Here is a 268,122-nt window from a genome sequence, read left to right as displayed (position 1 = left end):
CGCAAGCGGAATGCGCTTAGCTATTACTGCGACGCTTCCCTACTCGTGATGACAATTACTTCTCAGTCCACAGTAAACAGTAAGGCACGCCTGAAATAGAGTTGTAAAACAGGCCACGCACCTAAAACTAGGAAAGAAGGGAATTCGCGTGCGTTACTACTTCCATCAGCTTAACCTCGTGATGACCCGCATGGAAACTTGGGGACTCACTGAGAGCAGGGGCACCGTGCCCAGCCACACACTCATGAACCAACGTAGTATCCTTGTGTAGCCTAATAGTACATCACTCGTCCTATTCGATCGATTCTTCCCATCCACCATCTAGCATTTCCTTGCTTTCCCAGTGAACTTGGAGCTGACGGCCACTGAGCTCAGTGATCGGCAGAACCATGTGCGGTGCATATCCGCCTAGGGGCACTCTAGAACAATAACCACGGGGGCTGCTAACAGTCGAGCCAGGCAGCCCACCGAGAGCGGGGAAAGCACGGCTCATACTGCTCCCTAGCCACTCGCCACCCTCCACCAACCCGCCTGCTGCGCTCTGCCCAGCCCAACTCCCCTGCCCATCCAACAGCCACAGATCTAGCACCACCCCCAGCCATCAGACTGCTATCTCATCTCCCTCCTGCAACAACCCCCCAGCTCTCCCCACTCCCAGTTCCTGCCCACCAGCTCCACCCTAAAGCCCTAAACACTCCTCCGCTGAGACCACTGAGAGTGCAGACTGTGCATCGGCAGGGGGCACCCTCGGTCTTAGATACTCCTCTTCGAGTAGGCTAACACTTGTCTCATCCATGCCATAGGTGCACCACGCGGCCGCGTGCACTTTCTCCGGAGACTTTTACCCTAGGCGAACCTCCATCGGTACCGAGGTGACCAGGTCGCCGCGCTAGAGTGGGCGCCGCCTCGCATCGAGCCGCAATATACCTCCCGCCCGGCCACCCGCCCCTCAGTCCTCTCTTCACCGCGCGTGCTGGCTCGCTCTGAACTGCGCGGAGACGGCGCATACTGATCCCTCCCAACGCGAGCCCCTAGCTTCTCTGTCTATCCCGCATGTTACATCTAATCTCGTAGTCTACTTAGTATTATATAATTAATTAGTCACCCCCGCTTCCGGGGCTCGAGCTCCTCTCCCCACGGCCCGGCCACCCAGGGCGGAGAGATGCCTGGTTCGCCGGGATTGCCAAACGCGTGCATCGGCCTTCAAAAACCCCGATGCAACACCCCAGAGCATCCAACCACCGACGCCTGCTCAAAGAGTGCCTGAGCGGGAATCACACATCCAGAAACTGCCGCACACTGCCAAACGCACTCCCCGCCCGCACGACACCACTAAAGCACACGGACAGGGAGACTAAGCTCGACCGCATCCTTATCGGAAGCAGCATGTCACCCCGCCCCGTCGCAGCACCCACCCGAGCCGCCGCCCTAGTTACCCCCTCAGACCCACCTACCTACCCCGCCCCCGCGCAGCCCATCTCTCTGTAATCTGTCTGTCTATATCTGGCACCCGCCGGCACCGCTCTCAGCGGAAGAGGACCTCCTCGTCTCTACCGCGCTAAGCACGCCACACAAGGACACCCCCGACTGCCGACCCCCGCCGGTTGCCGGCCAGACCGCCAGAGGGCTTCCGATCGACTCCCGCCCGCACAGGTCCGTTACACGTCCAGAACTCCCCCTACCCAGCTCCGCCCGTCAGATCGGGGTTGCACGCTCTCTAGCCAGTCCCGCCACCGCCAACCAGCAGACATTCCACGGGCCCAACGCACACGGTCCGGACCTTAATCAGCCTTGACGGAGCGCTGGGCTGCCCAAACCCCGCACCTGCAGGTGCAGCGTCGTCACTTTTGCGCAAACGGCAAGCCGGAACGACCGAGCACGAGAGCACCGCGCTCCCAGAATTCTCCCGGCTCCGGCCACCGATCACCTGCTCTTTCGGGCTAACCGAGAGCGATCCAGGTCGCACCAGGCACCGATCCCAAGGTCCAGAGCGGGTCCTCGGTCGACGCGCCCGGCCTCGCCCAGTCCCCACCACCTGAGCGTCCTACTCGCAGGCCCGCAGATGCCATACTCTTCACAGTCCGTCCCCCCCGGAACTCCTCCAGCCCCACTCGGCACCTCGCCTATCGTGCTCACACGCCACACGCTACCCGGCGGCACCCCCATAACCGTCACTCGGGAGCCCGCGTCACGGCATCACCGACAAGCGCGAAGGCACACGATCACCCGGCGAGCCCTCTCCACCGGCCACCCCGGCGCGCAGCTGCTGCGGCAAGGATCCTGGGCCAATCGCAGCACCGGTACGCTCATGGCACCCCCCATCTCCCCGGCACCCCCAGGCGAGGCCGTCGCCCACTCCCGGGACGCCGTCTGCGCGGATTACGCACTACTCCCCGCTTTACCCCGCCCCCCCACGCGTGGCCCTCTACGCGGCAGGCCAGTCTCTTCCGCGAGGACGGATCACTGTCGTACCTGCGACTGTATTGTGATCAGAAGGAGTCTACCGGCCCCCGCCCTTCCGCCTCCCTATCCCGTGAATACGGCGTATCCGAGGAACAGGCGCAGGGCATGGGCAGTTGGAGGCGAGGAGGCGCACAGACTGCGAGGATTGACCACTTCTAACGCTTCTAGGGTCTCGAGCGACGTCTCCACCGAGCGGGCCGGGGGGATATGCTGCTGCCTGGTCTCCAGCAGGACGAAGCCGGCGCCCAAGGAGAGACCGGACTACCCGAAGTTATCCCGCCTATCTCTCCGGCATCTAGGGAAACCAGCACAGAAGAGGAAACAGTACTGCCTTACAGAGCCCCTCAATGACCCAGCCGGACCGCGCATGGCGCGAGCACGCTGAGCAACGTCTATCCAAGTTTGTCTGACCCGCCTCAACTCGATCCCACACCTCTGACACAGAGTGCTACTTTACTCACAGGGTCAATACTTTCTACGGCGCGTGCGATATGATCACAGTTGCGGGATAGTATAGAAAAGTACCGACGAGCAGCACACAGTGTTCCTGCCTTCCGCATAGACCTCAGCTGCATCCTCACGTAACCTCCTTCTCAGACTACAGTAGCCACTGTCAAAAACATGACATCCCAAGCTGAGGAGGTCTCCGAGGTTGCAGACCCGGTCGTCATGATACCTCGGTCAGATCGCCGCACTCCGTCGCACAACACCCTTCATAAAACCATAAAGCGAACACCACCAACATCTGGCAGTCTCGGACCTCCATGCCCCCCGCTGCTCGGGTGTGGAAGCCAATATAGATGGTCCCTGAAGGGATATGAGTATCATACGTGCATGGCCAGCCACCATGTTCCCTCGTCGTTCAATGCTGTGAACGAGGGAACGGCATGGACCAGTAAGCTCCGCCCCGAATCTTGGGAGGCGTTGGCGTAATGGACCCTGCTCAGGACGAAGGTCTATATATTCGCCGGAGACGTTGCAGCTGCGGGTTTTTCGAACGACAAGCCCGACTCAGGCCGCTCGCATATAATACCTGGGAGGCGGCTGTTAATTAGGGAGCCTTCTCCCCACAGACAAGCTCGACAAAAGTTCACCGCCTCCCTGGACGAAGGCGAAGGGTCGCGCGCACTTCGGTGCCAGGCGCTTTGGACGCAGCTGGACTCGGCCGCGTAGACCACGCCTCGGCGCACTATGAAGAAGCGTGCCTCGGGATGGAACACGCCAGTAACGCAGGTCATCCGTTCAGGCCGCAACAACAGCGCAGGCCCTTCCCGCAGCACCAAGGCTGCGATGGCAGACTTTGGCCAGGAGACTACAGGAAGTGGCAGGGTAGCGCACTCGGCAACCACGGGGGCCAAGATCAACGGTCCCTCCCAGCCATCCTCCGGTCACCGTCCCTTTTAGAAGTGCGCCCGGGGCGCTGTACCAGATTTTTTCATGGATCCATCTCCTCCCTTTTCCAACCGTCTCTCGTTCTTCCTCCCGGTGTGGCACAGCTACTACGGACGTTGGTCTCCGCACGCTGCGCTTGGGTACCAACCTGCAAGTGCTCGTGCCCAGCCCTCCGCCCCCGCTTCCTCATCCCTCTTCAGGGACCCTTCTCAGAGCAAATCCTCCTACAAAGGTCTCAACGCTCCCGACAAGGGGCCGGGAGGAGTGCCGGAGGAATCGCAGACAGGAAGGGGGGTACTCCGTACTTTCTGGATCCCCAAGCCAAGGGAGTCTCTGACCCATCCTCGATCTCCGCGGACTCAACGATACCTACTCAAGTTGAAGTTCAGCGCGCAGGTTTCCTTGGGGAACACATGACCCTTCCCTGGATCCCGGAAGAACTGGTCCCGCCCTCGACATGCAGGAGCCTATTTCCATAATCCTGCCATCTTTACCACCCCATCGAAGATTCTCCGCTTCATCGGTCGGCGGCAGGCACTATCCATTCCACGGTCCTTCGTTTCGGACTGCTCCACGGCCCGAGAGGGTTCACCAATGCGATGGCGTAGTCGTCGCACTTTCTCCGTCGCAGTCGGTGTACAACATGTTCCCCTACACTCGACGACTGGGGCTAATCCGGGGTCCTTCAGCTGGAGAATTCGAGTCCAGCATCCAAGTGGTCCAGCCACCTTTTCGTGACCCGCCTGCGGTACTACTCAATGCGGAAGATAGTCCCCCTACTCTATCCCCTACTCAGAGGATAGAGTTTTATCGGATGCCGTTCTGGACTCTACTATAGCCCTGGGGCGGGTGTCCTTCCTTCCAGCACAGTTCCAGACGCTTTCACCATCATCCGCGGGCTAAGTCGGCACCTCTGACCTCTCCTGCGGCACTTGCCTGAGTTGTTGGGCACATGGCAGACCTGCACTTTCGTCAACAGCGCAACGCCCATTCCGCCTCCGCCCCTACAATCCTCGGCTCATCCCTCAGCTCCATTCGGCGCAGGCACACGTTGACACCGGTGGTCACGATCCCACAGTCGTCCTCCCTCTCTCCAGGTGGCTAGACAAGCTCCGCGTAGTCGGCGGGCTTCATTTATCAGGCCCAGCCTCGCTGCCTGATGACGGACGCGTCAGATTTGGGAGGTGGGGCTCACCTAGGCCCTCCGGACCCCCAGGGGGCGCTGGTCTCCTCCCGGAGCTCGCCATGCATATCAACGTCCGGAGTTGAGAGTGGTCCGCCTGGCTTGCTCGCGTTTCGTGTCAGATCCGAAGGGCCGCTTGTGTCTCAGTCTTTATCGACAACACGACGGCAGGTTTACACTAGGTGAACAAGCAAGGCGGAACGAAATCTCCTCTTCTATTCTTGGAAGCAACGATACCTGTGGGGATGTTTGCATAGCCCACTCGTTCACCTGATGTTCCTACTTGCCCAGGGGCCGCGAATACCCTGGCGGACCGTCTCAGCAGTCCTTCAGCTCCACGAATTGGTCCTTCGCCACATGGAGTCGCCCTTTGCTTCTCTCCGCAGTGGGGGCATCCCCACGTGGACGCTCTTTGCAACGCGCAGGAACAGGAGTGCCCGATGTTCGTGCCTCTTCTCCAGGGCTGCGAGCCAGGATCGATAAGCGTACGCCTTTCTAAATCCCTTGGTCGACGCACGCTCTCTATTGCATTCCCCCCATTCCCAGTTATCCACAAGATCCTTGCTGAAGGGCGGCAGGGACAGGGCCCCTGTGATTTTGATCGCTCCGGCAATGGCCCGCCACATGGTTACTCTCTGTTGCTGGAACCCGTCGTAGTCGACCCAGTTCCCTGCATCTCACCTGGACCTGATCAACACAGGACCCATGGCCGGCCTTTGTCACCCGGACCTCCAGTCGCTGGCAGCCTCTCAGCGTGGTCCCTGAGTGGCACTCGGTCCGAATTACATTGGCTCTTCCCCAGGAGGCAGGTCCTTCTGGGAAGTTTAGACAACCATCTAACCAAGGGCGACATCGTAGCCAATGGAAGCGTTTCTACGTCTGAGTGCGGCGAAAAGGCTTCCATCCCCCGATGTTTCCACAATACAGTATTCTTCAGATTACCTTTTGATCGCTCATGAGCAAGGCCTGGCATGTCCTCTCTCCGCGTCATTTAGGGCCATCTCACTTTTCACCCAGGTGGAGTGAAGACAGCTTCGGTCTTCTCGCCACCCAATGGATGTCTAGATTCCTCAAAGGCTGGCAGCGCCTTTACCGGCAAGTCCCCCCCCGCCCCCTCCTGGGATTCTCAACCTGGTGCTATCCCGCTCATGTCTCCCCGTTTGAGCCCTGGCCTACGTGTTCCTTTCTTTTACTTGTCTCTGGAAGACGCATTACCTGTGCGATTCACTTCCGCTCGGCGCAGTGTGGAAGCTGCGCGCCCTTGGTCGTGGATCCCCCGTATACGGTGTTCCATCGGACAGAGGCTCAACTGAGGCCGCACCCCGATTTCTCCCAAGGTTGTCTACGGCCTTTCATGTCCCAAGACATATTCCTGCCTGTCTTCTTCCAAAACCACACTTCATGTCTCACAAGGAGCATGCATTACACCTCCTTGACGTGCGCAGATGCGCGTCGCCTTATTACATCAGACGCGAAACCAACCATCCGTAAGTCCTCCCCCAACTCTTTGTTGCCAGTCGCGAAACGTAGAGGTTACCAGTCTCCTCAGAGGGATTCTCATGGGTGACTCCTTGTATACGGACCTGTTACGAACCTGGCCATCTTCCTCCGGCAGCAGTATACCGGCGGCACCTCTACCAGCCAAGGCTCATCGACGCTTTCTCGCACGACTGTTGGTTTTGGTTTCTGCCGGTTGCAATCCAGAGATCTTGCAGGGCAGCCGACCTGGTCCTCCGTGCATACTTTGCTACTATTGCCCTGGATCAAACGGTTGCCAGGGATGATGCGGCGTTTGGGCTCGCTGTATTGCGCACAGTGACCTCTCACTCCGACCCCAACCGTCTAGGTAAGGCTGGGAATCACCTACTGGAATGGATAGAGCAAGCACGCTCGAATAGAAAACCACGGTTACTCACCTTTTAACTGTTGTGTTCTTCGAGATGTGTTTGCTCATATCCATTCCCACCCGCCTCCTTCCCATGTCGGAGTAGCCGGCAAGAGGAACTGAGGAGCGGAGGGCCGTTGCAGGGGTATTAATATATCACCCGCCATGGCGGCGCCACTCTAGGGGGCGACCTGCCGGCCCACTGGAGTTGCTAGGGTAAAAGTTCTCCGACGAACGTGCACGCGTGGCGCGTACACCTACTGAAATGGATATGAGCAACACATCTCGAAGAACAACAGTTACAAGGGTGAGTAACCGTGTTTTCTCTGGCTCCCATCACTATAAAATTTAAAAGTGGATTTAAAATTTAACAGTATTTAAAAGTGGATATAACAATCTCTCTGTCTTCCTAGGAGAAATAACTTGATTAGTTTGTAAATTGCCTGCCTGCTTTGCTTGTCTGTGTGAGAGTGAGTTGTGTGGGTTGGGTGTCTGTGCGAAGGAATTATTGAGGGAAAGCTAAATCAAACTGATGGATTTTTAACTTTCGTTTTGATGGTAGTGAAGTCCCTATTCCCTTTTTGTCTTTCAGGTATGAGTTCCAGAATCGAGGCCCACCTGTGGTCAAAGTTCTGTCTCCTTCATTCCTGAGCCTGCCCCTGAGGACCGACTGTTCTATTACTCCAGTGGAACACAGCAATTGTGGTAGGTCAAGTATACAGAGCGAGAGGTGTTCTCAGGTAGGTAGGTCAATGCATGAAGGAAACTAGCACTGTATGACCAGTCACCCATCAGTAGACCATCAACACATTGCCCTATGCACCACCAGAAATTCCTGGAGAGCACTGTGGGATACTGACATAAGGCATCTGTGGAGATTAATACCTTTTCACGGGAGATTGAAATCCAGCTGTTAACCAGCCTCTGACATTGCTGTCATTCACTTTAACCTTTCAAATAGCATGAAAATAAACAGTTATTGAGCATGTAGAAATATGTTTCTAACTAGAAGATGAGAATTCTGTAAAGGAAAACTAGTCTTGCAGTGGGATAACTGTTGTGTGTATTTCTGAAAATTCCCATATGCCATCAGGACAATCTGCACAGTCATAATCTTGTGGCTAGAAAAACCTGTTGTAGATGTTGATATTTTCCAGGGGTAAAGGTCATGTCTCCGAAGCCCTCTCGATCCTAAGTAGCATGCTACAAGACTAGACCCTAGTCTATCTGTCTCCTGCACGCACTGGGTTTCTTTATGTAATCTCCTCAAGGTAGAGGAAATCTGATACAAAATTATTCACATAATCTAACAAAAATAATGGGTTAAATACACACACAGAAAAGGAAAGGTGAGCCAGGCTTGAAAGAATATCATCATCATCATGAAAAAGACCTGTAAGAACACACCCTGAATCATTTGCTTCAGTATACAAGAATACTGAACTAAATTTATACAGAGTTGTAATGATACGTTCTGAGCTAAAATTAACTAGGGTTCTCTTCCATTATCTGCACTGAGAATTGGAGATGCTATCCCTTTGTAGCCTGAACATTCAAACCAGCAGCCTCCCATGCTATTCACTTCCTAGCCTGAACAGTTCTAAATACCCAGACCTTTAGACCACTCAGCAGAAAGCCTGGGTCTTGGCTTTACTTGGAGTGGAAGCAATCACCTGGATACCCCGCCCCACCCTGAGCAGAAAAATGTGGACGGTGCATTTCAGTTTCCTTTTGAGATTTAGAATATGTGTGACTTGCCTTGGCAAATGGCATGCAGCCAGCATGATATTCTCCACAAAACAATAGTCTGGAACTATTTCTACTGCTGAAATAAATGTCATTGCACCTAGCACAATGCAACCATGATTCTTCTTCGAGTGATTGCTCGTGTCCATTCCGCCTACGTGTGCGTGCTCGCCAGATGCACCAGTGCCGGAAGTTTTTCCCTCAGAAGTATCCATAGGGGACTGGCTCTGGTGCCCCCTGGAGTGGCGTGCATATGCCACAGCATATAGGGTGCCACTGGCCCCCTCCACCCTCAGTTCCTTCTTGCCACCAGTGACGGTGCATGAAACTGGTGCTGCTTCAGCTAGAGCTGTTGCTTTTTGTTTGTTCGAACTCATTTTCCTCCTGCAAATATTACTGTATGTAGTTTCCCTCTAGTTTAGTTCAACCTATTTACATTAGAGACTTAGTAGGTCCCTAAAGGGACTTCGCCTCTGGATGGGGCATGCCCCAGTCCCCAGGCTTTAAACCCTGTAATCACTGTAAAAGGCCCATGCTCATTAGTGATCCACATAATAGTTGTTTACTGTGCTTGGGCAAAGGTCACATTAGTGATAAGTGCAAAATCTGTAAGTCCTTCAAGCCCAGGACGAAGAAGGAGTGTGACATTAATTTGAAGATGGTCCTGATGGAGTCTACCCTTACCCTGATGCTGGAGCAGCACTCAGATTCTTGATGCGCAGCGCCCCGACGGTACTGTCTACTATTTGGCACCAGTCTCTTTCCGTGGCTCCAGCTAAGAAGCCCAGGAAGACAGGGTGAGGAAGCTTCCTGCAAAGGAAAGGACAAGTCTGGGATGGACCAAGGCCCTGTCTCGGGCGCCTCTTCACTCCCTTCAGGATCCCGGGCCCCAGTTCCGGTCAAGCAGTGTAGCCCAACCTGCTCCCCGCCGGCTACCCACGCCGAAGGCCCTCCAAGCGGTGCAAGACATTATGTCCCTCCTGGTGCCACTCACTCCATCCCCTGCGTGGTCCCAATCCCGAGGTAAACCCACCTTGGGACCACCACAGTCTCCACCTTTCTGCAGCGACGTCCCGCCAAAGGTCACCCTCTCGCAGCCACTACACTACTGACCATAATAGGCCAAATCCTCATAGCCCCATACGGTCTCTGAACCTAGGACAAGGGCAGAGAGGCTTGAGGCATAGCTCACTGGTAACCGGGTGCAGACCTCTGGATGCAGGTACTCAGCGGCAGGAGTTTGAGTCAGCACCTGAAATTTCCATGGCGCTGGTATTGCTCCAGGGACAGGTCAAGGGACCCATGGTACTGTTCCCCAGACTGTCACCGATCCCCCCGAGGGCGGTGTCACCGCATGTGGCTACATCTTCACAACGCCAAGCTGCTCCAATTCCCAGTACTGCTCATAAAACGTGAGGCATAGATCGCTGGCCTGGGGCTGTTGGGATGCACCAAGTGCCGCCAGTCGCCGAGGCCCTGTTTCAGATGCTAGTTGAGGTCAGCCAGATCCAACTCCGGGAAGGGCGACCATTACTGATTGGGACAGAGCCACCAATCAGCCCAATCTTGGTCACAGGAGAGCAACTGCTTGGGCTCTGGCTCAGGTTTGGAGCGAGGTTCCCTAGTGGCAGGACAGGTTCTGGCACTTACAGTGCAGACTATGTTGGCAGCGCTGCAGCTGGGCCCGTGGCCTCAGACTCCGTGGCTGGCGCAGAGGTACCCGGGGGTTCACTCAGCCCTTTCAGTCTGCCCGCTTGCTATCCAGAACTTCAGAGAGACTGGCAACCACCCTCTCCCACCCCACTCCAGCCCAAGAGACCTTGGCTGCAGGCACCCCACAGGCACAGGAGGAAGTGGGTGAGCAAGCTGCCAGACCACCTGTGGTGGCGGAGGACCCCTTGCTACCAGCTTCCTCCTCATCGTCACCAGATGAGGCCATAGTGGGGCTGTGACATTGCATTCCATATATTTATGGAAATATGCTTATGAGTGTAAATATTATGTAACTGGAATATGCTTTATGCAAAAGGTCTCGTGTAAGGTATGAGTACAAAGCTTATAATCTACTGAGTGTGTTCATCCTATTTGTATGAATGTATCATTCATTTATCTTAAGCTATACATATGAAGTATAACTCTGAAGTCCTATTGTAACTATGCAAAGAGTGGGCCATTAATGGTGGCTTGGAATCTTGATGGCTCCCATTAACTAGGACAATTGGTTGTAAATGGCTCTGTTTTACTTGTAAGCTTTCCTGTGTACATGGGTGCCAGCCAGTGGGCAATGAAATCTCACAGGACAGTACTGGAATCCATCTTAAACCTGGTGCTTTTCCATTTAGAAGGAAGGATGAGGACCTGGAGAGACAAAAGATTCATGCCTTGTGCCAAAGCTATAAAAGGGAGTGGAACAGAACAAAGGGGGCTGCAGTCATGAGAAATCCTCTAGTTACCACCTGAGTTGGAACTAACAAGAACTGTACTAGGGGAAAGGATTGGACCCAGACTAAGAAGGAGTCTAGTCTGTGAAAGAAGCTTATTGGAACGTCTCGGAGGGTGAGATTTACCTGTATTCAGTTTCTTAAATGTATTAGGCTTAGACTTGCGTGTTTTTATTTTGCTTGGTAACTTACTTTGCTCTGTCTGTTATTACTTGAAACCACTTAAATCCTACCTTTTATACTTAATAAAATCACTTTTATTTATTAATAAACCCAGAGTAAGTGAATAATACCTGGGGGAGCAAACAGCTGTGCATATCTCTCTATTCGTGTTATAGAAGGTGGACAATTTATGAGTTTACCCTGCATAAGCTTTATACAGAATAAAATGGATTTATTTGGGGTTTGGATCCCGTTGGGAGCTGGGTGTCTGGGTGCTGGAGATAAGTAACCTGCTGAGTGGTTTTCAGTTAAAGTCTGCAGCTTTGGGGGCATGGTTCAGACCTAGGTCTGTGTGGCAGCAGACTAGCAGACTCAACAAGGCAGGGTTCTGGAGTCCCAAGCCATCAGGGAAAACGGGCTCAAAGGTAGTTTCAGCACATCAGGTGACAGTCCCAAGGGGGCCTCTGTGACTGAATCTGTCACAGGGGCCCCCTCCACCAGGGCCCCAGGATGATACTAAGGTGCATCAGGAGCTGTTAAAGAGGGTTGCCGCCAACTGGGCCTCCAGGCTTAGAGGAACCCACAGACTCCCTCTTTAATGTTCTCTGACCTTTGGCCCCGGCCAGGGTAGCTTTGCCCGTACATGAGGGGGTTGCTAAAATTACAAATGCCCTCTGGCAACTCCCCCACCTTGCCTCCGATCTCTAAGAGGGCAGAGCCACAAGTACTTTGTGCCATCCAAGGGCCACGAGTAACTTTATACCCACCCTGCTCCCAATTCCCTAGTGGTGGAGGTGGTCAACCACAAAGAGAGACATGGTTAAGGGGGGGCTACCCCTAAGAATAAAGATTCAAGAAGACTAGACTTGTTTGAGCATACAGTTTATTCATCCTCCAATCTACAGTTGCGGGTGGCCAACCATCAGGCCTTTCTAGGCTGCTATGATTTTAATATGTGGCAGGCCATGACTAAGTTTGAGAGCACCCTTCCTGAGGCTTCTAGGAAGGATATCTGGGCGATCCTGGATGAGGACTCAACTGCAGCCAGGGCAGCTCTCCAGGCGGCATCAGATACTGTGGATGCTGCCACCTGTACCCTGGCATCGGCCATCTTGTTATACAGGGCTTCATGTCTGCTCCTCTTTGGTCTTTCCTTGGAGGCTCAGCAGTTAATGCAAGACCTCCCTTTTGGCAGGCATGCCCTGCTCACAGAACAGATGGACGTTAAGCTCCATGGCCTGAAAGATTCCCGCATGACCATAAAAACACTGGGCCTGTACGCCCCCGGTCCTGCCCGCAAGCGGTTTAAGCCACAGCACCCTCAGAACCAGGGGAGCCACCCTCGCCAGGAGCCTCTCCACAAAAGATCTGGGGCTACAAGAGGTGCCCTGGCCACCAACCCCTGTCTACCTCCCAGGTGGGCTCGACCCACGGTAAGCAGACAGGCATGCACCTGTTTTGAGCATACACCTGAGGGCGACCTACCAGACTGTTCCCCGGACCATGGCCAGCGTTTGCCTACTCAGACTAGGTCACATGGCAACATGTACATATGTGGTGCGCCATGCCAGGCTCTGGTTGAGACCTCTGCAGCAATGGCTAGTGACGATCCACTCCCAGTCCAGGGACCACCCGGAGAAGGTCATCAGCATCCCCGCGACGGTACTTACCTTGCTGCGATGGTGGACCAACCCCAGGAAAGTCATGGAAGGATTTCCCTTTGTCAGCACTCCTCACTCAGTTGAGTTGGTTTTAGATGCCTCCAACCTCGGATGCAGGGCGTACCTCGGCACCCTCCAGACTCGAGGTATGTGGTCCCCAAAGAAATTGACGCTACACGTAAACGTCAAAGAGCTCAGGGTGGTGTGCAGAACATGCGTGGTCTTCCAACCTCACCTGTTGGGCAAAGTCCTCACAGACAACATAGCCTCAATGTTCTACATCAACAGGCAAGGTGGAGCGTGATTCTCGGCTTTTTGCCAAGAGGTGCTCCGTCTCTGGGACTTCTGCGTTGACCACAGAATCCATCTAGAAGCGTGACACCTTCCGGGTGCCAAGAACATGATAGCAGATCACCTAAGCAAGGACTTCTCCTCTCACCATGAGTGGGTGCTCCACCCTGAGGTAGCTAGAATGATCTTCCAGAGGTGAGGAACTCCTCAAGTGGATTTGTTTGCCACCAGGCAGAAGAGGAAGTGCCACAGGTTTTGCTACAGACAGGGTCTGGGCAAGGACTCCCTCTCCGACACCTTCCTTCTGCCGTAGACAGGAAGCCTGGTGTATGAATTCTGTCCGATTCCACTCATCAGCAAGGTCCTAGCGAAAATCAAGAGGGACAAAGCGCAGGTTCTTCGAGTGATTGCTCATGTGTATTCCACAATAAGTGTGCGTGCTTGCCACGTGCACTGGTGCCAGAAGTTTTTCCCCTAGCAGTACCCATAGGGGAGTGCCCCTAGTGACCCCTGGAGTGGCGCCTCCATGTCACAGTATAAGGGGTGCTGTGCGCTCCCCCCACCCTCAGTTGCTTCTTGCCGCCAGTGAAGGTGCTTCAGAACTGCTCTGCTCCAGCTTGTCTGCAGCTTTCCTCCAGAACTCTTGTTCGTTCAGAGTAGTAGTACCTGTAGTTAAAGTAGTTAGTGTAACTTAGTTTAGTTTAGTGCACCTGGGCCAGGGCATGCCCTGTGCCCCAGGTTTTAAGTCATGCGACCCTTGCAGGCGACTGATGCCAGTGAGTGATCCACACAAGGACTGTTTACACTGTCTGGGCGAAACCCATCTCGGCAATTGCTGCAAGATTTGCAGGTCTTTCAAGCCTCGGACCAAGAGAGAAAGAGACATTTGGCTCCGGGCTATCCTGTTGGAGTTGGCGTTGACCCCAACTCCGGCGCACCACTTTGAGTCAGCACTGGGTACCGTGGTGTTGGTGCACAGCAATCCCTCGGTGCCATCTGCCAGTCGGCACCACTCCCCGTCCATGGGGCATGCCAAGAAGGCAAAGAAGAGGACTTCGCCACCGTGACACGGGAGCAACACTGAGGGAGAGGCTAGACCCATGTTGGGCAGTCCTCGGTCTCCATCAGCTTCCAGGCCTCCAACTCAAGTTGAGCAGAGTAGCCTGGCTCATTTGGAGCAGGCTTCCCCGGATGCCCTCCAGGCCAGAGGCCCTGCAAGCTGCCTGGGACGTTATGTCCATGCCAGTCCCAGGGGCACCGCCAACACTGGATCCATGGTCCAGAGGCAAGCCACCGCTGGGATCTCCGCAGTTGTCCCCGGCTCGGTACCATTTGCAGTCGAGGGAATATTCCTTATGCTGTTCGCTGCTCAGTGACCATCCCGTGCGTAGTCCATGCTGGTCACCGTTGACCCTCAGCCAGGTTGTCTGGCTGGGTTCCAACTGACAGGAGCTCCAGGCACTGCTCAGCCTCAAGGAGCAGGCCCCATTGAGACTGAGATAGACGTCACTGAAGGTCTTTGTCTCCGAGGGGCTACCGTAGCCGGTCGTGACTTGAACGTCGACACCATTCCCATTCATTGTCTCACTCGAGGACCCCACCATGGCACTGCTCCCACACTTCCGGGCATTGATCGCCATTGCCTTGCCGTCGTAGATCCACCCGCCGGAGCTGATAGCAGAGCAGCTGCTACTGGCGGTACCGTTCCTCCACTTTGGGATCGTGGTCTTATGGTTGACACCGTTCCCAATGCCGCCGCTTCTCCCAGTCCAGGGACAGCAGCGGGTCATACGCCAGTCCGGCCTCCCTTCATAGTTGTCCATTGATGGAACAGGCCAGTCAGGCTGAACAGCCTGTTCCGCTGGTGCTGCAGCAGGTCCAGCGGCACCAGGTTCCATGGCCGGCACAGTGGTACCAATGGCCCTGTGGCCACCGACGGAGCCCCCAGTGGGGGCTCGCTTGGTGGCCAAAGCCTCAGACCAGCCATCGGCTTCCCTGTCCTAGCCTCTGAGAAAGGAGTCGGTGGGACGTGCATCTTCAGTGCCGTGCCTGGAGGGCAACCAAGTGGTGGGTCCTCCAGTATCGGCAGACATGCAAAGTACTGCGCCTGCCTCCTTGCCCACCCCAATGAGGCGATTGTGGTCCCTCCTTCCTCCATCTTGCAAGAGGACCTTACAACTCACCAGGAACTATTGAAAAGGGTGGCATCAAGCCTCAGCCTTCAGGCCAAGGAGGTGGAGGAACCCTCAAACTCCCTCTTCAATGTCTTATCCACCTCAGTGCCGGGCAGGGTGGCTTTCCCACTCCACGAAGGGGTGGCAAAAATTTCAAATGCCTTGTGGCTTCTTTGCCCCCCATCTCTAAGAGGGCTGAACAGAAGTACTTCGTGCCCTCCAAGGGGCATGAATACTTGTACACCCACACTGCCCCCAACTCCCTGGTGGTCGAGTTGGTCAACCACAGGGAGCGGCAGGGCCAACCAACCCCTACTCCAAAAAATAAAGACTCAAGGAGGCTGGACTCATTTGCAAGAGAGGTTTATTCATCATCGAGTTTCCAGTTAAGGGTGGCGAACCATCAGGCTCTCCTGTGTCGGTATGAATTCAATTTGTGGAGCTCTCTGCCCAAATCTGAGGACTCCCTCCTGGAGCATGACAGGAAGGAGTTCAAAGCTTGGTGGAGGAGGGTACAGCGGCTGCCAGGACGACCTTGTAGGCAGCATCGGATGCAGCAGATAAGGCTGCATTGTCTGTGGCCACCGCGGTGTCCATGAGGAGGGCGTCATGGCTCCTGCTGTCTGAACTGTCCAGTGAGGTGCAGAACTCCTTGCAGGACCACCTGTTTGATGACAAGGCTCTGCTTGTGGAACAGATGGATGTGAAGATGCATGGCCTGAAAGATTCCCGCACTATGCTTAAGACACTTGGCCTCTATGTCCCAGCTCTGGCTAGACATAAGTTTAAGCTGCAGCAGGCTACCACCCAGGCCACCCACTCTAAATATGAGCCCCCTTATAAAAAGTTGCAGGACTATAAGAAATGCCTGCAGAGGCAGTCCCGGTCTGCCCCCCAGCCGGGGTCCTCCATGGGCAAACAGGCAGGGAAATGGAAGTTTTGATGGGATGCCCAGGGGTGACCTACCAGTTCACATCAGGGATCCACCCACAATAAAGCTTCCCTTCACCAACTGGTTGTGTGCTTTTCTCCTGGAGTGGTCGCGGCTGTTTACCTCAACCCTGCCCAATCACCCTGCACCCCCATCCCTCCTGGGGGCCCCCTCTCAGGAGGCCCTGCTCAAGCAGGAGGTGGGGTAGCTCCTTGGTTTAGGAGTGGTGGAAGTGGTGCCAGTGGAGTTCAAACACAAGGGGTACTACTCCTGCTATTTCCTTATCCCAAAGGCCAAAGGGGGGCTCAGGCCCATCCTGGATCTGCGAGGCCTGAACCAGTACATGGTAAAGCTCAAGTTCTGCATGATCTCTCTGGCCTCCGTCATTTCCTCCCTAGATCCTGGGGACTGGTACACTGCCCTCAAACTTCAGGATGCGTACTTCCACATTCATATATTTGAGGGGCACCGGCATTTCCTCTGTTTCACGGTTGGGCAGGAGCATTACCAATTTACAGTCCCCCCGTTTGGCCTGTCCACTGCTCCCAGGGTATTCACAAAGTGCATGTCTGTGGTGGTGGCCTACCTCAGACGTCGTGGGGTCCAGATTTTCCCCTATCTGGATGACTGGCTGGTCAAGGGAAGCTCCCGATCGCAGGTGCGGAATCACGTGGTGCTCCTCCTTCCATATGTGCAACCCTGGCCCTATTGGCAAAAGAGGGACAAGGCCCGGGTCCTCCTGATTGCCCCGGCGTGCCCCAGGCAACATTGGTACAGGACCTTCATGAGCCTGGCGATCGATCTGCCATGGCTGTTACCGTCTCGCCCAGGTCTGCTCTTTCAGGGCCAGGGCTGCCTCCTCCACCCCAACCTAGTGACACTCCAGCTCATGATGAGGCTGCTCAATGGTTAGGCTGGGAGGAAGGGATGTGCTCGGAGGAGGTTCAGCGTGTCCTCTTGGAAAGCAGGTGACATTCCACACGTTGAGCCTACTTGGCAAAGTGGTCTCAGTTTTCCCTATGGGCAGCTGAAAGGGGCGTTTCCCTTGTGGATGCCCTGATCCATCTCATTTTAGACTATCTCCTGCACCTTAGAGCCCAAGGCCTGGTGCTCTCGTCCATCAAGGTGCACCTGGCAGCCATATCGGCCTTCCACCCACCAGTGCAGGGGCACACAATCTTCTCCCATGCTATGACTGGACGATTCCTTAAGGGATTGTATCGTCTCTCTGGGAAGGGCCTGGAGAAGACAGGCTGGAAAGGACTTACAGGGAGCAGTGTAGGCTCCTGAGGGAAGCCCTGAAGTAGGGCCTGAAGAAGCAAGGAAGTCCTTGGGAAAAGCTGCCAGCGTCCTTGGGGAGGGGAGGCAGTGGGGAAACCTGCTGGAAAGAAGAAGCTCTAGGAAGAAAGCCCTGGGAAGCAGTGCTCAGCTTACAGCACCTAGGAGAGCTCTGCGGGGCCCGAGATTAGGAGCAAAACTCTCAGAACTTCAGCATAGCCCAAGAGGGGCGGAAAAGCTGTTTGTTTTGATGCTTAGTTGGATTTTCAGCTGGACTTCTGTTACCCCAGAAGGGGGTTGAACTTAAAAAGTGACCTGGCTGGAGGACTGGGCTATGGAAGATGTAGATGGAGACAGGCCATTGCAGCACCAAAGAAGTGGTCAACATGGGGTACTAGAGGTGAAGTCCCCTGCAATGCCAGGTCCTGGCACCTGGGGGTGCTTATAGAGGTGAGTGGAACCCCTTAAAACCTGCCTAAACCTAAGTGCTTTCCTGAATCAAGTGCTTTAATGATGTGGGGGTGCTCTAAACTCGAATGTCTCCCTGCTTCCCTGTTATCTCATTCATCCATCTACTTCCCTAGCGTGCTTCTCCCTGTCTTTGGGGCCTAATGATCCAAGGAGATGAACACAGGCAATTCCATCCCCAGCATCTCTGCTGCTCTGTTGTGAATTGCTCAAATACATATTTAAAAAACAAACATAACATGATGTTTTGTGCCAGGGCTGGTGCGTTATACTCAAAAGCCAACTGTAACAAGGGAATCTGATGTCTGCTATTCAGAGGGGGAAACTGGAAGAGAAGTACCCTGCCACCAGCTAACTCTTTTGTTTAAGGTCTTGAGGCTAAGGGTTGCCTCTCTGTTCCCTACAGTTTTTTAAAGAGCAGCCACAGATGAAGAAAAGTGATAAATCAAGTTTCTTCTTAATATTAAAAAATCCAAACAGAGTAAGTGTGTACAAAGAGATAAGAGGTTCATAAGAGTCTATCTATACACACACCCAGACAGAAAACACTATGCATCTAGAGGGAAAATGTTCCAAAAATGGCATTTAAAACCCTCCCAGAAAACTCCGCAAATGATTACTAGTTCTTATCTGCGTAACAACAACTGTGGCTGATGCTCATCTGTGGGGACTGAACCTGGATCTAAGAGCATGAGACTCTCCTGCTTGAGGTAACAGTCTAGGTATAGGGTTTTCAGAAGTGCCCAAATAACAAGTCCTAGGCAATGTGATTTATGCTCCTAGATCACTTTGGCATGTTTGAAAATCACATCCGTGTCCATGAGCTCAAAGACAGTAGCGGACTTGAAGACCTTGACATGTGGTATAGGTAGTAGTGTGGGACAAAGAGCCATACTGTGTTAGCCTGGGTTACTATTATCCACCCACAGAGACTCAAATCAAGATGTTAGCTGAATATATGTTCTGATTTTTTTCGGCTATGTTTTCAGTACTTACCCTTTGCTCCAGAAGAAACAGGAAGAAGTTGAACTCAGTGCTCCAATCTGCATTATACCAATTAGAACATCACAACTGAATCCTGCCACTCCTTCCCCATTAATGAGAGCAGTCTCTTGATGTGGCTGGTAAGTCTAAATGCCAATGAGAGCATTAGAACAACCAGATGAACTGGCAAACTGTAGGATATTGGGTACACACGGCTAAGGGTGGCTCAGAAGTACAATAGCTGAGATTCCTAGCAAAGAGCTCTAAGGATTTTGCGTCAGCTGGCTGGTACACTAATACATCACAGTTTATCTTCGTTGTTGCTGTCAGAGTCCCCTCAATATTAAAAGGGCCTAGTTCCCAGTGGCAGCAGTGAAGATGTGTTGGCAGTGGAGCTCAGACAATGCTTTGGAAATAGTGCTGCTTGCCTGGAGCTGTTGGTGGAAATTATAGAAAGGACAATAGTAAGGATGCAAGGATAAAGTTTTTCCCAAATCACATAGGTTTGTCTCAAGCTGTTTCTGAAGCAGCTGGGAGCTGGTGCAAAGCACAAAACATAAAGTGATGAGCTCCTACGGTTGCGAGTGCATCCACACAAACTGGGAAATGTTTGATATTTTTAAATTAAAATACTGATTGTACAAATGCAAAAATGAACTCCAGAATTCACACGTATCAGTCAATATACACATGCTTTCCGTGTGCAGATGCAAAACCCATTTCTCCAGTCCTTTCTCATGCCAAACTGTAGTGGAGTCGGTGAATGTTTTGCCTGAATATGTCCTTACAGGATTTGGGCCTGGTCATGAGTGGTTGCGTTTAAGGCCCATCCCCTATGATTTTACAGTGTAGCTGCAGTCTAGTGTATACATTTACAAAACCCCTCTCTTCATTTCATCCAACCCAGAGGGTGCATCATTCCATGTCTTGTTTTATGGTGGGACCTTTAGGGTGTGGCTGAGACTGCTTTGGATGTGACCCCATCCAGAGAAAACTGGTAGATTGAAGAAGCATCTGGGGAATCTGGAAACAAGGGTGTATCTCTGCTCAGTGTCAGTCACTTTGTGGCTTGTAGATATTGTTAGACTCCCAGCTGCTGTTAGGTAATCATAGCCACAGAGACTCGGATGGTTTTATTCAATCTCCAATGCTCATAAATTTGTGATCCTTCCTCTTGGTTGCAGACCACACTCCCATCACCCAGGCCTTTGTCACTTCAAGACTGGACTGTTGCAATGATCTCTGCTTGTGTCTATGCTTTAAATCAGTTTGGAAACTGAAGCTGGTGCAAAATATGGTGATTTGCTTGTTAAACAAGAACCTGTTACCATGAGCATGTGTCATAAACAGATAGTTAAGGGTTAATGTCTCTTTTACCTGTAAAGGGTTAAGAAGCTCAGTAAACCTGGCTGACACCTGACCAGAGGACCAATAGGGGGACAAGATACTTTCAAATCTTGGTGGAGGGAAGTTTTGTTTGTGCTTTTGTTTGTTTTGTTCGGCTCTCGGGACTGAGAGGGACGGGACATCAATCCAGGCTCTCCAAATCTTTCTGAATCAGTCTCTCATGTTTCAAACTTGTAAGTAATTAGTCAGGCAAGGCATGTTAGTCTTATGTTTATTTTCTCAACTTGTAAATGTTTCTTTTTGCTGGAAGGATTTTACCTCTATTTGCTGTAGCTTTGAACCTAAGGCTAGGGGGTGGGCTCCTCTGGTCTATAGGAATCTGATTACTCTGTAAAGCATTTTCCATCCTGATTTTACAGAGATAAATTTTACCTTTTCTTTCTTTAATTAAAAGCTTTCTTTTTAAGAACCTGATTGATTTTTCCTCGTTTTAAGATCCAAGGGGATTGGATCTGGACTCACCAGAGATTGGTGGGGGGGAAAGTAGGGGGATGGTTAATTTCTCCTTGTTATAAGATCCAAGGGGTTTGGATCTGTGTTCACCAGAAAATTGGTGAAGTCCCTCAAGGCAACCCGGGGGGTGGGGAAGTTTGGGGGGGCAGAGAGTGCCCCAGACACTGAAATTCTGGCTAGTGGCAGTATATATCAGATCTAAGCTAGTAATTAGGCTTAGAAGTGTCCATGCAGGTCCCCACATTTGTACCCTAAAGTTCAGAGTAGGGAAAGAAACCTTGACAGCGTGTGATTCCAGTGCGCTGTGATCTACACGGGCGCTTGTTGATTTTGGGGGGAGTTTAAGAATTTATTTTTTTCCTATAAAACTCTAAATAGTCTGATATCCACCTGCCTGAGATCTCTTCTTTCTCTTTCTCCTACTGCTAGAGCTGAGGGCAGTGGAGGTGTTTGAGCTGGTACTCCTTTGGAGTAAGCAGGACGGAGCCGTGTGGAGTGGCCTCTTTTAGTGCAGAGGAAGGCAGCTGGTTTGTTACAGCTCTTTGTGTCTTTGTTGGACGGTGTGTGTCATTATCTGTCAGGAGTGCCCAGAGCCTGCATAGGAATTGTTGTGCAGAACTCAAACCTAAGGAATACAATAAAGAAACACATGAACTGTGAATTTAGGCTACATCTATTGCGACCCATGAGCAAGTCATAAATGTCTCTCTATGATAGGAGGTATACAGTGGGGTATATTGATAATACCTAGCTTTTATGTAGCACTTGTCATCAGAAGATCTCAAAGTGCTTTATGGAGGAGGGCAGCATCTTTAGCCTCATTTTATAGATAAGGAAACTGAGGCATGGGACACAAACTGCCCAAGGTTACCCTTCAGCTCAGGGCCTGAGCAGGGAATAGTACCCCGATCTCCTGAGTTCCAGTCCAGTGCTCTACCCACTGGACACCACTGCCTCCATACTACTATTTTTTCACTTAAAAAAAAACTTTACTAACCATCTTTCCTCAGACCCACATTGCTAAAATCTAAAGCCTAGACATTGAGCACTAGTGAAATAATTAACTGAAGTAATCCCCATGGTTATATCAAACAGCTGAGCTTTTCTTTTTATCTATGTTCTGAAATGAGTACACAGAGAGAGAGTAATAGACTCCACATTGCTGGAGGAAATTCAAATGCAACCATACATATGGTGACATTATTCATTGGGTCCTCTGTGATGATATTAAACTGGAACAGAGTTGTCTTTTAATCAGATACTGGTTAAACTCCTGATATAGACCAGATTAGATGAGGGCTAAATATGATCTCATTTAAAAAGGAAATATATTGTTTTATTTTAATAACAATTAACTTTCTTGCCCTAGATTGTCCAGATAAACGTCTGTAGTGCTGTCATCTTGACTCGGCAAGGAGGCTGAAGTGATAGCTCTCGCAGATGTGAACTGCTCCATTCATGTCAAACTCTAAAGCCTCCTGACTCCAGTTTAAATGTTGACTTCATTTACATGAAACCAGGTTAATGGAAACATCCAGCTTCTCTGGGATTGTGAGAGTGCTGCTCCATTTCAGCCCTACAGGGCCCCTAGCAAAAGTGCTAGAGCTACCCACTTGACTCCCAGTATGGGTGGACTCTTCGGCCTCCTTAAACTTTTTTGGGCTAAGTCTTACTCCCATGAAAATCAATAGGAAATTGCCATCAATGGCAGTAGGCTCTGGCCCATAGAATAAGAGAACTGTTGCTTGGCATGTGATCAGATACCTGTATTTCACACTAGTCTCTACCTATCCTGTAATGATCACAGTCACATTTTGTTACTTTGCTTTTCAGCACATTGAAAACTTTGTTTTGGAAGGGCATGAAAAAATTCAGTTTCCATGTTCAAAGGAAAACAAAATGGCACTTGCAGTGCTGTCTCTGCATACACATTTCATCTCCAGACCAAAGACAGGTGAGATCACTTGTTTCAATTTTTTCCCCCCTTTCCTTACTAAGGTTCGCTGTCTCCCCACTAGGTTGTGGTGGAGGGAATTTCCCTGTATTACATTTTGGCAAGATTGCTGAATGCTTTGCTACACCTTTTCCTCTGCTGCTTTACTCCCTTAGCCCTGGTCTCCTGTTTGTCTAGCTGGGGCACTATAGGTTTTGTCTCCTTTTAATTTTCAAAAGTACTAGTGATTTTGGGTGCCCATCTTGAGACATCCTAAAAGGGACCTGTGCCTTGGAGAGGAGGTGCTCAGCACTGTCTTCAAGGTGACTTCAGTTGGCACCCAAAAAATCGGAGGGTCCCAAAGTCACTATCCACTTTTGAAAATGCAGGCCTATATTACTAACCCTGGGTAGACTGCATCATTAGTAATCTGAGTTTGTGATGTGCATACAATACTGTGCAATACTTTGACCTCAGTCTTATGGGGAAAATTTGAAACTCTACACTGTTTACAAAGGAAAGCCATCATAAAATATTTAACAATCATTTGCAAGGTCATCTACTACCAAACAATCCCAGGGGAAGTGGATGGCTCAAGATATTGATTATGGGATAGAGACTTTCACTTCTAACACTGCTGTCTCAGTCAGAGGCCTCTATAAAATGACTTGTCAGTCTCCCGCCAGTCTTGGTGGACAGGTTCCACTGCTACAACTGTTAACCTTGTTGGTAATCTCAGTGGAGAAACCTAGAACTAAACCTATGTAGAAATGAGAATCTCCCTCACATACCTAAAGGTGACTCCACCCAATCAGGATGGAGGCACATTGATGGAGCAGAGCAAGAAAATGTACATAGCTCCTCCTTGGTCTGAGATAAATAGAAGATTGTCAGCTGAGCACCGTTCAAAGCACTAAATCCACAACAATTAATCCCATATCAATTTATTCAGCCTGCGCAGTAAATAACTAATACAAGCCTCTTTCTTAGTGAATGCTTTAAAGTTAGTTACTGCACTCCAAAGTGAAGTCCGAGGAAGTCTACAAACCACTCCCCCAAGCCCCTCTCTTGTCCATTACACAAGCTACCATGAGCCTTGCCTCTTTACCAGCTTGGCAGACTCCCACTGCTGGAAAAGAGGTTTTCACCTTTTAGAGAGAAGTATCTGTTCAAGCTGAGGATCCTCTTACACTTCTGCTGTTACTTACTCTTCTCTTTGTGGAAGATGATTGCAGTTTTGGGCTGTATAGTATTGTACTTGTGGGCTGCCTTTAGCAACTTGTACCCAATATCCTACAGCTCTGTTTGGCACTTCATAGAGCCAGTCCATTTGTTTTAATCCTTTAAGGGTTACAGACTTAGTTACTCCATTTCTAATTTAAGGGTGGATGGACTGGCTTAGGTAGACTTTTTATGTGGCTTTTAAGGAAATTTAATATTGCAGACTATCTCCATCAAATACACGTTTTCCCTTCAAAATACATAGGTCTTTCATGCATCCCTCCCACACCTTGCTTAGACCTCTGCTGATAATTCTATAAAGCTTTTGTTTCTTTAGGCCTTACAGTGCAATTACAACATTGAGTTAAAATCATGTTACTTTAAAATTTAACCCTCTCTCCTTTGGATATAGAGTTGGTTGTCATCAAAATAAAGTTTTGGGGTTTAGTGCTACATGCTGTACTTAATTATGTTTATGGGCGTATGCATATACACCTGTATTATACATGTTCTACTTAAAATGGTGTATATATGTGGGTGTGTATACACAGACACACATCATGCATAGTAAGTTTGGCAACAGCCGTAAGTGTACTTTACAAACTCCTGCTTTTGAGCGTGCTGGAGAATATGTTAATAGCTCTGGGGGAAGGTTTATGACCTTGTGAATCAATCGACTAAAGTTGGGAATCAGCCTGAGAAAAACGGGACAAGTGCCATGTTACAAAAGTTGGAACCGGCGGCTGGAATTCAATGGACAAGGCGTATTGGGAACAACGCGGTGCAAGTGTCACATCCGGTGCAAACAGAAACAGATCATATGGGACGTGTTTTATGTTTCTCGTTTGCAAACAGGATCGCCGAAAAGAAGCGCCACAGAACGCAAGGGACCAGCTGATCCGCGGGGAAAGCTTTATTCTGTCCCTTCAACGCGCTGTCGGCGATGAGCACCGCAAACAAGCAGAACAGAACAAGCCTGTTCCAAAAAGTGTTGGCTGGAAGCTGTGTGTGTCTTAGAGGCGTTTTCTTGTCACCCCCTCATTCCCCCCCGCCCCCCGCTTCTCAGCGTTGGGAAGGCTGCTCTCCCTGACGCCTCCCTGGTGCAGAATCCTTTCCCAATGGGATCTAGAGCTGGTGGTGAGAGTTCCTTGTTTGAATTCACTCCCGAGTCCCATCTCTGCAGGGTGCACAGCCCCTTGGCCGCCCCTGCGCTGTGTGCAGCATAGAACGAAATAACTTTTTTTAAAGCCCCTATTTATGTCCCTTTAAAAGCGGAGTCGCTGCCCTACTTTCAGGTCCCTTTTTGGACATTCCCGCGCTCTGACTTGTTATAGTAACAGTTAGGTTCATTTAATCCCCCTTCTCCTTTATTCGGTCCTCCTGCCAGGTGTCACTCGATTTGCGGGTGTGTGTGTATGTGTGGGGGGCACTCTGTCCCCCTCGAATCTGGAGCCTGATTTTTGTTTTTAAGGCCGGTTTTTAAAAGTCTCTCCTTGCAGTGCGGAACGATTACGAGATCTTGGCATTCAACGCAGCCCATCTCCACTCGTCGTTTATTTCTTTTAAATCTCCCTCCTTTCACTCGTCCCCCTTTTTTTACACCCAGCCCTGCTTGTTTTTCTCAGCAAGGTGGGTTACCTCCCCTCTCAGCCCTCCCCCCCCCGGCTAACATTTTGCCCGGTGCCAAGCTCTGAGTTTTCAGATTCGCCTCCCCTTCTGCAGCCTCCCTCCCCAGCCCCATCGGAGGAAATATTACAATGTTGCAAGCTGACGTAAGGACATTACAAGGAAAGGGCTACATTTCGGAGTGTTTATGAAAAGCCGCGGTACTGTACTGTCACCAGGGGGCACGCAGTATAATGCATTTCGCCAAACATTTTGGATAATAATCATTTACCAACAACACACAAAAAAAGCCCCAGTTCGCCTGGAGCTCGCAGAGCCAGAGAGGAGCCATGCAGCCAAAGTTTGGGAAGCTCTTTATTATTTTTCTGACATAACGAGCTCGCCCTTGAGGAGCTGTAATTGCATTATCTGATTTTTTTTTTCACCCTTCCCCCCCTCCCCGCTCCGTCTCTCGACATTGCAATTTTTTTGCTTGCGTTTTGGAAGGAGAAGCCGCCAGCTACCTAGCGGCAGGAGCCGCCGCCAGCCCTGCTCGCTTGCCTGAGAGTCCAGTGTTGTTTTGAAGGGAGCTCAGCTAACATGGCGTCGGTGCCCGTCTATTGCATCTGCAGGCTGCCCTACGACGTAACCCGCTTCATGATCGAGTGCGATGCCTGCAAGGACTGGTTCCACGGCAGGTAACACAAAGGGCTCGGGCCTGGTGTCGTCCCCCCCGCACCCCGCTCGGGCTGCGATCGCCCCTTTTCGCCCTTGGCCGCCTCGTCTCTCCGGGGCAGAGGGAAGCAGGCAGCAGAGCTGCCGCTGCTGTGTGCAGTTTTCCAACAGGCCTTTTTGGAGAGGAGGAGGAGGAGCCTCGCTGCCCCCGGCCCTGGCTGCTGGGGCTTTTTTTTTTTTTTTAGGGTTTTGTTTTGTAAATGTTCGGTTCTCTGCACAATGCCTCTCCCCCGGGTCATGGGGGGCTATTGTCCGGGGTGGGGGTGGCGGCTCTGGCTCGCGCCTGCTTTCCGGACCATTGCACCGCTGCCGGGTGGGCTCGTAGCGCCGGGGGGAAGCGGCTGCGCGGCGGGGCTGGGTGGTTGCCAGCCGGGGCCGGGGGGCTGCAGAAGCGGACGCAGAGTGTGCGGTGGCCGGGCTCGCGGGAGCGTGTCCCGGGCGTGGCGCGCCAAAGGCCGCCGGCGCCGGCCGGCCGGCTAGCTGTAGCGCAGCGGCGGGTCGGCTCCGGCAGTGTGACAGGGGCACAATGGCCGGACAGCCTGCGCGGAGCGCGGGCAAGGGCCCGCGGCTGCACATGGCGGGGGAAGCGGCTCGGAGACAAGGCAGCGCGGCCCTGCCGCGGCAGGGCGGGCTGCGAGCAAGAGCCCGGAGGGCGGGTAGGGGCCGGGCTGGGAACCCCCGGCCGCTGCGGTGGGAGCCCCGGGCGCGCTTGATGCCCGGCACGGGAGGGGGAAGACCCCGCTAGCCGAGAGCCCGCCCCTGCCAGGGCAGGGCAGGGCCCTTCCGCGCGGAGAGCGGGGGCTGCACCGAGCCACGCCAGTGTGCCTAGGGCCATGCGGGGTGAGACCCCCCCCCCACTTCAGAGCAGCGCCCTGCGACTGACCCCCACACCCCAGAGCAGCCCCCTGTCACTGTCAGCCGTGGTTTTCAAGCGGTGCCCGGAGCAAAAGGAGGGGACTTCGGAGCCCACTGACAATTAGCAGCGTGCTAACAATTTAACACCACCACTAACCTACTGCAATCGTTTAACCCTGGGGTCAATTGACACTCCGCAGAACGGGCGCTGCCGCCCCTGCCCTCGCTCATTGTATCGCTACTGGGGGAGCGTGGGTCTGGAATACGCCGCTTTGCCCCTTTGTCATGTAACCACCACATTGCATTATCGCTGAGTCAACAGCATTGCTATGATCTTGGTGTCACAATAGTAAGTTTCTGGGATCACAGGGATTGCCAGAACAAAACAGAGCCCCCAGGTGATTTACAGCTAGCTAGTCAGATATAATTGACTGAACTTTATATTTCCACAACTTTTGTGAGGAGGGGGGATGGAATGATGTTTGGGAGAGTTTGTTCAGGAGCAGACAAAGGGAGAGGCTTATCTTTTTATTTATTTCCTACTAAACCATGGTATAGAAAGTATGGTTGAGGTTTCTTGTAAGTGACAATATTGGAGTAATTGCTGGTGGTGAGAGAGACAAGCTTTGGAGCTTAAACGGAGCTCTTCTGGGGAAGGAGTGTTAATTAGGGGAACACGTACTCTGACACTGAACTTCAAGAACATGTTTCTTTTTCTTGTAGGAATGGAGAAGTTAGTTAAAAATAGCTTGAAAAGAAAGTTAAGGGGATTAAAATTCAGAGAGTCCTCTTGAAGGTTGTTTAAAAACAAACTTATTAGAGTCATACAAGATTGGGGTACTCCAGATCAACAGAAATTAAAATCAAGGGAAACAAAGAGGGGGGATGAACAGCAAGGTACCAGAGGTTTAGGATTAAAAGGGTATGCTTTTAAAAATGGACTCAAATGATACTAATAGAATGGAAAACATCTTCAGTGGTTATTTGAAAACCCCAGAGGAAACTGGAGGAGTAAGTAGCTAGAAGTATATAAAATAGTAAGATAGTCTTCTAAGTTTATCTAGAGGACTGTTGGAAGTGCTCGGGAGAGTCAGTGTGACTGCTAGTCCCTCAGGATGGAAAGGTGGACATAAAAAGCAATTCTTAACACGTAGTAAAGGTCAGATACTGTGAGAGATCAAAGTATCAAAAAAGAAGTGAAATTAAAATAGAGTAAATCACCAGGGCCAAAGATGTAATATATCTCTTAGTTCTAAAAGAAATCAAGAACAAAGTAGCTTAGTTAAAAACTATTGGCCAGATAGGCCAGGAAAAATAATAGGAAAATCATTTAAAGATTGTGTTAAGCTCCTAAACTGAGTGCATGAAGTGTGATAGGTATTCTGTAAGGGTAACTTGTGACTCTCTCCTGTTCACTCTTTTGAAAAGTTATCACAGAATACTAGATAAAGCAGATTGGTTGGAGCAGGCTAAGGGCCTGTTTTCACTGTCACTGGGTACTTGAACAGGCCCTAAACAAGATAATGGAGACTGAGCTGGAGATAGTTTATAGAGGTATTTCAAAAGGAATTTGATAAACTTCCTTGTGAGAAGCTGTTATAGAAACTTGTTAACTGTGGGGGGAGAGGTAACATATCATGGATTTCAAAAGTGATTCAGAAATGTGAAGCAAAGTGTGTGAATTAATGGCCAGTTCTTATAGGTGAAAATGTTAATAGTGGGGTGCTCTAGGGTTATGTACTAGACAAATTTCCATAGTGGTGTGCAGTATCTCATGTTTGTTAAGGATTTGGAAGAGAGGTGATAAAAATTAAATAGCCAAGACTAAAGAGGATTGTGAGAACTCAGGTAGGACCTAAAACCTCAAGGTTTTAAGACCGAATGGTGGCAGAGTAAAGTCAACATAGACAAGGAAGTAAGAAGGGACTAGTTAAGATACTTGTATACACTGATGGGCTTTGAAGGAGAATGCTCAGGAAAATGATCTCTGCATGACTCTGGACAGCTCAATGAAGACAAAGCTCAGTGATAGTGAAATAGGATGTTCTGTGCAGTATTAGAAGGGAAGGAACGTAATAGCAAAAGGGTGGTTGTATCTTCACCTTGTGAACTGTGTTCAGTTTTAATGATCTTAAATAGAAATAGCGGCAAACATAAAGGTTCAGAGATGGATTCTAAAAATAACTAGGGGTTGTGATGAGGGTTCCACACAAGGAGAGAGTAAAAAGACTTAGTATTTACTTTGAAGAAGAGATGCATAAGAAGAGAAAGGCCATTCGGAGCTCCTATTTGTTTTTTTCGTAATACAAGCATAAAGAGATAGTCAACAAATAAAATATACCCAGTGGTTTGGTTTAAAAAAAAATCATGGGTGTCTCCTAGAGACCTCAATCTTTCAAGAGTGTGTGTGTGTGTGTATTTTACACTACCACTGAAAACTATTATTTTTAAAATAATGTAATTTGTTTCAATAAAATATACATAAAAATCTTAAACTCATGTCACACATTCTGTGCACTTATGATAGTCACAAAAAAGTTCATTTTATTTCTGAATTATTTCCAAACTTAATACATTGTCTTAATATTCAAACTAATCAATGTACAAAGAAACTCATCAAAATTAGTAATCTTTGAAGGGTAAGAACTTCATTGATTTCTTCAAGCATCGTGATAGGCTGTGGGATTTCTTAAAAATTCCGTAATCCCTATTTTGTTTTTGTGGAAATGGCTCAGGTGTTTTCCTGATTCCTTTGTGATGGGGCTTTCCAGACTTTTTCATAGCGTGCACCACATCTTAACAGAGATATTTCATGGGTTATTTCACATCACACTCCTAATCTCCCCTCTCATTTGACATTGAATAACGTCCCAGTGGCAACTGCAATAATTCCTTATATAGGAAATTAATATTAGGAAAGTCTTGAATTTATTTGAGACTTTCATTTAATGTACTTCAGCATCTGGAAATAAGAACGAGGAGCAAGTGCTAACTGACTAGCCAGCTCTCTGCAGACCACCAGGAAGAGCTCTGCAGATCTCTAGTGGTCCATGGACACCAGTTTGGAAATCATTGCTCTGTGACATTACCTGACAAGGTAGAGAGAGCCTGGTTTCTCATGCCTGGTGAAAGCCAGTCAGAAGCTTTTTGGGTTTACCTTCTCTTGGGAGGACACGATACCAAGCATCCTTAAAGAAGCAATGGTTAGCCTTTTCTCAAGAAGCCATCACTTAATGTTAAATCTTTCTCCAGTTGCCAGTTATTACCATGTTTCAAACTTTTCATGTTTGGGGAAGATTTACACTTCAATAGGCATCTTTTTATTTCCTGGATTCCTATCATGTTGGTTTCAGGATTGGGTATGTTATAGTGATTGCATTCATGTCCATGGCTGATGAACTCCTGGCCCTGGACAAAGATCAAGAGTTTGATGGTTTTGTTAGAACTAGAGCTTTTGATAATGTTGCCCAGGTGGTGTTCCTGATATATTGACAGGGTGTAAAAGGGGTGAGTGGAACTGTTCTTCACTGGTTCTGCTCTTTCCTTTCGGAATGGTTTCAGAGAGTCTGTGAGGCCCTTCTCATCCGTGGTTCCATACTGTTGTCCCTTCTGTGCAACATGCACAAGGCCCTTTGAGAGTGTTTGTGTTCATGTTTGGGGCTACGGTGTCACCGATATGAAGATGACCTCCTTGTCTGCGCGTCTCATTAGATTGAGACTGAATAATTTCCTTGTTCTGTCCAGGTCCTATGAAAACAAGTTGGCTGAAGCTCAACCCACAAGTGATGGAGGTGATACATGTTGGCTAGGAAAAACAGCCTGAGGAGTTGCTGATAGGGGTTTGGCTGCTTTATTTGTTAGTGGAGAATGTCCATCCTTTGCCAAAGAGATTCACTCTCTTGGGGTACTTTTAGATTCCCAGCTGCTCTTAGCTTCCCAGGTAGCAGTAGTAGCTCATGGTGCCGTTTTTCATCTGTGGTGAGTTACAAGGTTACCGTCTTTCTTTAAAGTGGCACTGTCACCTCCAGGTTTGACTACTGCAGCATGCTCTACCTGGGCTACCCTTAGGCACCACTTGGAATGTTTAGCTAATGTAGAATGCAGTGGGCCTCCTACTTGGTGCAGTGGTTTGGTGGCTCTGTGAACCGCACAGGCTGCTCATCTGCTTCCAGGAGCAATGGAGGGTGTGGGTTCTAATCTATAAAGCCATATGTGGTATGGTACCTGCCTGCCTTGGGGAGAGCCTCCCTTCCTTTGAACCTATGCTGCAGCTGAGATCAACTAAGGTGCTTTGACTCTTCTTCTTAGCTTATGTGCAACTGTGCCTCAGGTAGTGCATGACCAGGATTCATCACCAAATTTGGTTTGCTGGTTGGATCATTAGCTGGCCTGGGCTGGGTACTGACAGGGAGTGTGACGTGAATGCTGATCCATGCCTCCCAGGTTCTTTAACTGACAGCCTATGTATGCAAACCCCTTAAGGGCTGGAGGGAGACCTGTTCAATGGCAAGACCCAGCTATCCTATTTGCTCATTCTGGAAATGTGCCAGAATCTCAAGTTTTCTGAACTTTAGAGCAGGGCAAGACAAGGCTTTTTGTTCAAGTATTTCCTTAACTATGGAACAATACTGGCTTATTTATTAAGGTTGTTAGGTACAGGAAGGTGAGTTGTTTATCCTCTTAGCTATGGGAGTTTAACATGGTGTTTCATTAATTTATATCAGGCACTCAGATGCCATAGGAGAGGTACATACAATCATTCACTAAATAGAAAGAAGAAAGGGAAATCCTTTTTTTTTGCACCGCATATATTTAAGCCGTAGAATCCTCTGCCATAAGAAATCATCATGGTAAATAACTTTGTAATATTAAAAAATGATTAGCCATTTAGAATGTCAAGGATAACACCCAAAGGTCCCATGGGTAGTATAAAACTGAATACTGCTAAACCTGATGCACTGATATTTAAGATGAATACCAGCTGGAGTGTTGACCATTATTGGGAAATAGCTCTCTTTTGTGTGGAAATTCTCGGTTCCTATCAATGTTCTATCTAGTCTAGTATCTTATGTCTGACAGTGGCCAATTCTGGTTGCTTGGATTAAGGTATAAACCCCTCATAATGCACTTTGGTTTGCAGTGCCATACAATGGAAGATTATAACTATAGATTCAACACCTGTTTGTATAAATATAAATCCTGTTTTGAATCTTACTGACTAGTTTCCCTCAATATTTTCAAGTGTCAGTGTGTTTTGCAGATTTACACCACACAAACAGTGTTTCATTTAGTATGAGGAATTAAAAATGTGAAAAAAATGTTGCATATGTTTAGTTTAATTTTACATCTTAAAGATTTTAGGTGTTTCAGAGTACCCTAAAGGAATAATCCACACTAAGGGCTGAGCTATACAGGGAAACTTACTTGAATAGCTGTTGTGGAATAAACTGTTCCACAAAGCACACTAATTATTTTGGAACAGAGTATTCACATGCAGAGCTATTCCAGAGTAGTTATTCCAGTCATTTCCCCCATGTAGACAAGCCCTTAGTGGGAATTGTCTGCTTCTAAAAAAAACTAACTTGTTTGTTTGAAATCTGGTGCAGCAGTGTTTGAAACTAATATAAAAACCACATTTTTTTAAGCCTCCTTCCATTGAAGTCAATGTTTGTTTCACCATTTATTTCAATGGGAGTAGGATCAGGAACAACATCAGAACGGCCATACTGGGTCAGACTCAAGGTCTATCTAGCCCAGTATCCTATCTTTCGACAGTGCCCAATGCTGGGTGCCCCAGAGGGAAGGAACAGAACAGGTAATCATCAAGTGATCCATCCCCTGGTGTCCATTCCCAGCTTCTGGCAAACAGAGGCTAGGGATGCTATCCTAGCTAATAGCCATTGATGGACCTATTGTCTATGAATTTATCTAGTTCTTTTCTTGAACCCTGTTATAGTCTTGGCCTTCACAATATCCTCTGGCAAAAAGAGTTCCACAGGTTGACTGCGCATTGTGTGAAGAAATGCTTCCTTTTGTTTGTTTTAAACCTGTTGCCTATTAATTTCATTTGGTGACCCCTAGCTCTTGTGTTATGTGAAGTAAATAACACTCTCCACACCAGTCATGATTTTAGAGACCTCAATCATATCCCCCCTTAGCTGTCTCTTTTCCAAGCTGAAAAGTCCCAGTCTTATTAAGCTCTGCTCATACAGAAGCCATTCCATACCCCTAATAATTTTTGTTGCCCTTTTCTGAACCTTTTCCAATTCCAATATATCTTTTTTGAGATGGGGCAACCACATCTGCACACAGTATTCAAGATGTTCCTGGGCGTACCATGGATTTATATAGACTTGAGCAATATGCTATTTTCTGTCTTATTATCTATCCCTTTCTTATTGATTCCCAACATTCCGTTTGCTTTTTTGGCTGCTGTTGCACATTGAGTGGATGTTTTCAGAGAACTATCCACAACGACTCCAAGATCTCTTTCTGAGTGGCAACAGCTAATTTAGACCCCATCATTTTATATGTATAGTTGGGATTATGTTTTCCAAAGCGCATCATTTTGCATTTATCTACAGTGAATTTCATCTGCCATTTTGTTGCCCAGTCATCCAGTTTTGAGAGATCCCTTTGTAGCTCTTCACAGTCTGCCTGGGACTTAACTATTTTGAGTAGTTTTGTGCCATCTTCAAATTTTGCCACCTCACTGTTTATTCATAGATTCATAGACTTAAGGTCAGAAGGGACCATTATGGTCATCTAGTCTGACCTCCAGGACAAAGCAGGCCACAGAATCTCACCCACTCGCTCCTGTAACAAACCCCTTACCTATGTCTGAGTTATTGAAGTCCTCAAATCGTGGTTTAAAGACCTCAAGGTGCAGAGAATCCTCCAGCAAGTGACCCGTGCCCCATGCTGCAGAGGAAGGCGAAAAACCTCCAGGGCCTCTGCCAATCTTCCTTGGAGGAAAACTCCTTCCTGACCCCAGATATGGCGATCAGTTAAACCCTGAGCATGTGGGCAAGACTCACCAGCCAGCACCCCTTTTTCCAGATCATTTATGAATATGTTGAATAGGATTGGTCCCAGTACATACCCCTGGGGGACACCACTGTTTACCTCTCTCCATTCTGAAAACTGACCATTCATTCCTACCCTTTGTTTCCTATCTTTTAACCAGTTGCCAATCCATGTGAGGACCTTCCCCCTTATCCCATGACAGCTTACTTTGCTTAAGAGCCTTTGGTGAGGGACCTTGTCAAAGGCTTTCTGAAAATCTAAGTACAGTAACTCCTCACTTAAAGTTGTCCCAGTTAACTTGTTTCATTGTTATGTTGCTGATCAATTAGAGAACATGCTTGTTTAAAGTTGCAATGTTCCCTTATAACATTGTTTAGTAGCTGCTTGCTTTGTCCACTGCTTGCAGGAAGAGCTGCCCATTGGAGCTAGCTGGTTGGGGCTTGGAACCAGGGTGGCCCGACAGGCCCCCATCAGTGCCCCGCTCTCCTAAGTTCCCTGTGCAGCAGCCCTTTCTGTGCAGGTCAGCTGTGCAGTTCAGCTGTTTCTCCTCCAACTGCCATGTGCTGCTCCTCCCTTCTGCCTTGGAGCTGCTCCCAGGAGCCTCTTGCTTGCTGTGCGGGGGGTAAAGAGGGGTGCTAATGTCAGGGTGTCCCCTTCCCCCTGCTCTTGTTCCCTGCTCCTTTACCCCATCTCCTCAGAGCCGGGGTGGGGGGTTGCAACAGGGCTCAGGATAGAGGGAACTTGCTGGCAGCAGCTGCTGTTTCAATTTGCTGATCTACTGAAAAAGGCAGCGTACTTAAAGGGGCAATGCACGCCTCTCTCTCACACACAGGGTATGTCTCTGTCTCTTTCTGCCATGCTGTCTCCCCTCCCTCCATTTGTGCTGCCTTGTAGAGTGTGAGGCTACATTAACAACAATGTGTTAACCCTTGAGGGTTCAGCTGAGTGCTCATTCATCATTTAGGAGTAAGACATTCCCTGGGAAATATCCCACCCTCTTCCATCCTCTGACTTCAGCACCTCAACCAAGCTTCACAATCATCATTGCTGTGTACAGTATTAAAGTGTTTGTTTAAAACTTATACTGTGTATACGTGTGTGTGCATACACACACACACACACACACACACACACACACACACACACACACATACATACATACATACATACATACATACATACATATATGTATTCTTTTGTCTGGCGGAAAAAAATTCCCTGGAACCTAACCTCCCCATTTACTTTGATTCTTATGTGGAGCTTGGATTCACTTAACATCATTTCGCTTAAAATAGCATTTTTCAGGAACATAACTACAATGTTAAGCAAGGAGTTACTGTACACTATATCCATTGGATCCCCCTAGTCCACATGCCTGTTGACCCCGTCGTAGAATTCTAGTTGATTGGTGAGGCATGATTTCCCTTCACAAAAACCATATTGACTCTTCCCAAACAAATTATGTTTATCTATGTGTCTGACAATTTTGTTCTTTACTGTAATTTCAACCAGTTTGCCTGGTACTGAAGTCACGCAGCCTGTAATTGCCGGGATCACCTCTGGAACCCTTTTTAAAAATTGGTGTCACATGAGGTATCCAAGGCCTTTACAATATTCTGTAAGTTGAAAAGAGTTTAAAGATTTTAAATTACCACCTAAAATTCAAATCCATCTGGTGTCTCCGTACTTCCCTTTGTCGCAGTCTTTTAAGAGGAGATCACATTTTCTAATCGGATCAGGAACTCCACGCTTAGCCTTCCTTCATAAATATGGGATTTAGAATTAAGCTCTCATGCTAATTATCAAAACGTAGTTTTCAGCTGCAAATGAACTCTGACCAGCAGGTAAAGGAAAACAGTATTGTGAAGCCCATCAGTGTTGAGTTCTTGATCTCGTAGAATGACCCAGAGGTAATTGTTTCACCATTTTGCTTGTTTTGAGATATGTAACTATGGAAAGAGATGTACAGTGGGAACTATAACAATCTTAACATGCTGTAGGATACTTCTGATTGATGCTCTAGTATCTCCAGAGACCTTGTGATGTCAGTCATAATATCAAGACTACTTTGAGTCCGTTTATTAATAAAAACAGTGTATATTCTCCATATACACTGTGGATTGTCAAATTATTAATGCATCCTGGTTTATTTTCTACAAGAAAAGTTGCCAAAGGGCCAAAAACTTGGTGTGAATGGAAAAAGGTTGAATTACTCAGCCCTAAAAATAAAAAGTTTACAATGGGAACTGCAAGTCGACCTTAACTCTGAGGTGCCAGCATTCTAGTACTGACAACCCCAGGCAAAGCACTTCAGTAGTTACACAGTACTTTATTTCTAAAGTGTGGGCTCCATGTTCAGATATGCATGCAAGGAGAAAGTGGATTAGCTGACAGAATAGTCAGTTCTTTTATCTTTAGGTTTTCTGTTCCCTTTTGGAACACTGCCCAGGTATCAAACTAGTATTTGGTGGTTGTTAGCATGATATCCCCCGCTATAATGCTGACTTTTGAGCTGAGTGGACTTTTCACTCCTGAGCAGTGCTTTGTTGTGAGGGTACGTCTACACTGCACGATTATTTCGAATTAGCTTAAACCGATATTACAAAACAGATCTAATAAAATCGGTTTAGTGCGTCCACAGTGGGATCACGAAATCGATTGTTTGCGTCCATGGTCCAAAGCTACCATCGATTTCAGGAGCGGTGCACTGTGAGTAGCGTTCCTCAGCCTATTCCCATATTTCCCGACTCCGGTTGAGACTATAGTGCCTGATGGGCACGAGAAACATTTCCGGGTGGTGCTGGTTACAGCTCACCCCTCCCTTTTGGAAGGCAGCAGACAACCTTTGGCGCCTTTTCCACGGAGTGCATTGAGCAAACACGCATAGCACAGCAGATCATAGCCTGAATCACAAACGGTATGCCTGACCATTGTCAACAACTCGCGTACTCTCGCCAGCAGCGATTCAGTACACAGAGGGTGCAATTTACAGTACATAGGATTATTTATTTTATTCTCTTCATGTGCTGCGGGGGGGAAGATGACTGACAGCTGTTCCGTGAACGACCAGACACCGTGTATTAAGCTACAGACATTGGGCGCCTCAGCCAAGGAATGCAAAAGTTTTCAGAGACTGCATGTGGAGACTGTAACTGTATCTCATTCACCCCCTCCCTCCTCTCCATGAGCATCCGTTTGAGTCTTGGCTTCCACGTATTGGTCATGCACGCTGTGTATCCTGGAGTTTATTTTTTCAACGCTTTGGCTTCCTGTTCTTTAACGGAGTCTGATAAAACAGATTTTCTCACCATACAGCGATCAATCTAATATCTCCCGTAAGGTTCAATGCAGGAGCTACTTTGCATTTTGAAACTGATCGCCCCGTGCTGATCAGATGCGACACGTGAAAGCAGGAATGTCATTCTAAAGTCTCGGGGCTCTTCCTGTTTACCGCATCCGCATCGAGTCGTATTGCGGACCAAGCGGTCATGGTGCACTGGGATACCTCTAGGAGGCCAATAATGTCGATTTCCGTCACACGAACCTAATCCGAGTTCATTCACTCCTCGAATTTAGCATATCCTCCTGCTCTGGAGGAGTTCCGAAATCGATTTAAGGAGCCGTTTAACTCAATATTAATGACGATGTCGTGTGAACGGGTACAGCGTTAAATCGGTATATCGGCCATTAAACCGATTTAAAGTCGCAGTGTAGACCTGGCCTCAGTATGACTATTGATTAGAAGGCTCACAGCTTTTCAGTGCCTGAGTGATTGAGGCTCAGGCACTATAGCATGGTGAAAAAGAGTGGTCCTTATTGATAGGTGTGGGATTGGAAGTGTAAAGTCTTGTATTTAAACCTGTTTGTTAGACTAATTTGGCCCAAATTTGCAAAAGGGTCCAACATGAGACAGTTTGAGCTTTATTTTCAGAGTGTTGAGTACCCAATTTTTATTCATAGCAAATAGTATAATGAATGCCTAACAGCTCTCTCAAAGGCAGCCTGTAATCTCTCAGATTGGGAGCCCAAAAGTCAAGAACCCCCAAATTAGTGGACATTTTAGAAAATATGAATCTAAATGATAGTAACTATAGAAATGTATATGATAGGAACAGACCTGCAAGTGTGTTACTGAGATACAAGCATCTGACAGCAAGTAATAGACTTGTCCAGTTGAACTTCTAGTATGTGTGAAAGTCCTTTAAAGATAAAAGGATTTTACAACAGAAAGTGTAATAATGTTATAAATATTGGACACAGTTCAGGTTTAACTAAAAAAAAAAATCTAGCAAAAGGCTCCAGTGCTCACCATGAACCAAAAAAGTGTTGCTGAACCACATTTGGGCCCAATTCAAGGACAAAATGTCTATTAACTTCAGTGAGTGCAAGACTGGACCCTTAAGCAGCTGGCAGTTTTTAGCCAGAAGGGTTCAAACAGCATCATTTTCCAGGTATGGTTAGTAAAGGGAAATAAATTCTGTCAGTGAGCAAGGAGGAGATAGGTTAGCTGACCACTGTTCCTTGTAACCTGAATATGTCTGTGGTGGGGGAGAATAGATATTTTTTAAAATATTTCTGCAAAACCAATTAAAACAATTTAATAGTATATGAGGAAAAGACTGGACAGAGAAACTTTGTCAAGATTATTGTAACACTTCAAAAATGATTTCCCTTTATTTTTAACAGCCACCTCAACCCATTCCTTCTCTCACTAATAGGCAGACTCTTCCATTAACATTGTCACCATTTGTTGATCTGTTTGAATCTGTGTAATTTGAATGGAACTATTATGGTTCTTCCACGGGTCTCATGATTATTGCAGTTTTTACATAGGGGGCTAGATGGCTTGGGAGATTGGTGATGAGTGTGTAGCGCCTTTTACCACCAGGTTGTTGGTTTGGGTCTAGTTAAAGTTGGCAGAGGGCCGATGTTATTACCATGTCATGACTGTTCAGTGATCTTTGTGAAATGAGTTGGTGGGCCCCATTTTTTGACCTAGGTGATAGATAGATAGATAGATAGGAAACACATCATAAAAACCACCCTGGGAAAAATTCTGACCCCAATGAAGTCAATGAGTATTTTGCTATTTACGTCATTAGAGTCAGGATTCCACTCCATACCTGTTGGCAATAGTTTGAAAGCCCCAGTGGAGAGGTCAAGATTTGGATGAGCAAAGGAGAATGATCTATTATTTTACCCCTAATGGCACTCCGTCTGTCAGGATACCAGATGTAGAAGTGGGTCGGTGGGGAAACTGGAGAAGGTTCACTGTCAGTCTTTGCTGCCTGCCAAGTTCTGGGCATGGGCACCTTCATTCTCCAGTGCTGTTAATCTTTGTGCCTTGCATGAGCACTGCATGCGTTTTGTTTTAAAAGTGAATGATCTTTTTGCTGGAACTTTTATTAGCAAAATTATGTTACACTTTAAAATGACATTCTAATTCTGTGTGAAATCTCAGCAAATATAAAATTGTACTAGTCGTGTAATACTCTGATAATACCAGTTAATAGAACTACCAGTCAGCCAAAGGACAATCACGTTCCCTGATATAATAACTTCCTTTCCTGCTAATCAGAAACTGAGTTTATTCAAAATGTTTTGCATCTACTCTCTACATTTAGATAAACGTGGTTGAATGGTATTAAAAATTTTGGTATAATTATGCATTGTAATGACTCCAGAGACTTCGCTACAATGTAAGTATCCTAATTTTTGTTTAAATTGACCAGATTTTTCACAGTAGCCATTTTATGCATCTAATCTGTGGCATGGAACACAATGTACATGTTTTAAAAATTCTTAGACCTCACTGTTTTACATATAAAGTATCTCTTCTCTCAAGTTAAACAACTCAGTTATTTCTAAGTTAGTATTTGAAAACGGTAGAAGTGTATCATCTGTGTTAGGTATATTATTTTCATATTGCTGTTCATCTCCATAGTATCTGAGTACCTTCCACATGGGGTATGTCTACACTTAGAGCTGGAGATGTGATTCTCATCTCGAATCATACTCGGGCTAGCTCTCATTGAGCTAGTGTGCTAAAAATAGAATGTGGCTATGGCAATGTTATCTGAGACCTTCAGCATGTAATCTGGGTGCTATTTGTCACTGCTGCAGCTGCATTCTGTTTTTAGCACACTAGCTTAGTGAGAGCTGGCATGAGTATGTCTCTTTGAACTGGGAATCACAGCCCTAGTTCAAAGTGTAGGCACACTCTTAGAACAGATTGGCAGTAGCGAGGTCCCTAATAGACTTCATGCAATCTCTGACTCTTTTCCATTTTCAGGGCACAAAAAAAGAGATTTATTAATTTATTTAAATGACTTCAAAATTTTTATTTGTAAAGATGTAACTGTTAAAGGTGCAGAAAGTGTGGTAGATATTTTACAGTCTAATCCATTACAGATCAATCATGTTAACACTTTTTTAACAATGGATCCCTAGGCTGAGAATATATGCACTAAGTGTGATTTGGAAAGGCCAAGTAATAAGTCCCTGCAGAAACAGAGTTAAATTCATGCTAGAAAACAGTGACATTATCCCAGCGATGTATTTAACTTGTGGGGTTTATAACACAATTGCTGCTATATCTGTATCTATAATGATACTGTTAAAATAGCAGGCTATGTAAAAGGTTTACCTGGCTACTGTAATTGAAATCATTATTGCGGGGAGGGATAGCTCAGTGGTTTGAGCATTGGCCTGCTAAACCCAAGGTTGTGAGTTCAGTCCTTGAGAGGTCAATTTAGGGATCTGGGGCAAAATCTGTCAGGGAAGGTACTTGGTCCTGCTGTGAAGGCAGGGGACTGGACTCAATGATCTTTTAAGGTCCGTTCCAATTCTATGAGATAGGTATATCGCCATGTTTAAAAAAAAAAAAAAAATCAGTCGTTCTTGAAGAAGGCAATTTGCCTACCACTATAAAAAATGCAGTAGTCCAGCCACGTCCGAAGTAACCCACACTGAACATCCATCATTACCTTGTCTCCAACCTCCCTTAACTAGACAAACTCATTAAAAAAGTGGTGATGACCAAACTCCAATGGTTTCTCACCTTTGCTGGTATCCTCTACCTTTTGGAGTCAGGCCCCTGATAGGGATATGGCACAGTTAGCTGATGGGTGATTTTCTCTTGGCCTTGGATAGCAAACAAGCCTTCATGATTACGCTATTTGATCTCTCAGCAGTCTTCAGTACTGTTGACTGTGCAGGGCCGGATTTAGGGGTGGGCGACCCAGGTGACCGCATGGGGTTCCAGGCTTGGGGGGTGCTGGGCTTGGGGGGCTGTAAGGTATTAAAAGTTTAACAAATGGGGGAGAGGTGCTGAAGGGACTCCTCACCTGGAGTGCCATTTGATCTAGGACTGGCCCAGACTGCAAGGGGCTGAAGAAATGCCTAAGAGACCTAGCCAAAGTAAATGTGGTAGCTCTTCACTGTCTCAGACAGGCCCCCCAAAACCTAGACTGGGGTAGGCAACCTATGGCACGTGTACTAAAGGCAGCACATGAGCTGATTTTCAGTGGCACTCACGCTGCCCGGGTCCTGGCCACTGGTCCAGGGAGCTCTGCATTTTAATTTAATTTTAAATGAAGCTTCTTAAATGTTTTAAAAACCTTATTGACTTTACATACAACAATAGTTTAGTTATATATTATAGACTCATAGAAAGAGACCTTCTAAAAACATTGGCACGCGAAACCTTAAATTAGAGTGAATAAATTAAGACTTGGCATACCACTTCTGAAAGGTTGCCGACCCGTGACTTAGACACTCAGGGTACGTCTACAGTAGCATCGAATGTCAGAGCAGTGCACTGTGGGAAGCTATCCCGCAGTCTCTGCTGCCCATTGGAATTGTGTGTTAAGCTCCTAGTGCATGATTGGGCAAAAACATTCTCGCGGGTGTTTCTGGGTGTGTACCGTCACTCGCTCCTCCTACCATGAAAGCTACGGCAGACGCCATACTACCAGCAGATGGTGCAGTACGGTGCACCGTCTGTCCCCTGGTACTATGAATCCACCTCGCATGTCCTCTTGTCTTTCTATCTACTCTTTTATCTAACCATTTCCTGCCTTTTTTCGGTTACCGTGAACCGAGCAGCACAGCTTCCGCTGCAAACTGTGCTCTCCCGCTCTTGCATCACTAGCTAATTTTTCCATGTTGTCTGTCCTGGGCTCGAATGTAAGCTACAGAAGGCAACAATTCCTTGCCATTTTTCTGCCATCATGAACTGAGCCACACAGCTTCTGCCGCTTTTTCCATGTTTTCGGTCTTGGGCTTTCGTGGAAGCTACAGACAGCAACAATTCCCCGCCATTTTTCAGCCATAGTGACCTGAGCCGCACAGCTTCTGCCGTAAACTCTGCTCTCCTGCTCTTGCAACTCTAGAGAGCTTCCCGACTTCGTGAAAGCTACAGAAGATAACCATTTACTGCCTTTTATCGGCCATCTTGAACCGAACAGACCTCCTACGTTTTGCGCCCTTTTTCCAGGATTACCCATGCAGGCACCATAGCGGCAATCATGGAGCCTGCTCAGATCTCTGCTTCAGTTTTGACCATTGTAAGTACTTCGCGCATTATCCAGCAGTATGCGCAGTACTTGCAAAACCGGGTGAGGAAGCGACGACAGTGTGATTACTATACTGATGAGGACATGGAACGCATATCCCTATCTTGGCCCCGGCATACTGGGGCGGCCAGTACATAAACCGCAAGGGATACTTTTCCATGGCGCTGCAAGCACTGGTGGATCACAAGTGACGTTTCACCGACATCAGCGTGGGATGGCCGGGAAAGGTGCATGACACTTGCATCTTCAGGAACTCTGGTCTGTTTGAACAGCTGCAGGAAGGGACTTACTTCCCAGACCAGAAAATTACTGTTGGGAATGTTGAAATGCCTATAGTTATCCTCGGGGACCTAATCTACCCCTTAATGCCATGGCTTATGAAGCTGTACACAGGCACCCTGGACACTAGTAAGGAGCAGTTCAACTATAGGTTGAGCAAGTGCAGAATGGTGGTAGAATGTGCTTTTGGATGTTTGAAAGTGTGCTGGTGCAGTTTACTGACTTGGTTAGATCTCAGCACAATCAATATTCCAATTGTAATTGCTGCTTGTTGTGTGCTTGACGATATCTATGAGAGTAAGGGGGAGACATTTATGGCAGGGTGGGAGGTTGAGGCAACTTGCCTGGTGCCTAATTTCGCACAGCCAAGCAACAGGGAGATTAGAAGAGTGCAGCAGGGTGCGTTGCACATCAAAGAAGCTTTGAAACCCAGTTTCATGACTGGCCAGGGTATGGTGTGACAGTTGTGTTTGTTTCTCTTGAAGTTGCCTGCCCCCTTTATATATAAAAGGAAATAAAGTCAAAATTGTTTAAAAACTGTTCTTTTTTATTTGTTGCATAACACATTGAGATAAATCTGAAGGTAGACTGGGGGTTGGGGGCTATTGGGTTAGGGGGGTGGAGAAGGAGGGAAGGACAAGTCCAGAAACCAAATCAAAAGTTTGCATATGCCAGCTTTCTGCTGCTTGGGCGATCCTCTGGGGTTGAGTGTGTGGGTCCCCGTAGCCTCCCCCCCCCACGGTGTTCTTGGGCGTCTGGGTGAGGAGGGAGGGCAGTTATACAGGGGCTGCAGCGGCAGTCTGTGGTCTTGCTGCCTCTCCCGCATTAGATCCACCATACAGTGGAGCATGTCAGTTTGCTACTCCATGAGCTTGACCGTAGCATCCTGCCTGCTCTCATCGTGCGTGTCCCTCCTCTCTTCGTGTTCCTGTAATGCTTTATGGGACTCTGCAATTGTTTGCCTCCGTGCATTCAGCTGGGCCCTATCAGTGTGGGAGGATTGCATGAGCTCGGCGAATATGTCGTCACCGAGTTTGTTTTTTCCGCCTTCTAATCTGGACCAGCCTCTGGGACAGAGTAGATAGGGGCCACGTTGAAACATTTGCACCTGCAGGAGGAGAAAAAGGGAGGGTAGTATTTTAAAAGATACATTTCAGAGAACAAAGGGGACACTTTGGTGTGAGTAGCCACCACACACCACCGGGCAACAGAATTCAGCTTGCAGGCAGCCTAGGGGCATGCGGGGTTCTGCTGCTTCTGCATTCATTTCAATGCTTTCAAACTGCTGGGCCCCCTTTCCCATAGCAAGCAATGCCTGGTGGTTTTACCATATAAAAGGAGGGCCTGCAGGCTCTCTAGGATGATCGCTTCACACAACACCTCCCCACCCCTCATCCCCCCGCACCCACCGTGTGTCTCCGATGAGGCTCTGAGCAGGGATGAGCCCTTTAAACTAAACACGAACAGCCCAGCGCGGCTGGGTTTCCCCCTCGCCCTTCCCCACGTGGCTCCGATCAGGCTCTCACTCAACAGAAGTATCTTCTCCAGGGTCATGGTTCGGGAGCCTTCCTTGGCAGTGGGGGGAGGGTATTGGCTCCAGCGTTAAGAATAGTTCCTGGCAAGGGGGAAAACAGATTCCCCACTTGCCGCCTGTGCGCTGTCCTCCTCCTCCTCTTCATCCTTCAATGACTCTTCCTCCTCGCTCCATGCAACTTTCCCCTTGCAGGTGTCCACGGACAGTGGTGGGGTGGTGGTGGCATCATCCCCCATAATTGCATGCAGCTCACGGTAGAAGCAGAATGTATGAGGCTGTGACCCAGAGTGCCCATTCGTCTCCCTGTTTTTGGTACAATTTCCTGAGCTGCTTGATTTTTGTACGACACTGCTCTGTATCCCTGGAGTAGCCTCTTTCCATTATGGCTCTGGAGACTTTAGCATACGTATTTGCGTTCTTTTTTTTGGAATGTAGTTCTGCCATAACAGACTTGTCTTCCCAACGTGCGATGAGATCCAGTACGTCCCATTCAAACCATGCTGGGAGCTTGTCTGCGAATCCAGGACTGCGTGATCTCCTGTGATGGTGGACTGTGCTGATGGTCACCTGTGCTGATGGTGACCAAACAGGAAATGAAATTCAAAAGTTCCCGGGGATTTTCCTGCCCACCTGGCTAGTGCATTGAAGTTGAGAGTGTTATCCAGAGTGGTCACAAGGGAACATTCTGGGATAGCTCCCGGAGGCCAATAATGTCGAATTGCGTCCACAATAACCTTTAACCTGGGATTGAGATCTTGATTTAAGTGCTACTTCACTTACCAAGGTGGAGTACAGAAATCGGATTAAAGAGCTCTTTAAATTGAAAAAATGGTTAGGTTGTGTGGACGGAATAATTTTTTTTCCGAATTAACTTGGCTAATTCCGAAATAACAGACTAGTGTAGACCAGGCTTCGCTCTCTATACTTGGTCTCCAGTCCAGCAGAGCACCTGTATAGCTTTAAGAATGTGAGTAGCCTATTGAAATTAATGGAGCTATTCACATAATGGAAGCTAGGCACATGTTTAAATGTATTACTGGATCCGATCTAACGGCTGTCACATGGAATCCAGCAGGATTCTGTGCTTTCATCCATCATTTTCAATATCAGTGGCTAGAGCTGGGCAAAAAACTAACAGGAAATATGCTCCAATGAAAAGCAGATCTTTTTTTCAATGTTTGTAGAAGATTTCCACCCTCCCATTTTTCAACCTGTTCTCATATGTATTAGAGCTAGCACATGTGGCAACACTTATAGTTAAGGTTACCTAAATGTTTCCATTAAAAATATCATTTTTAGTTGCTTATAACTTTCCCAACAATTTAGCATTTCACCAAAAAATAGGTATTCTTGCTCCCAGATAAGGAGAATATTTTTCATGAAACACATTTCAAAGATATAAGGATTGAAAAAAATCAGATTTTCTGCTAAGAAACAGTCGTTGTGACTTTTTTTAGCACCTCAGTGGAAGGTGTTGAAAACTTGACATTTGACAGAGATGTAGTCCATATGTCATACCTGCATTATATTGGTCTGGAAAAGAAGCCCATATTTAATGCATGTTCACTGTTAAAACATTTAATACTAATAATTTCTCAGTGTTCCACTGGCACAGTAGATGTGTTATGTGTATACTGAATGGGAATTTCCATGAATAGATATCATCTCTGGATTTCATTGGATTTGCACGTGTGCTTATCAAAGCATGCAAACACCGAATGAGCACTTTACTTTGCACCATATATGTTCTTTGCCTGGAGCTTTTTGTTTGAAATATTTATATATACATATAAAATTACTGGGAGAAACTGAGTTACCATGGACATGCACTAATACTTCTCAAATGATGCAGCTTCCTTCATTTCAGTGCCGGAAAGAAATAAACAGATGAAAATTATTTGGTTCAATCATAATTTAGAGAATGCAGAAGTGATAAAGGTAGGAAGTAGGACTGTCAAACGATTAAAAAAAAATCACAATTGTGAGTTTTTAAACGTCATGATTAATTGCAGTTTTAATTGGACTGTTAATAATATTACCAATTTAAATTTATTATAAATATTTTGCACTTTTTTCTACATTTTCAAATATATTGATTTCAGTTATAACACAGAATACAAAGTGTAGAGGGCTCAGTTTATATTTTTGATTACAAATATTTGCATTGTAAAAAGATAAACAAAATAAATAGTATTTTTCAGTTCACCTTGTGTAAGTACTGTAGTGCAATCTCTTTATCATGAAAGTGCAACTTACAAATGTAGATTTTTTTATATATATAACTGCAGTTAAAAAGAAAACAATGTGTAAAAGTTTAGAGCCTACACGTCCACTCAGTCCTACTACTAGTTCAGCCAATCACTCAGGCAAACAAGCTTGTTTACATTTATAGGAGATAATGCTGCCTGCTTTTTATTTACAATGTCACATGAAAGTGAGAACAGACATTCACATGGCACTTTTGTAATATAAAGTGAGCACTGTACGCTTTGTATTCGGTTGTAATTGAAATCAATATAGAAAAACATCCAAAAGTATTTATAATTTTAAATTGGTATTCTATTATTGTTTACCAGTGCTATTAAAACTGTTGTTAATTGCCACTATTTTTAAAAATCTATTTAATTTGTTTTCCATTAATTGCATGAGTTAGCTGCAATTGCCAGCCCTAGTAGGAAGAATAAAGCACTTGCAGGAGTTGACTAAGGTACCAATCCCATCAATGCATCAGACCACCTAAGTTCCCTCTAAGCTGCGCAGCTGAGCAGCTGCCTATTAAGCCCCACACAGGGGCTCAGGGCTGTGGCAGAGAGAGATGCATCTCCCCCAGCGTGGACCTGCTGTGGCGGGGAGAAGCACCCTCCCTCAGCCTGGCCTGGCCCAGCCCAGCGCAGCTGCTGCAGCTAGGGAGAGGCACCTCTCCCCCAGCCCTGAGCAGCTATGGCGAGAGAGGACTGGGGGGAGTCTTCTTTCCTACCGCAGCCCTGTGGCAGCCTGCACCCCAAACCCCTCATCCCTGGCCCCACCTCAGAGCCTGCACCCCCCACACCCTCTGCCCCAGCACTGAGCCCCCTCCTGCACCTTGAACCCCTCATCCCCAACCAGAGCCCTCACCCCGCCTCGCACCTCACCCTTCTGCCCCAGCCCTGAGCGCCCTCCCACACTCCTAACCCCTCAGCCCCACCCCCGCCACATGAATTTTGTTATGTGCACCAGTATGGAAGTGATGTGTCACACATCACCTCCATATTGGTGCACATAACAAAATTCATTCCGCACATGGACGTAAAAAAATTAGAGGGCACACTACTGACCGCCATTCTTCAAAGTAGTGCATAGGTTTGGGGTTATGTTGAACTCCTCATAGCACCTAGCTACACAGATTGCAGCAGTGATGGGGAACACTTTCCACCTCTCTGATCAGTTGAGGACCCAAGCACTGTGATCCATGCGTTCATCACTTGCAGGTTAGGCTACTGGAGCTCTCAGTATCAGGGGCTGAATGTAACTGCAATATGGTAACTACAACTCATATAGCATGCACCATTAAGGTAGCAAGACTGGTATGAACATATCACACTCGTGCTTTGCATACACTGCTCCTTTCCTGTCCGTTGTTGCACAAGATTCAAAATTCTAGTCTAACTCTACAAGATGTCCAATGAGTTAGGATCTCACTATCCAACACCCACCAACACAACTGCTCTCCATATGGATGCTATGTCTAGGGAAGCCTAGAATAAGAGTCTCATGCACTAGCCGAGAGATGTCTTGGTGCCAGACACAGTGTTTGAAGAATTATTTACCAGACGAGACCAGTTTATTTTACAGTGGCCTCTCTCAACACTGAGGAGGGACAACAAAGGCAGAATGATCGACTGATTTCTTGGGCAAAATACAAAGAAGGGAGGGGGGTCAAAGGCTCACAATGAGGGATCCAGAAGGGGATCTTGAGCAGAGATCCCTGGACAGAACCCAGTGCTACAGAAAGGAGCCAAGCGAGGATGTTCTCTAACAAGTGTTTGGAAGAAGATCCCACATCCACAGCTGGTCCAGCTGCTTCTTCCTGGGTTGACAAATGGATATTTTAGCCAATGCCAGGAATAGATTACCAGGAGTGATCAGACTAACCCCAAGGCCTAACCATCTATGGATTAAAATGCAGGAGCCACTGTTTGCTGGCTTACCTTTCCTCCATCAGGTGTGGCCACTTCTTTGGTTTCCCTCTTGTTGACTGGGTAGTTAGTCTGAGTCCTTCCAGGGAAATGAAAGTCCAGCCTTTCTGATGGGTGTAGAGTGGATGTTGAAGGAGTTCAGGGTAGTGTTTTTATGGCCAGTTTGGGAAGGACATCCCAGGTGTCCAAGGGGCACGATGGAGAAAAGTACAAAGGGGCTTATGGAAGAATTGGACAAACAAATGAAGGAGGCTGACACTGTTGGACAAGAGAAAGAGAACTTGATGTAATGGAAGAGCATGGACTCATAGGTAGAATTGGTGGGACATTGTTGGAATGGTGGGCCAGCCAGGTGATTTTAACAGCAACATTTTCAATGGGCCTGAATGGAGAAAGGTATCGGGAAGGTCAGAGAGGAGAAGGTTTCAATAGTTAAGATGGGAGATAATAAGGGCCTGGATGATAGTTTGAGCAGTGTGGACAGATAGAAAGGGCTTAATCTTGGCTAAGGTTCAGAGAAAGAAGTGGCCAGATATGGAATTAGAGTTATTTTAGCAGAGTGACTCTTTAAAACCAATTGTCTAGCTCATATTATACTTTACAAAAGACTTTGAAAATGTCCCTCCTAATAAAGTCAGTTCAGTAAAACTGCCGTTTGCTGTATCAGAGATTATAATTTAAATCACAGGCAAGGGAGAAGAGACCTCTTTGGGTAAATATTATGAGGGATGTATTATGCTAGAAGCTACTAAATGAGCATAGAATGTGTTCCTGTATGTACCTGTGTATTCAATAAATGTGAGTCATGTGATTAAATGCTACAGATTTATCCTTCCAGTTCAAGTCACCATCATCAATACTAACATAATGTAAAAGCGTATCTCATTTTAAAGTTCTAAGAGTGGGTACAGCAGTCTTCAGCGTTCTGATGCCAGATACAACAATGAATGCAAATGTTTTTCATTATGGTTTTGGATGAATAGAGGATAACGTGGGAGTATATCAAACAGTGAGTGAGCATTATGCCAGAATACAATCCAAACATCACAGAAGTCCCTTCAGAATCCAGACAATTTCCTTCTCGCTGAGCATGTCACCAGAGCCTCTATTCCAGGGATACTCAAACTTTTTCATTGTGTGGATTGTGTTTTAATGCTGAGAATGTCTCATGGATCACTGTCCCTCCATTGGTGATTCTATGGACCACCTTCTTTCCTGTTCATGATCACTAACTATCCCTGGGGCAACTACAACACTTGCTTAGAAAACTCCTCAATGTGTTTTTTAGGGCTTTTAATGTAGTTTGGCAGCTGAAAATAAGGAGGGAGTTAGTACTTCTGGAGCAGCCAACTCTTTGCAGACCATCAACATGCATTGCATGGGGCCCTTTTAGAATTGTTTCCTGTGGAATTATAAAATTCTGTTGTGGTGAGGGATCCTGCTGAGTATCAGACCAAATCCTTATCAAGACTAGAATGGAAGCATGTAGGCCCATAAATTCCCTTCTCCTTTATCACACCAAGCCAAGTCACAGAAATCCCATGAAAAAAACTATAAAACAACCCAATAAGCCAAGGTTATGTTTCCACAGCGGGTGGACTAGAGCGCCACAGTGGAGTTTGGTGCCCTCCAGTCCTAAACAATCCTGGCTGACTCATCTCTACTATGGAAAGTGTAGAGGATCTCGCTTATCACTCCAATATTTTCTCTGTCTGCTGTGGATGAATTTTTAAAACCTGTTTTCTTCTGTGACAGGCAGCTGGAGAGTGAATGGATTCAGTCATGGGAAAGGCTGCATTAGCTTCCAGCTTTGGAGTGAATGCCTATAAGTTCAGGCTTATTAATAGGCAGTCATAAAGGGGCGTGGGTTTCTTGAGAGGGGCCTCCTGGAGGAAAGAGTTTCGTTTCCTTCCAGCTGAGTAGAGAGGACACATGACTGTGCCCTGGAAGCAGTGTTCTCTTCCTTGCTTAGATATCTCAAGGGGGTGCTTGAATTGTTGAGTTCCATTCTGCTGAAAAGAGGACCTTACAGATTTTAAGGCCACAAGGGGACCAGGATGGTCCTCTACTCTGACCTCCTACATAGAATTTCACTCAAAAATTTCTGCATCAAGACCATAATTTCTGGCTGAACTAGTGCACATCGAGAAAGACATCCAGTCTTGAGGAGAATCTACCAAATTTCTCGAAAGTTGTCCCAATGGTTAATTACCTTCAGTGTTAAAACTCTGCGCCCTATTGCCTGTCTGAATTTTTCTAGATTCAATTTCCAGCCACTGGATCTTATTTTGATTCTGTCTGCTAGATTAAACAGTCCTCTGCTATTAGAAATCTCTTCCCTATATAGGTTCTTTCTTATACGTTTGTTTAAGAAGGGAGAGCCATGAAGGCTCTGTTTGTCTGTAGCAAACAGGGAATCCCTTTGTTTATCTCTCTAAATGCAAGAAGATAAAATTGTTTGTTTTGGGCCCTGGAGAGGAGGAAATTGACCAGCCAATGACTCCTAAGAAAATAATATATTTATTTTTTAGACTCTTGTATTTCCCTCCCCTTCACCGAGTTAGCAACCCCTTAGTTTCTAGGATGTGACAGTGACCATTTTCCTGTGTCTTCCACTCGGCAGTAACTTGTCTCCGCTTGAGTTCACACTATAACTTCAATTACTAACGTTAAATCAAACCATGGACCTTTTTTCATGCTTGTATATCACCACAACAGCCAGATGAATTTTTGCCCATTATTTTTGAAACACCTCAGGACTTTAAAATACCTTTTGGTATGGTGTCAGTATGGTAGGGGGAAGTATATTCCGCACTTGTATAGGAATAAAAACAACAAGGAGTACACGAGAACCTTAAAGAGTAACATTTATTTGGGCATAAGTTTTCGTGGGTAAAAAACCTCACTTCTTCAGATGCATGGGCCATGCATGAAAGCTTATGCTCAAATAAATTTGTTAGTCTTTAAGGTGCCACCGGACTCCTTGTTGTTTTTGTGGATACAGACTAGCATGGCTACCCCCGATACTTGTATAGGAGTAAACTCTGTGAACCAGTGGGTGTGTTTTCCATTACAAGACTATGAACTTGCATGTCAATCCAAAGAATATAATTACTGAAGAAAGTTGAAATCACTTGAACATATACGCTCATAATGGATTTAATCACAATTGTAGTGTCACTCTAACCAGCCCAAACTAATAACTTCCAACAAAAGACAGCTATGAGAGCAAATTATGTAATAAGCACCACAAAGTACTGGTAAATTTCTCTGTCAAATTTGAAAAGTTGTCATGATTTTCTGCAGCCATCCTCCACCTCTCAGGAACTTTCTGCCTCTTTTAAAATATAAAATATTGTGGTGGTTTGGGAATATATTTATTGGCATAATGGTTCATATAATCTAGCATATTTGTCAGAAATCAGAACTTGATGCTTAAGAGGAAGGTTAAAAAATGAGCATAAAAACTTTGTAATGCATAAGTCTATGTAACTGTGTGTGGGAGAAGAAGTCCTTCCTGACCATTCAAAGAAATCTGCAATGCTCCGAAGCATGAGCGAGGGTTGTTGTTGGGACATTTTCTTAGCTTGTAAGAGTTCCGTGTAGGAAATTCTCTTGATGGCTTTCCTGGGAAAAATATGTGTTGTAGAGGGAAATGAAATTAATTTTACCAGAGCACCTGCTATATTCGTTTAGAAAATATTACTTCAGTCTCCCGTGTCTGTATGCCTTTGTGAATCCCATCTAACATGAGACTACTCCCTGAGCTCATCCACAAGGTCATCAAATTGATTTTTCAATACTTTACACTTCTTACTGTTATCAGAAATAACAGCATTTTGCCCATCTGCTGTTGCCTTCAAGTCCTCAATTTTCTTCTCAGTCTCCTGCAGTTTTATTCCAACATCTTCAAGCTTCTTATCTATGGCAGCCATAGTGGTCTAAATTACATCCAAGTTTGCATTGTAACTCACACACTCTTTTCATACTGCCTCAATCTGTGTCCTTATAAGATCTCACAAGCTTAGTAGTCATGCCTAAGTAGTACTTGGATGAGGGACTACAAGGTCAATCCATTGTGCTCCTGGAAGTAGTACTGGGCATTCTGGAAGTGACATGCTGCCTTTTGAGTCAGTATTGAACCAAGCCCCCCATGTCATGCTAACAGTAACTGTACCATTGGAGGTGGTGTCTGCTGAGTTAAACCATAAGCAGTCAGAACATTGGCTTTGTATCATCAGAGTACTTTTACAAGGTTGGGGGTGGTAGGCCGGGTGATATGAGCATGAGATAGTAGCGGGTTATTACATTCTGCCTGTTTAAATTCCACAAACAGCTTCTATTGGACAAGATATTTTTCGCTTCCTGTTCGTGTTGTGTGGTATCTCCCTTACCGCTAAAATGCAGCAATATCTGTGTTGAAATGCACGCTTTCTTTAACAGTGCACTGCAGCTCTATACAAATTTTGGTTCACGTATGTGTACCTAGATTTTGTAATCCTTGTGGAGTGGTGGATGAATGGATTACAGGTTCTGCATAAATTACTGTATTCAAGTCTCTGTATTGAACACTTCAGCCGTATTAATATGGTTATCTTTATTAGGTGTGTTGGTTAAACACAGAGGTTAATGCAGAGGACAGGGAGATGGGACTCTTGGAGTCTGCTGTTGGCACAGTCTCTGCCTCATTGGGAGACCTGGGGGAATGCAGGTAAACTCTCCGTGCTTCAGTTTAATCATCTCTAAAATGGATACAATACTGACCTGTCGTAGAAGTGTGTTGTGAGACTCAATTAATGCTTAGGAAGTACTCTGAGATCTTGGGATTAAAAAGTGATTTTTCACTTTTCATTTGTAATTTCACTGTAAGTAAGATTAGACATAGTGGGGAAAGCTAATTGTTTACACCTGGGGAAAAAAGATGGAGTGAGGACTCCTCTATCAGAAGGATAGAAGTTGCAAGATGTTGTAAAGACCTATTTTACTAGTGTCTTCATAGACTTCTCCTGGATTCCATTTTAACTTGGCTGGCTGAACACTAGGATCACACTTGCTTCTGAATTATGCAATTGTCATTGTAGCCAACTTTAATAGAAAGTCTCCTCCTTTGCTCTGAGTTGCACTGTGAGTCTGGGACATGTTCTTGGTTTTTTCTCGTTTTAAATGAATTTGCTACTGGTGGCAGCCTTGCAAGTTTGTAATTCAACGGAATCTTTTACTAGTTGCTGCAAATGTAACATATATTAAATATCTTAAGAAAATGATTTCTTTAAGGGGAAGTATGTGCCTTTTGAATGCACTGTGCTTCAGTGCAGCTTGTCAGTGATATGGCATAGCAGATATGTGACAACCTACTGTGATTTTCTGAATGTGTGTCAGAATATTTAGTTCTAGTTATACATTCTAATTGAATCAACAAATCTGTGTACGTTTTTCAGCTTCTGGAATCTTGGGTAATGTCATTTGCTCACCCTTTGCTATTTTGGATTTCAAGAGTCTTCCAACCCAACATTTTTTATTTTTTTTTCATTTTTTTTAAATTCAGCTTGAGGATTTGGAACTGATCATCTTTTTCTTCTTACCATATTTTTAATATTCACCCCAAATCAAAAATAGGAGCCAGATCCTCAGCTGCTGTAAACTGGTTTAGCTCTGTTAACTGCAGTGGAACTATGCCAGCTTATACCAGCTGAGGATCAAGCCCAGTGTTCTCATTGTGCATTTTAGTGTACAATTCTGATGGAATTCTTTATGCCAAATTCATCTTTGATGCAAATGGTTTTGCAAGTTGCGCTCAGTGGTAAGTGGGTAAGGAAGCAGGTGTCAAAAGAACGGTTGTGTAACTTGCACCAGTTTGACATCTGTCAGAGGCCAGATTCTCAGTTGTGGTACACAGAGCAGGTTGGAGGAGGTGGTGTAAAACTCACCTTTGCACTTCCCTGATTTTGTGCCAGTTGTGCTCCAATCTGGTTCCCAGTGTAAGTTAGAGCTGCCCTAAATCATCCCAATCAATTTGTGGCAAATCCCAAAGGGATGTGGCCACCTTATAGATTAAGTGCCACCTGGATCAATCTCTGACTAGGTTCTTAAGGTGGTCTGGCTGGACATTGAGTTTATATCCATCATTGGCAATCTTATCTCTCCGCTGAAGTTTTGGTGCCCAATTATGCCAATCTGAGGAGCAGGAAGAGAAGGCGTAGCTGGACAAACAGCACAGAGAGGGCGTGAGATAAAGCAGTTACATTGACTGTATAATTACTTTGTTAGATAGCCTGCTCACCAATACATAGGCTTTACAACACACTTGTATCTTGCATGTAATTACATCACTGCTGAATTTATCCGAATTTGTTGTAACAAGATAATACATGTATTAGTATTGCTGAAGTAAAACTGCTTTGATAATATTTAAAATCATATAAAGAGTAAAAAATGTACAAAGTTATTAATAAGCAGCAATGTTCATTGTCTCTTTATACTTTAAAGTTAAAAATAATGAAGAAAGGGATGGATGGGAAGAGAGAAGTGGATAACCGATGTAGATGTATCATTTATATTAAGGGATCGTGACCAACTCTTTGTAAACACACAGAGGCCAGATCTTGCAGTTCTCACTCAGGTAAAAGCTGGCATTGCTTTAAAATGAGGCTTTCCTGAGTATGGACTGACAGCCAAATCCTTCTCCCTTAGTTCACCAATGGGAATACTCCTACTGAAGACAGTAAATTGGTAGGGTGAGCAGGATTTGGACCTTATTTTCTCCCTCAAACAAAAACCTTTATTTTAAAGAAGCCAGTTAGCAAAGGTTGCCATTGCAGGCATTGATGTCAGGAACTGTTGGTGATTTCCAGTTTGTTAATATTAGCTTTGTTGCCATAAATGGTACTTGAAATAGTCAGCTGTTTCCCGGGAGTCTGACATTTGAGGGAGAGAGAGCTGTCAAGTCACATCTGACAAAGAAGTGCGGGTCTCAAGGAGACAGTGATGTTCAGGGTACGCTCTGAATAGCTATTAATTTGAATTCAGAAGCAAACAAAGATGTATTTTGTTTTCGTCTTCCCCTCTGACTGTTTACAAGCACAGTCTAAAATCATGCTGAAAGTAGTCCATGTCTTGTGCTGTTTTCTTAATGGTACTTTCCCCTTGCATTCTCAAATTCTGTGCAAAGCAGAACTGTTTATTCTAAGTGTGAAACGCAGCTGAAGGCACTTGCTTCATGCAAGGTTCAGCTCCATTGGCCCATTCCTATTCCCACGGAAGTCAGTGGCAAAATGCCCACTGACTGGAATTGGGTCAAATTCAGTCTCCCTAATGCTGCAGTTCTTCAAGGGGTTAGGAACAGCCAGAATTAGAGACAAGTGAACAAAGGTCAGTGTCTGCCTGTTGATGCTGACATGTGATTCCCTTGGAAGCTTCTGAGAGCTGTATATGCACTCAAGAGCAGAATTTGGCCCTAAATGAAACTTGCCTACTATTTGTGCAGTGCTGTGGTGCTGTCTGCCAGGGCTCAGAAAAGGGCAAGAGTGCGAAAGGCTAGGCTGTTCAACAAGATTTTTCATTTAAAAATGAGATGTGTGATTTCAAATAAATGCTGCGAGTAAAACTCCAGAATTAAAGTAGCTCTTAACAGTCAGTACGCACCACTGCTGAACATAGGTGCTGGAACTAAGGGTGCTGCTGCACCCCTTCGCTTGATGTGTTTTCTATTATATACAGGGCTTATAGTTTCGGTCAATGGTTCTCAGTACCCCCACTATAAAAATTGTTCCAGCAACCCTGCTGCTGAAGGAGTTTGTCACTCCACAGACTGATTGTGTATTACAAGTCCACAAGTGCCCTCATGTTAAAAAGCGGAACTTTTATTTGGCAAGGGAAGCATATACCTTAATCCCCAGTATGGAAGCACATGCTTGAGCATGTTCTCTTGATGAACTGTAGATAGTTCAGAGGGTGGACCTGAATCTATATTCTTGACAGCTGTGTGTACATCATCCCTTCCCCTAACTAAAGGCTTGAGTCTACACTTAAGCTTCACTGAGCATTTTCCCTGCGAAAAGAGAGCAAGATTGGCTCTTAATGTTATATTGATTAGTATATTTTTTCTACATTAGGCTAAATAAACTTTGTCTTGTTCTGTGTTTAAGACTGCATTCAGGGGCGGCTCTAGACATTTCACTGCCCCAAGCAGGGTGGCATGCTGTGGGGGGCACTCTGCCGGTCGCCGAGAGGGCGGCAGGCCGCTCCGGTGGACCTCCCGCAGGTGTGCCTGCGGAGGGTCTGCTGGTCCTGCGGCTTTCGTATGCCTGTGGGAGGTCCACTGGAGCCGCCTGCCACCCTCCTGGCACCCGGCAGAGCGCCCCCCGTGGCATGCCGCCCTAAGCACTCTTGGCGTGCTGGGGCCTGGAGCCGCCCCTGACTGCATTACAAGGGACTTAAGAAATAAGAGGGAATTTATTACTTCCCATGTTGTGATTTAACAGCTTTGTGAATTTGGTGCCTTTGGTAATATAGTTTTCTTCCTCCTACAGTTTTCAGATATACTGTATCAACAAGTAAGCATGCCCTCTTAAAACTTGGGCACTCATAACTTTGAAACATAAATAGAACACAAGCACTGCTCATGCATGAAAACAAGAGCAAAATGTTTCATCTAAAGGCTGTAGGACCCCCCCACCCAGTTTCAGTCAGAAGTGGTAAGGAGGATTGTAGTTTAAAACCCCCCCAGAGATTCCAGGTGTGTGAACAATCAAAGCCATTCAATGTGTTTACTGAGACATTTAATCCATGTCTCAAAATGTAATGATTACATTTTTTACAATTCTTTGGTAAATGGAAATCTGCTTCATAAATTGAGCGCAGTAAGTGTTTGTCAATTTGCAGACATGCGAATTGAGAGAAGCAAATAGCAATTTACTACTGCAAGGACCAACATACATAACAATGTGCAATTTCAAGGGCATCCATCAGTTATTAATGACAATATATATGACTAGGTATTTTAAGTCCTATTTACTTGAATATGCTGCTCTGCAATTCAAAGTAATGTTTCATTAAAAAATATTTAGGGGGTTTCATGCCCGCTTGAAGGAAATAAGCTTCATAGATGTTAGAGTAGCAATTTCTAAAGCATAGAATAATTTGTAAACAGGTTAAGAATTACAGCAGGTAACCAAATGCATACTTCATGGCAAAATCAAATTGATATTCTTTTTCTTTGGTAAAACCAAGGAGAGCTTAATGGTTTTTTTTTCAAAAATTAATCCAAATTTACTACTGGCTACCGGATGAAATCCTGGCCCTACTGATTTCAGAGGGGCTAGGAATTGTCTTTTACTAATGACCTAGCTTTTCCTGGAGAAACGAGAGAAGTATTGATCCTTTTGCTAAAGAGATTGTATCTTGTCTCGAGCATTAGTGCCACTGAGGGCACGTCTACATTGCCATTGGAAGTGTGGTTTGCAGCTCATGTAGACATACTTGCGATAGCTTTAATTGTGCTAAGAATAGCACTGAAGATGCAGTGACATAGGCTCCAGCATCAGCTAGCAGTGTGAGTTCGTACCCAGGGTTCTGGGTGGCCTTGTGCAACCTCTGTGGCCAGGCCTGTGCTGCTATTTTTAGCTGTGCTAGCTCTATTAAAACTAGCACCGGTATGTCTACATGAGCTGCAAACTCCTCTTCTAATTGTACCGTCAACAAATCCTAGGACTTGTCTTCACTGCAGTGCTTGTTTGAGGAATGAGGAATATAACTCTCGTGTTGCCCCTAACCTGACTCCCAAGCACCCACAACAGTCACTAGCCTGAGTTAAATAGTGCTTAAAACTTGAGCTAGCTGGTCTGTCCATAGCTAAGGGTTGAAGTGTAGGTGCTGTTGACGCTGGAGCTTGCAATGCAGGAGGGACTCAGCTACTCTGTCCTGTTGATCCAATCTCTCTTTGCAGTTCGGTGTAGTGTTGTGTTGTGACCACTCTCACTCGAGCTAGGCTAACTGGAATGTAGGTAACATGAGCCAACGCTGTGGTGAAGGTGAGCCCTTAGGTTGGAATTCAAAGTGCTTTTGGGTATTAATTGGGTATCAATCATTGAAGGCAGCATTCTAAACATTGGCTATTATAGTAACTGGGTATTAGGGGATTTCAGTCCTTCTGACACTGGAAAGCCGGTTTCATTTCTTAACCTAGAATTCTGGTATTTGAAGTGAGGGGGGTGATTCATTTTCCATAGAGTCATTAGGGGCTTGATACTGCTGCCGCTGAAATCTGTGTTCCTGTTGACTTCAGTGAGAGTAGTGCAGTAAAGTGGTCATGATAGCATTAGCTGGGTTGGTCAGTGAGTATTATGGGATGGAGCCATGAGCAATAGTGCTGCATTGTCCCACTAGTTTTATCAGGTAGATTGCATGGTCTAGTGGCTAGAATCCTGGACTGGGATTCAGGAGACCTGGGTTCTGTTCCCAGCTTTGTCATTGGCCTACTGAATGAGAAGTTACTTCCTGTTCTGTGCCTCAGTTTCCCCATCTGTAAAATGGGGATAATGGTGCTGAGCTCCTCTGTAAAGCACATTGAGATAGACTGATGGTAAGTGTTATCTAAGGATTAGGAGGTGGTATTATTAAGAACTGCTTCAGTGGAGATTTGTGCTTAACTTCATGCACATTGAGGAGTCCTGAGTCCATCAGAACCAGGGCCCAAGTCAGGAAAGGAGAGAATTCAAAATAACAGTATGTGTAAAGTTTTCTGGAAACATGAGGTTTTGTCCAGCAGTAAATTTAACTAAGGAAACGAAGTGATCCCTTTAAGAGGAGGAGTTGTGAGAATTGAATAGTTTTTTCCAGGACATCTTAATTTTTCAGTCATGTACATTATTTGTTAATGGTTTATTGCTGCAGTATTCACAGTAATATGGATGTGAGGTTATGTTGCCAGGGACTTGGTTTAGTGTGATGCACACCATCAGACAAGACTTTTGCTAACTCTTATCAAACCCACACACACACACACAATCAAAGAGAGAGGGAAAATAGTAAAATAATTACAGCTGAAAAATAGAGTAGCCTTGTATTTCTACAAAGTTTTAATTTTTTTTAAAAGGTGTAAGAGTTTTCAAGGGGGAAATTCCTTGAGTGAAAGTTTTTAAAATGGCGTTCAGTGCGTTTGTTGGAAAAAAGAGAGAACAAATCAGTTTTAAGCAGAGGCTAAAGTTCAGTTCCAGGTTTGTGTTTTTTGTAAAGAAACCAAGACAGACTCACCCAAAAGGAATGACAAGGGAAGAGAGGAAAGAACAGCAAAAGAGAGGTGTCACGGTTACAGAGTGATCTGCCCTTTAGGGCGCCTTCCAGTCCCCCTCATTCAGTCCTCAAGTGAAGGACTTGGCTTCTCCTACCTCACTGTGGATGGAACCATGGGGTCCAACCACTCAGCCTGGATCTCTGAGCTATCAGCCCCTGTTTACTAACTGTGCCAACCTGACAGGCACAATTGTGTTTGGCACCTGTAAGCCCTTTTTTTCTGGGTGTCTGAGACAAGCGAGCTGATTCTAGTGAATCCAAAGCAGTTTCTTCAAAACAAAGTATTATTTATTCTTTCATCCAAAGGTACAGTACAAAGGGATAAAGCTAAAAGCCCTATGTGCATGTTTTCCCCTCGCTACTCCTTAATCTTTCCTTGCAAGCTTTAGTGAGCTCCATTCAGCTCAGTTACCTCCACCTGTGAGTTGGACAAAGCAGACTGCATTGTTGCAACCTGTGAGTCTGTTAGAGATTCCCCCTTAGCTACTGCTAACAGCTCATTCAACTCTCCCCTCCCCGGCCCCCCAGGTCACCATCTTTAAGGTTTTAGCATCCCCTTGGATCCTAGGTTCAGCCTAGGAAAAGTAAACTTTGCCAGCCTGGCAAAGGGGCAGCTATCTTGTTCCATCAAAATCCCCAAATTCAAGTGCATTTTTGACAGCAAATATATGGCTACGCTCTTTCATATATTTTCAGAAGATTTCGTTTAATTTTTGTAACTGTACTAAAAGTTTAGCGAACCTGTAACTAGCTCTTGTAGCTATTTACTTTATTTTAGTTGTTGAAGCAAATTTACCTTACATAATGTTTTTACTTTAGTTTGGAGGGGTTTGTATAAATAACAAGTTTCCACAACGTGTGGAATTTTCAAAAAGCGCTCAGTTTTGCCCCCGCTCTGCTCCCTTAGCAGTCAGTGAGGAAACTCCCCTTGGCGTTTGTGAGAGCAGGACTAGCTGCATTTCATGCTGAGCAGTTTTGAGAACACCACCAAATATGTCTATAGGTGAAAATGATAGCTAACCACTTTTTACTCACTCTGTACAATTTGAGATCCTAGCACTGCAATGAGTTCTACATTCATGTCATGTTTCTCATGTGAGCAATACCTGTTGACTTCAGAGGACTACTCACATGAGTATTAATATGTGTGTAAGGATTTGTAGGACAGGACCATAAGACTATGCAAGGGTAGGGTTTGCAGAACAAAGTTATGTAAAGTATAATGCATGATTGGTTTGAAAACAAACATATCCTAGCAGTTATTTATATAGCATCTGTGAGCTCACACTTCTGCTGTATCTAATATTCTGCTTCTCTCTTTGCAAAGCATCATGTCATTGTCTGTGTTGAAATTCTGGGAGCTGTAATGAATAACTGTCAGAATGTACAAGAAAAGAGTGTGAGAATATTTGTCTGCTCTGGAAGATTTGGTAGATAACGGCCATGCAAGGCAAGAGAGAGATAGCATGGTTAGAAATGTCAGGTGTTTGGCCATGATGTTTCAACTCTTTTGGACCTGATCCTGCAAGCAGAACTTCTGTTGAAGTCCATGGGAGCTCTGTACACCGAGAGATTGCAGGATCGAACCTTTTAGTTTTAAGTGGCCATATATGTTTTACTAGTAATGCTACATGAAACCAGCTGTGTTGTCAACGGGTCAGTTGGATATCACCAGTGGGCCCAGAGGCAAAGATCTTTAGCTGCAGATTTGTATTTGTCATGTATTCGATTACATCATTTTCACCATCTACTTAGAGAGGAGAAAATAACTTTTCACAGTGTTTTAATGCACATTGCCATCATGAAAATGCTTTGTGTATTTACACCCATGGTGACATTGACCTTAGCTTCACTGTCTTTTTTTAAATCCGTTATCGTCAACTTGCTAGCCTTTGCCATATGTAAAAGTTTAATATTTTCATTGCAGCATAGGGCAGTGACCAGTTGTACCAGTTAATCAAGGAAGAGACTATATTCAGGGCTAGATTATCAGTTGGAGTAAATCAGCGCAGCTTCATTTAAGTCAACAGAGCTACATCAGTTTATGCCTGCTGACAATCAAGCCATCAGTCATGTTATAAGTGTCTGATAAAGTGAAAACCACAGGCTTTGTGCCATTGGGAAGTGCAAATATCACCAGCATATTTTTTCCTTTTAATGGTGCATTTCCGTCTTAATTTTTTCTCCCTGCCATCTGATCTCTGTCAGACATGAAAGGACTCATTGTGACACATCCCATCCTATGTAGTGGAGGAGAAAATTAGCTGCCTCCTGCAGCAGATGCCTGCACTGATCCATTTAGTAAGGAGGATGTTGTGTGAGCAGAGCAGCCATACGCTGCCTCACAAATAAGTAGCTTCTGAGTTCAGTCTGCCAAGGATGCAGAAAATGATGAATGAAAGACATCCACATACAGAGATGGATAAAGCCAGTCCTCTAGCTTAAAATACTGTAGTAAACAGAGTTTACATCTGTAATCACTTCTTTTTGACTGAATATTAATTTGCCATTTCTAAAACATCAGTATTTTTCTGGGCTATTGTGTCTGATCAGTATGATGATAAAGCCCCATATGTGCAGAAAAATTAAATTACCTTCTGATTTAAATTTTTGCTTAACATTGTCTCCTTGAACCTAATCATAAATAATTAACCTGCCAGTCAATAAAGAAAAAATAGCTTTGCATTAGGATATGCACTTAACATACCACACATTTATTTTGCTACATTGAGATTGGAGTAAGTAAACATACCTGAATGAAAAGGGAATATGAGAATTTCCACTTTTTCTCTTAATTGGACCTGGAAAGGTATTAGTACATTTATTGGGTGATATTTATTACATCCAACAGATCGAGGTGTCAGTTTAGGATTTAAAAGTGTCTCGTCATAATAGTAATTGCATAAGAATAGCAACTTTACAAATAATTTCTTTCTGATATTTCTGTGCCAAATTAATTCTAGAGTAACCAGTGGCATTCGTGGATACATGGAGCTCTGTGGTTGAAAGGGATAAAAGCTGGTATTTCAATTAAGCATGACGTGAAAGAGTGGTAAAAAGACCATGTGTGTGGAAAGATTTGAAAATGTGTCAGCTCTGTGGATTAAAGATTAAATGTAAGAGCAAATAAGGAGCTGGTTGCAATATCAAATGCAGGGAAAACAAGAGAAGTGGTGTCAAATTTGCCGATCCTTATGACTGTTCTGCATGGTGAATGGAGAGAGGCCACTAGAAGAAAACCAGAGTAGTCTGTGAAGAATATACGTGCTTTAGGGCACATCTACACTTAAACTGCCGCATTGGTGCAGCTGCATCGTTCTAATACTTTAACGAAGATACTCTAAGCTGGTGGGAGAGAGCGCTCCTGTTGACTTAGTTAATCCACCTCCCCGAGAGGTGGTAGCTATGTCGGTGGGAGAAGCCCTCCCACTAACATAGCGCTATCTACATGGCGGGGGAGAGGGGGTGGAAAATCAGTGGAAAATACAATTATTTTTTCTGGGTAAATATTGGGGTTTATTTTGGTGGATGGAAGGATGGGGAAAAAATATTCAGTAGATTAATGCTTTGATAAGTGAATTCACTGTGGTTTGCTGCAGAACTAAAACAGAACTCAAAACACACTGCCATCTCTGATTCTGAAATAAAACTTTTTCAATTGAATAAACAGTTTACTGTTGAAGACTTAGAACTATTAGACTATAAATATTTACATTTAATAAGTAGGCCACACATTTGCAGTGTATACACTCAACTTCATCTTTTTCTTGTTTTCAAATTTTGAATACTTCTTTGTGTTCTGAAATGTATTTGGCTACAGTTTTTCATTTTCTTCCCATTTTAGTGTGTCTTTAAACTGTTATCTGCTAACAGCTTGATATGCGTACATGCAGGGTGTGAGATTCATCTGTACATTCAGATATGCATGTGTGTTTGTTTATTATGTGTATCTTCTAGACTAATACATAGCCTTACTTCAACAGGCAGGTTTGCATATACACACAGACCGCCTGCTCAAAGGGGGGGCCAATCCACAGACTGATTTTTACCCCAGTTCCCTAAATGGCCCTTCAAGGATTGAACTCACAACTCTGAGTTTCACAGGCCAAGCCTCAAACCACCGAGCTGTCCCTGCCCCGATATGTATACCGTAATACATATATCTCATGCAATATATTGTATTTCCTAATAAAACAAGTTATTTTTTATATATTTGAATGATTCAAAAGTAGGGTGAAAATTGGGGAAAAAACATAATACTTTTTGTAAACCCAGGATTTTTACGGTAGAAATCAGTTTCAGCTGAAAACGAAGGGGCTTAACTATATTGCAACAGTATGAAAAAGGATCTTGAAGTAATGATGGATACCCATATAAGCACATCTCTACAGCCTGTAGAAGCAGTTTAATAAGGCCAGTTCAGGGCTCAGCTGGAGCAGAAAAATAGATGCTGAAGAATGTTGTGATGAGATATTATTTCAATTCTCTGATTATTTCCAGGTTGGGGTCAAATATTCAGTTTTGGCCACTACATTTTAAAAAGATTTTGTAACCCTTTGAAAAATACCCAGAGAAGGGCACGAAAGGGATGCCGAGTACTGAGAGTGATAAGCTACAAGACAAGGCTACACCATGAAGAAGAGAAATATCCAAGAACGGCTATGGGAGTTATTTGTATAATTTATACAAAAGGACATTGCCAAGATTGTTCTTAATGTTCTAAAATAATTGTCATTATTATTTTAACCATCCTTCAGTGAAAAATGGAAGAGAAAATGATTTCCTTACTAAATACCTTCCTGGCTTCCCCTCTGTTTGCGTACAATTATTATTAGGGTTTCCAGTGTGTGCAGAGCTGTTGGCTTTAACCTATTTTAAAGCAAAAAGGAGCATGGGAAAAGCCTGCATGCTATCACTCTACAAATTATGTAACAAAAAAAAGTGCAAGGTACCGTGAGCAAAATCTGGAGCTAACCAAACATTGCAGTGTTTTTTCAAATACAATTTTAAGCGGATAATGCCTATTCATATTGTGGCTGTTAGTCAGTTGGGTGGTGTTAACAGGCATTGGAATGAAAGCAAACCACAGATACATAATACACCTCTACATCGATATAACGCTGTCCTGGGGAGCCAGAAAATCTTACCACGTTATAGGTGAAACCGCGTTATATCGAACTTGCTTTGATCCACTGGAGTGTGCAGCCTCGCCCCCCTGGAGCCCTGCTTTACCGTGTTATATCCGAATTCATGTTATATTGGTTTGTGTTATATCGAGGTAGAGGTGTATCAGAAAATCATCACTTGGACAGACAGATGGACACACACACACACACGTGTCCAGTCTGCTTTTCTTGTAAACTTACCTGTTTTGGAATGTTTATGATATGTAGAACGTCAGGAAGGTACGTTTTCCCCAGTGTGTTGCATTGAAAAATTAGGTGTATTATGCTTTTCTTTTCCACCTTCCAAAGTAGTGTCAAGTTTTACCCAGGGCTGGTGGCAGAATACTTGATTTGATGGATTGGTGGTCTGAGCTAGTGCAGCAGATCTTGTGTTCCTAAAAGAATGGCTCTCTGTGCAAATTACAGCATGCAGAAGCTGTTAAACAAATTGCGGCTAGCTTGAAAAAGGGTTGGCTGGGGGATATACTGGCAGCGCTATGCAATCCCACACTGGGGATCCATGTTTGTGGCCAAAGTGGTATAGAAGTAGCAAGCTGGTCTCGGTGGAGAGAGAACGCCTGATGAATTTGTTGAACAATTTCTTCTGCTCGATGCGCAGAGCTGCACTGACAGTCTGCAGTGGAGAGTCACTCTGATGCAGAGCATTTGAAGGGGACAGTTTATCCTACCTGAATATCTATTGATTTCCATTAATCTGTCTATGTATCTGTGTGGCAGTGATAACTGAGGTATCCAGACATTTATGCTTAGGTGGGAAATGTGGGAGATCCTCATGGACCCCTGTCTCCTAAAATATATCTTAAAAAGAAGGTATGGTCAGCTGTATTTGCTTTATCCATTTCCCTGCTCCAAGCACGCTAAAGCTTCCAGGCTTGAATGTTTTATATTTTTCCCTGTAACAAAATCAGGGTTTTTAAACCTCGATCTGAACACTTTTAAAAGCAGGATTTCCAGCAAGTGTGAAGAAGGAAGGAATTTTGGGGACACTAAGAGTATCTTTCACTTGTTTTTTCATCTTTACCCTGAGAACAGTTACTGTTATGCAAAATTTTAAAAGCACACTATTCCCAATTGTGTTATCTGTTTGCTTCTGCAATTCTCAGTGTGCTTTTCCCTATATATTTTTAAGTGCAATGAGTGTCAAAGAGTGAGGCTTTGTATATTCTTGGAGTATTAGGAAGATAAACTCCTAAAAAAGGGATAGGAAATGCAAAAAGTTAAGTTAGAGTAGGCCTAAGATTTTACATGCACAAACATCTGGAAATTTAAAATGCAATTTAGCAATCGCAGATTCAAACAAATTCGTGTTTGACTGTGTGATGAATAGATTACAAAGTTGCTTAAAAACCTGAGCACTCCCTAAGGCTCTGATTCAGCAGTTCATTCTTGTTCCACAAAGCCAGCGTAACCTTAAATAAATGCTGAAGTTGCTTTACTCAGTAGGGATGAACTTAAGTATGGACTTACATGCTGGGCTTAACTGAGGCCTATGCATTTGCTCTGCTCTGTAGAACATCTAACATGAAACTCGTGATGCCGAGATCCTGAAGAAAAGGCCTGCTAGGGGCTGCTACTGATTTTAAAATAGGAGGAGACTCTGCAGGGTTAGAATAGCTTGTTAGGAAGGGTGATGGGTTCAGATTCGGAGCTTCAAGAGCTGTGTGCACGTGGTTATGTATAGGTGCATATTAGCATGTGCGTGTATCTAGATATCTTCCCTCAATGGCAAATCCTGTACCTTCCTGTGTGGCTGTGCGGCACATCCTGGTAACAGAACTGGATGGTGTGTGCGTAGGAAGGTAGAGCAAGATCTGAGTAGCTGATGCAGGAGACACTCCGTGTGTGCCACAGAACTATGCAGGGTTATGCCATGAGTGCCTGGAACTGTTGGGTTCTGAAGGGGAGGCAGGTTGGCTCAGGTCAGGACTGGGGTAGGACAGGACAGGATTGCTGTCATGCAGATCCAACAAACATAGCTTCTCACAGAGTGGAGGTGCAGGAAGAACAGGTATTACTGTGGCCCTAGTGCTGCTGAATGGCTGGGTGGAAGCATTTCTTCTTCACTAAGGGCTTATCTACACTGGGAAACTAACCAGCATTATTGTAATAGTGTAATTATACCGGTATAACTCCCTACGCAGACACTCTTATTCTGGAAAAAGAGGAATTATGTTGGTATAACCACAGCAATATGTGTATATGGGTAAATTTTTCTGTGTAGACAAGCCCTCAGACTGGTACTCAGGATTGATATGAAAGGGATAGAGGGAGAGGCATTATTTAACCCTCTGCACCCACTTAAAGTAACATCTGGTACATGCATGGTGTGCTATTTCCACTCACCCACAGCTTGGTTAATTCTTAACTTTTTCAAACATACTCAATATCCTCCTCCGCTGCAGATCTCAGACAGGCCAAGCCTGGAGTTTAAAATCGAAACCAGTTTTGTTAAGTGTGCACCGAAAATGTATCTGAGCACTGTTTTAGCATTGGGAAAATACTAGTTGTTCTTATGCAGAAAACAAGAATCGCCTCCAAGCAGGAAACAAGAGTGAGAAATGTCAGCCCCTGGTAAAGTTGTAAGCCACGGAAAATGTGGGTGTTAGTCACAAATGCTTGGTAATTTGTCACAAAGCAAGATGTATTGGCAAATAACTTGTATTCTGGCAGTGCCCATATTGCACCCAGACACACGACACATACAGGAAGATCTGGTCCAAGCCACAAAGAGGTCACAATCCAGGAAGAGCAAGATGTTTTAAAATAGTGGTAAATACTTTTTTCCTATACAGCTAGAGGTTAAATCACGACGCTCCATGTGGTCTGTGTAGGGGAGACAGCTGTTTGTTTTACACAAGAGCACATCTTATTGCCAGTCAAGGAGCAGCATTTCTGTTAGCTTCGGAAGCAGCTGTTTGCCCATTTCTGAGCCAAGGAAATGAAGCTGGAGGTGTATAAGTGCATGGCATGGAGACTGTGGTGGGGACTGTGGCTAGGAAGTGAAATGGGAGAATGGTTAAAGCCATGGGGCAAATCCTCCATGAGTGTAAATTGCCATAGCTGACTTTAGTGGAACTATGCCAATTTACACCAGCTTGAGATGCGACCCGTGCATCTTTAAAATGAAACAGGTATTTGGAGAAGAGCAGGAACATAAAGTTGTCAGTGAAAGCATCTGCCTTCGTTTAGCAGGGAGACCTGCCCTTCAATGGCTGTTGGTTTAGCTGGCTTTTGTTGAGCCCATTCTCTCTTTTTGCAGCTCTGTCTGAAGAGCTAATAAAGTAAGGCTACGTCTTCACTACCCGCCTTATCGGCGGGTAGCAATCAATTGTTCGGGGATTGATATATCGCGTCTCATCTAGATGTGATATATCGATCCCCGAATGCGCTTATATCGATTCCGGAACTCCACCAAGCCCAATGGAGTTGCGGAATCGACAGAGGGAGCCGCGGACATTGATCCCGCGCTGTGAGGATGGTGAGTAATTCGATCTTAGATACTTCGACTTCAGCTACGTTATTCACATAGCTGAAGTTGCGTATCTAAGATCGATTTTCCCCCATAGTGTAGATCAGCCCTATGAGAGTGAAAGCATAGGGTTACGGGAGTGAGAGCACTGAATGGTGATGGTGCTTTGCAGTTATAGGTGTTCACTGCCACAAAGGTAAAGGTAGAGAATAGCTTTTGGGTGTAGCAATGATCCTAGCGTTAATGATTCCAGCATTCTTGACTTGGCAAGGTATGTTATTTTATACAAATAGTACCGCAGAATGGTGCAGCAGCTTAGACTGGAATGTATCTTAACGTATGCTTTCCTACTTCTGTTTTGAGCTATCTGGAATTTCCCTTAAAATCCTTTCTGGCCTCCTAATGGCTAGGCAGAGCTGAAAAACTGCACATTTCCTGCCATTTACCAAAGGTAGCAAGTTACTTGTAGGCTCAGCAGAGGGGACTTCTTTCATGACCATGGAAGCAATACAGACGCTGTGATTTGCTCATCCCCCACTGGGGGCTAATGCCTGTTTATAGCTGAGAACAGAAACAAATGTTAACTTGCTCACTAGTGAAACCGATATCTCCAGGAGTAGACAGGCCAGTGTGTACCTACTGTCATTACTCTATTGAACCACATCATAGTAGTTCTGCGTGATTTAGAGCATATATTGCAACAATTAAAGGGAACAGTGTTACGCTGTGCTGTGTTACTGTTAAAGGGTATATTATAAAATGAAAACCACTGGGGAATCTATCAAAATTGCAGTTGCAGCTGTATAATATTCCTACATCAGGGGCAGTTTTATAAGAAGTCTTGGGCTTTGTGTGGCTGTGTTTACTCAATGGTTTTCCCTTGGTAAAGTGAGCCTGTTACAGTGATGCTGACTGTAAGTTTTTCTGACATGCTGGTTTTGAATGAAGAAGCTAGGTGTAAAGGGACTACTGAAGTTGTACCTCATCTTTTCCCTACCTATTTGCAGAGTTTATGTAATGCACTTACCTGCTGCTTTTAATTTATTTCATTTAAAGTTAGTCTCAGCAGTTTCACAGACATAGTGATGTAAATGCACAACTGCACTGTAAATGTTACACGTTGGGCGTTGGCTCTGTTTAAGGTGCATGGCATTGTAGCGCTGTATTAGAGGGACAATTCATGAGCTCAGTCACCTGTACCCAGTAAGCACCGGTGCAGTTCCTACTTGTCACACCCTGACCATAGGACCAGTTCTGTGCCATCCTTGTGCCTAGTGTAATTTAGATCAGCCTCAGGACTGTTCTAGCCCAGTGATTCTCAACCACAAGGGTATATGTACCTCGGGGGTGTGCAGAGATCTTCCGGGGGTACATCAACTCATCTAGATATTTGCCTAGTTTTACAACAGACTATATAAAAAGCAGTAGCAAAGTCAGTACAAACTAAAATTGTATACAGACAATGATGTGTTTATACTATATATACCGGGGTGGGCAAACTTTTTGGCCCGAGAGCCACACTGAGGTTCCAAAACTGGGGAGACAGTGGGAGAGGGGCCGGGGGCTAGCCTCCTCAGCTGGGAGTTCAGGGGCCAGGCAGGACGGTCCCACGGGCTGGACGTGGCCTGCGGGCCATAGTTTGCCCACCTCTGCTATATATTGAATGTAAGTACAATATTTATATTCCAATTGATTTATTTTATAATTATATTGTAAAAATGAGAAAGTCAGCAATTTCTCAGTAATAGTGTGCTGTGACACTTCTGTATTTTTATGTCTGATTTTGTAAGTAGTTTTAAGTGAGGTGAAACTTGGGGGTACACAAGACAAATCAGACTCTTGAAAGGGGTACAGTCTTCTGGAAAGGTTGAGAGCCACTGCTAGAGGCTAGAATGGAGTGAAATCCTGGCCCTGGTGAAGCCAATGACAAAACTCTCATTGACTCTATTGCAGCTAAGATTTCACCCGATATAACTATGGTCCAAGGGGCCAGGTCTTTGATTGGGGATTACAGGAGCACAGTAGCGTGCTAGTCACACTCTGTTTCTCCCAACCCCATCCCTAGCACATGGGTCTTGGAGGGAGGAGGTACAGGAGGCAATGCCTCAGAAAGCTCCTATTCCAGCCAGGCATTACCCTGCCCTGGGGAAATCCCCAGCTGGCCAGCTATGCTGGCTTTCCAGCCCCTTTGCATCCCTGGACTGGTGTACAAAGACTGGTTTGGAGCCAAGGATTTGGGCCCATATGTATCAGTCACTCATACTGTGCCGCTTACTTAGCCAGAACTCCCACTTAAATTGATTGCTTTAGTCAATGGGAGTATTGCCTGTGTAAGGACAAAGTACTGGGATCATCCCCCCCCTAGAACCAGTTTTACATCAAGAGGGCATGATCTAGCCCAAAGTAAAGGTCTGCAGGATATGGTCCATCCTCAATAAAGTCTTTGCCAATGATTATCTTGGGTGGCAGGTCAATTCTTGTGGTTATCCATAATGAAGACTAAAATATTACATGACCTAATAAACCAGCCCTTCAGAGCTGTGACCTTCTGCTGCGGGGAATCAAGAAACAGAACATTGCTGTTATTGCTGATTTTGAGTGTCTGACTTTTGGCTCTGGGAAGTAAACTTGTCTCTGGAGTAAACCAGGTCTAAGCAGGGTACTTAGCAGTATGATGCTAGCGGAAATTTTTGATGGTGTAATAACTTCAAACTGCTGTGATTTTGCAGCCTTACATATTTCTTTCTGACTGATTTACATTTTTTCATACTGTATAATATTTCATTTATGAAGCAATACAATTTTTGGTTCTACTGAGAAACTAAAGGCCACTTGCTGCATATATACAACGCTTCTCTCCAGTAGTTCTGAGCTGTGCTCAGTCAAAAAGTGCTATTTTGAGGCAAACAAATGGAAGTTGAATCACAATCTTTCTTCCTGTCCTTCACTGTAAGAACCGTGTGTGTTATTTTTGTAACAAATTTGTAATGCAGGAATATCTTGCATAGCATCCTTCATACAAACTGCTTTCCAAAGCATTTTATCGAGTAATTGAAAAATAACAGAGTTGAAAAGTTAAATAAAAAATAATAGCAAATTGGAAGACGTATTGATAGCTGAAGGGAAAGGAAATATAACACATCTTCCTCTGAGTTTCAAAATGAGTTGCAAAGCTGATCAGGCAGAGAGAGACAGAGAATTTGGTCCAGATGACAGCAGCTGTGGAGGAGAAGATTCAAGCACCAGCAGTGCTTTTTATATAAGTATTCATGTTACTTTTCTATTGATTTTTGGGGTGTGGTGTTACCTATTTCTTTTAAAACATCCACTAGAAATCCAACGTAAAATACTCTAGTGCGCCAGGACTCAGAAGGCAGTTTCTGGCCTCGTTTACTGACATGACGCTTTTGTCAGGCAGCCTGCAGCATTGTAGTGGAGGGATGTGGGCTGGCTGCAGGGAGCGTGACAGAGCAAGTCTGTCCAGGTGAGGTGGGATGAATTGGGGTGCATTGGGGGCATAATTAGGCAGGCTTTCCTTCCTGCTGCTCCCAAAAGGAGCAGTTTGGCTCCTGGAGCCCATCTTCACAGCACTCCTGTAGAACCAGCGTGCATTGGGTAGGTACATAACCCAAGCTTCACTCCTATTGCCCTTTTGAGTGTCAGGCAGGAATCACTTAAAAGTCTTACTGTGTGTGTGTGTGTGTGTGTGTGTAGACACATGCCCAGGGTTCTGGGGTCACCTGACAGCTGCCCAAGCACTCAGGTGGGAAGTAGGAAGCCATGGGCAAGAAGGTGCAGATGATTTTGTCCATAATGCCACTTTTGTAAATTCAGGCCAAATCTGAAGGTCATTACTCAGCTTTCAGTCATCCCTTACTGAAGCAAAACTCTCAATGGACCTCAGCGGGAATTTTACATGGAGAATGATGACTCCAGGATTTGCCCCGTTTGTGGTTCAGATCTCAGGGATGGGGGAGTATACTCCTCTGAAGGACAGTTACACGGATTATGTTTCTATGCCACCTAAATTCCTTTTCTACAGTGTTCTGAGGTGATGCCTTTGGCAGCCAAAAAAGTGTGTATATTTCAATTACTTCACTGCCGTTTTGTTTATGGATCAAGACACCATAGGTCTTTGGCTCTTTCCTCCTCTTGGTGAGTCCAAGTCTGTGTTAGGTAGGGAAGTGAGCACTGCCATAATGATATCTGATATTGGTGTTCGGAAAGGTACTTTACGTACGAAGGGAAAAACCGCTGACAAAAACCTTTATTAAGAGCATCTGGAATCTGCAGGTACCCAGAGTTTACTCTTTCATCAGTATCGAGAGGGGCTCATAGTTCAACCTCTAAGTTATCTGCTTTTTGTGCATTTGGGCTTGAAAGATGGATTAGTGGAGGCTGATGGTGTCTGACAGTGAGTAGGCAAAGCTGACTCGTGAAGGCATCGACACAGAGCCAGCAGGGAAAGAGCTCTGATTCTAAACACAGCAGGCAAAGCCTCTTCTGCTTATACTGAGGAGCCTTTACTAGCTGTCATGGACAAAGCTTGAGTGTAGTGCATACTGCACACACAAGCTGATTGCAAGAGTAGAAGTGGGTAGTAAACTACTAACTAGATTCCAAAGTGCATACTGGCTTAAACACTGCAAGGTGCTGAACTGGTCAGGATTAAATCATGCGGGTAAACATACATTCCACATCACTGTTACTAGATGAACTGTGTCTTCCTTGAAGTAGAATCAGCCTCTTTCCCATTCGACAGCGTAGAAAACAGCTTCCTCAGTAGCACATTTCTAGATTCCAGGAAAGAGACTCTACATCAGGCATATTTACCAGTTCAAGAGTATCTTCTGATGTGATTTCCCTTTCTGCTTGGTGCTGTGTCATCTTTAGATGATGAATTACATTTGTTCAGTCAAACTCAACACCAGTAGCAATGTCCAGTTGAAAGTCATGCGTTGGAAAGACCTCTACAGTTGCAGAGGTCTGCCTATGTGCGCTCAGGAACAAATAAATGAAGGAGAGAAAAGTGAATCTGTTGTAAAATGCAAGTTGTTAAATAGCTTTATAAGAGTTTCCAAATATGTAATCACTTGTTTACATTCAATCTCGTTATTCTTTATACATTATTGTAACAGGGCGCTCTGCCCCTTTAAAAGATAGAGGACCTGGGGAGCAGCCAGCCCTGTTCTGGAGAGAAGCCTGGCAGGCAGGTGCTGGGAAGCATCCGGCCCACCTGGACAACATCTGATGATTGGGTCTGATGATTACCAGGCAGGATTTATAGAAGAAGGCCCCAGCTCCCTGAGGGAACCTAGCAGCTAAAGAGAGATGAGAGTATACTCTCCTGTGACTGTAGCAGGGGATTGCGAGGGAGTGAGTGGGCTACCCGGGGAGGGGGGGGGCAAGAGGGGCAATTTGCCCCGGGCCCTGCAGGGGCTCCGCGAGCCCTGGCCTGGTGGCAGTCCGGGTCTTTGGTGGCATTTTGGCAGCGGGGGGCCCTTCAGTGCTGCTGAAGACGCGGAGCCACTGAAGGGCTCCCCGCTACTGAAATGCCGCCGAAGACCCAGACTGCCGCCAGGTTAGTACAAGCGCCGCAGCTCCCCCACCTTGCCCCAGGCCCCCTGAATCCTCTGGGCGGCCCTGCAGCGAGAGGCCCTCTGGATCCCACCAGTCTGGGAAAGGTCTTGACCATTATGCTGCCAGGGGCCCCCACAATCTAGGATGAGAACAGGACTGTAGCATAATGTTGTCACTCCACGTTTCCTTTTTTTAAAATTTTGGAGAATAAACAGGCCAGGGCTGTGAACTGAACTGGGCGTGGCTGATTATTTTTCCCAGGCTGGTGGTCGAGTCCACCAGCCTACAGGTATATTACAGTTGTACCTAGAGGCCCCAACTGAGATTGGTGCCCCATTTGTTAAATGCTGTACATGCATATAATAAAAGACAGTCCCTGTCCCAAAGTGCTTATAGCCTACATATATGGGACAGACCTAAGGTAGAAGAAAGAAAGTCGTATCCCCATTTTATGAATGGGGGTTTGAGGAACAAGAGATGAAGTGATTTACCCCAGTAACATAGGAACCCAGGAGTTGAACCCACATGTCCTTAGTCCCAATCCAGTGTCTTAACTACAAGACCATTCTTCCTCTCTATAGTGTGCTTATCACAAGTGTTCCTCTTTCTGTGCTTCTCCAAATAGCAGATGAACCACAGATGCAAAAAAGAAAACACACACAGTGAACGTTTAAAGAGGAAAAGAAAGCTAAAAATATTTTGCTTCTCTAGCTATTCAGACGTCCTCTACAACTGGATTCAAATGGTGGATGTAGTGTTGTGTGTAAACAAACAAGCGGGGCTCATTTGGAAGAATTCTCTGGGAGCTAGCGCAGTTGTCACTCAGAACAGATGCGCTGTTGTAACCCACACAGAAACACTGTTATACTTACAGACATTCCAGGCTTGCCGAGGGTCTTGGTTATGTAGAATACTAATGACCAGGCACTAAGCTCTCTTACTTGAACAAAACAGGAACATATTTCACAGGTATGGTGGGGTTTTATATCCCAGAGTCCAGCTCATTCTTAGTTCAGTCCTTGGCTTTGCAATGTTCTGGGGGCTATCTTCCAGAACCTTGACCAGTACTTTAGAGGAACACCCTAAGGAGTGAGGATCCACCCTAGAATAACTCTCAGCCTTGTGCATGCTGGGAAAAGAGTTTGGAACTTCAGTCAGTGCTGTGTAAATGCAGATGTGATTAATGAAGCTCACAGTATATGGACTTCACTATCCAGAGTCAGTTCCTTGATTTGAGGAGCTCCCAGGAACCTAGAACGTAACAGGTATCACCATTAGCCTTTTCAGGATACTCCAGGCTCCTTCACGTTACTATATATATTTTTACATAGTTTGTTTCATTACATCATTTGACTGTGTAGTAAAAGATGCTGATTTTGTTTCCTAGGTGATATGAAAAGAGGTCTTCATTTTAACAAGTGGTCTAAGATGAATATGTTAGCTGTTTCGTTTTGATGCTCAAGGAGCTGATCTAGCACCCACTGAAGCCAGTAGAAAGATTTGCATTGATTTCAATGGCATTGGATCAGGCCCCATTTACAGTCTTTGAATTAGTACAGATTTTTTTCTAGGTTTTAGGATAATTTTAATGCCACAGTGACTACCTTGTTGTTGCAGGTGCCTCATGGCTACTTTGCATTAGCATGTGGCACTGATCCATCACGGAGGGGGAATTCCATATTTCTTTCTTCCTTATTCCATCTTACAGTTTGTAAAATGGTAACACTGGGCAAAAGCAGCTGAAAGATCTAAAAGTTCTGCACCAAGACCCTTAAAATGCTCCTTTTCTGTCGAGTAGTGTTGCAAATTGAAGGCTTTATCCTGTATCTCATTGACACAAGAACTACTTCAGGTCGTATGAAAAGGCCACTTCTCCAAACCCTTCTGAGGAGGTTGTAAGGAAAGATGAGACTAGGATACTCCACATGTGGGAATTTCAACCAGATCTGTGTGCCTTGGTCAACACAGACTTGTATCATTATGTAGCTTTCAGGGCAGTGACCCACAGCTCTATGTAGGTGTCTGCTCCCTTGTGATGCCTTGGCACTATTAACCTGGAAAGTACAGAAGCAAATGTGATTGTGTCTCATCTCTTCAACCCCCAGCCCAGCTCTACCTCTATAATTATGTAGTGCCACTGAAGTACAAAGGGTATTTTGAATATTGCTGACATTATTTAATGTTAGCTACATTTCACAGCATAAGAACATAACATCATACCAGGCCGGACCATTAGTCTGTTTTGTCTGATGTCTTTCCTCAATGATATTGGCCAGTCCCCAGTGCTTCAGTAGAAGATGAAACAGAAAATTGAGAGCAGTGCACTTAAGGCCACTACAGAGCACGCAGACCTGTGTGTGTGTGTAAATTCTTTCTTGACACTTGTGGGCTATCAGCTCACACCTTAACGCATTACTCTCATCAAAGTTTCATCTTACATAGCTTAGATATGATGCAATGTTGTTAATGTTTATGTAATAGCATAGTCCTCTAGCCAACACATTTCTCTCTCTGGCCTTCTGCGGCAATGAATTCCACAGGGTGATGATGGGTATTTCTGCACTATCCAACATTTACGTTACACCAAGACAGCTCACCTAAGTGGAAGCAATTTTATTACTATATGAGGCCAGATTCTTTCCTGGAGCAACTCCACTTTCATTAATGGAGTTGCGGCAGCAATGACTTTTGCAGAGAGAGGGTTTTTTTTTTGAATTTTGCTTTATTTTACATTCTTAGTTAAATATACTTTTTTGACCTTTGAGGGATTTGTTTTTAATTTGTCATCACTTCAATAATTTGTTGCCTAAGTTTTGAATGTTCCTGCTTTTCCCTTCTCTGTTTCTTGATTTTTCTCCTGCCTGGCTTATTTTCCTGCGTGTTTCTGGACAACCCAGAAAGGAGTAGGGCAGAACAAGAACCAGCAAAACTGTAACTATATAGGCAAAGGGTAGTTGATAAACTTGTCTGACACAGTATCCAGACCACAGTTTACAGCCGTGAGTTTTGGGAACGCTTTCATGTTTGGCCATACCTCCCTCTAAACAGGTGTCTACACAAGTGCTCTGTACTGACAGCAAATACCATTCACGGCTCAGTAGTGTCTGGCTGAGTGGTTGCTTCAGACTGAAGCTGGCAGAAAGCTAAATGATAGTGCAGTAACCAAGCAAAGAAAGCCGAGGCCAAATCTCTTAATTATTGAGTGGTCTTGCATACTGAAACTTTAGAGGCCCTGATTCTTATCCCTGCTAGACTGGTGTGACTCCACTTCAAAACTGGCAGTCTTGACTTACCCGTGTGAGTGTGAGAGCCAAAACGGGCCCTGAGTTGCCACAAGATGATGATGAACGGAGGGCACAGATAATAGTAGGTTATTGTCAACCAAATGCAGAAACATTTTGCCCCGGTGTTGTCTTTACGAAGGGTGACTTTTTAAAGCATTAGTCAATGTTTTAGCCAGATGACCAACATTACAATCAATGGAGATTGTGTGGCTAATGGCCAGTGCAAATCTATGAAAACATAAGCTTTCATTCCTTTAAACGAATCATAACTGTGTAAAATTAAGCAGGATTTTGAAGGGAATTAGAACGACGAGTGAAAAACTGCATCACATCTTGTGGCACTGTTGTGCTCAGACAGAGAACAGCTGATTGAAATGGGGCTCAGTCCCTGAGGCAAACAGCTTGCTGCTACGAGTGGAAGCACTGAGAAGCAGTGACATAGGAAGACCTTTCGGCCAGTGCACTAGAATGTCTGAGGGTTGCAAGGAAACAGACTTTATTTTTGACACTGGAAGTAGTGAAATACTCTGATTTTTTTTCTTTTATTTTTATCTGAATTTTTGCACTGTTTTTTTTATTTAAATCATGAGCAAATAAAAATACAGCACCAAATCCTGCCCCGTATTTATAGGCCAGTGTGGAACCCTTTGCAAGGGCCTGGTGTGCAGGGACAGCAAAGGGGATCTGGCACACGTGAGGCAGGAGCTGCAGCGCTACTCGGGTGGAACTGTCATGCATTTGAGCTCCTTGAGTCCCATGCAAAGTGGCAGTGGTTCAGATTGTGGCTCTTTCTCGCCTCTGCCCTCCTTGCATTGGCACCAGAAAAGCGATGGGAGAAGGAGAACAGGTCAGAGATGTGATTCTAGTCTGCCAGCTGATGTGATGGGCTTTAGGCGATGTCTTGAGTGGTGAGGGGCATGGAGCCTAATTAATGGATGTATATCTCTTGGCGGCCTTTAGGGGATTCATCCCATGCAAGTGACATATTTGATTAGTTGTTTTGATCCTTTCCCCAGCTAGTGATATCTGAATGCTATCCAGAACTAAGGAGAACTGGGCTCAGTTTCCAACTCAGCCAGAGACTCCGTGTGTGTGACTTCGGGCAAATCACTTCCTTGTGCCTCCATTCCCTATCTGTAAAATGGGTGTAACAGCACTAGCGTACCTTGCAGGGGTTTTGTGAGGGTAAATACATGAATGGTTGTGAGGTGCATGGATACGAGAGTGTTGGGGACCATATACATAGGAGGAAGTCAGAATGTAATGTAATGCAATGCCCTAGATGCTGCCTGATTCTCTGTAAGTCTTTTTGAATATCAAGTTTCTGGAACATCTGCTGGCAACATCTCTACTGGACAATACAGGTGCTTCAAATGTTGGCCTGTAATATGCATTAAAATGACGCTGCCAATATTCCCCTCATGCATACATGTAACTTTAAATGCAGAGAGTCAGGCCTCAAATACAGACAAACTCAGCTGGCCAGATTCATCCCTGGGGTAACTCAATAGAATTGACCCCACGGATGAATTCAACCCGTTTCGTGTTGCTGTAATGTCCATGGTATACTTATGTTTTCTCACCATCATTAAGACCTTTTTGAGGGCACTTTAGTCCAAAAAGTGTTTCCTCAATTAGTTTGTGCCCTTCGCGATATAGAGTAAACTACAACAGCTCTAAACTGGGGAACGTCTCATCAAATTGACAGCTTGTTCTCTTTTCCTAAATAATCAGCCTTTAGTTATACCCAACCCACTATTGTTTGTTTTCTTTGTTTTCCTTCATTTACTGCCACCCACCCCAGAAAATTACACACACACTGTGCTCTGCATTGCCTCCTAAGTTTTAATATGGTAGCTAAGGAGAAGCTTTGCACTACAATGAATCTGTAAAATAGCAGGAACTAGTCAGCGTGCGATACAGGCTGAAGCAATATACATTGCATAAATAATTTTTTTTTTTTTTTTTTTGCAGAGAAGAGGGAAAATCCAGCTTAAACTGAGCACTAAGTCTTCATTCAAATTACTTCTTAATAAGAAAGGGAACATCTTGGATAGTCTTTGATTCAGATGTACTGTATTTTAAATGTGTCCTAATTATAGCGCTCATCGCTTAACATTAATTTAATGAACATCCTCATTTATAAGGACGAAGTTGGCAAATAGAAATTAGTGCTGTTAAAACCACAAATCTCCTAAAGGCGAAAAAGAAATCCAAAGCTCTGTGAAGAGACTTTAACCTTATTATTTATAACAAGGAGAAATACAAATTCGCCAGCTGTACGTTTTTATAAGTGGCACAGGGGCACTGAGCATATGCAGTTTCCAAAGCACTAACATCAAGCTGTCTACAGACTGTGATGTGAGGTGCAGGTCTCAGTCCAGTTCCTAGCTGACAGGTGTCTGCGTCACAGAAAACACTATCACATTTGACACTAATTGGCAGCCTTGTTAGTAGCTCAGCATAGGGGCCAGAGACCAAATGGAGAATGAACCTAGAGGGAGTTTCTCTAGTCAAGGTGGAAGTAAATTAGCTTCTGCTGTTTGTACTGTACCTGTTCTGCGGACTGAGGACGTTTGTCTTAAGGGCTGTCAATCCAGCATCGTTTATGAGCACTAAAATATTCACGTAGATATAACCAAATATAGCTAAATGACACACAATTTGAAAATTCGAACTGGCAAATTCCACTAACACTTTTAAATCTATAATGTAATGTTACTGTGCTGCATCTCTGAATTATGGTTCTTGCATGTTGGGGTACCCCAATATCTAAGTGGGTTTCTCTGTTTTTCATGAACTGTCATAGGCGTGCATGGGACTTTACAAGGAAATAAAACACAAGAGGGCAAATTCTGTTTCTAACAATTCTGGTATAAGTGTAATGGACTCAAAGTCCTTATTATGAGGAATTTGAAATTTAAGGTCCTGATCTAGCAGTTGGATCCCTGTGGGTGGATTCTTGGACCCATAGGTTTCAGTGCAGGCTCAGGGTTCACCTCTCTGGATCCAATACCAAGATAAAGGGCTTAGACCAAATAAATGACACAAGAAATGACAACAAATGATGGTACAAAAGGGCACAACAGGAAAGAACTGAAAGAACCCGCCATTATTTGGTGACGTTGGGAAAAACTTTTATGGTGCATTTCTTTGCGTTTATCATTTGATTGCTTACTGCTGACAGAACAGCTGAAATTTAAGAAACAAAATCTATCTTGGTCCTCTCATCATTCTTTTCCTTCTTTTTTTCCCTCCCACAAGTGTTTGATTTTATGACATGAAAATCGGCAACATACTCATTACAAACCTTTTGCATCCAGGCTTCATTAATCCAGGTCTCAGATATAGTGTCGATGAATCTGGGGCTCAGTTCCACTGAAGACGGAGGAAGACAAATGAAGTTAATGAGTGTTTGCCTAAGTAAGGTGGAGTAAATTCTAAGGGCTAGATTGTGCTAACAGCACAGTGCCCATAATAAAGGGGCAGTGCAGAGCCATGTACCCCAAGCAACCAGCAGAAGGTATTCTGCTTCAGGGACTTGTTAGAGGGGTGTGCATTCAGTGAATCTCCATTATGGGTTGCAGTATATTACTCACTTGGAGTTGCTTAGTGCACAGCGAGGTGGAACAGTTGTTGCATCTACTCCCACTCCCCTCCTTCGGGGAGCTACTCTGTACCATCCAAGGCAGTTCTGGGGCCCCTCTTGTGGGGGCCATGCAAAGTGAAGGGGAGCTGCTTCCTTCCTTCCCCAGCCTGCACTACACAGCCATGTAAAGATGTGGGGGCACAGTTGGGCCCTAAATAAAGATTTCAGGGTTTGGCCCCTGGAGAATACTGCTTCCTATGTGAAGGGGATTCAATAGGAGAATGCTGTAATTTAGGGCCCAAAGTCTGTAAACTGTCAAACAGAGCTGAAGTCCAGTGTGAAGTCAATGGCAGAGCAATATATTGTGGGCTGGCAGGACTTGGGACTCTGCTTAACGATAGCTGACTTAGATGATGCTTTATTCTTGGATCTCTGATGCCTTCCATTTTAAACCGATCAGTTGATTCTTTCTGCCATTTTGCACAAACTCTGTCAATTTGAAAATTCGAACTGGCAAATTCCACTAACACTTTTAAATCTGTAATGGATTAGGCAGTGGCACTAGTGGCTCCAAACTTAAAGTTGCAGCTGAACTGCAATTAAAAGCTGGATTTTTCACTGCTTTTCTAAAATACACAAATATAGGTCTCAATTTTGGGCCTAAAGTAGAATTTTTTTTTACCAAATGTTAAATGAATTGGACAAAAGGGATCATGAATTTGTAATATCCTAAAAGTAGAGCTCATGAGAATCTAAAAAACAATCTGTTACTTTATAGCAAAAAAATTAAAAGAAAGTGGGCAAGAGAAAAGATATGGGCTTACTGGAGTCGTCTGGATATGTTTGTCCAATGAGATGTTTGCATCGATTTTTATAGTTTTTGCTATTTTTATTTTATAATTCACTCTTTTAACTTAATTTTCATACTTTCCAATGTTTTAATTTCTTGTTACCTCTGAATTATCTGCTTGTTTAGAAGTAGTTTCTTTAGCTCCAAAATTCTTGTAAGAATATAGCCTTGAATTTACAGCCATGCACTCTGACCCTTCCACTTTAGCAAAGAATTTTCCATTTGTTTAGGCACTTACAAAACTAAAGCAAAAATGTATGTAATCAGGATCATCTGTTTGGTCTGTGTTTGTACCGCACCTAGCACACTGGGACCTTGGTCCATGACTAGGGCAGCCAGGGGATATGGTAACTCTAATAATAATAATAATTTACTTTTCGGTGTTACATGGCTTCTGTGTAATTTTGCAGCAATCCTCCCTTCTCACCAGTTGCTCTGAAGTTGGCATGAATCACTCATGTTTCAGAGCTTTCTAGAGAACTTAAACTATCATGCCAGGTAGATAAGCTTTGGCTTTTCCCACAGATAGCTCTGACCATGGTTATTGAGTGATATTTTTCATATTTCTTCTATATACAGTGTTGTTTGCTTTCAGATAGACAAACTCAATACAAGATTTGTTTTTGAATGTATATGGCTAAATGTTTATTTTAAACTAAGGCCCAACTGACAGAACTGGGGTATTGCAGCACAGTTGTTTCTTTGTTCTTAATCTGATGCCAGTGACTAAGTTTGATTCTGCTGCGATACTGCACTGTGGTGTTAGAAATGTGTGGTTTCGTTTGCCAGAGACAATAATCAAAAACAGTTAGGGTACCTATTGCTTTCTTGTAAAGTCTGCTGAAGCCACCTGTTTTGCTTCCCTTTTCTAGCCCACTCTGCTCAGCTGCCCCTTCCACACTTTTCTTCTCCACTCACCCCTTCTCAGCTGCCTTTCCCCCATCCCCTTGTTCTGCTGGCATCCCCTTTCTCCGCTGCAGCACCATGCTGAATCTCCCCCCCCGCACCTTCCCAGACTCTCTGCACTTCTGTGCCCCCAGGAAGGGAACACTCAGGCCTGAAGGAGGAGTATTGGAGCACTTGAGGAGCAGCTGAGAAGGGAGAAATCCCTGCATTGTGTACGTGAATCCACTTAGCTTCCTTGTCTCCCACTCTGTTATTTTACCTAGGATCTTGCCAAAAACTGTAAGAAGATTTTTTCTTTGATTGTGTCTTAATTTACAAACAGCTTGTCCCGTTAACTACAATTTCAACTGAAGAACTTTCCTAGGAATTGGGTTATATTTTGAGATTTTTGAGGAAAAGAGCAAAAGACTCAGGATTTGGGTTATTTTTATTTTTTGTAATGAAAACTTATTTCTCCAGCAGTCATTTGATGCCCTTGTTTAAGCTCATCAGGAAAAATGGGCCATTTTGTCACTACTGCTTAATATCTTAACTTAAAAAAATTAGAATTTAATCAGCTAATCATGGGTGTTGGGCTCTAGATCTAGAGGTCAATCCACCGCAGAGTGAAGTCAATGAGGGTCTTTCCGTTGACTTCAATTGGAATTGGACCAGGCCCTAGATAAATTTCAGTAAACAGTTTAATCCGTCTATCTAAATCTTAGGGTTTTACACTGCCACCTATCATCATGCTAGCTGAGCACCTTCCATATAAAATCAGTAACAATAGTGAGGTCCCGAGCGGACTGCAAGGAGTCTCTGGCATTTCTTCCTACTCACGGTCAAAATTCTGCTTGGGACTAAGGGTGGTTTTGTTTGTTTTGTGGAGGTTTAGGGCAATAAGGGGTTAATCTTTTTTTAATCTTCTTTGCTATAATGTGAGGCCAGATCAGACATTTGACACAGTCTGCCATTGACTTCACCATGCACAGAATATGGCCCATGATGCTGTGTCCTGTGAACTGAGGGTGCCTTACAGTGAAATTGAAAAGAAAAAAAAATGGTTCAATTGAATCAGGGGCTAAATTAAAGAGAGAATGTTTAGGCTTATAGTCCTTTTAATTAAGGGTGGAGGCAGAACTGTCTCTGACACCTGAAGGGGAAAAAAGATTTCAGAAGGAATACTGTGTCTGATGATGAGAAGTGGGATAGGTCTGTTGATATTTATGAGGCACTCCAATGACCTAAGAAGTTCTTTTAACAAGTCTCAGTATAGGATTTTTCCTTTTTATTTCATTATTCATATTTAAGTCCCTTTAACTAATAAGATACAAACAGTTCCAAATTCTACTCTCAGATCCATGGAGGGGGTTTCCTTTGAAGTCAGTACATCTGAGAGCAGAAATTGGTCCAGAGTATTGGATTTTCTTTGTGAATTTACATTCTGCGTGGCATTATAACCACTTCAGTAGTTGAAAATTGTATTGTTTCTATTGTACCATGGCAACTCCTGCATCAGGATAGGTATTCAGCCTCTGAAAAACAGGGCCCTTTAAGAAACACATACCTCAGTGTTTAATGTGAATTGCTATGGTTTTTACGTTGCTGTGAGAGGACCCACTATTGTAGAATAAACATGTTTTCCCCAGTTTGTTTATAATAATTTTTTAAAATATTTTTTTTCTGCCTGTGGTTTCTGTTTCCTTGGTGTAATTTTTTCCTTTTCAAAAAGTGACACATTTAATTTAAAGGAAAGGGTAAGAAAGAGATTACATCTGTTGTTCTCCTGACCTATTTACTGCTGTCTTGAAAAAAAAAGCAGAATTGTATATCTTTGTTTGCATGGAGATTGCTCTACTATCCAGTCACTAAACATACAGGTACAACTGCTGAAGCCCATATACGTAATTTTTATTCACTTCCTTACTCAGGAAAAATAACTTTGAAGCTGGTTTCAAGAGAAATTTTGCCTGAATTTAAATCTGAATCCGGACTTTAGCAATTGTATGAGCTATTGAGTGAAATGGTTTATTAGGATGCATTGCTAGATAAGCCCATCTGTCCCTCTGCCAGACTAGGTTTTCAAGAATTTTTTTGTCCTTCTGATCGGAATGGCTGTTTGGAGGAACATAGGAGGCTACAGCAATGAAGAATCAGTGGCCACTAACATGTTGAAATGAAGAGGAAGACACCTGTATCCCAGGCAGTTCTGTGGATGTGTACTATCAGCATTTCCGCTTTTGAATTAGACACTGAACTCTCTCCGTTGAACGGAGAATGGCTTCTGCAGTGCTTGTGAAAGAAGCTGTTTTTCTCATAGAGTTTCAGAATGCCTGTGTTTGTGTCCAGTAAAAATACCAGACATTGATCTTTACGATACTCTTTTTCTGGTTAAAGACTAGAATTTTGGGTGCACAGTGGGAGAGAAGTCAATTCAATCTTTAATGTAGGAAGGGTGAAAGAGATTTATGTCACAGAAGAGTACTAGTTTCTGTGTTCTGCATAGACTGTTGTGAGTAGTTAATAAGTGGGCAGCACTGGTGTTATTCTTAGAGGTAGAGCTGAACAAAGAATTCATAGCAAATAACTTAGATGAATTTAGCCTCTGTCACTGTTTGCTGTTTTTTTGTGAACAGTTTATCATTTTCTCAGATTTATGCATTATTAAAAAATATTTGCAGAATAATTTCTGAGACTAAATCCTGATCTGTCATTTGTTTGCAAATACTAGTTCCGGAATAGTCATAGTTCAAGGTACACTGGTTAGTTTGATCAGATGCATTGTGCCAGTCACATAGTATGTTTGTGAACTGTGATTGCATGGATGTGCTTTGAATCAGATTTCTTGTGCAAAAACTCAAAGCTAAATATTTGTTTTCAAGGGATATTGTCTAATATTCATCTAAAGTGAACCGTTTCACTGAATTTTCCTGCCACTAAACTCATTTGCTAGAATGTTCACAGGAATTAAACATAAAGGGAGGGTGTAAACACAGTATCAGCAAAATCATATTTTTATGCAAGCCATGGTTCAGTTAATATTTACTCCTCTCTTCTTAGGAGAGACTTTGTGCTAACTGGGCAAGAACAGCGATATCAACTGACTCCTGAAGTGAGAAGAGAGTAGGGTTAGAAAGGAGAAATAACAGGCTCAACGGGAACGTGTGGATCATGTGTTGATTAGCAAGAATTTAAGGACCATGTGTTGATTGGTATTCAAGTCTGAGGCAGCTGCAGCAACGGAGAAGTAATCTTGAGATATCTGAGGAGGAAAAAAACTACAGAACAAAATCAATAAATACAATTATGAACCTGCAGCCTGGATGCTTTGTTATAATGGGGGAAACCATTTAAATTTAAATGTAAACACTGACTCTTAAAGTTTAACTTGTTAATGGGAAGTCCAGTTTTCAATCTTGAGGCCAAATCTTTCATGTTGGCAGTGAAATTGGCACCGAAAGCTGGCATTTGGGCACCGTAGTGCCAACGTGACCATTCAGATCCAGGATTTGAGGCCCTATTTAGGCACACAGGTCTGAAAACTGGGCCCAGGCTTAAAAATGTAGACAACCATTAGTATGAACTGTGTCATCCAGACTGAAAATGAAAGCCCCATCCTTGTCTGCACTGAAGCCAGTTTATATTGCATTGTGCGTGCAAATCAGCTTAAAAGCCAGGTTAGTCCATTACAGAAGGATCACAAAGCATACATCTAGTGGTGTAACAGCTGTGCAGCCAGCAGAGAGGGCATGACTAGGGAAAATGGAGAGTAGCTGGAGATTCTTTGAGCCTCAGTTATTCCCAGTTGCTGTCATTCCCTGTTGGGGCTACTGGCAATCAGTGTAATTTAGATCAACTTTCAGGTTGCTCTAACTTAGAATACTGGCCAAGTGAACAGCTAGGCCATGTTCAGAGGAGTGTAGAGGTCGGTTTGAGCCACTTTTGCATCCCCTCCTGAGTTGCACTGTGCACTTCTCATCTGTATCCAAGTGCTGGGGCCAGTGAATTTACTAATTACATTAATTAACAATTGTACTGATTAAAATGGATAATTTCTTTTTTTATAACAGCCCACAAGGGCTCTGGTTTTCTTATCTGTACATTAAATATATAAAGGGAATGATTCGCAGCAGTTCACCAGCTGCAAGAATTATGCATTTGTTCAAGATGGGTAAATTAAATGAATCTTGCTTTTGAGATCTTTCTGAGATATGTTATTCTTATTACTTGTTATGAAGTCAGGTTATGGAGCCTGGTTCTGTGCCAGCCTGGAATTCCCCTGTACTGGATGAATCCTCAGCTGCCCAGTTAGGGCAATTTTCCCATCCTTTTGTGCCATTTTAGCAGCCCAAAGGGGCCAGCACAGGAGCACTGGCTCATAGGTTAAATTACTAATTGTTCATTCAAAAATGAAAAATTAAACCCAACCAATGCTATGTTTTATTAAGTATCATGGCCTCTAGTCTGTAAACTATGAATTACATGAGTAATCTTTTCTTATGGGAGTAGTGCCTAATCCATGGAACAGCATCCATTAGGAGAGATTTGTAGAATCAGGTCCTGAGAAACTTCTGCTGATATGACATTAGCAAATTTACCAGCTAAGCTCTTCATTAGGATCAGAGTAAATCCTTTTCATTTCACTTCATTCCGAAAGTCATAATAGGAGGGATGGAAGCTACTAGGTAAAATGGGCCTGATCTCTACAGCACCTTGGCTTTACAAAACAGCTAGAAGGGTTAGGATTGTCTCTTTGCACAGCCTCAAGGAAAGAACTCGATCACTGAGTCTCTTGCAAGAACAGTTATGCCACAAACAGCCTTTTGCAGGAGAGCTTATATTAGATGGAAACAATACAGTCCATTTTAAAAAGAAAAACCCAATAAAGATGTCTTTGTAAACTGGAATTTTCTCCCTGTCACAACACAAGAACAAGGGAGTGTTCTTTCAAATTGAATGGTGGCAAATTCAAAACGGATCAAAGGAAACACTTTTGGCACAGTGTTGCAATTCGCCTCTGTGACTCATTGCCACAGGATGGCATTGAGGTCAAGAATTTGGCAAGAATCAAAGAGGTTTTGGATATTTATGTAGATAACAAGAATATTGAGCGGATAAGATTGAGTTTATGTCAATGGGATTTAGGCTGCTAAGTTCCCATGAACTGCTGAAGATGGGAAACAGGTTTCTAAGCCACTTACATGCTTTTGAACGTTTTACTCTTTTTCATTTAACTTGGAGAGAAAACTGTCCCTGAACCATCTTCTATGTATGTTTGTCCCCCATTTTCAGCTTTCGGGGGGGAGGAGGGGGACATTTTTATTCTAATATTTTCTTTTCAGAGGTAAAAAAATATAGGTAGTGGACAACATAAAGCATTGTAAATTCCCATCCCAGCAAACAGACGTTTCAGAAGAATCTAAGTCACTTAGGGCATATTGAGCCTAAGTCACTTCTGAAGCCCTCTTTCAAAAAGGACTAGATCAAAGCACAGACACGTCACCAGGGTCTGCCCAGCAGGCTCATGTGGGTAGAGTCACACCCCTACTGGCTGAGAACTAAATGTGTAGACAAGACATTAGGCTCCTAAGTCACTTAGGGCTTGTCACAGGGTAGACTGGGCTGTTTGAGAGGGAACAGGTCCAGCCCAACTGTGCGTCATTAACAACCTCTCCATGAGGCCTAATGCAGGGCAGCTGGTCTCTATGAAGAGCCAGAAGGGAGCAGGGAAAGGAAGCTGCTTCAGAGATCAGGTGGGTCCTGTGGAGACCTTTGACCGGAGGGTTTGGGCTTGGAGGGCCACTTGGACACCGTGAGCCAGTGGAGAAATCCAGGTAGGAAGGTCTGGGAGTTACTGCCGACACCAAGACCAGGGAAAGACTCCTGGTCAGGGAGGTGTGGGAAGGAGCAGGGAGTAACCCAAAGGAGTCCAGGAGGGGCTGAGGAGAGAGATGGGAAAGGGCTGCAAGCTGCGTTCATAGGGTGGGTAGAAGAGTTCTCAAATGAGAATAGGGGACACAGACCCCACGGGAAGAAGGGGCTGGGCCCGTTTGAAACTAGCACAAGGACTTTATTTGCTGTGGACCTTTATAAGCTGGAAGCTATGGACTTTTTGTTAATGGCTGAACCAGAGGACCACGTCACTGAGGGGAAACTGAGATAGGGATGCCATAAGGTTACTCTGTTCCCTGAGGAAGTGCTTGGAAGGCAGTGACCCGTTTGCAGGGCTAGATCTTTGAACTCCAATGGGTGTTAGGCACTGAAATATCTTTACAAATCTGGCCTTTAAGCATTGTAACATTATTTACCCAAGAACAATAGCAATGTAAATAATAAAGCTAGCAACTTTCTGCAGAAGCAGCAAAGAATCCTGTGGCACCTTATAGACTAACAGACATTTTGGAGCATGAGCTTTCGTGGGTGAATACCCACTTCGTCAGATGCATGTAGTGGAAATTCCCAGGGGCAGGTATATATATGCTAGCAAGCAAGCTAGAGATAACGAGGTTAGTTCAATCAGGGAGGAGAGGCCCTGTATCTAGAGTGAGGTGTGAAAACCAAGGGAGGAGAATAGTTTGTCTTGAGCCATTCACAGTCTTTGTTTAACTGAGCTGATGAGTGAAAATTTGCAGATGAACTGAGCTCTAGCAGTTTGGTCGTTTGAAGTCTGTCCTGAAGTTTGGTTTCGCTTGAACCAGAAAGAGATGGCCACCTTAAGGTCTGCTATAGTGTGGCCAGGGAGTTGAAGTGTTTGTTCTACAGTTTTTGTATATTGCCATTCCTAATACCTGATGTGTGGTCCATTTATCTTTTCCGTAGAGACTGTCCAGTTTGGCCAATGTACTGACAGAGGGGCATTGCGGGCATATGATGTATAATATTTACATGAGTTGACGTGCAGTGATGAACGTGATGGTGCGAGCTGGGTTAGGTCCTGTGATAGTGTCGCTGGTGTATGATATGTGGGCAGAGTTGGCATCGAAGTTTGTTGCATGGATTGGTTCCTGAGCTAGAGTTACTTATGGTGCGTGTGCAAGTTACTGGTGAGAATATGTTTCAGGTTGGCAGTGTGTCTTGGCGAGGACTGACCTGCCACCCAAGGCTGTGAAACTGTGGGATCATTGTTCAGATGGGTGTAGATCCTGATGATAGCGTTGAGGGTTTTAGCTGGGGACTGTATGTGATGGATGAGAGTCCTGTTGATTTCTTTCTTGGTTTATCTTGCAGTAGGAGGTTTCTGGGTACACGTCTGGCTCTTTGATCTGTTTCATTTTTCCCTTGTGTGGGTATTGTAGTTTTGAGAATGCTTGGGGAGATTTTATGTGTTGTGTTCTCTGTCGAGGGTTTAGAGCAGATGCGTGTGTATCCTCAGGTGCTTGGTGTACGACTAAGGATCGTGGATGTGCCGGGATGAAGCGTGAGCAATGAAGGAGGGGGGGGGGCGGGGGGGGGGTATAGCGTCGGTAGTGTTTGCGGTGATATGGGGGGTGGTAGAGTGACTCGCTTATTTGCACTGTGTGTCTAGGAAGTGGACCGCCCTGTATGATTGGTCCAGGCTGAGTGACAGTGGGGTTGGAAGCTGTTGAAAATTGTGTGGAATTTTTCCAGTCTCCTTCCATGGGTCCAGATGATGAAGATGTCATCAATGTAGCGTAGTAGAGAAGGGCGTGAGTGGACGAGAGTTGAGGAAGCGTTGTTCCAGGTCGGCCATAAAAATATGCATATTGTGGGCCATGCGGGTGCCCATAGTGGTGCCACTGATTGGATATAATATTGTCATCAAATTTGAATAGTCTGTGTGTGAGGATAAAGGCACAGAGCTCAACAGCCAGTTGCTGGCTCATCAGGGATACTGTTTCCTGACAGCTTGTATCCATCTGTGTGTGGGATGTTTGTGTAGAAGCTGTACATCCATGGGGCTAGGATGGTGTTTTCTGGAAGGTCACCAATGCATTGTATTTCCTCAGGAAATCAGTGGTGTCACGGAGATAGCTGGAGTGCTGGTGCATAGGGTCTAAGTAGAGAGTCCACATATCCAGACAGTCCTTCAGTGAGGATGCCATGTCCAAATGATGGGCATCCAGGATTTCCGGGTTTGTGGGATCTCGGGTAGTAGAATAGATAACCCTGATTGGGCTCTAAGTGGTAGGTTGATTGTTGTTCCTATGTAGTGTAGGAGTGTCCTGAGTAAAGTGGTGCAGTTTGCTTAGTAAAGCAGCAAACGATCCTGTGGCACCTTAAGACTAAGAACGGTTTTGGAGCAATGAGGCTTCGTGGTGAGTACCCACTTCATCAATGCAGTTGTTTAGTATATGCCTCAGTGGGATCTGAGGGAAGTGCCTGGTAGAATTTTGGTTATGGAGAGTGTCTGGCGGCCTCCTTTTGGTGAGTCAGACTCGTTATGATTGACAACGCACCTCCTTACAGCGTCTTTGATGATAATGTCAAGGTGGTTTCTGAGGCGTGGATGCGCAATTGCGTTCTGCAAGACTAGGTTATGAAGGCAAGGATGTTGTTTTTCCACAATTCTGCCTGGCACTGGCGGAAGCAGTTCAATTGTATAGTGTCCAAACTTCATCTTGACCCTCAGGAGGTCCATGGAGTTTTTCTTGTGCTTTTGGTTGGGGAGGGTACTGTGTGATCGTGTGCGTTCAGTGTTGTCCCTGAAGATTCTTTGAAAGTCGGAGCGGACAGAAAGTCTAAGACTTAGTGCGCAGGAACTGTTATCATGTTGGTGAAGGGTGCAGGGCCAAAGAGAGTCCCGAAGATAGGACAGTCTTTCTTCTGGGCTGAGTGTGTAGTTGGATATGTTTGGATGATTTGCTTGGGATGGTTGGTACCACGGTTGTCGGCCCCATGTGCAGGTTGGAGTTATAGACAGCTTACAATCCTTTTTCCTTTGTAGAGAGGTGAAGTGGTATATAGATCTCCTGTCTTATTTAGTGAAGTTCGTTTTTATGGAAGCTTAGGTTATTAAAGAGGTCTCCCAGTTGGAGAGCTCTTTTTGATGTTCCTGTTCTGATATTAGATGTTGATCAGGTGAATTTCTCAGTATTCTTTGATAGAAGTATGCAATAATCTTCACTATGGTCTGTGTAGTATGTAAGATGCAGTGGATTTTTTACCTTGGAGTCATTTGGTTATGACTGCACTCCGTTTGCATTTGGAAAGGAATGAGAATCTGTCTTTATTTGTGCAAGTTTCTGTCATGAGGTTGATAGGAATTTACCATCATATGGCTAAATGCAGGTCCTCTGCATGGTGCAAGTACAGAAGGGTACCGTGTTTAGTCTGGATCGTAAAAGTCAACAAAAGAATCCGGTGGCACCTTATCACTAACAGATGTTTTGGAGCATGAGCTTTTGTGGGTGAATACCCACTTCGTCAGATGCATGTAGTGGAAATTTTCAGGGGCAGGTATATATATGCAAGCAAGCTAGAGATAACTTTCTGCAGGATGAAGTAAACTCCGGTTTCCTTCCAAACCAAAATCTGTTGCGAATAGGCCTGATCCAACACCTGCAGAAATCAATGGAAAGACTCCTAATGTGTTTTGGATCAGGCTGTTGGTATCTGAAAAACCAGAAGGGCTTTTCCCACAATGAATAATATGCTAAAAAGTATAATGACTGGGGGAGGATTGTGATGAATGCTATTGGATATAATGGAGAGGCTGCTGTTACACCTTAGGGGGAAAAATATCCTGTAATAAAGGTTGGTAATATAATCTGACTGGTGTTTTTTTAGCTGGTTTTATGATTCAGGTTTGACCAATATGGATATTGTTGACTACATAAAACATGACATTCCATCAGTGAAATTCAAGGGCTTGTTGGCGTCAGTGTTTTGATCCTGTATCCGCTGTTATTTTAACTCTCCTCGTGGCTTGTATCAGTCCTGCTGAGAAACGCTCAACCCATGTTTTTCAAAATTGTTATTGTGATTTTTTTGGTAGACACTATTTCTCATGGGTTATCATTTTTAGAAAATCAGGAAGAGCAGCTGGGTGTTGTTTCAAGCTGTTTGGCATTTCAGATCACTGGGTCTCAGGAACTAAATATTTAGATCTTCGTAGGTATGTCTTTACTCCAGATACATGGATAGATATAGAGTGTATTTTAGTGCCTGCATACTGTAGTTATGGGGTCTGTACCAATGCCAGAGAGAGAACAGATTAGGTAATGTGATTTGATAGATCCTTTTTTGCAATTTTAAAATAATTCTTTGAATAGCTTAACTTGGCTGTAACATTTTTTTTCAGGAAGGTCCTGATTTCACCTAGTCTTACAAGTAGCTTTCTAGAGGTCAAGTGATTCATGCTGCCTCCCAAAGGGCTAATTTTCTGTTACACGCCACAATTGCAAGCAAAGGTTTTTTTGTTTTTTTTTTTTAAAAAAGGTGGTGTAGTCATCCAAAGAATAAAGTGTATCCGAGATTGTACAACTGGCTAAAAGGAATATGTCTAGGAAGAAGCCGCACAAGCAGCTCCTCACTGTCATTCACGCCAGCTTCCATTTCTGTACAGAACTATGATATGGCTTTTATTAAGTTAGTTTTCTAAAATGAAAAGGGGAAGTTATCTTATACTTTAGGCATCCCTGACAGTCCGCTTAATGCACAGCTGCAAGCATAAAAGAAAGACGGCAGCAACCCTGCAATGCATAACAAAGTCCCCAGTGAATCACAGAGTGCAGATAAAATAAAAATGAATCAATATCCCTATTCCCTCACCTCTGTTAAACATTCTGCCGTGGACAGCATTTCCTTCGCCAAAGGCTCCCTCCAAAATGAGTCTGACAGGGTGCTTGAAGAGTCAACAGAAGGGGGACCATATGCCAAAGGAAAAGTTCCCGCTGCCCAATCAGCTTTGGTTGTATGTCACAGGGAGAGAGGCGGTCTCTTATGAGAGTAAGTCCCAGACTGTTGAGGGCTTGGTAGGTCAATGCCAGCACCTTAAACTCCACTTGGAAACCTACAAGCAGCCAGTGCAGCTTACAAAGCACCACTTGAATGTTCTCACGCTGTGATGTTCCATTTATCAAGCAGGCTGCTGCATTCTGACTAGCTTTACTTTCTGAATATGTTTTGTAACACACACCTGTATTTACCGGGAGCAAACTGCAGTAGCAATAACATTGTGTCTCTTTACACAGACAATACCCGCTTACCTTTTAGAGCGTGTGCTAGAGACAAGCTGTACTTTTTAATGGTACACCTACAATTCCCACTGACTTCAGTGACTTTAATGGTGCTCGGCACATCCCAGGATTTGGATCATGGCTGTTTAGCTCAAAAGCATATTCCTTGTGTAGAAAATATGCCATCAAGGTAGATGGAACATGTTTTTAACCACCATTTTGCTTAGACTTGCTTTCAGCAGGTTTAACTAAAATGGAGGTAAAAGAAGGTCCGGCTGCCAGAGCTCTATCTCCGTTATGTTTCCTGCTTGTGCTAACACCGGCTCAGCTGGATGACTCTATACACAGGTGGGAATTCTTCTGGAAATGTCCACAGCGCAGACCGGGTCTGAGGTTGATATGCTAGTTTATACTCCCTTAGACACTGCATAGCAACAAATAATCCACATGAGTTATACTTTGTGCTTTTTTTCCCTCCAGCCCCTTTACTATATTATAAACTCCTCAACTCAAAGGGGCATGGTCAAAGTTTTTAAAACAGAAAATTAACTGCCTGGAAGATCTTATTATCTGATATGAGGGAAATCCTCCGAGTTCCAAATACCGAGTATGTTTGTTTTAAAGTTGCTATTATTGCTGAGACTACAGAAAGTTAACAGCCATTAAAAAAGCCACATTTGCTGCTCTCTGTGCTGGCTATACAGTAACATATACCTGGTTAACACAGAGTGATGCTGACATCATTTGATGGTTCCAATGAGCAAGGAAAGAGGCTCTGTCCCTACATGAACCAAGGGCAAGATCATGCAGCTGCTGGAAATCTTTTGAAAATCTGAGGATTTGTGGAATGGAAAAGGACAAAATGTTTTATTTACAAACTCCTACAAAAGTATTCCAAACAATGGAGCCCACATGCTAAAGGAAAGCAATTAAAAGAGCACTATTCAATTGCACTACTGAGCATTATGTAGAGCTTCTCCTCAAAGCCCTACACAAATATTAATGAATTAATCTGCACAGCACTCTTTGAGGTAGGCAGGCAAGTACCATTATTTTGTTGATGGGGAAGCTGAGTCAAAGAGGTTAAGTAATTTGCTTGGGACCACACGGGGGAGTTGGTGTAAAACAGGGTAGAAACTCCTGGCTCCTAGTCCTGTGCTCAGTACTATGAAATAGTTTCTTTTTATCTCCGCATCTCCTGGTCCAGGTCCTCTGGGTTCCCTGATGTGCTGCCATGAGCCCGTTGATGTTCCATTGAAAGTAACAGGATATCAGGGTGACCTTGGATGCATTCTGTTCTCCCCTGGAATGTTTGCTAAACAGTCAAAGGACTGCTGCCCTGTTAGGTGCAATGGACAGAGAGTGCATGGTCAGAGTTTAGCACTTGGTGCAAAAAGATGAAGCAGCAGATGGCAATGGCATTAGAATCTTGAAAACATCAGACTGTAGAGGGCATCTGGACATTGAACCTATTAAGCTGACTCTCTTGGAAATCCTGCCTGTCAAGTTTGTTTTTGATTCGCACATAGGAGACTTGGATATTACAGATTTTATGTGCTTTACATGGTTTTGTTCTAGCAGGTCGCTGAAGCAGCTGTCTAGCACAAACATTGACAGGTGGATTCAGGGGATAGAATTTGTTTTGAAATGAGGGAGTTGCTGAAATCTGTACCTCCAAATGTATTTTCTCCCTACACTGGCTCATCTGTAAGGTGTATATGCCTTCCAGTTAAATGGAATATTGATTACTTGGTATATTCAGAGTTCTCTCTCATTTAGGCCCCGATTCAGCAAAGCACTTAAGTCAGCGGTCTTGCTTATGCACTTAAAATTAACATGTGCTTAAATACTCTGCTGAATTGGGCCATAGTTTGGATTTGCTATTCTCCCATCCTCATTCTTCTTTCCTTTCTATAACATCACTTGCCTCCATTATGGTATTTGACAAATAGTTAAAGCACTTGCAGATGTCATCATTTGGTCACGGGAGAATCAGTGTGTCAACCTGTCTGGTAAACTGGATAAAAAAGCAAGCCCTTGCTGAAAAAGTTCTGCATCTGAGCAAGTTAGAGCTTTCCTTAGGCTGACTAGGCATTCAAGCAAATGCTTCAGTTTTGCTGAAATTGCATACAATGTCAGATCTGATCAAAAAGAGTAATAAACGTTTGATCAAGTAGATGTGGCAGTGCTGGATAACCATAAAATATGGGAGAATAAATCATGATTCTTTCTACTTCTGAGAAGTCCTGATTTCTCTCCACTCTTATTATAGCTCAGGTGGAGGCTTCTGAAATTGGGATAGGTGTGGTGTTCCAACAAAGCCCTGAGGGGCAAGAGTATCCTACCTTTCACATAAGCTACAAGTGAAAGGAAGAACATTGCTGCTGAGCGAATGATAAATGTCTTGCAGGGATGTTGTGCTTTTAGATCCTGTGTTGTTATTAGATGGGAGGGGAGTTCATGTGAATGATGGATCACCACCTTTACTAGGAATAAAAATACCACACATCTGTTTTGCTATCACTTTTCTAAACCATGTGGTTAGAAGCTGTGTCCTCAGCTCTTGGGCATGCATCACACAGGGCTCAGTCTCTGCTGCTCAGCATGGCCCCTGAGCTTTCCTGCTGCTAGGGAGCCAGCACCAGGCCCTGAGCAGCCTACCCATGTGTGCTGCTTTCACTACCACATAAACTGGCCAGGCCTGAGAGCTGTGCCTCCTGCTGCAGCAGACAGGAAAATGGGTCTCAATCTGTTGACTCTGGGCAAATACACCTCTAGGTGCCATCACTACCTTTCTCCCTCCCTATCCCCCCCCCCCCGAAGGTAAGAGAAGAGAAGGATTGGGTGGGTAGGTGACTGAGGGCAGAGAGAGGGAATGGGGCACTGAAAGAGGGAGTGGAAGTGAGTGGAGGATGAATGAAGAGTGTTAAGGAGAAATCCAGAATGATGCTGGAGAGGAAGTCAGTGAATGGGAGAGGAAAGGTAGAACGGAGCTAAGGGGATGAGTCGGAGAGAGGATTAGAGGGTGGGCAGGGAGTGAGAGAGGCTGCATTCCGAGGTTTTAAACTTGACTCTGGCAGTCTTTTGTTCCACACAAAGTGTAAATTTTTTTTATTTTATTTTATTTTTTTTTAAGCTGGAACGTTGTCTGACACCACAGCTTTCCATCTCTGGGAATCAAGACTCCATGAGCACACGCTTGTGGCTTTGTCACTGACTTTTAGTAAAGTTGGTGGCAAAACGCCCACTGACTTCAACAGGGGCAGAACTGGGGCGTTGCTTTGTACTGTTGCATCTCTGTGTCTCAGTTTCGCCATCCTTAAGCTGAGAGTAAGGTCTGGTCTACACTATGTGTTTATACCGATTTTAGCAGCGTTAAACCGATTTAACGCTGCACCCGTCCACACAACGAGGCCCTTTATATCGATATAAAGGGCTCTTTAAACCGGTTTCTGTACTCCTCCCCGACGGAGGTATAGTAGCGCTGAAATCGGTGATTACCATATCGGATTTTAGTGTTAGTGTGGCGCAAATCGACGGTAATTGGCCTCCGGCAGTATCCCACAGTGCATCACTGGGAACCGCTCTGGAAAGCAATCTGAACTCGGATGCACTGGCCAGGTAGACAGGAAAAGCCCGCGAACTTTTGAATTGCATTTCCGTTTGCCCAGCATGGAGCTCTGATCAGCAGAGTGGCGATGCAGTCCCAATCCAAAAAGAGCTCCAGCGTGGATCGTACGGGAGGACTGATCTGATCGCCAGTATAGGGAGACAAATCTGTTCATCAGAGCTCTGTTACAGAAGATGAAAAATGCAAAGCATTTGAAAAAATCTCCAGCTATGATACAGAGTCCACAGCACAGTGCTATGTGACAAGTGTAACGGAAAGCCAAAGAATCAAATGGACGCTCATGGAGGAAGAGAGGGACTGAGAACTCCAGCTATCCCACAGTCCCCGCATCTCGAAAAGTATTTGCATCTTGCTGAGTCCCACGTGCCTGTAGGTCAAACACATTGTCTGGGTGTTTAGGGTATATTCGTCAATTTACTCCTCTTCCCCCCCCCCATGAAAGAAAAGGGAAAAAATCGTTCTTGACTATTTTCAATGTCACCGTATGTCTACTGCATGCTGCTGGTAGACATGGTGCTGGGCAATGAACAGCAGCAATCTCTCCCCCCCTTCCCTGTGGCAGATGGTACAGTGCAGTAGGACTGGTAGCCATTTGCGTCATCAGCCCGTGAGTGCTCCTGCTGGCCTCAGGTGAGGTTGGCCGGGGGCGCCTGGGTAAAATAGGATGACTCCCGGTTATTCCCAGCAGATGTACAGAACGGCTGTAACCGTCCTCACCATAGCAACTGGGGCTGAACTCCATCAGCCCCATCCCCTTTCATGTCTAAAGAAAAGATTCTGTACTGCCTGACTATCATAGCAGGGATGCTCGCTCCTCTCCCTCCACCGTTTAATGTCCTGCCTGGACTATCATAGCAGCTGGAGGCTGCCTCCCCCTCATTTTATCTCACTAAAAATCAGTTACTTATTCTGCATTCTGTATTACTTCATCACACAAATGGGGGACCCTGCAACGGTAGCCCAGAAGGTTGGGGGAGGAGGACGATCAACGGTGGAGTTGTTGCAGGGACACCCCTAGAATGCATGCAGCTCATCATTTCTGTGGGATCTGACCGGAACGGCTGCTCTCTTGGTCTCTGATACACTGGTTCTCTAGTACACTTGCTCATATTCTAGCAAGACTGACTGTATTTTAGATACAACATAAAGGAGGGATGACCTGGGGGTCATTCCCATTTTTGTCTTTGCGCCCCCGCCACCTCAGCGAGGTCAGCCAGGAGCACCCATGACAGCAGCAGACAGTACAGTAATGGACTGATAGCTGTCATCTCATCGCCAATTTACAGTGGCACAGCAGACAGTACAAACGACTGTAACCGTCTCTGCTACCTTGCAAGGCAAATGAATGCTGCTGTGTAGTGCTGCAGTCCCGCCTCTGTCAGCGGCATCCCAGTACACATACGGTGACAGTGACAAAGGACAAACGGGCTCCATAGTTGCCATTCTATGCCGTCTGCAAGTGCAATCCAGGGAAGAGGGTGCAAAATGATTGTCTGCTGTTCCTTCACGGAGGAAGGAATGAGTGACGACATTTACCAGAATCACCCGCGACACTGTTTTTGCACATCATGCATTGGATCTCAACCAGAATTCCATTGGGGGGCGGACTCCGGAACTATGGGATAGTACCCACAGTGCAATGCTCCAGAAATCGACGCTAGCCTCAGTACATGGACGCACACCGTCAAATTATTGTGCTTTGTGTGGCCGCGTGCACTCGACTTTATACAATCTGTTTTACAAAACCAGTTTATGTAAAATCGGAATAATCCTGTAGTGTAGACGTACCCAAATACATACCTCACCAGGATGGGCTGTGAGGATTGATTGATTGATCGTAGAGCAACTTTGAAATCTTGGATGAAAGCTGCTATTGAAGTGCAAAGTATTATTGTATTGCTCCCCACCAGTGTGGTGCTGGGTTATTCCCAAGGTCTGAGGCTGGATCACCCTCAGTGTTACTACTTGGGGGTGGGAGGGGATTCAGCTTGAGAACAAGACACGTATATTTTCACGTTCTGTGAAATTAAGAGTGAAGTGCCTGTTCTAGGACGGCATTAAAAGTCTCTAGGCCTTTCGCCCTATTTTGGTGAGGCAGAAAAGAGTTAAAAAAAAGTTTTAATTAAATTAGCAGAATACAGACCCAGGAGGCTTGTATTGATTTATACGTCTTATGCTAGTCAGATTAAAAAATCATGAACAATTTATTCAGCAATTGATGCAGTGAATACTGCCTGATCAGCTTATAGAGCTAGTTGAATAATATAAGTTACAACTCCCCCCCATTGTCAGATAAACTATTTGACAAATATTAGGTGCCAGGGAATACTAGAGTGTAATACAATACGCACCAGAAGAGACTGATCACATCTGAAAATGAACAGGTGAAAATGACACACGTAAGTGTGTTCTGAGGCAACTGTAATATAATCGGTTCAAAAGTGAGCCATTAGCGTCCTAAGAAGTCACACTATTTCTTTACTATATTGCTTCATTAGAATGGGGGTGAGGTAATCAGACTACTTCAAAGGGCCTGCTTCTGTGGTAAGAGCTCTAAAATGTAACGTAGCTTTGCAGGTTTTGTTACCAAGAATTGTCCTCAAGGTGGATACAAATATGAATTTGTTTAAAAAAATCAGTTTTTTTATTTAAATATTTTTTAAGATCAGACTTTTTATTTATGTTGCTAAAATTGCTAACATTTTTTTACTTGTGTCTGTTTCTGAATTGTTAGTAGAATATAAGATTTTACACAGTTTCTTTTATTAAGAAGTTTCACATTTAAAATGCTTCTGTGCTGAAAAAGACCTGTTCCCAGGGCTTGTGCAAACACCACACACTCAAAAAATTGACAAGCAAATCCCTCATGCTATATTTGCAACCAGCATCACCTTCCACTACACTGAGCTTCCTCGAGTCAGGAAAACTGAAATGCTTTGGCTAGAACGGGGGTCGGCAACCTTTCAGAAGTGGTGCGCCGTGTCTTCATTTATTCACTCTGATTTAACGTTTTGCATGCCAGTAATACATTTTAATGTTTTTAGAAGGTCTCTTTCTATAAGTCTATAATATATAACTAAACTATTGTTGTACGTAAAGTAAATAAGGTTTTTTAAAATGTTTAAGAAGCTTCATTTAAAATTAAATTAAAATGCAGAGCCCCCTGGACTGGTGGCCAGGACTCAGGCAGTGTGAGTGCCACTGAAAATCAGCTTGTGTGCCGCCTTCGGCACCCGTGTCATAGGTTGCCTTCCCCTGGGCTACAATATACTCTTCTGATGGGGTTGCAGTTTGAAGTCAATGAGATTTGGGCTTCTAAATCACTTAAGTGCTTTTGAAAATCCCATACATAGGTGCCTAAATAGGGGTTTAGAAGCCTAACTTTAGGCTAATATTTTTGAAAAATTTGGGTCTGTATAAAAAAGGTCACAATAACTTTGTTAGTGCATCGAAAGTCTAAACAACTTTTTGTTGTTAACAGTGAAGGAATTTTGTTTTGAGGTGAATAAGATTTTGTACCATTAAGAGAGAAATTTTTAATTAAAATACAATCTCAGCCCATTATGCTGCAAACATTTCTGCATCTGGTTAACTTTAAGCATGTTATGTACCTGCTCAAATGATAGCAGGATCAGGGCCTTAATTTTTTTTCTATTTTATTTTTTGCTGACAGCAGTTTTGTAAAATTCAAATAAGATACCCTGCCTATAACGATTTAAATTTTAATTGAAAGATGCAGTAGCACAAATTTCAAACAGGTTTTACAAAGCCTCAATATGGTTACAACTTTAAACATATATTTTTTAAATCAAGTGATTTAAATCACCTGTTTAAATTGCCTTGATTAAAATCACCCCAGCCTGGTTGCCCTTCACACTAAAGGAGACTGATTTAACAAGAAAATGTTTTGGACACGTAGATGGTTAATGTCCTTTTCCATCTTTGCAGGCTTTTCTACAGGTTGGGCAAGAAAATGGAATAGCATTTTTTTTAGCTGAATTTATAAGATTCTCTCTCTCTCTTTGCTTGGGAAGAACTCTGTTGTCTTGTTGCCTGACCAGCATGCCTTGCATCAGCGTAACTTTCTGCACCAGATGTTTCCTTGGTCCCCAACTGACATGTTTACTGATATAGCATCTCATATGTTAATATCAATGTCACAATGAATGAGGTTCTTTTTCAGGACATCTCAGGAGCATTTTTTTCCCTCCTCTCGATCCTTCACCAATTAAAAGTTCACTGTCTCTGCATTTGCTTGGGGAACCTGGTGTCTTCTAAAAGGAGGACATGTCCAGCCCTGCAAATCTTCGTAATTGTCACCATGTCAAAAATGTAGCAAGGGACAGCTCATAAGCCAGAGAAATGGGGACTGCCTGGGGATCTACCAATACCTTATTAGGCCATGGAGTCATGGTGATTGTGTGCACAGTTGTAGTAGGTACCTAGTTGCACACATAAGTGGGTCTGTGTGTGATAATTAGGTAGACCCTAGGTGTCCTTGCATTGCAAACAGTACTACACTTGAAAAGGTCTCTTTCAGAAGGGTAATCTGCATGGTACTCTATGTGTGATTTGGGAACTGAGAGAATCCTGCTGAGACGTGAACATATTGTTCCACAGTGTTTATAGGCTTTTTAAAACTGATTCTCGGACCAATGAGGCAAATAAATCTGCTGTTGCCCAGAGTGCTGCTTCCCAGCTTCACCTCCTGCTGCTGCACCCTCTGTTGCTTCTTGTTCCCTTAAAGGAGCAGCACCTCAGAGACTGTTCTGTCCCTTGCTTCCCTCCCCAGTCCTGGGAAACGGCAGGGCTGTGCTCCCTTACTCTCATCTACCTTCTTGTGAAGCCACTCTGCTGTCTGCTCCCTCTCTGAAAACCAGCTCCTGGACTTCAGCTGCAAGCATCCCAACCAGTTAAAGTAGCAGTACTGCACAGAGTAAGGAGAAGCCAGCTTGTGGCCCCCTTGCAGTCATAGCCTTTGGAAGTGGGGAATAGACAGTGAGGAGGCTGGCAGCTACTGCGGTCCCAGGATATTGGCCAGGATTCAGTTCCTTGTGCTGTTTTCAGCTTTGGCTGCGCTTTTATAACTGTTGTTTCCGTGCCGGATTTGCAGTTGCTTTGCAGAACCTCTCATGTATGATCTGATTGCATCTCTTCATATGCATAATAGGTCAAGGGTGCCACTGTTCTTTGTGTTGGTGCTATCATGCCCAGGTTCCATAGCAATAGACTGATGTGGGAATCACTATAGCATGGCCTTTGGCTGTAGTCTGCTACCACACTTGTTACATCTGATCTCACTTTGTCTAACCTTGAACCCACTTGATCGCTGTATGTGTGAGGGTCAAATGCTTGACCCAAGCACTGGGAATTGTGCTTCTCTCTTAAGAGAGATGGGGGGTGGGGAGAGAAGCAGCAGGGAGAAGCATGACAAACAGATACAAAGAGACTGTGCAAAAAGGCACAGAGAGGGGAAAGAAAAGATGCTCATGAAAAAATAAATACAGTGCACAGCAGGCACTCATGCCATCCGCATTTTAGGGGGGCTCTTCTACAGAGCAGAGGGTTTCTTTTAGCTAGAAAAACACGTTTTTAAAGAATGACATCACTCTTGAGGAAAAATAAGGTGTTAAAAGGGAAAGCAGTTAATGAACCCATATTAATTTTGCAGAAAGTTTTGAAATCTACATTGGTTCCGCATCCCTACAGTCAAGTTCTTTAGCCAAAATGAGGTTACGGGGGTAAGTTAGTGCAGCTAAATTGCTGGCAGCACTGGAGGAAACCGTTTTTAACTAACCTTCTATAGTGTAGATGAGGTTTTAGGGAGTGGTGGTGTCTACATGTCGTGAATGGAAGGCTTTATTCATATGGAATAGTACCTTCCCCTGTGAATAATCCTGTTGACGTCAGTGGGATTATTTGTGGAGTAAGGCACTAGTCAGTGAGAGGAGCCACGAGCTGGGATAAAGGTCTGAATTAGTGCAGCAAGGCACTCTGGGACTTTAGGGCCAGATTCTGCCCCCTTACTCATTAGTGGAACTACTCTTGGAGTAAGGTACTGCTCCATGCAATGAATGTGGCAGAATCTGAGCCTTAGTAAATATAAATATGCAAACCCTTGTGCAGAAACCATACCCTAGGTAGGATGACCACATGGCCCGATATTCAGGGCATTGTCTTATATGGGTGTCTATTACCTCCGGTACCCTATTTATCTAGGGTCAGTGTGAGGGTGAAGCCTGATCCTGTTTGCTATACATTATTCTTATTTTCCTATCTGATTCTCCTTAAATAACTTTTCCTGCCCTAAGAGCAACAGGTCCCTCCATATACTCAAGCCTTAGCCCCATTATTAGTAGCTTTTCATACCTCTTCATAAAGCAAGGTAAGCCTGTTCTCGGCTGCTTAGTATAGCTAAATATAGACTATTCAAAGCACCACTTTAGAGCCTAATCCATACCTTTACTAAGCTTGACAAGTTGAAAGCAGTGACATAAGCATCTAATCCAGCTTTTTGGAGATATGAATGCTACAATTCTGTTTTACTTGTGCTAATTTATGAGCTTTGTTTAAATTCTCTGATGTCTAATCTGGCATTTTACTGCCTGTAAAATCCTTGACCCTAATGATCTGGATTGTTGTGATAATTTTCCTGTCCTTAATTTTTTTTCTGTACGTACAATTTAGACAGATCAATTTCTTTTGTATTTGTTGAAGTATTAGAGCAATGCCAACAGATACAGCCATATCTATATTTTTACAGAGGAGTCAAAAAAATTTTATTGCCATACCAAACAGATGATGCTAGCAATACAACTCGGGCTGGATCTTCAAACATATTGGTTGACATGGTAGAACTTGTTTTGCACTGATCCACTTCTCTTCTCCCTTGCCCTATTATAACTTTTTAGCATTCACATTATTTAGGGTTCTTTCAGTGGAAAAGCATGTTTTGTATTATTTTGGTTGCAGAGATTAGATGAACATATACAATTCAGCTCTGAATGAGCCTGGGATGCTGTCCACATAGCGAGTCACATTTTGTTAGTGCAACTGTTGAAAAACAGTCAAGAAGATTTCTGGCAGAAACTGGACAACAGTTTTTGAGATGCTAGTCAATAGCCATTCTAAAGGAAGCCATGCTAAAGACCACCTCCTTGTGCAGATGTTTTTAATATGGTAGTCACAGGGTTTGTCATCATGTTAGATATGGATGCGAGTTGTGTTAAACTGGGTTTCAAAAATGGTTTCAGGCACACTTTTGCAAACACTAGTGTGGTCAGGGCTTTAGTGCATTTCAGGAGTGAAATATTTCTCCATCCGGGTTTTAGTAAGATTCTCCTCTTTCCCCAGATATTACAAGGAGATGGCCCATGCTCGTACGGATGTAGTTGAGTGACTTGGGAGAGCATAATTTTATTGGCACTGTGACAAACCCCTATTACCTATCTCCGTGAAAGGGAAGTTCACTCATTTTTATAGTGGCAGAATGCACTCAGCTTTACCAATAGTCAGTTAACAATTATGGATCAGATTCTGACCCACACTATGTCCCCTTTGTGTCACCGGAGCTCTACAGCTGAAGAGTTTCCTGGATCTAGCCCATCCGCCTTCCTCTGGCATAGGGGGCGTAGTGTATGTTAGAGGAATCCTGAGACTAATTTAGGTTGGGGACTGAACTAGTCTCTTGCAGCCCAGGGGATCAAGGCAAAGATGGTATAGATCTACCTTTGTCTCTCCCCCTGCCTGGGTCCTGTGCTGAGCACAATTTCTGTGGAAGAAGGAATGGGGGGCTTTAGCCTTAGAGTCTCAGCCTGATTCATGGAGAACTGAAGTTCTCTTTTCTGTGCTTCAAATTTGCCTTACATAATCTGGGCTGTTTTAGGCAGAATAAGCATGAAAAAAATCCTGTTTGCCTTTGCTCCGTGTGGAGTTCAATTATTTGGCTGGCTGCTCCCTACTTTGACTGTACAACAACTTCTTATCTTGGGTACTTCATTCCTTTGTAATTTAGTTTTGTTTTCCTCCTAGCGCTCTGGTCTGCCGTTGGATTGCATTCACACAGCGTGCCCGCAGGCTGCACTGTATTGTTACATATGTTGTGACATCCAAAATAATCTCAGTGGGTGTTCCGAGCAGCTGCCACAGTACAACCTATTTTGGCAGCCAAAAGTGCAGTGAGCTTTGTGTGTCACCCTTTCCTTCTCTCCTTCATAACATCGTAACAGAGATGCAGTCTACTTATGTTGTGCGTGTTGTATATTATTGTGTCCCTACTACTTGCCAACATTGCTCTAGTGTCTAACAACTGTCCATAGGTATTCTGTAAAAGGGTTTGTGTTTTGCTTATTGTCTTTAGGGTGGATTGAATTTCCAGAACTGTGTGTAGATGGGAATAGTATTTTGTCCCAGCCAGCTAAAGTGGTCTTTGTGAATGGAGCAAAAAAATTTTAGTCAGAGTCTCTACCACTCTGTAAGGGAGGCCCATATTGAACTGGCAAACAAGTGTCTGGGAGACATCTCTTTCAGCACTAGACCAGCAGTGTAGGCTGCAATGACATTTGACCTGACCTTATGCACACAGAAGAGGTTTGTCACATTTTGCCTTGATATACTCTTAGTGATTAACAAGCCTGCATATTAATTGCAAAGTTAAAATTTTGATCACCTTGTGTATTTGCACTTTTAGAGCCAGACTGAGGTTGCTCTATTTTTTTTTATATTCCAGTTGTGTTGGCGTAGAAGAAGAGGAGGCGCCAGATATTGACATCTATCATTGTCCGAATTGTGAGAAAACCCATGGAAAGTCTACTTGTAAGTATATCTGCTTGATTCCTGCGCCATCTCAAGTAGATTCTCTATGTTTAAGCAATGGCTAGTTTCTCAATGTTTGGATATAACAATATATATTTTAATTTAAGTGTGTTTCTTATGTTATATATGGCAATCCTGCTACAATGGGATTCAAAACACAGTAAGGGTAACAAAGATGGGGCGCTTGGACTGGGACTAGGGACATGTAAATTCATTTCCCTGCTTAACCTAGCCCAGGCATCCTATGTAACCTAGGGCAAATCATTTCATCTACCCTATGCTCAGTCCCTCATCTGTAAAATGGAGATAACACTTTCCTACCTCACCAAGGTCTTGAGGATAAAATCCATTAATGAGGCACTTAGGTACAGGCTGTAATAGTTCCTGGTTAGGTAGATAGATCTGATACAGTCACTTATCATAATTACATTATGGCTTTTGTCTTCTGATAACAAGAATAAGAAACACTGTATTATGTCTGGCATGCACATATAGTTAAATGGCAATTTTGGTGGCCATTAAAATTTTAGGGTTCATTGCGGGAGCTGGTTCTTCCCCAGGCAAAACTCCTACCTGTATGAAAAGATTGCTGATGTGAGTGGGGGTTTTACCTGATAAAGAACTGTAGGATGTTTTTGCTTTGGCCAAATGAATAAAGAATTCTGTTTACTATACTAGAATATCCTTCCCCCAATCATTGTGAAAAATTAAATGCTTAATTTAAAAGCATTTTATTATAAATATGCTACCAATTGGCAGAGATTGTTGCTGTTATGCAACAAACTACAATTAAGAACACGTAGAGGAAAAATATTACCCTCATTTTCCTCTCAGTGGGTTTGAAAGCCTCACCCTGCCTATTTCTCAAATTTGTAGTGACATACATACATCAGGAGTAGGTCAAATAAATAACTACAAATCGTCTTTAAAGCGAATCATTTAGCAATAGAATGGCTTGTCTTGAAGAGGAGTGGTATGACTGAAGATATGCAGGGTCAGTCATTGCCTCATTGTGGGAGATAAAGCATGATTTTTCTAGACTGAGTGAAATTCTTGTGTTACGTTAAAATGTATTTGATGCTTTTCTTCCTTCCACTTGGCTGTAAATTATGAATGATGGAAGACATCTAGTCTTCAGTGTGGAAAAAAAAAACAGACAAAAGAAGCATAAGTCTGTAATCAGGAATTAAATATAAATTATATAAGAAAACATGGGGGCATAATCTTAGAATTCAACGACTGGCTGCTTCAATAAGAAGTTTACAAGAGTAATATACCAATTATGACAAGTAGAGTTGAAATAACAGCTAACTTTTAATTCTTTAAGCAGGTTCTTGGCTTTCCGTTCCTTAACAAAATCTGCCTTTGGCAATATGTCTCTCACAGTCAGTATTGCACAGTATGGTAGATATAAAGGTGCTGTATCAAAAACATTGCGACTGCAACAGTCTTGTAAACATATGTGGTTACAGCTGTGGCAGAAGTAGAGTGTCATACTACAACAACAATGCTATGGGGTTTTTTTTCACTGTTGTATCTAAGATACAGCGTATCATGACATCACAAAATCAGTCATTAGAGTGGAATAGTGTAAAGACCTGCAACGTTAGTGCTGAAATCTTAGTTTAGTGCTGGAATATCACAAACTGAATTTTCTTGATCTGTATGTTTATAGTTTCTCAAAATGAACAGCAATTTTCAAGAACATTAAAAAAACCAAAAAAAACAATTATGTAGGTTCTTATAGCCATAAAATAAAAGGATATAAGTCACATTGCAAAAATGAAATGTCAGGGTGTGATCCTTCCACCCTTTCAGATGGTGTGTGTGTAACTGCAACAGACTGGAAAAATTAGGGGCCAGTCTTGATGTGAAAGCAGGAACAGGTCCTCTGTTAAGTTATTGTGTCAAACAGTTGTGTGCAGCATGTTCCCAGACTTGTATGAGATTATGAATTTCATTTATTGTTAACTGTTACAATATATGTGTAAATAGCTGAGTTATCTTGCAGTATCAATTTTGTATTAAATGAGTTGGTGTTGTTCCAGATATGATAATTCACAGCCAAGATTTAATTATTGCAAGGCTAGCAAAGAGAAGTGCACATTCACTGCTTGTCTCTGTTGTGTAACTTGCGTGGATTTTAAATATATTTATATTTCTGGTGAACACATTCCATGATGTATGCTCTTCAGATGCCAAATTTAAAAATCATGTTCCTTTTCTTACACTCTCCACCTTACCAATGTCACTTGGTGACTATTATTTCAGAAAATTGCTTGTGACATTTGAAGTCATTTTGATTTAATGAAATTTGGAGATACTTCTGTTAGGGGGGAGAGAAATATACATAATATATAAGTTCACAAATACATTTCTGATGTTGTTATTTAAATTTAAGTGCTCTATTTAGACAAGCTTGATTCATTTTCGTAATGCAGGAGAAAACATTTGGCCTGATTTCCTTCCCACCAGTGAAAATCAGGAGAAATTCCACTGAAATCAGTAAAGTTACAGTGATATAAATAAAAGGGGAATCAGGCTCAAATGTTTGAAATAGTGTCAGTCAAAAGATAACAAAATGAGCTTATAGATGTCCTTTGGTTCTAAATATATTTATGTACGTTTAAGTATACATCTGAATTCATGCGGTGTATTCAGCTTGAGACAGAAGTGAGAGAATATAGTTGTTAGAGCTGATTGAAAAATCTGGTATCTCAATGACAATTTTTCTGTAAATTCAAAATTTTGATGGACAAGTCTTGCAAAAATATTTCTGCATTCTTTGCCAATCCCCTCCACAACCCTGCATTTTTTTTTGGCCAGCTCTGGTAGTTGTTTATAATTTTAGATTATATATTACATTTTTGCTGCAGTTGTTCCCAGAAGCCCAAATCAAATATTCCTCACTGTGGTACACATTTTACAAACATGTAGTAAAGAAACTGGCTGATACTGATGGAATGCTGCACTACATGATGCAGCATCTATGAAGGAGATTTCAAATGGGAATTAAGCATCTATAGATTTTTCAATAGGAGTTACCTCCCCTTTGTGAAAATATTGCCCTAAGTTACAATGTTATTTCAGAGTGTGCTGATTGAAAAGAGTTGCAATGAGTATTTATTATAATCTATAGCTTCATGACTTTGTCTAGAAATTTAGGCAATTTTGAGGAAAAATAAAAGGGGTTTGATAGAATTTTCTTAATGACACACTTGTTTAGCTGGGCCAGTTGATAACGGAACAGAACCAGAATGTAGGGAGATGGGTAGAGGTCATGGGAAGGGAAAGTGGGAGGGAGTGGTGTACATGTTGGGGTTGATTCCTATGTTACTGGGAGTATTGAACTAATCCACTAAGCCTGATGGGCATTAAGATAAAGAACTAGCAGATTTAATGACTATATCCAGCTAGGCTGGAGAGCAGCATGGAACTAATAAAACCAGTATGTGTTGTACAAAACCTGGGAAGGATTCTTTGGTAGATGTCACTACTTCCAAAGTCCTGGCCAGCATACAGAGGTGGTTTTTCAAGGTCTCAGGATGTTATTGTTTGGGCCTCCCATCTCCCCAGCCTCTTTGGTAGTCAAAGAGTGAGTGTAGGGGGAAAGGGAGGGCTGTGGAAGGGCACATGTCCAGTCATAGTGATAGAGGCAGGTGGCTTTCTTCCAGAAAACTGGTTTGAACATAAGAAAAAGCTTGGGTTTGCTTTGAGGTTTCGTGGAGTCTCAGGTTTCATATTTTATCTTAACCAGCTTGCCCACCTTTAGATACAATATGAACCTAGGATACAAAAAATTCTGAGGGCAGAAAGCTTAAAATTAGGGGAGACTGCATTTCTGAGGTCAGTAATTTCCTACCACATGTGAGTCTAAAAGCAGGAGCAGCTGAAAGATTTAATGCTGATGATTGGTAAAAACTGGAATGGTTCTTCTTGGCCAGTGTTAAGTGACTGTTGAAAAGAAAAGTCAGAAGCAAGTTGACATGTGACTTGATTTGACTGGCATATTTCAGCTGATCCCATTTCCCTGATCAGCTTGCCTAAATTTCTGTCATCCACTGAGAGCATGAGCCAGGGGCATTCTGCTCTGCCCCACCAACGTAGCTTTTATTTAGAAGCATGGTAATGAAAGGCACTCCAAAAACTGGATTGGATGTGAGCTTGCGTCTTTTTACACTAAACATGGATACTAGATTTTCTTGCCAGAATGAGGCATTTTGTATTTAGGGCCTGATCCAAAGCCACTTGAATTCAATGAAAAGACTTCCATTGACTTTGGCTCAGGCCCTTGGAGAGGTGTGGCAAAGAAAGAGCATGTTCATAATGATCTGTGCTACAAATTGAGAGAGCAGAAGAGATGATTTTTTGGGAGGTTTACAATAAAGATTAAGTGTGTAGTCTGGCAAGTACAAAATGTTATCCAGAGCCTGCATTTGCTTAATGCTTGTGATAGCCGTAGAGCTCAGTAATTATCCGTCTGGTTTCCCTTATGTTACAAACGAACACGGTTCAGTATGTGATAGATCTTCAGGGTACAGTGTAATTGTCTAATGGTGAATCAGAATACAATGTTAAAATTAACAGTGCTGCATAGTGGACTTCTCTTTTCTTGGCTTGCATAGAAAGTACTACTAAGAACTTTCTCTCACAGAATGTTTTAATAAAGATCCCCTACTTAGCATATGGTGCTGTCCAATTCACTCTCTTTCAGTGAAAAAGAAAAGAAATTGGCATAAACACGATACTGGGCAGTCAACAGAGGTCAAACCTGTACAGAATGGGAGTCAAGTCTTTATAAAGGAACTTCGAAGTCGAACTTTTCCAAGGTAGGTTATTCAGCTATGTAAGTAAAAGTGCGATTACTATGATGCATGTGGTCAATTATAATTTATTCTTAAGTGGAGGAGGAACTGTGGTGACTGTCGTTTGTTTAGTGTATATACAGCATAGGGAGAGGAGTGAATGAAAGAGAATTCCCCATGTGAACGTTTGCCATGTAAAGACCTAGCTTTAAGCTAATTTCACAGACTTCAAGTCTTTTAGTGATTGTCATTACGTGTAATGGCCCGAATTCTCCTCTGTTACATTGGTACAGAACTGTTAAAACAGGTGCTTTCTCCAGTTAGCTGAGTCCTGTTCCTTACTAACATCTGTAAAACTGGCACTGACTGGGTCCTAGGAAGAAGTAGCATCTAGAAGGAATCCTGTTACTTTATCTTTAAGGACCTGGAGCCTTGCAGAGAGGGGGTGGGGTCTCCACTCTCACCCAGCCAATAAAGAATGAGGTGGGAGAAGGGGCCAGCATAAATGCTGCCTCCTTCATAGCAGAACAGATGCCTGTGAACACAGCAGGGAATAAGAAGGCTCCTCGAGGGTCCTGAATTATCAGGAAGAAAACAGCAGTGGAGCAAGTTCTGCCTGCTGAACTCTCCTTGCCTGAGTGTGGAAGGGCTGACTGGGAAAAGGGCCATGTGGAGGAGTAGCTGCCTGAGGCTCTACAGCTGCCTAAAGTACAACTGCAGCTCCAAGGAGGAATTTCTAGGAGGCTCCTGTCCTAAGGAGAGGGACACAGGGATAGTCTGAAGTACAGCCCAGCTCTGGTAGAAGGGCTGGTACCTCCTGAACAGGGTAGGAAATTGACCGAGACTCTTGCATGGACCCAGAGAGGGCATGGACTTGAGCAGCTAAATAAGTGAGTTGCTCTCTGCAGAAGGAATGAATAAATCGGACCCCACAAAGAGTGATTGAACTAATCTGGTGTGAAAAGATCCAAGGGTTGCTGAGTGCAGTGAGCCTTCGGGGCCATGACAGGCCACAAGCGTGCATGCTAGAGTGGCACACTCTACAACATTGCCACACAGTAATACTTAGGTGCGAAACCTGATGAATTATGTTCAGTGCTCAAGAATAGTGCAGACTTTTCTGAAGTCCATCTCAGCTTGAACAAAAAGGTAGCCACATCCTTAGTTGCTACAGTAACAAAAACTTGTTTGGGCTATTGATAGTGGGTGTCTTACACATTTATTTTGTAACTCTGTACCTCTATTCATCAGAATGATTGATTATTTTTTCTGGTTCTTTATAAGTGGATCTAAGTAGTGATTGAGACTATTTCACAATCATGGTTGGAGGCAGGTAGAGTGTACTCAGTAAATACAAAAGTTCTATAATTTATGGAGAAGATTGCCTTAATTTAAAATGTCTGCCTCCAAATCATTACTCTGTGGGGAATCAGCTGCAAATTTATTTGCCAAAGCTTCTTTTTGTGAACATTGTGTATAGGTGTATTTTTCACTTAACTCAATGCTTAGCAATTTTAGACCTTTGAACTCTTTGGTTTTCAGCTTAGCCGTTTTTGGACTGGCCACTTAAAAACGATGTTTACCAAATTGTGCAGCTATATTAGATTTTAAGGCCAGAAACAAACATTATGATAATCTTGTCTGACCTCCTACTTAACACAGGCCACAGAATTTCACCAAAGTGGTTCTTGAAATTACTAGGTGAAACGGAATAGAATATTCAACAGATTTAAAATATCAAGTGGTCACATTTAAACTGCTTAGCTGGAGCAGGTTGACAAATTCCTTCTCAAACTTTTTTTTGGGGGGGTCTTTGAGGGATCTCTTCAACTGCCAGTCACTCCAGTGGGAGGTGAGGGCATTTGGCACCTTAAAAGGGGGTAAAAGGGGGTAAAAGTGAGGGATCTGGCACTGATTTATTCAAATCAGGAGTCTGACTTTCACCTGGTCCATGTTCATGTACATCCGCATCTGTGCTCGCAAATCAGGGAGGTTTGTGTGCGGTTGTAGGTCTTGCATTTGCATCTTTCTTGGCTTTGAGTCATTTTGCAGCTTCTGTAAATTTGGCCCTCAGTTTGTTTTCACCATTTTCTGCTCAAGATGGATGTGCACAAAAGAGAATCCCTACTGCTGAAGCAGAGGTTCCAAGAAGGAGTTGCAAACAGTTCATCACAGGATTTAATCCCTCGGCCATTTACAGTTGTGATGTTAGTAAAACAAAAAACTTTTGAGGCCTTCACTATTTTAAGATTGACTTAATAATGAAAATAATTGATGCAACTGAAACCTGCAAACGTTCACAGACCAAAACGTACAGTAACTGTCCAGATCTGACAAACCCACAAAGGGGCTTTTTTCTATTTTTAAGTTGAAACCTCTTGCCTGTGTCATAGGACAAAGCTGAGGTGAAATTGTGTTAACTGAAACCCACCTAACGCCATAAACCTTGTGGTCAAGGAATCCAAGGTCCGACTGAGATCAGCGGAAATAAGGAGGGGAGAGCCAATAAAGAAAATGGGACAGAAATGGAGCTCTGCCTTGTGACAATGTGCTCATTTCATTTCCTGTGTTCTGGGCCTAAAGAGAGTTAACTTTGTCAACTTGATTTTACACTTTTATTTTGGGTCTTTACCAATTTCTCCCCCTCCCCAACAAATAGGTATCTCCCAAGGGCCTTAAATTTAACACATTAACCAAAACCACTAAAACACTTTTAAAAAAATTACATTTAAAATCAGCTCATTGGTCCCAAAGTACACATCAAAATATCACCTCAGACAATGAGAGTGGGTATCTGGGTGGAGCCACTCTAGAATTTGACAGTGGAGATCAGTTTGGAGGCAGGGCTAGTGACAGGGAGAGGTAAATGATGAGTTTGAGATGCTTGGACTCATATTTTGGCACTCAGTGCGGTATGTAGGGAAAAGGGGGGTAAGAGATTATTCCACCAGAGCTCAGTAGTACATATTGTGACTGGCTTATCATGGCTGACTTGGATTCAGCTCTACAGTATTAATCATAGAATCATAGAATATCAGGGTTGGAAGGGATGTCAGGAGGTCATCTAGTCCAACCCCCTGCTCAAAGCAGGACCAATCCCCAGACAGATTTTTACCCCAGTTCCCTAAATGGTCCCCCTCAAGGATTGAACTCACAACCCTGGGTTTAGCAGGCCAATGCTCAAACCACTGAGCTATCCCTCCCTCCATTAATACTAAAGTACCATTAAAATGAAAAAATTTAAATCCCACAGTTTTCAGGTGCCTGAAAATTTCAAGGTCTCTGTTTCTGAATAACAACTGCCAACTGCTCTGGTGGATACGGAGCTCCTTTCATGGAGCTCCTTCCTAGCTGTGAGCTTCTGTGGGCTCTTACAGGACCAAATTCCTTGGTGACTTAAACAGACATGTGAGTTCCATATGGGGTGTCCCTGGGCTATGATACAAGCATAAGGGTTTAAGTGATAAACCAACGGAATGTGAACCAATTGGGCATTCTCCGGGTGAATAAACTGAATGTAATTTCTATGCTGAGTGGCAGAGCATGTATAGCAGAAAAGTGATAGGAGGATTTAAAAGAAGAATATCAACCATCCAACCCATACTTTATTTGGCAGTTTCTTGTTACTGTTTCTGCTGCACCTCTCCTATTTGCACCTCCTTAACATGTGTAGATTACCCTAATTCTGCCTTCCCAAATTGGTGCAAGTTGCACAATTTATCTCTCTTACACTCCTTTTATGTCCCATTTACACTCACGGTGTAACTTGCATCCCCAATGAACTTGTCCTCGGACCTTTTATGGGACTTGCACCTGTTTACACCAGTGACAGGTGAATTTGGCTCATTCCATTTAACACTCTCCTGTAATTTAATGGCTCCACCCTTTGCTTCTTGTTCCTAGTTAAACAGCTCCTCTTCAAGTTCACAGGTTGCACAGAGTTTAGGTGGAGCTCATCTTTAGTTAAGTATCTTTTACCCCAAGAGGTATCTTTGTTCCTTAAAGCATAAAACCCTCCGTGAGCTAATACCACCTCATCTGCACCTTGAGGCACCAGATATCTATCTAGGACTAATAGCACTTAATTTCTCAGAAGGCCATCTCTGAGGATCTGCTTCTTGACTTACTACATTGATCCTTAGATCAGAATCTCAAGGCTCTCTCTTTGCACCTTAACGACACCTAGGTGCATGAAAAGCACTGTCCTTACTAGCCTTGGCTTAAACTGTATCTACCAAGGAAGTAATATCTGCTACATGAACACATGCCTGGCAACATACCATGGGGATCTGTTATCATAACACAGGCTTTTATATAGGTGCTTTTGAAAAATTCCTCTTCCAGTGCCCTTACCTGTCTGTTCACTGAGTATCTCAGAAGTTCCCAACAAGAATTATTCAGTTTACCTCTTGATCACCTTATATTAATTTATCCAGTACTTGGAACTGGTTAGAAGGCTCCAGAAACAGCCTGGTTCCTTAGAATGGTTACCACTTCTTCACCTTTTTCCTATTTTTATCTAGTCCTCTTGTCCTCCAAGCATCCCCTCCTCTGGAGAGCTGGCATGGCTGTCTGACTAAAGAATATATCAATAAACTCATTTTCTCCAGTGTGAGGCTTTCAATTGGTTTCATGAATCCTGGGGAAAGTTAAGAATTCCAGAACCTCATTCAGAAATTCACCCATCTGACACTGAGTGCACTTTCTCCTGCTTCCAACTGGCACTAAGCTATCCTCAATGAAGCTTGATCTCAAAATCTACTCACCCATGCACAAAAAGCCCCCAGATCCTGGTACTCAGACAGCTGTGTCATTTGGACTTCGGAATCCCATTATGAGTATCCTGATTAGAGCAACAAAGAAGGGTGCTTTCCTAACCGCTTGCCTGTATTCAAAACAAACCCACCTTTCAGCAAAGAACTCCAGTCAGGACTATGCCATAGTTGTATCTTATGCACTGACACACTGAGAAGCTACAGTAAATTGAGTAAGTTGTTCTGGACTCCACCATGGCAGTATTAGTGTTTGTATACCTGCTTTAGCTGCTACTAACACAGTCAGCTGCAGTTCAGAACTAACACAGAAGAGGGCAGTCAAGCATTAGTCTCAAGTATTTCTGGAGTTGTATTGAAGGATCTATTATCCTCCCCTTGGTGGAAGTATGAATCTCCCATTTGTGTTCTGCCTGTTGGTGCCTGTGTGCCCGCTGTGTATGGGAGAATAGATCTCTCGGTATACACAGTAGTGCATTGTTAAAAATATCTTCACCAGCTTAAAGAATCTTCATACTTGTCCAAGTAACTAATTTCCCCATTTGCCTAGGTGGACTCAGAGGAGAAATTAGCATTTGTTAGATGCTTTTGCTAGAGGACTGTTACTATTTGGGGACTTGTAGTTAATAGAATCATTAATCATTTTCACAGCGATCATGCCTTTGAAAATGTTTGTTAAAATATTTTAGTAGTGAGAAGCTCCAGAGGTTGGAGTTCTGAAACTTCTGAGGTTAGTTATCTAAATTTGGTAAAACTGCTGCATTGTATCAGTTTTTGTTAATTACTGTAAGACCTTAGTGTTTGACTGTGAGTTTTAAAGAGTTTAAGTGAACAATTTTCCTTAATGTTACATAACATTTTGAATGTTGGCTTCTTTAAATTGGAATATTTAACACTGTTGATGTGTCTGCATTGAGCACTGATAAATGACTGTTCTCTACACCGATTGAAATTGGTTCATTAACACAAAGTGTTACCTTTGATGTTTTCAGCAGTTTAGGCACATGAATTTATTCCAGAATATTTAAGCATGCTTCACATCTTTTGCAATAAATTGATTTACTATTTCAGTCTTATGCATATAATTGGAGTGTTGCAATCAAATGTGAATTTGAATAGAGTTCAGTGGAATGCAGTTAGCTATCTAGTCACAAAGAGGCCTGATTCTTCACTACCTTGCAGCTTGTGTAGTCACTTAAGTCTATTCAGCATTGGTGTAAAATGCTATTCAGTTAGAATGGTAGCATTTAACACGCTGCTTGAAAAGGTGTGAATGACTACACAAAGTGCTAGGAGTGGCGATCCAGGCTTCCAGTTTCTAGCAGTTATGAATTAATTGCCAAAAGTCTTCAAGATTTATTACTATTCCTGGTTTGGACTCCTCTTCTTGTAGATCCAGGTTTTTGACCTGATTCTCAGATGCCCTGAGCACTTTCAACTCTTATTCAAGACAGTGGAATTTTTGGGTACTTGGGAACTTTCCAGATCATGCCCTTAATAAGAAAAGAAATATAATAATTTTAGTGGCAACATACAAAGTCTTACCTTTTGTGACCAGTGAATAACTGACTACAATTACTGGGCACAATTATACCCTTGCCTGGAACTGAAAGAAGAATTTGTCTATTAAATTTATCAGGGAAAAGTTGTAAGTTAGAATTGTTGGATAAACAAAACAAGTAAGTGTGTGTGTGAGAGAGAGAGAGAGAGAGAGAGAAAACACACACAGCTACTTGCTGTTGAAAGAATGTGCTTTTGACTGTCTTTGAATACATGTACTTATATATATAATGGGATGAGATATTAAACTGGCAGTCATAAGATCCAGCATACAAAATTCATATCTAGTTTTATTTGACACGCTGACTTCAGTAGAACCATGACTTCTTTCGTATTGTTTATAGTTTCCAATAGCAAAATTCACATTAAAGGGAGTTAAGTGTTCAGTTTCCATTGTGTTTCAGTGGGATCCGGGCACCTAACTACCATATGCTTCTTTGAAAATCCCAGCATTTTGTCAATATAAGTAGAAACCAAGGACATTGTTTTGTATTGCTTCAAAAATATCAAGCCATCTGATTAAACAAAGCAAGAGATACAAGGGATAAGTTATCAGTGGCATCTTATTGCTTACAGCAACTTGTATTAATTGTGTGCTTATCCTTTCAATAAAGAAATAAAAAAGATGCTGAATTTGGATGTGAAATATCTTAGCACAGTATCTGTGTTTGTGTTTCTAGTGCTGAAGATGTGGTAGTCAAAGTGACAGGAAGCCAGCTAACAACAGAGTACTTGGAAGAAAATGGATTCACAGAACCTATCCTGGTTCCGAAGAAGGATGGCTTGGGCTTAGCAGTACCCGCACCTACATTCTACGTCAGTGATGTTGAAAACTACGTCGGTACGTATTTGTCTAGAAAGTGGTGTAATATTTGTTTGCTGCTGCTTTCAGCCATGCCATTTCAGCCTTGCCCTGTCAAGGGCAGAGCTGCACAGCCAGGTGCTCACACAGCTGCTGATTTCCCAGGATCAGAGGTACTCCTCCCTGAATGCTCAGCCAGCTCTGATGGCCAGATCAAAGGATGACTAGTCCGTGGCTGCTCCTTCTCTCCTCTTCTCTCTACCCCCATTGTACAAAATCAGCACCGTTGCATCTGTGTAAAACTGGAGTAAACAAGCAGAGAATCAGGACTCTTTGGTTTTTGTTACTTATTTAAATGAAGCTCCTGATAAATGCTTGGGGGAAGAATTCTTTGAGTGATTCCCCCTCCCTCCCCACTCTCATCATCTGCTTCTCTGAGGGAAGGTGAGATTTGATGGGCCAGATCCTCAGCAGGAGTAAATCTGTGTCAGTGGAGCTAATCCCATTTATGCCATTTGAGGATTAGGCCCATAATATCACTGGCATTTGTCAATAAAAAACAAATGAGGGGGAAATGATGATAAAATAATTTCAGGCCTTCTTAAATGTCCTCAAGACGGAAAAAGGGGACAAACACAGGTCCTCTTTAGAAATCAAGATCTCGTCTGACCTGCATAAACATGCTGGCCCTGATGTTCGGGTCTGGCTGAGCTGCGTTTGGTGCATGACCCTGTGGGGAGGGGCAATGGTGTCTCTGTGCCACCTGTGTACTCCTCAGATTTCCAGGACCCTGGGATCCAGTTTGGCCTTTTCGCATAAGCTATAGCAACCGCCGAAGGCTTCTCTGTTTTCCTGCAACCTATAGTGGCCCAAATGGCTGATGCAGTATCTGGGGATTGCTGGAATGCAGCAAGCTCTGGTCATGCTCCCCTCAACAAACTGGCACACCGCCTGCCCCTAGGGATCCCCGAGCTGCACAATTAGGCCAACTTTAAGGTTGCTTTGTGCTACTGAAGTAGTGAAAAGGATGCTCGGTAGGGTCAAGGTTCTGTCCTTAAGGGCCTGATTCTACATTGCTTTACTTCTTGTGCAGCCATTCGTACCTGTGCAAAGTGGGTGTGAAATACTTCCATTGGGATTGGGTAGCATTTTACAACCATTTTGTGCAGGCGAAGTGACCTCACAAGGTATGAGGAGGCTGGCCCTAGAGATTCTGTGGCACTTTCTGTAAAATGATGGTAAGAGTTTGCTCAGTGAATTTCTCTTCCCACTGTAGTGCAGTTCTGTGTGCTGGTTGGCTGTCACCCTCCGTCCAGAATTGGCTGCATTTAAGTGGTGTGTTAGTTTGCAAAACATTTTGTTTAAAAATTAGAACTGCGCTAAATGTAAAATGTTGTTGTCATCTTTCCCACTGCAAGGCTCCCAAACTTCATTACACAGCAGTAGCTTTTAATTACTCGTTAAACCACAATTATTTCCTGGGCAAATCCTGTGTTGGAGAGAGTGAGAGCAAGGCTTTTCTTTTCTGTTGCACTGCAGAGCACTCTTTTCCAAGAAGCAGTCGTCATGATATTGAGAAATTGGTTCTCCAAACCATGTGTTAACTAGGGCTTTCAATTAATTGCAGTTAACTCATGCGATTAACTCAAAACAAATTAACTTGATTAAAAAAATTAATTGCAATTAATTGCAGTTTTAATTGCATTGTTAAAAATATTTTTGGATGTTTTTCTACAATTTCAAATATATTGATTTCAGTTACAATGTAGAATACAAAGTGTAGAGTGCTCACTTTATATTATTTTTATTACAAATATTTGCACTGTAAAAAAATAAAAAAGAAACAGTCTTTTTCAATTCACTTCATACAAGTACTGTAGTGCAGTCTCTATTGTGAAAGTGCGACTTACAAATGTAGAATTATTTTTTTACAGAACTGCACTCAAAACCAAAACAATGTAAAACTTTAGAGCTTGTAAGTCCACTCAGTCCTACTTCTTGTTCAGCCAATCACTAAGACAAACAAGTTTGTTTACATTTCCGGGAGATAATGCTGCCCGCTTCTTATTTACAATGTCATCTGAAAGTGAGAACTGAAGTTTGCATGGCACTGTTGTAGCCGGTGTTCAAGGTATTTACGTGCCAGATTTGTTATACATTTGTATGCCCCTTCATGCTTTGACTTGTAGATTGTACTACCTTTTGTTTTCTTTTTTGCAGTGCAAATATTTGTAATAAAAATGATAACATAATGTGAACAGTGTACACTTTGTAAGTCTGTGTTGTAACTGAAATCAATATATTTGAAAATGTAGGAAAACACCAAAATATTTATAATTAATTAAATAATCTGTTATTGTTTAACAATGCAATTAAAATGGCAATTTTTTAATCATTTGACAGCCCAGTTCTAGCTGACTACTACCGTCTTACCATGTATCAGACATACAGCTATACTGAAGTCCTCTGTCCATACAAGGCATTCTAGCTTGCTCAGTTTAGATTTTATAGCAGTCAGTATTGTTAGGCTTTTTGTGGTTTCTATTGCTCATGATCATTTGCATTAATTTGGTGATATTATTCTGCTGTATCACTTTCCTGGTCATCTGGTTGACTTCTTCAAGTTCTCTCCAGACTCCAGCCTGTTCAGAACTCTTCAGCACCCACCTCAGAGTGATCACGTGGAGCCGTCCTGAAGGAGCTCTGTAACCACTGCAAAATCTGTTCTTCTTGCCTTCAAGGCCCTCATTCCTCCATCTGCCTCCAGACTCTTGTCTGCCCTTCCGCCTCACCCAGTCCCTCTGCTACAACACTTACTGCCTTTCCCTCCTCTCCTCTGCCATGACTCTGTACCTCCATCACACCTTATCAATACTGCAAAATCTGCCCCTTCTCCACTATAATCAGTTAGCTGCCAACTAGTGTATTAACATGTACTGCTATTGGCCCTTGGTGTTTCTTCATTTTTGCTGTCTCTCCCCACCCACACACCCTCTTCCCATAACGTGTCCATAGTTGTAATGGTTGTGTACAGTGAGATAGTTGCACAGACAACAGTGTATTAAAATAGCCTTTAGTTTACTGTAATTTCCATTCTCTCTAGTCTACTGGAAGCATATTTTTACTTGTCCATCTGCTGTCCTTAGCAGATTTTATTGTTTGACCTGAGTGCTCCTTAGCATCTGCTGGCTTTCTCCCAGCCTCTAGATAAAACAATCCACCCTCCCTACATACAAAAAGCTCTCTAATAAAAAGCCAAAGAGTAGAGGAACACAGGCTATTTAATGTGCAAGCTGGAACTGGTTTCTATAGAGAATGGGACAAAACAAATTTCTGGTGTAACATTAATGTAATTTGGCTTTGATGGGGTTATACCAGAGAGGAATTTAGCCCATTGTTTCTAAGGTTATCCATAAGCCATAGAAGAGTCTATTTAAGAAGCAGCGGAGGAGAAAGTCATTTGTGCAAACTAAAGAGCCAGACAAGTTGTTATTGTGCTGGCATTATCCACTAAAAGCCATGTTGTGACTAAAGAACTGATTTATTCTATATCTGCCCCAATGTGAAAGCTATAAACAGAGATATTGGGAGAGAAAATTAAGGCTACACATGTAAACTCCTCTGAAATATAGAACAGTAGGGTCGCTTTTCAGGACAGCAGACTAGAGAAAATGGTAACTTTTTGGCTTAAAAATGGGCACTCATTAAGGATTGTTAGAGCTCCTGGGCCTGATTCTTCCTGCACATACACCATTTTTACCCTGTTGTAGCTCCACCAGCCTCCATCGAGTTACTCTTGGTTACCGTTATCACTGGAGTTCTGAATCAGGTCCAGGTTTTTTTAGATGAAATGCAGAATGGAGATTCTGGGGACTTGTTTTCTGTGTTTGGGAAAAGATGAATTTTTTGGTAGTTTTAACAAAATAAACCAGACAAGTTAAGACTCTTTTAGGTGCACCTAAAAGAGCTAGGTGGCTGATCTTCGTTGATAGCTAACATTTATTTCCGTTTGCCAAATTGAAAATTTATTAGAAAAATAATGAGAATAAGAAACAATTGGAAAATCACTTGTGCTGTATAATATCCCTATTGTCCTTGTAATATACAGTACGACAGGAAAATGTAAATGTTAGTTAATCACATAGGGTTGGTTTTGCAGAGCTATTTCATTGTGAATTTCCATATGATTTTGATTATGCTACTGTGGAAATTCCACAATAAAATAAGTAGAGAGATTAAAACTAACCTAACACTAATCTTTTTCAGATAAAATCTTTTAAAATGAAAAGCTCAGAGGAGATAAGTACAAAACAAAAGTTATTGTTAATATAACCTTAAGATTACACTGGTAAACATGAAACAGTTGGGAAATGCAGAAGTTAAAGTGCTTCTAGAAACTTTAGTTCACCCACTCATTGTACATAATGGGTCCAATCCTGCATTCCTAGTGATCTCAAACTCCCATTTTCTTTTGGCATTAATTTCTTAGGACCAGAAAGAAGTGTTGATGTCACTGATGTCACCAAACAGAAAGACTGTAAGATGAAACTGAAGGAGTTCGTTGATTACTACTACAGTACCAACAGGAAAAGAGTTCTCAATGTAACTAACTTGGAATTTTCAGATACAAGGTAAGAGGAAATAATTGACCAGTCCACTCCATGTACCCTGGAACCACACCCTCTGTGGAGTATGGTGTCCTAAAAGCTCCATGAGATTTGAGTCCCTTCTGGCCTCTCCCACAGGTTTCTCTGCAGGAGGAGGTGCTGTGGCCTCAGCATACTGATTTCACAGTGGGTCTGATTCTCCACTGCCTTACCCCTTGTGTGGTCAGTTAGGGCATGTCTACATGGGAAAGTTTTACCAGTTATACCAATGAGATATAGTTATGCTGTTATAACTCCCCACGTGGACACTCTTCTAGTATACTAGTGGCTTTTTTCAGCGTCGCTTAAGCTCCTTCCCAAGTGACGTAAGCTAAACTGAAAATGACCTGGAGAGTTATACTGATGTAATGATAGCTTATTCAAACCTTCAGTTATACCAATTTTTTTTCCCATGTAGACAAAGCCTTAGACCATAACATGCTACCAGATAAAAACAGTCGCGTCACACAGCCACTTTGCACATGGCTACACAAGACATGAGGCAGTGGACCGTCAGTCTTGATGCATTTCTGACATCACATTGGATACTTATATGAAACAAGTCAAATATTGGCAGGATGCCAAAAAAAGAGATGAGGCAAAGGCACAATGAAACTGTAGAGAGATGTATAGATTAACCAAGTCCTCCACATGAACTTCTCAAGGGATGAAGGGGTGGGGGAAGTCTCATTTTCCAAGCTTGTTTCTGAAACGATTTATGTTTTTTTTAAATTAACAAAGCCAGAAGAAAAAGGGGCAAATGGTTTTTGGAAATCTGCTGTAAAATAAAATTATCCGTAGCACCTGAGAGTCAGTGGAACTTGGACTCCTTAGTCATGTTGGCATTTCTGAAAATTTTACCCTCAATCTGTTTTCCTTTATTATACTTCTGTGAGTGTCTCCAAGAGCACAGTACTAAAATGGTGATGTTTGATAGATGTTTGGTAAAGGCACCTGTCAATTCTGATTTCAGTACACAGGTACAAATTCAGTGCAACTCCAAACGGATTAAACAATATACATCGGAGTTATTCTGGTTTAATTTAGTTCAGGGTTTGATGAGAACAGGGTTAAAGTGAATATAGTCTGGGGGTTTTGTGGAGGGTGTGAATGTCTCTGCTTCAGTGTTTGCAGGTAATCTGTTACCTCTTTGACTCCAGGTCCATCCTTATGTGACAGTGACACTGACTTGAGCACAGATGTTTGTTAGTTGTCCCTGAATATGTGTTCCTGCTATAGTACTGATTTGAAGCTAGCTGCAAAATTTAGTGATTGAATGAATTTCAGTTTTATAAACCTCGGAGGTGGGGAATCTCCCATTCTGCACTGTGTTTCATGTTGTGTTTCAGGCTCTCAAGAGTTCCCTCCATACCTGAAAGTACAAATTACTGTTTTTGGTTTTTTTTGGTTTATACAACCATTTTCAGGACATGGAGTGAGATTATACCCCAGGATTAGCTTCAGTGAGGGAGATGAATTTATGCTATCCTGCACCTTATGCAGCCATATGAATTCTTTAGATTTGCCTTGTAATCCTTCTGGGTAATCTAGACACGTATAAAGAAAATGTCACTGGGGGAAAGGACCCTTTATAAAGACCACATCTCTACAGAGAAAATGATGAGCTCCAGCAGAAAAATAAACAGTTATGATTTTAGAAGAACATTCCATCTTGCTGAAAAGAAAAAAAAACAATAATAATTAACACAGAGTAGAAAAAGGCTGAAAGATAATTGCAGGTTCATTTCTTTTAATATCCAGAGCTTTCTCGCCCATGCTTTCTTGTATTTATTGTTTTAGTGATTTAAGTTTGTTTCCACATAAAGAATCTAAAGTAATTTCAGAGTTCAATAATTACAAGTATTTTCAATAGGGATTTTACAGCTTTCCACTTGTAAGAGACAACAATGATGAGAGGTCTTTTATTCTCAGGATTGCTGGAGCCATCACTCATATGCTGATGATTTAGACATCAACTACCAAATATTTTATTTCTTAACAAAGACAGTGACGTTTTAATTGAATCTCAAACTCCATCTTTCCCAGCCATTTTAACTGGAACTATGTTACAGGCTCTGACGGTGAGCAGAAATGATACACGCCTGGCAAATGGGAGCATATAATTTTAGATTGATGTTCAGATACTCTCATTTAAGTGACATTTTTAGAGTGCCCTGTGTTGGAAAAACAGATATTTGTTCTAAGTATTGACCTGGTTTAAGTAAAAGGTTAATTTAGTTCCAGCACTACATAGTCACTTTTTCAGTTCTTCATGTCAACTTGTGATTGAATATGCTTGGATGATCTCCCCAAATAACACTTTCTCCTCATTTGAAGTTTCTGAGACATCGCTGAGACCAGAACTGGCTCAAGCCCTCATTAATTATATTAAGAATGGCCAGCTCACTTTGCAAAGAAAAGGAGTGATTTCTCAGTCCACCAGGACTCCTCCTAGCCGGGACATCAAAAAGTAACACATCCACTGTATGCCACCATACGATCGCTAAACCTGAACATCACAGTATTGTTACTGTAAACCGGGAGCTAATTAAACAACATTAATAATGTCAACAGCACAAGTTCACAGATCAGAAAAGGATCAGCATGTTTCATGAAGAGATTTAAACCCCACCAACTTGTGCTTGTGAACATTTTTCAGCTTATTGTAAAAGTATAGTATCAGAGGGGTAGCCGTGTTAGTCTGGATCTGTAAAAGCAGCAAAGAGTCCTGTGGCACCTTATAGACTAACAGACATATTGGAGCATGAGTTTTCATGGGTGAATACCCACTTTGTCAGATGCATGTGCATTGGTCTGTTAGTCTAGTTCGGTGCAACAGGACTCTTCTGTAAAAGTATAGTGCCTTAGTCCTGAAATATTCCTGATCAGATTCTTGACTTAATTACTTTGCTCTAAATCAGAATAACTCCATTGATAAGGTATGGAGTTACTCTAGATTCAGATTGATGTAACAGATCAATCCAGCCCTTCTTTCTGTAATGTGATGGTATTTTGATCAATTAAAAAGGTTTTTAATCCCTCTGTTAAGAATGTCCAGTTTGTAGAACACCAGACATCAAATTAAAAGCTGTCTTGGGGGAGAATTATTGGCCTGATGATGCTCTGCTGGCAAAACCAAAAGTGACCAAGTACTCCTGATATGCGTGAAGGACACTACACAGATTTCCACATGACTCTGGAGGGCATCGCTTGGTACCCACGTGCTGAAAGTAAGGAGTTACATTGTACTTCCATTAATAACCAGTTCAATTCTTAGACCATCATCACATATTCTGAGCCTTTGGCTAAGATAAAAGTGTCACTGTAATAATATAGGGCCAGGTCCTCAACTGATGTAAATCAGTGTAGCGCCATTATAGACTCATTAGACTTCAAGGTCAGAAGGGACACAATATATATTCACTAGTCTTGACCTCTGCACAAAGCAGGCCACAGACCTACCCATCCACTCTATAACAAACCCCTAACCTATGTCGAGTTATTAGAAGTCTTCAAATTGTGGTTTGAAGCGTCAAGCTGCGGGAGAATCCGCCAGCAAAGTGACCCAGCCCCACACTGCAGAGGAAAGGCGAAAAACCTCAGGGCCTCGTGCCAACTGCCCTGGAGGAAAATTCCTTCCCCGACCCCAAATATGGCATCAGCTAATACCTGAACATGTGGGCAAGACTCACCAGCCAGCACTACAGGAAAGAATTCTTGTAGTAAACTCAGATCCCATCCAATCTAACATCCCATCACAGACCACTGGGCAACTTAACCTTGCTGATAATCAAAGATCATTTGTCAAAAATTAAGCTTATCCTATGATATCATCCCTTCCATAAAACCTTATCAGCTTAGCTAAAGCCAGATAATGGTCTTTTGCCCCACAACTCCCCTTGAAAGCTTTCCAGAACTTCACTGCTTCCTAATGTTAGAAACCTTTGTTCTAATGTTCACGTCTAAACCCTAAGTGTCCAGGTTTATACCATTTGTTCTGTTTCTAACATTAAGGTACTGAAGCTAAATAATTCCTCTCCTCCCTATTATTAATGTCCTCTTGCATATATTTATGCAAAAGAGATAAGCATATCCCCCTCAACTTTTTTTGGCTAGGCTAAACAAGCCAAGCTCTTGATCCCTTTCAATAAGACAGGTTTTCCATTTCCTCGGATCATCCATAGTAGCCCATCTTGAACCTGTTCAGTTTGAATTCATCCTTATCTTCAAACATGGGAGACCAGAACTGCACACAGTATATTCCAGATGAGGGTCTCACCTAAGTGCCTTTATATACGGTACTAACACCACCCCTTATCTTTGCTGGAATACCTCGCCTGATGCGTCCTAAACTGCATTAGCTTTTTAAGCAACCTACACATTGGGTGGCATCATAAGTCACTCCTGGTGATCAAACGGCGAATACTCCAAGGTTCCTTCGCCTCCTCTATTAGCTTCACTGATGTGTCCCCAATTATAACTAAAACTTCTTGTTATTAATCCCTAAATGCAATGACCTTGTACTTTCCTATTAGAATTCATCCTATTTACTTTTACCCAGTTTACAAGGTCAATCCAGATCTTCCTGTAATTGATATCCCGGCCTTCTCTGTGTTAGCAATACCTCCCAGCTTTGTGGTTCATCCGCAAACTTATTAGCACATTCCTGCTTTTGTGCCAAGGTCCAGATAATAAAAGGTTAAATAAGATTGGTTCCAAAACTGATCCTTGAGAACTCCACTATAACACCTTCCCAGCCTGACAGTTCACTGCTTCAGTAATGACCCCATTGTTAAGTCTCCCTTTAACAGTCCTTATCCACCTTATCCAATTTCATATTGATCATCCTGTTTCCAAATTTAACTAATAATCCCATGGGAACCATGTCAAATGCTTATGAAATCGAGGTAAATTAGATCTACTGCATTTCCTTTGTCTAAATAATCTGTCACCTTCTCAAAGAAGGAGATCAGGTTGGTTTGGCACGATCTACCTTTTGTAAAACCATGTTGTAATTTGTCCCAATTACCATTAACCTCAATGTCCTTAACTACTTTCTCCTTCAAAAATTTTTCCGAGACCTTACATACTACAGATGTCAAACTAACAGCCTATAGTTACTTGGATCACTCTTTTTCCCTTTCTTAAAGATAGGAACTATGTTAGCAATTCTCCAGTCGTACGGTATAACCCCTGAGTTTACCGATTCATTAAAAATTCTTGCTAATGGGCCTGCAATTTCATGTGCCAGTTCCTTTAATATTCTTGGATGAAGATTATCTGGGCCTTCCCATTTTGTCCCATTAAGCTGTTCAAGTTTGGCTTCTACCTCAGATGTGGTAATATCTACCTCCACATCCTCATTTCCATTTGTCATCCTTCCATTATCCCTAAGCTCCTCACTACCTTTATTAAAGACTGAGGCAAAGTATTTATTTAGATATTGGGCCATGCCTAGGTTATTCTTAACCTCCATTCCATCCTCAGTGTTTAGCGGTCCCACTTCTTCTTTCTTCGTTTTCTTCTTATTTATATGGCTATAGAACCTTTTACTATTGGTTTTAATTCCTTTTGCAAGGTCCAACTCTACATGGCTTTTAGTCACCCTCATTAGTCGGTGCTGTGCCAGTTTACACCAAGGATGTATAAGTTGTCTAAATCTTCTCTTTCAGAGAACTCTAATTTAAGGATTAATTAGTTAATGTTTATGCAGTACTTTCTAAATTTAAATGTATTTATAAATGCTAAATATTATTATATTCTGCTGTTACTCTGATACAGTAGGTCTTTTCCATCTGTTACTAATACGATCCCAAAGTCTGAGCAATTATCTACTAGAAACAAATTTTGTAAAGGTTTATATATAAACACATGATCCTTTTTAAAAAACATTCTTAGACTATATGTAATCCCATTTTCTGTTATGTTTCTATACCAGGAGTCTATCCAAAATCATCTAGCAAACCTTATTTAAATAGTATTAAAATATGTGGTCCAACAGCCACTCTGTTGCGGTTTCATTTGGTTTGGATGTTTGTCGCTAACTGCATTTTTTTTTTTCGATTCAGGGAGAAAAGATATTTTATCTCATCAAACCGGCCTCTGCAAACATTTCCCTGTATGAACGCTGGCAGTCAGCAGCAAATCACAGTGAGATGTTTTTTGCAGACCAAGTGGATAAATGTTATAAATGCACAGTTAAGCAAGGACAAACGCTCTTTATCCCATCAGGTGAGTAGGTTGCTAAAGGTGATCTGTGTAATCTGTGTAGAGGATTCCCTGAAATATTAAAAATAAGTGCTGCTCTGTGCGTGCAAGCTTTGCCTAATTATAAATTATTCTCTTCTCTGGGGAATAAATGGTATTTCATGTACTTACTCAATTGACCTCATCAGATGAAGCACAGATTCTGTGTGCCTTGCTTTATTGTCATTTAAATGGTGCATGCTGTACAGCAGATACTATTGTAATTTAAACCAGAGATCCCTATTACTTGTCTGTCATTTCAGTGATGTGCAACGAACATTCTGCTCTAACCGAGCTCCATGTTCCTCTCTATTTTCCGTGCCAAAAGGATGGGGAGGGAGAAAGAATTAATAGAGGCCTCAGTGCAGGAAATCTGTCTATTTTAGGTATTTGTTTAGCCTCCTTTACCATAGGGTCTGAGCACCTTATGATCTATAGAGTATTTATCCTCTCAACACCCCTGTGAGGTAGACAAGTATTTTCCCAATAAAGGGCTGAGACATAACAGCTACATGATTCTCCCAGGGTCTCACACACAGAGTTTTTGGCAGGGCTGGGAATTGAACCTGGGTCTCCTAAATTTATGTCTAGCATGCTAACCACCAGGGCCAGCTCTACTGTTTTTGCCGCCCCAAGCAGTGCGCCGAATTGCCGCTGTGGAGGGTGGGGGCAGTCCAGGTGCCATTAGGGCGGCTCCCGTGTTTCCATGGCGGCTGAAGACAGAAGCTGCGCTGCCGCGGACAGCTGGATATAGAAGCTGCCACCGAATCGCCACCGCGGAAAAGCAAACCGCCCTAACGGCACATGGACTGCTTCCGCCGTCCGCTGCGGCAATTCCACGCACTGCTTGGGGGCAAAAACACAGGGACTGCCACCCCTTGCAGATTGCTGCCCCAAGCACCTGCTTGGGAAGCTGGCACCTGGAGCCGGCCCTGCTAACCACTGGACCATCTGGGAAAACACACTGATTTGAGGTAGCACTTCTACATGCTTTTCTGAATCAAGAGTGAAGGTAGAGAAGCAGAACCTCCCTGGGGCATGCAGTCCCTCCTGTGAAGTTTGGAAAATTTTGACCAGTTCTGTAGTGTTGACTTCCCTAGTGCTATGGAGGTGCAAAGGAAAGCAGACTCTGGCCAAAGAATATTGTACTGTACCAGTATTTAAAAGGAGTAAACTCCCGGGAGAGAGAGAGAGGAATTATTTAGGATGATCTAAGAGAAGTTGGATTGAGTTAAGCAAAGGACTGTTTTGTCTGAACATCAGGAACATTTTTCTAAGGATGAAATCTATCAATCTGTTGAAAAGCCTGCCAAAGGCAGTGATGGAAGACATTTAAAATGGGACTGGACAAAGCATTAGAAACTATACCACAGGAGACCGCCCCTACTCTACCTCTCCCCCAAGGTCCCACCCTGCCCCACCTCTTCCCGCCCAGTTCCGCCCCCTCCCCCGAGCACTCCACATCTTCGCTCCTTTCTCCACCCCCCAGAGCCTCCTGCGTGCTGCAAGTAGTGAAACAGCTGATTGCGGCCAGCAGGGAGGGGGAGGTGCTGATTGGCGGGGCCCGTCAGCAAGCAGGAGGCACTGTGGGGAGGGGGAGGTTCTGATGGGAGGCTGCAGGTGGGTGCTCAGCACCCACCATTGTCCCCCCATTGGTGCTCCAGCCCTGGAGCACTCACGGAGTCAGCGCCTATGGCTGGAGCCCTGGTTCTGAGACCTTCTCCCCCATGGCGTCTCAGAAGCCAGGTGCCAGCCTAAGCCTGAACCTTTACACTGCAATGTTAAGCCCTGCTAGCCTGAGTCAGCTCCCATTGCCATCGGTCTCTTATTGCAGTGTAGACACACCCTTAGACTTCTAAGTCCTTTTCAGAGTCTTTATTTTCCTATGATACTGAGGAGCTAAGGGTCTGTGTCTCTGGCCGTTGTTCCACTCCAGCCCATAGGCAGCCCATATACGGAGTGCTGCACTATACATTCAAACCCTAGCTGAAGATTGGGGATGGTAGATTTTGCTCTGTCAACCCCCATATTCTCGGCACCGGTATCTTTATAGAGATGCAGCCTGATGAGAGGTAGCATAGTCCAGTGAATGGGACACTGCATTGAGTTTCATGAGATCTGGTTTATATTCATGGCTCTACCTCTAATCTGTTTGTGCCTTTTCGCCTCTCTGTGCCTCAGTTTCCCCTCCCCCCTTTAGACAGTCATCTCTTTGGGGCAGGGATTCTCTTTCTTTTTATATAGTGCCTAGTACAATGGGGCTCCTATTTGAGTTGGCATATCTAGGTGCTGCATTAACACAAACAATTATTAATATTAATCCTGGTACTCATGCTTTACAGGCATCATCCAGAGTGTCCCCATTTCTTTCTCTGTGTGTTGTCAGAATTAATTACACATTTGAGTTTTGCTTTGACCGTAAAAAGTGGAAAGTAGGCGTTTTCCTGATGACCATATGTGAAACTGTCTGGCGGAGTAAACACTGAACAGTTTACAGGATCCACTATGTGAGAGGGTTCAAGCGGGAGTAGCTTTTTGTATGAAAATAAGTATTTCGAAAACACCTGTTCATAGCACCACGCTTGAAGTCCTTATCAAGAGTTGTCAGTACTTGGGGTTTTTTACACTTGATGGTCTGAAAACAGGTACTGTTCTATTACTGCTGTTTTTCAGAGTAACAGTGAAACAGTAGCTCTCTGAATGATCTGTGCAACATTTTCTCTCTCTCTCTCTCTCTGATCTTGCTGCAAGTGAATTAGCAAGACTCCCATGGGAGATGAAGGTTCTCGGCATGTTACAGGATCAAGCCCTTATGTACAATGAAAGCAATGGGTGTTAATTCAACGCTAATTTAAGCATGTGCAACTCTATTTACTCCAACAGCGTAACCCTTGCTCACTAAAAGGGCTGAAATGGGCCCGTGACCTGGATGGCCACACAGGAAGTAAGATACTACATAGACTGCAGCAGCATGCTGTTAACAAGTTACCAGGGTTTTACTCAGTGTCTCCTTTATTTCTCTGTCTTTTACAGGTTGGATTTATGCAACTCTCACACCTGTAGACTGCCTAGCATTTGCGGGACATTTTCTACATAGCCTAAGTGTTGAAATGCAGATGAGGTACTTTGTCCATGTTTTCAGCTTTTCCTTATCAATTTTATCTATACTTAGATTTCAGATTGAGGTTCTGTATTTGGAATCATTTGTTGATTTGGGATCTGAAATTTTGGTTCAGACCTAATTTTAGTTGTAAGGAACTTAGATTTCCTTTACGGGTTAAAAAGTCCATGAATTGAGCCATACTCTCTTCTAAGAATTAGCTTGAATATTTAATACACCACTACCTCAATATAACGCGACCCGATATAACACAAATTTGGCTATAACGCGCTAAAGCAGTGTTATGGGGGGGCTGGCTGTGCACTCCAGCCTATCAAAGCAAGTTTGATATAACACGGTTTCACCTATAACGTAGTAAGTTTTTTTGGCTCCCGAGGACAGCGTTATATCGGGGTAGAGGTGTACTTAATGTCCGTGTATGTTATGGGCCAAATTCAAAGCAATGCAAAAGTTGGACACTTCTGCCTTCTTAAAACTGTTTTACACTTAGACTCCTCAAGACATTATTTACCCTCAATCTAATTAAATGCAAAGGTATCTCAGGGTACATCTGCACTTTAATTGTGGAGTGTAATTGTAGCATGTTTAGACGCATCCAGGGTAGCTCCAATCAGGCTCAGTGGTGTAATGGTAAAAAAAGAAGTGGGTGAACTAAGCTAAACTAAACTCCGTGTTCCCCAAACAAGAAGTAAGTGGCTAAATGCTCTTTAGCCATATTTACCCTCAACTGTGCTACTGATCTAACTAGTTCACATTTCAATAACGATGAGGCTGTTGCATCATGGACTTCAACATGGGCTAGCTGCCCGAGTAATTACCTAGGGTTCCGAGTGGGCTTGTAGCAGCCAGCTGTGAAGTCTGTGCTGGCATGGCTTTACTGCTATCCGTTTATGAGCTAGCTAGGTATGTCTACACTTGCTGTAGATATGCTCCTCGGTTGCAGTGTAGATATACAGTACATTGTTTTAATTTACGCACGAGGGCACCAGAAAAAAAGAGATATGTTACGTTAATGTGGGAGATGTACCTTACAACACACTGTGTACCCTTCTGAATATGGACTTCTAGCAGCCCAGCTGAGGACCGTACCAAGTGTAAAGTAAAGATCTGTTCTGAGGTCAGACAAATCGTGCAATGAGACCATTTTCCATCCTTAATTTCCTGTTTCTTTTTTTACTTGTGTTATTTTAATGTTGTGTTTTAGGATTGATTCCAGCCTAGTTGATTAAAAAATACAAATCTGGGAAATAAATCCATAAGACGTTTGCATTCTAATGTGTCAATGAGCTATACTTTTCTTTTCACTTGTAATGTAGCTTGCAGTCCATTACACGTAAAGTGCATTTTTGCTTTGTATCACAGAGCGTACGAAGTGGAAAGGCGGTTGAAAATTGTCAGCCTAACCCAGTTTCCAAACTTTGAAACGGCATGTTGGTATATGGGAAAGCATCTGCTGGAGACATTCAAAGGTAGACCACTGTTCCATGCGCTCTGTTTTCTCAGCTGTGGTTATGTGAGGATAGAGTTACTATTATTTTCCGTTGGTGTGCAAGCCACAAGATGGACAGAGGCCAAAATCACCAGGTTTTGATTTAGCAGAATCAAGTCTTTGCGTTTTACCTAAGATATCAACACACAGTAAAGATAAATGTGCTTAGCTGGTGTGTAGGTTAAGAAGAACATACACAAATTTGGAAAGTTCTTGTTGATTTTGGGCCTATCTGACCTACTAGTACAGGGTCAGCAACCTTTCAGAAGTGCTGTGCCGAGTCTTCATTTATTCACTCTAATTTAAGGTTTAACGTGCCAGTAATACATTTTAAAGATTTTAGAAGGTCTCTTTCTATAAGTCTATAATATATAACTAAACTATTGTTGTATGTAATGTAAATAAGGTTTTTAAAATGTTTAAGAAGCTTCATTTCAAATTAAATTAAAATGACCGGTGGCCAGGACCCAGGGAGTGTGAATGCCACTGAAAATCATCGCGTGTGCCACCTTCGACACTCGTGCCATAGGTTGCCTACCCCTGTACTAGTACAGCCATGTCAGGTTGCCATCTTATAATACAGTAATTTCCCCCCCAAATCATTTAAAGGCATTATTACATTCTGTAGTGCAGAGAGGAGCTTATCTCTGTCTCTTATTTATGCTAAAGCCTCTAAACAGTTCAGCAGAGTTGAAGGCAGAGCTGAGGTCCCACCAGTGTATCACAGAGCAACTACATTGTAAGATAGTATTGCTTTTCTGGAGCGGCTGAGTTCCAGATTTGCAGTCATGCCCTATGATTTGTCTAGATTAGTGCCAAATTCTGCCGACCTTAGATTGAGTAGTGCCTCATTTCTCAAGTGCTCCACTGATTTTCATAGAACTACTTATGCAGCCAGGTGCTAATTACTTGGTTGTAAGGGCACCAGAATCCGGTCATTTGGTAATGTTAATGTGACCTTCACAGATGCTGAATAGTAAAGTTTTCTGGGAGCACAAGAGCTGCTGAACTGGATTGCTTCAAAGTTAACAGGCACATTATATACATAGATACCGCACGCACACCACACAAGTTTTATTTACTGTAATTATTTTGTTCTTCATCTTAATTTCTTGTCACAGCATCATCTGGAGAGAGAAACACACAGAGATTTTTTTGAATAAATAAAATAAATGGATATAATTTAAATAAGTAAGACCAAAGTTTCATCTTAATGTGGGCTTCAAGGGGGTCTCCTTGTGACTAAGCTATGAACCAAACTATAATGAGCAGAATTATTTGGGGTACCTTCTATCGCCAGAAGAACAGACACATTGTTTGGCTGATGGAAGTAGTGTGTTATGTTATAAACATCCAATCCGTGGCAGCTCTCTTTAATGAAGTATTTTAGATACCAGGTTTTTTATTCAGAGTGACCAGAACTGTTGCCAGTATTATTTAATGCTAACTGAAATAAAAGAGAGCAGCAGACACACAAGGTAAGGGCCTGATTTAAAGTCTGCCAAAGTCAGTGGGAGTCTGAGCACTGAGGTAAACCACAAACATTTGTGTCCTAAGGCCAGTGTTTGTGGAGTGTCCAGACTAGCATGTACAAACTTGATAGCTAATTTGAGCTAACTGGGAATCAACTCACTTCAGCTATAAACTCAAATGGAGACATAATGCACAGGGACAGAGCAGACTCGAGGCTGGTTGAGGAATGGATTATGGCATGGTAAATACGTTCCCTATTACCATAGAAGTTATAGCCATGATTTGGTTTCAGTGAGTACATCCTGCTGGCTCCAAACACCCCCTCACCTCCCATCTCAGCACACAGCTAGACATTTTTTAATAAAGAATTTTAAATAGAAGATTGGCCACCATGGTTGAATATTATTGAATATTTCCTTTGCTTAGGTTTGCACAAAGCTGGGCAGCAGCCTCCTTCTCATTTAGTCCAAGGGGCAAAAATTCTTAATGGTGCTTTCAGGTCGTGGACTAAAAAACAGGTAGGAAAATGTCTTTTTTTTTTTAAAAAAAAAAAATTCTGTTTCATTGGTTTGTGTTGTAGCAAGAACAAAGAAGAGGACTGAATAACAAAAATAGCGTCCATGTAGCAAAATCAGTAATCCTAGTTTCTTGGAGATAGGGGCTCATATTATTAGCAGAGCAGTACCCTGAGGTACAAAAAAGTCAGGCATATAATTACACCTCTACCTCGATATAATGCTGTCCTTGGGAGCCAAAAAATCTTATCGTGTTGTAGGTGAAACTGTGTCATATTGAACTTGCTTTGATCCACCGGAGTGTGCACCCACCCCCCCCCGGAGCACTGCTTTACTGTGTTATATCCAAATTCATGTTATATCAGGTGGCGTTATATCAAGGTAGCGGTGTATGTGCAGAAAAGGGGAAGTTGTCCCTACTTCTTGAAAACCAGGATGAATTGGCAACAAGCTGTACGCCTTAGAGCTAGAGACGACTTCAAAAGATTTGAGATCTTGCAGGCCTGAATCTCCTCTCAGATACACTAGTTGTAGCTCAAATGACCTATGTGAAGTTACTCTTGATTTACCCCAGTGTTCAGTGAGAGGATAGGAGCTTTAGTGAGGAGGTAGAATTCCTCTGTCTAATCACAAAACAGCAGCAATAGAAGCATTAGCACTGCAAGTTTCCTCAAATGGTATGGTCTGCTCATCCAGTATAGCTCAGCCCTGATTGAGTGGAACCACTTGCAGAGGTACAAGGCTAGTTCAGTCTTCATGCCCATTCAGCCCTTGGCTTTTCTGATGAGTCTGCCAACTGTGCGTCAGTTCTGCTGATGGTGTTGCGATGAAGTCTGCTGAGCAGAGCTAAGACCACCAGTCATTGCTCATAGGCCATCCAACAAATGTCAAATGGAGATAACTTTCATAAACTACTGACCAGGTATATAGTTGAACTGTATATAGAGGAAAAAGGCATCATATTCCATCACCAGTCCTCTGACCCTTAGTTTCTAAGGGACACCTTTTGTAAAGGGGAGCCCCGTTATGAGTGATCCCAGTAATCACTGTTTTCTTCTTTTACTCAGTCTAATTCCTTTTGGTTTTGAATTTTATGCATTTTTTTTCTTGGTGTAGCCCCCGAGGATAGTGTCAGAAATACATCGATGTGAACACTATTTGACATCTTTTCTTGGTTGGCGGAAATCAGAGCAGCTCCATTGAAGTCAATGGTGCTACTCTCATTTACACCAGCTAAACACCTGGCCTGACACCTACCTTCTTTTAGTGTAGGAGTTAAAGATATTTACCACGCTGCAAACTTGTCAAGAGGAGAGATTATGAATGAATGGTGCCTTCTGGCAATATAGACACTTGTATTGAAGTTACAAATGTCTCTGAAGAGGCTACTACAAATGATCCCATCTGCCTGTGGAAGTCCTCTCAACTGTTGGGAACTTCAGGGGGCAGGGCACTCCTCTTCTGAGAGAGAGAAGGCTGTGCCCAGGTTCTGGTGGTGCCCACAAGGACAAACACTTAGAGAGATGCAAACTTGAAAGGAGAAGGGAGCGGGTCAATCCAGAGAGATGGCATTTCTAGCTCCAGTCAGTTTTTGTTTTCTTCTGCTTTGGCTTCTTGCTCTTACCTAAGAAAAGCAACAGGAATTGTAATCAGGAATGTATATTGTCAGAGCAACTCCACCTCACTTATATTGCTGCGACTCATTAAAGTTCAGTTATGATTTCATGGGTCACACTTAATATGGTTTCCATTTGTAAATAGTTTCTAAAGGGTTAATGAATGATGAATTGATGTCATAAGCATGTCACAGCCATGAGTAGTATCTTGGTATAGGTGGTTATAAGTATATCAATAGATGTTATTAATGGTTTTAAGCCAGGGTAATAAGCCACCCTTTGATCTGTTGGATTCCATAACAATTCATTAATTTATGAAGCTGTCATTCACTCATTGATTTATCCTTTATGAGCTATTTGGAACCTTAATATAAGGTGTAACCATTTCATAATTGTTCCTTCATAGAATTGATTTACTTGTTCTATGTCTCCTAAGATTAGCTGCTGAGTTTCCAAGTACGTCACAACATACTTGTAGGGTCACAATTAGGGAACCTGCAGCAGGGATTGACAGATGTAGGGTCAGATTTTCAGACACTGGGCTCTGTTTTAGTAGGGCATGAGCAGCGGAGGGCACAAGTTTGTACATAGAGTTTAGATCAATTAGATGTCTGTGCCTTATTTGATGCAATCAACCGACAGCAATGGAGGACTGGTTAATGCTGATTTCAAACTTTGGTCCTTAGAATCCTGCAGTCCATGTCCTCTGGGTGTCAGAGCGGACTTTGGTTTGGAAGTCCTCTCCTCGCTGTCACCCTATTTATTTGTCTACCTCAGTGGCTCTCAACCTTTCCAAACTACTGTACCCCTTCCAGGAAGCTGATTTATCTTGTGTACCCCCAGATTTCATCTCACTTAAAAACGATTTGCTTACAAAATCAGACCTAAAAATACAGAAGTGTCACAGCTCACTGTTACTGAGAAATTGCTGACTTTCTCATTTTTTACCATATAAGTATAAAATAAATCGATTGGAATATAAATATTGTACTTACATTTCAGCGTGAGACCGGAGCCTGGTTTTTACTTGCCAGCCTTGTCTGAAACCTGAGTCCCAGGCAGCAGGGCTGAATCATGGCACTTAGTTTTGCGGGGCCCCCTGTGGTGCATGGGCCTGGGAATTGCCCTGTTTGCCACCCCTGAATGTCGGCCCTGCACTTGCGATCCCTCTGAACCTGTCCCGTGACCTCCCCGGGGCTGCAACCCCCAAGTTGAGAAACACTGATCTAGATGAGTTGAGTACCCCCAGTATCACCAGGGGTAGGTGTACCCCTGATTGATAACCGCTGGTCAACCTGGTAAGCAGATGTGAAATGGGATAAAAAATGTGCAAACAAGTAATAATTTATAGTGGTCTGGTGCAGTTATTGGCACCAGAGCTTGGGATGTTATAACATGGCATGCGAGTGCAAATTTCATTAGCTACCAACCCACTCTGGCAGCAAGGGACTCACCTATTATCCTCAATTAAGATACTCTTCTGGGATGTTCTCTACCCTGTCTTTTGGGTGAAGCTGTAGGAAATGAACTTTTCAAAAGAAGGCACAGGGGGAGGAAAGCAAGGAAGTGCTACAGCTGTAAAATCACACACACGGTCTGAAAAGAACTATTGATTTTATAAGTAGTTATCCTTAGGGAGCTGAGAGAACACACTGACAGAGTAAAAACATATTTGTCTCTTAGTTGAACAGAATCATCTAATGTTGTTTGTGTTACTAGATTTGAACAAATAGAAAAAAATATAGATGGGTCAGTTGACAAGTCTTTTGATTGTGTGTGAGAAGAATATTAAGGATGTGGAAACAGCACGGTGGCTGTGTTTTGTTTTAGGCTCTAGCCGACCATGAGGACGAACTCCCGGAACATTTTAAACCAGCACAACTTATCAAAGACCTTGCCAAAGAAATAAGATTAAGTGAGGTTTGTGTTCTTTCCATAATATTAACTACATCACGCATTTTTCGTAAACTGCAGCATAAACTGCAAGATTATTGAAATAAGTGAATCCCTTTCTCATTACAGGATAATTAATGGGAAATTTAGGAACAGTGATGTTGTTAAAGCATTCTATCTCCTGTGCTGATTGGCTGTTTGCTCCAACCCCCCTTTTACCCTGCCTCACCATCTCTTCTTCAGCCTCAGTCCACATCTGCTCCTCCTCCTCCTCTTTCTTCCCCTTCCTCTTAGCATCTGCTCTGTCCTGTTCACCCCGCTCCCTTCACGTTCTCTTTAGCTAATCCCCACCTAACTCACTCCAGCCCCCCCCCCCCAATAATGGACCTCACGTGATGTTTGCCACCATCCTATTGATCACTTTGCTCGTATGTTACACCCCTGCCCATACCTTCACCTGCACTCTCTGTTAAGATTGTAAGCTCTTCGAGGCAGGGCCTGTTTACTGCTACTTTGATTGTACAGTGCCTAGCTCAGCTGCTCCCTAGCCACTCCTGGAATAAACAAGATTAATTAATAATAATAATAATAATAACAACGTGGCACCTAAACCTATAGGCCATATACAGTATGCCTCTTAACACACATGCTCACTACCCATTGATACTGGTGGGAGTCCTACAGTGGATCGAGAGTAATAGATAGCCCCATATATTTAATCACAGATGCACTATTATGCTCTGTCGTGTTTTGAGACTGACATTTAGTTTGCTCCATCTCTTTCCTACCCTCGCCTTAAGTCACCGACACTGAAATCTAGCTCTTCCTTTTATGCCTTTTTATGTAAAATCAGAATGGCAATTTAAGCAGAAAATAATTTCTTTTTAATTAGTCAGAAGGTGCTAATTTTAATTGTGCAACTTTTTACTGCTTATTTTACCCGGGGGTGTGAAACATGGTTCTGCTGCATTTATCGCATCTGAATTAATTTGAAATGTATTCTGTTATGTCTGATTTGCATTTTAAACACAAGACAGTCTAATTTCACAAGTTTTTTTTTTCCATATTGGAATTCTCTGGATAAAAGAAAAGGAAAAATAAAACCCAGAGACCAAACTAAGGAAATATTGACTCTCTGCATCTTAAGGTGCAGTTAATTAATATTAGCTTCTTTGATATGAAACCAGCCTTTCTGCTTATGGAAGTATAGTCTTGTATGGGACAAGCATCCCGATACTTTAGAAAATCAAGTGCAGCTTTACAAATAAGCCTGATAATTAGTATGTTTATCCAGAGTGGCTGCGGATCACCCCACCGGAGTCCTTAGTGTGGTGCATTTTTTGTTAATGGCACCTTTGTGCTACGATTCCTGAGTCCCCCGAGTACCAGTCCAGCCTCTGGTGGAGACTGAAGCACCTGTAATCTGTGCTGGCTGTCAGCAACTCCCAGGGATTGCTCTGGGATGTGGGGATCAATTGATTGTAAGGGAACCCCAGCCTCAGCCCTTTTACCTGGCCACACCCCCTGCACTGGCAGCTGGGAGGGAACAGTGCAGGAGCATGCTAGAAAGCCGTAGGATCCCTGATGATTCCCCTATGTTTCCTGTCCAGCCTGGGCATGAGCATCCTTATCTTTATAAGAAGGTGTTGGGGTTTTATTTCCCATGAGGAAGGGGAGATGCTGCAGAATAGCTAACTGTCTTGAAGTTGGAACTGAATGTATTTCTATGCTCTGCCAAACTACAGAATGCTTTCAAAGTCAACAAAACAGAAGTGAGTGCCAGCATGAAAGTAGAGGAAATCTGTCCTGTGGAGAAGCAGGAAGTGCCATCGCCTGTACCAGTGACTCCCCCTCCACCACCTGTAGAAAAAGTTCCGAAAAAAAAGACTCCAAAAGCTGTGAAAACCCCCAAGCCCCCTAAACCACCCAAGCCCCCCAAACCTCCCAAACCACCCAAAACTCCAAAAGTCAAGGGAGAAGGGAAGAAGAAAGGAAAGAAGGTGAAGGAAAGCCCGCCACCCGCCATTCCAAATCTGGACCTGCTGGAGGCGCACACGAAAGAGGCTTTAACAAAAATTGAAACGCCAAAGAAGGGGAAGGTGCGTCACATTGTTCTAACTACTCTCAATAGTTTTTCAGTAGCATGAAGTAAGACTTACATTCAGGTGTCTTAAGCAGGAAAAATTAAAACACAGTGGTTGAAATCCTGGTTCCATTGATGTATTGAGAGTTTTGCAATGGAACCAGGTTGCCACCCATTACATTTAACTGTTTAAATTTGGTTCTACAAGAAATAATATTAAGGCTTTTAAAAAAGTAGTTTGTATGCAGTTTGTGAAACTTGCCTATGAAGCAACAGGTAGGAGATGAAAGCATTCTTTATAGTGACCGTGGCAAGGGAGAAACAAAACTAATTTTCTGATTTCTCTGAGCATTAATATTTGATTGAATCTCCAGCTATTATGTGAAAAAGAATCAGTCAGTGTGATTTTTTTGTGTGTGTGTAAAATATTTCTGTCTTCCAGGCGATTCAGCGATATATTTATAAAGGGGGAGATAATTAACTTGGGAAAATTGGAGCTCATCTCCTTCCTGCTTAGGAGTATGTGGTGATTTTTTTACAGGCTGCAAAGAATGTTTTAAGTGTTCCCAATAAGGAAGTTGTTAATAAGCAAAATGAGGTGGAGAAATTTGAAATTCGAGAGCACAATAAGAGCAAAACGGAAGCCAAATGGAAATATAAGGTAAAGTCTGTTGTTAACTTATGCTGCCACCCTGCAGTACAGTAGCACACAGCAATGGGAAACACTAGAAATTGGGGAAGAAGCAGTGTATCTTCTAGCAGAGTATAGTACAAACAATGTGCAAATATAGGGCCTAATCCCAGATTTGCTCATTGGTTTCACAAAGTGTAACTCCACTGAGTGCTTTGGTGTTGCTCTTGATTTACACAGGTGTAAGCACACAGAGAATCAGGCCCCTCCAAAATTATGGAATGACATTAGAATAATTATGGAAAATTAAAGAAAGATTTTCAGTCAGACAATAATTGTAGACAGCACTGAATAATCCTGCCTCTACTCTGAAGTCATGATTCTGATCTGAATTACACCAGTTTAAATCTGCGGTAACTCCAGTGAAATCAGTAGACTCACAATGGTGTCAAACCAGAGTGAGAGAGATCCAGATCAGACCCTATACGTTTAAAAGTTTGCCTTATTGAGACAGGCTCCTGAGATACATAATGTCGGTTGAATTCACTCCTGGAGTGCAATAATCTTACTCCAGACTATTTTGGAGCAATACAAAGAATGTAATCCATAGCATTCATTCCGTAATAGCTGCAGTCTTAATTTCAGATTATTCTGCAGACTTCTTATGAGAAAGGATTAATCATTCCTTAAAATGAAACAAAACTGTGGTTTACTTACCCCCTGCCATCCCTAACACACACATGCCTGCCAAAAATACATAAAAACGAGAGAATAACTATATCTTCCTATTATCAGCAAAGAAGCTACTCTGGTTGAGCCAGATCACCAGATGCTGACTGGTGGTGGTAATGTATTTTAATAGACACCAGTTGAGCATAGTGCCCATACAGTTTAGAAGAGAGCAAGGGTTGTATTTAAAAAACAAAACAAAATTCTAACTGATTTGATGTTAAATCCAGAAATATAAAACATGTAATGTAATAATTATTGCTTCTACTGTAGATTAAGGGGCAAATCCCTTCCAGAGGGAAAAGGAAGTATTATCGTATCCCATCCTTTTTAAAAAGAGTGCCTGTAACTGCTAAGTTGTTAGATGTGTGACGGGAAAGTGCATTCTCTAAGTGAGCAGGTCTCGGAGAGAGATTTGCTGCTTGAGGGAGTCAAAATAAGGATTGTTCCCTGTTGCTCTTGACTCACTGGATCCAGGCAGATCCCAGTTTCCAAGTTTCTTCTATGCAACAAGTTCAAAATATTGACAATGGAGGCCAATATCATTCTGCCACAAAGACAGCTTCTGCCAGTGGGTAATCCCAAGGAACTGTTTGGATTAATAGAACTGGTGCAATGAGATGAACTTGACTGTGATGGCTTTGGTTCCTTAACATCCTCTACTGCTATTAGTCTGCAAAATATTAGTAAGGGGGAACAAGTACATACGTTGGATTTTTCACATGTCAAGGTGTGGTTAAAACCACTTCCCAAAAAATGAAACCAAGGAAATGTTGAAAATTTAAGCATGTACTTCTTTGCAAGAAGAAATGAGCGCCAGCGTGAAAGTAGAGGAAATCTGTCCCGTGGAGAAGCAGGAAGTACCATCACCTGTATCAGTGACTCCCCCTCCACCACCTGTAGAAAAAGTTCCGAAACAAAAGCCTCCAAAAGCTGTGAAAACCCCCAAACCGCCCAAAACTCCAAAAGTCAAGGGAGAAGGGAAGAAGAAAGGAGAGAAGGTGACCCAGTGCTTAGTTTTGCCCTTAGTTGTATGGGTACAGTTCTGATAGACTTCATTGGGAAGAACACCTGGGTAAAGGCCTGATTCTGGAATGCACTTAAGCTCATGCTTAAGACCATCCCCATTTAGGATAGCACTTAAGCACATGCTCATTTTTAGGCATATGCTTAGCAACCATTGTCTTCAAAGGGACTTAAGCATAAGTTTAAAGTTAAATGTGTACTTAAGTGCTATCCTCAACAGGGATGCTTTCCTGAATTGGGCCTAACTGAGGTGAAAACTAAACCATTTATATATCTACATTTCTGTGTGTGAGCATATGCATACACATTCTGTGTATCCTAATTATTTAGTAATAAATACCAGAATTTGCTTAGAAATCTAAAATATATTGGTGACATATTAACCTAGTTTTGTTGCTGTTTTCATGATTTGCAGAACAGTAAACCAGATTCATTACTAAAAATGGAAGAGGAACACAAATTGGAAAAGACACCGTTATCAGGAAATAAGGACAATAAATTTACATTTTCTTTCTCTAACAAGAAACTGCTCGGGTAAGTAAAAATATGGCAATACACATTGAATTATAAAGGATAAATATACTATATGGATGGGGGGGGTTAGACAGGGAGGTGACAAACTTGTCCTCAGGTTCAAAAGTAAAAATTGTGCTTATGTTTTTATTATTTTTAAGTACCGTAAGTAATACTTAAAATATTTCTTAGTTATGAAATCAGATCCCTGTTAGTGGTTTTACAGAGATAGTAGCAGTTCAGATTATTTTGTGTGTGTATTATTTTACATTGGTTCTCTAGTTAGAATGTGTCAGTTATAAATCTCTATTACTGGTAGTTTATATCTTAGATGTAAAAACTTGCCCTAGGCTAAAACACCAGTATTTTTTCATTAATGCTTTTTTTAGTCCCACTTTTCTCAGTCATAAAAGAAAAAATCCCCTATTTTCTGGCATGGTTTTAATATTTACCTGATTAAATGAGACCTGGATCACTGAGTAAATAATATACATCTAAAAAAAATACATGAACTGGTAGTCAGTGCAGAATTTCACTGGAGCTATTCTGGCCTTCTGGATGTGTTTCCGAACACATTGTATATGCTCCTTATAGGGACACGTTCTGCCTGAGTCTGCACTGTGATCTATCCCTGTGTGCCACTTGTAGTTGACTAGGTGCCCTTCTCTTCTTCTCTCCTCTTGCTTTGTCCTCCTCATCTCCCTTTCTTTTCCTCTTTTGTCTCGTCCTCCTCAACAGTTCATTTTAATGCAGGCCTATTGATTGAAATGAGAATGAGTCAGTGGTAGGTGTGGTTGGGACACTCAACCAGGTGTTCTGGCTGCTACTGTTCTATTGGCATCAGTACTGGAGAAAAATTCCATTGTGGTCAATGAGTCAAATCCTGAGCAGTCCTGGCCACCTGCAACTCCCACTGGCTCCATCAACATTTATCGATTATGAGGAAGTGCTTGTCTTGCTCCTGCCCTAGAGACCACCATCTCCATCTCAACAGCTGAAAGAAACTGGCACACATGCTAATGGAGACCACATCGGAGTGCTTGTTAGTTGCTCTATTCCCAATCCAGGCAGAGCACGCTCATCTCTAGAATTTGATCTGACAAAGCCCAAATTTATTGGCCATAATGGCAATTTGAAAGGTTTATCTGTTCACTCTGGCAGATGCTTAAGGTTGGTGTCTCAACTGGACTAAACTTTAATTGCAGGCTGGAGGGACATTTTTCTGAGTTGACTTCTTGTCAGTTTGAGTTTTTATTTTATACAGTATGTACATCTCCCTGGGGATGAGGCTGGGCACATTCTACATAAATCAACTAAAAATGGAATGCAAGGATTTCATGTAGTATGTGGGTATTGCATATATATTGATTGTATTATGGTCTAGATCCTTAGCAGGTAGAAACCAATAAAGCTCAATTGACAAACCAACAAAAGTTCAACGTAGTGCTCATTTGAAGTCAGTGGAGCAACTCCGATTTGCACTAGTTGAGGATCTGGTCCTGTGAAACCTGTGCAAAACAATACACATGCAAACCAATGTGAACTACCACTCTATCTTTAAAACTGCCATGCTCTGATTCCCTACATGTATAAGCAATGTTACCTTGATATGTGGCTGTGTGTCTTCTTGATACATTTTCCATGCGAAAATGTTATCATTTCGGATTTTATAATATTTGTCTCTATAGTTCCAAGGGAGTCAAAACCCAGTTGAATCCTGGTGTGTTTGGGTCGCTGCAAAATTTTAAAGAAGATAAAACAAAACCTGTGCGAGATGAATATGAGTATGTATCAGATGATGGCGAACTGAAAATTGATGAATTTCCAATTAGAAGAAAGAAAAACACTACGAAGAGAGATTTACCTTGTAAGACTTCTTCCTGTTTTGTCTATATCTGTGCAATTAATTTTGTATCCAATTCTTCAGAACTACTTTTTAAAGTTATTGTAAGTTTTACAATAAATAAAGAACATGTATAGATTACTTGCAGCACAAGATTTAAAATAAATACAATGGACTTAAATTGTATTCTGAGGCTGTACAGATTGTTTCTGGAGTTAGTGAAAGGTCTGTCTCAACTTTAACTGTTGTTTTTTTTTCAGTTTTATCAGATAAAAAAGAAACGCTACAACACACACCAGTTAAGAAGCCAAAGGTGGAATCAGTATTGTATAAGGTATTCTATTATTATCGTATCTTTCCCTGTTGTATCTGTGTGCCATTACACACATTTAGAAATACATTAAGGGCTTGATCCTATGGGGTGCTGAGTCCTCTGACCTTGATCCACCTAAACACATGTGAGTATTGAGTAGCCTCAACGAAATAGTCATTGAATTACATTTGCAGCCACTCTAAAGCCACTTCATGCTTCCAGAGTGGTGTAAAAGGGCCTTACTGTAAATGAGGATCAGACCCTTAATGTACTAAAGACTTGTAGATTTCTTTGTATCCAACTGTAATGTCTATTCATTTCGCTAACTAGAGGTGACCTGCTGTTTCTGCAGTGGATTGCATTAATATATTGTAGCAGATTGGAGTCAGTTGTTACTGTGGCTTGATTGCTCATATATTTTCCACTGCCGTGGGGAACGTAAACGGAGTCTAGGACCTGTTAAGCATTCTGCAGAATTTTATTGTTAGACACTTCTCCACCCAAATGAGGTGCATGGCTCAATTATCTTGCCACAGGACACCAGGAACTCCTGTTGTCTTCCGGTGGTGGCAGGGTTGGGCCTCTGTCTCATGATAGACTGGCACAGCTGTGGCAGATGCATGCTCGGTCTGTGTGGGGAAGGAAGATGACGTGTCACTCACAGCAATTCCTCTGGACAATTAAGAAGCAGAGTTAGTGGACTGCAAGGATAGTCCTGTCCATTCTTCCTTATCCAGACTCATGGTACCTGCACTGCGGGAAATGAAGACTGTGGGAAAATTAGGGGGCTGGAAAGTTTTCAGGGAGGTTAGGGACAGGGCTGGTTGGGGAGAAGAAAAGACAAAGAAATGAATAGGAAATAACTTTACAGGAACAAAACGTTGTCACTTTCCTTCCCTTTCACTGGGAAAAGGGAAGTAATACAAAACAGAGACATGATCAGGAATGATGGACAACTTCATAAGCAGGTAACAAGAGAAGGAGACAGAAAATGAAGAATCATGTCCTTCTCTGGAAGGTGAGTGGGACCCGCTCGGCAGTGCTCACACTGACACTACATTGCTGGCTCTGTTCTATGGACCTGGGCTCTGTTCCAGGACTCTTTCCTTGCCTCTGGCAGTAAATGAGTTCCACTACTTCTTCATTTTCTTTGGGCACTGATCAGCATTAATCCATTTCTACACAGTACTTTCAACAAGTGAATCTTAAAGTAATGAGAGAGGCGTGTTAGCATAGTTGGTGTTTTATATTACAGGATGCCCATGATGCCTATTACATGATAACTAAGGGCTTTATTTACTGAGTACATAAAAGGAATTTTCTTTCCTTGTTGTCTCTCTCACATCTGTAATGCCCCCAGTGCAGCAAGACACTTAGGTACATGCTTAATGTTAAAGTGCTTGAGCACTCTCACTGGCTGCAATGGGACTGTTTATGGTCAGAGTTCAGGAAAGCTCTTAAGCAGATGCATTGGTCCATTCCTAGTCAGGATAACATTTAAGCACATGCTTAGAGTTAAATAGGGGACAATTTGCATGCCTATTATATGATTTGAATCACTTGCAAGAAGCAAGGTAGACTGTTGACATAAACTGTATATATCCAAGACATTCAGATTTCATGAATAGTGTAGACTTCTTTAACTGTGTTTGGGGAGACATGATGGCTCAAGGAAATTTAAGGGCAATCAGAACTTCTCACCTGTACATTCATTCATGCTTACAGTCCCGTAGTGACTCAAAATTGTTACCATTAGAACTGAACGAATAATTGATTTTTTTTGGTTCAGTGTTTGAACTGGAAAAAAATTGTTTAATTTCAAACTGAAACTGAATTTTTTCAAAATGAAATGTACAAATGACCCATTTTGACTTTAAAAAAAATTCTCATTTTTTATTTGCCCCAAACCATTGGCTGAATTCAGCTTGAATTCATGAATAGTTTTGGTTGCCCCAAAGCTGCATTTTTTGGCAAATTTACTGTTTGATTGAAAAAATTTCTCCCAGCTCTCATTCCCATTTGATGTGTCCGCCCAACTGATGTGAAATGAGATGACTGTCTCAGTGCAGATGCTAGAGCACAAATGTTCGTAATACAAAACCAGTAGAAATTGGCATCCTTTCTTGGTGGTCTTAGCAGTGACACAAAGCACTGGATAGGCCTGCAGAAAGAACACTCTCTAACTTGGGGGCAGGGATGCCTTCAGAAGAAGAGTGAGGCACATTGGAAAGGTAGCATGGGGAAGCTTGCACTGCTGTTGCCTAGATGATAGATAAGTAGGGGACTTCCATAAGTCTGGCACTCCTCAGAAGCATTGAGTTGACTCTGAAAAGATAATATAACAACAAAGCCATCAGGAGACCCGTTCAAACCGTGCCCCTAACTTTTCTAGTGAAAGCAAAGTAACAGTTCTGTCCTCAAGTTTTTGAGGGATGAAAACTATTTGACAGCTTGCTGACTAATGTAGCTTGTTTCCATTTTTTTGAGCCTTTTTACTTGCTTTGACAGAGTGATGAGTCATCAGATGAAGATTCGCTTCACATTGACACAGAGGCAAAGCCAGGTCGCAACTCCAAAGTGAAGAAAGAGAGTGGAAGTTCGGCAGGAATTCTAGACCTTTTGCAGGCGAGCAAGGAAGTTGGGGGTTTAGAGTATAACACCAACAGGTAGGCACAGCTGGCTGAAGATCCCTCTCTTAAAGCAAAATAATGCTCTGTTTCATGTGTGCAACTAACACAGGGATTTTGCAATTTAGTAATCGCTTTTTCTCCAGTAAACTAGCTCCTTCTGTGTCCCATGCCTTGGAAGTGAGCAGGTGGAAAAGGTCCTGGTGGTATAATTATAAAATTAGAGGCATTCCCAGCTGTAAATGCTGAAAATCCACCGAAGAAATAACAATAAAGTAGATGATTCATTCTAAAGGAGACAGCTCAGTTAAAGCATCTTGAGAACAACCTTAATTTATGCACCAAGCAACTTGCATTCATTTTATAATGCTTGATACTGTCCACACAGTCCTGATTATTGGCTGTTTGGAAGAAGAAAAAATTCAAGAAGCAGCAAATGGCTGTAAGAAGTAATTTCTCTAGAGGACATTAAGCATAATATGGGTCTTCGTGGATCAGTCTGGGGCCTTGCTCATCTACAAGACTATATGTGTACTGGAAATGTTTTAGCAAAGGCTATTATAAGTGTGATACCAAAATCAAACGTGATACCAAAATCTTTGCGGTCTGGCTAATAGTGAGAAATGCTGGGAGGCTTTTTACACTTTAGTGTTAAGCCCAAAACTGGAAACTATTAACGGGAAAGGAAAATATTTTAGAGCTGCAAAATTTGGATCCAAATCACAAACATCCGAGACATAAGGGCTGTTTGGACCTGGGACTTTAGTTCAGGCCCATCTCAATTAAAACATACATGTTAAATATCCCAAATCAATGCAAGGCAAATTTGATCTGTCCCCTGGTCCAGCAAGGTATTTAAATGCATGCCTAATCTCAGCATGTGAGTAATCCCATTTACATTAATGGGACTGCTCACATACTTAATACCTGCTTGATCTGGTCCCCTGTGAGCTCAGCCCAAGGAACAACTCTCAGAATAGTGCCTTGAGGAGAACCACAACTACTAGTGATTTTGAGGTGAAGTAGCTGATGCAAAGTGCTGTGCCTGCTCCCCAGTGAATCCATGGTCCTGGCCAGGCTGTATTTCCCCTCTAATGGAAACCACAGAAATTCACCATGGTGATCTTCTCTAACACACACTCTGTGTGTCCTACCTGTGTGGGGCCTCCCTGCTTTGGTTCCCCTGCAGAGCAGCCCTGTTCATCAGATTTCGGCCCCATTGAGCCTGCTTGTGCAGATAAAGGCTCTGGTCTCCGGCCCATTGACATCAGGAGGGGTCCCATCTCTTCAGTCCACCCTGACACAGTCCACTTCTTCTTGTCCTTTAAAAAGAACAAAACAAATACCTCCCATGTACATGTCAGAACAATTTTCCCTTCTTGCTTTCTCTTCTCTCCCATCATCTGTATGATCATACATCTAATCTGGGTCCAGCCTTACTTATCTCACTCACAATTGCAGTCCCACTGAGTAAAGAGAGCAAAATTTGGCCCTTGGTTTCTAACTTCCGTTCGGCAAAGGCCATGTCTGTAAAAGGCCATGCTGCCTAGGGCCTAAAACCTAGGTGAAGGACCTGGGGTGCTGTACAAATAATAAAAATATCTGGGAATGCCTAGCACCGTGTAGGAATATGTTCTGTTTAGGTGGTACTGACATCATCTGATGTTTTCAGCAGAGAAACAGAAACTTGGACTCAAATGTTAGGGACATAAAGGGAGAACAGCTTTACTAATGTTTTATTTTAAAATGAACATGTATTTGTAATTATTAACCATACCACTGTGTTGTGATAGTGATTTGGAGACTTGCACAAATTTTTAAAAATTATTCTTTAAAAGGCTTTGTAGTTCTTTTTGTATAGGCACTGGACTGGAACTGAGGTGACTTGGTTTCAGTGCCTGGCTCTGTAACAGACTCCCATTGTGACTTTGGTCAAGTCATTTAATTTCTCTGTGCCTCCATTTCCCATCTGTAAAGTAGGGATGATGATGATTCCTTTCTCCTGTCCTTTGTCTGTCTTGTCTGCTTAGACCGTAAGGTCTTCACGGCAAGGGCTGTCTATTAATATGTGTTTGTGCAGTGCCTAGCACAATAGAGCTCTGGGGCATCTAGATTCTACGGTAACACGAATAATAATGTAAATAAATGTAAATATACAATTCTGGGAGAACGTACCAAAACCAAGGAGTGCACGATAAGGGGAGTGCTTTCCTGTAAAAGCCTTAAGGTGGTTAGAAAACAGTCCTGCTCAGCTTATTCAGTCAATGTCTTCTGAAATCAGTGGGAGTTTATGCCTGCTTAAAAGGTGTGTACAATCCAGTTCTTAGTATGGGAGAATCCAGGAAGCTGTTAGCCCAGATGGCTTCGTTCAGTAAACAGGATTTACTGACCCCGGGAAAGAAAGCAAATCAAAATAAGTAGTTAAGATTCAAGGATGGTTAACAGGGATACAGGGACCTTAAACGTCCTGGCTACACAGAAAAAAACCCTGAACATTGTCATTCAAGGCAGACTTGATGATGATGATGATGTAATTAATAGAGTGAAACCTGGTCCAGAGGGCACCCTTGGTAGGCAACCTCCAGTCTTAAGAGACCGCCCTAATGTGTATTCCAGACTGTACTGAGTACCCTTTGTTTCACTTCTATTAGAGGGCCAGTTTATTAGTAGCACTTAGGAGCAACAGATCTCGATGTGATTTACAAAGGCGCACAGTATCATTAGCCCCATTTTACAGATGAAGCAATGAATTTTTGTAAGTTATTCAAAACAGGTTTCACCCTCTTCACCAGTCACAAAGCTTATTAGTTGTGTGTGACAGACACTAACCACAGTATTTTGTAAGCACAAAACATCTTCCCAGAGCTGGCATACCTGGGTTGGAAATGTCAGCTGTCAGGCTGGATCACTGGGAAACCCTCCGGCTGTATCACTGTCGGTTTGCAGCAGCCGCTCTCTTTCCAGCCCTCCTGTGGATTCCATGTTGTCTCAGGATCCACATCTGGAGTAAATATGGTTGAACACTACACAGGGGTTATGGGAGAGCTGGGAGGGAGCGTGGAGCTCAGAAGGTGCAGGTGTTACTCTCTCCTTCCTTCCACTGGGTGTTTAATTTTTCTTGACACCGTTTCTAAACTGCAGCTTGCAGTTATGAAAGGGCCTTGGTAAAGTGGAGTGAGTTCTTTCCAGGGGAGGTTCCAAAGAAGAAGATACTATCTATCCATTAAGAAACTCTGGAAATTAAGAGCAATGCAGAGAATTCCAACAGAGATGCTTCACACTCAGTAGTGAACATATGGAATAAGTTGCCAAGTGAAACTGTAGCGGCAAATAGTATCAGTGAGTTTAAAAGAAAACTGGTTTGCTTTGTGATGGGATGGGATTGAAGTGTAGAGTGCCAAGAAAGGCAGTAGAGGTGCAGATAAACCTGAAGGAGGGAGACTGGTGGAGCTAAAGGAGTTTTTACCCTGCAGGAGTTCATGATGTGACTGCTTACTCTGCCATTCAGACAGCTGTGTGAGACATGGGAAATGAACTCTGTGATACAGAACAGTTCTTTGGAAGTTACTCTTGCTGGGATACATGTATCATTTAAACTCAGAGACATCTTTGCAGTGTTTTGGGGGAAACCTTGTCACTTGACTGACCCAAACTAAATTTGCAGACTCTCATCTTACCACTTTAACATCAATGCAGCTCCACGGATGCTGGCAGTGGTGGAACTGCTACTGTAGACAAGGCTCAAAGCGGGGCTACGCAGCTGTAAAAATGCCAGGACCATGTGTACACAAGGTCTGTTTTTTCAGTGGGGGGAGAAGGGGGTGTTAAGGGGAAGAGGAAGGAAGCCTAGATTAGAGAAGGCTGGTATCTCTTGGAGACCAGACCTAGTTTTAGCTAATTGCTGCTTTTGCCTAGGTGGAGGCAATTACTGCTTACCATCCGCTAAAGACTGTTTTTGCAGAGTTGAGTAACCACCTTTCAAAAGGCAAATCCTAAGAGATGGACCTGAATCACAAAGTTTGGATCTGATTCCTGGTCTGCGCGTTCCCAGAGCTTGGTTTGGACCCATCTCTAATTCCTTTACAATTAGTAATAAATATACACCTTTTAACCTGTAACTTCTTTTCTTTCTCTTCCCCTCAGCGCCATCTCCCTATCTAAATGCTACATCAGAACTCATCATCGGTTTAGAGAACAACTTTTATTAATTCCATTTTCACCTGACAGATGTAGTTTTGTCTTCTTTTCATATTTAGACTTAAGTTTCTCAAAATTATTAAATACACCTTCTTGGGGGGGGGGCAACATATTACTAGACTTGCTTACAACTGTGTTTGTAGTGGGATATGACAGCAGAATAGAGTCTATAAAACGTAAGAATTATTAAAATTTGGTTCAGCCATTTTTGTTACATTGGGTGTATGACAGATAATGAGGCTGGCTGCTTGTTTGCAATGTATCAAACAAACGTTTGTGAAAGTTACAATAATCATTGGTGCTATTCCGTTGACTTCAATGGGTCACAAAGCCATTCAATAACAGAACAGGAGTTAGACCTCTCATTTTTCCTTCCCTTGTACCAGGCACTATATCCAGTGCATTCATAGCCTTTATGGCTTCTGAAATCTAAGTCTAAAATGCCAAAATAACTAAATTCTGCATGAATTACTATACTGTGTGTTGTAGCTTCATGGGAACATGTTGTATCACTTTTGGATCTTACATAAACAATTGGGTTTTGGTAGTATGGGTATAAGCTTGAGTGAAAAAAGCTCCTGCCTAATGAAATTATTATATTTCATTTCATAATCACTCATTTTTTTATTAAATATATATAAACATTTTTTTAAATAGGAAAAACTCCCGAATATACACATGTACTACAATGCTGCACAATGCAAATGCGGTACTGTTTGGTTTCCCTACCATGTATTAATAATTCCCATCTTTCTATGGTTTTGGTTTTTCTTCCTCACCAATCAGCTAAAGTGGAAATGTTTTTCTTGGACACTCCACAAACCATTACTTAGTCAAACTGGTCTTGATCCACTGATCCAGTGGGAGTTGGATCAGACCCTCGGCCACAGCTGTGCCCACAGTAGGTTGGGCTAACTTTGTAACTTAAAATCTCTTATTTTGTGTGAGATTTCCCCCATCTATATCGTTTTAATGAGCTATGATGTTACACCTACTGTATTGATACCCTTTTGTCAGTTTGAACGTTTCCTTTGCATGTGGAGTGTGCAATGGCTGAACCAAGTTTTACTAAATTTTACTATGTTTTACAGATCAAGATTCTGTGTGAGCTGACAGTTTTCAGTGCAGTACCTCTTTCGGTTGCTGAGATGTAAGCAGCTGAAAATCACCAGATGCTTACTACACAGTGAACAGTTATTGAAGTAAGCTAATTCCCCCTCTGGTCTCAAGGGTGACAACTTTTTCAAGCACTAGTAAAGTATCTTTTAAAGGGGAAAGGAAAAAAAATACAGCAGAGGAAGTTACAAAAATGCAAAACCACTTGCAAAAAGGCATTAATTTATTCCAGTAAATTGCACAAAAATATCCTTTTTGCTAACCCTCCCCAAATCCTCACCTTTAATACAAGCGAAACAAAAAGTGAACAGGATATGCTCAGTGACAAAGCAGCAACTAGTTCTGCACATTGCTGCATATTTTAATAGCGCCATCCAGTTTGGGGGCCGATACAATTGTCTGCAAGGTTCTCTGTTCCCATTTTCTTATCATTTTCAAGGTGGGTGTCTTCATTGTTTTTAACTAACAGAAAGTTTACTTTTATAAATGGTATTTAAAAAAATTTCTAAGGTTATAGAAAGAGAACATGGCTTTCCAAAGGTTAATAATTGCTTTCTGTTTCTTGTTCTACATTTTATCTGGCTTAGAAAGCAGAACAAAAATGACAATACATATCTGCAAGAATATGGCCTAATGAGAAACACTTTGCCTTATATTTAACTGTCTGTCTCTTTAAGAGGTTTTTACACACATGTTGAGTTTGTGGTTTGACTTTCAGAACTGCTGGTTTTGATCAGATTCCACAATTTATTTGTTAAAGCTTGTGTTGCTTTAGGCAATTCCTCTCTAATTCTCCAATTTGGTGGACAGTTTTTGATGGTCTGTTTCCACTGTTTTGAGAGTCTAGTGTTTGAGACAAACTGCTGAGCAAAATGTGAAGAAGATATGTTAATTTTTTGTAGATTTTGTGTACAATATGAATGCAACAGACAGATAATGAAGGTGTTTGACATGATAATGGGAGGATTAAAGTGTACTTCACCAAATAAATGTCTTAATGTTCTTTTTCATTGATTCACTAGCTGCTAAAACTGGCTTAACTCATTTTTAGGATTATTTATGATTGTGACTAGTTTCAAGAAACTTTCTGAATGTGTTCATGTTACTATGTCTGGAATCCTAAAAACCTTTAAAGGGGATTAAGTTAGCATTGAATAGGAGAATGTGACATGTTGTTGCTAATTTGCCCAGGAAATGTTCGGTATTAGTGGTTTCTATTGAATAGCGGTTTAAAAAAAACCACACACAACTTCATTTTGTCAGTGGTTTTTGCACTTTGTTTGCCTGAGCTTTAAAGAGTTGTAAGTATTGAGTACCTGCCTTTTCAGAAATTGCTTTTTTGTACTGTCTGAAGAGATTAATTTTCTTTGGCATTCTAGGGAACCTGTTTTTCTTCCCTCATTAAACCTATGTGCTATGTAGAACACTTCTTTTTTTAGCTTACCACTTTTCTAGAATTTTTACATACCCTTTGACATCAACCTACCGCTGCAGGAATAAAACTTTTACAAAAGCTACATTTTTCTGGTGAAATATTAATCATCTTGTTTAACATCTCTCTGAGCCTGATTGAATTTTGACAGCTATGAATATCTGTCAGGGATAGTGTAGGTCTACATTTTCTCAAATTCTTTTGCAGGTTGTATTCATCAGTCTGTATATACTGGTGCATAACTGTTCCTGGGCATTCTGTCCATCAGACACCAGTAGTAATGCAAAACCAGTAATAAATGCATAACTCTAGTCATATTCCCACTTTCCTGAGTCTTTCTTCCGCCTCTCAACTTATTCTGTTCTTCGTCTCTGTTGGGATAAGACACAAGGTCTAGCAGCTTATTCTGTTTCCTGAAATCCTGTTGTTCTGCTTGGACCACAAGGAAGAGAGTAAAGAGATGTGAGAGGGCATCTCATACAGTAGCACAAAAAGTTGGGCTCCTTTTGACCTTGCTATAAAATTCCTCCAATTTATGGAGTTGGAATTGTCTTTACATCTTTAAGCAGTTTCTGTTCCTCTCTGGGGAAGGAGAGAATCTAGTCCTCTCTAAATATAGGGGTATAACTAACTCCCTTTGATGCTAATGAGGTATTCAATATGGATGGAGAATAGACCCTTGAGTGACTGCAATTTATTTGCAAAGGTGTAGTGAACGGGTATCTAGGCCAACAGAGTTAGAGGACAAGGAAATTTGCTTCTTAGTCCTGTGAGCACTCAGGGTTAATATTCCATCACTTTCCCCTCTAACTGAAACATCTCATTTTACCCTCTGTCTGGAAGTACTTAGAACCCACCTTATTCTCACCTCAGCTCTTTTCGAAGCAGCTCTGACCTCCTGATATAGCAGTCCTTTCAGGCGGTACCCTAGTGTAAGGAAGGCCTTCCTTCCCCTTCCTTTTCAGTCGAGCCTGACTTCTGTTCCAAGAGCGTATGTTGGGATGTGGGGGAGTAAGCTGGGAAAGGTCACCTAGGCCATCCCAGCCTGTGCTGGATTTGTCAGTACTGTTTGTGAACTGCAGCAAAAAGGGTTAGCATTTATCTTTTAAAAAAAGTATTTAAATTTCTTGGTTATGGTAGAAATCTATAAAAAGCCCTTACATTGGGTGTTACCTGTGTAATTGTAAGGTGATGTATTTTGTGACTGTGATCCGTATCTAACTGTATCATTGCCGAATGTAGTTTGAACAGTACCCTGAGCACCCTGAGGGGTGGTGGTCAGGGAGAAGGGCTCTTTACAAATATTTAGTTGTTGTTATAAAACCCAAGCCAGTGCAGTTATCTGAGAATAGATTTTTATCAAACCAAACACCCCAAATACCTGAAATGTACATGTTCTGCAGAGATGGAAATCCTGTTAATATGCTTAACTATCTTGCTGGCTCAAGGCCTAGGAACTCATCTCCAGGAGCCTGAGGCTTTTAGATTGGGCCAATATTTTATCTAATTAAAAAAAAGCAAATTCAGACACCACTAATAACAAATTTTACTCCTAAAAAAGAACCACAAATGAGAAGCCATATGTTATGTTCTAGTGCAAAATATCAGCTCTGAACATAGGATCTGAGCCTTACAGTGTAGAACAGAATTTTCACTGTGTTCATAGAGCTTCAGCTGCAGGGTCCCCTAAACCCTGTCATACTGCACTTGTGACCTTCAGGATCTAACGGTGTCCGGCCTTCTGTGTGGCATTTGTTTAGGAGATGCTTGGAATGCAGTTCTTTCATTGGATAGATTCAAATGCTTAGGTTTCCTTTCTTTGGTGGGGTGGTAGCGAATGAAAATGAAAGAAGGTTGATGGGCAAACCTTTTTTCTTATCTTGTTTGAGATTAAGGGTGAAATTTTCAAAAGCACGTCAGTGACTTAGGAGCTCACTGAATCCTGTTGACTTGCCAAGAAGCGTAGACTCATAAGTCACTTTTGAAAATAAGACTTAGGCTCTCAAGTCACTGAAGCTGCTTTTGAATATTTTACCCTAATTTTTTGTCCCCCTTCTCTGCTCCACTTATAGAAGAGGAAATAAAATACATGCCATTAGTTTACTTGTGATGAATTTGGCAAATTTGCAAAACTCTAAGCAAACACTGTGAGCGTAAGAACAGCCATACTGGGTCAGACCAAAGGTCCATCTAGCCCAGTATCCCATCTTCCGACAGTGGCCAATGCCAGGTGCCCCAGAGGGAAGGAACAGAACAGGTAATCATCAAGTGATCCATCCCCTGTCTCCCATACCCAGCTTCTGGCAAACAGAGGCTAGGGACACCATCCCTGCCCATCCCGACTAGTAGTCACTGATGGACCTATCCTCCACGAGTGGACACAGTGTTTGAGGGATGGTCATTTGATCACAGTGGAAGACATCAGTGAGTCAATTCAGAATAAGAACAGAGTGCCATATCCTCGGACAGTAAAACTGGCTTAAGGTCTTTGACTTCAGTAGACCTACTCTGATTTTCACCAGCTGAGGATCTAGCCAAGAAAGATGTTGTAGAAAGTCTCCTGTTTATTTCTTTTGACTAGTAGGTGTTGCCTCTCATTTACTGTTGGGTCTTGGCCAACGCACCTTGGAGCTTGGCTCATCCAAGCTTGGCTCATCCAAGTTAATATGTAACTGATCATCATTCTCTTCTAAAACGGGTACTGGATTCATGACTTTGTTGATTATATTGTCCTTGGGTTACCGGCTTTTTGTTGTGGGGAGAGTCACTTGGTTACTCTCCTCACTCATCCAAAATATGACTTGTGAAAAAGTATTCACGTAACTAAATTTTGGAAGATTTCCTGATTTTTAGCTCAAATCTCTGTTTGCCCTTTTAACCTTCTATGCTTGATGGGTTTATACTTGGTATAACTTTATTTCCCATAATAAACACCTACACAGTGATGGGGCCATTAATCCTGAAAGCAAATTGAGCTGTATTTACAGTGAATACTGTTTATTTCTTGTTGTTGATTTGGTAATTAGCTGAAAGTGCTTTATTTTGTTAATGTTTTCCCTCAGTCAGCCACCTGCATCTCCCAGCACACAGGAAGCAATCCAAGGAATGTTATCAATGGCAAATCTCCAGTCTTCTGACTCTTGCCTGCAGACTTCATGGAGTACCAACCAAGCTAAAAATAACTCTATCTCAGCCCAAAACTCAAAAAAAACCGGGAGCAGTAACAACAAAAATGCAGGCAAGCACTTACTAAAGAAGAGCACAAAAAACAGTATTGACATTGAAGACTACGATGACCAGGACCACTTAGATGCCTGTTTTAAAGATTCTGATTATGGTGAGAGAAAACAAATTAATCTCTGTGGCTGTGACCCCGATTCTGAAAGTATTTATGCATGTGCTTAATTATACACTTCTAGTTAGTCTCACTGAAATCAAGGGGACTGCTCTGGTATATACATTTACTCAGTGTTTGCATGCTTGGGGGGGCCCTGTATTGCTAGATTGGACTGTATAAAGTAGGCAAGATTAAAGAGAGAGATTAGATTGGCTAGATAGACAAGGGTGAAGAGATAGATTAGATTAAATTAGATAGGAATAAATAGATTAGAATAAACACATTAGACACTTGAGATTAGATAAACAGATTAAACTGATATTTTATTCAGATTGAACCCAAACATATTACACTTCTATTTAGTAAAGGAAAAAGATTTTAACAAGCACAGCAGTGGAGCCAAAACCACGATTAGCCAAATCCCAAATCATATATTTAATTTAAAAATAGAACTTTATGCAGTGTACCATGAAACTGAGATAGGTAGAATGAAATGACTATCAGAGAGGCTGTCAGTAAAGAACCCCTCAATTAGATACGATGAGGTCATGATCTTAAGTTTTAATGGCAAGCATGCTAAACTCTGCATTGAAAGGAAAAGAGGGATTTTTGAGACCACTACATCAAGTTTACTATATTCTGGAAGCGAGATTTTAATAATATGAAAAAGCAGCCTGTGTGTGTGTGTGTGTGTGCGCGCGCGCGCATGTGCGAGAGAGAGCAGGTAACTACTAACACTCATAGAAAGATAAAACCACATAGTCATGCAGGGCTCAAGAAGGATATGCAGCTCTTTAGCAATGTAATAAAAATGTTACTTTAAAATACTGCTCCTGACTGTTACCCTTAAAAAACATCATTGAAATCTGCTTTCTCTATTAGATACACATATATTAAAGTTCACATTGAAATGCTTAATGAAAACAAGACATTTTGAAAATACTGTACGTTTAAAAGAAGTTAAGTGCATGTTGTTGGTTTGCAGTTACAGCACCTTGTAGGCGTATCAATCAGGATAAATTACATGACAAATTTTGTGAAAGTGTAATCTATACACATGATCTACATGTGACAATGGGAAAACGGACAGGGTGATACTTTAAACCTCAACATTCTTGCTAATTATATATTTATGCTACTATTTAATGTGTTTTCTTTGTTGTAAGCAGTCTGAGTTTATAAAGACTCCATTTGTACTGCATCTGGTCAGCAGATTTTCGGTTCAGGGGCTAAATTAAGCAGTAACATTATAACCATACATTGCTTTAACAGGCAAACATTGAAATCAAAATTAAATGCACATTTTAAAAAAAACCAAAACCCTCTATCGAGGAGTCTTAGTGTGTCTATACAGAGGATTGAATAAAACTCAAATGATATTGTTACCATTCACCCAAAAGAACTGTAAATGTTCATGGAGAGAACAGTTCAGGTGGCATGTGGCTGCAGAAAAAAACATTTTCAAGGTTTTCATAAACACCACCTGCCCTCAGTCCATTTATCTCTCTACCACTGAGGTATTTGTAGAGGAACTAGAAGGGTTTGATGTTGTTATACAAGGTACCGCTGATGACAGTTAGCACTTCGATAGCACCTAATATATTCTCTTGCCTTTCCCCTCATGTCGGTTGGTCAATAATTATCCACCTTTTACTGAAGGGGAAATGGAAACACAGAAGGGTTAAGTAACTTGCTGCAGGCCACACACTGAGTGAGTGGCAAAGCAAGCCAGCAGTCCCAGGTTCTCAGTCCCATTCTCTGCCCATTAGATCCCACTGCCTCTGAAGGTTTCACAGCTGCATCTATGTGTGAGCAAAACCCAATGAAATTTAGTGAAAGTGAAACAAAATGTGAAAGGCAAAGATGTTGAGTGTTTCTGAATGTCTCACAGAACCCTAATATTTGCTAACACAGCTGGTTCAGGCAAACGTGAGCAAGGTTTTTCTTCATATATTTAACAATAATACACCTGACTTTTCAAGCATCATTTAATGAATGACTGGGGGAAAATAAAACAAAACAAATCTGAATATTTTTTTTTTCTTTGCGGGGTGGGGAGAGGGGAATGAAGACAATCTGGGACCTTAGGCAGACCACAATACAGGTCACCATGCCCCTGACTCCTGTGGCTCTGTCTGAGCCCACCCCCACCCCCATCTCCACACACACACACACACACACACACAGCGGCAGAGGTTCCCCGTCCCTCTCAGACTGACAAGGGCAGTAGCATGGAATCACCTTCTGTACCTTAGGAATGGCAATTCCCCCTCCTTGGGAGCAGCAAGGCTTTGTTCTCTCCCCCAGAAAGGCAGGGTTGACAGGAGAGGGGCACCCCAGGACTTACCTGCTTGGATGGGTAGGTGGGCCAGGCCTGCTGCATTCCTCCTCTCCAGTATATGCAATCATTTGCTGCATTATGTTGGTGGGACTCTCCAGAGTGGCTCATAAGAGTTAATACTCTGTTCACCCCTCTCAGAGCTATTGTTTCAGGCTGCCTGCAGGCTCAGGCAAGTATCACTGCATTGTTACACTTGGGTCATATTTTCAAACTGTTTTCACCACTATGGGGGCTGAGAACTTACCTTTTTTAAAATGACGTTGAGATTCTGATGTGATCACATCAGTCCAGGAGCAGGGGCCCTTGCATTGGCCTGCAGTGAGCCTGTGCTTTAATCCAGCCCTGTTTTTTCCCCTCCCTGCCAAAGAATCCATCAGATAGAATCTTTTGAAAACAAACAAATCCCATTCATTGTTTAAAAGAAGGCTCTGTCTTCTGAGAAGGGGAGGGAACAATTACTTTGATTCGTTAGCCAGGATCATTCGAGATACTTAGCTGGGCTTGAAAGTAAAACTCTGAGGATCAAACTGGGGAGGAAAAGCCCCCAAACATAAAGAAGGCGACAAAAGTTCCCCTCCAGCGTTCCCTCCCCTGACTCCCAAGCCTTTCCATGCTTGAGCTCCCAGGCTGGGGGGCTATGGATCCAGAAGGGGCAGGAGGTAGAAGGAGCTGGGAATAGATCTGTTTGTCTTGGTGCTGGATGGGAGCAGGAACCAGTGAAAACCAGTACTGAGAGCCAGGGTCCTGATATCTGCCCTGAACCTGGGACACTAACGAGCATAGAGGTGGTGAACTCCTTTCTCATTAATGGACGGACAATCCTCTTCCCTCTGACAAAAGCCTTGTGAGTGAGAACTCACTGTGTCTTCTGTTTCCTACATTTATTTTTCCTCAAGTGGGGACAATTTGACCCTCTATTTTTAGTCACTCAGTAAGACGTGTGTGGTTCACAATGAGCAGAGGGGGGGAAGAGGTTTTGAGGGAGTGAGCTGTGTCAATGCCATCCCAGCATGTTTAACAGAGCAGCATTTTATTGAGTGCAGTGGGGGATTTTATGGAGTAATAATTTTAATGACTAATAATCTGAGAATAGCTCTGTGTTTTGGCCAAGAGCCTCTGCCTGTGGCTTACCTGGACCAAATTCCACCTGCCCCACACAAGGCCCATTAAAATCAGAAGGAGTTTTTCCTGCAGACCAACATTAGCACTGGGCCCATGTACTGTAGAGTCAACTGCTCTGTTTACTCCAAGAAAGGTCTAAGAAGTGGCATTAATCACATACCTCTCACCCAACCAGTGTGGTCAAAATAGGGCTATTCAGCAAACTGGCAAGCGGCCACCTCTCGTCAGGGGTATCCAATGCCCTCACTTTTATCCTGATATTAGAATCATAGAACTGGAAGGGACCTTGAGAGGTCATCTAGTCCAGTCCTCTGCACTCAAGGCAGGACTAGGTATTATCTAGACCATCCCTGACAGGTGTTTGTCCATTCTGCTTTTAAAAATCTCCAGTGATGGAGATGCCACCACCTCCCTGGGCAATTTATTCCAGTGTTTAACCACTCTGACAGTTAGGTAGTTTTTCCTAATGTCCAACCTAAACCACCCTTGCTGCAATTTAAGCCTATTGCTTCTTGTCCTATCCTCAGAGGTTAAGAAGAACAATTCTTCTCCCTCCTTGTAACAACCTTCTATGTACTTGAAAATTGTTATCATGTCCCCTCTCAGTCTTCTCCTCTCCAGACTAAACAAACCCATTTTTTTCAATCTTCCCTCATAGGTCATGCTTTCTAGACCTTTAATCATTTTTGTTGTTCTTCTCTGGACTTTCTCTAATTTGTTCACATCTTTCCTGAAATGTGGCACCCAGAACTGGACACAGTTGAGGCCTAATCAACACGGAGTAGAGCGGAAGAATTATTTCTCGTGTCTTGCTTACAATACTCCTGCTAATAGATCCTAGAATGATGTTTGCTTTTTTTGCAACAGCGTTACACTGTTGACTCATATTTAGCTTGTTAAACACCTTCTTCTCTTAAGGGTACTGTACTCTATCTGTGTTTCTTAGACATGTAGGAAATTCTGTTCCACACCATGTGAGGGTCACCAAATGTCCATTGAGATGACCTATGTGCTGACCTATCCGATTGGGGAGTAACATCACCCCATGCACCTGATAATGACAGGTACTCCAGATAGGCCCAGCTCTATGTGAGGGGAGGATTGGCTTTTCCAAGCTAAGAATAACATCACACGCTGTGAACCAAAAACTGTATTACAATTTCATTACAATAGCACGTAGAGGCCTCCGATCAAGATTAGGGGCTCCATGGTGATAGATAGTGTATAAATGCAGAGTAAGAGCCAGTCTGTGCCCCTAAGTGATTGCAGTCTAAACAGACAAGACAGGCAAGGGGTGGGAGAGAAAACAGAAGCACAGTGAAGTGAAGTGACTTGCCCATGGTCACACAGCAAGTCAGTGGCATTGCTGGGAACAGAGCCCTCCTCCTTTGATTCCTAGTCTAATGCACTATCCCCAGGGCACCAGTGCCTTTTAGACATTTCACTCTGCTTTCCACCCTTGGCCGCAGTCTTTACATAGATACTCTAGGCCTGATTCACCACTGTGCTAATCCAATTCTACGCTGATGGATGATTCGTACTTACCTCAAACTCTTGTTTAATACTGCTGCAGTAAAAGCTATTTTTTGTTCCTGGTTTAGTTTACCCATCTTTGGAATCCGATGAAGATAATCCAGTGTTCAAATCACGATCAAAGAAAAGAAAAAGTTCTGATGATGCCCCCTACAGCCCGACAGGCAAGTCCGTTATGTCTTGGATGTTCAGACTCAAGGAGGATATTTCAAATTGAAAACCTAAAAAAGAACAATGAGATTTATTATTTTTACCATAAAGATTGTGCTCGTCTAGATCTCTCAGTTGAGAGACTAACTTTTTTTTTTTTTTTTAAATAGTTCCACTGTAGTGAACACTAAATTGAATCTAACACATTCTGGACAATATTTCTCTTCAGCTACTTTTTAAAAATAAAAAGCGATCTCCTGTAGGTTGTAGGTATCTTTTACATCCTGCCAGTGAAGTGGATGATGTATTGCTAGTATTATGATGATGTAGTGGAGAAATCTTGCAGTTCTGAGGCAGTCCACACCTTATATATATAAAGCATTAAAAAAGAAAATAGAGAATATAAACTATTCCCCCAGTTTTCATCAAAAGCGCAGTAAAAGTGCTCAGTGTAACTGCTAGGGACAGTTTCTGTGCTGTGCCTTATAGGAAGTGCCACCTTTTACTTTGCCCAGATTGTGGGACAATTGGGGGCCAGTGCAGCTCCTGGTGTATATTAGAGTGCTCAAGGGCTGTTCTAATTTACAGCAGCCTGACCCGAGCTGCCCAGAACGTCCATAGTGTTCAGTGCTATCTGCTACACTAGTGGGGCTAGGATGGACAGGGTTAGGGTTGCTTATGGGAGCCTTGTACAGCACCTGCCCTGGAAGAATTCTTCCTTGGCCAGGTGGGCTGAGAAGAGTTTGTGGAAAATAGCTATGAAGCATTTTGCCTGTTCATTTGGAATAAATTCACATTCCCTGAATGTTTGATTTTTAATTAAACATGGACAATTTTGGAAAATCTGGAGCAGAATATGGGTTTCCTTCCAAAAGCTACATAGTTTAAGTGGAGTCCTGAGCTCTGTTTCCACATCTGCCACTCAACGGCCTTACTAACAATTGGCATTTATAAACGTTAGCCCCTCTGAAGTAGAATGTTCTTTTAAAAATAAGCTCTGTCTTGCCCTTGTCACCTGCCATGCTCCTCATTCTATAGGAATGCAGTGTTCCCCCTACGCAGAGTATCTGTTATACTGTATTTTCATTTTGTTCTTACATTTAGCAAGAGTTGGTCCCTCAGTACCCCGACAAGACAGACCTGTCCGAGAGGGTACAAGAGTTGCCTCCATTGAAACTGGACTGGCGGCAGCAGCGGCCAAATTATCCCAGCAGGTGAGTTTGCATATTAGGTAGCTTTCCCTCAGAAAATATGTTTATTTTCAAATGGAGCCATAGCACTTCCCTGTCTTCTCCTGTAGCTTGTTGAATGTTAACTAAGTTGTCATAACAGCTCATGTTTAATTACTGTACACATCCAATTCTGTACTCATTGAATTCAGTGACAAAAATCCCAGTGGCCTCAATAGAAACAGGATTAGGTCCTAAATTACACTTTCAGATTTCTGACGACACTGCAGATTAGAGGTTTCTAGTTCAATTAGGTGCTTTAAGCACACTGACAAAATTGTCAGTTGGGCAGATCAGGTAAACAAAGAAGTATTTCAGGGAAAGCTTCAGTGTAAGCACCTTTTACATTAATAAGATTAAAGAGTAATTTACACATGTGCTTGTGTGATTTAGGAGTCTAAGTCCTATTTTCAAAATTATCTTAGGTATTTCGTGCCAGATTTTCAAAGGTATTTAGGCCCTTAAAGATGCTCATAGGCACCTAGTGGAATTTTCAAAAGTGCCTAAGCAGGTTAGGCACCTAAGTCCCTTTCAAAAATGGTACTCAGACATCTAGGTCTCTTAAATGTTTTTGAAAATGTTACTCTAAGTAATTCAAAATTGAGAATTATGCCAGATTTTCATCATCTTTTGAATTTAATTGATTTTTTATGTTAAATTCTGAAAGTTGTGATAAAGCTTTTTCTTATCTCATAAACTTACATTCAGTTATGAAAATGGATGCTTGTATACAAACATGCTAAACTTAAAGATGCTTATGGAAAATCCTCATAAGAAGTAGGGCCAAATGCAGTATCCACTGTTCAAAACTACATTGCCTCAACACAATAATCTTTCAATCCTTTTTAAAGTACCAAAAGACACTAGACATCTGTGTCAACACGCATCATAGAACTCAGCTACATTTTCCAGTTTAGTAATCCCATTTTTAACAGGTTACCAAAGCTTTTCCAATATTAGCCTGCTATCATCCCTGTGGAGTTTAAATTGTTCCTTTGTTGTGAGTGAAATTCACTACGATACAGAGAGCTATTACAGGCGTGTGGACATAGGGTTGTGCTCTACACTGACGTTACTCCCAGCGAACTTCTGCACAGATATTAATTTTTCCCCATGAGATGAAAAATATTGAGTCTAATTCTCAATGACTCTGTTCCTATACTTGGATCAGGAATGGACAAGGGAAAGGTGACTTTAAACCATATTTGTGGTCCCATATACTGTGGCTGCACAGGGACCTGCCCAGCCCTCAGTGTATGTTAGAGCAGCCACAAGTCTACTCCAGTTTATCTTCTGTCTTCCATAGCCCTCTGTGTGCCTTGGGAAACAGAGAATAGCCATAGAGCAGTGCACCCAGACCACTCCCCTGACAGGCATCCCACATAGGGAGCTGAGGAAGAGCCAGTTTATATCTTTACATCAGCCCTCTACTGGTTGGTTGCCAGACCACCTGCTCTAGGAGTGTCCTCAGGGGGCCAATTTTGCCACCCTAAGGCCTTATTATACTGCCAGAGTGACATAAAGGTGCCTTTGTGTAATTGAGAATCAGGCCCATTATATTTATCTTGTATCATTATTATCTGTATTATTACAGCACCTTGGGGCTTGAGACATGTATCAAGGTCCCATTGTGCTAGGTGCTGTACAAACACAATACAATGACAGTCCCTGCCCCTAAGAGCTCACAATTTATGACAAGATACAGCAGGTGGATGCCACTAACAGACCAGGAAACAATGCCGTTGTGATCAGTTCTCACTTTGAGTTTCTAGCAACCCTGTTCTCCCTCTGGCTTTATCCAGTTCTGACAATATCCTCATTCTTGACACAATACACAGTGTAACGATGTTAACAAATGCCACTAGTTGTCACAGTCGCTGAATGGGGATTCTGTGCTTTATTGAAAGGAGGAACAAAAAGGCAAGAAGAAGAAGAATACCAAAAAGAAGTTGTCCCCCAACAACACAAATAAACTCTCTCAGGAAGGCAGCTCTCCTGAACCCAAATTGGAGTCCCATGCCAGCAGCCTAGCAGATCACGAATACACTGCTGGAGCAAGCACGTTTGGGGTCGCCCAAGTAAACAGAGGCTCTCAACCTATGGCACCTGGAGTTTTCCTCACCCAGAGGAGACCCTCATCATCATCACAGAATAATGCAGCGGCCAAAGGTACTGTAAATGTTCACAGAGGAAATGGCAAAGATCCATTCAGTCCATCTCCCTGACAGGGCAAGCTTGTTCTCTACAGTTTAGTCCTGCATCCCTTCTCCATTGTGTACTTGTTCTCTTTCAGTGGAGCTAGGCTTATTTACACCAGTTGGGGATCTGACTATGAGCACCGAGTTGGGTTAGCATTGTTGGCCTATGTGTTCCGCTGTGTGTGGGTGTCTTATGGGGAAAATAATCTCTAATACTTGCCAAAGCGAACTCTATAGGTTGCGTTCGCTGTTTTAAAGGAACTCATCTCTGTATCACAGTCCAGCTCCTCCAGTATCTAAAAAACTCTTCACAACAGACCCTGTCACATTTTCCTCTTCGCTTGTTCAGAAACTCTGTGTTTTTCCACTTTCTTCCATATATTTCTTCTTCCATTGACTCAGTGGGTCAGGATTTCAACTGTAAACCTGAGTACAGATAAAATTCCAATGCACCTATTCTGTACATGTGTGTGCACAGAATATTTTAAGTCACAAAGTTGCCTTTCCTACATTGGAAGGCTTCTTGAATTTCAACAGTGCAAATATTTTAACTACTTTTAGGAATTATTGTGCTTAAGGAAACAACCTAAAAAAACCTATGCAAATCAACTTCTTGTTCAATATTTTTGTTTACTCTCTGTAATTGGAATTTTATTTTTACACTGAGGAATTGTTTGAGTCAAATGTTTCCCCTCCTGCCTTCCGCTATCCCTCTCTGAGCCCACCTGGAAGTTATAAGAACATATGTCAAGAAAAAGATGGAGGGACGTGTGTGTGTGAGAGAGAGAGAGAGGTCGGTCAAATTCTGTAATTATTTACAGTAGAAGCTGAGCATTGAGCAATGATGCAATTTATGATCATTTAAGTGACTATATTTCCCATGGTTTTATAACTGTATGACTACAGTGGAGATAGTGTGATTTCACACAGTCCTGTATGCTATGTGCTTAATTTGAAAACATCTGTATCACTAAATGTGCTGTCAGTAACATTTTCTTAACAGGATATTATTTACTGCAAACTCTGGATCCAGAAAGCAAAGCCAATTAAAAGCCAGAAAGACGCACAGGAATTTTTTTTAATACATGTGGCCATTGGCACAAACAGCAGCAAAATTAAACATTTCATTCAATTTACTTCTTAATATGTTCATGTTCCACCACAAGTTAATCTGTTGAAATGAACCGGGTTATATAGTAAAATCAGAAATCGCTCAAAATACAGCAGGCAAGGTGTCCAAGCCTGTCCAAGCTTTGTGCTAGGATGCAGTGCCCGGGGATCAGACAAGGACTCATGATGGTTACTCCCTGACTGAGTGATGAATCAGTCTGCCAAATAAGCAAATGCTTTACCTCTCTGGGAAAGGAAAGTGAATGAACAGCTCCTTCTGACATCTCTGGGCGCCTGTTTAATAGAAGCAGGCTTTAGGATGCCTTTGTAAGATAGCCGTGTGGTGGTTCGTAAAACAAGGCCTAGAAGGCTGAATTTAATGGGGATTTAAGGGCAGTCCAAAGGAGGCAGCAGTGTTAAGCCAAATCAGCTAGCTTTGGGCCATCACTGCTCTGCTGGGATGTCCAAGAGAGCTCGATCCAGTCCAGTGCGGGAGAGAGAAAATATTTTTAAAACAGCAACATGATTTCCTCTCCCCCTTTCTTTCTTCCCCCTTTCAAACCACAAAGATGCTTTTCACCTTCAGTTAAACTCAGTAAAAACAGTACACTCAGGGTCACTGCCTACCTTGAGGCCTCATCTAAAGCCACTAAAATCAATGGAAAGACTCCCATTTATTTTAATGGGCTTGGATCAGGCCCTTCATGGAGAAATGTGTATAACTATATGCAAACCGAACAGCTATGCTCCCTTATTTGAGTGTGTATGTATGTTATATACACAAAAATAAGAGCGCATAGTTCGCATATCTGTGTGTGTGTACGTGTGCATGTGCACGCATCAAGGACCTGATCCAGATGACACACACACACTATGAAAAGTAAAGATAAGTGATAACTGAGCATTTATGTCCATTTACTAATGTACTTTTCTGACCAGAAAGTATACAGTTCTTGGCTAGACATGCAGCTAAGATCTTAGTTACACTTTCACTGTGGTTTCCTGAGGCAGCAGAAGACACATGTCTAGAGAAAAAATATGCTGGCGGCATAAAAAACAGCACCTGCAACTTTATACATGAATAGGTTTTAACTGTAACTTCTAACACATGATTTCCATAACCTGATTCTCAGTGGTGTTTATGTCTATAGCATTTTAAATGTTCAGAATGCAGATTTGTTCACATTCTGTCAGAGCTGTTGTGAAACAGTATAGGATGATTACATAGGAGAGCAATGTGTCAAGGATACATTTGTACCCACCAACTGCTCTCTCTCCCAGCTGCGCAAACACAAAGATGACCAAGTTGCAGTAGTTTCACTGCTGAAATAGAACAAAGGGGTGAGCAAATATTATGCTTATGTACATTTAAGAAACACAGCACTATGGTCTGGTGGATCACATGCTGGACTGGGAGTCAGGGGACATGACTTGATCTGTCCTCAACTCTGCCTCTGGCTCATTGTGGATTTGAACAAGTCAAAATTTATTTGTTCCTCACTTTCCCCATTTGCTAATGTGGGAAATGATATATTCCAGGTTCTGAAACTGCCCAGAAGAAAGGCACAACTATATCCATATTATCATTTATTTTTAGTAATGTATGGAAATACTTGGAGATAGTTGAGCCTGATACTGCAGTCTTTGGACAGCTGAATCTCATTCAGTTGAGTAAGATCAGAAGCTAGGCTCAGCCAAAGCCTGCCTGCCATTTTGCTAGTTCAGAGTCAAGCTACCAGGGCACAACTGGATGACATGGACAGAATACCTGCATTAGTGCATTCTTGTCTGATTGTACATGGATTAAAAAAATCCAGTTTTGTGTCACTTATATGACAATCCATAGGGAAGTAAGTTACACAGACGTGCAAGCAAAAAGTAGAAAACAAGTACATGAAAGTGTGATGGGCCCTGTGTAAAATCATGGATGAAGTTGCTATATTTCCTAGATGTGTCAAAGTGAATATGATGAATGTCACAATATGGCCACAGATGAAAAGGGACCCAGTTATACCAAAGCTGCCAGCTATTATAGAATTTAATCAAAACCTTGTCAAATAGAATATATTTTTAAAGAAGAAATACAATAAAAATGAACCTCAGTCTTTGAAACTGCACACAGTTTTTTTCTTTAAACTAATGCAACAAGAGATACAATTACAACCTCTGCAGCTTTTAAAGTGCACAGTTAAACGCTCTAATCTCGATGAATTATTTTTTTAAAAACTTCTTTCTTGTGACTGCTTCCATTCCACCACACAAGGGTTTAGCACAGTGCTTGGAAACCATCTTAAATTCATTTAAACCTAGCGAGTGAGTTGCACTAATCTTACTATCTGGCACTGAGTTTTAGATACTTGGACAATTGAAGAGAGCCCCCTATAGAATAAATATGTGCCTGCTTTCAAATGTGTCTCTTGGGTACTTTGGTTCACGAACACGGTTAAACAGGGAATGGTACTTTAAGAATGAAACCGAGATAGTAGAAAAATCCTGAATGAAACTTGGTCAAAATCCATAGTAAGACAATCACCCGGAGTAAGACAATATAGTATAGGTTGGGATACACAGCACAGATTGCAATGTATGGCAGTGCTTGGTTTTCTTTAGAGCATTCTGATCGATGCGTTACATACACACACACACAGCATGTTAACGTTGAGAATTTGTGGTATACATATCCAAAATGTAATTTCTTCAGGTGGAAATCAGACATGAGTGTGATTGCACCTGTTTACACAACCACTGAAGTTAGTGCTTCTGTTTTTGTATCCAGTGAACCTGCTTTGCTGTTTCTACATTGCTGTGGCTGCTGTTTCTTGACATGTTCATTTTTTTTTTTCAATTTTCAGGAAAACGTACAAAAAAGGGCATGGCTACCGCAAAGCAGAGGCTTGGGAAGATTTTGAAAATCCATCGGAATGGGAAACTTCTCCTTTAATATTTCAAAAACTGGGACTTGATCAAAGCTCAGTAATTCCTGAGCTGACACTAACTCTTCAACTCTTGAAGAACTTCAGTAGTATTGTGCATCATCTTAGGGACAATACCAGTTAACTTTTTGCCACCACTTTAATAATTGTTTTTAACTTTCAGCAGTTAAAGTGTACAGAATACTGCTATAAATATTTTTTAATATAGATGTCCTTTCTCAAATTGCTGAGAGTGACTAGTTCGCAAAAAGTTAATGATAATCCAAGAAATTGAGGATCATTCCAGTTTTAGGAAAGTATCCCTTTAACTTGTTCATAAGTGGAAACCAGTTGTTTTAACAGAATGAACATTCATTTCAGTTACATTTCACTTAAAGAAAAAAAAACAAGTACTATCTTTAAAGAGGTATCTGGTCAAGGAGCAGGAGATTAAATTTAAAAATTCTTCATTTGTCTGACAAATAATATTAAAAGGTGGGAGACCTTAACTTTGATGGCTGGAGACATTTCCCCATGCTATAGCGAATGCAGAAGATAGTCTGCATAATGTGAAACTCCATTCTCACCCTGATCATGATCTAGATGTGTTGGAGGAACCATTACTGCACTTGGGCACTACTCCATCCCTCTCAGATAGCTGCAGGTTGGACAATATTAGGTGCACGATGCAGCATTTGTTATGCACAGTGGGAGCTGGTTTACTGCTGCGTTCATAACTGGTTGGGAGTTTTAGCTCTATGCCTGAGGGCCAGTTTCTTTTGCTAACTGACACACATGATGGTACAGTAGCTCGTGTCAGTGTCAAAATCAAAGCACACAAAGATATGTTGCAGATCTTGCAGTCACTTTAACTGCAGTACATGAGGTCAAGCTCTGCTTCTTCACGTGCAGTTTTTGACATTTATATCAAGGCACTTCTTATGAGATACACTTACTTTGGGAACGAGAACTGCATGCATCCAGGTGTCAGATAGTGGGAAAGTTTAGCTTATTGACAATTTGACTGGATACTTTTTTGTCTTTTAACTCTTTTAGTGTTTGGTGTAGAGTGCATTATTTTACATTAAACTGCTTGTCTGCATATAAACACTTGAGGGGTTAAATTTGTTTCTCAGGCAATCCCGTATTTTAATTTTTAGATGTGTTTACTAAGGCATATTTTTCATAGAATGTAGCTTGTAAATAGCTTTTTAAATAACTTCTTTTTTATAAAAGTAAAGTATCTTTAGACATTTCTTTCTATAGACTACTTCATTAACATATATACAAGTCATTGCTGAGTATTATCAGTTGTATTTTAGTTTGGTTTTAAAAGGGTTGGGTGGAGGTTTTTTTGTTTTTGTTTCACTTTCTTGGGGGGTTGGGGGGGGTGGATTTGGGCGTTGCCTGGAAAACAAGTAAAACTTTGTGCAGCCTTATAAAATGTCTTATACAGAATCAAATAGTAGAAAATAATCTATTTAAGACACATTTTGAAGAATAATCTTCAACTTTAATACCAGCTCTTTGTTTTAATTCTTGTATTATGAGGGGATACAGTTATTTTACTAGCACCTTGTGAAGTGTTTCTGTGTTTTGTGATGATGTAATTTATTAATGTTTGTAGCTTTTTATATTTGTACATTTCTTATGAGCTTTGTTTATATACACATTACCTGGATGTGATGTCCATGGGGGAAAAAAAAACAGCTACAGGAAACACCTGAGGCCTTATAAACTAACCTTTATACTATTACAGTGGGACATAGATTCTGAGTGGTAGGAGTCTGATAAAGTTAGTTGAATAGGGCCCCAGATTTATGCAGAGCAGGGTTTTTAAGCTTCCCTAGTATACTGTTCTTGTTAAGCATTTATATACTATAACCCAGACATCATGCTGTTTTTTTTATTATTATTTTCGCAACATGTACATTTCTAACAAAGTTTATTGTGGCTATCTATTACAGTGTTTTATTTACTGATTCATATCAAATGCTCTTGTATCAAGTCCATGAAATCTAAGTAAACTTAGATCAAAGTTTAAAAAAAAGTAAAATATTTCAGGTTTTGTATAGAATCGTGTTTGGTTCATTTATTAATCATTAGGGGCCCAATGATGAGATGTTATACATGTGCCACCTTACTGAAATCAACACGATAGAATGGGACAGATAGTACAGAGCAGAGCATGATTCTTTGTTTCATTTTGTTAAGCTGTGGTGGCTCCTCATGGGTTAGAGAAGGCCGCCATGACTGGGGCAGAGAGAGTCTGAGGAAGGTTTAGCAGATGGACTGCTCCACATGGATACCTCTCCTCCCCCATGTCTAGATGGAGTTATGTTGAAGTCGATGGGGTTACATACAGGCACGGAGGCTCACCTGCGAGTTCTTCTTGCAGGATTGGGATTTACATCTGCAAAATTGGGTTGAAAAATTTCCTGGGACTAAGCTTTCTCTCAGTACCCAGCCAAGCCTGTGAAGTGCTGACAGTTTGGAAACTGGGGGCTTTTATTTTTCCTGAACCAGTTTACCCGTCCTTGCTTGAATACTAAACATATCAAATGTATTTTCAGTCCAACAATCAGAGGCCAAGATTAAAAAACAATGAATAGAAACATTAAAAAGAAGACAGCTTGGGTGCTTTACCTCCAGCACAAAATGTATGAGAGTTGTTTCCAGAGAGAAATAACTCCACAGAGGATGAGGCAAGGCTGAAAGCAGTGACAGAGCAAAGCAGGAAAGCCTTATTTTTCCAATAAATTTATATCAGGTCTAACAACCCATCTCCCAGCTTCAACTCATGCTGTTTTCTAGCCAGTCTTTCCTGAAGTAGTGATTGGAATCTGTCACTGAGTTCAGTATCTTATCCTGTCCCTAGCTGCGTAATCTCCACCTATAGCTGCCAGCACTTCCTCCCTCCCCCCTTGCCTTCCCTCCCTTGCAGAAGCTGCTGTGTCCTGGTCTTGCGGATTGGGTTAGGAAGCAAGAGTGGGAGAAGAGCTGGTTGCATCAGGTGTACAGACCAGGAGATGGAGGATGGTTTGCAATGGCAGGGAGGAGAGTGGGAATCTTGGATTAAGAGAATTCCTATCCTGCATTGCCTTTTGCTCCCACAAAGCCTCATTCACTTCCATTAGCGGCTCCTTCTGGCAATATCTTAGATGTAATCACAGCCACAACATAATTCCTAAATGTTACAGACACAATGGAACATAAAGGTTAGCATTGCCATAAATGAATTAATTGTTTTTGCCGTGTTACAGGCTCCATCTTCTCAAGTTGTCAGTGATGGGATTGAGTTTGGTGCATCTTCTTAATTAATACAGTTCATTTTTTTTAACAGCACGCTGGCAACACAAAAAACCATGCACCCTGACAAATCCAAAATGTGGCACCTCTCAAAAGGTTAAACAGCTAACCGACTTTACACTTAAAACAGTAAAGAAAATGCTGCGCAATTTATACAGGATTTTCACATATGGGTCATGCGCACTTTCTACGACTACGTGTCTGAAAAACTAATAAAGGAGCAAGGGACCTTCCCTCTTCATCAGCGACTGGTGCAGCTAGCACTGGGTTAAAAAACACAGAACACCAGTGGCTGAAAACAGAAGAGAAGGCAGTGCAGAAGGGAAGGATGGCATCACGCATGTTACATAAAGTGCTGCAAAAAGATACAGAAATAGTTCTGCACCATGACCTGGATTTTTGTCCCTGATTCATCAAGGTACTAAAGCACATTTGACACGAAGCATGTGAGGAGTTCCACTAAAGTCACCAGCACCACTCAAGCTGCGTTTATGTACTCTGAGCAGCATGTGTTGATGTATGTTGCCCATTTGCTTCAATATGCGGTAGGATAATTTGGTGGCAGCCCTTGAAATTAAAGTAACATTTTAAAGGATACAAATAGCCTCTGCTTCTTCAGAGTCAGAAACCTCAATTCCACTGAATGCCATAAAAATAGCTTTTATTGGGGGATGTATTCGTGAGTTTGTTTTGCCATAATACCTGCATCACCTTCCTATTCATAGGTGTAAACTACACATACATTCATCCCATTGACTTCAGTGGCACTCCATCAGAGAGAAAGTTGGACCCATGTGTTTTGATGTCAGGGTAGTATATTGTTTAACAGGACTTTTAACTTACACATTGGAAGAGCTGTCTTGCTAAAGTAAGTATTGCACCAAAGTCTTCAAGCGCTTCGCTCACATTGATTAACTAAGCTTCACAGTGTAACAGCGACAGACCCTGGTTGTCAGTGGGCGGGATTGAACCTGGGACCTCTGAAGCTAAATGCATGAGTCTCTACTGCATGAGCTAAAAGCCGTATAGGCCTTAACTAAGGCTGTAGCAGACTCATTAATCTCTCTTGCTTGCCCAAGTGGTCTGGCAGCTACTAGATGGGACAGACCACCACACCCAGGCAGTGTATGGGTTACAACAGTCCTCCTGGGACAGTACCATTAGTCCCAATTAACAGCTAGGGAAACTGAGCCTCAGTGGTGGGGTACGATTTTAGAGCATGTCCCTCTTACAGCTGGGACTAGCCCCCCACACCTCCCACCTCCTTTCATGCCCAGTGACTTTTGATGAGCTGTGTCTCAATTGCTTTGATCAGATACTTTCTCTATGTTCAGTGTTTGAGGCTAGTAATAAAGCAGAATATTTGCATCAAAGAATTAAATAATTGGATAACATGGCCTTTGGGCCCTCAGTGCCCCCCCCCATTTAAAGTTTTATAACTTTTGTTTAGTCTCTTCCAAAGTGTAAATGAAATTGTGCAAGCTATGCTTAGTGGAAATGGATGTGGGAACACGCCAAAGCTATGAAATGGGTGTGGGTAAATTTTCCATTTCACACACATCTAACGCCATAGTTCAAGTTCAGAAAACTGATCTTCTTCACAGGACAGGTGCTTTTAAAGCAAGAGCTGCTGTAAGCCTGCATGTTTAGTGTTCTGTTAAACCAAGGAATGTAACTGGCCACTAGATGGCGCCCTACTCCTTCATTAGCGGGACCATTTGACTTACAGTGACCTATTTGATTTAGTGTACAAAACCCTGACGTGATACTATTATTGTTTAACCTTTTCCAAAATAGACAGGTGAACAGAAAAGGTGTGTCTGTGTGTGTGGGGGGGACGACATATCCCAAACTAGGTACAGTATTCCAGCACCAGTGGTGCCAGTGTCCTTATACCTTATACCAACTCTGGAATTAGTGCACTCAATGTCAAGGTAAGAGACTCACAGCCACACACAGCCAGATTCATTCCAGGGACTTGAATTCAGGTCTCCTATCAGCCTGGTGAGTGCCCAAATCACTGAGCTACTATGTAGTTTGGGGCAGAGCTCTCGCTCAGTCTCTCCAGTAGAAGCCATGACTTAACTGTTGGACTAGGCACTTGACTCTAAGGGCATGTCTACACTTACTTCCCGAGTGATTGATCCAGCAGGGATCAATTTATTGTGTCTAGTGGAGGCATGATAAATCGACCGCCGAGCGTTCTCCCATATTCCACCGGAGTGAGAGGCGCAGGCAGAGTTGATGGAGGAGCAGCAGCAGGCGACTTACCTCAGTGAAGACACCACAGTAAGCAGATCTAAGTACGTCGACTTCAGGTACGTTATTCATGTAGCTGAAGTTGTGTACCTTAGATCGAGGCCCCGCCCCCCGTGTAGACCAGGCCTGAGTCTCCTAGCATTTAGGAGACTGTCGGAACCACTGGCCTATACAGTCATGCTCTCTCTGTTGCTAGCCCAATGAATATTGAAGTATTTCTTAAACAGCATCAACCGGAGAGATTGAGAAAGAGCCCCACCCAAGACTAGAGTGCTCCCATGGATGCTAGGAGACCTGGGGGCAAATCCCTTCACTAATCAGGCAGACTGAAATGCTCTAATTACTGGGAAGAGAGAGGGGTATCACCAATAGCACCTGCTTCTTCATTATTAATGAAAAAAGATGGACCTTGCTTTGGTACCTATGCGCAGGAGAAGGTTCATGGCTGAGAAGTCACAGCAGAGGAAGGTGTTGTCATCTAACCTGAAGTTAGGTGCCTCACTGCCTTTAAAGGTGAGGTTTAAGCTACAGCTCTCTCCTCAGCATTCCTTGTTAGCAGGATTAGGCATCGCTCCACTCAGCATGCTGGGGTTGTGACTTTCCCTGTGCCTTATATAGGGCACCTTGACACGTGCCTGTGGCTTCCACAAGGGGGCAGCATGCCTAGCAGTAGGTATTGCAACACCTGAGCTGAAGTTCCCTTTGTGGATCTAGCCCTGGATGCTCATTTTAAGCCGAACTGAGCTGGAACTCTCAAATACAAGCAGGGTTTCTTAGAGAGAAGGAACTAGAGCTGAAAACATCTGAATTTTAGGGATATCCAGTTCCGCTTCAAATCTCTAGTTTCACATGAGATTCCTGATACTTATTGATGCCAGCTTGGCAGGAAATAGGGAAAGACACAGCTCTTTTTTTTTCAGTATTGGGGCCTGGCAGAAACCAAGATATCCAAAGGAATGTGACCATTTAGAAACACCAGAATTTTCTACAACAACGAAAAAAATTAATTTTCGACTGGGGGAAAAGATTCAATTGGTTCTTTATATGGACTGATTCACTCATCCCTGTTCTTAATTCAAAACCACTCCATGGGCTTGACACAGCTTACACTAAAGGAATGAGTGGGGAAAAAAATCAAGGGTCGTGTGTATGCAGAAGGTCCTAGAGAAATGGAACCTCTACAACCAACAAAAACTCCATGGAAGCCATCAAAGGAGTTGATAAAATAAATCAACATGTGACTGATTCAGCAAGAAATTTATTGCATAGTGTGAGGAAATGTAAAACCAAAATGATGATAGATTGGGAGAAATGACAAATGTGCTAATCCATTTGACTAAAAGTATTCTATAACTTGGAACATGTGCGCATCTTAAGTCCAGGCAGGAATAACAAAAGGCTTGTTGGCAAGTGTAAAGCCCATTCACAGAGAAGAATTCCTAGGGAAAAATGCTAGACAAAACACTAGATAATAATTATATAGACCACCCATTATCACTGTGACTGTTCAACTAGGCTGTGATTCAGCCACATACTTCAGACCATGTTAAACTATAAGCAGCTAAGACCATGGACTTCAATGGGACTACTCAGGGGCTTAAATTTAAGCACATGTTGAACAAATTTAAGCACTGGCTCGAGGACCTACTGCCTTGCAAGAAATTGCCACAAGAGGTTCATGCTAGTCTCAAGGTAATACAGATCCTTACTCCAAGGGCACACAACCTAAACTTGTGATGAACAAAGGTTGCTAAAGCATTGCCAGATAGCAGTCCCCTCCCTCCTGACTTCTTCCAACTTGGACTACACCGTACATGCCACAACTGTAATGAAGTCAAGAATGAAGTATGTCAACTACGACCAGGCGTGACTGTCAGCGGCCTGGGGGAGGCAAAAGGGGCAATGACGTGCTGCGGCCAGTTCTTTAATGTGGGCTGCATACAGGCCGATACTGGCTTCTTACCAGTACGCTGTACCAGCCCACTTTCACCTCTGACTATGACACATTGGATCTGGGCCATCTTCATGTGGCATGGAACAGCAAGAAGTACTAGCCTTACCTAGCACGCACCTCCAGGCAGTAGGTATATCACAGAGGCCAATATTTCTCTCTGAGAAGAACCAGATGGAGAAACTACTACTGCATAAGGCAAAAATTGCTACATCTGCCAGTTGGGTGTGTGCACCCTTTACTATTCTGCATCACATGGCAGCATTGGCTAAAACCAATCTCTTAATGGTTTTCCTAACTCTTGTGGCCAAGCCTGGTGAAACGTTAAGTCCCACACCTGCTCTTTGTGGTTTCTAGGGGTGAATCCCTTTATTTTTTTGATGCACTATCCTTAGCCATGGCCCCTTGGGCCACTAAGTATGCAAGGAACAGCTCTTGTTCTAAGCAACATTATAAGCGATGCACAGAATTTGTCTGTGGTTTTCACCAGTGTACATAAATTGGACTATGACACAACAGCCAGCTGAAGTACTAGGGTCTCAGCACAGTACAGCAGCCTTTAATTGTGACTTAATTAGAATAGGAGTAAGTGAGCACGTCTTTACCTTGGCACGATGTGTGAACAAGAATGCATTGTCCTGAGCCAGAGTGTGGTTAGAACGCCTTGGCTGAGTTTCCTTTCCGAAGTTCGCATAAGAATGAGCCCAAAGGGGGCCTCCCTAGGCTGCAAGCATGTGCAGAATGTACAGGAGGGTTCTCTTGGCTCTACAGAGATAGATTGAATTGATTTTTACAAACATTAAGGGTTAGCTTCATTTATGTGCTGCCAGCAGGCTTGGCGTAGGATCTGAGAATTACTTCAAGACTTATTTGCTTACTTAGATTAGGCTAAATGAGTGATCTTCGTCTTCTCCAGGGAATCCTATTTTACGGTCTCCTAGTCAATAGAAGTGACTATTCTATATTGAAAGCTGCAATCTTTTCCCCCACATTCACTGTAGCCATGAGTCATTGCAACTGAGTGTTGGAAGCTGTTCATTCTGAGGCCTGGTGCACACTGAAAACTGACAGTAGCTTAATGACATCTCTCATGGGTGTGAAAAATGCACATCCCCTACGAGACATAGCTATGCCGACCTAGCCCCCGTGTAGACAGTGCTAGGTGGACAGAAGTTAGGAGAAAACAGTAATATGCTTCTCTTGTCTACATGTAACCCACACACCTCTTGGCTGTGGTGTTCTGTCCCATCTAGTGGCACTAAGACCACTTAGAGAGAGATTAATGAGTTTGCTCTACAGCCTTAGCTAACAGGCACTAACCTCCAGAGGTCCGAGGTTTGATCCTGCCTGCCGACAACCGGCGTCTGTCGGCGTTACACGCACACTTGGTGTGAAACCTCTTACTTTACCGAGACAGTCCATATTAAATCTTTCATTCTGGCTAGGTTTTATATAAAAAAAAAAAAAATTCCCCTCTCCCTTCATGGGGTGGCATTTTTCCCTCCCCTAACCCCAGAAAAAAAAGGGGCTCTACCCAGAGGCCTGGGAGTTTCGAAGGGTTCTGCGCAGTAATCTCTTAAGCTGTTCTAGCACTGCACTCTTCTGGACAGAGAGCTCTGATGTGTTGTTCCTGGGATCTGTTGGAGCCACTCACCCAGCGTAGGAGTCACAGCCCCGAGTGCTGACCTACCACCACTGGGACCCCACTTTGGCCTCCGCCACTTTCCACAAATCTCTCTCATAGTTCCTCTTTCAGGCCCTGGTACCGTCTCCAGCTTTCTCATATTCCTTCTTCCTTGATGTTCTGTCACTTGGCACTGGCTATATCTATCACCACCGCGTCTTCTGGTCCTTAAGTCAATTACCGACGATGTCTGGTTGATTGGCCAGTACCTGCCTGTCCGTCTGGATCTGGAAGTCCCACAGAATCTTAGCCCTGCTATTCTCCACAACCTTCTGTGGAATCTCCATTGGTCTTGGGAGGGTCTAGCCCATAACGCTGTGGCAGATGTTCCTGTACACAATGCCAAGCCACTTGGTTGTGCCGTTCAGTGTATGCTGTTCCTGCCTGCATCTTACAACCTGCCACTATGTGTTGGACTGTGGTCTCTGAGGCCTCTCTGCACAGTCCCTGCACCTTGGGTCTCTCTAGTGTGGTAGACCCCTGCTTCAATGGATCTGGGTGCTCAGTGCCTGTTCCTTGTGCTGGCTATGATCAGTGCCTCAGTGCTGTCTTTTAGTCCAGCCCTTTCCAGCCACTGGTAGGATTTCCCCAATGTCAGCCACCTCAGCTATCTGTCGATGGTACATCCCATGAAGGGTCTTGTCTTGCCCATGGCACTTCTTCTGCTTGGTCTTCCTCCATGTCTGCTGCTGCCTCAGGCATTCTCTCTCAGCAGCTTCATCTTTGGGGGCCATCTTACTGATTGTACTTAGCTCTGGATGTCCGGGGTTCATCCAGGACAGTGGCTTTGACGCTCACCAAGCCCGCCCTCCCTTCTTCCGGCTGGTATAATCAGTCCTCTAGGGTGGAGGTTGGGAAACTTGGGGTGAAACCTCCGTGCATTGTGAAGGAAGCTTCCCGGGTTTACTCAAAAAAACATTATCGGCAGCCTCACATGTCTCAGCTTTTGGCCAGCTACCAACGTAATACGGCAGGGTAGGGTATCTGATGACCGGTAGGGCGTATCCGTTGATGGCGTGGATCTTGTTCTTCCCACTGAGCTGGCTCTTCAGGACCTGTCTTATCCTTTGGTGATACTTGGATGTTGCTGTCTTCCTTGCCTCCTCATCATGGTTTCCATGTGACTCTGGGACACCAAGGTACTTGTAGCTGGTCTGTATGTCTGCTATGTGGCCTGCTGGTAGTTCCACCCCATCAGTCTTGACTATATAGGCAAAATATCAGTGAGATGACATATGGCCTGGCAACACCTATTTGTTTCATTAGTTCACATTGCAAAATGTACCTGTTAATGGGTCAAGCCTGAAAATGGACCAAAAGCAATTTACAAGCTGTGGCTCTGTAGTAGTGGGACAAAGACAGCTAGAGATCCTGCGCATGGGAACGGCACATAGACCAGGCAGTGCCTCTGCAGAGGGGACTTGGGCAGATTGGGCCATATCAGTGCCACGGGGAAGGGGCCTAATCACAGCAAGGAACCACTCAGCCACAAATCTAAGGGGGAGGGGAGGTGCTCAGAGGCAGCACTCACTACCTATACCTACCAGTAACTAGATACAGTCCAGTTGAGTTTCTGCTGTGGCCCTCTTTCTGGTTAAGAGTTATAATTAATTCTCCCTCACTAACTCCCTTTTTGTTCAGATGGCCAAAGCCTTTTTACTTGGGCTTTACTCACAGGCTCAGTACGAGGCTCACTATCAACTCACTTCCACACAGTTAGCTGCTGTTTCACCAGTGTGTCTCTGGACCATACCAAGTTGGTGCCACGCACGCCAGCTGTCATAAAATGGCCTGTTTGCTGTCACTATTTGCATAGCATTGTTGCTGATTCAGAAGTTACTGCTACTATTTCCTTTGAAGAGCAAAGATTAGTGTGTAGCCAAAAAAAACAAAACAAAACCAAACAAACAAACAAAAAAATCCACCAACTGCTGTGGATTCTACATTAAAAACAGGAACCTGAAGGAATGTTCTCATCTTGCTAGATGGAGCTTTGAGCCTGTAACATCCCGGGTACTAAAGGAGATGCTGTCAAATCTTGTAGGCTTTGGTTTGGTAGCATGTGCTTTTCATTCCAGGTCTCTCTTCAGCCTATGTGCTCTGTTCTCTGAAGGCAGAACTCTTGTGCATGCACAAAACCTGCCCACATTTGAGGAAGCACAACACATGTGCTTGTGTATAAACCTGTCATCCTGGAATTGTTATTGCAGGGTCCCTCAGTAGACTGGTCTAGTTTGGAAAAAATTTCATGGTGCAAATCTTTTTTTTAGTACAGCGAGTTAAATTTTGGACCTGTCAAACTTAATAAGTCCTCTTTAAGCAGAGTTTCATACAAAATATAAGACCATATGTGCAGAAGTTCCTGAATAATGAGATGAGACTGCAGAGCTTCTCATTTTAAAAAGTTGTAAATTGGGTAGGTTCTGGATAATCTCTTGTTTGTGAATGATCATTTTAAATGTTTACAAATAGTTTCATTTAGGGGAAATTAATGAAGCAATCTTATCAGGTTGTAAAAAGCTAAAGAAGTCATAGTGCTATATTGTCAGATGGTGTCAGGAAGAGGCCAGGTATGACTCCCTCATGAGATTTTTCGGGACCTGAAAAATCAAAAAGGACTCCCACAAAAAGTGGAAACATGGATGAATTGCTAAGGCACAAAATGAGTTACACCTGGCAAAGGACATAAGAGGAAGAGGTTCTTTAAATATCTTAGGAGCAAGAGATTAAAACTGGACATGATTAGTCTTGACACAAGAAGACTGAGGGAGACCTGATAGTCTTCAAACATGTTAAGGCTGTTAGAAAGAGGACGGTGATTAATTAGTTCTCTATGTCCACTGAAGAGAGGAGAAAAAGTAATAGGCTTAATCTGCAGCAAGGGAGATTTAGATTAGATATAAGGATAAACTTTCTGACTCTGAGGGGAGCTCAACTCTGGAATAGACTTCCAAGGGGGGCTGTGGAATCCCCGTCCCTGGAGGTTTTTAAGAACAGGTTGGACAAACACTTGTCAGGGATGGTCTAAGTATGCTTAGTCCTGCTTCAGTGCAAGAAGCTAGACTTGACCACCTCTTGAGGTCCCTTCCACACCTAGATTTCTATGAACTGGTGTGGTTCCACTGAAGTCAAAGGTGCTATACTGATTCACATCAGCTGAGGTAGGTGTAGGGGTGTGTGTGTGCGCTCTTGAGGAATTTACAGAGGTCACTGAGGTTGACAGAAGTCCTGCCTTTACTGCACATCTGAAGCGATAACACTCTTGAAATGATAATGCAGATCAGATGTCACGCATTGCCCCATTCTGTTTCAAGAAAACAGGTAGCTTCTTCTCATGATAGCTAAGATTCCAGTGTGATACCGGACAGAAAGAATTAAATGCAAGCTACTGACAATGATGACAATATACTTGGGCTTACAACAGAATACTTGCTATCTGTTTGCCAGTATTACCAATATTCAGAAAAGAAAAGCACTGGGTTCATTCCAGACAAGCAGAGCATTACCTCTGGCAGTAGATATCTATCATGGAGTCACCACAGAAGAAAGGGAGTGGAGAGCTTACTAGACTGTACAGTACTTATTTATAGAGACAAAGATTCACAGTCCTTTATCAGCAAAAATTCCCCTGGTCATTAGGAGTTTTGCCTACTTAAGGACTACAGGACTTTGAAGATCTCAGGTGAAAAAGAATAAGCAACAATAAATCCAATATTGCAGAAGAAAGAGGACATACAAAATTCTAAGTGAGTGTACGAGCTACACAGAGAGGCCATCTTGTCTGCACAAGGGCTAAATACCAAGCTGTCCACATTCCCAGGAGTCTTCCCCCAACCCATACACACCGTACGTGCCTATAGCCTGTCATGTGATGACTTTTCCCAACAGGGGAGTTATGAGATTTAGGCCCTGATGCAGCAGGGTGCTGAGCACCTTCAAGTCTGTGGGTGTTCAGAATGTGCAGTATCTCTCAGGAAATGCCCAGCATCTTGCAGGATTGGGCCCCTTACTGACTCTCTCAGTCATATGATATTAAAGCTATATTATCAGGCTGTTGACACAGGAAAATAATAAAACAAAGCGGCAGGTCAGTTAATGGAGATTATTCATCCATTTTTTCCCCATTTTTGGCAACACGTAAAGCATTGTGCAAATGTTAACTAATTCTCTTCTCTGACTGGAACTGTAAATCTCTGTTGCATACTCTTTCTGTAGAACTCCCAGTAAAGTCAATATACAGTTTCTGTGTATATATAAATAAATATTGACAGCGAGCGAGAGAGAGAAAGAGGCAGGCAGGCACAGGTAACACCTGATTTAGGGAAAGCTGAGTTTCAAATTTTATAGTACCATGTGGCCTTTTTAAGTTGCGCAAACTAATTCATTTCTGGATGAAATGCTTTGCACAATATGGGTTGAATAATTCATGCAAGCAGATCAGATGAACATTTCCTTTCCCATGTTCCATTCAAACATTTTACATTATGCTATTACATATAAATGCCTGAAAGGTAGAAATTTCAAGTTTGGCTTGTTGTGTAGATCTCATTAAAATTTCAAGTCAAATTTGAAGACTATAATTTCAGTATTTGTAAAGTTCTGAATATATAAATTAAGTTTTTTTTTTTGCAAATACACTTGAATTTTTCCATTTTAAGTTAAGCATGACTCTGGTACTGGCAATGTGACACTTCACTTCTAATAGCAAGAACCAAAGCTATTTGGCTAGGACCATGAGATAAAGAAAATATGAAAAGCTTGTGCAGAAGAGAATCAGAAGAAATTAACAGAGAACTACAAAAAGGTTATTCATCAAGAGAGCTTACAAACTCTGCCAGCTTTGGCCTGGAGTATCTGAAATGCATCAGGCTTAATAACTTTATCACTTAGACAATACTACAGTATTTTAGCTAGAACTATCTACTCTAAGCTCTTTAGCAGTGGGTCTATAGAAGATCTGCATGGGAGAGGGCTGCTACAGTGTAGGCATGATGGTGACATAGCACTGCAGTATAGCGTAGCTGAATATTTCTGGTTCAAGGCATGTATACAAACTCCACTGGCAAAGCTAGTGGCCCTTAGAGCCTCAAATTAAATGTTTCTATTTGTCCTTTTTTTTCCTTCATAAAAGAAAGTGAGGAAATGTAATGCAAATGTAATGTAATGTAAATGAAATGTAATGTAATCTTAGTTAAATAACACTGGAACATTTAGGAATGAAAAATAAAGCAAACAAAAGTCAGAAAATCCCTGGAGTTAAACTTGTTCCCACAGCATCAGCACATTGCAGATATATATTATTCTGAATCCTGTTTTACTGAAGATAAAATAGTATTATTGTGGGGTGCAGCTTGGACTTTTTAAGTATTTGATTTTTCAACCTCAGAAACACACAAAAGAATTACAGGCCTATGTATTAGCATTACATTAAAATATTAGTCAAATCCATTGTAACCCTTTTGCCTGGTGAAGCCAGCAGCAACAAGGGCTGGGGTCAGTATCTAGGGGTTCCTTTTCAACAAGACAACACAAAACCGACTTGAGCCTCCACCCAGTGACCTGGGACAATTACACACCACCCCCTGGGTGCCTCTAAGAGGCAATACTTCCCCACTTGCAAGCACAGAGCCTGAGTGCAGCAAAAACTTTTACTAAAGGAGGGAAGTAACTCGGCATTAATTTGGGAAAACATTGCAACTAGGGTTCACAAACATAAACCATGAGCAATCGACTCACCCCCAGGTAAGTTGGGCAATGTCTATTTCCCCTCAGGGTCTTAAGTCCAGCAACCCAAAAGTCCCTTTAATGTACCTACCCCTTCTCTGCACCCCACTCACAGTTGCTCTCCTTGGCCACTGCAGCCCCAAAATTCAGAGGTTCATCTGCAGAGTTCACCTCCCAGCCTGTGTGGAAGGAGGGTGGTAAGGAGGCACCTTACACACTCCACTGCTTGGGCACTGGCTTGTCACCCCAACAACTGATTGCTGTGCCTCTCTGCAGGGCTCTACACTGGCTCTCTTCACCATCCACCCAACTGGCTACTTGCCACACCTTTTTGCCAGCCACCTGCCAAAATATCTTCAGGATACCCCACTTAACACAGCTCTCAGTGCTTTTAGCTACTAGTGAAGACTGGCCAGTCTCTTGCATAGAAAACCTGTCCCAAAGTAGGCCTAAACATTATCAGTGATTTCAACCTGCTATATGTAACAGAAAAATCAAATGTCTAGACTCCTTGGACCTAGCCCACTAAGTACAAACACATATCCCTCCTCTCTCATTGGGCTTTGGAACTCATATCCCCAGCCTAGTGAGTGCTGTTCAGTTGAGGGGGAGTCCCTCCATCGGGGTATGCTAGATACAGTTCTGATGCCCTCAGTTCACACAACAAGGATAGCAACGCTTTATTACCCTTGTTCCAATAATAAGGAGACTAGGGATCCAACACCAGCCACAACTGATTATTTTGGCAAGCAATCCCATCATGCATTGCTGAGCACCTAGGCAAGATGAGTGTGTCCATGCAAATAAGATCAGCTCCTGAAGTCTTTTTCCACAGCTCACCACTAGATGTCAGGAGAGAGCTCATTCAGACTCTGCTTACGCCATGAACGTACATTTACAGCAAATATCATCAGTTCTTACTCTCTGTCTTTCCTGGGAGGTCGCATCACCAGGCACTAACAGCTCTCCTGTTCAGGGCATGACCAACACAGCATTGGCACTCCTCTCCATAGCAGAGGCATGAGACTAAACGGGAGAAAAGATGTGGCCAGCCTCTGTCATATGAAATTAACTCATGTTACAGTGCAGGTAAGTGAATTATGTCCCAGAGTCTCTATAACCCTTGGAGGTCACTTCCTGTATCCAAGAGGTGTGAGAAAAACAGTGCACAGCCAAGCTATTCTGGCATGATCAGCACATGACGGGAAGCAGCCTGCCTGCCAAGAGGCACATAAGCTCTTTCATTTATATTTCGGGTCTTCATTAATATGTTTCACTTAAAAATAAGCTTCTTAATCATTCACATTTGTGATTTGTTTTGAACACAGACCATTCTGTGTGGACTTTGTGTTGTCTTTGTTTTGTTTGTCCACGAGGCACTCATGGCAAAAGAAAGGTGCCTTGAAAGAATATTCATTTTCTCTCTGCATCAGCCAATCTTCATTAAATGGTCTATAATGTGAGAAATACTCATGTTCATTCATATGACCAACTGGATGCCAATACCTAAAAACAAAAGTAGGAATGGTAAAAGTGCATTGATGCTGAAAGACAATGTACTAGCCTGAAGACCATCCTTATTAAACAACCACCTCTTTTTTTGGGATCATACTGCTCCCTTTACCCAATGATTTGGTCAGTTCCTTGAATAGTCAAACTTTTTCCACATGAAAAATTCTCATTAGAATAAGTGGTTTTTGTTGACGTTGACTTTTTTTCTGTGTGAAAATGTCAATTTCAGCTAATTTTGAAAATTCAAAACTTTTTTTGTATTTAAAGTAAATGAAATTTCTTTTTGCTTCATTTTGATGGAAAAAATGTTATTTTCCCCCAGTTTTTAGTAACCAAAATTTTTCAGTTTTCTACTTTTGATTTTTGGTGCCCCCCCCTTTCCACTTTCTCCTTTCTTTAACCCCCCTTTTTTCCAGTGATCAGATGCGGTGGTAGTATGAAAGTGTGCAAAGGTGGAAAAAAGCTTTTGCACACTTTTTATGGTTTTTCTAATTAGAAAAAGTTGGAAAACACTAGGAGAGTGTGAGAAAGTGTGGACGAAAAAATGACTTCACACGTTGTCTTGCTGTTCTTACTGTCCAATAATTGAATAGGAACTAGGAGAATCCTGGGGTCCCTTTCAACTGACAGGAAGGCTCACGTTGTGAATTAGGCCTGGATCTCAATGCACCTCAGCCAATCCAGCTGCAAAACCGGGACAGAAGCAAGACCCTCAGTGAACACTAGATGTCTCATCTGAGCTGGGATTCTCTAAGTAAATAAACATACATTAAATCTTTAAATCCTTTGTGTATTGTAGAAGAAGAAATCTTTAGGGGGCCTCCTGCTCTGAGATCTCGCCATATTGCCCTGTTGGAGGTCAGTTTACCCTGCCATTAAAAAGGTTTCAAGACCTACCCAAGCCTCACAGATTGCCAGGGTTCCATTCAGATCTCAGAGGAGCCACAGAAGACCAGGGACATTTGCATGGCGGTTCTGTGCCTCCTCTCTGGCTATGGTCTCCAGCAACCCTTCCCTCCTGCTTTGAAGCATCCTGACTTCAAGGAGATAAGCTTAGTGGAAAAGAAAATGCAGCTGGAGCTTTGCTTATCTTATTCTCTGTTGAATCTGTATTGGGTAGAAGGCTGGATGGCGTACAGCCTTTGGCCTCAACAGCCCCACTCTCTCCTTTTACCAATGCACCCTGTCTCTGCCCTCTACCCAAGGGTGGATCCCAATCCCACCGTGAGGCCCACAGGTGCCTTGATGCCTGCTGATGTGGCACAAGGAAGACAATCCAGACCAATGGATGGAAAGCCTATTGGATGATCTGCTCCCTTGGCAAAACAGGAGGCTGCCTATCAAATGTACCAGGCATGAATTTTTACACCACAGTTCAAACGCTGATGTGCCTTGTTGCTTATTGAATGAGGGCTTAGAGCCTCCTGCACTGTGATTAAAGCAAATAAACAAAAGTCACTGACTTTGTATATACAATATGGTACAATAAGAAATACAGTCATAAAATAAAATTGTACATATAAAAAGATCCTATCCTTCCATCAAATACTTGCATGGCATATATTCCTGTGGGTCCTGGCTTTTATATGAATTAAATTGTTTCCCTGGGTTTAATAAAGCTCATATACCAGTCAGTGTAGTGGGAGAGCTGAAAGACCAAATCAGTATGCAATTTGCCTCTCAAGGTCTTTATCCCATTTTATTATAGCTGACAGCACTGCAAGAGCACATTGAGATAGCAAACTCACATGTGTTTGGCACACGTTTTCCTAATCGACTGCTGCAGGATTTTCCTAAAAGTGATGACAGACAGCACTAATATCTTCTGGCCAAGATTCATCATATCTGCCCTAGTGGTCACCCAATAAAACAGTGAAATTCAAAGAGAGGCTAATAATCTACTAATAACTGAAATGAGAATGGAAGTGTCATCTCAGTAGAACCTAACTTCTGATGTACTGAAACTCACTGCCCTATCTCCATATCAGGATAGGTATATATTAGCCAGAGGAGAAGGCTAACATGATTTTTGTATAAAACTAGACAATACAAACTATTAAAATAAGAAAATACCCGACCACACAGCCCAACAGTTACAGCCAGACAATGTCAACACGATCTGGCACAATGACAAACCCAATCAGCATCAGTAAGTCACCAAGGCCCATTGAAATCAGTGCCAGTTAGGTGCCTAAATACTTTCGAGGCTCTGGGCCCTATTCACTGTCCAAAAGGGATAAACTCCCCACTGGCACAAAGGAAGGAGGGAAAGCGTATAGCAAGTACAAAAATGCAAGGGAAGAGGACTCCAAAATGGTCAGGACTGAAGGGTGCACCATAAAGACAGCCAATGATCACCTCTGGGAGCTCCTCCACTGAGCAGTGCTGTTACCATTCCAGTTCTGACTGAATACAGGGGAGAAGAGCAGAATAATCCCTACAAACCACAATTACTACATGGAGTAAGAGACAATCTCTCAAGTCTTTAGGGCCTAGAAAATAAAAGGCTGCGTACACGATATTAAGACCTTGAATAGCATCATTTTGTGACCTAGCAGCCAATAAAGTTCATGGAGGGCAGGTGTCGCCCTTTCTGAAACTGTCACCTGCTAATACATCTATATAAAAGTCACACATGCACAGGCATCTGCATATCACGGGTAAGTCATTTAAGAAGCTTTAGTATTAAAACGTAAATGGAGAGAATGAATTTATTTATTTATTTTATTTTACCTTCCACCTTAAAAAAAAAAAAAGGTTGAAGAGTGGGAATAGAAACCGAATAATCAAGACATCAGGAAATTGTGGAAGACATTTTACTGTGGATTGCTCTGGAACGGAGTAATATTGTTATTCTCTATGAGTAAACTCTTGTCCATGCATTTTTCTCTCTCTCCCTCTGCTTTCTTTCTTTTCCATTCTTCTAAAGGAAGACATGAGCCTGTCAATGGCATTTGGATTCAAACTTCTCTGAAATTCAGTGATTTGGTGTTTGATATTTCAGTTTGAGCTCCTCCCTAATTTCTTCACATTCTTTCACCTATGTCCATCCTTAATCTCTTAGGGTCAGATTGTGGAGTGTCTTTCTGTCACTGGTGAGCAAGTTCCCGCACAAGCGGTACAGTTGACTTTGCTGGAACTACTCGTGAGAAACTGCTCATCAATGTAGATAAGGAGCTCACAATCTGGCCCTTAGAGAACAAGCAGGAACATATGCTGCAGAGTGAAAAAGAGGTGACGTCTTTCATTTGTATTTTCTTTAAAGCATCTTACAGTCCATTACTAATGGCATAAATTAAGCTACTTGGGACCACACAGTTAACTTCTTACTTCCGCTATTGAATGGTCACTCATCAGCCCATTTGAATTGTGTTCAGGACCTCAGATGACTTGAATGGGGTATAAGTAAAAAAGGGCAGAATTTGTCTTTGCACACTTAGGCCTGGTGTACATTTAAAATTTAGGTTGCCATAGCTACATTATTTAGAGGTGTGAAAAATCCACCCCCCTAAGTGCAATTGCTATGCTGACCTAACTGCCAATGTACATGATGCTAGATTGACAGAGGAGTGCTAGTATAGACCTGGTGTTAGAAGCAATGATATGGAGAAATATATGCTATACCCTTCTAGGAAACACAGTCCCATATTTACAAGCTCATTACATTTGGTTGCACTGGAGCATATTCTTGAAGCTATGCAAAGTTTAGGATCCACAGTCAAACATGGATCGGGAGCAAGCAGAAAACCCAGCTCTTTGTACTTTAAAAATGTTCTCCCTCTAAGTAAGTTGATTTTTTATTTTTAAGAATGTCTTTATTAAAACAACCTTGGGAAACAAGACAGCTCATTGTAACTGCAGATGGTATCCAGCTGAGGGAGTTCTCAATTAAAAAAAAATCAATGCAGAAAAAATATGAAACATAGTAATGAAAATATTAACAACATGAAAAGGCAGTGTAGATTCAGATTTCTGGCTTAACATGACAATCTGCCATAGTCTAAACAGAATAACATGGTATCTTTTAATGGGATTTAAGTTTAGCAATTGTGGAGACACCACTAATTTTTCAAAACACAGAGCCACCTTCCCTTCCAAATTAATAATAAATAATAAAAATAATAATAATAAAATAAAAAAGGAACCCTTGCAAAACAGTATGTTTAATCAGACATAAGAGGCAGACGTAAGAGGCTTAGCAGCTATGGTCCATGGCACTGGCTTATTTTAATCATGTAAAAATGCTACATTGCGTACCTAATAACTGTAGGTAAATAAAAGTTCCATGTGAGCTCTAAATTGAGCTAAAGTTAGTGCTGGATGAGGTGCTGTGGGAGTTCTTCATTAATATTCACTGAAAATCTCCCAAGACTAGCCTAACTTTCACAAGATTTGTTTTGGACAAGGAAGAAACCATAGATAATAAAGTAAGATCAATAAGGAACAATTAGAATTACAGAAGGCTTTGATCTGGCAGAGCTCAAAAAATGCAGATTTTCCTAGAGGCTATTTGTAGACAGTGAAAATGCAACAATAATGAAACAAACCAATCAAGGGCAACTACCCTTAGTTGGATTCTTCTCAGAGACACTAATCATTCTATATTAACAGAAATTCATGGAAACAACAAAAAAAATGGAACAACTTTAATTATCAGATAGATGGAGGTTCCAGGTGGAACTAACTGAGTGAATGTCAAAACTGGCCAATTTGTAAGTCTCTTTATAATTTCAAAGCTCTTCTTATCTTCCTTTGTCTGTAGCCGCTTGTAAGATTTCAACATGAGCATTACAAATGTCCATTACATGGCTTTCATCAGGTAATTATGCGATGACACTTTTGGTGGAAGCAGGCTAGTTGTCCTGCTGTGGTGCTAAAGGGCTGACTGATGTGCTTGTAATCTTTTATCTTATGCCTTTCTGTCTTTGCTTCCCTTTACATTATGCTAGAAGCGCACAAGATTCCAGCTTTCTACCAGCAACCAATCTTTCTTTTTTCTTTCTGAACAGTCAGTGGTTTTAACAAAGATGCAAATATCCTATTTGATAATCACTGTGGAACTGTTCCCCTGAACAGTAGTAATTCTGAAAATCGTTGTTTTAGTTTTTTTGGTCTTATAAATTTTGCTGCCATATGTTGCTAAATGTTACATTTCTTGGTATTGTATACTTAAACACTAGTTGGCAGCATGAAATTCAGTTATAGTATTCATTCCCAATGCATCTGACTGGGGTGGTAGAAAATCTTCATCTCAGCAGACAGGTTATTGTAACTGTGCTATTAAAACCATTTCTAGGTGGTTACTTTTAATGGTGTCGAGTTTACAAATTAATTCCAGTTCTGCAGTTTCTCATTGGAGTCTGTTTTTGAAGTTTTGAAGACCCAGAAGTCACCTACTACAGGACAGGCCCAACAAAGAAAGTAACAGAACACCACTAGTGGTCACCTTCAGCCCCCAACCAAAACCTCTCCAGTGCATCATCAAGGATCTACAACCTATCCTGAAGGATGATCCCTCACACTCACAGACCTTGGGAGACAGGCCAGTCCTCGCTTACAGACAGCCCCCCAACCTGAAGCAAATACTCACCAACAACCACACATCACACAACAAAAACACTAACCCAGGAACCTATCCTTGCAACAAAGCCCAGTGCCAACTCTGTCCACATATCTATTCAAGGGACAACATCATAGGACCTAATCACATGAGCCACACCATTAGGGGCTCATTCATTTGCACATCTATCAATGTGATATATGCCATCATGTGCCAGCAATGCCCCTCTGCCATGTACATTGGCCAAACCGGACAGTCTCTACGCGAAGGAATAAATGGACACAAATCAGACATCAAGAATTATAACATTCAAAAATCAGTAGAAGAGCACTTCAACCTCCCTGGTCACTCAAGTCCAGAGCTAAAAGTTGCAATTCTTCGACAAAAAAACTTCAAAAACAAACTCGAATGAGAAACTGCAGAACTGGAATTAATTTGCAAACTGAACACCATTAAATTAGGTTTAAATAAAGACTGGGAGTGGATGGGTCATTACACAAACTAAAAACTATTTCCCCATGCTAATTCACACTGTTATTCACACCTTCTTGTCAACTGTTTGAAATCGGTCAGCCTGATTATCACTACAAAAGTTTTTTTTCTCCTACTGATAATAGCCACCTTAACTGATTTGTCTCATTAGAGTTGGTATGGCAACCCCCATCTTTTCATGTTCTCTGTGTATATTTACCTTTCTACTGTATTTTCCAGTCCATGCATCTAATTAAGTGGGTTTTAGCCCAGGAAAGCTTATGCTCAAATAAATGTGTTAGGCCTGGTCTACACTACGCGTTTAAATCGATTTAAACAGCGTTAAATCGATTTAACGCTGCACCCGTCCACACTACACTGCTCTTTATATCGATTTAAAGGGCTCTTTAAATCGATTTCTGTACTCCTACAAAACGCGAGGAGTAATGCTAAAATCGATATTACTATATCGGATTAGGGTTAGTGTGGACGCAAATCGACATTATTGGTCTCATTATTTTACAGTAGCTACCCACAGTGCACCGCTCCAGAAATCGATGCTAGCCTCGGACCATGGACGCACACCACCGAATTAATGTGCCTAGTGTGGACGCGCACAATCGACTTTATAATATCTGTTTTATAAAATCGGTTTAAGCTAATTCGAATTTATCCTGTAGTGTAGACGTGGCCTTAGTCTCTAAGGTGCCAAAAGTACTCCTCATTCTTTTTGCTGATACAGATTAACACAGCTGCTACTCTGAAACTTTTATATATATTTCTCCCTGCCATCAGCAAGCAAACTTCATAAGGAAAAAGGGCTTTTTAAACAAATGAGATCCTGCTGATGGGGTAGCAATGGCACCTGAGTCCCACAGACAGTTCTGCTGTGCAGCCAGGTATGCACCTATTCACCTAACACCCACACACAGATAATGGAGATAAGGAATGGACAGTGTAGGACAGAGCTCTCTCCTACTACCTGTGAGGCTGTAAGCCAGGCCTCTGGAGGAGCAGAACCACCCCTGGGTGCTAGTGGATGAGGAAGTTAATTATTTAATAACTAGTTTGGTTCCACAATCTCCAGAATCAAATCCCTGTTGCCACAGCAATAGCCACATTGCCCAGCCTTCCTGTATCCTGACAGCTGTGGCTACCAGTCACTCTAACAAGCCCAGACTCAGGGGGGGTTGTACAACAGTCCATGAACTACAGAAACATGCTCAGCAACCTCCTCAAAACCAGATGCAGTGACAATAGGTTCAATGATAACTCTACAGACATAAATTATCCAAACCCTTTCAACTGAACAGCCATTCTTTGCTGACAAGACCTGCAGTTATGTTCTAAGCTTCTATCTTGGGGGCGGGGGGGGAGAGGAGGGAGAAATAAAAGTTGTCAAGTAACAGCTATATCATTGGAGAACTGTTCATACATGTCCTGTGAATGGATACTTGGAATACAAACAATTTAAACAAAAAAAGAACAACTATGTCATGCATGCTAGACCCTCAAATAGAACAATGGTTTTAAGACAGCAAAAGACGAGACAGATTTACTGAAAAAGACAGGAGAGTCCATGCTATCACAGCCTCTTGCAGTGATGTATATTTTGAAGACAGAAAGGTCAGTTAATGCAAGATTAAAAAAACATTGATCATCCCCCTTCCACAGCAGGCTAAGTAGAGTATATCTGCTTTTGACAAACATGTCACCAAACCATTATCAAGAAGAGTCTGTTGACTTGAGCACTTCTCTCTTTATAACATTAGCTGTGCACTTGATAGAGCTGGGAACAATAGTTTTATTCACTTCCATTTTGAAAACATGGTGGACAATCCGCCAGAAGATATAGCATTTCTATAATGTCAAGTATCAGGGGGTAGCTATGTTAGTCTGGATCCACAAAAACAACAAGGAGTCTGGTGGCACCCTAAGGACTAACAGATTTATTTGGGCATAAGCTTTCGAGGGTAAAAAGAAGAAGTGAGGGTTTTTTACGCACAAAATCTTATACCCAAATAAATCTGTTAGTCTTTAAGGTGCCACCAGACTCCTTGTCATTTCTACAGTGGGAGTTATTATAACAAAGGAAATGGAGTCATGAGGCAAGCCAATCATGTTAGAAAACTGAGAAATTAACCAATCAACTTTCAGTTCCAGGGGACTTAACTCATGATAAAGTCTTGCTGGAACAAGATGAACAGCTCACGATTACACCAGAAAGACAGCTGCTGGCCTTTCATGAAATGACTCCTTCAGTTCCTCTCACTTTATAACTTATTATGAACCTGAAATATCTTTACGGAGACACTGACAGTAATTTCACTCAATTCTAGATTGCTGTTGGGTTATTACTGAGACACAGTCCCTTTCTATACGAGGGTTCATATCACCTTTGCAAAAGTCATGTTTCAAAACAGTTCCTGCTCTCCAGCAGGTGCTACCATAGATGTAACATAGATTTTTTTTAGCTCGTGTACTGCTCTGGTTCAAACCTGTCAATACAGGCTAGAGAAATCATATGTCAACATGGTTCTGGGTAGCAAGTCTTCATTATGGCACTCTTACAATGAGCAGCACCTTGCTTCACAAGTAGTCCCATTGGTTTCAGTGTGAGTTAGCGTAACAGAATCTGGCCCATGGTTGGAGCATTAGTGTAGCTGGCACGTATAGTTACAGAAGAACTCAAGACGCAGCTTCCAGCTTCTCCAAGGGTATGGGTGGAATGTCAGATGTGGGGTTCTGGTTTGGTCTGTTATAGGGAGAAGGACCACAAGCAAAGTTTGGATCTGGATCTGCAATGTCTCCCAAAGTTTAGGGGTATTTGGACCTGAGATTCTTGTCTGAGCATGTCTCTATTTATGATACTTAGATTAACATCTATTTGGCTGTGAGCTAATATAATGTTTAATTAGACTTATGATTACTTGTTGGACCAGTAGCAAGACTGAAATGCATTGATCACACACTTACCCAGTTTTAAGATACAGAAATAGCAGTAAGAGCAAAATTATGTTAAGTGTCTCTGTTGCAGAACCGTCATTTGCCCAATCTAAGGCATCCAAGTGTGGTTATGATTCAGATAATGGAAAGTATTAATTTAGCCTTTAGATAGCCAGAGAAATAAATATTCATTAATTATTTGCTAATATGGAACATGCTGTATTTGGGGAAAATAAGTGCACTTTACAATCTACTTTTATGGTGACCAGCAACTGGAAACACTTCATAAATCCGCTGCTTTATAAACAAAGGATGCCATTACTGAGGAGGTAATTTCTATAAGGATTATATGTGGTGAAGCTGTCAGTTGCTCCTGATAAATGATCACTAATAAAATTTTTGTTTCTACTGTTTCTCTGTTTAAACCAATGAGAGTCTTTCCAAAAATGACACTTGGCACAGTCCCACATAAATCTTGCAGACATTACATTCATCTCAAGTCGTTGCACAGTCCAACTGAATTAGAGAAGGCATGTTTGTTATTTAAAACAATGGCATGTTGCCATCTTGACATAAAAATGATGTTATTTCCATTAACATCTGACATGGATTTGTAGTACAAAAACAGCAGAATTCACAGATTTTGTGTAAACAGTTTGAAGTTGTTCTCTGTACATTATGAGATAGTCTGCTTCTCTTCTGCTCTTAAAAGTATAATAATTATAATTAATTAGATTGCCTTCTGTTTTTAATATGCTTCAAAGAGGTGGGGTTGGGCCAAATTTTAGGCCAATGTTATTTCAAACTTTAAATAATTCTTTCCCCCAGCTAACTGTATTTACTAAACATTTAAATCCATTGTGCACTTTTCTGATAAGGGTATGTAGAAATCTTAATAACAAATGAAACTTGGCTATAATTTCCTTTATACTACTGTATTTTGTGCACATAAACAGATTATATATAAAGAGTGGTTTTAAAAAGGACTGAAGACATCTTTTCATACTAAGCTATCAAATTCATATGCAGCTCTCACTTTATGTGACAAGAATACACATTTTAAAAGGCCTTATGTTTATGCTAGTCCTTCATGGACAGTTTGAAACGCCTTATCTGGCGGCCTGAAGAAAACAGGATTCAACCTTTTCGTTGTGAAGTCAAATAGGAAGCACTTTGCTCATTACTCTAGTTCAGTCCACACAAAAGGTCTGAAAGGCTGACCTCAAGAAATGCTGAGCACTCACAATTCCTAGTACTTCGTGTTGGCACTCAGTATCTCTCAGGATTAGGCCCTTTAGTGCTATTAATATACCTCTGTTACAGTCAACAGTTTTAAATTAACATGGAGCCCTGCATTTACTTCAATATTATTGGGTATGTTTACACAATCTGCCGGACTGGCGGGCAGCAATCAATCCAGTGGGAGTCGATTTATCGTGTCTAGTCTAGACATGATAAATCAACCCCCAAGTGCTCTTCTGTCGACTCCTGTACTCCATCGCCATGAGAGACGCAGGTGGAGTCGACGGGGAGCGGCAGCAGTCGACTCACTGAAAGACACTGTGGTGAGTAGATCTAAGTATGTAGACTTCAGCTACGTTATTCATGTAGCTGAAATTGCGTAACTTAGATCGAGCCCCCCTCCGAGTGCAGACCAGGCCTAAGCATTTGAACTTGCACTGGAGAGTTCAATAGAGACTAGTATCAGAGGGGTAGCCGTGTTAGTCTGGATCTGTAAAAGCAGCAGAGAATCCTGTGGCACCTTATAGACTAACAGACGTTTTGGAGCATGAGCTTTCGTGGGTGAATACCCACTTCGTCAGATGCATGTAGTGGAAATTTCCAGGGGAGGTATATATATGCTAGCAAGCAAGCTAGAGATAATGAGGTTAGTTCAAATCAGGGAGGATGAGGCCCTGTTTAGCAGCTGAGGTGTGAAAACAGAGAGGAGAAACTGTTTCTGTAGTTGCAAGCCATTCACAGTCTTTGTTCATCCTGAGCTGATGGTGTCAAATTTGCAGATGAAACTGAAGCTAGCAGTTTTCCTTGAAGTCTGGTCCTGAAGTTTTTTGCTGAGGATGCCAATTAAAGGTCGCTATAGTGGGCAGGGAGGTTGAAGTGCTCTCCTACAGGTTTTTGTATATTAGCCATTCCTAATACCTGAATATACAAAAACTTAGGAGAGCATTCAACCCTGGCCACACTACAGCAGACCTTAATTGCCATCCTGCAGCAAAAAAACTTCAAGGACCAGACTTCAAAGAGAAACTGCTGAGCTTAGTTCATCTGCAAATTGACACCAGCTCAGGATTGAACAAGACTGTGAATGGCTTGCCAACTACAGAAACAGTTTCTCCTCTCTTGGTTTTCACACCTCAGCTGCTAGAACAGGGCCTCATCCTCCCTGACTGAACTAACCTCATTATCTCTAGCTTGCTTGCTAGCATATATATACCTGCCCCTGGAAATTTCCACTACATGCATCTGACGAAGTGGGTATTCACCCATAAAAGCTCATGCTCCAAAACATCTGTTAGTCTATAAGGTGCCACAGGATTCTCTGCTGCAATAGAGACTAGGCAGTCACTTTAGGGTATGTCTTCATTGCAAAGTTAACTCAGGCTCTTATTCAGGTGTTGTATCTAATTGTCCACACATAGAAACCTCTACCATGAGTTCAGTGGTGCTTGCAGTTGGCGCTAGCTAACTGGCATGGCTGGGAACATAGGCTAGAGCTTGGGTGCTGCTTTCACTAGCACTGGTAACCCACCCACTTTGCGATAGGATGCAATGCTGATAATCCTCCACATTTACCTCCATGGGCCCAGAAGGACAAGCAAGCTCTCCCACAATTCACTGGAAAAGAATCAGAGCACCTCAGCTTACTGTAGCACAAAAAACAGTGGGATATGCCCCCAGAAGTCCTAGCAACACACACAAGTTAGTCCAGCATCAGTGAGGATGCAGTAACTTGGGTTGGGTTATGCAAGGTGGCCACTCATATCTAGATTAGGTTAACCTGGATGCTCAGACTTGGGTGATTAGCACCCATGTTAACTCGGCAGTGAAGACATAACCCTAGGGAAGTAGCTGAATTGCTACCTTTTGGATGGTTAAGTATTAGGATAAGAATACACACTGAGGTTTGAAGAGCTGAAGTCTGCTATGATGAGCTAGCTCAGGGGTATGCAACCTATGGCACACGTGCCGAAGGCAGCATGCGAGGTGATTTTCAGTGGCACTCACACTGCCCAGGTCCTGGCCGCCAGTCCGGGAGGCTCTGCATTTTAATTTAATTTAAATGAAGCTTCTTAAACATTTTAAAACCTTATTTACTTTACATACAACAATAGTTTAGTTACATATTACAGACTTATAGAAAGAGACCTTCTAAAAATGTTAAAATGTATTACTGGCACGTGAAACCTTATATTAGAGTGAATAAATGAAGACTCAGCACACCACTTCTGAAAGGTTGCTGACCCCTGAGCTAGCTACATCCTCCAGCTTTCCTTTGACATTATATTTTTATCCACAAATCTAGGGCCATCATTTTCAAACTTGATTCCTAAAGGTAGGCATGTGAATTTAGCAGCTGCAGGCAATCAACAGTTTCTGAAAATCAGAATGATTTTATGTAGGTGCCCAAGTCACAGTGTATCACATTGCTATTATTACAGAAACAAAAGGCCAGTTATTATGAATGGTAGGATCATTCAGCTAAAGACTCTCCATCCATCCACTGTTCATCTCAATTTCATTTCCCTCAGACACTCTTGAACTAGCTTAAATAGGAAATGGAGTTTCTTCCCTAAATTTGGGGTGTGTGATAAACTCTTTCCCCAAAGTCCATACGCCCCTTTTAAATTGCACTACAGATGGGTCTGCATCAAGCCCTCTAGTCCTCAATCTCTGTTTCTGTCCTAGACTGGAGTCACCTTTACCATTTATCTTTTATATGTATTTTCTGATGAAGTGACATGGCTCTATCACTAGACAGACATATCCACCCATTGTTTACAGGCAGCATCCTAGCAAAATGTTGTATGAAGTATATAGTTTTTGTATAGGAATATAAACATAGGAAATTATGCCTAATAGATTGGGGATAAATTCATAAGAATGATAGTTTTTCAGATCAACCTCTAACCAGGAATTAAAGGCCATTTCCAGTGGTGCCTAATCAAAGGAGAAATATTTATCCTGGACTCAGACGTTGTATTTCCTGCATCTTAGGAGTTCTATTTCAAAGCCTCCAGAAATCAATTTAGCTCTTTTGAAGTGAACACAAAAAGATGAAAATAGAGGTTTATCTTCATCTGGTGCTTTTTACCTCCTTGATGGCTCAAAAATGGCTTCGGTTTTCAAATTTAATAATTTGTCCAAGGTATCAGTTTTGTCCATTATGCTTTTTAATACATACCTCTGTATTATCATAGCGTAATGATCCATACTGTTGTATGGCAAGATCAGATACTCAGTTTATACAATAGACAGTCATAGCTCCATTAAGACTTCATCTAAAGTTTATTAAATGCAATGAAAGTGTTCCACTGACTTCAGTAATCTTTGGATCAGGCTCTTAGAACACTGATTCTACCAGTGAAACTGCAAGCATTACATATATTGGTTATTTACGGCTCTTCAAAGCAAACACTCATTTTTATAGTTGTCCACCTGCACATTTTGGCTGACAAACTGGGCAACTAGACTGGAGACCTCCAGAGCTAAAAACACGAGTTGCTACGGATTGAGGTAAAGCGTCCAGGCTCCCTAGGTGGGTCTATAGCAGACTCATATTCCTGGAGGAAATTAAATTACAGACTAGAATATTCAATGTTAAGGGCTAATTTTTCAAAAATAGAGTCTAAATGTGTTCCTGCAGTTCGGTGGATGTGCAAACAGCAAAATTTACTTTAAAGCGCGTGAAGGGGCACCACACAAAACTTGTGCCTCACACGTAAAGCCCACCTAAGTCTTCAAAAGAAGGCTTCAGTAGGAATTATACGGTACACAGGCCTTGTGAGAGGCCCTCTTCAGAGAGCTGAACTGCGTCTTGTCAGGTTTGCAGCCAGTCAGGTAGCTAGATGGCTAAGTTCCACTACTGACTTTGGGGAGCAACTGTGTGTGCAAATAATTGAACACACAAAAAATGTCATGTGCAAATGTAGACCCCAGTCTCTTTTTAAAATGCTCTTGGTTTACCAAAATGCAAGCCAAAAGAGATTCCTTACCACGGATGAAAGGACTCAAAGGAGGATATTATTCACTCACTGTTTGCACCTTTACTTATCTGTGTTATACACTCTGAAAGACAGTGGGTCCAAATCATCCCTGGTGTAGCTCCACTGACTAATGCCATTACACCAGGGATGAGCTGGCCTCATATGCTTGTACAAAACACTGAAAACCAGACACTGACTCCTGCAGCATTAAGTAGTTAGTGACTGATTAAAAGAAACAAAAGCTAAACTGACCAGATGCTTTGATATGTAGATCAAAACTATACAAACACCAGATTAATGAGAGTCATTAGGCAAAACTAACGTTAACATGAATGATGGCTTTAGAATAAATAATGCTTCAGATGACATCACAGAGGGCCTGTTCTTTCAAACACACACACACACACACTAACTTTGCACATGTGAGTAGTGTCATTAAAGTCAATGGGACAACTTATGTGAATAAAGTTACTTACACATATAGGTGTCTACAGGATTGGGGCCTGAATTTGTAAACAGATCATGTTTATTTTGCATGCTTATGTCAAGTTACTGGAAAAATAAATTTCCCCCTAAGTGTTCCAGTTGCCATAACATAAGGGGCTAATGTAATCCAGTGATGTATTAGAAGAAGGTGATTCCATCAAGAGATGCTGGTGATATCATGAAGGATGAGAGTGAAACAAGCGGTATATCAATGTCACTGGAGCCATTAAATGGATTAAATGCCTCTCTCTGCACAACAGCAGCATGTTTTATTTTTAAATTAAACATGATAAGCTCAGAGGTAAACTATTTGATAAATACTGATTAAACGGATGTAATCATTTGTCTTAACGTACCTGCAGCCTTTTAGACCTTGTACAAATAATTCTCTCCCTGCCCTACCAGCTGGCTCCCAAGAGAGTCCAAGTAGGACCTAAGTAGCAAGTTAAGAAGCCATTTCCTGAAGATGTTGGGTGGGGAGGAAAACAAGTAAGTAAGAGAGGTGAGGATGGGGGCAGCATGGTGCAGTGGATAGAGAACTACACTGGAAGTCATGAGGTCTAGATTCTATTTCGGGCTTTGGCACTGACTTCCATGTGACTTTGGACAACTCACTTTGCTGCTCTGTGCCTTTGTTTCCCCTTCTGCCCTTTGCAGGGAGTAGGGAGCCTGACCCTCTTCTGACAAGGGAGTATGTTTGGGGAGTGCATAAGCATTTGATTCATGACAGCTCCAGCAGTGAGGAACAATCCCTGCAGCTCTAGTTGGTGTGGGGATAAGACCAGTTGCCAACCCAGAAAGATCTCCCATTGGATTGGTAGGGTGATGGCCTGACCCAGCAGCCCACACCTAAAGAGAGAGCAGTGGAAGGAGGAGTGAATAGCTGATGTCCCCTTAGCTGTGCCCAGGAAGGGTTTGAAATCCCAAGGGCCCTTATCCCAGAAGACAGCAACATTGAACAGGGATCCCAGGGGAAGGAAATGTGCCAGTGGGGAGGTAGCAGGAATTTCACGAGAACAATAGGCACTACATTAAATGATACAATAATACCTTTTGGATCTGATGTCAATTTCAGACCCAGACCACTATTGGAGTTTAGATATAAACTCAAACCCTTAATTTTAAGCTTGGTAGCACATGGATCAGACACTGCTGAATTACTCATCTCTGCTGGGGGTTTTTTTGCATAGCTGCGGTACTCATCCCAAATACTACAATGTGTATTGACTTGGTGCTGCTGCGTTCTTGTTTGTCATACATTAAATACCATGGCTTGGCAGGACCATTTGATATAGTATATATCCAATACAACCACTGAGTCAGAACAACTTTTTAAAGCTATGTTTTTAGAGAACTGTCTTATGCCTGTCATATTAATCACATAGCAAAGTTATTCACTTAGAAAAACTCTCCCATATTCAGAAACGTTTTGCACAATGCTTAATGCCCAAATGGATGTAGCAAATAGAACTATTACCACTGCATTTGGAAAGCCCAGATTCTACTGAAGCATTCAGTACATCTCAAGTTCTGTAGGCCAATAGGACTATGAAATCACAAAGCAATTCCCTTTCACTAATGCAAAGGCTTTGAAACTCCAGCCACAGAAAGAACAGTTTGGTCCTTTCCTCAGCTGCTTCTTCCCTAGACGCTCCTAGCTTGAATGTCTGAAATGTAACATTAATTAGCTACCTGCAGGAAGACATTGCTCCCGCTCATTACTCTGCTGTGATTTTCTTGTTACCATGACAAATACCGAATGATTATGTGGATATACAGCACAGCACCTAGCTTCTGTAAGCCTATCACAGGCTTCTTATGTATAATAAGGCTATTTGCCACAGAGGGTAACTGACCTGTCAAACAGTTTTATCTAGACTCCTCGCACTGATGGTGGCAGTGTAAACACTTTCCTTCTGTCCAATTTTTAACCTCACTTGCTGAACTCAGCTGTTCTAACCGCAGAGCCACTTTGTTTTATTGCTGTCATAAAATATATTCAGTGGGTTTGGGTAGAAAACAACCCCCTCAACAGAATATGAAATATGACACGCCCCAGTCAAGAGGGGTTGGAAAGGGTGTGCATGAATATTTCTCAGCAGTAGTTATGTTACATTCAACTAACTAATAAAATAAGACATTGACCAAGTTATAAAACAAAACACTTTAATACAGCATGCTTTTCTTGTCCCTCAACCCAGGTTAAAGAAGAAAGCAGCGTCCTTTAACATAATTTATTGAAACAATCACACCAGTCCAGTTATTTTCCTTAAAATGTGCAAATCTTTAACTTATCTCAAGGGGTTACTTGAAACTTGTGATGAGAATCAAGTATTAATTGGAGAAAAGAATCTTACTGTAAGCTTCACCACTGTATGGCCTCTCTGAAGCAAGAAACAACCTATACATTTTTCCAGAACTAAAGTGCTGCCATTGTATAGGAGCTTTGTTCATTGAATTCCATTGATTCTTCCCTGTCACATCTGATAATGGCTCTTGATTCCACTGAAAGAAAACTGTCATGGCTAAATGTACCTTGCTCACTTAAAGAGTGTATAAGCTATTAACAGGCTTGTTATCCTCGAGAAGTTTTAAACTGAAATTGTTCCCTGTCCACTCTTCAGCATAAGCAGCGATGAAAACTTTTCAACAGATGCTGGCAAAAAAAAAAAAAAAAAAATGCTGTGGCTTCAGACCATCTGCACGGATTAAACATTCATCAGATGAAGGAACTTTTCTGCATGTGAGACAAAGGAAAGTTTTCTTTCTCTATAACTAAAAACATTAAATTTACCAAGATACCATTTCATTCCCAGCTGTTTTCATCATATCTTGTCTGTCAGACAGTCATTTGAAAGCCACTGCTAATTTATTATTTTTTTAACAAATCCCTCTAGATTAAACCAATGTGATGATGCTAATTTACAAATAATAATAATAAAAAGAATCGTTTGATAGAATTTCCTGCCTGCGCTCAACTGGGGAGGATGGGAAGGTTCAATAGCTGACTAGCCCCATCTTTCAGTGGCCAGAAAAGGCCCAAGGAACTATGGCCAGATTTCTATAGGATTCTCATGTCACATTATGGTGTACACAATATACTATGAGCGGACATGTGATAACTTTTATTTTGACACCCCTGGTACAGACTGCTCACAAGCATTAACTGGGGCTTTCCCAATGTATCCCAAGTGCTTCAGCTTGAGTACAGAGAGTGAATTTCAAGGGCTTACCATCTCAACAGGTGCCTTACAAATGCCTGCTTCAAATACAGCATCTTGGAGGTGTGGCATCTACTCAAGAGATTCTTGATGGGAATGACACCTTCAGACTGGGACAAGGAAAACCAACAAGTCTGATGACTCAACTCTTGTCTGAGTTCAACTGACTAATTTTATCCAGACCCAGAAGCTTGTTTCATAATTTATACTTGATTCACTGATCTGCGGTGTACGCTAGTAACGCAGTGTGCGGAGGTCTGGACTGGCTTCAGAAATCAGGCATGTATTGCAATATCAGCCACTACCCTGAAGCTTTTAATTGAGTGGTTTCACTTTGCTTTGAAGACACTCAGGGTCAATTTCAGATCCGTTGAAGTCAATGGAAAAACTTAAACTCAAGTTGGATTGGGCCATAAGCACCTCTTCATTTGGCAGATTTATACCTGCTGAATGCTGTAAGATCTTTGGGTTCTTAAGGCTTTCAGCTTCTCATAGCCTCAGGAGTGGAGTTATGTGAGAAGTACCACAGTTTACTCATGAAATACTAAGGAAAAACTAATCAAACTCACTGATGCATTAAAAATATGCACACAGTGGCATTCATAAGATGCTGGGCTTTTTGCTAGTGAAGTGTGTTATACAGTACATTATGATTAACTATTACACAAGCAGTGTCATAAAAACAATTAGAGGTAAAGAAAGGAGAATTTTCTATAACAAAGGTGTAACAGGGAATAAATTGACAATCAAAACTGCATTGCTCAGAAAATAAAAGCCATCTGAGCAGAGCAATTTGCTTCAATAAGTGTTAGCTGTGTGCAGTAACATCTGAACAGGAAATAACATCAGCTGGATCCTGTTTATATGGTGGTTTATCTCATGAAAATGGTTTGGCCCTAACATCTGATCTTTCTCTGAGAAATCTGGCTTTTTCCTTTTTTCCTAAAAGAACCCAACCCTATTCTGGAAGATTCAAAGTGGGATTATCACAGAGTGCTGGGTTGTATTTCTTTTAAAGAACTCTGCTGGATATTTTTAAAGAGGGAATGCAGTGTGGTTAAACTGATTCCTCCTGATTTAAACCATCTAACTAACAAGCACTTGTAGGAAGTATAATCACAAGCATTAAACATTTGCCTGTTGTTACTGGCCAAAACATAAATCCCATTTGGAAGCGCTGGACAAGTGCTTCCCATTTATATTAGGAAGTGCTCATTCAAGGTGAGGAATGACAGTCCTGCTGAATTCTTGCACATCCAGACAGTTAGTGTGCTCTCCTCAAGTTTATTCATAGTGCAAAACTACCACAAAGTTATGCTTTATACTATTGCCCTGGCACTGCAAATGCAAACAGGCTTCACTGGTCTGGAGTGTCCATGGTGCGTGTCCAACAGTCTCTCAGAAGTGAAAGTACAAAATTAATCGTTCCCTCTTTAAGGGAGGAGGATAGAGGAAAGGGATGCAGTCACCCTAACTATAAGACTGTTCAAGCTGGGGGAGCGAGATTTAATAGGCTACAATACACATAGTTTTCCAAATATATTTACGGAGGATTAATAACCGCGGCATAACTTGTATTGATTACCTGGCTATTAATGTTAAATGTGGCCTTAATGATCAATTGTTGTTTTACTGATGGTCATGGTAGTAATTTAAACCAAAAGAGAAAGAGAGCTCTGTTATCACAGTTGGTGATACAATTTTGTCACTGCCTCCAAAGCAACCCCAATTCATACCAATCACTATTACACCACCCACACAATGTCAATCTCAGGATTTAGGGAAGAGAAGATTTTTCTGTGAGATACACCATAGAATTAACATAGACTCATTTATACAGGAAATATTTAAGCTCCCCCTGGTTTTCTGCTGCGGGATGGGAGCCTGGCTGCTTCTTAAAACAACTGGTTTATGAGCTGAGGTAATATTCCCAAGAAAAAGGGCTAGAAACTTAGGGCCTGCTCCAAAGTGTGTTGAAGTCCATGGAAAACCTCCTGTTGACTTCAGTGGGCTTTAGGGTCAGGTGCTTAGCATTTATAAAACAAAAGTGGAGATTCACCTTTACATTCCCATGACTCTTTTATGAGGCTGCACGATTCATGGGCTCCATAGGCCAGCTCTGGTTACAATAATTATCTCTACACAACAACCCCAGAGAGGAAATGTCGGTAGACATCCTACTCCTATCAAGCACAAAGTTTATTCTTTTCATGGTTTTGCATAAACCTATCACTAACTATCTCACACAAAAACTCACATTGACCCAGGTCATCCTCTGCTATGAAATATTATTATTATATAGTGCCATTCCAGTAGCACTCACAAAGTGCTACATACAGTCTCACACAGATAGGATACAGTACCACTCCCCAAAGAGCTTATAACCCTAAAGAGCTGAGGGGGAACATATTTAAAAAGAAACCACTTAATCTATATTCAACCTTTCCATTATTAGTTCCATCATATCTCATAGATGTTACTACAGAAGTGATTCTTGAGTAGGGATTTGAAGGAGGAGAGAATAGTGGCCATTCTGACTGTTTTGGGGAAGCCTCATCCTGCAGGGGAGACAGCATGAACAAAAATGTGAAGACTGTTGTGAGAGAAGCAGACAGTAGTGTATTCAAGGCTGAGTATTGTTGGCAGAGTGGAAGGATGGAGGAGGGAGGAGTGCTGAGTGAGGCCTTGTCTACACTTGCAAGTTGCAGCGCTGGTGAGGGGGTTACAGCGCTGCAACTTAGCAGGTGTCTACACTTAAAAGCTCAGCCAGCGCTGCAACTCCCTGTTTGCAGCGCTGGCTGTACACTGGGTCTGCTTCCGGTGTAGCGAGACCAGACACTGGTGATGCAGTGCTGGTCATCAGGTGGACACTCACCAGCGTTTTATTGGCCTCCAGGGTATTAGGACTTATCCCAGCATTCCTCTTCAGCCTCTCTGGTCATCACTTGCACTCCACTGCCCTGGGCTCAGAGCCTGGAGAGGAGGGGAGGTTGTAGAGGAACCCGAGAGGGAGGCTACTGAGGTGTTTGGAGACTCCCAGGAGTCATGCAGGCAGAGACTATTTTCCAGCTAGGAAGAAGCTAGCCAGTCGCAGCTGCTGGACTTGGTAGTGAGGAACCAGCAGAGGAGCCTGTTCCTGGTAAGAAGCTTTATTATAGAGGATGCAAATGTTGGGAGCAGGGCTATGGCTGCCTGCAAGCATGCCAATGTGGAATAACCCATTGATTTCCCTGTAGCTGCTCTTTGCTTTCACACAGCCACAGAAACCCCATGCTTCCAGAGTGAAGAAACCCCACCCCTCCCAGGTGAGCTGCATGTGCAAGATGGCTCTGAGAGTACGCTGTGGCAGATGTGGTGTAGGTTCAGTGTTTTCCCTGTAGCTGCTCTTTGCTTTCCACAAGTCACAGAAACGCCATGGTCTCCAGAGTGAAGCAACCCCCACCCCACCCCTTCCCAGGTGAGCCACGTAGCAGCCCCTTCCACTGTGAGCCGCGGTGGGGAAACTCGCCATCTCTATCTGCAGCTGCGGCCTCTCTGTGCTATGCTCAGAATGTGTAAATGATGCTACAAAAATCTTTAAAACAATGCACGCTCTGTATAAACAGTTTATTCTCGTTTTTTTTAAAGTGACCTTGAATACTGCTCCATCAGTGCAGACTTCTGAAAGACAGCAAAGCTTAAGAAAAAACCAAGGAAGACTAAGAAGGATGGTGAAAGCAGTTAGGAATCTGTATTCCACAGAAAATAAAAAGTTGCAAAGACTGGAGGATAAGGAAACCATGAAAAGAACAGGCTGCCAAGATAAAGGAGAAGGCTGCCAAGAGAAAGAATTGACTACCAAGAGAAGCACAGATCGGCAGGATGGACTTAAAAAAAGTGGGGGGGAAAAAACCTCTCATTTCTTTCATGTATTATTTACTTTCCATAACTATATGAATAATAAAATTATATACATTGCATCATATACTGTTGATGGTTATTAATGACTGCTGTTTCACCATGTGTGGGTCCCCGCCACTCCTGGGTGTGCACATGTGTTGGTTCCAGCTGCTCCCTGCAGGGTTAATGCCCTGAAACTGCAGGCAGCAGTGGACATGGGCTGGCTGAAGCAGGGCAGGGCTGACTGGAGGTAGGGTCTGCTGCAGCCAGGCAAGGGATGTGGGCTGGTTGAGACAAGGGTGTGGGGCGGGCTGGCTCAGGCATGTGGGGCAGCAGGGTTGACGAAACAGGGCAGGGGTGCGGCTGGCAGAGTGTGCAGAGCTGGTGCGGAGCAGGTGGGGGCTGGCTGGCTTTGGGCAGGGGTGTGGGCAGGGTTGGCTGGAGACAGGACAGGGTGTTTGGCAGAGTGGCTGTGCGCACGGGTGCAGAGCTGGCTGCAGGCAGAGGGGGCTGGACTGTGTGGGCAGGTCATGGTGCAGCAGAGGCAACTGAACCCCAGCCCTTTAAGTAGCCCCCAAACTCCCTTACTCCGGGGACCTTTTAATAGCCGGGAGCCTGGGGAATGCAAGAGGAGCGGGGCCCAGCGGCTATTTGAAGGACCGGGTGGCAGAGGCAGCTGGAGCCCAGGACTTTTAAATACCCCCCTCACTGCCCCAGGCTCAGGGGCTATTTAAAGGCGCAGAGCTCCAGCCGGGGTCGCGGGGCTTGCCGTGCTCTGGCCGGAGCTCCAGCCGGGTCGCGGGGCTTGCCGTGCTCTGGCCGGAGCGCGCAAGCTCCGCGACTCTGTTCCCTGGCCGGAGCGCGACAAGCCCCACCGCCCCACTCTCATGGCTGGAGCCCCCCGGAGCGCCACAAGCCCCGCCGCCCGCTGGAGCTCTAGCTGGAGAGCGGGGCCATGCCGCGCTCCCCGCGGCGCCTCACTCAAAGGAGCGGACCATGGAGCAGACCGCAGCTGGGACGGAGTAATTTTTTTTTTTTTTTTTTTTTTTTAAAACAAGGTGCCTAAGGTGCGGGGCCCTCTTAGGCATGGGGTCCGATTCCAGGCATCACGGGTCGTTGGAACAGGAACGGAATGACCCCGCACCCTTCCATCCCCTTCCCACAACCCACAGCGACAAAATGGGACGAGGTGCTCTGTGGGATAGCTGCCCACAATGCACCACTCACAACAGCGCTGCAACCACTGCAAGTGTGGACACACTGCAGTGCTGGTCGCTGTCAGTGTGGACACACTGCAGCGCTGGCCGTACACAGCTGTACGACCACAGCTGTAACGGCCAGCGCTGCAAAACTGTAAGTGTAGACAAAGCCTGAGAGACAAAGCTGGATAGGTGACTGAAAGGCAGAGTTATGTAGAGCTTTGAAGGTTAGAACAAGTCATTTGAGGTGGAAAGGACTCAAGGCGGAGGAGCAGAAAAACCTAACAAGAATCTCCTCACACTGTTTTCCCTGCAGCTTTCACGGGTGGGGATGGTTGGGCAAGGTCTGATCTACCCCAGGTTGTGATAGTCAGCAGTTCTGTCCCAAGTCTGCAGACCTTGCAGTTCAGCAGAGGAATCCCTGGAGTGAATCTGGCTCATTACCTCTAATGGCTGTTACCAAGGCAGTGATTATCCTTGTGGATAAAGCAGGCTTGAGTTCAAATCCTGGCATCATTTTTATATAATTTCCTGTAAACTGTCTCTACTGAAGCGAGTCTAAGGCTACAAAAACTGAAGTGATATTTGATCCAATACAATCAGCTTGCTGAAAAAATATTAGAATAAAAATTGTGCAACCATACAAGAAACTGTTGGGGTTCTCTCTCCTCCCCAGTGCAGACCTACCTTCGGTGGAATTATGAATCATAGGGGAAGAGGGGGAATCACTGGAAGAGCAATCTGAGAAGTTCAATTACATTCTCTTGTGACAGACCCTCAACGAGCCCTATGATAGGAAACAAGCATCTGAAGTACTTTGAAATGGCCTTGCCTATTGTGATGAATTAGCGTCTGTTTCTGTTAAGTACCGAGCACCTCCTGTGAGGTTCTAAGTATCTTTAGCTCCTGCTTGAAATCAATGGGAGTGGAGGGCGCATAGCACTACACAATATCTGGCCCAACGGGTTCAGAGTAGAGCCCCTTGCAATGAATATTCTTTATCAGTTCTTCTGACAGGTCTATGCTGTCAAACAAAAATGTCTTGAGGATGGAAAGAGTGATGGGAAGAAGGCAGTGCTCAGTTTGCAAAGAAAGTGAAGACTTTAGGTGTTTGCTTTCTTTAAACGAAATGTAGTGTTTGTTTAAGTGTTACTGACGTTGAATGGGGATAACTCTCGAACCTTAAACAGAGCTTTCTGCGATCCACTGAATGACTGTAGTACTTTCAGAATCAGAATGTTGTTGACACAGACCACCTTTCAACTCTTTCCCAGGGTCTGGATAACCTGCACACTCATAACATTGGATATAAAAACAGCTATACCCTACCTACGATATTTTTGACATTGCTTGTTGATCTTGCCTATTAGGCAGTAACAACAACACAGTCTTTACTCAACAAGCAGAGCACTGCATAAAATGTTTATCTTTATTTTAACAACCTCAGGCTGCTGAATGAAGAGGCAAGGGGAACAAAATAAATCTGTCACAAAAATGCACGCAAAGTGCTTTTTTTATTCATGCTCAACTAGCAATGAAAAAGGGCTTATGAACTGTTACCTTCAGCAATGTTAGTACACCTCTTTCTGTTTGTGCAAAGGGATCTCCTTAGGCATCTGAGCATTGACAATGAGCCAAAAATCATTTGCTTCAGATTGTTTCTGACAGGGCTCATTGTCCTGATAATGGCAGAGTGTGATAATAAAACTTTACCTTTTCACCTTAGGAGTAACTTCCTTCTTGCAAGGAGTGTTGTGTTTTGAATGGCAGATTTATGAACAAAAAGGGATGCCGGGGCTTAGTCCCCAAAACGTCCCCCTAACATACATGTTTGTTTCTTGCAAATACAACCTGGGAAGTCTGTAAAGTGCTGCACAGAAATGGTTTCCAGTGTTAACAGCGGTGCCAACAGCACCATGGCCAGCCCACGTACAGCCTTGGGAGCTCCACGGGTGCCTGTTCATTTGTGGGTTTGGAAGAATGACTCTTGGGTGAGAGAGATGTGGCAAGATATGGAGTGACTGAACAGGGGTGGATAACGGGCAGCTTTGCCACAAGGCCATCGACACGTGTGCTCCTTAACAGATGAACAGATATTCTGCCTGCTTGCACCTGAACCCAGCAGGGCCCCACTAGAGAGCAAGTGGGATTCTGGTGACCTCCCAGCCACCCAAAGGTCTGGGATACCTGGGAAAAGGGGAAGGAGCCTGTCCTTTGAGGTAGCTGTGAAAGAGTTTATCTTCATTTGTTAAAGGCAATAATGCTAAGAAGAAAGGCTGAGGGGGACAGTTCCGTAGAAGGGAAAAGCAAACACACACATAAATGAAATAATACAAACAATACACAGTGAGTCCAGGGGCACTTTTTCTAGGAAGGGAAGGGATGTTAAAGGAGCACCAAGCTGCCTGTACTGTTAGTCTATGGAACCACATTATGTTATCCATGTTCCCCCTTTCCTCCTTTCCTTCCTATGACTCATGATACTTGCTTGTTGCTTTTTCTCTTTAATTAGACAACAGACTCTTTGGAGATGGGATGGCATCCTCCCGTGGATGTGCACAGCTCCTGGTGGGGTCCCAAACCTGATGGAGGCAGGGGGGAGAGAAGAGCCTTTGGGAAGTATGTGATAGCAATAATTTATTGTTATTGCTGATTTGCTAGGTTACTTACTGTGCTGACGCTAAATGTCTGGGGTGGCTGCTGCTTTGCATATGCTCCCCCTGCAGCAGGTTCACTACTGCCTACTGCCACTTAGCAATGGAATTGCATAGATCTGCTAGCAGAAGGACTGATCCTGTAAATGCTAATTCACATAAATAGACCTTGCTTCATTGATGTCAATGGCACTATTTACACGACTAGGGGCTACTTGCGGAGTAAGGTTTTGCAGAACCGGCTCCCAATCCATAGATCTGACATCTTACACCACACATGAGATGTTCAAAGACAGACTTCCAATCAGTCAGTCATTTTTATTCAATGGCATCTCATGCACCATCACCATTAGGTGGCACTACAGAGTAATACACATCATTGCATCCTCTCAGAATGTAATTTCCTCCCAGTTTATGAAAATGCATTATTGTGATCTCTGCTTTAGTTAGATTGGTAATAGGTGACTTAGAAATACTTGAAGACCTTCTGAAGTACAGAAAATAATTATATATGCATAACACGTGCACACAGTTAAGCATGTGTCAGTTAAGGCTAATAAAAACTCCCCGACCCAAACCACCCCTCCGGCAAGTCTGCGTAAATGGCTAAGCCTTCCAACGTCCCCTGCACTTCAACAAATAAACATTCCAATCCTGAATTCACTGCAGTTCTTAAAAAAATGCCTGTTTCCCAGAAGTATGTGTCCCTTCTTAATTAATAAATCTTTCCATATAGTCTAACTTCTGCTTAAAATAGACTAGAACAGTTTTGAATACAACAGGACTCAGGGGATTAGGGGGTGGGATCAGAAGTAAGCCACCTGTCAGACAGGATCAGAATTTAAGGATCCCCCCACCCCCCGCCACTCTTCCTTGGATTTAACCAGTCACTTAAAAAAAAAAAAAGAATTTCATATGCTGTAACGTTCTCTGTATAGTCTTGTTTTTGAGCATGTATACAAAGAAAGGTGGCCTCATGGCTTAAAAGCACATTTTCAGAGTCATTAGCTTCTTTCTTAGCTCCAGCCAATAATGAGAAAAGTCCAGACTCAACTACAGTTCATTCTTTTCAGCAGTGATTTATTTATATGGGGGAGCCAGAACCCCTTCTATACATTTTCTGGGGTTTACATGATCTTTTGCTAAATATATGGTACTATGGACTGGTGTATGCACACCCTCCCCCGGCCCCAGCCTCAGTCTGCAGCACTGATTTATTGTGTAGCTTTCCCCATCTATGGAGTTCAGATAGCACTGCTAGTTAGTGAGATGATCCATGGCCTTATTCATCTTTGAAGGCTAGATTGTGACTTGGACTACGTATCAGTGCAGGGTGGGTACCCACGGCTAAGGTCTGGGCGTATAGCAGCAAACAGGATAAGGAACTAGTAGCAGTATGTAATTAACTGTGATATGTAGCCTACTGATGAAACAACCCTCTGTACCAGATGAACGGAAGGTAGCTAATGTACAGTAACTCCTTGCTTAACATTGTAGGTATGTTCCTGAAAAATGCGACTTTAAGTGAAACAATGTTAAGTGAATCCAATTTCCCCATAAGAATTAATGTAAATTGGGAGGGGGGAATTAGGTTCCAGGACAAAATTTTTTCACTGAACAAAAGACTATACACTTCTACCCAGATATAATGCTGTCCTCGGGAGCCAAAAAATCTTACTGTGTTACAGGTGAAACCGCGTTATATTGAACTTGCTTTGATCTGCTGGAGTGCGCAGCCCCGCCCCGCCACAGTGCTGCTTTACTGCGTTATATCTGAATTCATGTTATATCGGCAGGGGACGGCATGCTGCGGGAGGCGCTCTGACGGTTGCCGGGAGGGTGGCGGGCAGCTCTGGTGAACCTCCCGCAGGCATCCCTGCGGAGGGTCCTCTGGTTCTGCATTTCCGGTGGAGCATCTGCAGGCATGCCTGCGGGAGGTCCACTGGAGCCGCAGGACCGGTGAACGGCAGAGCGCCCCCCACGGCGTGCCGCCATGCTTGGGGCAGTGAAATGGCTAGAGCTGGCCCTATAGATCGGGTCGCATTATATCAGGGTAGAGGTGTATTATATAGCTATATCTATACACACACACACAGAGTATACATTTTAAACAAACAATTTAATACTTTACACAGCAATGATGATTGTGAAGCTTGGTTGAGGTGGTGAAGTCAGAGAGTGGAAGAGGGTGGGATGTTTCCCAAGGAATGCCTTACTGCTAAATGATGAACAAGAACAGCTGAGCCCTCAAGGGTTAACACATTGTTGTTAATGTAGCCTCACACTCTGCAAGGCAGCACAAATGGAGGGAGGGGAGACAGCATGGCAGACAGAGACAGAGACACACTTCCTGTGTGTGTGAGAGAAAGGCATGCATTGACTCTTTAACTACGCTGACCCCACTTTAAGTACATTGCCTTTTAAAGTAGATCAGCAAGTTGAGACAGCAGTTTCCGCTAGCAAGCTCCCTCCATCCTGAACCCTGTTGCGACCCCCCAGACCCACTCTATGGAGATGGGCAAGTGGGGGGCAGAAGTATGGGGCAGGGGGACACCTTGACATTAGCCTCCCCTCTCCCTCTCCCCCCTCCCCCACCACATAGCAAGCAAGAGGCTCCCAGGAGCAGCTCCAAGGCAGAGGGCAGGTGCAGCACATGAAAGTGGGGGGAGGGACAGCTGAACTGCTGGCAATTGATAGCTTGCTGGCTGCTGCCACACAGGGAACTTAGGGAGTGGGGAGCTGATAGGGGCGCTGATGGTCCACTCTGGTTCCAAGCCCCGACCAGCTAGCTCCAATGGGCTGCTCTTTTTGCCAGCAAGGGCAAAGCAGACAGCTGCCAAAAAACTTTATAAGGGAGCATCGCACAACTTTAAACAAGCATGTTCCCTAATTGATCAGCAATGTAACAACGAAACAACATTAACTGGGATGACTTTAAGTGAGGAGTTACTATACAGACGCCCCCCTGGTTACACAAACCCAACTTATGCAAATCTACATTTAAGGAAAAAGTTCCGTAATCTAGAAATAGGTTTTTTTTTTGTTTGTTTGCGTTTTTTTGTATAATGGTCAGGTATACGTTTCCGACTTGCGCAAAATTTGAGTTACAAAAGGCATTCTGGAACAGAACACTTGTGTAAGTCGGGGAACGTCTGTACTGACAATTTTTAAAAAGGGCTCTGAAGGTGACCATGGAAATTACAGGCCTAACTTCAGTACCAGGCAAACTGGTAGAAACTGTGGTAAACAGACTTATCAGACACATAGAAAACAGGGTTTTTTAGGAAAAAGTCAACATGGCTTTTGTAAAGGGAAGTCATGCCTCACCAATCTATTAGAATTCTTTGAGGGTGTGAACAAGCATGTGGATAAGGGTGATCCAGTTGATAAAATGTACTTGGATTTTCAGAAAGTCTTTGGCAAGGTCCCTCACCAACAGCTCTTAAGGAAAATAAGTATCTATAGGATAAGAGAGAAGGTGCTTTCATGAACAGTATCTGGTTAAAAGATAGGAAACTAAGCATAAGAATAAATAGTTAATTTACACAATGGAGAGAGGTAAATAGCAGGGACCCCCCCAATGATCTGTTCTGGTCAACATATTCATTAATGATCTGGAAAAGGGAGTGAACAGTGAACCGGCAAAGTTTGCAGTTGATACAAAATTATTCAAAATAGTTAAGTCCAAAGCTGACTGTGAAGAGTTACAAAGGGATCTCACAAAACTGAGTGACCTGGCAACAAAATAGCGATGAAATTCAATGTGGATAAGTGCAAAGTAACGCACACTGGAAAAATAATCCCAACTACATGTACAAAATGATGGGGTCTAAATTAGCTATTACTGCTCAAGAAAAAGATTTTGGAGTCATTATGGATAGTTCTTTAAAAACTTCAGTTTAATGCACAACAGCAGTCAAAAAGGCCAACAGAATATTAGGCATTATTAGGAAAAGGACAGGAAATAAGACATCAAATTTCATAATGCTACTATATAAATCCCTGGCACACCCACATCTTGAATACTGTGTCTAGTTCTCATCGCCCCATCTTAAAAAGGATACAGTAGAAACCGGAAAAGATTCAGAGAAGGATAACAAAGATGATCAAGGGTATGGAATGGCTTCTAGACAAGGAGAAACTAAAGAGATTAGGGCTCTTCATTTTAGGAAAAAGATGATTCAGAGGGGACAGGATAGCTGTCTATAAGACCATGAATGGTGTGGAAAAAGTCAAGAGAGAAGTGTTATTTACCCTTTCCCACAATACAAAAACCAGAGGTCATCAGATGAAATTAATAGACAGCAGGTTTAGTATGAACAAGAGAAAGTACTTTTTCCACAGACTGCACAATTAACCTGTGGAACTCATTGCCACAGGTTGCTGTGAAGGCCAAAATTATAACTACATTCAAAAATGAATTAAATAAGCTCACGGAGGACAGGACCATCAATGACAATTAGTCAAGACTGTCAGGGATGTGACTCTATGCTGGGGGCAACCCTAAACCTCTGAGTGTCAGAAGCTGGGAGGAAAAGACAGTGTTGGATTGCTCCAAAATTGCCCTGTTCTGTACACTCACCCTGAAGCTCTGGTACTGGTTACTGGTGGAGACAGGATACGGGGCTAGATGGACCATTGGACTGACCCAGTATGATTGTTCTTATGTTCTTAAGCACCTGCTTATCTGAAAGGCACAGCCCCAGGGGCATCATTTGCTGTGGGACTAGAGAGGCAGTTGTCCCCATTTTAACAATGTAAAAAGTAGGTACAAGCTCATAAGATATCACTATAATCTATAACAGATAATACTGCTGGGGAAAGGTATGAAAGAGAGACAGACCAAATTAGTCCAAACAACAAGGCCTCCTGGTAAAACGCAAGGGCAGTGTTGAGATCATACCGGGCAAACAAGAGAAGTATGCAACCAGAAATCAGTGAACCAAAACTGGTGTGTCAGAAGTCTAATTAGTGGACAAAATAATGAGGCAATGGGCTATTATGTCTTTTGTGGGCCTTAAAGAAAGAGACTTTGGGGAGAAAAATTGGCTACTGAAGTGAGCTTCGCTATCCTGGCTGCCACCCTCACCAACTCCTGGCACCCTGGATCTTCTTCATCCTACTCCTGAGAGCTGTCCTGACCAGATTAGCCAAGGAGAGAGACCCAGATGATATTGCCACCTCTACTGAATCCCAGCCACCACTGGGTATGGGACTTTTTCATGCCCGCCTCACCCTCCTTCTGTGTTCCCCATCTTATTTCTTCTCTCTCCTACCCCTCTCCTTTTTTCTTCTGTTTAATAAGAGTCAGGCTAAGTTGGCCAAGACTGCATATTTTGCAACACTGCTGTAAGCCTGTGACCAGAAAGAGGCAGCTAAAAGTACTGTTTTACATAGCCTGAGCCTGGTACAAGTTTGCCAGGTCTCGGAGTGGCTGATAAGAATGTGTGCTGTGCCTGTGTTTTTCCAGTAGAGAGACTATGGGTGAGAGAAGCTGCATGTTCTATCTTTGCGGTTTTTGTGTGTGTTTGTCTTATTTTGTCTGCTCAGGAAATGGGATCGGACTTTAATAACAGCAATGACAACAGCTCCGGCCCATCTCAACTCACTTCTCTCTTCTCCAAAAGGACAGTTATTACCATCTTTAATGTCACCTAAGAGACTGTCAAACAGGGTATTTTCTATCTAAAACCTCTCTACAGATAAAGGGATAGGGAACAAGGGATTTTTTTTGTATCTTTAATAAAAGGTTGAAAGAATTTTCAATGGTGTGTTTGCCATGATACTAAGCAAGCTGAGGCCTGGTGTACACCAAACCTTAAACCTAGTTTAACATTGTTTAACCTTGGAGAGTGACTGAGTTATGTTAACACCTTTGGCCCATTTATTCCATCTAAATTAATAAAACACTCCTCAACGTTGGTCTGCCCCCTCTGCTCCTGATTTTCAGAGGTCTAAATGCTCCATTATATCTTCCACTCTTTGCCCCACATTTGGACACGGTTATTAAGGAAGCAAACTTTGCCACCCAAGGAAGGCTGCATTTAGCCCCGTTAAGTTAATAAGCTGTGATGTGTTTTGTTTCTTTAGAGGAGCAAGTGAATGTTATTATTTCTCCGAGTGTTCCAGGAGAGGGCTGGACACTTCATGGTGGATGGTTTGGAGGAAATTCAGGACTGGGAGTGTGGTGGGGACACCTCTGCATAAGGTAGCCGGATGATAGAGACTAGAATGGGGCTGCCATGTTGTAGGCAGGCTGCTGGGGTCAGGAGCTGAACTGGGGCTGCATAGTGCACACACACTCAAGGAGCTGCATGCTTGTCTGCTTGCTGTTGGTGTCCAGGCTGTGAGTCACAGCCGCAGAGCAGTTAAAGCACCAAGAGTAACCAGGCAGGAGATGACAACTCCTCACTGGTCTGGACTGCACCCCAGAGTGTGACTTTCCCTCTTTAGTAAAATTGTCACATTGCCTTATGCGTGATTGGATACTGCAGCAAGAATGTTAAACACATCTTGGAGCATGTTTTGAGGGTGTGAATTCCAAGACAACCAGGCCTAAATTCTGGTTACCAATTGACAATGTACATTATAATAGTTTGTTTTCAAAACATTTCTAGTAATGCTAGGATGAAAAATCTTGAAGAGTTAATTTTTATTGGGAAAGACATAATTTGCTCTAGAGTATAGTCCCTAAAATTTTCTTAAACTACAAACTAATTTGAGACATAACAATAACCAAAAGCCATAGTTCAAGTTGTTGCTCATTGTTATTGCTATTAAACTGCTGTTATTCATTGTATAAACCTACAATGTTTTGGAGCCTATCTTTTTTGCAGTGTGCAATGCTCCAAACAGCTGTTAAAATGGAACAAAAGCATAATCCATCAGCATCAATTTGAATAACTATAAACATCCCATTTCCTTGAAGACAAACGTGGCATAGAATATGATCTGGAGTTGCCTAAATTTAACATTGGAATGATACAGTTCCTATATTTAAAAAAAAGCAGCGTTGAAAACTTTGAATTTTATCCAAACTTCAAAGCTGGCATTTGACACAGCTGTGTTGTTTTCTGGCCTGGTGGATACCAAATATAGAAGATTTAAAATGTGTATTTCTTGCGTTGATGCTGGTTAAATAATCACCCCCAGGTTATGCATGTATTCTGAGGCTGGAGGCTCAGAAAGATGAGAATCTCTGCTAGTCATAGACTGATTCCCGCTGGCAGATTTTAGGCCCAGTTACTGGGGAGATGATAGAAGAGTTAGCTGGTTTTATTTAATATTGACATTGTTATATCACTGGGAGGCTTTGAACAAGCTCAGGGACCCAACGTGCAAGATGCTGTGCAAATGCGGCCTGTCTAGAAGAGCACTGCATAATTGCAGATGCAAAAATAGCATTATAAGCCTTCAAAAGAGGAAGAATGAGATCCCTGCAATTGCTAGCGGGAAAACCTAACTTCAATCCTTAGTAAAACGAGGGGACAGGCAGAAAAATCAGTGATGAGCTAAAGCAGGAGCTCCCCAACTTTTTCACGGCCTTCATATCTTAATAAAGTGTCTCCTGGACAACTTCCTTTCCCATTGTCAGTTGAGTAACGTCCTGCGGCAGCTACAGCAATTGGTTGTGTGGCAAAATAACAAGGCTATTTAAAAAGTAATAGCTCAGTTTAAAGGCTTTTGTAAAAGGGCGAGACTGTGCAGTTTTGGCCCAGCACAGAGGAAGGGCTACAATAGAGTGGCACCACCCTAGTGGGAGCTATGTTGCCTCCAGAAGCCACAATGCTCCCTAGAACCCCAGACATACCCACGCTGCACAGCCACTGCTAAAACCTCTTCCTTCAGCGTCCCAGTCCCATTTCAAGGGCCTCTGTGGACAAGGGTTGCCTGTACATGGCCTGGCCTCTGAGGGTACCGTACACTCACTGTGACTCAGGGACTGAAATGCTGCTAGGCCTTTATAAGCGAAAGGATCCTTCTGTCCTATCTTCAGGTTCACCTACACAAAGTACAGGAGGAATTAGACCCTCGATGACTTATTGGTAATTTTCTGAAGATTGACAAGAAAGGTGCCATTTAGTAAAAGAAAAAACAAGTGATTGGCATGAGGTTTTTAGGGTGGCCCCGTTGAGTTCCTCCTCCCTCCCCCTCCACATAGTACAAGCATTTGCTAGTATTCTTTTGGCAGTTTGAAAGTGACAAACACTGGAGGGAGGAGAAGATCAGAGAAGTCTGGTCGTAGGAAACAAAAACGCTTTCTCTGGTTGGATTCAAGACTTTTAAACCTGAACCTAACCAAAAAAATGTTTTTCCTTTTCAAAAAGCTGGGCTATTTTGAGCACATTCATATTTCTGTGACTCTCAGTTAGTTTCAAACAGTAATGGATGGCCGCAAATCATTCCATTCAAGGACAACCAGGGAGGTGGATTGAGATCAGATGTGACGAGGCCTGGACTGTAATGCCGATCCTCATATGTTTTTCCATACTCCATTCACTTTCAGTCTGCACTGCTTCCTTGTTTTAGATAAAGGGAAACAGCAACAAGAAAGAACAAAAGTAAAATATCCAAAGAGTGTACATGTCTCATTTGTAACTGCCTACAGCAGGGGTCGGCAACCTTTCAGAAGTGGTGTGCCAAGTCTTCATTTATTCACTCTGATTTCAGGTTTCATGTGCCAGTAATACATTTTAACATTTTTAGAAGTTCTCTTTCTATAAGTCTATAATATATAACTAAATTATTGTTGGATGTAAAATAAGGTTTTTAAAATGTTTAAGAAGCTTCATTTAAAATTAAATTAAAATGCAGAGCCCCCCGGACCAGTGGCCAGGACCCGAGCAGTGTGAGTACCACTGAAAATCAGCTCGCGTGCCACCTTCGGCATGCGTGCCATATGTTGCCTACTCCTGGCCTACAGGAATTCTGAGACCAAAATAGCTGCTACTTCTAGACAGGACTTGAAAAAACTGCTGACCCAGAAATGTTTCCCAGTCAAGTGGGCTAATACAGGCAAAGGAGCCTTTGGTCCCTCGTGATAGATGCTGCAGCACTGTTGCAAAACAGAAGGAGAGAAGCAGAGAGACAATGACATAGATGCTCTTGATCCTTTCACAGGAGGGCAGGCAGGCAGGAGCAGAGCAGCAGGAACCCTTGCTGCTTGTCTCTGAAAACAGACGCAATGTGGAGAACAGCTGCTAATAGAGACAGTTTCCTACACATCCTGCAGCCCAAGAAGAGTCCAGTACTTGTTCATTTATGGGAGGTAGGAAGACCAGAACTAGTTATTGAGAGTGAAGGAACCAGTCATTAGTTAAATACAGTGGTGGAAGATCAAAAGTCCAGTTTTGACTAGTGAGGGCAGAGGGAGAGTCATGTATCTAACTTGAAACAAATGCAAAATAATACATCTGGGAAATAATATTTTGCTCATGCTTGAGCTAAAAAATTATTTCCATTAGAGGTCATTAGTCATTGCATTTCATAGCTTCATAGAATTTAAGGCCAGAAGAAACCATCAGATCATCTAGTCTGACCTCGTTTGTATCACAGGTCATTAGTTTTCACCCATACACTCCTATATTAAGCCCAAAGACTTTAGTTACACTAAAGCATTTCAGTCCTCAGGAGACTAAACTGTGTCACAGGGAGAGACCCAAATACCACCAACATCCATGCCCCCTGGAATGGCAGGGAATTGATTAGGTGAGATATCTCCAGATGTTCAGTGAAATGCTCTCCAAACCATTAGCCACTGATGGGGAAGACCATCAAGTATTTTCTCCACGCCTGTTTTGCCTATAGAAATGAATGCACACACACACACAATGCTGCTCTGGCACAGTGTACACTTGGCATACAAACTGCTCCTTCGTATGTCTACTTAGCTAAATCATATTTCCCTACAAGAGCTTCAGAGCATGAAGTGGATGGCAAATATCCATAATCCATCCCTTCTGTGACATGAACCTTGGATCCGGTTGAGTGCTAAAAGCAGTAGCACTGACTGATACTGTAACAGTGCAGGTACCATCCAAGAGACATCATATCTGATATACAATGAAATAATGAAATATTGTAATTTTAAAACTGGGACTACATGAGTTTGAATTTATCTAATCATTTGGGCCAGTTCAGTAAATCACCCCAGAACAAGAAAATTGTCAATCAGTGGACTTTATTCTAATCTAGTGGCATGCAAAATGTTTATATGCCTTTACCTAATATCAAGTCAGGTTTGAAGAGTTCCCATTCTAACGTGATGTGCTATGTGAGTGACAATTTGAAAAATGTGGCCACATGTTCCAAAAAAAAGTCAGCTTGCATTAAATATATAATGGCACCTTGTGCCAGCAGAACCAGACTGCAAAATCTTATTCCAATTTACTGAAATGGAGAAATAACATTGTATATGCATAACAATACCCGTCTAAAGTGGCAGCACCAGATGTACACTCTAAAAATGAAAGGAGTCAAAAGAATCTCACCCAAAGAGGAGATATGGAGGAGTGATGGAAAGGGCAGCAGGGATGAAGAAAGCAGAATCTCTGAGTCTGGGAGAGCTTCCATGTCAGAAAAGAAATGACTCACATTCTGAGTTGCTAGGAGACAGAGCTAGGAAAAACACAGGAGCTCTAGAATGAGAGTTAACTGGCACTACAACACTGCCCAGTGAGTGAGACGGCTGCTAGTCTTTAGACTACATACATATCTAAACGAGGGTGACCAGATGTTCTGATTTTATAGGAACAGTCCCAATTTTTGGGTCTTTTCCTTATATAGGTCCCTATTCCCCCCCCCCCCCCCGATTTTTCACATTTGCTGTCTGGTCACCCTAATCTAGACACATAGTATTGATTTTTCTCTTAGCTTTCTTGGAGGCATTGCTTACTTTAAGATACTTTTGGAATTAGGCAGTTATTGTGCAATTACTGTGGGCTACTCTTGAAAACAAGAAAAATAAATATCTGACCTCTGGCTAGAGGTGGAGGGGGTGGATTTACCTGACCTGCACTCTCGTTCACAGCTGTACACAGGAGGGTGTCCAGTCCCACAGGTGCTTCCAGATGCTTAGAGTCTGGGGAACAGCTTGGTTATTGAGGGGGATGGCAGGAATTCAGGTTACAAATATCTTCTAATAGACATCTAGCTGGTGAAGGGCAAGGCCATCCCAACCTTTTCAGCTAGAAGTCTGTAGTTTACCAATATGCTGTGTGAAAGTAGAATGAATTATATTGTAAAAATAAGAATGGATTAAAGAAATGTTGTATGTACCTTTCAGCAGAAATAAGAAATGTTGAAATACAGGTGCCAAGAAAAAAAACATTAGGCATAAACAAGGGTGCTAATGGCAAAACATTAACAGAAGATCGGTAATAGTTAGTAAAAGGAAATAAGATATGCATGCCTAGCCCAGGTAAACTTATCAGATTCTGCTTCCTTTGTTATCTTGTTAAGTGCTCACCCTTTTATCTGTATAAATAAGATAGTTTGTGTCTTGCATGGTGCTCACATTATCTGGGTATTATTAGCAGAGCACTAGGCTAATAAAACAGAGTGGTTTGACAAACTGTGAGTCCTGCGTCTAACTTTGACAATTTGGAGGTTCCACCGAGATGGCAACCATCTTCACTGGGGCCGTGTGATTCCTGACTGTTTTTGTAGGATGACTATGGCAGCCGGCACCTGGGCATTTGGCCTGAGCGGTCCTCCACTAGAACGGAAAGGCGCACAACCACAGTGAAGTCTACACCATCGAATCTGTTGGTTTCCACTCTGTTCTGGTAGGGATCCCGGGATCTGACATCAGGAATCTGGTCAGGTAATTATTTCTGTGTTTTGTCCGGACTGAGGACCGTCCTGTCTCTGTGTCTATCCGTCCTCTTGTGGAGTGTTTGAGTCTGGGTGCCGTCTCTGTCTGGGGATCGGCCGCGTCCGGGGGTAGGCAACCAGGGGTTCCTGTCCCGGGAGGTCTGAGTGAGTGGTCTGCACAATCTCGCGCACCGCACTTGGGGTAAAACCCTGGTGTGAAAGCAAGGGCGATTGAGGCAGTAGCCTGTGGGCTCCTTTTGTGTTTTCACGGCATCGCTCTGAGACCCAAATTTCCTTCTTGTGTATTGGGTGTGAAGTTCCTCCTGTATGGGTAACCAGACGTCTAAGTCGGGGACGTTCCCTAAGACCCGGCTTTTATGTATTCTAGGGTCTGGACTCCTAGTAAAGGTCACTCGTAATTTCTGGAAAAATGTCTAGCTAACTCGAGGGGATCTCCAAAACTCAGTGGCCACTGTTAAATCTTTGGAACAAAGCGACGTGGATTCTTAAAGGACAAACTCGGCCAACCTAAACTAAATTGGCTAAAGGGAAGGTTTAATGTTTTGCAGTGGTGGGAAGGGCAAATCGTAGGTGGACAAAATCAAAACTTGCCTCTCTCAATTATTCAAATAATAATGTTAAAAGCTTTTATTAAAAGCCTTCCCACCACCAGACTGCGCGTCCCCTTTACTCCCTTTGTCAAACCGGATCGATCCAACCCTTCATATCCATCTCATGTGAAGGACAAGCCCTTGTTCTGTTCCTTTAGTTGTCTGCCCCAAAACTGTTCTTTTGTGTTCACTAACCATTCAGAAGGGGGGCTCCCAACTAGCCCCCACCCTTCCTGGTCCCTTCCTTGAATTTCTTTCAAAATTGTGAAGTGCCACAATAGCCTCCAAAGTCATGAAGAAAAGCAGATCGGGCGCCAGAAGCAGACGCAGGCAAGCAACAGATAAAGGAGAAACAGGTTGAAAGCCTAAGGGAATAGTGTCAGGATAAGAAAAGCATAAGTGCAGGCATGAACCCTGGACAATACTTAAATGGTGAAATCTGAGGTGATAAAGGTGTCATTTGGGACATAAACAAGTGATTAGAGAAAGACGAGAGTGAAAGTTAACTTACAGGGCTGAGAAGATTAAGCAGTTAAACTTTGTGGAAATGTTAAAAAGGACCATGTTATAAGAGAGAGATTTCTTGGTTTCTTTGCAGCCATTCTGAAGGGGAATGGGCCCCTTTTCCAGAAGAATGCCTGTAAATATCAAATATTAATACAGCTATTGTAAAAACAAAGCATGGTAAGAAAGTTAAGGAAAAGAAAATGTGTATGTATCTATTTGTCTGTGAATATGTTACATTTAAGAATCTTAACCCACATTGGTTTGTAAACTCCTGTTTTCTAGGTGAGTAAATTGGTTTTGTTTTGTTTTTATGCACTAAAAATTCATTTACTTCTTATTTCAAAGTTGCAAATGACAGCCTTTTTGCAAGCACGAGGTAATTAGTGCTGTTTGGCTTTGGGATTTAGCATTTACCTAGGGGTAACTTGATTCTTTACAAATTAAAATGTTTTTAATAAAGACCAAGTCATGGTGCATAGGGCAGTCAAATCAGAAATAGGTGAGTTCTGGAGTTTTTTGTTGTTGGGTTTTTTTTTTTTTGGTCATAGCAGATAAGAGCGTAATAAAATAAGAATTAACAGTGACCCTCTGAAGCAACAGCAGAGGTGGTGCACAAAACCAAGAGAGCAATGTTAAAAACACTGAGCCTTAAAATAGCTCTGTGTAATCAGACTGTCACTTTTTAAGGGTACATGAAAACTCTGTAAGAACAAAACAAACAGTTACACCTTATGTAAAATTGATATGGCTAATGTTTTAAAGTTATGTATAGAAAGAATGTGATTTTCCCTAGGACATGTGCAGTGTATATTTGGTAAGAAGGGGTAAAAAAATTGCATAAAATCTTGACTCAGATAAATCCTATTGAGCGGCTCAAAGAGCCGCCATAGGCTGTGTTTTCTTTTTTCAGTCCCTGTGTGTTAAGGACAGACGTCTCTGAAGCTTTGCTAATGGCTTTGCATCAAAAGCCAAGCTGTGTTGATGCAATTACCTAATGTAAAGTGAATAGGTGAGAATGCCAGCATCAAAAAGAGAATTAGCCTATTAAAAAACACAGAAATATGAGGGTAATTCCTCTGTTTTGCCTGCACGCAAGCTATTTTGTAAAGCAAGGAACTTTTAGAGTATAGAGGTAGAAAAATGTTATTTTTGTCTTTCAGATAATCCAAAGTACTGTATAATGGGCTATGTGTATATGTTAATTCTTGGGGAAAAGTGTTTAAAAAGTGTTAGCAACCGACCAGAAGACAAATGTAAATGTAATGTAAGTACTGTGTTTACCAATAATCACATTTACTATTTGCCACAACAACAACAAAAAGTCTCAGCTTACTGTAAGCATTGATTTAGCTGAGTTCTCTATCAGTCTTGGCATTGAATGGCAAAAAGGTACCAATCATCTGTTAAAAGGTAAAAAGGTAACATAATTCCTAGAAAAAAAACCCAAAACACCAATGTGGGAAACGGAACCATTCATATTATACACGCAAATGGAGACATGTTAAGAATTGCCACTGCAGAAAGACATAACAGCTTACCATTGGTATAACATGTTTTCTGGATGGTCTCCCACAATTACTAGCATACTAATGTTACTACCCCTAATTGTTTTTGGTTTTAAATTGTATGTGTTTAACTGCAATGTTTAAAATGTGCTGTTGGATAAAACAAATGTTTGCAAAGCTAGAGCCACAGGCCCAAATCACCTCCCAGTATTTTCTATTACGCGGACTAAATAAGAAGTGACACTAGCGATTAATAATCTTAGTGTCAAAAGGGCGATATGTAGGAGCAGGATTTTATAATGTCCCATAAGAATTAATGTATGATTTGATTTCATCCTGCTAGCCACCCTTTTTGAATAGCAGAAAGAAACGACCCTCTGGGACTATAAGATTCCATTTTCCCATATGCATTACAAATTGGGCCCTCTCTTAACTCTTTGTTTTAATATTTAGTTAGTAAGAGACAGGATTCTCTTTATTGTGTCTATGTTAAGTAAATTAGAGAAACCTTGAAGGCCTGGGTCTCAGTGTAAATTGTCTTGGTTATTGACTGTAAAACTTAGCAAGGTTTAATTTGAAATGCCATTTTGCTCGATGTAAAATACTGCTGTTTGTATTCTCAATCTGTTTGTGTGAATGAGAAATGTATGCATCAGGAAAAGATAAGCTATTCAAAACATAGCCCTTCTTCATAACATCATCCAACAATGGGGGGGCGCGGGTCATGCCGTGCCGTAATAGCCCACGGCTAGGCAGCCGAAAGCCCAACCGGGTTGCGTTACTTGCAGGGCCGCTCCCTCTGTGAATACTGCCACGCGCCAGCAGCCTGCCTGCATGTGATCACACTGCCCTTTAAAATCCACCTTCGATCTATTCTTTGTCTGTGACATGATACTGCTATTTTTATGTAACCATAAAGCCGGATTGAACTCAAGCTCCCAGTGAGGTCAATTCCCAATCTTGTGCCTTTCAAAGCATTTCACAGGCGTTATTATCCATTCTTGTCCCATTTACTGAGTGCAACAAAAAGAGGGGCGTTAAAATGTCTCGACATCGCATTGGTTGTCTCGTACCAGCATGTTGATCGGCCCCCACCGAGAGTGCTAATATGTGAGTTTTCGAATGCACGTTTGAGAAATAGTAGTAGACCCGATTTCGTATTGTGACACCAGCGCTAGGATGAGTGGTTTGGCCGATGGCAGCTGCGGATCGGTCGATGGCTCCTTTCCGGTGCATCGACAAGGAGGGAAGTCATTGGCTGAACGCTGAATGTTATTTTGTAAAATATGATGGATTTGAGGATGTTCTTGTTATTGTACTTTGCCAGTGCAAATGCAAAGACGGGGTTCTGAGTACAAAGAGTAGAAATAAGGTGTGTGACATTGCATAGGAGAAGACGCTCATTAGGGGGATATTGGATCTCTATTTACCTGGTTCGCGTGGCGTTTCTTTGGCGTGCTGTGAAGAATAACAGAGATCCCCTAAAGGTGGGGGAGAGCTGATGCAGCTGATTCGTAATTAGTATGCGTCGGAATATGCACGAAGCACCTCCTTGCATGCCTAGCCCAGGTAAACTTATCAGATTCTGCTTCCTTTGTTATCTTGTTAAGTGCTCGTCCTTTTATCTGTATAAATAAGATAGTTTGTGTCTTGCATGGTGCTCACATTATCTGGGTGTATTAGCAGAGCGCTGTGCTAATAAAACAGAGTGATCTGACAAACTGTGAGTCCTGAGTCTAACTTTGACAGCTAGTTGTTAAACAATGGAAATGTAGATTGTGAAACCAAAAGGAAGGCTAAAATAAAGCACGCTATAGTATCAAGAGAAGATATTCTGCTCTCAAGTTGGAATAGCTTCAATGATTTACTGGGTCTGTTCCATTTTTAATTACTATGGTCTGGTGAGAAAAGCAACAGGTCATGCCAGAATAAATTGGATTAAAAATCCCAATGTGTCTCCTTACTTCCTTTCTAACACTGATTCTTTACCATTAGGATTTAAATCTGACTCTAAATGAGTTAAATCGAACATTCATAATACCTTGTAAAGCAACTTGTCCCCTGAATCTCTAAAGAAATAATCATATTTGTATTTATATAATATGGCACTTCATAAGTTTGATAGGACTCAGGAGTTCCCGACTTCCAAACCTATGCTCATTTCCCTAGACTTACTGCCTCATCAAATAATGGAAAATACTAACCTTTATAGAAATGTTCAAACTATTTAATTGCAATGCTCCTGTCATGCACCTGATTGGCCAAGTTTTCAAACAGGCACATGTACAGTCTAAGCATGCAGTTACCCTAGTGAGCACGTGCAAATCAGGTTTTCTACACACACATTTATGTCAAAATCTTGACCTGTGCATGCACACAAGAATATTGCCCAGGAGAATTCTGCGAGCATGCACTTCTAAAAATTTGGCTATCAAAATAACCTCTGATAGGTGACTAAATTGTGTTCTAATTCTAGTTGGTTACTTTCAATGTCTATACACTGGTTTTTCAAATACCGGTTTGGTGAGCTGTACTTACTCAAAAACAGAGGTGCACTGCCATATAACAATGCAGTGTGTATCCTGTTTACAGTACAAAAGAATTAGCCAATCTGTTTGTTTATGCATGATGTTAGCTGGTCTACTGCTGTAATGGGAGTACAAAGATTATGGTTTTAGTTTGCAATGTGTTTAACTTGTTTGTTTTGAGGGTAAATTACCAGACCATCTTGTTAAAGAAAATGAGAACCATTCTTAATGGGCCCTTTGTAATATGATACTAAAAGTTAGACCTGTCGTTCAAACATATCTTGAAGCAAGGCTAGCTACACTTGTTACACTTGAAAGGAAGTTTGAAGAGACCACTGAAAAGAAAGCTATGACAAAGGAGATTTAATTAAAATTTAAGTTACTATCTAGTGACAGCACTTAATGCCAAAGCAATGCACAATTTCTCTCTCTCCCTCTCTCTCTCTCTCTCTGTCTGATTTAGGAGAAACAACTGCACTTGATTCAGTGTTTGGCATGGATAACGTATATATTCTTTAATTTCACATTGGCAAGATGACATTTTAGAATTATATGGTTATGGTAAAGTACAGCAGTAATAGAATACCATGGCCATGCTCAAGTATGTATAACTAAATGAAAGCAAAGCTTTTCAACCCTTCAGAAATCAGCTGAGGGAACATGCTCTTAAGCCTCCATTCTAGATTTGCTGCTTCACAGGAGCAAATTCTTACTCTGGATTTGAAAGGTTCACAAGCTTAGGGCCAGATTCTGATACCTTACTTGTCTTCATGCTGAGCAGAAGTTTATTCCACAAATGGGCCCCTTTAGCTCAATGGGACTTGTTGTAGCCTAAGGGATGACTCTCTGTGAGTAAAGGGTAGAAGAATCTCTGCTTGAAATGCGTGTTTGAGCACGGGTAATGATAAAATGAGCACCAGCAAAACTAGGGACCACATACAGCTGGTGTAAATCAGCACAGTTCCAGTGGCCATAACCTTTAAAAAAACAGTGGAGGCAGGACAGGCGCTAGTGTTTTTAGCACCCTAGGCGCACGGCCATTTTGCCGCCCGGCTTGCTGGTCCCGCGGCCCCGGTGGACCTGCTGCAGTCGCGGCTGCGGAGAGGGTCCGCTGGTCCGTGGCTCCTGTGGAGCTGCCGCAGCCGTGCCTGTGGGAGATCCACCGGAGCCGTGGGACCAGGGGACTCTCTGCAAGCATGACTGCGGCAGGTCCACCGGAGCCGCCTGCCGCCCCATCCCTGCAAAATGCCGCCCCCCAATAATCCTGGCGCCCTAGGCGATTGCCTAGGCTGCCTAAATGGAAACGCTGGCCCTGAGTGGAGGGGATTTGCTTCAAAAAGGACTGAATTCAAAATGGCAGCCCCTCAAGAACTTGTAGTTCATCCTGAGGGAACACAGCAGCCTATGTTAAAGCAATACCGTATGAATCCTCATGAAGGGATTTGGGAGGGTTAATGGAGGGAAAAAGTGGAATATATGATCTTCAAAGGAAAAAACTTGCGCATTTAATATAATGGCTTCACAATGCATAATGTTTAGAAACTTGAACTCAGCATAGTCAGTAGGGTATTTTTTAATTAGGAGTGTAGAGTTTTATTATTTAAAAGGTTTTATAAAAGTGTTCTAAATAGACCATGGAATTGCTACAGCAAATTTTTTCTGTTGGAAATTACTCAGCCATTTGGTTTTTATTTTTGCAAAAAAGAACAAGCCTTTTGAACACGCATTTGATATGCTTGTTGATGCATCACAAAAAGGAGATATGCTTTGAATTCTCCTTAAAAACTCCATGTAAACACATGGCTTATGTATAATTGCAACAAAATACCATCTCCATATAGAGTGCTTTCACATGTAATTTCCTCTCTGACTACTGCATGTAAACATAGTTATTGTATTTGAGGAAACTCCCAGGCCTTAAGTAGTGCAACTGGGATCGATATCTTAACAAATGCAAATTATATTTTAAAATGTCCCTGTTTTGCAACAATTTGCCTGGATGGTAACAGAAAAAGAAACAGTAACAAATGCACTTTCTCATATAGGAAGGTTCAGAGGTATTTGGCTGATGGTTCCACTCTCCACTGTCTTGTGTCACAGAATTTCTCCATGTGTAGTGCATGTATTTTCCAGATTAAAGAAAAAGAAAAAGAAAGATTTCCATTCCAAAGAACATAACTTTGGCAACAGAAGCACAGAACTTAAAGGTCATACAAATGTTCAATATACATCAGGCTTTAAAGATGACAAGCATTTAAAGCAAATTTGACTGAGTTCCATTTAGTTCATTTTGACTGACCATACATAGCATCTACTGCAAGGAGACTTCTTTGTTTATTTCTTAATTCCATTGTTATGTCCTTTTTAACACTTAAGAAAAAAGTTAGAAATGTCATTTGTAAATACCATGAAAGTATTGCTTAAAAACATGGTGATCCAAAATCAGAAGGAAAATGGTCATAGGAAATCACAGAGATTGGGGTTTGTGTGTGTGGTTGTGTCGTTTGAGATTTTGAAAGTAGTTTTGGAGTTAAGACATGCATCTTTAAATGGAATGGAAAAGATATATTTAAGTTCCTTTGTTTAAGTTCTTGCTTTGAAAATCTCAACCTTTATCTCTAAAGGAGAAAAGCAATCAGGGCTGGATTTAGGGGCAGAGGACCCAGGCAATCACCTGGGGTGCCGGACTTGGGAGGCGCCTCTTGATTGCTGTTTTTGTTGTTAGCGACAAAAGAGAAAATAGCTGCAATATTGTGAACCTTGTTTTACTGTGTAATTGTGAAAGTGTACTTGTGTTTTAAGACTTGAAGAATTTAAGTAGCGACTAATAAAGGACATATTTAATGAGATGCCAGAGATGTCTATCAAACCTCTATCTATGCAACAATATAAAAGAAATATTGTTACTTCTTTTGCCATGCTTAACATGTTTGATGACTTTCTTTCTAAGACGAAGGAGCAAAGACTTTTGCTCTCCCTAATACTGTCTATTTTCCCCAATAGAAAATAAAAGATGCCCTCCAAAAGGCCTCCAGGAGCTCAGTATAGGAAGCAAAAAGCTCAACTGCAATCTAGTTTGGGACAAATTTGATGGGAAAATACCTGAAAAAGAACAACATAGACCAGCAGTAGTGATCATACCAGTGCAGGAGAAATTGAGGAGTGAAGCACAAATGGTAGAAGTCCTATTACTAAGGATTTAGCAGATTTACCTGAAGATAAGGAATGAAATGTGAGGAAAGCGATGGAGAATTGTCCGTGTTTCCTGGTGGTGTAAAGGAGAGTGATGATAAAGAAGATAAAGTGAGTGATAAAGAAGAATGTGGCTCACATGAAAAGGAGAGTAATGACAAAGAATAATCTGGTTTACATGAAAGGGGAGAAACAACAAAGAAGAATCAGCCTCACATGATGGCAGAAGCAACAGTGAGAAACACTGCATGCCACAGATTGATACATCAGATCCTGCTTTATAGCTGGCGATCCTAAACTCTGCTGATATTGATTGTATACGCTGGGCAAAATCAAGAATATGATGTTTCCAGTAAATGAGTAGAAGCAATACTTCTCAAAGTCATACTGCAAGAGAGTGCTCGAGAATGGTGAGAAACTGAATCGACACTGGCAAGTTTACTCGAAATCAACTGACAAAGTGTTCTGGTTTTGTTGCAAAATATTTGACAAGAATGCCAAATCATTGCTTGCGCTTTCCAGGTACAATTACTGGCATAACTTAGCTGATGCTCTGAAGCAACATGAAAAGTCACCCGGCCAAATCCAGCATTGAAGAAATGGGCTCAGGCATCTATTCTCAATTACCCTCTTCCTTGCAAAGAATAATTTGGCTTTCTGGTGCTCATTGGATTAGTTGTTCACTGAACATAAGGGTAATTTCCTTGGTTTGGTAGAGCTTCTTGGGAAATACGATGATGTCATGCGTGAGCACCTATGTCAAGAAGCTATGGACCATTACTGCAGCAAAACATTTCAAAACAAAATTGATTGACCTTATGGCAAGGAAGGTGCTTGATAACATGTTGATGTGGCTTTGCAAAGCAAAGTACTAATAATGGACTGTTTTCGTAACATTAGTCACAGTGAATATATGTCATTGACAATAAGATTTGTTGACAACAAGGATGGCTGTATCCAAGTAAAGACATAGGAGCTGAGTTTCTAATCTGCCGAGGTAGGCTCTCCCCCAGCTCCGCCCAGCCCCCCTCACTCCAATCCCACCCTGCTTCTTCCCTCGACCCGCCACTTCCTGCCCCTGCCCTGCCCCTTTCCCGCCCAGTTCTTCCCCCTTCCTGAGTGCGCTGCGCCTTCGCTCCTCTCTACTGAGCCTCTGGACACCGTGAAACAGCTGATCCGTGGCAGGCGCTTGGAGGGAGGGGGAGACGCAGATCGGTGGGGCCCACTGGCAGGCAGAAGGTGCTGGGGGGAGTGAGAGGTTTTAATAGGGGGGCTGCCAGTTGGTGCTCAGCACCCACCATTGTTTCCTGTGGGTGCGCCAGCCCCGGAGCACCTACGGAGTCAGTGCCTATAGGTAAAGGAACACTTTATCATTTTCGGTCTGTGGAAAAGGCCTAACAGAACTGTTTATGAATGTTTTAAATGAGAATAAAATAAAGCTTCAGGACAAGGCTACAACAATGGTGCAAATATGAAGGGAAGAAACAGTGGCATCCAGACAAGGATCCTTGCGCTGAATCCAAGAGCTTTCTTCATGCCTTGTGGCTGCCATTCCCTCAACTTGATTGTGTCAGATGCAGCATTATCTTCTTTAGATTCAGTATCTCTCGTCGGAGTAATGCAAGGGATATACATCCTGTTTTCAGCATGAGCTATCAGGTGGAAGCTCCTCATGGACAATGTTACAAATCTGACTGTGAAGCTGCTAAGTGACACTTGCTGGGAGAGCTACATTTACAGCGTAAGGCCAGTGAGGTACCAAGTTACTGAGGTTTACAATGCTGTGATGGAACTGGTGCAGTCAAATAAAGCTGAGGCTAGAATCTGACAAGAGGCACAAAGCCTGGCAAACCAGATCACTAACCTCAAATTTCTGGTCTCAGTTGTGGTTTGGCCTGATATCCTGTTCCAAGTAATCATTGTAAGCAAGGAATTACAAATTCAATCAATGGACATCGTAACTGCTTCTACTTTGATGAGAAGCTGCCTTGATTTTGTTGTGGCCTACAGAGACAACGGATTTGTATATACCATCACCACTGCCAAAGAAATGGCAGAAAACTTAGGAGCTGAGCCTGTCTTCAAGGAAATTCATATTCATCATAAGAAGAGCCAGTCTGATTATGAGGGCAGAGATGAGGTGATGAGAAACTCAGAAGAAAAATTCAAGACAGAGTTTTTTTGCTCACTTATTGACCCTGCTTGAGTGTCCACTGAGGAAAGTTTTGGACAAATGAAGCATCACAAAAAGACCTGGGTGAGCTTAGTAAGCAGCTGGCAGAGAGGGAAACACTCTTAAACAATTGTACGGACTTTCACCAGACGCTGACACATGGGAATGTTCGGACATCAATGATAAAGACCTCTGTGTTGAATAAATATGTTGCATAAATAAATTCAGATTTACAGATCCTAGTGTGCACATTTATCATCTTATATGTCAGGGATAAATACTGCATGCAAATCGTGCATCGGGGTCATGAAATGGGCTACAAACACAATAAAAAATAAGACATTCAAGAGTTTAAGAAATGAAGGTGGGGGATTGCCAAAGATGCTCCTCATCTGGGGCACCATTTGGTCTGGGGTGGCCCCAAAAGCAATAGCTATGGTTACATCCACAGAATGGTATCTATTAACCCATGGAGAAAGAAGTTGCATAGTGATGTGATAAAAGAAATGAATTTCGCTGAAGGCTTGAAGGAAACAACATTGTAAGGGCAGCATTTTTTAAAGCCCAGAAGAATCCTTGTGTTCAGGTGCTAAGGGAAGGGGATTTCAGTAACTCGAAATTCTTTCACGCCATTAAAACAGAGCAAGGACTCACAGTGCCTGTTTGGAAACTATTTGTGCCTGTTTTACATAAAAAGATGAAAGCTGAATTTTTGTTGAACCACAAATGATTTAAATAATTTAAAATGTGCACACATGGTGCCATGCTGCTTTGACAAAAGCACACAGGGGGACATCAAAAAATGCATTCAATATTCCAAACTTTGTGACGGGATGCAAAAAATCTTAACTCTGCCAATTTTTCCCTCCACAGAAAACAGCATACGACCATTCACCATGTCAATTTTTTCTCCCCTCACGGAAGCATAAAATAGGGTTAGAACTAACTAGTAGCTGATGCTGTTCTCCGTCGAGTTCCTCACAACTGTCTGCACAGACAGCCTCTTCCACTCTATGTGCTCTACAAGTCTAACTGACCTCTCACTAATTGGCTGAATCCAAGCAGCAGAGCGAGGGGATGGACTCGCTGGTAGCCACAAACTCCCTGGTTTCCTTAAACACAGAACTCCTTAAAGCCACCAGCCCTTCCTGACATTTGTCCTAAGAGCAACAACGAAGATAAAATTAAAGAAGAAACATGACAAAAAGATTAGTTCAGTCTTGTAACATGAAAAGAAGCTAATCATCTTGAATACTGTACACACAGTGACTTTTTCTGTAGAAATATTTTGATACTTTTCTTTTCCTTTCTACAAGTATCCAGCATGTCTTAGACCAGTGGTCCCCAACACAGTGCCCGCAGGTGCTATGGCATCCGCCGGGACATCTATGTGCACCTGCGTACTGGCCGGCAGACAAGCATCCACCGAAATACCACCAAGAAGCGGCAACGACAATAGGTGTTGCTGCTGAAAAGCAGTGTCATCAAGAGGCGTCGCCGCCGAAATGCTGCTGATTTTCGGTGGCGATGCCTCTTGACTTTGCTGCTTCTCGGCGGTATTTCGGTGGATGCTTGTCCACCGGTCACAGTCCTCGGTGGCTCGTTGACAGACGAAAAAGGTTGGGGACCACTGTCTTAGACTATTTCCATTTTCTTATCTTCAATACTTCTTGGAAGACCTTCAAGGAATTTTCAGGTTATTACTTAAACTACTCCCACGCCCCCTTTATTTTAAGCTTGAGGGTCCAGCTCTCATTCAAGCACATAAAATTATCTGAGTGGTTCTGATGTTCAATATTCTCTTCTTTCCTTTAATGTAATCTTGTGTAACAACCACATATTTGTGAGGGAATGGGAATTAACATTTTGTTCCTGGGGCTTAATAAACGAATAACCAAGGGAGCCATGTTTTATTTTTGTACAAGTATAAATTGCATGATGGGAACCCCCCATTATTCAACATTGCTGGACCTTCCATAGAAAGGCTGTCTAAATTCTATTGGTTTCTAGAATAATAGTTGTAAAACCCATTAGATTACATAGGAATTTTCAAGGACATAACATGGTTCTGAACAGGGGATGGAGGAAGTGAAGGAGAAACCTTTGAACTAGTGAAACTTGGAAATCTAGTGATTTCTAGTGCTATTGTGTTGGAGCTAGAGTCAAAGTGGCAATGTGGAAGAATTCTGGTCAATACTGTAACGATCATTTCTGAGTTAGAGCATCTGGCATGTGCTCACGTTTCACTATCTGCATGGTAGCTGATAGTCTCACACTGAAATATCAGAGCACACCTTGCTACATGCAACAGCCCAAATATACTTGCTGCCACAAACCTCCCTTCTGTTGGTAAACCTTCAAGGGAATAGCACAACCCAAAATATGGGCAGCAGTGGCCCAGAAGAGCATGGGATTCTCTAGTTTAGTGCACTACCTAAAGAGTCTCTACTGGCAAAATTCCTAGAGGTCCTTGACTGCTACTTAAACCCCTTTCTCCTAGTAGAAACCCCATAGGAGGACAGGCGGCAGGAACACCACCTGCTCTCTCTTGGCTTGAACTCCACCCCCTTGAGGCTGCAGGGGTATCAGCTGACACAGGGAGGCATAATTTATACCATCCTGTACAGATTTAGTGAGTCTATCTCCTGGTTTAATTCAGAATGAGGATTTAAATTGCCTCTTACTATACAGAGTCATAAACTTTGGCTCAAAGTTTATGAGCCAAATGCAGAGTAACTCCACTGATCTCACTGGTGATTTACACTGGTGTAAATAAGAACAGAAATGGGCCTGTTTCTTTCAGATACATAATAACGACTTCCCAGCTAGCATGATGAATTTGGGATTTCACATTCTAGAAACATGTACAATATACATACCATAAAGAATGCTGAAGGCTAAGTGTGACTAAAAGTGTTAGGCTGCAACTATTTAAGAAGATAAAAAATTGTGGTTGCCAGTAAAATAAAATAGTTATGTCAATAAATTGGACGGATTAACAAAACGCTAAAAATATGGTTTGGTTTAAACCTATAGAAGAAACAAACAGTCAGACACCAAAAAAGATCAGTAGCTTTTTATTAATTCCCCAGTACATTAAAAATACCTTGAAAACACCCCCCACCCAACATTTCTATTCTCTTTCTACTTATTTAGCATTTTTTACTTTTAAAGTGATCCCTTAAAGTTTAAAAAAAAATTAATTAAATTAGTAGGCCAAACAATGACCTCTGGATAATTATGTCTACTATCAGATAAAAATAACGTTCCCTTCTATTTGATTTGAGAGGTAAGACATCATTGACAGGAGCTTTTCCTGTCTGGTCCCAAAACACAAACTTTAATGAAAGCTGTTGACAGTACACTATAAATTACATTTGAGGAGTATAACTACAGTCTTCTGCTGGTAGATTTTATTCTGGAATTTAAACCAGTGATAAGCTTGTTTATAGCTCACATTAGCCTAATACTGTCTCCTATGTCTGAAAATTCTCCTAGTTCCTATATATCAAACTACTTTGCTCTCCTCGCAGGCTTGGCACTCCAAGGGTTAATATAATCCTACCTTATTTTATAAATTGCTGGTATTATAAAGCAGCCATAATTTTATATGTTAGCTTTCTTCATATACCTTTGAACACATGATGAGTTGTTACATAGCTAAACAGCTACCGGTCTAGCTATATTAAAGAAAAAAAAGTCATGAATGACAAGACAGAAATCAAATTGCTCCTTTTCCTCCAACTACACATATATTTTTCTTTTCAAAATTTGTTTCTACTAGGCCCCAATTAATCAAAGCACTTTAGCATGTTAAAGTCCCATTGCAGTTAAATTTAAGCACATGCTTAAATGAATCAGAGCCATAAGGAAGAAATGATCAGCTTTCCAAATTAAAGATTGCAATACACTAAGCGCTAGTAACTTGTACTTTACATGATCATGACTGTGTCATTTATACTACTTCCCCTCCCCGTTCTCCCACCTGAAAGGAGAAGAGGAGAATGGTGTGAAGCGGAATTAAACATACATATATGTAAAAATGGAGATAAAACACACACTGTCTGATTCTAGGAGCGATAACGACAAGAACTACATTGCTTCTTATTAGAGAAGGATCAAACCAACACTCAGAAATACACACCTCAAATTTTGGCAGAGCCCAGATCCAGTTCAGGAGGCTTTTCTCTAGCTTTTCACCAGCCCTATTTAAAGGTAGCTAAAAAAAAATTTAAAATTTGCCTGTAAGTATATATTATTATTTATTTGTGAGAATGGAAGGAGGTTAAATAAAGGCTACTGGATGTCTTATATTTTTCGGTGTATTTTAATAAGAACTAAAGTAATACTGCATGAGTAGAATTCCCATGGAACATGCATACAATGTTTTCTTTGCTAGCCTCCTTTCCTTTCTATTTGACACTTTCCCCTCTGATATTCTTTATTGGAACAATAATATTTTAACAGTCACAGCTTTTAAAATGCTTGATTGTGATCAAACATTTCTCCCAGGCAATTGCATATTGACAGAAGGGAAAAATTAAACTTCTCAGGAATGAGGTTATTTAGGGCATAAAATGCAAGGAAATAGGTATTTAGGTAACTGTGGGCATGGTTTTTATTTTCCCTAATTTTCAGATTACTTTCGATTAGGTCTCTTCAGAGTAGAAACTTCTTGAAGTGAAATAGATACTATCTAAATCATTACAGCTCATTCATTGCCATGTGCCACCTTTTAGGGCAATTAAACCTGACCTCAGGGTTACCTAGCTGAACACTTGCTGACCTAGGGCATTTCCTCTGAATATGAATAAGCCTGTAATACAAATACAGTCAGAAAACAGAATAGCTCCTAGCACAGATAATGCCTTTCTTAAACAGAACTGAAAGTCTGGTTTGAAACTCATATACTGTTAGAATATAGAGTCTATTGATTCCGGGCATTCTCTGTTGGGATCAGCTTGGAATTTTTTTCCAGCTGACATCTGGAGTCTATCCCTTCTAAATGCCTCTCAGCCCCCAATCCAAAAAGAAAACAGAAAAGAAAAAAATTTTGTGCCAGCAAATTTCTGGGTACTAATATTTTTGTCAGTCACTAACATTTGCCAAATAACACTCAAAGTAGTCTCAAAAATATGTCATCAAGTGAATTCTTCTTACTTTCAAATGTTAGGTAGTTGTTCCTGTAGTTAAAATGTGCAGCACCTGTGCACCAAATTTATAGCTCTTTGATCATAATATATTCACTAGGCAATTAACTCCCAATGTGGTGCCGGTGACTTGCAGTGCTGTAACAAGGGCGAGGTGAGTGAGGCACTTGCTTTGGGTGCGCAAAGCTGAGGGGTGCAGAAAAAGACAAATAAAGTTTTTTAATTCTTATTATTTTATGAAAAATTATAGTCACATAATATGCACATGGCATCATGACAAATGTACAATGTAAATGGAAAATAAGTAGAATACACCCTACAGTAATGATAAAGCATTGGTTCTCAAATTGGGGGTCGCAACCCCTCGGGGGGGTCGCAACCTGGTTATGTGGGGGGTAGTGAGCCTCGACCCCGGCACGCGGCTGCAAGTTGTGAGCCCCGACTCCTGTGCACCCCGACCACGATGCATGGCTATGAGCCTCTACCCTTGTGTGGAGCAGCGGGGCTACAAGCCCCAACCCAGGCACGCGGCTGTGAGCTGCGAGCCCTGACCCCAACCCCTGTGTGGAGCTCCGGGGCTACGAGCCCTGACTGCTGTGCCGGGCTGTGAGCTCTGACCCCAACAAGGATACGTGGCTGCGAGCCCCAACCCCAACCCCCACAGTTCATGATGCACTATGATGCACACCTTATATGTAGAGTATCAGAGGGGTGGCCGTGTTAGTCTGGATCTGTGAAACCGGCAAAGAGTGGCACCTTAAAGATTAACAAATGTATTGGAGCATGAACTTTTGTGGGTGAATACCCACTTCATTGGATGCACCCACGAAAGTTCATGCTCCAATATGTTTCTTAAGTCTGTAAGGTGCCACAGAACTCTTTCCTACCTTATATGTATTAGTTGATTTTGTACATAGATCTTATGATAAAAATAAAAAAAACATTCTATTATCATTATTATTATTTACGTATTTTTCTTTTTTCTTTCTTTCTTTTTTTTTTTTACAAAGTAACTATTATGAAATTATATGGAGGGGGGAGGGTGCAATTTTATATTCTTGTCTCTGGCGCAAAAATAGCTAATTACAGCTCTGGTGACTGGCTTCCCTGGAAATATGTGGAAGGCTGACCAGCCCATCATCCTTATTTCAGTGGCTTCTTGATTTGGAAGAACAAATGTCATAGCTGCCTGTTCTTACATTAAACAAAATAGGAGATGCTGGTAAACAATTAAGTGAGGCTGTGTTTATGGAAAATCTTTTCATATGCTGCCAAAATATGTAAAACAATAACTTGTCAATTTCTGTTCAAATGGCAGAAAAGCTGCATTGCACTATACAAAAATAATTATTGCTAGTGTTTGTTCACAAACTGTGTAGTACAATTACAGTTATTTACCTCTGCAAACCCTCAACAGTTCTGAAAAATTCCAAGAGATGTTTCTGACAGTTTTCATAAAGCATTAGGTAGGAAAGAAGTGACATATGGAATTCTTTAGCATCGCAAAGCAACTAGTCATTAAGATGCTGACCTGAAATACAATCTCCCTGGTGACCTACTTGAGAAATGCCTGGGACCCACCTGTGATGTAAAAACCTTCTTCTCAGAAATATTGCAAGATTACTGATATCAGATGCTTTGCAATTTGTCTTTCGGAACATGAGTAAATTAGCATCTAGTTGTGTTTGTCTGCAGTTGGGATGCCAAAGGGAACATTTTACATACCAATGACCTATCAGGCTCTCTTATTTCTGTTTTCCATTAGATGTGATAATGGCTGCTATGCTTAAAATGATCATTTGATGTGTAATGGAAAAGTTCGCACTGGCAAAATTCTATGCAGTGCTTACTTCAATCTCAGATCCATTGCCTAACCTGAAAGTGATTTACATGTCTGTGTGAATTGCAAATGCGATTTCAATAGTGTTGGTTTGATTTCAAGCAAAGTATAGAGCAAGCGGTTAGAAAGAAGCACAAATAAAATCTTCTATCAAAAAGAGGTTATGTCTTTTTAGTGTTATTAAAAATGACTAGTGGAGAAAGAATTTGAACTTTTTATGCTTTATCTGTAAAAGCCAGGGAAATTATCTTCAACTATCTAGATATATGTTGGGAAAATAACACCGTGGGGAACAGACTATCCAGTAAGTTCTTGAACTGCATTTCAGACAACTTTTTATTTCAGAACGTTGAAAAAGCTACCGGGGTGAAGCTGTTCTAGACCTGATTTTAACAAATAGGGAGGAGCTCATTGAGAATTTGAAAGTAGAAGGCAGCTTGGGTGGAAGTGATCATGAAATCATAGAGTTTGCAATTCTAAGGAAGAGTAGAAGGGAGTACAGCAAAATAGAGACAATGGATTTCAGGAAAGTGGATTTTGGTAAGCTCAGAGAGCTGATAGGTAAGGTCCCATGGGAATCAAGACTGAGGGGAAAAACAAAAACGACTGAGGAGAATGTTTGCAGTTTTTTTTCAAAGGGACACTATTAACGGGCCCAAAAGCAAAAGCTATTCCGCTGGGTAGGAAAGATAGAGAAATGTGGCAAAGACCACCTTGGCTTAACCACGAGATCTTGCATGATCTAAAAAATAAAAAGGAGTCATATATAAAAATGGAAACTAGGTCAGATTACAAAGGATGAATATAGGCAAACAACACAGGAATGCATCAGGGGCAAGAATTAGAAAGGCAAAGGCACAAAATGAGCTCAAACTAGCTATGGGAATAAAGGGAAACAAGAAGACTTTTTATCATACATTAGAAGCAAGAGGAAGACCAAGGACAGGGTAGGTCCCACTGCTCAGTGAGGAGGGAGAAACAGTAACAGGAAACTTGGAAATGGCAGAGATGCTTAATGACTTCTTTGTTTTTGGTCTTCACTGAGAAGTCTGAAGGAATGTCTAACATAGTGAATGCTTATGGGAAGGGGGTAGGTTTAGAAGATAAAATAAAAAGAACAAGTTAAAAATCACTTAGAAAAGTTAGATGCCTGCAAGTCACCAGGGCCTGATGAAATGCATCCTAGAATACTCAAGGAGCTAATAGAGGAGGTATCTGAGCCTCTAGCTATTATCTTTGGAAAATCATGGGAGACAGGAGAGATTCCAGAAGACTGGAAAAGGGCAAATATAGTGCCCATCTATAAAAAGGGAAATAAAAACAACCCAGGAAACTACAGACCAGTTAGTTTAACTTCTGTGCCAGGGAAGATAATGGAGCAAGTAATTAAGAAATCATCTGCAAACACTTGGAAGGTGGTAAGGTGATAGGGAATAGCCAGCATGGATTTGTAAAGAACAAATCATGTCAAACCAATCTGATAGCTTTCTTTGATAGGATAACGAGTCTTGTGGATAAGGAGAGAAGCGGTGGATGTGGTATACCTAGACTTTAGTAAGGCATTTGATACGGTCTCGCATGATATTCTTATCGATAAACTAGGCAAATACAATTTAGATGGGGCTACTATAAGGTGGGGGGTGCATAACTGGCTGGATAACCGTACTCAGAGAGTAGTTATTAATGGTTCCCAATCCTGCTGGAAAGGTATAACAAGTGGGGTTCCGCAGGGGTCTGTTTTGGGACCGCTCTGTTCAATATCTTCATCAATGACTTAGATGTTGGCATAGAAAGTATGCTTATTAAGTTTGCAGATGATACCAAACTGGGAGGGATTGCAACTGCTTTGGAGGACAGGGTCATAATTCAAAATGATCTGGACAAATTGGAGAAATGGTCTGAGGTAAACAGGATGAAGTTTAATAAAGACAAATGCAAAGTGCTCCACTTAGGAAGGAACAATCAGTTTCACACATACAGAATGGGAAGAGACTGTCTAGGAAGGAGTACGGCAGAAAGGGATCTTAGGGGTTATAGTGGACCACAAGCTAAATATGAGTCAACAGTGTGATGCTGTTGCAAAAAAAGCAAACATGATTCTGGGATGCATTAACAGGTGTGTTGTGAGCAAGACACGAGAAGTCATTCTTCCACTCTACTCTGCGCTGGTTAGGCCTCAACTGGAGTATTGTGTCCAGTTCTGGGCACCGCATTTCAAGAAAGATGTGGAGAAATTGGAGAGGGTCCAGAGAAGAGCAACAAGAATGATTAAAGGTCTAGAGAACATGACCTATGAAGGAAGGCTGAAAGAATTGGGTTTGTTTAGTTTGGAAAAGAGAAGACTGAGAGGGGACATGATAGCAGTTTTCAGGTATCTAAAAGGGTGTCATCAAGGAGGAGGGAGAAAACTTGTTCACCTTAGCCTCTAAGGATAGAACAAGAAGCAATGGGCTTAAACTGCAGCAAGGGAGGTTTAGGTTGGACATTAGGAAAAAGTTCCTAACTGTCAGGGTGGTTTTGGAATAAATTGCCTAGGAAGGTTGTGGAATCTCCATCTCTGCAGATATTTAAGAGTAGGTTAAATAAATGTCTATCAGGGATGGTCTAGACAGTATTTGGTCCTGCCATGAGGGCAGGGGACTGGGCTCAATAACCTCTATAGGTCCCTTCCAGTCCTAGAGCCTATTAAACTTAGATATAAAACCAGATTTAGAGGACTAGCAATGGAATGTGAAACTTTTACTCTCTGGTTGTTAAGTGGCTTCTGAAATGAAATGATGAACTCAGCCCAGTTACTTAAGTGGACATATATCCACCTCATAAAAAAGTCTACCATCGCATCTGGCACCCTCAACATCCCAAGGGCTGGATGGGCACAAAGGGTGAATGGCAGTCCCTCCAGTAATCAGTTGAGTTCGGGACATAAGAAGGAAGTAGGTGAGGAAGGACTGTCCAATGGCTAGGGCACTAGCCTAGGACTTGGGAGATCTTGATTCATTTCCCTGTTCTGCAACACGCTTACCATGTGACCTTGGGCAAGTTTTCTAGCCTCACTTTGCCTCAGTTCCTTCTTGGTAAAATGGGGATAATAGCACTGTGCTGACTCACAGGGTGGGGGATACATACATTAAACAATGTGAGGCACCCAGGTACTACAGTGATGGGGCCATAAGTACCCTAGAGACATACAGACTTTGGGTAAGACTGATCTGCAATTGCCTGTGGTGTATGTGCTATAAGGACAGAGCCAGTGTTGTCAATCAGTCATGAGCAGGGCTGTCCCAGGGGACTTTGTGGGGCTCCAGGCCTCCATGGGGGGCATCTGCTCCCCCCACCCCGGGGTCTAGGCTGCACTCAAGGCCTGTGGGGCCCGGGAGGCAGGAGCTGTGGAGGGCTATTTTGGGGGTCCACACGGGCCCAGACTGGCCCTCGCCCTGGCTCCAGCCGTGTCGCTTGTTGCTCAGGGGAGGGGGCTTTGGGGCAAGGGGTCTTTCCCCACACTCACCTGCAGTGGGAAGCGAGGCAATGTGGCTGGGAGCTGGTGGAGCACAGCAGGCTGGGGCCGGGTTGCTCCGCTTCCCACCACTGCCAGTGAGTGTGGGGTCACTGGGGGAAGAGGTGGAATGGGGCCAGGCCAGGGGCGAAGCAAAGGGGAAAGCTAAGAGGTGGGGCAGAGGGAGTTGTCCAGGGCCCCACACCCACTAGGCATGGCCCTGCCCCTTGCAGTGGGCGCAGCCTGCTGGGGGGCCAGCTGAGGGATAGGGCTGGTCACTGGAGCTGGCGCTGCCGCATATGCAGCACGCAGCTGTGTAGGGCACCATGAAATTTGGGGCAATTTGGTGTCCCAAATTTCATTGTGCTCTATGCAGTTGCGTATTCTGTGTATGCCTAGGGACAACCCTGATCATGAGCACTCATTCAATAACAATTAGTAAACTACACAGAAATCTGCTCTCTAGTCACTTTCCAAAACAACAGCTTTCCCCATTCAATTTAGCATCAGAACACTGAGCGGACACTAGGAGAGGTAAATATCCCGATCCACGAAGGCTTAGCATACCTTTGTCAGCTTCTTAAGACTTGTCTACACAGCCCTGCAGTGTCTGAGAGTTGGAATGCGCACTGAAGTGTTACTGCCTGGTGTCGACCTTGCTAGCGTGAACAGAAAGGTGCCTAGTTCACATTAACATAGCTCCATTTGAAATGTACGTACCTTTTAGCATGCGCTAGCAAGATCTGCACAGGATAGTTACAGCACAGCATTTTATCACACACAGCAATTCATGCTCCAGTAGTTCACACTGCGGGGCCATGTAGACAAACCCTCAGACTACTTCTTACTCATGTGCAGTATGCAGCTGTGAGCAGTTAAGAGCAATAGCGGGCAGACAAGGAGACAGCAGAGTGCAAAGACCAAGGGGTAGAAGGAGATGCAAATGGCAATAGTTTCTGAGGGTATGTCTTGTCAAAGTTAGATTCAGGACTCACAGTTTGTCAGATCACTCTGTTTTATTAGCACAGCGCTCTGCTAATAACACTCAGATAATGTGAGCACCATGCAAGACACAAGCTATCTTATTTATACAGATAAAAGAGCGGGAATTAGACAAAGGGACAAAGAAAGCAAAACAGTAATATTCACCTGGGGCACAGCATGCATATCCTACTTCCTTACTAACTCTTATGGATCTAAGGCTAATACTTCACCAATTGCCCTTAAACGGTGCAATTGTTCTATGTTAATGTCTGTATTCCTGACACCTGGATTGCAGCATTCCAACAATTTTGCTTAAAGGTACAGACAGCATTTCTTTAATCCTTTCTATTTTCACAATATAATTCATTCTACTTTCACAGTCTATATTGCAATCACAGGATAGCTTGAACAGGGATTCGCAAATTACCTTTCATCTAGCTAGCTTGGGTACAAGAGCAGTGAGGCTGCAGCAGCACAAGTTAGCCCAGGGGTCAGGGTGAGCTTGTACAGCCCAGGCTGAAGTGTGCGCTGCCACAGCTTCATTACTCGGTAACTGAGATAGCTAGATTAACACTAGCTTGAGTACGTCCACACCCCATGATGGCAGTACAGACATACTCTGAGTGGGGTGTTGAGAGGGACTGTAAAGAGAGGCTCCAGTCCTGCCATTGGGTACACACAGGTGGGCTTTTTCACCTGTGTGAGTCCCATTCTCTTTAGAGGCTCTTCAAAGGTGTAAGGGCTGGCCCAGGTAGATCTGATTGCAGGAACATGGTAATAACTTGTATGTGTGCTTGAAGCTAAAACTCCCTATGAAGTTTGTGATAATACAGCATTCCAGGTTACCTAAACAAACATGGTAAGACTGGCAGCTTGTCAGTGTTTGCCTGTGTCAGAAAAGCAAGCCACGTGCCCATGAAATTGCCACTGTGTATGCCTGCTGTGTCTTGGCTTTGGCCTAGTTAAAAATCTCACTCAAATCAACTAAAATATACAGCTTGACAGAATCAAAGTCCCATCACTTTTGAGGCTACAGTCAGGCTGTGGGGGAAAACTGATGATTCAGTAGTGGGAATGAACAGATATTGCACATTTGTAATGCAATGTAAAATGTAATTTTCTTATTAAAAAATCAAATCAAATCACTCCTTCTCCTCTTTTCAGATATAGAAAAATGTAAACCGTTTCCAAACAAACAAAACAAAATACTACCCTATACAATGAAGACAAAATTACTCAACCAGTTTAGATAAAATGAGAACCAAACCAAACTTTTCAAAACTCAAACCAAATGTAACACAATTTTTTTGAGGTTTAAATAGGCGCTACAATATTACTCGCGTTTTTACGCCACTGTAACTGCACTGAAAACAATGGATTTTCACCAACACAAAACTGAGTAATAGAGTGGTGAATTAGGCCTATTGTTTTCATTTTCTAGGGCTTCTACATGCAAAGTTCCAACTTGGCATAGAAGCAAAAAAAAATAAATACCGTAATTATGAGAAATGCTATCCTTGTATGCTTCTAGCTTTATGATTCAGAAATAGCACAAGAATATCTGTTCTTCCAAGACTGCCAGACTTAGGAAGTTCAGAGTGGATTCAGAAAAGCACTCCAATTTGTGATTATTTAAGCAAACCTCCAAGTCATTTCAAGTGTGCCTGTTGTTAGTTCTTAAGACACTGCTACAGTATGCAACTCTTATATCCAAAGAAAGATGCAAGAATAAAGAGTTCATGTTATATTCATTTAGCTAGATCACCAGATATTTTAATGAAATCCACCAGGAACTGTTATTGCCCAGATGTACTTAATTGTTGTATTTTGGAGTTTTAATTGTGCTTGACATACATCTTTAACTAATGATTTTATTGTATTATACAACAGTAATAACTGAGTGATTGTTACAAGATTGTTTGCCTGAAGGCTGGAACTCTTATATGTTGACCTATCTGATTAGGACCATTTTATTTTCTATCCTCTTTAATTGTTTATGTTAATGTAAATATTGTGTACTGTGCAGTGAGAGATTTCCTTCGTCTATATTTGTACTGTAGTAAAGCGGTATTAAAAAAGTAAAGGCACTGAGCATACCAAATTGCTCCAGTGCACTTATCCTCTTGGTCTGGCTCTTACCCAGATGCTGTATGGACTCAATGGCTGGACTATTGCCTTTTGAAATCCAGTTTGCATTAAAATGATCTGCATGGTCTGGGTAATGGCATTTCCAATAAAGAGGCAAAACAACGTGAAAGATACTTTGAGAGAGAAAGAAGGCCAGCAATTTCCATAGCTCTAAATGTCAAAGTAAGGGGAAAATTATCATTGGGCCTGATATAATAAAGACAAAACAATCACAATTCCAGATGGAAATCTTGCCAAATAATCCAACTGAAAATGTATTTTCCAACTGAAGTGGTTGCTAATTCCTGGGGAATTGCAGTAGTAATTTTGGGATTCAGACTGCACCGTATACATGAATGTATAAAGAGTCAAAATATGGACTCCTAGTCAATTGGAAATGAATGTTGCCCTAAGTTTTGAATAAGATCTTGAATCTACTGTGTCATATCACAATAATTTGGAAATTTTAGTACATGGACAGTTGCTTTGGACCACAAACTATTCGAAAGTGAGGGTCCTGTGTAATACAATTTGTGAAGTAATTTTTACTAGATTCGCAATTAAGTCTTTGATCTATAATCTTGATGCCTTAATAAATCTGAGATAAAATGAGAACCAAACCAAACTTTTCAAAACTCTCATGAGAGATGTGTATAAGCCACCAAGTTTGGATATGAATATATAGACCTCTGCTCCCCCAAAGTTTATGCATGTTCTGCTCTGGGTATGTTTCACGCTGATACCGCTAGTTCTACACACACAAGTTAAATGAAACTTCCCATTCCTACCTTCACCCAAGTTGGTGTAAAGCCAGCCGCATAATAGACTCTGATAGTAACTACTCACACAAGGAGATTTTGTGCTGGCACACTGTTTGTTATGAAATATTCAAAGAACAGACTGAAAATCATTCCTGCTGTTTCCTATAATAAAACACCTGAGAAAATAGAATCATTATGGGAGAATGAAAGAGTAGTGACTAAATAGATTCCAGGTGAATGCTCCATGTCTGGCTCGAGCAATGCTCCATTCACACTGTCAGTTAGCAAGATTAACATGTAACGCAGGAATCAAACTGAGTCACTACATAAATTAGCTAATGCAGGACTGAGAGTTACAAAATCAGCTCCTTCTCTTAAATTCCACCTGAACACAATTTAACACAACTTGGAAGAACCTTGCGGGCCAATACTCTTTCTTCTTCTGTAAAACTTATACACCACTACCTCGATGTAACGCCATCCGATATAACACGAATTTGGATATAACGCAGTAAAGCAGTGCTCCAGGGGGGCAGGGCTGCGCACTCCGGTGGATCAAAGCAAGTTCAATATAACATGGTTTCACCTATAACGTGGTAAGATTTTTTGACTCCTGACAGCGTTATATCGAGGTAGAGGTATTTGAAGACAACCAACCAACCAACCAACCAACCAGATTGTACTGTACTCAATACAATAAAATGTCTCCAGAGAGGGATTTCTAAAGTAGGCTGAGAGAAAGAGATGAGTATCATTGTACTTGGATGACCAATGAGGCTCAAAAAACACTGATGATGGAATTTTCAGGCTATATGTAACTATTCTACTTGATCACTTGCTTCTATGTATGCCATGGCAAAGGCTGAATAACAAAATGTAAAGTTACACTTTTCACATTAAATGCAATAATAAAATGGGAAACCTGTCATTTTAAAGGAGCAAGTACATTGCAAAATTTCAAGTTGTGCAACAGATAAACTGATTATGGGTATGAAAGACATTGACGCTTCATATCCAAACCATATCAGTAACGACACTCAATGAACTACTGGAAGGCAGAGATACCTACAGTGACAGGCGCAACATACAAACTCTTATGTTTCCACCATATCAAATGATGGAATCAAGAGAAAACTGCACTTGCTATTCAGCTCTTTCTGCCATATCTATGGCTTTGCTCCAGAAACTCAGTGTCATGCAGTAAACAAAGTGCCTTTGCAATAAGAAATCAGCAGGATGTATCTGTATGTACAGCACCACCCCTAGCACTAAGTAACTAGATGGTCAAGCTGGGAACGAGATAGAATCAATAAAATACATGCAGTAATACATTCAGATTTTTTTACTTGCTCTTCCTTTAGATCAAATAAAAAGTGGAAATGCACTTTATATAAAAGTTAAACAACTGGAAGCTCTTGCACACTGTGGGCCAGACGCAAAGCCCATTAAAGTCAATTGGGGTCATACCACTGATTTCAGTGGGTTGTGGATCAGGCCTCGTAGCCACACAAAAATCAGAATCAAAATCTCAGCCCATTTATCTCAGTATCAAAAATAAAAGGGAAAACATCTGTTGAAATATTCATTTTCTTTGGACTCAAAATAGGATCCAGCGAGAGATGAGACTCCAGACAGGGGAGAGGTTTTCAGACTTGGCCTTGTAATTATTTAAACAAACGGACCTGCTTTGAGAGGGCTAACTTTTTTTTTTAAGTGTTGCCATTATATTAGTGAAAAAATACTTATATGTAATCAGTGCTGCTTAATCCTATTCACTTCCATCTGTGTCTCTTTGTAGCCTGACACCTCTCCTGTCCCGGGGCCATGGAAAGTGAGCATTATTATTAGTGTAGCAGGACTCTGCAGTTCAAGGCCTCTGGGGAACAGCTGTCCCCAATCATCCTGCCCAGTGCCCTTTCATTCCACAGATTACATCTTGTACCAACAGTTTGTGTGTGGGAAAAATCAAAGATGTCAACGGCCCCTCCCCGGATCGTGCACTCTATGTAAGGTGCCCAATCACAGAGATCCGTGCTTTTGACCTTTGAACTTGTTAAGCATAATTAATTGGAGGCCAGTTTTAGGAAAATCACTGCCTCCAGCGGGTACCTGCTGTCATTATTCTGTCTCCATCAAGGCTCTGCATTAGAATAATCACTGACATGCCAAAGCAATGAAAGAAATCTGTTGTTAACAGGCTGAACTGCTTTGTTCCAAGCCTCGAGACTTCCTAATTTCTGGCATGTTACTTAATGGTACAATTTCTCTTTTTAAAGAAAAAAAAATCCTGGCTAAAAGATAGTAGCATTCCTTCCACTCCACCTCCCCCCACCCTTCTCTTGTCCAAGAATGGTTGACAGAAAATCCAAGAATGAAATTCCAGAACAGCTTGACACGTGGGAATGTAACCATATACAATAATGAAAGTTAAATGCCTGAATAAATCCTAACAGACTAGGAAGATTTGATAATGAAAAGAATTCCTTTAATATTAGTTCTTCATCCAAACAGATCTCAATAAACTTATCAAATTACCTGCATTCAGTGCTTGAGGAATGCATCTCAGCTTTTGGTTATGGCTGATGATGAGTAGCATTTATGGTCTGACATTTGAACATCTTTTGTGGGTGCAACTTTGCACACATAATTCATTGCAGACACAAAGGTAGGCATTTAGGTGTCTAGCTATTTGACTGTACCTGCAAAACAGGAGTTGAAACCTTTTTAAAATTTGACCATTAATGTTCTAGTCATGTTAAAGAACTCATTCCTAAAGCGGCAGCACTATTGTTCAGTAGCATCAACACACTCCAGACTTCTCCAGTCAAATGACATACTCTGCGAACCATCTATTAGTACTGCCAGTCCTGATAGGTATCGGGTCTATTTCAGCTTTTCTGACTCCCTCTGATTTTGTGACACTTGTTCATTAACTTTCCTTATTGGCATTTGCTCAATAATGCATTCTTTATATTGCTTATTCATGGGCCCCTGGATACCTGCCTTCCCATTAGTCAGGGTCGGTGCAACCATTTAGGCTACCTAGGTGGTAGCCTAGAGCACTAGGATTTGGGGGGGCACCATTTTCTTCAGCTTCGGCTGCCTCAGTTGCCACCAGCATTTAAGTGGAGGGAGCTGGGGCAGGGGAGCGCGGGGAGGGCTGTCTGCAGCAAGTAAGGTGGGGGGTGGCATGCAGGGGATCTCCCTGCCTCAGCTCACCCCTGTCCCGCCTCCTCCCTGAGCATGCCGTGGTTGCTTCACTTCTCCTGCCTCCCAGGCTTGCGGCACCAATCAGCTTAGGAAAGTGGCCACGGCATGCTCGGGGTGCTTGTGTGCGGAGCAGGGGTGAGCTGGGGTAGGGGAGGTTGCCTCAGGACGGACGGTGGGGGATGGGGAGCTGCTGCAAGGGGGGCGCCTCAGGGTGGAGGGGGGAGCTGCTGCGTGGGGGGGTGCCTCAGCATCGGGGGGGAAGTGCCACAGAGTGGGAGAGCAGGGGGGTGTGGAGGGCGCAAGGTGGAAGTTTTGCCTCGGGCATGAAACATCCTTGCACCGNCCTAGAGCGCGAAACATCCTTGCACTGGCCCTGCCATCAATATATCCAGGACAGTAATGGGGCACTGACAGAAATTTCTCCTCATGGCTCTGCAAGTCTATGCAAAAATTGTGACTGATCAGAAGTTAGAGACAAGGGTCAGAACGTGCTATGTCACGACTCTATTCACCAATTAACCTGCTGTTACCAGGTCACCACAAGTAGGAGAATGGTAGTTTTCTTTATGTGAAATCTGGTGAAATTAAGTGTTCAGAAAAGAATAATAGCACTGGGCTAGATCCAAATAAAGTTCTGGCAGGCTTTCTGCAAACTTCTCCAGATAATTGCTAAAATACAGTATCTATTCCACTTTGGGGCCTTTCCGGGATTTTTTTTATTTTTAAGGCTGGATATGGTTGTCATCACCACTATATCTGAGCATCTCAGCATCAGATTTAAGCTCACAGCATGCCTGTGAGTTAGGAAAGAATTTACCCCATTTTACAGATGGTGAACTGAGGCACAAGGTAGATTAAGTGACTTGCCCAAGATCACACAGCAAGTCTGTGCCTGAGCTGGGAAATGAATCCACACCTCTTGACTCCCAGTCCAGCACCATATTCATTATACCATCCTTCCTACCCTGAACATTGACAAGCAATGGAGACTAACTGTATAATAGCTTTAAATAGGGACAACTGGGGACACAAATGAGACAACCAAACTCATTTCAATGGGACATAAATCCAGTTTGACCATGTCTTCAGAAGTGTACATTTATCTCACCAGTGCTTGCTATTTGTTCTCTTTTTCCATAGCTTAATTTTGTATGACGGGGCTAAAGAGGATTCTGATCCAATTTTCTTTCAAGTCACTGCGTGTCTCTCCATTGATTTCCATGGAAGTAGGAGTGGGCCCTATATGAATAGCAGTCATGTACTTCTCATGTCATTCTTGGTACAGTAGTTTTTAAACTGAGCTTTCTTTGAAACTCCAGCTGAATCATTTTCTTCCTTTCTATTGTTACTCCAATTCTGAGCTAAAACCTTATTAAATTCTATATAGCTCTCTAAATAACAACCTATACTTGCAGGTAAGACAGAGGTTTTAGTAACGCAGCAAATATTCAGAAGTGGTTAAAAGTTCAGAAGAGACAGCATGAGAGTATCAAGTCAGATTGTTATTAATGTCTTAAATAATTATATATTCAACTGCGCATAAAAGCCTGGTCCCCCCCCCAACTTTTTTTTTTTTTTAACTTAGAGACACTGTTGTTGAAGACCTCAGACATAGTGCTAGATAAACCTGCCAAAATCAGGTACTAATTTAAGAATGATTTAAGCACTTTGTTCCAGTTTTTAAACAAAGGCTTCTTTTACAGTTTGGCTAGTAAAATGCCACTTACTACCTAGGTCACGTAAAAATAAATTTATTGCGCTTTTATGAACAGAATGCTGCAATGCTATCAGTCGATCAACATTTCAGCAGCTTCCTGTTACTGACTTGTTAGCAGGTATTTTGAAAGATTTAATGGCTCGATGTTATCAAATTGTAATACCGAACTCTGCATGTTGTGACTGATTTGATTTACTGAAGCACTGTATCCTGATTTCAGTGCTGAGAGAAATAATCTTCATTTTTCACGCAGCAAACTAAAAGAAGTTGTCAAGCTAGAATGAACAATGAAAATAGATATTTTGAAAGGGAAATTTAAATTTTTGCCCTTTTGTTTTGTCTAATATTACTAATGTTTTGTCTATCGTATTGTAGGTCTCCTAAAACAAGAATAAAATATACTTGGCTATTGTAACCCGCCTGTTGAACAGTCAAAAGATTTGTCTCACAACAGCAATAGTTAACTGTCACTATTTTGAAACTACATTACTCTTACTTAGCTAGAAGGTCTTCTGTTCTGTCTAGCTGGGGTGCTTGTTTTGGAGTATTTGCACAGGCTGCCAGAAAACTACTGAATTGATTTACTTCTGACACAGAGCTCTTCATAGTGTGAGCTCCTCCCCCATGTCTGTAGTCTGATCCACAAGACCAACATCTGCAAAGAGAAAGCAGGAATCATCAGGCCTTTGTGGCCCAAGAAAGTAGGCATGGCACTAAGCAGATGCCTTCTGGGAATTTGGGGTCAAGGAGGGCAGGGGCCAAGAGCCAGTAAGGGAACCTATAAGCAGTGAATTTGTAGGTTGAAATGGGCATATGCATTATAAATAGATGAAAACTGAGTTAACTGAGATTTCTGGTAGATATTAGATCAAGGAAGGTTATAGTTTACTAAAACCTATACTAAATAAAACTTAAGAATAAACAAAGATAGATAAATATTCAAATATCCTCACAGTTTATACAATCTCTAATAAATGTACACACGTAAAAAAATCCCCAAATCACAAGCACATTCCAAGAACAACCTTAACTTTCATGCCTAGCCTCAATTTATAGAACAGAGACCCTCTTTACAGCCACCCAATTTGGATTACAAATAAGGACTTCATACATATTACTAGCAGCCCACTATACATATGACAAAGGCCATATTTCAGTTTACCTGTCCATTATGGAGTAGAAGCACCAATATTTCATCTTTTACCCTCATAACAACCAGAGATTCAGCTCTTTCCCAAACACTATTCCAGTTTGCAGTTCAAAGGACAATCTGCCCCACCTACCTGCCCTCCACAGATTGGAAATTCCATTACATCTTCCCTATTAACCGCTCAGTACAAATCAGAGCCCCTGACCCTCCAGATACAGATCACATGAACAGTATCCATTTTTACTTAATCCACTGTATACCTATAAACCACAGACTTCTGAGTACTCTATACATTAATAGAGGCTACTTCATTACTTATTTACTGAGGAAGACAGAAAATCAGCAAAGTCTGGGGGTGAAATCCTGGCTCCACTGAATTCAATGGCAAAACTCCCAATATCAGAGGGGTAGCTGTGTTAGTCTGAATCCGTAAAAGCAGCAGAGAATCCTGTGGCACCTTATAGACTAACAGACATTTTGGAGCATGAGCTTTCGTGGGTGAATACCCACTTCATCAGATGAAAGTGTTTCATCTGATGAAGTGGGTATTCACCCACGAAAGCTCATGCTCCAAAACGTCTGTTAGTCTATAAAACTCCCATTGTCTTCAATACGGCCTGAATTTCACTCTGATTCTTTTGGTCCAAAGAGGAAGGGAATTTTGGAATCAAGAGCCCCTCACCGGGGACGGTCTCTATCAGTCCCTTGCTCCTTAAACCGGAGATTTGTTAGCTTAAGGGCCTCAGCTGAACTCCAGCTGTGGTGGTATATATGTAAGCAAGTTAAATAATTTATATGGCTTTCTCCAGTACTGGTTACAAAGTTGCTAATCCTCAACAGCTTTTAATAATTACTTAGTATTTAATGAATATGCTGTACTATAAAAATCTTATTAAATCTAAATTAAATGCAGATTTGGAACATAAATGTGTTACTGAAATTTGTGAGGGATATGGGCAGAGAATAAAAAAAAGACGTTACTGTGAAGCCTACAGAATATTGATTTCAAAAACAGTATAAAATACTGTGTGTCAGCTGTGAATTGTTTGAGGATAGGTCTGTGGACGTGTTCCTCTTTTTGGAAACTTCCTTCCCACCCTGCAAAAAACCCCATTAATTTGACAATTTGATTTCCAGGTCCATAGACAGAACCATAACAGCAGTGTGGATAAATATCACAGCAGTGCCCTATCCAGACAAAGACTGATAGACCTCAGGCTTTGTATGAATAAAGACTGGCTCAAGCTGCAAAATTCAGATCCAGGTTATGTACATCTCAAAGACAGGGTCCATTTGCAAGAGTTGGATTTTAAAGAAACCCTACATCCCAGGGAGTCAGAATCCAGAGGTTTGTTCTTAGTTCTGTGAAATGATGTATGGAGATTCCAGAGAAGAATGAGGCACATTGAATCTGTAGTTTGATGCCTCTCACTGTTTCCTTGCTTAGCTATTTAAGCATTAAGGCATTGAACCAACAAAGCATTTAAGCACATGCTTAATTTTAACCCCTGAGTAGAACTACTGAAATCATGTGCTTAAAGTTAAGCTTGTTTTTAAATGCTTTTCTGGATTAGGGCCCAAGTCAGTTTTTTACAATCAATCAATCATAGCTTTAAAATTTCTGATAACTTTAAAGAACCTTTTAAATGCTAAAAACACAATATATGTTAAATCAGGTAATTAGCTGGTCAGGTGGCCTCACAACTTTACTTTCAGTCCACACAGAGAGAGAGGAGGGAGGGGGAATGGGAACTGCAAAGTTAAAATGAAGAACAAAGCAAAGATGCACAGCCTGTGTCAATTAGTCTCACACTCTGATAGTTGACTGTGGCATCTGCTAAGAAACAGAGGCCTCCTAATGTGTCTAAGCATAGGTGGTTGTGATTAAAGGAATTGTGTCAGTCATGTTAAAGTTAAGCAGAAATGAAGAGATTCAGGGCCGCCGGGGTGGGGAGAATTGGGGCAATTTGCTCCAGGCCCCGGACCCTGCAGGGGTCCCCATGAGAATATAGTATTCTTTAGTATTGTAACTTTTTCTTATGGAGGGAGCCCCTGAAATTGCTTACCCCAGGCCCCCTGAATCCTCTGGGTGGCCCTGAAGAGATTTGGGGAAAAAGAACTAGAGTATTTCCTAACAGTTATTGGGGTACAAGTCTAAAATTTCAAATAACTGTTACATTTGTTTACATGAGATTCTGAATACTATGTACATTATATACACTAAATTGTATATATATTATCTCTCTCTCACACACATAAAATATAATCAAGGGATAGTATTATGTATGTCTCTAGGATATTGTTAGGAATTATGTTAGCAGTATTTCACAGATAATTTAAGATTTCTAATTAAAAAACAAACACTGGCAAATATATAGATTTCAACAGCCTTACAAAGAAAGCTTGTAACAACCTTAGTGTCAGAACTGTTCCAAATACAGGCTTTGTCTTTCTTTTCCATGCTTTCCTGAGATTAATCAAGCACACATCTCAGGGAGTGCAGCAAGTTAAATGGTGCCTAGTTTTAGATGTTCACACCTGAATCAAAAAAGAGAGAAATAAAGCCTAAAACCAGCATACTGTTTTTACCATCACCATAGGACTGAATATGAGATATTGCTACCAATGTGGTCAATAGTTCTACATAATAGGCAATTTCTGTGCTGATAATTGTGATTGTCATAGACTCTCCTGTTCTCTCATCCTACTAAACGATGATACTAGACTGCAAATGTTACACATTCACCAACCAGTAAGCCAAAAGCCAAAAAAACCTGGTCTCAATAATTCACTCATGTCTTCACAACTCAGGAGTAATCCCAAATTAATGCGAACAAACTTTATACCACATTCTTGTGAACTCCCTGTGTGTCCTATATATTACAGAAAAACTATATTTTAGGAATATTTTAGAGAGTTTTAAAAATAATTAATTATTGAGATTTTTTAAAAAAAATCGTTCTACCTCTAAAGCAATGTGCCATTGCTCCGTGAGGGCTCAGAAAATAACAAAAACATCTAAGAATGACCTAAAATAGTTTTTGTATGCATAAAATTGGCACAATTTTAAAATCCAACATCGTGGAGCTTCCCCAAGAAATGAGTGCTGGTAATTTCCCCTTTCCACAGATATAACAATGTGCCTAGCTCTTCAGGGTCACAAAAACTTTGGACTTTAAAGTCATTGTCCACCTTGTGTTTGGCTGTGGCACTCTGAGCATATTTCCCAGACCTGAAGAAGAAAGCTCTGTAGCTCGAAAGTGTGTCTCTCTCAACAGCAGAAGTTGGTTCAATAAAAAATATGACCTCACCCACCTTGCCTTTCTATAGCCATCAATTTTTGTGTACAGTAAAGCTGTTACAAGCCTATGATTGAATACTATCTGTGCTGTCTGAGCTACTCAAATACTAACTGGGCCTTGGGCAGGTATAATGTGGGAATGGAAGAAGGAAATATTTCTCTGGCAGGTAGATTAAAACAAACCAAAAGGATTGTATCTGTGTCTTGAAATTGCTCATGAGTTTGGAGTGTCAGAATAAATCCCAGAGAAGACAGATTAGTGCAGCCTTTCTCAACGACGAGTCCATGGACCAGTGCCGATCCCTGAAATCTCCCTGACACAGTTTAGGAAGGTAGCAAGTCGGTCCCTTGTATCAAAAAGGTTGAGAAACATTAAATTAGTGGGTATATCCAGGGTTCATGATAATGTTATTGGCTCTTCAGTTTGTTGGATGATTCTGCATCTACTTACATGACCATGCAAGGTATCACAAGCTATCATCTCCACACACAGGATATGAAAGAGACAGAATCTACTTTCTTACCCTCTCAGTAAAAAGAAAATTTAAATCTCAACAAATAGAGACTATATAAATGTGCATAGAAAGGGATGGATAATACAGACAAAAGGAAAAGGAGGAGAAAGGATGATAAAAGCAATGACTGAATCCACAACTTCCCCTAGTTGTTTATTGCCCCATTCTCCCCGCCTACAAAACAAGATTCCATACTGCAAGCTGAAGTGGGAAGAAATAGAAATAAGGGCATAGACTTCTTTAAGGGGCCATGTGGATGGGGATCTCTCTAACCACTCTAGGAAAGTGGTCATATTGTCTTAATATTTTCTATGATGAAATCAGTTTGATTAGCTATTTCCCATCAATTAAGAGATTGATACAGCTACAATTTCTACTTCCAGTCCTGTTTTTGATTAAAGAACAGTGCACGTCCTAATCAGTGACGTTCTACAGAATGCCTGTGTTATGATAAAAACAAAACAAACAATAAATGAACTGTCAAAATGTTGGATCAGGATTTAGGAATTTACTAGCATAGGAAGATTAAGATTATTCTAGTTCAAATAAGTACCATGTTTCTCTAATTGGTAACAGATATAGCATAGGAACTGAATGTGTTGCTCTGAAAATGTAGCATAATTTTATTGTACAGTTGGTAGGTCTCTAGGTTAAATGTAGCTTAAAAATTAATGATCAGATCCTCAGCTGCTCCGTTACATTGATGTAATTGGAAGCTACACCTATTTATACCAGCTGAGGATCAGGTCCAGTGAGAGTCTTTTTTAAGAATAGCAAAGAATCCTGTGGCACCTTATAGACTAACAGACGTTTTGGAGCATGAGCTTTCGTGGGTGAATACCCACTTCGTCAGATGCATGTGTTGGAAATTTCCAGACATATATCTTGCAAGCAACTAGAGATAATGAGGTTAGTTCAATCAGGGATGAGGCCCTGTCTAGCAGTTGAGTGTGGAAAACCAAGGAGGGAAACTGCTTTGTAGTTGGCAAGCCATTCACAGTCTTTGTTTTATCTGAGCTGATGTGTTCAAATTGCAGATGAACTGAAGCTCAGCAGTTTCTCTTGAAGTCTGTCCTGAAGTTTTTTGCTGCAGGATGGCCAAATTAAGGTCTGTATAGTGTGGCCAGGGAGTTGAAGTGTTCTCCGACAGGTTTTGAAATTGCTGTTTCTAATATCTATTTGTGTCCATTTATCCTTTCCATAGCGACGGTCCAGTTGGCGATGTACATAGCAGAGGGCATGCTGTCATCACGAACAGGTCTGGACTACCAAAGAGGCCACCAGACAACTCTCAATACCAAATTCTACAGGCCACTTCCCTCAGATTCCCAGTGAGGAATACACTAAGAAAACTGCCACTATCTACTCAGGACACTCCCTACACTAACAGCGGAACAAATCAACATCCCTCAGAGTCCCGACCAGGGTTATTCTATCTATTACCCAAGATCCACAAACCTGGAAATCCTGAACGCCCCACATCTCGGCATTGGCACTCTCACTGAAGGACTGTCTGGATATGTGGACTCTCTACTCAGACCCTATGCACCAGCACTCCCAGCTATCTCCGTGCACACACTGATTTCCTGGGGAAACTACATGATTGGTGACCTTCCAGAAAACACCATCCTAGCACCATGAATGTACAGGCTCTCTACACACAACTCCCACACACAGATGGAATACAAGCTGTCAGGACAGTACCTGATGATGCCACACCTAACTGGCTGCTGAGCTCTGTGCCTTTATCCTACACACAACTATTCAAATTGATTGAAAATATATATCTCCAGATCAGTGGCACCACTAGGGCACCCGCCATGGCCCCACGAATATGCCATATTTTTATGGCTGACCTGAACAACACTTCTCCAGCTCTCGTCACTCATGCCCTTCTCTAGCTTACGCTACATTGATGACATCGTCATCATCTGGACCCATGGGAAGAGACTCTGGAAAATTCACCACAATTTCAACAGCTCCACCCCACATCAGCCTCAGCCTGGACCAATCTACATGGAGGTCACTTCCTAGCACCACGTGCAAATAAGTGATGGTCACATTAACACCCCTATACCAGAACCTACTGACCGCATATGCCTACCTTCATGCGCTCCAGCTTCCATTCCTGGCACATCACACAATCCATTTGTCTACAGCCAAGCACTGAGATAAATTCTGTGATGGGCGTCCGTCTCTTTGATCGGGCTGTTGGTAGCTATCGCGGTGCTTCCTTTTAACGCGCTTCAACCCAGACAAACGAGCCTTAGCGAAGCATCGTCTGGCCACAACGATTCTCTAGGAAACTTAGCCAACCACCCGAATGAGGGACAATAAGGAAACAGATCCACAGAGCCCACTCGCGTGTACGCACAGAGGCTCCTACCTGCAAGCCCATTATACCCACCTAAGATAAGAAGCCAACCGACTCCGATGCCCAGTCAAGCTCCTCATCCTCCCGCGCTAAGGAACTAACCACCTGACATCATCTGGATCTGACATACCATCTTCTGACTAGATGAGGGCCACATTCTGCAGCATGGGCCTGGGATGGCAGCGTCAGTCCTCAGCTCACAGACACTGCCACCACCTGCAAACTGTATTATGCAGCGCCTCAGATAATCTGCACACCCGCCACCCTGTACGTTACATCAAGCACTCAGGTACACCCGGAAGATTTCACTGCAACAAACCGATGCCAACTCTGCCCACATATCTACACCAGCAACCAGCGTCTATCAGAGACGCTAACGAGATCGCAGGCGATCGACTGTCGACCGTCGCTCGTTCAGGCCCCCGATTTCCACCCATACCCTCTTCAATATTCCGCTGACTCATTACTCTACTCCGCCAGCAATGTGCCCCTCCTGCTGGTGTACACCTGGCCAAACTCGACCGTGCCTACGGAAAAAGGGTAATGATGTGGACACACCACATCACCGAGTATTAGCTGCTGGCAAGAATTCACAACAACCTCTAGATTGTCCTAATACAAGCTTCACACCTACCGGTGGGCCACGAGTTAGTATAGCGACCTTAAAGGTCGGCGCATGCCTGCCACAGGCGAGAACAACTTCGATGACCGAGCACTTCAAGAGGAATATATGGCTGAGCCCCTCAGTTCCCCAACCTACTCCACGAGAGCCTTTGACGACCAGTCAGCTCAGGATTAACAAACAAGACTGTGAGAGGACTCTGGTCTTCCAGACCCTACAAGCAGCAGTTCGTCCTCCCCGTTGTAGTATTGCCCGCTAACTGCGTAGGCACCGGAGTGCATCAGCTCCGCTCCCTGCTGACTTGAGACCCTCCAACCTCTCCCGGGGGATTCATTCTGCATCAGCTGGTGTGTGGGGGCCAGTCGGCATATACACGTAGCCGCCGGTCCTGAGAGACCGAATTTCCACTAACATGAGCATCTGGACGATATCGGGTAGTGCACCCACAAAGCGTCTAGTCTCTCCACAAACCGTGCCGCCGTGTTAGTCTATAAGGTGCCACAGGATTCTTTGCTGCTTTTACAGATCCAGACTAACACGGCTACCCCTCTGATACTTCTTTAAGAATGGAAGCTTGAGTCTACTCTTATTTACCTTGGAGTAAACTAGGTAGTAACTGTACTGAAGTCAGTGGACCTAGGTTAAACAAGTACATGTCAGATGAGAATCAGGCCCTTGGCCTTTAAACCACTGAGCTAAATAATTTAGTTAATAATTGGAATGTTCTGTATGCCTCCAAAAGCCAAGCATGAAAAACAAAACAGTACTTTAAAATGTAAAGAAATTGGTACAAAGCAGCCAGGGTTAAATTCAGAGGTGGTGTAATTTATATCTGCTGCCAGCCCCCTCAACCTGCATATTGCATGATATTAGAACACACTGTGTATGTGTTATATCTTTAGACTCACAGCCATTTCCCAACAAATAACTTACTTCTCTCTATACGTCATCTCTGAACTTAGGCTTGGCTAGGCTCAGTGGGTCAAGGGATCCTAACATGAGGTAGCCCACAGGCCAAGAGGCTGAGATAAAAGTATAAGTAGAAAAAGCAAGTTACTCATAGTATGTTTAAATTGAAGTAGGCCACTTCCAACTTTAACATTTGCTTTTGTCCAGCTTATTAATATGTAAAACCAACTTAGACTTCCCTTTGGACTCAGATGCTCTTATAACTACATACTGAAGTGTAACCTGCACTCTCTCAGTCTGGCCTAAAACATCAAGCAAAAAGCCCCAAACCTTGTTAATGTGGGCAAGATATACTAGTATAAGCTACAGTGTGAATTTAAACCAATAAAGTCATATTAGTATAACCCCTGGGAGCGCATTCTTATCTTGGTATAAGAGAGCCTTTTTCAGTTTAGCTTATGTCACCTGGGAATGGACTCAAAGTAACCTGAAAAAGGCACCCTTATACCAGGATAAGCGTGTTCACATGGTGAGTTATACCAGTATCACTATACACCAGTATAACTGGTAAAACCTTCCCCTGCCTCAGACAAGGCCTCAATTCTCTGCACCTTGAAGTCTTTAAACCATGATTTGAGGACTTCAATAGCTCAGACATAGGTTAGAGGTTTATTACAGGAGTGGGTGAGTAAGATTCTGTGGCCTTCGTTGTGCAGGAGGTCAGATTAGACGATCATAATGGTCCCTTCTGACCTTAAAGTCTATGACTCTATGACTTTGTGAATTCAACCACTTTTCCTCCCACAACCCACCTCACAGAATCTTTTACATTAGATCCCACAACATTTCAAGAGAAGTGGCAATTTCCTTAGCGTTTCAAAGGATTCCTAGCTGCGTGGTGGTTGGGGGGTGGGGGGATGGGGGGTGGCGTAGGGTGCGGGGAGATCTCATCTCATCAGCTCTCACTCTCTGTACAGTCTTGCTGCCTGTGCTAGGCTGAGAACCATTGTCTCTTGTTCCTCTCTAATCCAGGCTAGCTAGCTTATGATGGGGAGCAGTTCTACTCCTTTCCTACCACTGTTCCTAGGATGTAGGAAGTCACTCTCTTCCTCCTGGTTGCTAGAAAAGTGGTGCTCTCCTTCTTTTCCTCTCTACACTTTCTTCCATCCATCACAGCTGCTAGGAAAGGAAGCTCATTTGCAGTGAGTCTCTCTTCTCTCACTTCAAGTGATCTTGGCAGCTAATCCTTTCAGTGCGAGGTGGGTGGTTACTCGGCTTTAGGAAGATAAGTGCTCCAGGTCGGTCTACAAACACATGAGAGCAGCATTCCACTTTCTGTGGCTAAGATCAGGCAGAGAGATGTTCAGCAGGGCTAGGAGTGGCCTTGCAACTCCCAGGAAACTTCTTAGTCATTCAGCTTGTGGTTACCAGGTTCAGAACTGCTGCATGTTACATTTCTGTGTGTGTACAGGGGCTGTCAAAGTATGGTCACAAACAGGTGTCAGAAGGACAACCATCCTGCCCTTCCCATATTGCTGAATGGAAAGGGTGTCCCAGCTACATCCCAAGTAGATGGGTGAGGGGTCCTAATATGGAAGAGAGCCCTAGTATGGAAAAGGTTAGAAAGTACTGCAGTATCCATAAACTATTGTGTCCTTGTATTCTAAGAGACAGTTTGAATTAACACAAATTATGGGGTTTAAGGCCAGATTGTTACTCTTGTATTCTCATTGGTGAGCTGTCACTTACAAGAATAGTCTCATTGACTTCAAGGGGACAACATGTGTAAGTAATTGCTCATCAATGGGACAAAGGGGCACTGGCCCTTGCATAGACAGCAAAAGGAGAATCTTGATTCTTCATTCCAGCTGAGTCACAGACCCAACATATAACCTTATGTCACTTGGTCTCCTTATGTTTCAATCAGCTCAGCTAAGTTAAAAATTAGCAACACACTGAAAACCAGATGCTGCATGTAAGCCAAGCTTTCCTGGGTAAATATACTGCAAATAATACAAATCATATTATTTCAAACTTTCCAAGAATGTGTATATATTAAAATATATACAACATTCCCCCTATATTTCCTGACACTTGGTTCATGGTCCAGAAGAAAAGAAATCCAGAAGACGGAAATTAACAATACATTAGAACAAACACAAGTGCATTGTTTTCCATGTAAGGAACCGACCTGATATAAAAAACCGCTTGCTCAGATTCTGTGATTTAAAGAAGAATCATTGTTAACTGAGATAATGAGTGATGTTTCCAGAAAAAGAGCAAATACAAAGTTGCCTTCAAATAGAAACCTCAAGAATGAGTCATAAATTCTGATGCAAGTAGTAATTAGTACTAACGCGGCCAGTTTATGAAAAGTATATTAAATAGATATGGACTTAAATTAATTCCCTGGATCTTAAGACCCCCTGAATTTTGGGAAACTTCTGGTCTGGATCAGTATGATGCAGCTTGAGGCCATTTCTACTATGAACGCTTTTTCAAAGGGACTTTTTTTTTGAAGGATCGTAATTCTGCTTGTTGCATTCATGCAAACTACACATGTGCCAGAAAGAGAGAGAATTTGTGCAGCCAAATGTCCCCCTCTTTCAGAGACACAAGGTGGGTGAGGTAATATCTTTTATTGGACCAACATTTGTTGGTGACAGAGACAAGCTTTTGAACCACACAGGGTTATGTGTGCACAGAAAAAGAAAAACCCACGACTGACTCGTCCTGGAGCCAAGCTCTGGTACCCTCCCACCACACAGCCTGCACCTGGGAATCTACAAAGCAATGAAACAACCACTCAGCCCAAGCCCTGTGAGCTTGAATTAACTGGCTTGGGCCAGCCATCGTTTTTTCTTGCTGCGTAGACATACCTACAGAGCTCTTCTTCCAATTGGGAAAAGCTTCTCCAACATCACAGCAAAATGCAAATTGGAACAGATTGTTTAGCATAAGTAGTTAGCACATATTGGAAAGGACTGGGACATTATCCAGGGTACAATCTGGACTGTTGGACAGCTGTGTCCCCTCAATTCTCCAGCCTGGAATACCTTTTACACTGCTTCGCTGTGAGAGTATACATGCCTGGTCTGCTCACACCCAGCCTCCAGTCACTCTTGAATGACACTGCAGAGCAACACCAGAAAATTCCCAGTCCCAGACTTTCCCTCTGAAATATGCATCTTGTTATGCCCAGCCCTCTCCTGGACAACACAAGCTCATATAAAGTCCGTCATTTTATTAATAGAAAATAATATGCACAAATCTTATTATTTCAAATGGAGTTTCCCAAGCACTTAAGTCCAAGCACACTGGTTTAGATAAAAGAATAAAACAAGTTTATTAACTACAGAAAGCAAGAATTTAAATGACTACACATAATGAGGCATAAAAGTCATAATTGGTTACAAAGAAATAAAAGATAAAATGCAACTCATGTCTAACTTAACAAACTAAGTGAATTCAAAGTAAAAATCTCTCTCACTACATGTTCTAGCAGTTTTACTGGTTGAATCTTTCAGTCAGGGTCCCTCCCTTAGTCCAAAGCTGTTTCTTTGTTGCTCAGGTGTTGTGGCTGCCATGGGTAGAGAGAAAGGGAGG

At 42.7% G+C, this 268,122-nt stretch overlaps 1 protein-coding gene and 1 long non-coding RNA gene across 3 annotated transcripts; one reads left to right on the top strand and one right to left on the bottom strand.

Annotated features, from left to right (window-relative positions):
- Positions 1–25,805: 25,805 nt before the first annotated feature.
- On the top strand, positions 25,806–174,030 carry PHF2 (PHD finger protein 2). Its single transcript, XM_032799599.2, is given in 23 exon segments — positions 25,806–26,376; positions 106,488–106,573; positions 111,288–111,402; positions 118,391–118,551; positions 123,002–123,164; positions 126,224–126,309; positions 126,312–126,388; positions 129,227–129,389; positions 132,438–132,525; positions 133,888–133,994; positions 135,914–136,005; positions 139,449–139,538; positions 141,257–141,610; positions 142,136–142,255; positions 144,396–144,514; positions 146,182–146,360; positions 146,597–146,670; positions 149,158–149,315; positions 159,084–159,358; positions 164,423–164,518; positions 165,609–165,718; positions 167,641–167,902; positions 171,894–174,030. Coding segments are annotated over 23 exon segments (3,162 nt in total). The 5' UTR covers positions 25,806–26,278; the 3' UTR covers positions 171,983–174,030.
- On the bottom strand, positions 136,039–151,656 carry LOC116836142 (uncharacterized). Of its 2 annotated transcripts, XR_012657133.1 has the most exons (4): positions 151,452–151,656; positions 150,431–150,598; positions 139,073–139,132; positions 136,039–137,626 (listed from the first exon to the last, which is right to left on the bottom strand). It is a non-coding gene; the product is annotated as an uncharacterized LOC116836142 (long non-coding RNA). The 2 variants fall into 2 exon arrangements; XR_012657132.1 differs by lacking the exon at positions 151,452–151,656 and having other exon boundaries at positions 150,431–150,700.
- Positions 174,031–268,122: the final 94,092 nt, after the last annotated feature.

The sequence above is a fragment of the Chelonoidis abingdonii genome, chromosome 17, assembly GCF_003597395.2.
Source record: "Chelonoidis abingdonii isolate Lonesome George chromosome 17, CheloAbing_2.0, whole genome shotgun sequence".
Lineage (NCBI taxonomy): Eukaryota > Metazoa > Chordata > Testudines > Testudinidae > Chelonoidis > Chelonoidis abingdonii.
The sequence above is the reverse complement of the archived record's forward strand: the minus strand, read 5'-3'. Positions and strand labels throughout refer to the sequence as shown.